Raw genomic sequence first — 224,558 nt, 5'->3', positions numbered from 1 at the left:
CTGTGGACGTACTCATGACTTCATCTGTTGTCGAAACTCTAGTATTTGAGGTCGACCTGTTGCTTCAGCCGAGCCTTTCACATCAGCCTCTGAAGGTTTTCTTGTATAATTTCTAAAGGAATAAAATAAGCAGACAAATAAAGCAAAGTCAACAGAGAAATGGTGTGGAGGACAAATTAGTGTAAGATCTTGGTGGTATGCAGGGGAGTTTTAAGGAACTTTGGGGGTCCCAGGTAAAAGGGACCAAAATTAAATTTAAACCAAATTGCAGACTGTGCAAAAAACGAAATAGTGCATCCCCACCACTATCCCAGACATATCATGGGCGTGTATTTACCTTTAGTCATTCTGTTCTAAAACAAAGCTATAAGAAGAGTTTAGATAAAAAGGCAATTTTCTCCCCAGTTGTCTCATTTGCTGTTGAAGATCATAAAGAGGCAGCGGGATAAAAATAAGACCGTTCCATAACCAGGGGTTGGTGAGGAGGAGAAGAACATTTGACAGCCCAAGAACATGGGTCTGTCAGCAGCCCCAGAACATGAAAGTAAGTTGACATTGAGTGAAGATAGAACCCTACTGCCTAAGTTTTTTACACTGAGAACTTAAAACCCCATGAATATAACCGTTTTCTACCATATAAAATGCCTCTTGTATTTTCTCTCATAATATGTTGAATATTCCTTCCCCTTTTCCACAAGGCTCCATCGACAGCAAAGAGGGAGCGCCCAATATCACCCTGGACTTAATATAAACATAATGGAAAACAATATCGGACTTATGACACTGCCCGGAGAAGCTCCATTTTCCACCATATACTTTCCTGATAAAGCTCTCCATATTCTTACCTGAATAAACATATCAAATATATGTTTGTCTCTGATCCAATTATATGTCCATTCATTGTGTCTTCTTCCTCTTCTTCGTTCCCTATTTTCCTTTATGACATATCAAAGACCGTCAAGGTGTCTCTGATATTACAGCCATATAAGTTTTTAATTATTAATGGATCAATGGATTGAGGCAATGCCTTTGATCTTGCCTTGTAGAAGACACACTTTGACGTTGGTTGCCTCCCACCAATAACCCATACAAGGTATGCTACTTGGTGCCTATTCAGAACACTGTCAATATTAGATAAAATGATGTAAGGTAATAAATGTGATAACCACAGTTTTGGTATAAACAGCAAGGTATTGTGATCGAAACATGATCAAAATACATATCACGTCAGGTTTTAAAACTAAACTAATGTATGTATCTTCCATCCTATGCATACAAAAATACACACATATACAGATAATTACTTCCGCCAAGGAGGTTTTGTTTTCAACCACATTTCTTTGTCTGTAAGTGAGCAGGATAACGCAAAAACATCTCATATACATGCGCAAAAACTCATGAAACTTGCAGGTCATGAGGCCTCCTACTGATCAAAATGAAGTGGTTCACTCTGTCCAATCATCACCCAAATTATCAGGCTTCATCAGAGCCTCGACCTGAACAGATCTATTTGTCTGTATGTAGCGATAGCGCCACCTACTGGCAACAGGAAGTAAGCCAATCTCAAATGTAAACCTCATTTTAAATGAATTTATAAATTCCACAGCTGTGATTCTCTTCCTCCAACGTTTACACCCGTTGCCTAGAAACCAAGGTGTTCTCTGATTGGTGCGTGAGACGTCACTTCCTGAAGCAGAGTCCCGGATGTTTTAAAACCCGTCTGAGCTGTGTGAGCACGTCACAGCCTCCCAGCGACATTCAGGTGATTCTTAGAGACTGAACGAGCGGTTTCAAATCATCACAGTCTGAATGTGAAGCTAAACCGGCTCTTTAGCAGGGAGGCACGTCGTTGGAATGCAAATCCACGGTGTTAGCTTAGCTTGTAGCTGTATTGGAGCACCTGCACACTGGACCTGCACTCACAGTCTTGTTTCTCCTCCTTCAGCTCCACCATGTCCAACGAAGACCTCGTCTCGCTGGATTATGAAGTTTTTGGCAGAGTTCAGGGTGTATTTTTCCGGAAATACACTCAAGTAAGTCTGCCGAATTAGCTCAGTTAGTCCCTGTCAAGGTCCTCTCGCATCTCCAGAGGTCTTCATCAGCACTTTGCCTCCTCACTGATGAAGACCCTGGGATACGGTGGAAAGTTTTGGAAACAGATAGGAAGTTGAGCTTGAGTTTAGACTTCTCGGTTCAAAGTGTGTAATGTTTAGATTCGGTTTTCTTTGGGATGGGTTTTATTATCAAATGATATAATAAATAATAATTTATATAAGGATCAAACGTCAAAGTTAATTAATGTAATAATAATCATGGATGATTTATTGAAGAGAGCATTTATTATTTTAAAATCCACTGAATGAATTTAATATAACTTTAATGATTAATCACATGCCTTCTAAAATACCAGATAATTTGTAATGGTAAATAACCAATGTTTTGTTGTGTTAATTCTATAATCTGAAGTAATAACCGATTACAACAGCAACAATTATAAATAATATTAAAACTTAATTTATATAACACTTTTCAAAAACAAGTTTACAAGGTGCTTCACAAAAATAGAAACAGAAAATTGACATACACAAAGACATAAGAAATCTAGGTAAAAGCCATATTATAAAAAGTGTTTTAAAAAAAATGAAAAGATGACAATGAGGTAGCTAGCTGATTCCCATTGGAAGTTTATTCCATAGTCATGGAGCCCTTACAGAAATAAAACTCTAACGCCTTCAGTTTCACGCCTTCCTCTGGGAATCAAGAGATGAGATCTGCAGATCTGAGATCACAATCAGGTATCTAAGGGATTAGAAGGTCAGTGATATGAGAGGGGGCAAGAAACAAAATAGATTTAACCAACTAGCAATAAAATGTTGGAATCAATTCTGAGCAGGACAGTTAGCCTGTGCTATAAGGCAATACAATTTTACTCCTATGAAATCACACATATCCTATTCCAGGCTCATTATCCATCATCACTCTGTTTCATTTTCCAGGCAGAGGGGAAGAAGCTTGGCCTGGTTGGATGGGTCCAAAACACAGACTCAGGAACAGTTCAGGGGCAGCTCCAAGGGCCACGCAGCAAGGTGAAAGAAATGCAAGAGTGGTTGAAATCCACTGGGAGCCCCAAGTCCCGCATAAGCAAGGCGGAGTTCAAGAACAAAAAGACAGTTCAGAGCCTAGAACACTCATCTTTTAGCATAGTAAAATAAAACCACCCATTTGTTTGTGACTCTAGTATTAACCTTAAAGCAGATGTTTTATTTATTTAGTCTTTTTACTGGCTGGAATGCAACTCTTATTAATTTGTTGAAAATAAGTGTGTATGTACAGTCTTCTAAACATCTACAATATAATAAATGGAAAAAGCATTTCAGCAAATTTCACATTGTTTGGATCTTTATTGAAGTGAGAGCTATGAGGGGATATTTGTGGAGGACAGCACGGAAAACTTGGTTGTGTGGGACAGAGAAATTAAGAGTTACATGAGGGAGTAGCTATCGGAGGTGACTACATCATTTAAACACAGCAGAGACTGTAAATATGTTTGCAAACACAGTCCAGCAAAAATCCTGCTGAATGAGACATCTTCCGTCTTTACCTGCCTTTGTAAAACTGACTGAAGGAGTCTGAGTGGAGCCTGGAGTATGAGTCCTACGCTCACTAGGAAGATGCTGCCCTCCTTTGGAGAGGACTGATGTCTGTTGAGGATTTTGGAGAAATGCTGACAAAGATGTTGAATCCAGGGATCTTTAATTTGTGTTGACTAATAGTTATTAGAATTTGTTAATTGAATTTGCTTTAGCTTCGTATTCATGTGTTATGCCGACTCAGTGTCACTGTCTTGTCAGACTGAGTCATCTTTAATGTTGCTCGATTATAAGGACCAAAAACAATAGATTTAATGGGCACATGTAATAGTGATGAAAGGGGATATACTGACTTTTTATTTGTAGGAAAGAAATAGTTGCTATTACAGAGAAAATCCAAATATAGTGAAGTCTGGATGTAAAAACAACAATCTAGGAATAAGGTGAGATTTTTACTTTACTGAACAAATACGAAGATAATGCACCGATGAGTTTATAACGTAGTAAACCGTATAAACACATGAGATGACAGTTTTCGGACAGTAGGTGTCAGTATACAAATAATACAAATGGTTGCTTTCCATTGACAAAGAAGCCGCGGTGGGTCCTCCTCAACAGCAGATGGCGCTGTTAGCCTCGCCTGTTGGCTCCGCTCCCCTCTTCAAGTTTCACGTTGACTGTAAACAACAGCTGAGGTTCCTGTCACTCTCTGGTTTTAGCTTTAACTCTGTGTTCTTGGTTTTATTTATGCTTTTATGAATAAGTCACGGTTTTAAAAACGTTGGAGCCAAAGGAGCGAGCTGACGTTGAGCTAACGGCTACTGTACCTGGACCTTGGGTGCTAACTGACTGTTAACGAGTCGTCTCACTGCTTCGCATCGTGTCGGTCGAGGTACGAGGCTCCACGCACAGAGATGACCGGGTGTAATGGACGCTATGATTAGGTGTCTGCCCGGAGAGGTCCAGGAGACGCTTCGCTCCGGGGTCTCCATCCCCTCCCTCCAGCAGTGCGTGGAGGAGCTGCTCCTGAACAGCCTCGATGCCGGGGCCACCTGTGTGGGGGTCCGGCTGGACATGGAGTCTCTCAAAGTGCAGGTCCTCGACAACGGGACCGGCATGAGCGCCGAGGACATGGAGCGAGTGGGAAACCGATACCACACGAGCAAATGCAGCTCCCTGGAAGACCTGGAGGACCTCCGGTGCTACGGGTTCAGAGGAGAAGCCCTGGCGAGTATATTCTCCTTATCCACACTTGTTGAGATCACGTCCCGCACCAGGTCGTCGGTGAAAACCCACGTGAAGGTGTTCAAGAAGGGCAAGGGTCTGTGTGTGTTTGAGGCGGATGCTGCTCGACCCTCCGCGGGCACCACCGTGGTCATCAGGAACTTCTTCCACAGCATGCCGGTGCGGAGGAAGAGGCTGGACGCTGTGCTGGAGGCAGAGAGGATCAGACACAGGGTGGAGGCCATTTCTCTGATGCACCCCGCTGTGTCTGTCACCCTAAGGAATGACTGCACCGGAGCCATGGTGGTGCAGCTCAGCAAAGCCAGGGACACCCACCACAGGTTTGCTCAGATACACGGCATCGAGCGAGCACTGAAACTGGGAGAAATCAGCCACACGCACGGGCAGTTTGAAGTGACTGGTTACATTGGCAAAGAGGGCCACTACAACAACAGCTTGCAGTTCCTGTATGTGAATGGCAGACTGCTGCTGAAGACACGCATGCACAAGCTGCTGAACTTTCTCCTGCGCAGACTGAGCAGCTCGAACCAGAGGAAGGACAGTCCCGATGGGCAGTCCGCCATCAGGAGTCCCAAGCACAAACGGAGCCAAGAGCTGCATGGGGTGTACATCATCAACATCAAGTGCTCGTACTCCGAGTACGATATTTGTCTTGAGCCTGCGAAGACGCTGATCGAGATGAAAGATTGGGATGGCATTCTGGTCTGCATGGAAGAGGCAGTGAAGGCTTTTCTCAGCAGGGAGAACTTGGTCGCGGTGCTTTCTCAGGATGACCTGGACTCATTATCTCCTGCACTGTTTGGTAAGGACAATACATCCAGAGAGGTTAACGGTGCTTCCACACTAGATCACAGTTTTGGAATGAAGCTGGCATCTGAAGCTGTGCACCGTGCTCGTAAAGAGGACGGTGTTTGCCATGAGTCTGGTCTGCTTGAGTGCAGCGAAAACAAGGCTGAGAAGATACCTGCAAACGATTTGGAAACGTCACAAGGTGAAGGATGTGGAGACAAAGACTCTAGAGACGAGCCCGAGTGTGATTTGACTCAACCGGACCTTGCATCTGATAATAACATCACTGAGGAAGAGGAGAAACCATTCAGTAACGCCAAGATTTTATGTGTTTCAACTAAACCAGACGGTGAACACCCCCAATTTACAAATGGAAGAAGAAAAGAGCTACAATTAAATGATACTTCCTCAAGTGGTGATGTGATTTTACCAGAGGGCATCACTCAACATATTCAGCTTGATCTAAACAGCACTGAGCAGTTACAGTACTGTCAGGGAGCCGGAGGACACAGACCATCTTTAATAAGTAACAGAAAAATCTGCCTGTCTGATCCATTCATTCATCGAAATCTGCAGGATCAGCACCCGTCCCAAATCAACAAGTCAGTGTTTCAGCAGCAAAATCCAGCACAGAAAGCAGAGGAGACATCATCTTCATCCAAGTGCAAGATTTCCCTGGTTACAGGCCAGGACAGATTCTCTCTAAAACGATGCAACAACTCTGCTCCCATCGTTCCCTCAAAGATCCCCAGAATTGGATCTTGTCAAAGGTTGTCTTTATGGAATGAGTCGGGATCTCTAGATAAGTTTAGAAGAATATTTGGTAAATTTAAAGAATCCAAATTATCCTCTCTGGAGACTCATATTGAAAACAATTCTAAGCTCCCTCAGACAAACAGCTCAACTTTGAACCTGCAGAATTTGTTGGTTTGTCACAAAAATCAGCACGATGGTGGTGATGCAGAGACACAGACAAATGAGACGCAGAGCAGTTTCCAAAGCCTACCAACCCTCTCAGGTTTCACTAAGCTAAAACTACACTCACCTCAGAATACGGGCAAAAAATCGTTGGCGACTAAACTATGCCATTTGAAACAACAGGATCCAGTGGGTTGTAAAGTGTCAGTGGACATCTCTGGGACGACCTCGCCGACCTGCCTCAGCGGTGGTAATGACGTCCAAGACAGCAATAACAACGAGAATCCCTGTGACACTTCACTGAATCCTGAACCAGACTCGGGTGGTAAGACCATCCCTCAGGAAGAAGATATAACATCAGGTGACTGGCTCCATCACTACGATGCATCGCTGGGAAAGACAGTTTACGTCAACAGAGTGACCGGTCTCAGCAAATATGAGGACCCAGAAGAAGAAACACAAGTGTTGTGCACATCTGATGTCACCAATATGGCCGTTAGTGTCATCTCCGAAACAGGTACGTTAGTCGACAGAATTATAGACTTAAAGGGGAATTCTTCAACCTGGGTCCTCTCTTTATAAATGTGGTGTAAATTAATGATATTTACAAAAACCTTTGGAAAAGGTCCAGTGAATGCAATGGCGAAATTCCAAGTAATGTGTAATAAAAGTGCATTTTTACCAATAAAATGCTGAAATTGTTATCATGGGTCTTTGCTAAGAGTCTGGCAACATAACATGTCTTGCACTTGGGTTGTTGTAGGAAGACAAAGGTTGAAACAAAAGAGAGAGAGAGAGTTGGTAAAAAGAGTTTGGATTTCACTGGAGAAACTGTTATGACTGAATCGTTTTCTGATGTGGATGAAGCATTTGACTTAGATGTTTTCAGACACTTTGCAAAGACCTACAATAACAATTTAAGCCTTTTATTGTTGAAAAATCTAACTTTTTTTTGAGTTTTTAGATTGTAGCAGTTGCTCCATTTCGATTAATTTGAAGCCACTGCTGCTGTTTTGCGATTACAATGTAGTGGAATGGTTCCAAAGGGTTTTGTCAGTACATTCCTTTTTAAAAACACTAGTGGAAAATTACAGGAATTTCCATTTGTAGTCATTAATAAGAAAAACACTCTTCCCTTTTATTGATTAAACTCTAAAAAACTGAATAGATCAACTTCAGCCTGTCATGTTTACCTTCATGTTCACGTAGGGATGGAGTCCAGGTGTTACCCATTTCAGGTGGATCTGGTTTTGCCCTTCCTGTCTAACTCCAGGACAGAGAGAGTGATTAGTTCAGGGCTTGATGGCAGAGGTACCTCCCAGACAGATCCGACTGTAGATTGTAACGGCTCTGTAAACACACACTTGTATAAAATGATGAATAGCAGCTTGTTTGTGTTTGCATGTGCTCTCGTCTGCCCCCTCAGATGATGCTGGTGAGAATTCACTTTCCTCGTTGTACTCGAAGTGGAGTAATCCCGTGTTCGTCCAACCTCCCACGGTAAACAATGGTTACTTTTAATGTGTCTCTGAACCTTGGTTGATTTAAGTGATTCATAATAAACTGTGTCTACAGGTGGCCGTGGACATATCAAGTGGACAAGCGGATGGACTGGCTGTAAAGATTCACAACATCCTGTTTCCATATCGCTTTTCCAAGGCCATGATTCAATCGATGAAGGCACGTTTCTCTTTTGTTTTAAATAATTCATTCAGAATGTTATATTGTTGTTCTTCACTGATGGATGGTAGTAACTGCTATTTAATTACCCTACAGGTTATTCATCAAGTGGATAAGAAGTTCCTTGCGTGTCTTATCAATACACGAGAGGACGAACCTGCAGAACAAACTGAAACTAAAGGTACCGACCCAAACTTCACTGTTTTGTCATTTGTTGCTTTGCCAAGGTTTTATATTTGTGCCTCTTTACTTTGAAATTACAGAAAATCTGCTGGTGCTGGTGGATCAACATGCTGCACATGAGAGAATTCGACTCGAAAATCTTGTGGCAGGTAAAAATAATTAGACAATAATTGAGAATTAAATGTTGGATTAGAAAGTATGTCAACGTGATGCTAGTGCACAACCGTATGGGCTGTTCCAGATTCCTATGAAGACGATCCAAACAAACCAGGGGAGAGACGTCTGCGTTCGTCAAACATTTTGCCGCCTCTTGAGATAAATGGGACAGAAGGGGAACTCAGGCTGCTGAGGTGTGTTTTATCAACTCTACATTTTCAATGCAAAGCCACCAGTGCCTGTAAAACCAGTGGACTAACTTAAGGGCTGATACAACAGCTTTTGACAGGGTAAAGTTCAAAGTAAATCTATAGACAGGTCAAACAAGTAGGGATGTAGATTTCCTTTAACTGATACCCGACGCTCATTAACCCATTTATTAACCATTAACCAACAAGATTAAAACGTTATAATGGGCGAGTGTAGAGGCAATAAAAAAGACTCAGCTTGTGGCTGAGATAGTTACATGTCAGTCTGGTGTTCAGTTTGTCAACTGTGACAACTGATAGTATTAGTCAGTCAGAATTCTTATTGTCTGTAAACATTAAATGATAAACAACCAATAGTAAGGGTTAGGGTTAGTTATTCTTTAAGTCAGTATTTGATTTTAAGGAGAGAATGCGTTTCCTCAGTATTCAGGAACTTTTGTCTGTGTGTGTTAGTGAAGGTGTTGAGGATACACAGGTGTTTTTCTTACTTTTGTGTAATGCTGTTGTCGTTGCTTGATGGATTTACTGACTCTGCAAACTGGTTGAGGGTTTAACAGCCAGCTGTCGGCTCTGTGGAACAGCCCAGACACCCGGCAGCAGATTTTGTCAATGAGGTGAAGGATGGCAGCAGTAAAGATTACAAAAAAGGCAGGATGCAGTGACGCAGCCTAATTTCACCGCTGTCCTAACTCAGGGCTGTTGCGTAGCACTTCAGCCAGTAGTGTCATTACTCTGGTGCCTGTGTTAATAGTGTAAACCAGATTTCCTGCAGGATACAGCTGGAAAAGCCTCAGTTTAATCTATTAAACTAAAGAAGACAAGTTCCTGTTATGAGCTCTATTTCTGAATATTACTCCTCTGTCAGAGAACAGCCTGTACTGCACTTCTGGATAGTCGGTTGGTGGATCCTCTTCCATGGTCTCTGGCTGATTTGGACAGGATGGCTATGATTCTTATGCTGCTGCCTTGCACATGATTTCTGTCAAACCACACAATGCAGCCCTCTTTAATCTGTGCGTGTCTTATCACATACGTGAGAAACATTGGTTATAGCAACCTATTTTTCCTGCAGGTCCTGTCAGGCACATTTCCAGAATCTGGGCTTAGAAGTGACTTTCTCAGAGGCAGCAGATACTCAAGTGTTTGTGGGGAAGGTACCACTGTGCTTCGTGGAAAGGGAAAGTAATGAGCTCAAACGACGGAGACCATCTGTAATTAAGCCTATAGTTGAGGTAAGAAGTGTGGAACCTAAGTATCCATATTATTTACACTATCTCACAATTAGCCAAGCCAAGTGATGGTTTTACAATTCTGTTCCCTTATGTTCATCTTTTTGTCTCGTTTCAGGAGTATCTTCGAGAGCAGATTGAGGTAAGCGTGAACATGTATTTCTACCTTCTAAACGTTTGTGATGCAGAAACAGTCTCCCTGTTTGATACATGGTGAAACACATTGTTTCTTTTACTGTTTCAGTTGCTCCGCTCAGCTGGTAGAGTGAGAGGAACGCTGCCTCTCACTGTGCTGAAGGTGCTTGCCTCCATAGCATGCCACGGTACAGTTACACTCTCTCCACCACAACGTGTATTTTGTTTTCCAGTGCTCAGCTTCAAATCTTGATACTGGTGATTTATTTACATTTGTGCGTTAAAACAGGTGCCATCAAATTCAACCACAGCCTGAGCAGCATTGAATGCAACTGCTTGGTTTCATCCTTATCTACCTGCAAGCTGCCCTTCCAGTGCGCCCATGGCCGTCCCTCCATGATCCCACTTGTTGACATCCTCCATTTGGACAAAGACCAGAAGGTACTATGATGGAGTAGCACACTGGACTTTGGACTAAATGTATGATTTAAAGGCATTTTAAAGCACTTACATCAGGTTGTGACTGAACATTCTTGTCTCTGCAGGAATTAAAGAAACCAAATCTCCAAAAGCTGAGAAGAATGCATAAAGCATGGGAACTATATGGCAATAGATAAAAGGGTGTGTATTGTTTTGTGTTGCTGGTGTGTATTTTATGTTAAATATGTTATTTATTGTCAGTGAAATGAATTGTGAAAACTCAAAATATGAACTTATTAAATGGCTAAAATAGTCAAATTCCTCTGAGCGCTCTGCTGTTGAAGCCTTTTGTTTTTGTAAAGCACCTGTCAATAAATAAGGAGAGTTTAGTATTTAACAATATATAAGTAAGATATTGTCATGATATGTAAGAAAACAAACATTGATGGTGTGTGAAGCATCATCAGGAAAGTAGAAAAAGTGGAAAATCGTTTTCAGTCAATCAGATTATTTGTGTTGAAGAGTCATCTCGAATTAAAAAACGTCCATGTGAACACACTGAAGAGAAGCAACTGTGTATTAGAACCTGTTCAAGACAGAAAATACCGATTGTCAAAAAATTCAAATTCCTTTATTACACAGCTCAGTCAACTTTGTAGTTTCAGACTGATGGAGAAAACTGCTGCAACTCCTGAGTTCAAACCCTCAAACTTGTTCTTTAATGGCCACATCCGGAAGTCAGGTGATTTCTATGTGTTCCTTCAGGTAATATCTGTCCACTGTTGTTCACTGACCTGGTAGTCACTACTGACCTTTGACCAGCACGTTTTTCAGTAGCAGGCAGATATATTGTAATCGGTGGGTTTGTGTGTCTTTCACAGTGATAACTCGGGCAGTTTTCTACCAGTCTGGATTGAATCTGGCAAGTTGTTTTTGGTCTAAGATCGGGACATGTGCCATTGATTTGTTCTCTTATTTTTTTAATTCATCAAATGTCAAGGATACAGCATGGGATCCCTGCTTAAAGACAAGATGTCCCACAACAGGGAATTTTGCAATTATACAGCAGCAAGCAAATATGACATCAGTAACTTATAAATGTAAGAAATATAAATGGAACAAAAACTAATATTTACAATGTAAATAGAATATGTACAGTATGAGCCTACTTCCAATGTGTGGAAAGCACATTCAGTAAAAATCGTCTAAAATGCAGTCACTGATTACATTATTACATATTAGGGCGAGTTCTTCAGCGATAATAAACGACTTAACATGTGAGTGATAATGCAGGTGCAGCATCTCTCAGAGTGTATTTCTAGTGTCTCATTGTTAATATCTTATTGTTGAATATGGTAGAAAACGTCAATGATCAGGAGGAAAACAATGTTTCTTTCCACTGTGGTGCTTCATGTTGTGATGGGAGTGAAGGATGGGGATGCTACCCCCCCCCCCCCCCCTTCCTCCCTCCCACAGTTTCCGGGTCGTGTCACGTGAATTTTTTCGCCCCCACATGTCCAGCCCCTGGTCTTCACCACCACCACCACCACCTCCTCCTCCTCCTTCCCCCAAGTAAACAATTCAGCAGCATTTCATTATGTCTGCCAGCAGCCCTCGATCCTTATCTGAGGAAAAGACAGTGCTGATGTCTGTCTGTTGCATTTCACCGCACAACCAAGGGCATCCACTGTGGAAGCTGCTCATTCAGGACGATTTCATGTGTGAGATATTATCGATAGAGGCTACTGATATGTTTGAAATGATCGTGCAATATGGGTTGCAATGAAATCAGCTTTTATAGGATGTAAAAAGTGATTTTTCTTTTGTGGCCATGTGCCACAATCTCCTATGTTTACCCTTGATTACATGAATGCGTCAGAACATCACAGCTTTCTTCACGCAGGAAATGGTTTCATACGTCCATTTATAAATAGACTCACGTTTCTCACCCCACAAGAAGCCGATGTTTGTGGGGGGGGGGGGGGGAGGGGGAGGCGTTTGGTTTTCGCACGACAATGGAGTCGTGATCACATATGTTAAAAAAAAAAGTCAGTAAATGAAATCAGGGGAATGCATTTCAATATAAAGCTTCTGTTATTCCAAAATATATAGGCTAGACCTGTCAGCTCCGCTCCCCCCTCCTCCGTCGTGAATGGTACAGTCTTGGTTCATTCATAAAATTCTAGCAGAGCATAAAAGGAGGGGCTTTCATTCTAGTCGTCCAGTTGCCAGGTATCTACCTGGAGCAAAGACCCGTGCGCGCTCTTCCCCCGCGGAAGGCCACAGTCATATTTGATATCTATATATTATTATTTTTCTCCTCCTCCTTCCGTGATGTTTCATATCAACTTGACGCCTGACACGGACGCAGGGTCTCCTCCTGCCGGGACGCTGTGCCAGAAGACGCCGCCAGAGGAGGCGAGCTCCCCAGCCTCCTCCTCCGCTTCCTCCTCCTCTGAAGAGAGCAGTGCAAAGGTATGAATGGATTCGTTGATCACATATATTCAGCACTTAGCCCAGCCCCGTTTACACACGCATCTATAACAATCTGTTTATTTTTCCAATGGGGACCCACAGACAGACTGCAGACCCTCATGCTGTTTAATCTGTGGTGGGGGCGGGTGGTAGGAGGAGGAGGAGGGGGTGGAACTGATTGATACGATTTTAATCAACTGGCTGCGCTTCATCTATTTTTTGTCAACGTCCGTCCCTCAACACATATTGTTGTGTATTTAAACTACACACGAGTGCAGGTGTGAATGTGACCGAGTTGCACTGTGGCTCCGCTTGTTATGATTCCGACGTCCTGGGACCAAACAGATGCGAGCGTGTTGATGCAGCGGTTCATTGAGAAAAACAGAAATCCATTCAGGAGACTCCTCAGCATCCCTGCGTCAGTGCTGACGTCAGACACAATGATAAAGTCAAATAGCCTATTGATCTGGAGGGAAGCTATTTCTGGTCTGGTATATATTTCAAGAATAACACAACACATGCAGGCTTCTCTCCGCTTTTACACTCTAGACATGATTGGTGGGTTTCGTGTATGACTGAAAAATATTATTTTTAAAACACTTATAGGATTGAAATATAATGATTTATAATAATTTAAAAAAAAAACGTATTGTAATCCTCTTTGTTGATTCCTTTCCACTTGTTCCAGGAGGTTGGCCGGGATGCGAGCTTTGAGGACGCTCAGTTTGTGCCGACAGTCACTGCCATTTCCTCTACCCCAGATTTCCAGTGGATGGTCCAGCCTACGATCATCACATCTGTCTCCCAGTCACTGGGTAGCAAACCAGCCAAGGAGCCCCAGAGCTCCCACCGCACAGCAGCCAAAGCGGGCAGGAGCAAGGGGAAAAATGCTTCCAGGAAGGGGAAAGCCGAGCAGGTGGGTCAGCCCACACCTGCTAACAGTGTGAATGTACATGTGCCAGTCTGAATTCCTTGTGTGCAACAGTGCTATTGTGCATGCCGCCGTGGTGCCTCACCAGTCCATTTATATTCAGGTCACAGCAAGTCTGCCAACAATGGTCTATTTTTAGACGCATTGCAGCGAAACATGCTTTTGCCATATTTTTTTTCCAGTGGGTGAAAAAAACGGATGTTGTGGATTATGAGGTGCGATGGCTGGATTCTTCAAGGCAATAACTGAATTATTTATTTCACATCCCAGCTCTCTCCAGAGGAGGAGGCGAAAAAGAAGATACGGAGGGAGAGGAATAAAATGGCTGCAGCGAAGTGTCGCAACAGACGGAGGGAACTCACAGACACGCTGCAAGTTGTGAGTAAACACTAATGCATTTACTCAGCTGTCGTTTGCATTCCAAGTTGTGTGTGTGTGTGTGTGTGTGTGTGTTTTTCCCCCTGTGGATGATTCTGGATCTCGCTCTGTCTGAAGGAGACAGACGAGCTGGAGGAGGAGAGATCAGCCCTGGAGACGGAGATAGCCAACCTGCGGAAAGAGAAGGAGCGCCTCGAATTCATCCTCGCCACCCATCATCCAGCGTGCCACATGTCCGAGGAGCTGGAGGCTGTGTTCCAGGAGCCCGCAGCATCCTTGGAGCTACCGCCCAGTCCGGACGAGGACAGGCTTCCAGAGGACGGCACCCAGGAGGCTCCTTCGCTCCAGGACATGGACACCCCCAGCGACCCCTGCACAGCCATCTCCGGGAACTCCAACATCCTGCTGTGTGCCAGCGCCGAAATCAACATCTGCGACCTGGAGCCCTCGCTGGACATGAAGGAGGGGCTGCTGGACGCCATGCTGCCCACCCTGGAGGAGAAGATGCCCATGGAGACGGCTCGGTCCGTGCCAGACATAGATCTGAGCAGCTCTCTCGGAGTCTCCGACTGGGAGACCCTGTACAAGTCGGTGTCGAGCGACCTGGAGCCCCTCAGCACCCCCGTGGTGACGTGCACCCCCACCTGCAGCAGCTACCTGTCTGTGTTCACGTTTGCATATCCGGAGCTGGACTCTGTGCAGGAGGGGCTGGAGAGCCATAAAGGCGGAGGGGGCAAAGCTGAGTCTGACATCCTCAACTCTCCAACTCTCCTGGCCTTATAATGTACAGAGGCTCACAGGCTCTCTCTGGTTTCTCTGTCTGCAGGTTGCTGTCTATGATATGATATGAACCATGTATGCCACAGTATGCTGTAACACTTCGAGGGATACAGTCATGAAATGTGTCGTATGTGACTCAGCAGACGTGTAAACCTTCTCCAGACACCTAGCCGATACAGTGATGTAGCTGAAAGCATGGCTTGTATTTGAACAGGAGGGACTGGAAAGTTTCAGGTTTTAAAAAACGCATGCAGAGAAATTCCAAATAATTTTCAAAGCTCATATACTGTGTATCTGATCTGTTCCTAGATCTAAGACGTAACGTGGAATTAAATGTTACAGTATGGTTTTTGTGTTTTGGTGTCAATCGTGTATTGATTGCTGTAAATGTTGTATTTACATATACATCCATGTTGAGTATACTGCATACCTCAATGTCATCAACTGTGGTTTGAGCTCATCGTTACAATGTTGAAAGTTTTCCATGAAAACATCCAGTGCTATAAACTGTATATCTTATCAAGATGTAACTTATGGTTTATTTTTTTACCTTTCAGATTTTTTGTTTGATTTGTTAAAATGAAAAACATGATTCAAATGAGCATTGATTGCTTATCTATGCTGCTGAATACTGAACAATAAATCTACAGTCAGAGTGGTGCTGGTGTGTGTCTCTGAGAATTCCAATGTGAAAATATTAAAATTGGATGTTAAACTTAATCTGCTGTTCCAGAACATTTAATCAGAGTATGGAAGCCCTGAAGTGCAAATCACAAAACACAACAACAAATCATAAAGCACATGGACACTGTGTCCAACCAATCAGCGACGAGCCTTTCAAATAGATATCTGCCTGTTCTGTTAGAAGTTAATGGTGTTGTGTTTTGTAAATTATGTTTTGCAATTTTCCTTTTTTTTTTTTCTTATTTGTCACTGTGATTTGTTGTTTTCTTATTTACAGTTTTGTTGTGTTTTGCGATTTCTTGTGTTTTTTATTTATTGTTGTGCTTTGTTATTTACTGTTGTGTTTTCCTATCTACAGTTGTGTTCTTATTTAGTTTTTTTCTTATTTACAGTTGTGTTTTCTTCTCTGCGGTTGTGTTTTCTTTTTTACAGTTGTGTTTTCCTCTTTGCAGATGTATATTATCATTTGCTGTGGTGTCTTTGCCTTTTGTTGTGTTTTCCTATTTACAATTGACTTGTGTGATTTGCACCTCAGGGCCACCGTATTAAAAAGGTCATATTTTTTTCAAGTGATCTCACAGCATGTGTTTAACATGGGAGGCAGAGTTATGTCGAACATGACTTCAGAGTTTCCTACGACCTATTTCAAATGACTGATCTTTTGTGTTCGAGTGGGATGATCCCTCCCAGTAGATGAGTGGTGGTGGTGGTGCTGCATGTTGCAGCAGTGCAGCCGGAGCAGGCCTCCATCTGAGCCACATTGCAGCAGTAGTGCAGCCTCAGTGTTTCTTGATGGGAGGAGCGGTAAGTCTTCCCCACTTCTGCCCCCACTATGTTACTTTTACATCCCTGCTGCTGCTGCTGCTGCTGCTGCTTGCGCTCGGCTGGCATCGCCTGATTTCCGCATTCCCAAATCCTCCCAGCCTGGGATCACGTTTGAAACAATCGGGCTGATGCAACGGTTCCCACTTTTTAAAATCTACGCTCGACCCTCGGCCGAGCAGAAGAAAGGACATTTGTTGCACCTGGGATCCAAGTCAGGTCGGTACAGACGAACTTCTTGATGTTTTTTTTTTTTTTTTTTAGTGGACAGTCTATTGGCGCGCCTCGCATCGGTCACCACGAGCATGTAGTAGCTGTGCGGACACGGGGGTGGGGGGGCAGCTCCGGGAGGATGTTTGCGCTTTTACGCTGCGTTTTTTGCGCATTCCGCCACTTTTACGCGTTTCGCGGCGTTGAAAGTAAACGTGACATCTGAGCGACCGTGCCACAGAGCAGGTCGCTCCTCTTTTGTGTGCATGCTGCTCCAACACGGACCCACGTCGTGCACAATACAGGACAAAATGTCCTTGTGTTTTCGTGCAGTGTTGTGTTTGCATTGTGCCGCAGCGTGTATGTTAAACACACGGGTTTTTTTACTGGTGTAACGTGTTAACACTGCGGCGCTGTGATGGAAACACAAAGTTACGTAAGATAAATTGTTGCCGCACTGGAGAAAAACTTCCGCTTTCAAGTTGACCAGAGGCTCCAGCAGCAGGCACATGTACGTGAATTCATCAACTACACGGCAAGTTCTTACACAACATGGAATAAACTGCACCTTCCGATGAAACAGTGCAAAACACAATGATGATACAGTTCAATCAGTGGAAGTGAACTGATTCCTCGTATCCTCAGGGTGTAATAATACTGTTAAAACCGTTACAAGATCATGTTAATAGTTGTTTTAATCACACGTACACTGAGCACCACAATAAACTCTAATGGTTCTCATTAAAGTTCATATTGTGTTGGAATCATTTTTATACAAGATATGTGAGATTCATGGGTTTAAGGTGGTTTTGGATTTAGCTTGGGTCTTATTGTGTCTGTGGAAATCCTTTCCTAATTTGTTCTAAATGAAATATGTTTCTATTTGAGATTCATGGGTTTAAGGTGGTTTTGGATTTAGCTCTGGTGTCATTCAAATGTCAAAGCACAATGACAAAGTGTGTAGCTAATTCTAAATCACTATACATTTCACACCAGATTTAAAACCCTAAACGTTGCCTCTGGCTCTCATGTGACACCAGCCTGGTCGGCACGGTTCCGCTCTGTAATTTTCTGACCTGCAGTTTTGGGGGGAAGTGTAAAAATGGAAAGTTATTTTCACGCCTCCTGTGAAGTTCACGGTCTGCACAGATGCATATTTGACGTGTATAAACTCTTCCCTTTAACCTCACAGGGGTCACGGGTCAGTAGCTCGGTTTATTACAGTTTATACTACAGTTTTCTACAGCAGTGTTTCTGCCTGGTTATTCCTGTAATGTGTGCTAAAGGGTCTCTGGGTAATTGACCTTAAATAGTCATTTTTGGCCTTGTCATGTGGGCTGGAAATCTGCTGAGCTGTTGCAGTAATTTCCTGTCTGTTTGGCTGGCTCTGCTCATACACCTCCCTCATTGTCTGCAGAGATAAGTTCCAAATGAAGATATTCATCAGTATGAAACGGCATGGAAATCTTTCAGTGCAAAACACACGAAAACAGTGGCATCCTTCATGGTTTCATTTGGCTAAACAAAAGAAAACATGTTAAATTTCAATCTTCAACACATTAGTCGGTTGTTGTTCTTTTAAGCAGCCGTATTCCACTGACACGACATCTCATAAGGAGAAAATCAGTAAAGTTAATGGATATTTCTTGGCAAAGTTCAGCTTCAGCTCCCCTTGGAATTAAGAGGAATTTGTGTGTCTGTCTGTTTTCTACTCTGCAGTTCATCTCTCTTTTGGCTTTTGGACATTAACTTAGGTAAATTCTTGCCAGAACTTATAAATGTTTGTATTTCAATTCCAGTATAAATAATGAAATAGCATAATGAGAGCAGCCTCAGCATCCGGTACCTTTAACAGAGCAGCAATTCATCACGGTAAAGGAAAGTCCTCCACCTTTGGGGGGGGGGGGGGGGGAAGCCTTCTCCCAGCCCTTTAACAAACAGCAGGTCAAATAAAGAACTTGGACGTCTAATTCTTATGGAAAATGGCTGTTTCCAACCTTCATAATATAAACTATGCCCCCGGTATGTTTTATAACAAGCAGAGCAGACAGAGTTTTTCATGTTTTTTCATTGATCTGTCTAAGTTCTGAATCTGATTCCCATTTTCCTCCCTCTGCCTCGTAGCTGTGGTCACGACCGAGTCTGACGCGATGCCAGGACAAATCCCAGATCCCTGTGTGACAGCAGGCTCCCTGCCCAGCCTGGGCCCGCTGGCCGGGATCTCAGCCACCACGCTGACTGACAAGCTCAAATTTAGTGACCTCCAGGAGTTTGGGACGATGCTCTCACCACTGCACTTCCTGGACAGTCTGGGGAAAAGGCCCCTAGTCATCAAAACAGAGGTAAACAGGACACATTGAGCAGATGGAAACCAATAACTCTTAAACCTCTGCACATGTAAAAATATATTAACATTTTTCTTTAACTCAAACCTGCCCATTATAGGTAATTTACTCTGGTATATTTATGTGTTATTTGTATGGGATGTCGCAAAAAAACACAAGCTATATGTCCCTTATATATCAAAAACAAGTTTGCTTGAAACAAAAGCCCCTTTGCTGCTGAGTATTGTGACATATCTTAGTCAAAAAGACCCCCTAGTGGACATTGGGGGGCTTATTTCTGTCTCTCCACCTCCACTGTCCAGTGATCGCTTAGTTGAAGAGTCAGTACTTTAAAGCCATATTGACAAAGTTAGATGGAATCTGTCTCGGTGAGATCTCTCAAACATAGACTAGATCAAATACACACACTCAAAATACATCATTGAGTACAAATCATGTATAAACATATAAAAGACATAAATACAATCCAAACCCTTAAAAACAATAAAATTATAAATCCCCAAACCAATTTGAATAAATAAAACCTATGAAAACCACCGCAGCAGCAGTGACCCAGTGGATTTAGTGCGTAATGCAAAAATATCTGCTTCCCTGCCCTTTATTAAAACCAGCAGACAGTCGGGGGATTATTTTTTTTCTGGAATCTGGTTGTTCTTGGTTTTACACTTTCCAGAGTTTATCAGAGGGGAATAAAATGGAAAAGTCATTTAGCTGGGTGGGTGGGGTCCTTTTAAAATGGAATCTAAAGGGCTTTTAGTTTCAGTTTTGAGTTGAGATTTTTCAGAGAAAGTGTAAAAGGACGAGTTATACATTGACTGACAAAGGCTTCTGTAGTAGCATCATGCATGAGGAGGACATACTGTTTTGCCTACATCAGAGCTTCAAGTCTTTATATCTGAAAGGTTAAAGTGTATTTCTGATGTAGTGAAGTTGTAATATGGTAACGTGAGACGAAATAAGCATCAGCATTTAAAGGTAAATGTGGGCCTGGATTTGTCTTTCTGTGCCAGAATGAAATGCTCTTACACTGTGTATCATGTGGATAGTCACACTGATGTAAAAATCCCATGTAGCTCGACATTATTCCTTCCATTACTTGTACAGCTCATCCTGTAATACATGTTGCAGAGGCAGGGTACACCCATCCACAGATAAACAACCATTCACCATCACATTCACACCTACGGTCAATTTAGAGTCTCCAGTCAACCTAATCTCAATCTGCATGTTTTGTGACTGTGGTGAAAATCCACACAGACACAAACATGCAAACTCAACACAGAAATTTTTGAACTACGACATTGCAAACCGCTGCACTTTCGTGTTGCCCTCAATTTTATGAATGTGATTTCTTACACAAATAGTATATGTATATTATAGTTTTCCATAATTTATGATGTAAACTCATGTTCAGCCAGTAAAACAGTCATTATGGTCACAGTAGTGAGATACAGTGGGACAAAGATTGTTCTTCTTAAGAAAGCATAATGACAGAATAGTCAAATAGTGTAATGGAAAGAAAAGAAAAAGTTTTAAATGATTATTTTACTCCTACACTTGGAGAAGTTTCATACTTTGACACACTGTCAACCTTTTTTCCCCTGCGGTGTTCTTTAGAGGGATGATGACAACGATAGGAGGAAACGAAGGCGAGAGAAGAACAAAGTGGCTGCAGCTCGATGTCGGAACAAAAAGAAAGAGAGGACAGATTATCTACAACAGGTGAAACACACTGCCTAGATAATCACTTTTTCATCATTTCACATAGCCAAACAAATCCTTTGTCTTAATCCTGGTGTTTGTAACCTCCTCCTCCGTCCTCTGACAGGAGTCGGACCGACTAGAGATGCTAAATTCCGACCTGAAAGCGCAGATTGAGGAGCTGAAGCAGGAGCGCCAGCAGCTCATCCTCCTGCTCAACCGCCACCGGCCCACGTGCATTGTCAGGACAGATAGCGTGAAAACCCCGGAGAGCGAGGCGAACCCCCTGCTGCAGCAGCTGGAGGACAAGTGAAGGTGCGACGGGTTCGTGCTGAGAAGAAGCAGCCAACAAGCAGCACTTAGCTCCCTGGGCCTCGGTCCCGGAGGAGAACCAGCGGAGCCCTCATACCTTAAAGACACGGAGCGTCACGGCACACTATGAGGATCCAGTATGATTGGATGTTGCTATGGCAGTTTAATCAAACTTTTCTACTTCTCCCTCCTGCTTTTCCATGTTGCTGTCATTTTGGTCATCGGCGCCATTGTAAGTGTGAAGTTAAACAAAAACACTCATCACGTTATCTTACACTCAGCTTGTTGTTTTATAGCAGATTTTCTACTATATTTCCTCTTAACTTTAGCAATTAGCCAAAACAGAATAGAGTCATTATAGCCGTTGTCAGACAGGACCTCCGGAGGATGTCCGGAGAATTGGGTCCGGAGTTTCTCCGCAGTTTGCCTTTCACACATGAACAACTCAGCAGGAGTTTCTCCGCTCGGACGCTTTAACAACAACAACAACAAATCTGCAGGTATTTCTGTGAGAGGCGGTGCAGAGGCAGGATGTAACATATTCATTCTGCTGCAGAGATCACTTGTTTTTGTTTACAGCATATTGTAGACGGGCGTCTGCTTTCATCCCCGAGAGCTTTCCACTCTTACTACACAACTTTTTCATTTGCAGATATCTGTTTTCTTTTAGTTTTTGCGTGTGTAGACTCGTCATCACAACAACCCCCACTCGCTCGCGGAGGATCTCCTAATGGGATCTTACATGTGCTCCTTCTGACTTTCTGCGGACTTTTTACTAAGGGTCATTCCACAGAAAGTCGGGCATTTACCTTCTCAAAAACCGCCTCTCCTGAGAATGTCCGAAGGATCTCTGTTGTTCAGTGCACGTCTGTAAGCAATTTTACACTTTGTGGAAACAGCAAAAAAATAATTGGCTTTAAAAAAAATCACATGTTAAAGTCCACTCAATAGTTTCAGTTAATCACTTGATGATTTATATAGAAATTATTTACATCTACTTCAATACTACATGATTATTTTTCTTGTTTTGGCTTTGTTAAAATGCATTCTGGGAAATTTTAACTAAAATTCAATGAGACAAGGGCAAACATGGGGAAATGGGTAGGCCTTATAGATATATTGTATTTTAACTAAATCAACTTGTTATAGCTACAGATTGAGTAGTTAGTGTTTTCATATCATTTTAGTTCTTTCATAAATTTGAAGACAATTTGATGGTAATTGACCCCCCCACACCTCCCATCCTACCCCCCCCCCCACACTTTTATTCATATGTTTTGGCGCAGGCGTCACGTATATGTATATATATATATATATATAAATATATATATATATATGTAAAAATATGGACTGTTTACATTGTACTTTTATGTTCTGTTATCATATTGTTACTACCAATTCAGTTTTTTATACTTTTGTATATGATATATATATATATATGCATATAAGCTATCACAAAATCTCAGTTTGTATTCCATCAAATAAATGTTTAGTTTCTTTTTTAATGCAAATTTCTTTGAGTCCTACAAAAAAATAACACATGACACTTTTGTGTTATATTTTCGTGACAAAAAGTTCTGGTAAAGTTTGCCATCTAGTGGTCAGCAGCGGCACAACTAGATAAACCCAAACCCACATTGAATGGTTCGAAGTTTGTTGTTTTTCCAAGTTTCAAGTTTTATTTTTTTATAAGTTAACACAAGGTCACCGGTAGAATGAATGCAATGTTATATTTAAGTATAAAGTAAGAAAAACAAAACATTTAATTAAAATAAATATAAATAAAATAGAGCTCATTATACACCCTTTTGCTACTCAAATATGTTTTTTATGCAGGAGCTTTTAAACTATTTACATTTTATTGTCTATAGCATGTTTTCCAGTTTACATTGTAACACATTCCAGCAGCCAGCATCTCCATTTGTCTAGTTTGTATACGTGAGGTTCCAGATATCACGCAGAGCTTCAGCGGTGGATTCCACAAAGTTTACAACATTTTATAAGATACTGACATAAAATGTATATCTCATGAAGTAAAATAACCATGCACATGTATATTGGTTCCTCTCACTTCATGTGTAATTCTGATTGGCTTTGATCATATACGCATGATGAAAGGTCACTTTGATTGTTATCCGAGCAGCTGATGGGTGGAGTAAAGTCTGGTCAGCTCGTACCAAGCGGCTTTAAAAGCCCAGGGTATCGCTCAGACTGCGCAACTAATGAATACACTTGTGGAGCAACGGGTGGGAGGAAGCCTGGAGTTATCTCACTGATGTTGAGCTGAGGAAACTATAGGATTCTGAAACCTTTAGTGTTCCTCCAGTTCTTTCCACTTGGCACGACAGTGACAGGTTGTTCGCATTCATTTGTGCGCCTTTTATCTGCGTTTTGAGAGATTTTAAGTACGGTGCTGAGGTACTGGAGGAATTCTTTATCCTTCAAGTGCGCGTATAACCGGAGCAGACCATGGGGGATAACGCAGGTCCCACTCAGGACGGGAGCGCACGGGACTCGAAGCTGCATGACGGTCTCCCCTTGAGCAGCAAAGGACCAGGACCAGGACCCGGACCAGGAGAGACCCACGTTGAGTGCAGCATCATCCCAAACGGGGCCAGCGGCTCCGCGGTCCCCACGCGTCTGTACAAGCGGCGCTGGCTGATCGTGTTCCTGTTCAGCGCGTACTCCCTGAGCAACGCGTACCAATGGATCCAGTACGGCATCATCAGCAACATCCTCATGAAGTTCTACAGTGTGGACGCCTTCGCGATAGACTGGCTGTCCATGGTGTTCATGCTCACCTACATCCCCTTCATCTTCCCGGTCACCTGGCTCCTGGATAAGAAAGGGCTGCGCGTCACGGCGCTGCTGGCCAACGCGCTCAACTGCGCCGGGACCTGGATCAAGGTGGCCAGCGCCAGGCCCGACCTGTTCGGTGTGACCATGCTGGGCCAGTTCACCAGCTCCCTGGCCCAGGTCTTCATCCTCGGGATGCCCTCCCGCCTGGCGTCGGTGTGGTTCGGCGCGGACGAGGTTTCCACCGCCTGCTCCATTGGAGTATTTGGAAATCAGGTGAGTGGATAAAGATTAGCTGCAGTAGATACTCTGGTTTTATTTGATTTAGTCCCATAAAGAAAATCACACTGAAATGTTTTAATGGCCACTTTTAATCACATTAGAAGCAGGAAACTTTTTCACATAAACCCATGGCCGGATTAACCTCTCATGGGACAAGTGGGCTGTTTGCCAAAGAGCACCAGCTGACCACCTCTCATTCAAGATTCAAGATTTTTATTATCAAATGCACAACAATAACATTAAGCAGTCTCTGGCAATGCAATGCTTGAGTCACAGGCTCACTTCTAGCAATGCTCAAGTAATTAAAACCAAAAATAAATTAATTATTTAAAAAAATAGAAATAGTATAAAATAGAATAAAATAGAATATCAAACATTTAAAATAGAAAATAAAATGTATATATTGAAAAAATATATATAATGAGCTCAAGCTCAAGAAAAATAGAGCAACAATAGTTAAATTGTGTGACAATAGTTAAATTGTGTGAATAGTGCAAATATGCAAATATGCCACCCCACGTCATCGCTCCACTCTGATGAAAAGCAGAGGACCAGGAGCCTTTTAAGGTCCGTGCAGGTCTGGGAGCAATGTTGGATGCCCAGAGCAATCCAACATTAAACCTCATCAGGACAGAACATTAGGATTTCTGGACGTCCTCGGGCCAAATGTATTATTTCAGACCAGTGTACCAAAAACAAAAGTGATGAAAAACAGTCTAATAATGATCTTTGACTCAAAGATGGAGTGGTGGAATACCCAATACTTGAGATATAGCCCAACAGATAACCACAATCCTCTGATAATATACGGTCTGACCTTGTCAGGACTGGTAAACCTGGCGACCAGAGCCTGGTCCTAATGAGGCAGAACCTGATTTCTGAGGTCATGGTTGAGGTTTTGGTTAAGCTGTGCACATGAATGGAAGTCAATGCAAAGTCTTAATAAGGATAGCTGTGCAAACCTGTGTGTGTGTGTGTGAGAGAGAGAGATAATGTGTGTGTGTGTGCTGATGTTGTAGAGCCCAACATATTCACAGCTGCTTTGCCTTGAAAAAGCTTATCAGAATTTTCAACAAACATCCCATCCTAGTACGTTTCAAGCCAACACACACTGAGGCAGCAAATGGTTCATCCCAAAACACCCAGATATGAACAGAGCAATGTGAATCTGAATGTAGTGAGGAATGCACAGACATGTACATTGAGGAAACTATACAACTCCTTCACAAACGCATTGGAACAGCACAGGAGTCCACCTACATCTAAAGGAGACAACAATGTCCACAAGACAGGGAAGACAGATGGTTTGAAATAGGAGTGAAGGAAGCGATCAACTGTATGTCATAGGCTCGAACAGCCAGATGTACTTGAATTGATGTTTCTGCAGAAAAACATGGCCCCAGGGACTGATATATTAGCTATATTCCATTATTGGATGTTGATACTAGTACATGAAGGATTAAGAAGGATTGTCCTGTAGCGGATCAAGGTGGAGCTATTTCTACCAGTCAGTGATTCTCAACCCAGGGGTTGAGCCCTGGGTCGAAACTCAAGGATCACAGAGATAAATCAGAGGAGCAAATGATTAATAGGGTACAAAATAATAAACATTCTATGCTATGCTAATATGCATTTATGGATATATTTACCTCTTTGGGCCTCAATGCTTTAGTGTGAAAAGGCGTGACAAAAAGCTGGAGCCTCTGGTTTAATCTTTAACAAAGGATAACATTTTATAAACTCATAAATTCTTTCATACATGTGAAAAATCAAGTCAAGTTTAATTACATAGCACACTTAAAAACAGGCGCAGTTGACCTGTGTTGTAAAAATAGATACAGTGTAAAATACAATAAAAGAATAAAATTGTGTAACATGGACTGATATAAAATACAATATAATAAAATAAAATAAAAAACAGTAACTTGAGTTATCTCGGCAATTGTAGTGAGGTAAAAATCACAATATTTAAAGAGAAAATATTTACCCAAAAAATACAGGAAAAAAATTAAATTAAAATAGAATAAAATAAATAGAGAAAATCAGCAACTTAAGTTACCAGGGTAATTGTAGTGGAGTAAAAAGAGTCAAATATAATAACACAGAGTATACTTTTAAACAAAATTAAAACCAGTAACTTAAGTAACCTGGGCAATTGTAGTGGGGTAAAAATAGCAATATTTATTCACTGAAATTAAGTGAAATAAAAGAAAAGTTTAACCTTGCACTTTATTAATGTTACAAAAACGGTATCGATACTTTTCCTGCGGACACATTTGACTGAATGTTGATTGAAGTCCTGCTGTTGGCTGCAGATTAACCTGAGACACAGGGAGCTTTGTTTACTGAGGGAAAGTTGCCCGTCGTCTCGGAACTTGTTTGTTTTGCTGGTGGAAAGTGAATGAGGGGAAATGACGTGTCGGCTGGGGCTCTCGCCATCTTTTGCTGGTGGAGGGCAGGGATCCAGTTTACACTCCCAGACACACAGTGGCTGTAAGGGGAATGGAGGCGGGCTGCAGGTAAACACACGGCTCCTCTCACTTTGTGTGTTTGTTCGTTTGTCAGTTTGAGTGACACGTGTTTACTGCGAGAATAACACTTGTTTATTTATAGCTCAGTTGTTGACTGAGTGGCGGCGACACGAGTTTGCGTTATGACCGGGTTGTATGATCTTACTCACGCTTTTATTTGCGCTGTTTTTAGCGGAAGTAGCTGCCAACGAGGCGATCTGTGCCTAACAACTCATGTATCTGAACTTTACTAAAATACCGTATAACGCATCAACACACAGGCACGACACTGCGCACGCGATTTGTTTTGGTGTGGATGACTCCTGTCCTTTACGCACACATGAGATTACAGGACATTAAAGTGTATCTGGGGTTTGTAGTTTAAACATAATGTCAGTGGCGACGGTTCTCCCTTTCTCCCTTCACTCCTTCTATTCATGGATCTGCTCCGTGCAGGCAGCAGCACCTCACTCACTACTGCCTTGTCCAGTATGCATATACTAACACTGTACACAATGATTTGGCCTGAACAAGTTCAAAGCATCTCTAGATAAACATAACCTATACAAATGACCCATGTATCTTAGTACACATTCGCTGAGACTGACCTCACAACAGCAACTTGGCTCATGTCTGTCACCCACAGTCAAGTCAGTGCTCTCCCAGGTGTTTTCTCCATGTAAACATATCAAATTATGAAACATTAAGATGACAACAAACAACTAATGATTCAATAATGAATAGATAGGCAGAAACGGTCCGTTATCTTCATCACAATAGCAGAAATGATCATTATTACTTTCCAAAAGACATGCTGATGTCTCTGAAGCTTGTTTTATTATATTGTCTGAATTTAACAAGCACTTTCCAAACTCTAAAAGTATAAAGTGCTCCACCACAAGGCATCAAATTAACACAGAGAAGGCATACAATTGTCAGACTTAAAAAGGAGATTTTAAGTTAGATTTAAGAGAATTCAAAGGCATTCAAAACACCATAAACTCAGGAAAGGCTCTCAGATAAAAGTTTCCAGATGATCATTTTGTTGAGCATACTTTGATCAATATGTTAACCAAGAATTGGCCTTAGTGTAACACAGTACTAATGCTCTGTGAAGATAAAACATATTCAGAGTAAAAATGAACAACAGACTGCAGTGAGCAATCAATCACATGAGGCGTCCTCCTAATGGCCACAGCAAGAAAGCATTCAGCTAGTAATAGTTGGGGTGATAAATGTATAATGCAGCATATTTATTCTTCTAGTTTTCTTGTAGTTGCACAGGACTGCATCCACTGCACCGCACAGGAGTAATTTGGGATGCGTTCCTGCCAAGCACAAACATTTGAAGCGGTTTTAAACACTTGAAATATAATAAAAAGTAGAATGACGCTCAATAGAGCACACACCTCCGCCAAGACCCAACAGTCTCCCCGTGAAAACCACAATTAAATTCACAAGATCAGGATTTTGTATTACTTTTTATTTAAAGCTACAGGACACATTACCACGATACATGGTGGGAGGATGGAGTATGAGTCAGGGAAGAACCATTAAAACTTTGGTGCGGATCAGGGGGGCAGATCCAGGAATGTTTTTTTTCACTTTCCTTAGCTCTGACAAATAGGGCATTTTTAAAGTTTTGTTGAAATTTGTTGATTCGGCTCAGTCATAAAACAGTTACACAATTCATTGCCCAGTCCCTTCCCCACAATAAGCACATACATTCTCTACAAGAAGGGTAGAGGGTAGGCACTCTAACTCAAGCAATTCTAGTTTCATAAGAAAGACAGATTGTTGGTCTACTGTTAATATTTCAATCTTTATTCCTGTAAATTGATGGGAGCAGCGGACTTTAGATCCTGTTTACACATGCAACCTTGTGTGTGTGTCATGTGCTTACAGGTTTAACAATAAACTCAAGTCACCGTCCTGGGCCGTCCCACCTTAGTCTCACCCTCGGGCGTCTGCCGTCAAGCAAAACATGATGCTATGACAAGCTGGAAGGAGGAGTTTAAAGCCAAAAGAGAACAAAATGTCACATTTTAGGAGAGCAGGCGTTCCGTCCGTCAGGTGCGTGAGGAAGTGTCGACAGGGCTCATTGATTTCCAACACCGCTCATTATTTTTAAACTGCACCCCAGATTCACCTGAGCAATATATATCTACCTTAAGCGCAGCACACCAACCTGTGTCTGGGGAGTATTCAGGAAATACCTGCTGGGTGGGAGGGGGCAGATCAGGTTGGCAAACACACAGAGAGAAAAATGTGCTCTTCCTTCCAGCTGTTAAGTGCCACAGAAGATTGAAGAGTTTCAGTGGGAGCAGCATGAGCTTTGAGGATGATCCTCCTCACGAGCGGACGGACGAGGCCGGGGAACCTGACTGGTCCCCGACGAGGAGCAGAAAAACCACACTGGGAGAGTTCAGCCACCCCCTGTATCTGGGTGACAGCCTCGACGACCTGGAGACGGCGCTCCTGGACACCGCTCAGCTCCACCCGCTCATGGAGACCAAGCTGTACAAGCGGCGCTGGGTCATGCTGCTGGTCTTCAGCCTCTACTCCATGAGCAATGCCTTCATGTGGCTGCAGTACAGCATCATCGGCGACATCTTCATGCGCTTCTACGGCATCGATTCCCTCGCCACCGACTGGCTCTCCATGATCTTCTTCCTCACCTACATCCCCCTCATCCTGCCTGTCATGTGGCTGCTGGACAACCGGGGCATCAGGGACGTGGTGGTGGTGGGCTCGGCCTTCAACTGCATCGGGGCTTGGATCAAGACGAGCACGGCCGACCCCGACATGTTCGCCATGACTTTCTTTGGCCAGTTTGTGTGTTCGGTGGCCACGGTTTGCATCCTGGGAATCCCTTCCAGACTGGCGTCCCTGTGGTTCGGGCCGCAGGAGGTGTCCACCGCCTGTGCCATGGGCGTTCTTGGAAACCAGGTGTGTCTCTGTGTGTGCCTGCTGGACTCAGAGCATCTCATGTTGTGTGAGTTTGGTGTTCTGCAAGCCTCCTTGTGTTTGATCTGATTGGCATTGGGCTAAATAGAGGAAGCTACATGTCACATGTGCCTTGTTTGATGCGTGACTCAGCCTTGCTTCTTATGGCTTGTTTTTGTCAAACTTCTTGCTGAGTCAGCAGGTTATTAATCCTCTCTCTCTCTCTGCCAGGGTAGAAAACATATGGCTTCAAACAACAGAGAGAAGAGTTGTAGAGACGCTCACTAATTTGCAGAACCAAGCACTCATAACATGCTTATGCTGTTTCAGGGTTTTCTCACAGACAGTTCGCATTGCAAGTTGTTTTTTTTATCAGCTTTATCAGTTTTGGTTTTAGCTCCTAGTTTCGTTTCAGGAAGTAATCTGCTTGGGCTTGTTTAGTTACTTAGTTTGATACACACGCACGCGCACGTGCGCACGCACACACACACACACACACACACACACACACACACACACACACACACACACACACCAGATAGACAGGTAGATGAAGCAAATACAGCTGAATGTAGTTCTATTAAGAGGGTTACCAGAGTGATTGCCTTTGTGTGTGTGTGTGAGTGTGTGTGTTTGTGTTTCCAGTCCTGATGAGGTAAAACAGAAGGTCTTGGTTAAAGTTAGTGGTCAGATGTGAACTGTGGTTAGGGATAAGGGTTTTTCTTCAATGTCCAGAATGATTGTCAGTCAAAACAAAGTCCTACGTGTCACTGGTGGGATGTAACAAAGAACTTACATTTACTTTCTTTCTGGACATAAAGGAATAGTTCACCCAAAATGATAATTCACTCACTCACCCCTAAGCCGATGGAGGGGCGTGTGAAGTGTTTGAGTGCACAAAATACTGTTGGAGTTTGAGAGGTAAACAGTGTAGCAGAGGAATCCAAAACAACCGAAGATATTAGGGGCTTAGCTTCAGACGTAGAAAAATAATAGAAAAACCACACAACATGCCTCCACACTGCTTCTGTGGTGTCATCCAGGTGACCACAAGCCCTGACATTCATATTGGACTCAAAACTAGGTCATTTATACCGTGTTTTAAAGCCTAAATGTCCTCTGATAGCTTCCAACGAGGTGCATTCAGGTACCTTCAGAAATGCTAACGTCTTGCTTAGTGGACTTTTAGGCGTGAAACACGGTGTAAATGACCTAGTTTTGGGTCCAATATGAATGTCAGGGCTTGTGGACACTTGTATGACAGCACAGGAGCAGTGTGGAGGCATGTTATCTTCAGACGTGTTGTTTTCTCACGTCTGAAGATATAAGCCCCTAATATCTTCAGTTGTATTGGATTCGGCTGTTGCATGTTGAGCCCGGTCCCATCTGGACCAGATAGCGTGTTCGTAGATTCGAGGTTCAAATGGGAAAGGTTAATAATTTAGACAAGTTCCATGTTCAAAAGTTTCACAGTAATAAGTTTATTGTATAAGAACAATTCTTACAGAGAGTCTCTGGGGTTCTGCCGGACACGTCACCATGTTCTCTGGATCATGTCCAGAAGAAGCGCCCTCATCCTAAGTCCACAGTATTTTTAAAGACAGAGTGTCTAACACAGAGGCGGTCCTTTCTTTGAGGGAATTCAGCAATTGGCCAGATGTATACTGTAAGCATATCACTTGTGAGAGAAAATCCATTCGTCCAGGTGTCCCACTACTGTGCCCTTGTCAAACAGGGAGTCTGCCACAGCAGAGAGACACAACAGATTAGACTTAGAGGAAGATTTCATATCTTTTTCTCACCATGCTTCATGAAACACTTCATTGTATTAGTTCTGGCACATCCTCTCCCTTTCCTGAGCATCCGTGCTTTTCATTATTTCAAATCTCAAGATGAACTTCACACACTTTTCTAACGGCTAGTTTCCTGTTTGTCTCTTTCTGTGGTCATGCTCTAGGCCTGACCCTGCGTCTGAGTCAAAAAGATATACATCATTCCAATTAAAAGAAACAGTTGTAGTATTATTGATTCTATAGACTATACAGCTAATATTTATTCACAGGATATAGGTAAAACATAGTCATAACATAAAGAACAAAACATAGATATCTCAACATACACTGTTTACCTCTGAATCTCCAGCAGTGTTTTGTGAACTCAAACACCTCACACACCCCTCCATCAACACCGTGGTTAGTAGATAAGGAGTGAACTTTTCTTTTAAATCATTTCCCATGTTCCTGTACTTGACTTAAAGCTGATTTGTTGTCAGGTACTTTCCACTTTTACTCCACTACATACATCAGCAAATATCCGTACTTCCTACCACATTTATACAATGTACTGCATTACATGTTCACATTATATTTTTGAAAGTAACTAATTACAAAAACAGAAGAAGTCCACTTATCCAATCAGAGCAGCAGTACTCACTTGTGAAGAAAATCCTAAATGGATTTGGAAGAGACCACTGCAGACAGCCAACCATAAGAATGAACTTAGTGACTGTTGCATTAGGGAATAGGCTGCTCTCACAAAGTACTTTTACTTTTCACACTTTAAGTATATTTAAAAGCAAGCACTTGCTTACTTATACTAAGTAATCATGACTTAATTATAATGTCCACCACTGATGTGTGTACTCCCAACCAGGGGGTTTGCAGGTGACTTTTACAGTTTGAAATGTCCCCTTCTGAACAAGCTCCAACATTTTTACAACATATGCTTAAGTCACTAAGTCGCCTGAAACCTAAGGTCATATATTTAATGTTTCTTCTTCCGCATAGGGACTAAACACAGCAGCAGAGTGAAACACAGTTTTAAGATTGAATATAATCTGAAACAATTTCCAAAGGGAATAATTTGGCTTCATAATCCGGTTAACCTCTAGATTTGTCCTTCTGTACATGCCAATAAAATCAGTCAGTGTACTCTGCGAAAGCACAACAGTTCCTATTTAACAGGATATATATGGTTCCCCTGTGTTCCCACCACCATCCCAAACACGATGCATAAACAGAGACCCCTAAAGGACATCCAACCCCTCTGATGTTCTTTTAACTCTGAAGCTAAACAGTTTTTCTTTCTGCATTTGAAGTGGTCCTCTCTCACCTAAGCCAGGCCAAACACTGCATGCCGGTCATTGTCACAAATGTTCTTGTTGTGTGTTTTAGTCCGGCTCCACGCTGCTTAAAACAAAGGGACACATTGTTGTTATGTTTATCTCGCTCACCACGACTTTATTCCTTTTGGCTGGGATGTCCTCGTTCTGATACTTCCAAGTTTTCAGGATGAAGTAGTTCACATATTCTCTCTTTGGGTGTTTAGATATAGTTTGTGTTAACAACAAATAGGCAGGATTTCCATTAAGGCCTGCGAAGCTTTGAAGATCAAACATTTGAACAGTTTTGGTGCAAGAATAACTTCATAAGAGAGGCCATCCTCGATTTAGATGAGTGAATATGCTTTTTCTATTTTTAACAAGTTATCAGGGCTCCGTCTTCTTATCCAAGATGCATAAATAGTTGCACAGGAGGTTTTCTTTGCTGTGAACACAGCAGATGTGTGACAGTGATTGAGGAAGTTTACTCTCTAGCTGATCTAACTAGTGTCAATAAAGCAAAGTGTTAACGGTGTCTGCAAGGTTATAGACGAGAGGGTAACGAGTGCAGATCTATAAAGCATGAGGATTCTAGCCTTCCAGTTGGACTGAAGAGGTCTGATGCACAGTATCTGTATTTATTGCTCACTTCAGACACTCATCACGGGGCTTTTCCTCCTGCAGGAACCTGTCTTTTTGCCATTTTCCTTCTCTCACCTCGGCTGGTGTCCCCACCTGCCTGATCCGCATACGCACCAATCAATGGGTGCCTCCCTGGCCCACACCACACTCTTCCACCAAGTTTCATGTTAATCCGTCCAATGGTTTGGTCATAATCCTGCTAAATAACAAACAAAGGCTGATGAAAACATAGCCTTCTTGTTGGAGGTAATTCGTTTGCTGTATACGGCTGCTGATTTTGTTACCCTTGGATGGAGCCAGTGAGCCGAGGCTAGCTCTCTATATTCAGTGTGATCTGCTTTAACCTTACGTGAGGGGTGTCATTCTTCTTTTCCAAATCTCAGCAAGAACGTAAAAGGTATTTCACAAACTTTCTGACATATGTAAAAATTAAGCAATAGACAGTATGCATGAATTTCCGATGATTTAGAATAGCTGGTATACCATCACTCGGACGTCAAGGATTCAAATGACAGTTATATGTGAACTTTTGCAGCATCAACTCATTTAACAAGTGCACACTTTAATTTTTTCTCTTTTTTATTTTATCCTACTTTAACTACTGTTTAAATTAAATGTATGTATCTGTATTTCTGCATATGTAGTTGTCAGCTGAAGGTACAGGGTCATTTTTTTTAATTAAGCGCCTCTCGCCTGCAGATGGGTATCGCCATCGGGTTCCTGGTCCCGCCCATCCTCGTGCCTAATGTGGACGACATGGATGAGCTGGCGCACTACATCAGAATCATGTTCTACATCAGCGCCGGAGTGGCCACCCTCATCTTCGTCCTGGTGGTGATCGGTAAGTCTTCGAGGGAAGATGATGCTGATGCTGATGCTCTTGTCCCCGGGCTCACTGAGTATATAGGAACTCTCAGGGCTCTTCACTGACTCGCTCATGCAGTAATAGCCTACTGCATGTCCCCTCCAATGTCAGACAGCTCCCACAGTCATGGTTGTGAAAAGACGTGACGCAGATAAAGTTATCTTGACAGTTTGTGGTTTCCAGTGGTCCAGACCATGAGAAAGCTGTTACCTCACCTCCCTTTGTCCCTCACAGTGATGCTAATCAGATTCGACATATTATATTGGCATTGCAATGAGATTTTTGTTTGACTTTAGCACCAATAGTTTTTTAGAATAAGTTCCTCAACATTAAATTTCATTGTTTGACACAGTTTGATTCATTCTTTCATTGCCGAGCCGCTCATCTCGTCGCTGTGCTCCTCTGCTGGCAGCACTGCTCGAAGGCTGAATCTCCCAGAGACGAGCTTTCTCCCACGAGCTCTGCAGCGTAACAGTCCACTAGATGAGCAGCTGCGGTAATTGCTGTAATTGTCCAGCTTCTGAAGAGATGTGTTCGGACACGCAGGGAGTCAGGAGTGTTTTATGAAATCATCCTCTCTCCCCCTCAGCTCTGTTAAATCCTCCTTTTTCACCTCCGTGAAGGACTAAAAGTCGCTGACAGTCAGAGAAACATGGTGAAACGTCACCGTTTATTTCTGTAAGATGCTCAGGGGCTCGGAATATAAAGATACTTGATCTTCAGTCCCAGCCTTGACCCTGTGTGAGGACACAAGTTGGTGCGTTCCAGTTTCTCTCTGTGATGACTGGATCAATTTAGTGGGGGTCTGATCCTTTTTTAGACTGAACCTGTCGCTTTGTGGATTTGAAGAACCCACAAATGGATCCACAGAGAGCACAGATGGATTCCATAATTAACCTTTGGCGCTAAAAGTCCACAAAAGACCCCCACAATAAACCCAGCGCTGACTATACATATAAATATGTTACATATAAAGATGGATGACATGACGGGACCAAACTACCCGCTCTACCTCCTAAGCCACAAACGCGGAATCACTGCCGGATACTGAGATTGTGTATCAAGGCTGTGATAACAACATTAATTAGATCAGATAAGATAAGGCAATCTAGGGACATTATATGATGTGGGAATATTCTATTCAAAGACCTTATTACTCTGTGTCAACAAAAATCTTTTTCTGAATTTGGATTTAAGAAATGGTTTATAAAGTTAATTATGAAATCAAAGCTGATACAATCTGGTTGAGGTCTCAGGAAGGAGAAAAAACACAAAGAATTTGAATAGAGTCAGAAACAATTCAATAAAATGAGGTCATCGTCTATGATAGTGCAAATGTTATGACTCCTGTAATAAAACATGCACACACACGCACCCCACCATCACTATGGGCTTTTTGTCTGTAAGAGCTGAAAGGAGACACTTCCACATTTCTCTCCCTCAGATTATAATGTTTTATATCTTAAATATTCACATAACCTCCTGAAATCTGTGCTTCCCAGTGTTTCAGGAGAAACCAGAGATTCCTCCCACTCAGTCCCAGGCTCAGGCCCGGAACGTGCACCCGGACGAGTACTCGTACAAGGCTTCCATCATGAGGCTGCTGCGCAACAAGCCCTTCATGCTGCTGGTGCTCAGCTACGGTGAGTTTCCCCCTGCTAACCAAGAAACATTGTTCCAATCATGGTATTATTATATCCGTGTGAACATTTGGTGGTGACATGTAGCTCAGCCCGATCTCCAGCCTCTTGGGTTTATCTATCTACTGCAGCAGAAGCCTGACCGGGCTCGGATGTTGTTGCATTATCGAGGTGAAAGGTAACAAACAGTAGACGTTGATAGAGTCATACTTGGTGTGCGGATATGAGGATGTGTCATCATAACACACTTCTTCTTCTGCACTGCACATGTGTAGCTTGGATCTAAAGGTCACTCTGAGAAGTCACATTCATGCTCAAAGGGCAATCTGTAATGATGTTGATGTTATTGGCTCACAGTTAGAAGAATTTTCCTCAACTGATTATTTGGGTTTTAACAGAAGTTTGTGTTTATAGGGATGTTTGCACCAAGAAGTGCTGATTGCCATGATCACCATGTGCTGCAGTATAAACTTAAAGGCTACCTTCTAAAGTAATGACACAGTGGCTGCTTCAGACTGGACGTGTGAGGGTGTCTGTGGTATTTTTAGAAGGGTCCCTACAGATCTGTTCAGAGTATAGACTTTTTCCATTTGTTGTCTGCAGGCCTGAACGTCGGTTGCTTCTATGCTGTCTCCACCTTGTTGAACCGGATGATCATCGAACACTATCCTGTAAGTTCCAGTGGAAAAAACCTGCCCACTTACTTTTGTCATTATTTCCAACCGGATGAGCTTTGATCGTGTTTCCCCTTCTGAGCTCATGTCTTTATTCTCTCTCTGTTTTTTTCCTTCCTCCCACCACATTTATTCCACGTTTGTGTGACTCACTTCGACACTCGTAGCAATAAAGCTGCCGAGCACATGACTCGCACACAGATTACTGGATTCTCTCACACTGGTTGTTTTGACTGAGAGCTTTCAGGACGAGATAACTGCAGAATGTAGGTTTCTTATATGGCCTGAAAAACCAGACATGTTTCTGACGTTGTTTTTATCTCAGGGTGAAGAGGTGAATGCTGGGAGGATCGGTCTGACCATTGTCATTGCCGGCATGGTGGGGTCCCTCATTTGTGGCATTTGGCTGGACAAGACTAAAACCTACAAGTAAGACAAACATGGTTTTATTATTATTCATTTGTGCACTTTGAAAAGCAAAAGCATCGCCAAACTGAGTTTATGTTATTTCTCCAGTCACTAAGAAGGGACCAGGTGGCCTAAATTTCTTGTAGTTTCTTTTCCTTCCACACTACCGGACTCGTACCATTACCCGCAATTATCTCCAAGTCAAATCCATTGAGAACATATTCACCAATGGCTCTGTTGGTCTTTATGCGATCCATTTGGACGCTCCACCTAGTTTGCTGTCGGTAGTGAGATATCGTAGAGGAAGTAAAGAGGTCAAAGTTGCAGTAAGTCATTTTAACTGACCTTCAATGGTCAGAATCAGGCCCAGTAAGTTCAGCGTTACTCTTGAAACTTACTGGGCCTGATTCTGACCATTGAAGCTGATAACACATGCAAGAACAGATGTTCAGGGTGAAAACAGCCCTATACCTATTCCAGGTGAGTGAACTACGAAACTCATTTTGAAGATGCTATTTTAAGAAGAAAAAAAAAGAGTTGCTTGGTGTTGCTCAAGTTAAAACAAACTCAAAAACCCTGTCGAGTCTGAAGCAATGTCACCACCTTTCTAAGACTAATGCTAGGAGGCTAACATGTGCTAATTGGCACATGTCATTAACCCAAGGGCTTCTTGTGTGTGAAGCAACTCATCAGAAAACTGGACACTTCATTATCACGAACTCTGATGAGTTTAGGGTCAACAGCCTCACTTGTTTGCTGCAGCTCTTAGCTGTGCTTTAAAACCACACGAACGCCTGCATGAATGTCTTTCAAATCTTCTCACGGGGGAAACGTCATAGTGAATCAAAGGTTTTGTGTAACGTGGCCAAGAATGAGAATCCAGCGGAACTGTGTTCTATAGCTATCAGCTTATCTGAAGGGACAGGGTTTACTCTGCTGGTCCTTCCAGGTCACGTCTCAGGCCTCGTGCCACTGCAGCAATCATGGATGACAGAAGAAAAGTGGATATATCTGATCACTTATATCATTGTCCAACCGTACCTGTGGTTTGATCAAGTAGATCCACATCTTCACTTCGAAACTTTGACAAATTTTCTGAGTTTTTGGTGCCATGCAAATTATTATTATTATTAGATACAATCCTTGGTCCTCAGATTCCCTACATGCCATCAGGATGCTTCGCTGTCAAAGCAGAAATTAGGCCCAGATTCCTTTTGTTGACCCTCTCGCTCCCATTGTCCCAGGTGGGGAGAGAGAGTGAAAGGATCATGTTATATTAACAACGTTTTGCAGCAATGATTTACGCGTGGTTGTACAAGAGACTTGACCAGAGTCAGCTTGTTGATGGCAGATGGCCTAGGGTTCAAACCAGGAGTGTTGATAGTCAAGCACCGTCCTCAATGAGCAATAAGTCAGTGTCATGAAGTGAGGCGAATACTGAGGACATTTATTTGCCCCCCCCCCAAAAATGTATAAATACCAAAGTGTTATATAAAAGATCTAAAACATTTTATTACGTCCAAAGTCTGGGGATAGTTATATATTTTGGCTCTTCACTAAGGCTTGTTGGGTCTATCATAACACACTACGCACATTGAATGCATGCAGAGGAAGAGCTGCATGTTAAGGAAAGAGAAGAAGGACGAGTCATGTGACACGCTCCAGTTTAACCCTGCTGTTTGTGCAGATGAGTTTTTCTTCTCTTCATGGATTTCTTGCAGAATCGATGAGTTGTGTTTCTGTCAACAGTTTATTCTCCTTTTATTCTCCAATATGGAACTTATTACACAAAATATTAGTTTAAAATTGGGTCGAGATGCTTTTGCTTACAAACCTTTAAGAATAAAATAATTTTACATATAGTCTGTGGAATTTCAGGAGAAATTTCCCTGAGGTAGCCAAATGGCTTTTCTTTTAATCTATACAGTAAAAAAAAGAAAAAACCTTTTGTCAAACTGGACAGGAATGTAGGAAACCAGAGCCCCGTCACAAGATCCAGGTTCTTAAATATGTTAAAGACAAATCTGATTAAAATTAACCCTCAAAGGATTTGGAGACTTTATAGTCACAAAAGTATTTGACTGTATACCACACAAATCATGTGTACTCTGTGTAAATGTTGTGGCTCGAATACAATGATCCTCATCCGTCCCCTCTGTTTTCAGACAGACCACCCTGCTTGTGTATCTCCTCACGCTGATCGGCATGCTGGTCTACGCCTTCACCCTCAACCTGGGTCACCTGTGGGTGGTGTTTGTCACGGCCGGAATTTTAGGGTAGGTAACCATTAAAGAGCGGAGGCCACCGAGGTCTTAAACATCACAGCCGGGGCTTGAAGTTAACACCTGACAACCTTCAAGAGGAGGGAACAAATTAACTGGCATGAGTTGGGTTATTTAAAGAAAAACTTTGTGATGTGTAGGAATTCAAAGTGTCTGGTATCATTAACAACTTTATGATCCAGAATAAAACTTCAGCTGCTGAATTTAAATCCCCTTTCTCTGTATTATAATTGTTCATTGTATTTTCATCTGCTGATCAGTTAGGGACCTGGGAAATGAAAACAGTTTCTCTGTGTTTATGTGACTTATAAACCTGGATCACAGCAGCACAACATCATTCTGTTTATAACCGTATTTGAGCTTCCCACCCTGAGCATGATGTTAGAGGGAAATCGTCACTGTGAATATGAGCTGTGTCTCAATTTAGGGGCTGCACCCTTTGGAGGACATGGCCATTGTTGTCTACGCAGCCTAGGTGGTCTCTGTGGGCCGTGTAGACCACGAGGGCCAAACCGAAATGAAAATCATTTTAATTTTTGAATCTGCCTCACCAGTGTTTCCTGCCATTATTTCTGTTGCCTAGCAACAGAGCTGAAGTTGGACACAACTGGAAAGATTTAATGCCCCTTGTTTGTTTTGTTACCATGTGTAGCATTAGCAGGATTTTAGTTGAAGGGTGATACTCAAGCGTTGGACGTCTCATCCCTTGTCGGCACCATTACCTTTTGCAAGTGGTAGCTGAGGTTGAGTCGGGAAGGATCCGCCAGTTAAAACCTTGGACAGATGCAACAACGTATTTGTCGGCCACATTTGAAGGACTCTTCAAATTGAGGGAGTCGCACCGCTATGACACAATCAATCTTCAAATACAGACTCTGAAGGACGGAGCCCCTGAACTGACACACAGCTGTAGTCTTATATCTTTCGAATCTGGAAGTTGTGATTGAACACTTTGAGTGTTAATCCCCTCAGAGCTGCTTTTGTTTGTCGATAAAATGCAGAAAGCTTTCTAGAGAAGGATTACTCTGAGTTGTGTGATGACTCAATCATCAGAGATCTTTTCAACCCAAGCTTTTTAGAAAAGATTACTTTGAATTGTGTGATGACTCAATCATCACAGATTTTTTCAACCTGTAGGTGATAATGAATCACATGTGTTTTACGTGAGATCTTCAGGTCTGAGCAGCTCCTGAGCTTGTTTTGCTCATAATGTCTGCGTTTGGTTCATGTTCTCTGTGTTTCTCGAGACAAACTCCTCAGACTCCTAAGTCCACGTGCTGCGTCCTTAAAAATTATTGCTATTTACGGTAAGCTGATTATGCCCATAACTGGTTTCCATAGTGATTCCTTTGTCTGGTTGAAATCCAGACGGGATTTATTATAGAGCAATACATACTTGCACAACTTTCACACTCATTGAGTGAGCTCTGTACTATTCCTCGCGTGTGGATCAAAACAATCAGTGATATTAGAGAATAACTAACTGCAGATCAACACACTTTTATTGTTGCTGTTAATTTGACCTCTGTCATGTGTCCCCAGCTTTTTCATGACGGGATATCTGCCTCTGGGCTTCGAGTTTGCAGTAGAGCTCACCTACCCTGAATCCGAGGGAACCTCGTCAGGGCTTCTCAACTGTTCCGCTCAGGTTTCCCTCATTTTTCCACATCTGTAGAAACACAGTCTAATGTTGGTTTGGGTCTTCACTGAAATCATTCATTTTTATACTACTTTCAGATCTTTGGAATCATTTTCACCATCTCCCAAGGGAAGATTATCGATAAATGGGGCACTTTTGGAGGAAATATCTTCCTGTGCATCTTCCTACTAATAGGATCAGTATTGACAGGTGAGATATCAACTCAACTGCTCCTCTGTTTCGTACGCACTTTGTATTTCAGTATTGCAGTGTGACTATTTAAACCTTGGCTGATTGTCTTTACAAGGCTGGAGTTACTCATGCAGGAAGTCGTTTCGAAGGATAAAGTCTCCCCCTAGTGGATGAATGAATTATCACATTGTGTTAAAGACAAAGTAGAATGGCGCACATATACCCACCAGTGCCCAACAGTCTCCTTATGAAACCACATTTAAAACAGACTAAACCTGGATTTTTATTACGATCTGATCCAAATTGTACACACTCATAATTATCAAGATTATTTTCATCAAGATCTGCATTCAATGGGCCTGCTTGGAAAAGCTTTCTGTGTCGTCCCTGATTTTTCTGTTTTTGTTCCTAAAACACACTTAATAACAGAGGCACTTACTGATTGTAGACTGTATATAAAAAAAAATAACTCAGCTTCTTGGTGTGAAAAGTTAAGCATATGCAGAAGTGCTTTAAAGTGCATAACCATGGATTTTGTTGATTTACTAGAGGAATACCAATTTCCTCATTGGTCTATCCAACCTTATTCACATTATCCAGCCTTTCAGTTTAACAGAAAGTCCACCAGCACCATAACGTTTACCTCTCCTCCATATTCATCCCAGGATTCATCAAGGCCGACCTCCGACGGCAGAAGGCCAACCTGCGGGCCGAGGTGCAGACAGTGAGCGTGAGTACATCTGTGTGTGCTACGTGAAGTCAGAGGTGGGATCTTCACATCCCTGTGGTGAGGGGATGTGAAGGGTACCGCGCTGGCTCTGGGCTGACTTCACTCTGCTGGCTGCCTCGCTACAGTCCTCCCTCTGCAGTGCACGGCTGCAGACATGCACGCCAGGCAACACTGGGGCTGCTCCGCTGGAAACTTTGTCTCTGAACTCACGACATAACATCCTTTTCTCTGAAATGGTGATCGCAGAAAACACGTCTCTGCTTGTGTGTGACAGCTCTTCAACTCTAACTAACAGCATGTTTTCAAACTTCTGCTGTAACCACCTGTTTGGCTGGTTGATGCTCAGGAAATTGCTCTTTTTTACACTTTCACATAGGTGCAGTTGACAGCTGTCAAACAAACCTGTAATTATAATTCGTATCAATCACTATAATAATATGATAATAACTGACCACATTCCACTATTAAGAAATATGAAGCAGGTTCATTTTTTAAACTTATTGGAGAACCATCTAAAACAAAGATCAGGAGCTTATGTATAAAATTCACTGAAATAAAAAAAAAAGCCTCCAGCTGCAAAAAGTCACCTTTGAATTTTGTACCATGAATGACACATTAACTGCACAATACTTCACACTTGTTGGCTTTTTGACAAGCATGGGGATTTCTTGCTCTTTTTCCTTTTGCCCTTTGTGGAATTCCAGTTCTAACTAGAATGACACTCAGTCGGGTGCACACCTCCTCCAAGGCCCAACAGTCCCCTTGGATTTAATCAAGCTGCACCAAGTTCCATGAAGTATTCACTGAGAAATCTGTGAAAATGTCAACAAAAAAAATCCTATCTTGCAAATTATACCAAGAAAATTCTGGATCCACACCTTCGTGCATCTAAAGGGGCAAGATCCAGTATTTTTTTTAACTAAACAGTAACAAATTATATACTTTCCTTGTTTTATTAATGAGCCAGTTCTGTTAAAAAAGAACAGTGAAATGACTATTGAAATGACTGGAAATTGGCTATATATATCATATAATATATATCACACAGTACTCCATATGTCCCTCACTAAGCGGCTCTTAGGTGAGCAGGCTGGTAGTAGCAGTATTAGGTGGCTGTTAGTTTGGTGGAGGCAGACTCATGGTGGAGGTGGAGGTGGAGGAAGACAAGCCCCCCAGGGCCCCTCAGCAGTGTGACCCCCGAGTTATTGTTCCAGCCTACAGGGTCCGAGTCATCGGCGCAGGACTACGGGGCCACAGAGCGCAGAGGCCCCTGGCAACTACAGTCTTGACATGAACCCACAACCTCACAAAAACTAAAACACACACCTGCAAAGGTACACACACACACACACACACACACACTGGACATTTTAAATGTAAAAAAATGCCTCTAAAACTTCAACATAGACATAAGGCGTATTAAAAATACTTTGTACAACTGAACTGTACTACATCACACACCAGCACACAGTCAACTCTTATATTAAACAGGGTCACTGCTGTGACTGTGGAATCAAACAAGTCATCCTGATTGTTCAGCTCATTATGACGCTTTCACAGTGATGCGTCTTTTTTCGTCTATTCACAACAACGTGATTTTTGTACTTTCAACAAATCAACTTCTGTAAATGATCTATATGTGATTTACTCATAGTACTAACTGGTAGATTCTAGTACACTAGGGATCATATTGATGAAATGCAAGAGGCGAATAAGAAGTTGTTGATTGTTTAATCCTAAAAGTAAAGAATGATCAATGCTGATGACAATTTGTGTGTTTTGATGAAATACTCAATGACCTCCTTTCTCGTCTGTGGTTGTTTCTCACCTCGTCCTTCACAGAAAATAACAGCTGATGTGGAAGGAGACATTTCTCCACCTGAAATCCTGAAACAGATGAAGTTATGAAGAGGATGTCGACTCTGTCCACGACAACATGTACAGATAAAAAAACACAATCAAATATTGACTCAACTCATACACTGGAGTTCACAAGAAGTGTGTGTCTACAAAGTTCCACGGAGCTGGATCCCGAAGATGAAGTTATGAAGAGGATGTCCACTCTGTCTACGACAACATGTACAGATAAAAACACAATCAAATATTAACTCAACTCATACACTGGAGTTCACAAGAAGTGTGTGTCTACAAAGTTCCACGGAACTCGATCCCGTAGTTCTCAAGTCATCCTGCTGATGAACAAACAACACTGAAAACATAACCCTCTTTGTGGAGATGAAGCGCTGCCGTGAGCACCATGGAGGGGACGGACTCTGTGAGTAGGACGGAACACACCTGCTGTACAACATTCTGTACGTGTGTGAGGACTCTGCACTCTCTCACACTAATTATCCCAAACGCAACTTAGCCCAAATTGAATCAAGCACAAGTCAATCCTGCACCCAGGAAACACACGTGGAACCTCAGAGTTTTATTTTACATCCCTATGAAAACATGTTTCATTTTATTCAGCGTACTGCAGACATGCTGTCACACTGACTCAAACATTACCACACTCCTCATCTTATTTATACTTTTTAATCTGTCCTCTCCTTTTACTGTCCTCTGATTAATGTTAATGTTTTATGCATACAATGAGCAATATTTAAACAGTGTATGTTTCTTTATATTGGACCAATGCTGTGTGTGACTGAACTCTGCCTTTACGTTGCTAAAGGTTTTCAAGAAGTGTTTTTTTTTTTTTTTAGATTAATCTTTAATGCAGACTGAGCACTGTGATGTGATATCTTGCTGCGGCGGTGAGGTTTGCCATTGCATCCTCTCTGCCTGTTATTCAGAATCACACGGAAGTATGTACCTCTGAATCCTGCTGATTATAGATGTGGTTGATGCCGTGCATCAGAGTTCACTTTTAGAGGTCAGTGTTGTTTTGCTGTGCACATTCTCTACAAGAAGACGTTTGGTGATGAATATCTGACACATTAAAGCAACACTATGTAACTTTTGCTGAGAAACAGCGCACCCTGCAGCCACAGAGGGGGATTACCTCTGTCTGGGTCCATGTACGAGTACGAGTGATTGTTTTTCATGTAGACAAAAATTCCTGATATTTTAAGATTCCTCGCTAAATATCAGAGAGAAAGTTTTTTTTACGAATTCTAGTTCCTTTTAACTGAACTACATTTTATCATTACTCATGAACATGCTAGACCACATTCTGCCAATTAAAGCTGTGATCATTGTATTAACTATGAAGATCGTACCGGCTCACTGAAGTGACCCACAGTTGCACCATTCTCCCTTTTTTTCCCACGAATTCTAGTTCCTTTTAACTGAACTACATTTTATCATTACTCATGAACATGCTAGACCACATTCTGGCAATTAAAGCTGTGATCATTGTATTAACTATGAAGATCGTACCGGCTCACTGAAGTGACCCACAGTTGCACCATTCTCCCTTTTTCAGGTCAGTGAACCATCAAACTAATTTTGAAGTTGCTATTTTGGGAAAAGTTCCTTAGTGTTCCTTTATGAGTGTCCGCACAGCACACGACAGATGAAATGAAAAGGCAAATAATCAGTTGCCCTTTTGCACAAGAAAATGTTTTTATGTTTTTCATGTCGTTCAAACTAGTTAACCAGTGTTTGTACAGGTTGTCAGTAACGTGCGTTGTGGCCAGTTGTGTGTTATTTCAGTGGCATTTTTTGAGACATTTCGCTGTGATTTGAAAAGGTTTCTACACCCAGAGAGTTTTTTTTTAACATTTAAAATGTTTTAATTGATTTTAAAAAATTGGGAGGAATCTATGGGAGTTTTGTTCCCGTCCTCACTGGATGAACCAAAGTTTCTGAGTGTTTTCTGCACTTTAATCCATCTCAATGAAGCCAAAGTCAGCGCTGAAAACAATCATGAAAACACCTAGCTGAGGAACCCAAATATAACATTTAAGCAGTGCATGATATCACACATTTATCAAAACAACGTAAGAACACAATCACACCCCTGACAACAAGATGTCTGCGCATTTAACACAAGTGATCAGAAATACATCTCATTAGCATATTACTCCAATAGAACATTTAAAAATCGTATTATTTAATTTTTAAAAAGAGCAGAAGTTCACAGGGTGTACAAACTTTCACAGAAACAAAACAATTGCTAATTTAAGTTGATGTGATATTTTGTGATGAAGAGCATCTGCTTTGAATAATTTCTCTGATCTCTTAACTCAGCAACACCTCACTCATAACAGGATGATTTTCACATGACATGCAATTGCACTGTCAACTGTAAAATGTCCAGTTAAAAATCATGAATTACATCGAGGCAGAATGTTTTGTGTACAGTCTTTAGATAGTGTCCCAGTTTTAAATGAAAAGCACATCCAAGTCTCATGCTCCTCAAGGCCAGAAGCAGCACAAGCAGGACAAGTCCACTCCAAAACCGTTTGGTGCTGGGACTCAGTTACGTTTCTTCCGTCGTGCTCCCACTTCTTCATGAGTGTCTGGAACACACTGGAATCCAATCAGCATTCCGACAATAGAGAAACCTAAAGACAAATAAAAACACATGAGATGCAATCAGGATTCTTTTGTCTGGCATTAATGTTTTCTCTGATAAACAGGAGGGGTGTTGTCGAAATTGTCTGTATTTCAATATTAGTTATTTTAAGGATCACTGTGTAGTTTTTACTGAGCAAGAGCGCCCTCTGCAGCCTAATGTGTTTGTCAGAGGCATGATGTAATGTATTATTTTAAACACTAGGGGAACGTAGGTTATTTTGTGTCTAGTTTTTTTTTTAATAGAGGGTCATTTTAGAGCCGATTTTGAGCAATAGGTGGTGGGGAGCACCCGGTTCTTACTGTACCTTAATCTGCAAGACATCAATTCAATGTAAGTTCATTGTTCATGATTTCATGATGTTCATAAATGGGAACATCACCTAAAAGCACAAACTTGGACCTGATCTCATCATTGTCTCTGTAAAAACATATAATAAGAATATGAATATTCAAAGCAAAGCCTATGCAAAAACATTGTGATTCAGTAGCAGCTCCTCGGCAGAACATGTTGTTGAACTGAGAAGCCAAATATTGTGAATTAAACAGATGCTGTAAATATGAATTGATATGAATGTGAATATTGTGCATTGAATAGATACAGTTGCACAACTGCCTTTCTTTGGGTATATTGACCCAACTGATGTGTTTTTGTGGACGATATCCTGCTGATACATCGTTTGGAATTACAAAGTGACCTTGGGCCTGAAACGGTTGGTGACCACTGGTGTAGAGAGTCTTACTCACTTGCCACGAGGAGCGGCGCCATGACCCCGATAGTCAGAGGGGCGGTTTTGTAGATGAAGGCTTCGGACAGAAAGTGTCCTAGCGCCAACACAAATGTCCACAAGGTGATGTGATACAGCCTGCAGGGGACAACACAGCACTCAGTAATCATATTATACATGTCGACGACCAACAGAAAGAAGATGGTGAATGTGAGAAGCCGTCTTACGTCTTGTTCTGAATATCAATGGCACAGGCACAGCGGATGATCGATGACAGCAATGTCCAGATGCCGAATGTCCGAGCTTGGAGACCATTCACTAGGGAAACAGACGATAAAGGTAATATCAGGCAGGTTGGAGATTAGACAGACACAGGAAAATATCATGATCAAGTTGTCTGTAGGTCCCATGTCTGTTACTACTGTGAAAGAGAAACAGAACAGACCAAATCTGCCTCATTTTAACTGGATATATTTATAAAACGTATTAAGGGTCTGAACTATGAATTAGCCGGGCTAATATTAAAGTCTGATATCAGCTTATACAATTTTAGCTGCTATCGGATCTCTCATGACAAATGTTAAAACCTGGTTTGAACAAGGCCTTTTACTTTCAGTATGTGTATGAGTATGTCAGCTGACAAGCAAGTGACATTATAGAAATAGTATTATCCAATAAATACACAACCAATAAATATGAGAATAATAAACACTTTAAAATAGAAGAGTTTTAATTTGTTATGGCAAAGAATGGATATTGCAATTTTAAAATGATGTTAGTAAACAAGTCAACATATTGTATTTATGAATTCATAAGAGTCCAGCACTCTGATGACCCGGGGGAAAAACTGATCAAGTTAATGTGTTTATGTAAGTGCTCATGTAAAACGTATATCATATATATACATATATATATATATATATTCCATATCACATTATTTGGTTATCCCAATAGTGTAATAAACAACTTATATAATGTTGTGATCAGCTGCATCATTGTTTAGTAATAATACAAATAAATGTTCAGACATGTTTTCCAATTGAAATCTGTTCTATAAACTTACACACACAACAAGGAGACACACTCTCAGTTTAGGTGAGGGAGAATGATATATATTGCTGTTTAGGTCCAATGAACTGATGTATTATTGTGAGTCGTCCATTCAAGTTGCAGTGTCTCTCAGGTCCAGTCACAGGTCGACTCACCAAACTCCGGCGCGCCCGTGTAGAGCTTCTCCGACAGGAAGCTGTGATCTCTGAAGCTCTGCAGCGTGTTGCCCACCGCGATGACGGACACCATCAGTAGCCAGCTCCGCAGCACGTTCAGGAGGCGACTCATCCTGGATCTCTGTCTGTCTGTCTCTCTGTCTGTCTGTCCGATTGTCCCTCTGTCTGTCTTGTGCCTGTGTGAGAGACGCACCTGTCAGATACGGATATACAACGTCAACACACAGACTGACCCCTCATCACATGTACAGCATCCTTTCGTTAGCGACACATCAACCACTAATATGTAGCATCATATAGCAGCTAATGCTGCATACACCGGCTAATACCGTATTATGATGACACAAATAACACGACTGGTTTGTGTATTTACCTGACGGTGTGTGTCAAAGCACCGTGTAGCCACACATCTGGTGAGAACACACAATACTCGATGTAGAGCAGGATGTCATTCGGACCTGGACTGTGGGGCTGACCAATGAGAGAGCTCGAAGGATGGCTCCATCGAGTCGCACCACTCAAATGATTGGCCGATTCAAGTGCTAGGATTCCGCCTATTTTCTTCACCAACCAATAGAAACGGAGGAATTCTGTCACCTGGAGACCGAGGGCTAGGCTGCATCTTAACAAAGAGTAAATATTGGAGCAAGAGGACAATGTGCACTGCGTGGTGTTTTCGTTAGATTTGGAGCCGCAGAAATGGAGAACGCTGATTTCGGCTAAATAAATTGTGTCGAATCTGTACAAAATGTTTCAGTAGCAATAATAAACCACGAGTAGAAATTCATAACCTTTTTAAACATTTCATTTTCGGCAAAGCTGATTGTAGTTAAGGTAATTGAAGTATGTAACCTGTTACGTTCCCAGTACCGGTATTTTCAATAGGTAGGTTTACTCGTTAATTACAATTTAATTCAACCTACACGTCTTTGATTATGAACCGCCATATTTGACACTAGCTGTCACATTAGACTGGGGACATCGTCTCCTTTTTACACCGTAACGTTCAAGCGTGTGTCCGCAGCGGGAGGATGCACAGCAAACTTCGGTCAAGCGGACAAACAAGTGTCGTTTGTCAGTGCGCATGCGCGTCCCTCTGTTGCTACTCAGTTGTTGTAGTTACCAGGAAGATTAACCGCGATGATCAAGTGGCCCCGGTGACACTCAGCTAGCTAGCTAGCTGTTAGCACGCTGCACTCAAACAAAAGGCAAGTTCACTTTGGGTGTTTGTCACTAAAACGTGTATTTAACAGTCATTGGACTGAGCGGACTGTAGCTCGATAGCTTCCCCTGTTGACTGTAGCGTGTCAGAAACCGTTGTCTTTATTTAGCTAACGATTGTTGGACTGTCTCCGTGGGTTCTGTCTTCACGTCTCATGTCTGGTGTGAGGTTTAATAAGCTCATTTCACTGTAGAGACAGAGATCAGCTGTCCCCAGCTAACTGTGCTAACTGCTGTAGGACCGCAGCGGTATGACAGGTTGCACCGTAATAACGTGGTTGTTATTGTAGTATGTCTTCCATTGAGGGGGCTGATGTTTATACGAGCTGACACGTTCACTGGCTGCTGTGTTTGATTTGCAGCTGGAGAGTTGAGAGGCCATGCGTGAAGCTGGACACCGGATCCCTCGTCCCCTGCTCCCCCCGTGAAGATGCCAGCTGGGATCCGGGATAGAGAGGACTCCGAATCCTCCTCGGATGAAGACGAGCAAGAGTAAGAACTCGTTTTTGCAGCCACACATGATGGTGACTGTGGTTCGGTGCTGTCAGCTGCAGATATGTGCTGTCACAGCTCAGCAGGGCTCACACCGCAGCATCAGATGGTCCCGTTGAAGATAAATGAGAAAAGAACCGACTCTGAGGTCATTCTGTCATGTTTTGATTTCACGGCACCAGGACCGGGTGTTAAAACAATATCAGCATATAACAGTATAACAAAAGTTTAATATATACTGGATTAGATATTATATAACACATAATTGATCTCCCTCTGTCCATTGAGAAGAGTTTTAAACTACAACCTTGTAGTAGTAAAAACTCGGGAGCTACTTTATACTCTAAACTTGAAAATAGATAATATTTATTGATATCATTTTTGGCCATATCGCTCAGCCCTTCACAGCACGCCCGAGAAATCACAACTAAGTCGCTTCAGGACTGAATTGACATTTCCTGAAACATATGTTATTACATTACTATATGAATATATCAATCTTTTCCATTATAATTGCCTGAAAATATGGAGATGTAGGCTGTCATTCAAAGGTTTAAAAACTGACAACACGGATGGTACATACATCAGGATGTTTCTTGGGCCGCTATCTTATCAATTTAAACATTTTTTAAGGGATATTGTTATATGCTACTATGCTGTTATATAGTAGCACAAGCCCATTTAGGGAACTGGTATCTATCTGTGTGTGAAATTGGGTGGAGCTTGATTGAATTTAAGGGACTGCTGAGCCGTATAGCGGCTGATGCGCTCTACTAAGTGCCGTTCAGTTTTTATGTTGTTTTGAACTTTCTGTAGATTATATGTATATGTATACTATATGTAAATTAGTAGGATATTTATAGGCTGTTGTCCCTGCAGCCTGTGGACTCCCCCTCTGAATTAAGCATGTGTCATTTAGTGTCTGTTAGGTTTGTATCCCACTGATCCTTCTGATGCACCTCCTCATGTCATCTATCTCCAAATACTGTGACGACATGGAGGAGCAGAAATATTTTCTATTTAGTTTCTACCATTGCAACCTGCTGCAATTTATGGAGGATTACTTCCTGAGCCTTGCTGAATCATTTATGCCAAAAAACATTAAGACAAAATGCAAATCCTCAGGTAACTTTGCTGTCTGCATAATTGATCAACTTTAAACTGAATGAGTGAGAAGAGCATCTTGCTTCAGCTCATGGTTGTCGACAGTTGTTCCTTGTCATCTTGCCTGTTCCAACTAAGTCCCTCTTAAGCTATACTTAGTCAGACCTTACTAGGAGACACTGCGCCTGCTTTTAGGTTAATTTCCATGCCCTGCATAAGTCTGGATTGCTTAGTATTAGGGTTTAACCTCTAAGTGACCAGAGCTGCGTTTACTGAGCACTGTAATTATTACTAAGACGTGTGATGATCGGAAAAATCATGACTTAGATATGTATATAGGGGCAGTTTTATTTGAAATTTTACAAACTTTCCCTAAATGAACAAACACTTAATTTCACTGTCAACTAACTTCTACTTCTACTATGACAACAGACAACGCTAAATAATGCATCGCAGGACAACAAAGTATTATATTACAGGCAAGAGGAACAGATATAAAGACAAACTCAAGAAGGTCAATGAACAGGAAGAAAACAGGAAGACTACACACTATTTTAAAAACATTAGATGCTTTTTCAAACTCAGCGTTTTATCGTGTTTGATCAAATTTAACATAAAAATAATATAACAACGAGGATGGCACTCAGTAGAGTGCATTCCTCCACTAAGGCCCAACAGTCCCCTTATGAAATCACATTTAAAATCATTAGATCCTGATTTGGATCTGGACCAAATTACACACACTGTTAAAGAAAGTGAAACAGAGATTCCTGCACCTGCCCGTGATCCAGATCTGCAAAAAAATGTAACAGGTTCTTCCCTGACACATATCACATCCTTCCACCAAGTTTTGTGGAAACACATCCTGTAGTTTTTGCGTAATCCTGCCAACTAACAGACAAACAAACGCAGACGACAACATTTCCTCCTTTGCAGGGGTAAATATATATTACACTTAATTTCAATACAAAGTTATAAAGTGCTTTACAAAGATAAAAAAGAAATGGACCCAATTAAATAAAATGCAAAAGTAAAAAGTACCCAAACAATAACGATAAATGATAAATTGTTAAATGCTGTAGTACAACAAATAAGACATTTAATAATGTAGTATTATAGTAAATAACTTGTAGTATAATAAAGGCTTAACAACCATCAGTTGACAAGGGTTAAGATGACTATTATTAAAAGACTGACTTTTAAAAAGTATGACTTCATCTGCCTATTTTACTAATTGTTTGTAACTCTGGAGACCAGACTTTGCTGAAACATCACAGTGACTGTAGCAATATGAGCTGAGGATCGAGATCATCACATCTTGTTTGTGTAGCATCTGAAATCGTCTTGACGGTGGTTTGTGATCAAAATAAACAATGATGTGAAAAACTATCAAAATAAGGGCGTGCAGTCCAGCCACCGCAGTGGAACAGGTATCTGCCGTATTGTCCGACACACCTGGATATTGAAGCGAGCAGCAGCAATTGTTTACATGCCTCCCTCCTTATCGAGACCCCCCGATCCTGATTGAGGTCTGCTCCATCATCGGGCTCCCTTATCTTATTTCTCGCTGTAAGCAGGCTGTGTCTGGTACCATCAGATATACGGCAGTTTTACAAGGGTGTTTGTCAGGGCGCAGGTTTGTTATTGCCCGGCACCCCCTGAAACTTGTGTGTGGTTCTGTCTTTATCTGCCCGGCTGAAATAAACACCGTGTCAGGATACATTCCTGCAGTATTAGGTAAGATGCCCTTATAGGGAAGATCACCATCTTTGGCAAAGATTATGAGCAGGGGTTATGGGGTGCATCTTCATGGGTTGTTACAGAGAATGTGTGCGCTGTGTATTACTGCAGATAATTAAACTGAAAACATCTAAAAAAACCTGCCTCTTTATTACTAACATGGTTATTATTATGATATTGCTATTATTAGTTGTTATTTTGCTTCTTATTTTATTGTTTGTCCAACAGTGACCAGCCTTGCATCACATGGTGTGGTCTGAGCAAGACCATCCCAGTTCTCTTGTTTGTCCCTGAAGCTGTAGTTTCAAAAGATGGAACCATCTGCTCTGTTGGAGGTAAACTACAATTATTATAATCGAACTAATCGTTGTTTATTTGTACTGGTTTGATACTTAGTATATATTTTATTGTTTACAATGTGTTTTACGTCCTCAGAGCGGTACAACTTGGCCTTCAAGATCGTGCGCACCGAGAGCCGCCTGGTGCGTGGACTCCTCGCCAACCATGGATTCCGTGAGGTAATATTCTTCACTAAATCATGCAAACTAAAAAGATTAACCTAAAACTTACAAAAACATGTTATCCATGCACATACTCTGCTTTGTAGGGTTAGGGATAGTTGGGCTGTTTTTCTTTTGACTGATAATTCTGTTGTCAAAGCCCGGGAATGTAATCCTGGAAAAAAACGAGAGGACCTCAGGAGCATTAATCCTGTTTTCACGAGGGTACACAGTCCCCATTACTGCTCTCTCCAAGCAGTTACTATTAATTCCCTTTTTATTTCATTTCAATACATCTCGACTCCCACTAACCCGTCATCAAAGGCAGGCGAGTGTGTACCGCGGCCTCCGCAGAGCCAAACTTTAACAAGCCTTTATTGAAAACATCTGCCTCCCCCCCCACCCTGAATCAATGGTCATGTGAGTCCTGTCTCCTGTAACGAATTGTTGAAATAAACAAAACAAAACCAATGAGATAACGTAATGTGGTAAAGCTGGATGTCCATTTGAGACTTAAATTGTTGTCTTAAATCATATTTGAGCTAAATGAGCTGTTGTGTGTGTGATGGACATGAGAATATAAAACTGCTGTTGGAGACTGGAAACTGAACAGAGGTTAGTTTGTCCATCATAGTTCATCCATTATCCAGAAGGTGAATCAGTCCCAGGGTCCCCTGGTACACAAGTGTTGCAGTTGGATGTACTGTATGTGTGTGTGAATGGCAAAATCTGTACTGTCAAGTACTTTGAATTGTCATTAAAACTAGAAAAGCACCATATAAACGCAGACTATTTGTATATACCATTATACTGCTTGTCCTTTGAGGGTCGTGTGGGGATCCCAGCTGAAATTGGGTGGAAGGTGGGTCACACCCTGGCCTTGACAGGTCTCCAGCGTATCACAGGGCCAACATAAAGAGACAAACATCCGTTCTCAGTCACATTCACATCTATATGGACAATTTGTAGTCTCAACTTAACCTAAACCCAACCTGCATGTCTTTGGACTGTGGGAGGAAGTCAGAGAACCTGGAGAAACCCACGCAGACACGAGGAGAGAAAGCAAACTCCATATACGACGGATTGGAACCGAGAGGTTTCACACACACACATAATATGTATAGAAATATATGTATTTTTAATGATCTTTTCTCCCTTTTTCAGGTTCACTCAAACTGTAATGACTTTAACCTCATGTGGACAGGGTCTCACCTCAAGCCTTACCTACTCCGCAGCCTTCAAGACTTCCAGAAGGTCAACCACTTTCCCAGGTATAATCCACTGAGTGAAGGAGTGTATTGCCACTGTTTTCTGTGTTATAAATAACACCACTGAGCCATTTTAAGCTCTTCAGTGCAGGCAATGTGTTGGTTGGCCTCCACTGCAAAGTGCATTTAGTTTGGACCGGTGCCTCCCTCAAACATGAAATGAATCATGCTGTCAGGCAGAGGGCGTTCTGCAACTGTTGGGTATTCATGTATTGTTGGTTCTGTCAGTGACTGAAGCACGGGAGCATTTTTGAAACTGGAACCTCTGCCTTTTCCCAGGTCATACGAATTGACGCGAAAAGACCGTCTCTATAAAAACATCCAGCGGATGCAGCAGACCCACGGCTTCAAAAACTTCCACATTGTTCCTCAGACCTTTGTGCTTCCCTCAGAGTACCAGGAGTTCTGCAGTAAGATCCCATCTCAGCTGCTTGAAGCAGATCTGTGTTTATAATGTGTTTACATAATACTCTATAAATCACTTTGAATCTCTCTGCCTTAAACTCAGATTGTTTTGCCAAGGACAAGGGCCCATGGATTATTAAACCAGTAGCATCTTCAAGAGGGCGAGGCATCTACCTGGTCAGCAATGTGAGTGATTTTAGTTATCACTCTTCAATACAATGGTTTCCAGTCTGTTTGAGTTGTGACTCTTTTACATGAAGCAATATCCTCTCATCACAGGTGGTGAGCTGTGATTTTTTTTCTTTCTGACGAGATGAAAGTACAAGATGTTTTTTTTTAATAGTCTGAAAACCCACAGATATACTGTTGACGAGAAAAACAGAACATTATAAATACCATTTTAGAAGCTGGATTTAGAGAATCTTTGGCACTTTGCACTTTGGTCCTAAGTGATACAAAATAATAACCTATTTCAGTCAGAAGTGTATGTACTTTTCTTTCAAAGATCTCTGAAATCTGCAAAGTTAGAGGATGATGATACATAATTATTAACAAACTCAGGTAAAAATGACCTTTTAATGGCTTATTTGTTTTTTTGCTGAGATTTACATGGGAAGAGTACAATGCACATGTCTAGGAAAATGATTAAGCTGCATCGAGCCAACAGTTATCTTAGGTGAACATACTGCAGGTTGGAAACAAAGGAAGCAGCAGCTCTTTTTGTGAAGCTCGTTCAATAATATCACAAGATTTAAGTTCCCACGTAAGCACAGATTCACACTAATGGTGAATTGTGGGACTTTAATGTTAACAAACTGACTTTAGCAATGACTGTGTGAACTGAAACAGCAGGTTGGCCAGATGTGAGGTGGGGGTGCAGGGGGGGTTTACAGATACAGCTGTCTTTGAAAAAAAGAAAAGAAAAAGCTATCAACCACTTTTTCCAGCCATTAATAAGCTCGGTGGAGTAAATCACAGTCGTCCAACAAGGTTCTCACTGTTGGAAAACACGTGCACGACTCCTCTTCTTCTCAGGCCGTTTTTTTTTTTTTTTTTATGAAACAGTGGAAAGAATGTCAGAGTGATATTTGGAGAGAAAAAAGAAATACGTCCTTTCTTTTTTTAAGTTTGGGTTTTTCTCTGAACTGTAGCCAGCTTTGAGGTTACTCACCCCATCTCCCCCCTCTCCCCCTCTCCCATCTCCTCTCAACTCCGCCACCTGCAACACATTTCAACCTCATAAATGACCCATCTCCCACCACCAGATTGTGTTTTTATAGGCTGATGTTATTTAAGGTTGACCTGCTATGGCCAGTGTCATCACACTCTCCAACTTCTCTTGATCTCATTATACTTCGATGGTCCTGGTTACCGGCAGTTAGATCAGCTGTTTGGAATTCACTGTCCAACATCAGCCGTGTATTTATGAACTTATACCGATTGTAACTTTAACCCCGTTGCATCATTATTTTTAAAATACTTTTCTTCTTTGTTTGCCTCATTATATTTTTAATGTGGTCTGTTCTGTCATCTGCAGCCAAATCAAATCTCCATGGATGAAAACATCTTGGTGTCTCGTTATATTAACAACACGCTGCTGATAGATGGTGAGTTGCAACACACTATTATTTACCAATATTTACAGACAAAATATGTATCAATTCTTCATTAAAATGTCTAAAAGCAATGTTACTATGTTATATATTTTGCTGACAAATTCACCTACACTATCTGAAAGGTTTCAAGCATTGTTCAAACCCAGTGGTAATGGAATGTTTCATGTAGCGCCTTTTACTTCCATCATATCCGCTTGACCCGTGACTTTGACCGTCTCTGCTTTAACTTCCGGCGCAAACAACGTATGATGAATAAAAAACCCACTGCCAGCTACTTAGCCAGTCAGTAGTTTTTCTTCTTCCACTGTTTGTATTGGTCACCTGTTATGGATCATGATTATTCATTGCCAATGGCTACGTAATGTTAATTATTCAGTACATTACCTCATCCGTGAACATGATTAGCGCTCAAGTCTTTTGGAGTAGAGTTTCATTGGCAATGGTGGGGAGGACAACAACTCCCATGATCCCCTGCTGCTTCCTCATCAAACTAGGTCTTTGTTATTGTTTTGATTGAGAGACCCCCCAGAAGCCAACGTTACATATTGTACATTTTGGCAGATTTTAATCAAATGAATCTGTTTTTTTCTCTTCTTTTCAGAGTTCAAGTTTGACGTTCGGTTATACGTGTTGGTGACATCATACGATCCGCTCATCATCTATGTGTATGAGGAAGGTCTGGCAAGGTGAGTGTTCATGGACTCCTCAATCAGCATTTGACTAAACAGCTACAAGACATTTTTCAAAGTCAAAACAAAACTGGAATCATGAAAAGAAAAATTTACTCTTAAAAGACTATTTGCACACTGCTGCTACATTCAGTGATCAAGTGTTTCAAAACTTGGGAGTTGTTATTTCAGCTTTGTATTTGCAGCACATTTTGTCCATTTACTTGTTTTATATAAAGTTATGTATAAAGTTCTGCCAGGGACGAGTCACGCAGTCATTCCCAGATGAACTGCAGCAGAGTGCATCATGAGGTGAGGGGGGGGGGATGTGAGGACGATTTGGCAGACTAGCAGTGCAGTAAACTATATATGTCTATTGAGTATAGATGTTCTACATATAAAGTGAAATGTATGTGCACATGTACATAATTTGAGCTTTAATCTGGGCAACAAATTGTAAAAAAAAGTGGCCTCTTTTTTCCAAAACCACACATTGTAGTTTTATTCTTGAGACTTGAAACATCCTGATTATAGATCACCGTTACCTCCGCCAAGGAAGTAAACTTTTGGTCTGCATTTGTTTATCTGTCTGTCTGTTATTTGGAAGAATTTAATAAAAAGTACTGGACAGATTTCGACAAAACTTGGTGGAAGGATGAGTCAGCAAAGAACAAATTCAATTTTGGGACAGATTTTAGTCCGGGGGCGATTCAGGATTATTTTTCTCACTTTTTTTCACATCACAAGGGCATTCTTCAACATTTTCTTTGAACAATTAGTTTATCTTGATGACATGGCTTTTTTAGGGAACTGATAATTATGTGTGTGTGCAACTTGGAGCTGACACAAATAAAAATCAGGATCTAATGAATTTTAATGTGGTTTCATAAGTCGACTGTTGGGCCTTGGCAGAGTTCCAGTAAGCCTGTGTCATTGGAGATTTACCTGATTTTGAGACATTTGTGTGTAATTTGATTTTATGTAATTTGATATTGGAGGTGATATGTTGGGTCAGGCTACATTTTAAGTTTTAATAAAGTAAACTGAGTGTTGGGGAAAAACACACAAACTTATTTTCTCTGTGTATTTTAAGTGCAGTTCGATCAGTTAGGGAAGTCAACTGTTATTTATTACGAGTCATTGAGCTTGTGTCTGCAAATGCTTTTAACAGACCCTGGCTGATTGCTCAGAGATCCTTCATGCACCTAACAAGGCACGAGCGTTGTCACTCCGTCAGTGTCCAGAAGAGGGCAGCCTTAACTTTCCTGACCTGTGCAGAGTATTAGTGGTTGAGACTTTTGAAACAAAGCACTCTATTGTTCCAGCTGTGCGATGTGCTCATCAACTTTTACAGATTGTGTCATTTTTTAAAGATCTCATCTCCTGATTGCTCTGTGTAAAAGTATTACATGTATTGTTTGCATGAAGTTATGTGAAGAAAAAACGTGTAGTGCAGACTTTGATCAGTCACAGGTAAGTCAGCATGAGGGCAGGTGATTTATCGAACGACTGGCTCCTCACTTCGCTCTGAGGCGAAGATATATGCTGGAGTCGGAGGGCCACTGCCCTGGCTTGATTATCAACTGGCAACAATAAATCACGGCCAAATCCTGAATATCACTTTTATCTCCTGACATTCCTGCAGGGTTGTGTTGGTATTCAGGTACACGCTGCGTGCCAAGGAATTCTCATTACTGCACATGTGGCATCCGCCCCTCTTAAACACTGCCAGGAACTAATCTCTGCCAAAGTGCCCTTATTCAGTCAAGTGTCAGCCTCGTGAATGTGGTCATTGTTGGATGACAGGTCACAGTTCCTTTTTCTTTGTCTTTGTGCAGGTTTGCCACAGTAAAGTATGACCGGACTTCAAAGAACATTAAGAACACATTCATGCATCTCACCAACTACAGTGTGAACAAAAAGAGCAGCGATTATGTCAGGTAGGCCTCGTCAATGATCCACAGACGCTGAACATGAACGTGGAAGCCAGCGTGACTCATCTGTTCATTATGACTCGAGCATTGAAGTGCATTTCTTCCTTTTCAGTTGCGATGACCCTGAAGTTGAGGATTATGGGAACAAGTGGAGTATGAGTGCAGTGTTGAGGTATTTGAGGCAGGAGGGGAAGGACACCACATGTGAGTCAAGCCTTCATCTCCTACTTGTGGTTTTAATATCAGAGCAAAGATGATGGACATATATATATATGATTTACTCGGTTTGTAGTTGTACTCCTCAACCCTTGTTTGACTTAATGGATCAAAGTCTGTCTATATCAAGTTATCCAAACCTTTAACCTTTACCAATTTTTGCAGTTTATACAATAACTCTACCTTTAACTGCTGCATATGTCTTATTTTCCTCCTAATTGTCTGTTTCAGTGCTGATGAAACAGGTGGAGGATCTCATCATCAAAGCTGTTGTGAGTGCTGAGCTACACATAGCCAACGCCTGCAAGATGTTTGTTCCCCACAAGTCCAACTGCTTTGGTAATAATTTTTCCTTATCCTTCTTAAAAAACTTAAAAACCAATATAGTCCAATAAAAATGAGCGTGAAACTCAGTCAAGTCGGTTTTGGAAAACAAGCTGTTCGAGACAACGGAATGAAACTCCTGAGATCTGCAGCTTCACAAGAATTTTCAATGAAATCCAATCTCCGGACAATCTTTTTTTGCTCGCAGTGCAGATACACTCACACACACATACTTAGTCATGCACGACACCACACCCCTTGCATTTCCTTTCAATTTCAGATTCATTGTTCAGCAGCTCCTTCAAACTGTTACTCCACCGAGCTGTGCTGAAGCTGTACACAGTCATTTCTCAGCGTGGAGTCTTCCTGTACGTTGCTGCCGGGTCACCAAGGGCCTGCTGCCTGGAGCAGGAATTCGCTTCCTCTCCTCTGTTGCTACTCAGGTCTCCCTGATTTAGGCTGACTCTTGTCTTGGCTCCTCCCGCTGAGCATCGGGCTTGTGTGAACTCCATTTTGGAGCCATTATCCATGTTGGTGTTGGCACTAATTGTCTGCGCTCTTTCCCTGTGTCTGGCAGTCTCTCTGAGATTTGGGGTTTGAAAGCGAGCGCGTTGGCCGAGCCTCCCTCGGCACCACTGTCTCTTTTTCATTTTTCTTTTTCCCCTTTTCTCTCTTACTGTGTGTGTTTGTTTATAATTCCCCCCTCTCCCGCTCACACTCTTTTTCACCTCTCAAATGCTGGTAAAATAAAGGGATTTGCAGTTGTGACAGGCTTCTGGAGACATAATTCCCCCAACCCTCTGATTGGTTGTTGTTTGGACTGTAATGGGCATGTAGCGGCACAGACTCGAGAGATTGTTGCCTGCAAAAAGATGCTATCTGCATACAAGCGTCACTGCGACGTTGACAAACCACATTTACCCAGGGTATGAATTTTGACCATGCAGGTATGTCGAGGGACATGTGGTTTACCGAGTCTCAACTTGGCTGTGAACACAACACCTGAGGGACATAGGTAAACAACCAGCCGACACATATCTTCCAGAAAGAGAGTGCGAAATAGGAAATGAAAAAACAAGTTTGCTCGTATTCTCATTCATTCTTTCACTCAGGTATGTCTCAGTTAACTTGTTTATACACATCCCCACATCCCAATCACAAATACGCCCCACTGCATTTTCAGTGATAAAATAAGGTCTTACACGCTGGCATAGTTTTCATGTGTGTTGCCCTGTGATGTGCAGATCTGTAGGCAAGTGTGACTGATAATATGTGCAATCAATTTGCACTGTAAAAGTTTGACAAATTGACCTTAACTTAAATTAATCTCGAAACCAACACTACCTTCTACTTTGTTACTATTGTAGACTGGGAATTCATAAAAGGCAAAAACTCATGTGAAGCACAGCCTGGTGACCATTGCTTTATGATATTGGTATATGGCATTGCATGGAAGTGGTTAATGCATGCAGACTGGGTTTAGGTTTATCGGATACTCTTAATGGAACGTAGGTGTGACTGTCAGCCATGTGATGGAGTGTACTCTTTTTTTGTCAATGACATTTGGGATTGGCAACAGTTCCTCAGAAGGCTAAGCAGTACAGATAATGGACACCCAGAATAGGTGTGTGGAAGACTAACTGTGCAGATATCTTAATGGAAAATTAATCCTTTGTAATTGCAACTGTACCTTCAATGATGAAAAGAACTGGAATTCTACTAGCATGTATCAAGTAACATCTATAATGTCTTAGAACACAACTAAACTTATGTCTACAATATTGTCTTAGAGCCAGCAGTGAGACGACGCCCATTAGCCCTCAACATCCTGATCTGCTCCGATATTTGCTTCAATTAATTATCCTGACTGTGCCATATTTTTGTCCCTCCACAGTTTCATAATACCCCTAAAAATGAACTTCTCATAATAAAACAAGCAATCTCGATGTAAGCGTTTTAGTCTTTTGAGCCCTTGTAGAGATGTCTGCAGTGCTATTTGCCTCATGCTCACTTGATCCCTCCCTCTCGCATGTTTGCGCTGTCACCCATAAAGTTTTTACCATTCATGCAACCAGACCTCAAAATTTCAGCTGAAGCAGTGTGCATTCAATGCAGTTCTCTCACACGCAAGAATTTCTCTAGTCTGTGTAACTGTCATCGGGCCTATGCGTGTGCATGTGCAGGTGCTCCACCGCTACCGCCACAGACGCCACAGTCTCTACTGCACATATGCACCACTGCTCTCTATCACTCTAAGAACAGTTTACTCAAGAGAACGTAGTTTTATTTTTGTCTGTCACGCGAACCAAACACATTATTCATATTAAATGAGTTGAATCTACTGAATAGTGAGAAATAACTAAAGGTCACTGATGTGAAGTAATTAATCATAGGCATTACCTTTTACAGTGTACAGAATGTTGAGGGGAAGTTAACAACAAAATAATAGCTTGTAGCTTCAAAGGTGTTTACATCTGTGTTGAGTGATTTGTGTAGAACCTGTCGCCCTTTGTGCATGTAAGCCTATACAGACTTGTATAGACATAGATACCTCACCAATGTAATTGTGGAGTACAAAAGCAATTAGGTCCCACACCTTTGACTAAGACACGTAATACACTGTGGTCTGCTGCGAACATGCCCATTATCTCACTTCAGCTGTATCAGTTTACTATTGAATTTAGTGTCATTTTGTTGTCTTCAGAATCACCCCCGAGCAACTTAATTACAGCATTCGCAGTCTGCCTACAGGATTAGGTTTCCAAAGATAGACACTGACGGTTCCACGGGACCACCCTCATCCTCTCCTCTCCGCGGCGATCCGTCTTTCACAGTGCGATCATGTTGCACGCAACCGGCTGTGCGTGTGAGTACGTATGGATTGTATGAATACAGAGACACGCAGGAACCAGTGTGCAGCGAGGGTTTTACAAACACACAGGTCTGTCTGAGCTTCAAGGAGTTCGCTCCAGTGCGTCTGTGGGCTTTTACTTGTCTGTTAAATAAAACCCACCCAAACCACCGAGGAGTCATGTTCACTCAGCCCTTGTCGAGATTCCTCCCCCTTGTACTTATCCTCACTTTCGCTCAGCGCAGCCTTCAATGCACGCAGTCTTCATCCTGGACCATGAACAGCTGCCTGTTGTAGTACACAGGTAAAAGCTGATAAAAGCAGCCATTGTTCAGAGGGTTTTATACAGTCTCTAGTTTGTCTGGAAGGGAGCCACGCGAGACCATAAAGCACATTATAATCTTAATTTACTGCAAATTGTTCCCTGCCATTTTAATGTCTATTAATGGCTTTAATACAATGTTTATTGTTTTCAAATGGGATTTCTTCCTATTGCTCAAATTGCGCCGTGTATCTAAATAGGCGCGCAGTAACCTTAAAAAATATCTTTTTATAGCTCTGTAATGTCTCAGGAGGGAAGAAATAAAAACATCAGATTTTTCATTTTGCATCAGTAGGAACTATGTGTGTGTGTGTGTCTGTGGAGAGAAAATGCCACCCATGCAGCTCCTCACCGCCGCTGTGTGATTAATGGACAGTCTTTTTTGCTGAGGGATGCTGATTACGAGATGTTTTGACTAAGATCTGATTAGCCAAGCCAAAGGCCTATTTTATTACACACAAAACATTCCACTTACTGGTCCTGTGTTCCACTGAATGTCCCTCATTAAGTGCTGAGTGTGGTTGGATCCCCCGTCTGTGAACCACTCTCCCTGTTTTACATTTATCAGAATCTCCCACACACTTCTCCGCAGAGCAGCAGCCTGTTTGTGTCCTTATGATGACAGTGGGGCTGCTGCTTAGGTCTTTTTTCAGGAGGTATAAATGGAGTGGGTCCCATCATCGTGTTAAGGCTATATGGTGTAAACTGTCTTCAATTACCGTGTTGTGTTTTCATGACACTGCCAGATGAATAATTCATCTCAGAATGATGCAGGGAGAAATTCAGTTGTCCTCTTCTATGAAGTAAACACACATGAAGGCTCTACTCTCTGTCGCTGTTGTTACAGGGCCAACAGGCTGCATGGCCAGGGTGGGGAGATTATTGTCTTTGGGCGTTTGTCTCTTGTGGTGAAGTTTCCAGCAGCGCCCATCCAATGATCAAAAAAACGTCTTCATCATCCCTTTTTTTCTCTGTCACAGTGTCTCTCTTCCTCCCTCTTTTAATGGGTGTGATGTGCATGTTCGCTGCCTCCCCTCTCCTTGTCTGTGATGCTTGTTGTGGGCTCTCTGCGGGCAAGTTTAACAGCTCCCCCCCCCCCCCCCCCTCGGCAGCGGTCGAGCCACAGAACAAACGTGTCTAGCAGCGAGTGGCTCGGCGGGCTTATGAGGGCAGAAGCGGCGTCTGCTCCTAATTGGGGGAAAATGTGCGGCACATGGAGACTGCATGTCGGGGGCTGGCGAGGTGGTGTTACACCTCCCTCCCTCATTTTCCCCTGTTGTTGTGGTGCCACTGATGGAGCACTGTGGGCTCAGAACCACTTATTCAAGTGCCATGTTCCCCGAGACTAATGCATGATGTTTTATGGCACACACACTCACTCCATCTCTCCTTTGTGAGTGTGTGTGTGTGTGTGTGTGTGTGTGTGTGTGTGTGTGTGTGTGTGTGTGTGTGTGTGTGTGTGTGTGTGTGTGTGTGTGTGTGTTTTAGTGTGGATGAAATCTTAGCTCTGAGCACCGTGGAGCAGTGGGGGTCCAGCCCATCCTTACAAGTTAAAGAGGTTAAAGATGGCAGCTCTTGGCTCAGGGATTTCTGACAAACTTACACGTACATTTCCCTCATGAAATTTGGGCAATTTGGGCCTCATGGCACTACCATGAATTGACACTTAAACCATGTGATATACAGTAGCCCAGTGAAAGTGAACAGGATTTTTCTCTGTGGAGTTTTTAAATAACAGATAATGAAAACATAAGTGAAGAAGTGTTTTAAGGGAACTTTAGAACCTTAAATAAAATAACCAGTGTGCTCAGTGTAGTGGAATAGTGTGAATAATGTTTATGAACAAAAAAAACTTTGGGCCCCAGACAGAAGCTGAAGGTTTATTGCATTATTATACTTTACACGCCGGGTCCAATCACATGTTTATATTACATCGGTTTTTGCAAGAACCCCTGCAATAAACAGACACTAAAGCTAGGGTTGGCAATCCAAAGCTAACAACAGCAGGCTACACTTTGAAAATAATACATTTACCCCCTTTCCCATTGGCCCTCTCGTCAAAACTACACCCCCAAAACACATCAAGGTGCACTGCCTGACAACTGCTAGAAGCTGACTGGTCCTTAATTGACTTCTGACTATCGCCTCTGCTTTAGTGGTGTTTGTGACAGACCAGTACGCCATGCTGTGACTGCTTGTGTTTATTACAGTCAGGCAAGGGCCACAGGTACAGGTTCTTTTCATTTTCTTTCAACTTTATTTACTGATGGCTTTTGGGACATTCCAAGAAATGAGATGAAACATGTGTCCGTAACAAAGTACCAACCCCTACCACCTCTAAAACATTTTTTACACTGTCACTTGTTTTAGCAATCCTAAAACAAGTATGAAAACAGTTCATTGACATAAATAAACAAAGCATTCTGAAGACATGAGTTCCTGTATTTCCTTTGAATTTCGACCAAAATAAGGAACAGTGTCTGGTGAAGATCATGGAGTTTTACCCGACTTCTGCCTTCAGTGTTTTATGTTCATGTTTGCTTAACACTTTGTCTGTCCTTAACTTTCTAAACGGCCTTGATTTATTTTTAACCGTATGCTACGCAATGAACAGCCTAATAACTTTTAAGTCAGTCTTCTTTCAACCGAGTGCAATTATCAAGCCATTGCTTGCCGTCATGCTGGCTTTTGTGTGCTTAACACTGGCATTGACCTGAGATGCTAGAACAAACAGAGCTGGTTATTGCAGCTTTGAAACTCCCAAGCCGCCAACCCCCCCACCACCCCCACCGGTCTATTCTCAACACAGTCTGTTTCTTTTGAAGTGCCATTAGAAGGATTTTTCCTCTGGCTCCTATATGGGCTTTGCCCTATCCCTGTAAAATAATGTGGTTTCCCTGCAAGCTGCTGCTGCTAGGGCCGGCGGTTCGTTGGCATTTAGGGTGACACTCCTCAGGAGCAGCATGAGGGCTGTCACTGGGCTCACACGCAGACTCAGACATGAGGAGCCATGTATCGGTCAGTGAAACAAGAGAAACACGTGAGAAAGGGAACTTCCTGAACACTTTGTTAAGGACTTTTTATTCTGTCACTTGAGTGAAATAGATACATCTGTACAGGAAAGGCTTTATAACATTGTTATTCTCGCGGTGTTTATGTTTATCTCACATAGTTGTACGCGATATGACCTTTATGATGTAGGTTCAGCTTTCCCTGGCAGCCATTAGAGGGCCGTCCTTCTTGGTAATCTATAGTGACAGCATGTCGACTGGTTGACCTTTCTGGCCATGAGAAAATTATTGACTATATATATATATATATATGTATATACTATATATATAACTTACATAAGCAAAATTCATGACAGATGAAATGTGTATGTAGTTAGTTAATGCAATTGCGCCAATCCCTCAGTAGCAGACTTTTGGTGAATGTTGCTCTAGTGAGTGATTGGGTCTTTAACATGCGTGTAATGAGTAGCAGAAAGACAGGAGGCCATGTTGCCAAGTGCCACATAATGGGGCTATGATAAAACTCTGGAAAGGCTCATGACTGCGATACCCTTCATCCTTTATTTTCAGTGAGCTGATCAGAGAGGTTTCTAATTCTGCCCCTCTCTCTCTCTCTGTCTCTGCCGACTTCCCAGTCTGTGGTGAAAGCCTTTAGATTCATTTTGTGTTTTCCTCTGCAGAGCTGTATGGTTTTGATGTGCTCATTGACTCCAACCTCAAACCCTGGTTGTTAGAGGTGAACCTCTCCCCCTCCCTGGCCTGGTGAGTGACACTGTCTCACATTTGATTACTTAGTCCGTTGTTTTCGGAGAATCTCATGCTGAACATGTTTCTTTTCAGTCCACCAACGCAAACAGACTATTTATCTTTTTATAGCTTTTTCTTCTTAATATGCATGTGGTTAATAAAAAATGTTGCCACATTGAAGGAAATGGCACTCAAACCAGTGCGTCACGCTACAGATGTAGCCAAAATGTTGTTTCTACAAACCCATTTTGTCAGTTAAGCAGTTTAGTCAAGGTCACACAACAAATCTGTATCCTCCTTCCACTCATTTTGTTCCTCCCTGTGCAATGAGTTGTAAATTTTGTGTTTGCTTCTTTGTGTCATTAACCCGAAATCCATCTATTTGCAGCGATGCGCCCTTGGATCTGAAGATAAAAGCCAGCATGGTTGCAGACATGTTTTCGCTTGTGGGTGAGTGCGTGCTTAACGATAACTAAATACAACTTCCTCTGGTATCCAAAGTGATTAGACAGTTTGATAGACATTTAATTTGTATAAATGCATTGTTTATGCTGGTGAAACAAAGTGTATTAGGCCAGCAGGCTTCCTAAGTGTCCCCTCTGGATTTATGAAGTATCTATTCATTATCCATGTATCTAAATAAGTAGAAACCTTTAAAAATCTTACAAAAGAAGAACTTCTACACTATCAACCATCACATAATTAACAGATGAGGGGAAACATTTGCTAAATAAAACAAGAAAATAAGAAACAGAATTATAAAAATATCAGAATTAGAGATTTAGGGGCAGGGTCTCATACACACAAATGCAGGCAATTATCACAACTCAGAGGTCACCAAAGTTGAACTCCACTTGAAGCCACACACTGGATTTGGTTGACAACATGAAGCGAATGTTTTATTCGCTCGCTCAATGATTTTGGTTTAAAGATGTACATTGTGAAGAACCTAATATAAAATGAAAAGTCGTGTAATTATGCTGTTATTCCTTTGCCAGTCTCTAATTAAAGGCGTGGATGCTACTTGGCTGTTTCTAACAGGTTTCCAATGATGCAGACAGTCGTCCATTGTTTGACGCCTAATCTTTTCCCACATTCCACTTGTCGGGGGTTTTGCGCAAAGTGCCGAAAATAGGTGCACGGCTTCGAAGCCATGTGGGAGTGTTGAGAGAATAAAAGTCTTTTGAAACTTTTTAAATGATACACGGACAAAATTGTCAACAGAGGCTTTAGTTGTTTTTTAGTCATTAAGCTCTTTTGAAACTGGATCTTACATGTCAAATAAGTAAAGCAGTCTTTAGCATGAAGACATAAAAAAAAAGGCCTGGCCCCGGGGCAGAGATGAACACTGTTGATATTACAGTGTTTGGAGCCGGGAGGGAAATGCGTCTCTGTTATGCCTCCTCCCTTTTTTAATTACTCAATTCTCACACACAAAAGAGTTTACAATGTTTCATGAAATGTAAGTTTAGACCAAGAGGGATCTCATTATCTGATCACCACATACACAAGCATATACATATGATCTGAAAGCACGACGTAGTCATGTTGTAAAACCAAACGACTTTATTGTTATTATACAACAAACAAACTATGAACGGGGGAAAATTAGGCGTGCTGAAGCTGAACAGTGCAAACAGTCACAGACAAAAGGAAACAAAAGAATATTGCCCGTAAGTGTATGCACTTAAAATGTAATCAATACTATAAAAACTCTTAAAAAGAAAAACAGATATTACACCTTCCATTAAATCTTCTACTTTATCCTGATTACCAATCACATAAATCATGGAGCCCACTGATTTTCTGGAATCCATCTTCACTTGCACTCAATCATGAGGTCTATCTGTGGTCTCAGCCTAATGATATTAAAATTGGCTATTACGTGTGTGTGTGTGTGTGTGTGTGTGTGTGTGTGTGGGAGTGCGCACACCTACGTGCATGCCCACATATGTCTCAGGCCCAGGCCAGGCCGTAGCTTAACGCCCTCCCTTCAGGCTCATTTAATGAAAGAACAGAATCATAAATTGCCAGTTATCTTTGAAGTGAGACGTTAGCGAGGTCCTGGTGAAAATGAGCAGTGGCGTGTAAAACATAGCACGTCTATTATGTTCCAAACAAGCAAAGTCAGCCGCTGCTGGCTGATAAAACTTGGGCCGCATCCCAGACCTGTAAATAATGACAGCATTCCATTAGCATTCATTTTCCGCCTGTGTATAGCTGTCAGCTGCGTGTCGCCCCCGTGTTTGTGATAATTGCTGTGTTTAGGCAAGAGCGAGGCAGGGGCCTGATTCTTACCTGACGGCTCGGATGAGGTAGAACAAATAGCCTGCAGCTCCAAGCTGTCAATAGACTTAATTCAGCCCGGGTATGACTGCTGCAAGATACATCATAAACATAGTGTATTCCTGGAACATTTCCCTTTTGCCAGTAGTCAGCTCTGTGGGAATTGACAAACAGAGGATCATAGATTTACATCATATTGACAGGGTGGGAACATCCATTAGTTGCAAACATTTTCCCCCACTCCTCTTAGCTGCCACTGTGATGCACTTCAATGTAAATGTTAGCGTGCTTGCAGCGTGTCTGCAGTGCATGGTTATGTGTTGAAGGCACAGTTGATGCCGTAGTTAAGTTTCATGTATGTTTAAAATCTAAGGAGAAGGTTTGCACTCTTATTTGTTAGTGACAATCTGACATGCATGTTTCACCGATGTCCGTTTTGTTGTTAGTTAGCAAGATTTCGCTAAAAGCTACTGGACTGATTACCACAAAATATGGTGGAATGGTGTGTTATGGGTCAGAGAAGAAGAACCCATCAGATTATGGTGCAGATCTTGATTAGGGGTCAGATTCTGGATTGTGTTTTTACTATTTGTAAAATTATTATATATTGCTTTTTTTTCAATATTTTTGTTTACAAAATAAAAAAATTGGGATCTAGAGAATTTAAATGTGGTTTCATAAGGAGACTGAAAGAAGTATACGATCTACTGAGTGACATTCTATCTATATTTGTAGTGTCTTGTAAGCCCAAGAGGGCTGGGCACATTTTGGTGCATTAGACTTTAAAAAATAAATAGCTTACTACTTACTAAGGTAAGTGGATGTTGCAGGGTTATATTTAACAGGGAGAAATAAAAGTGTGGTGTCACTCTTCTCTCTCCCAGCAACAAAGTGACAAAGAGTATTTGCAAAATGTTGAACTGTGCCTTCGATCAAGGAACCCGGTCTGTTCCACATCAAGTCAAATCATGTCAAGTATTGTTTCTGTAGCACATTGCATACACAGGGAAACACAATGTACCTAAAGTGACAATATGATTGCAACACAATTATACGAGTGCAATGAGTCAGCAGGTTTTAGTGCTGTTAAATCATCATCAAATACACACACACACACACACACTTGCATTAAAAAGTGTTTATTGTGAGGGCCACTCCTATCAAGATGCTGTATTGTGCAACAATCAACAATAATAAAACAACTCTAGCTTTTCTGCCTAAAAATATATAAAATATATGTGTTACATATGCAGGATATTTGTTTAGATATTGTGGAATCCCCTATTACCTTTTGCCCTGCTGTTTCTTGCACAAACACTTCAGATGTGATGCAACATACAGTATGAAGTTCATGGGAATGAACATATTCAAGACCCGATGTTATCGACACACATGGTTATGAGTCTTCTGTGCCCCCCCGTAGGCTTCGCGTGTCAGGACCCTCTGACGAAACAACCACGCTCTGACCGAGTGGCCCTGGACCCCGGCCTCAAACCCCCAGCAGCCCCCAGAGCCCAGGTACTCACACACACACGCATCCGCAGAACAGAGCCAAGCCAAGTGTTGCACTCATTCACCCGTGCTTGTGAAATATTCCCGTCCTTGTCTTCATCTCCCTGTTGCTCGCGCCACATTCCTGCCACTGTCGCTGAGCTCGTGTCCTACCCTCATGGAAACTTCACTGTAATGCAAAACAACTGCTAATGTAATTACGGCGTTTGAGTGACATCAGTTTGTAAGTGCTACTCTCTGTGGCTTATTGTTTTATCATTTCTAATCAAGTGACTAATGCTCTCTCCATGCCTCGTTGCCTAATGATGCCACAACAGCTAATGCACTTGGCTCCCTCTCCGCTTGACTACTGCACCCAGATTTGGCGCGGGGTCTCGCTTGAGGGAGATTACTAAATAAGACAGATTTCTGCTCCACCTTACATTGTGTAAACGACCTGTGTAGACACACAGTAACAGTGTTTCATTGTTGCATGCGGATGAGGCACGCATGTCATCCGTACGCGGCTTTGCAAAAAAGGTTAAATAATAATGCTCAAGCTCACCTTCGACTCACTGTCTTCACCCATCGCCTCTTAGAAACCTTTCTCTGCACTGACAGCCGCTGCACATAGCAGAGCGGTGAGTCTTTCTTCTGACTCCAACATATTAATCTTCTTTTGCCTTGTTCCTTCGCAATTCCTTGATGGCTGTTACATTACCGGTAAGAAATTGCTTCCTGCTCTTCTCTGATTTGATTATGTGGCTTTACTGTTTTTCATTGCGGCAGACAGATGGTTTTTATTGATCCCCTAATGCGGCTATTTAATAGAATTCTCATTACATTAGCAAAGTTGCTTTTGTAAGCAAGTGCGTGAGATTCTGCAATGCACCCCATGACTCGATAAAAGTCAAAACTTTGCCGTGAGGAGTCTCAGTTACTCAGATGTACCTAAAACAAGGCCGACTCCGAGCCAGGGCCGTCACAGGGGCTGGTGAAGAACTCCGGGGGCCTTCGGTGAACCTGTCCTCTCCTCTTACTTTGATTAGGGGCAACAGTGGAGACTCTTTTAGTGGGATTAGGCCTTGTCACTTTTTGGCTCCCTTTGTATCCCCCCAGCCGCGACAGACAAATTAAATGTAATCCCCCTGCTATTTAGATGACAAATTCTGTATGTGATCCCGTGGGGTTGCGCCTTGCTGTCTGGCCCCAGTTCCAGTCCACATGCCAAAGTTGTCAATCACAGCCTGGTCGTGCATGCAGCGGGGAAACAGCCAGGAATGCCAGTGTATCACAAAATGTTCCATTTATATGACAGGAAGGAAAGAAGAGAGGGATCTTTTGTTTCTCTAGGTGTAGTTTTACAATTATAAATGAGAATTTCTTGATGAAAAAGGTCACGTTTGTCAGTCAGAAATCACCTCTTTTCCAAAAATGTAAGACAACGTTTGAAAACCTTTGAGCGTAATTACATTCCTTTACATGTTTTGCCTCCACTCTTGTCCCCTGTAGCGACAGAAGCCGGCGTCAGCTACTGCCTCTGAAACAGAGGGGTCGAAAGACAAGCAAGCAGCGAAACAGGGTCAAGGAGAAAGCACTTTGAGCTTAACTGCTGAGGAGGTAAGATCTTCCTAATGGTGATGTGTGTGATTTTTTATAGTTAAACCTGAAAACACAAACACAAACACACACACATACACACACACGCATTGACTCCAGTAGCAGCACACACACTTTTGCATCAGAAATGACGTATGAGGCCGACAGAATTTTTCTGACCGACAGGCACAGGCCACAGGCAACAGGCAACAGACAACCGGTATTAAACTGTGCCTGAGGAGCGCAGTGGTCCAGAGCCGTTTGAACCACGGGAACAGGCACATGTAATAAAAGTAGATTTTTTTAATTTTTTTTTTATAAATTCTCCTATAATTGTGATATTAAAACCAGCATTTTCATCAAAGAACAGTGATAAAGTTGAGTTAACAGCTCAGAAAAAACATTTAAGTGTTCAGAATCTCTTTAATCATTTAAGCTGTTTCCATTTTGGGAAAATATATTTTGCTTTCCTTGTTTTTTGCACAAAGATGAAAGTGCTGAGGAGGATAAAGGAAGAGTACGAGAGACGAGGAGGCTTCATCAGGATCTTTCCCACTGCAGAAACCTGGGAGCTCTACAGGTGAGCAGCAGATCGATAACTCGTAACACTGAAGTGGTGCATGTCGACAAAGTTACTCATGATTAATCGTGTCCTTAAATAAAAGTAGACATTCAGGTTAAATTAATGGAATCAGTCCTGAAACAAACCAGACCATGTGACTCCCCTTGAATGTGTCTAATTGAAATACCAGACTTAGCTGTAGCTACAGTTACTGACCATTTGTTTTCAGAACCTATTAGTTGAACTCTGTGATCTGTTCCAGGAGAAGCTTACATCCTACAGTGACTAATTGTTGAAGCTTAGAGAGGAAATCTGCTTTTGTGCTTACATTTCATATTCCTGTATGAGGATTTGTTGCCTGATTAGCTCCATGCTGCATTAGCAGCAGGGATTTTGTGGCATTTTAAGAAACATATTATTGAGCGGTTGTTGGGAAATTATTGGTGTATTTAATAGCGGCTGCATTTCGGAGTAGCTGTATAACAGAAGCCTCATTTTAACACATTTGCCACAAAGTAGAGTGGTCAAGGCTTAATGGGGCTGCTGCCTTTATGATTATTGTAATTTGCTTATTATCTCCTTCTCTCAGTGGATATCTGGAGTCCAAGACTTCAATGAACTATATGCTGGCGAACAGACTTTTCCATGGAAGGTAAGCATTTCCACTGTGGTCGAGATTGGGGGAATAAATCTCTCCATTGGTTTGTGGAAAGGGGTCGGGTTCTAACGTGGCGTTTGTTTGGTCCTTGGATTGAATAGGTGAGGGGGAACTGCTGAAAAGCACAGTCAACTTTTCCAGCAGGCGCCCAGTGTGTATGTGGCGTTGTCGAATCAGGGGCAAAAGGGGAAAACAGTTATAGTTGAACTGTGTCTTTATATAGAACCACATTTTAGTTATTTTAATGCAACATGCATTTAGTTTATTTGATCAGTATGTGCATTCAAGTTTAAACCACAGCTTTAATTGCAATGCAATAGTTTCCGGAGATTTGGACCCCAACTAAGCCCATCTACGATTTTTCCATATTCGTTAGGAAGCCCGATTAGGGAAACGGTTGTTGCTGCAAGACCTCAGCTGCTGTTATTATTTGCTTTTCGACCTCCCTCTTTTGGGCCGTCACCGCCGGTCACTTCAAGCTCTGGACAAACTACTAAACTGCACTAATCTTTCTCAGAACTGGCTCCGGTTAAAAAATGTGCTGCAAAATTACCTTGTAATTGTTGATAATATGCGTATAAATCATTATTTTTGTTGTTATTACAATTGTGCTGATCTGCTTGTTCTGTCTCTCAGGAATGTGAATGGGAATGTGCAGCTGCAGGTGGACGCCGTCCCTCGCTGTCACGCAGTCCAGTATGAGAGGAAGTTGCTGTCTCTGGAGGCCCGTAAGAGGAGACAGCGCCACCTGACTCATCGCTCTGCAGCGGGGAAGAAAAAACCGGGTAGGCCCAATGTGTTCCGCCTCATTTTAGCAAACTGCTTTTTTTGTGTAACTGAGAAGAGCGTAGCTAAGTGGGATAACATCACACACTAATACACTTTTGGTTCCAATAAATAACTCCCCTGTGTCATGGTGAGGTTGGCCAAATATGACTCTGAATGAGTTCATTTCATTGCAGCAACAATAAAAGGCCTATTTTGAGTGTATACATGAATTTAATCCAAAATGCCAGTGATGCAACTGACATTTGTCTTTCCTTTCAACGGTGCGTGCCTCAGGGAAGGAATCCAAGGCCTCCCCGGCCGAGAGCAGCAGTTGGGGGGGAGAGGAGTGCACTCGGGAGCAAAGAGAGGAGGTGAAGCAAGTTCTCGAGCCAGTCTCACACAAGGCTTTGGTAGCAGAGCAAAGAAAACAAGTGGCCGCACCACCGGAGCGCTGCCACAGTGAGGCTCTGTCCAGCTCGGAGGCAGCCCCACACAATGCCAGGCCCAGAGTCAACCTGCTCAACATCCTTCAGCAGGGGTGGGACCTCAGGTCAGTCCATGTTCTGGGCTGCTGCTCAGGTTGGCTGCTCCCGTCATCCGCCTCCCTTCCAGTATTTTCTTCTCCCTCGCTTCCCCATCTTTTCCGCTCTATGTACCCAGCAAAGGAGATGAGACGAGGTTCAGTCCCCTTTGTCCTCATCAATGTGTACCTGCCACCAGTGTTGTCTGAAAGAACAGGCTGCAAGATATCCACATCTTGGATTTTTAATAACATCTAACCTGCTAGTGAAATAAATGGGTAATAATAATACAGTGTTGATTTAGTACCAGTTACAATCACATTGCTTAAATAATAGTCCTGTATTAGTTGATGCTCCACTATACATGAAAGAGGAATAAATCCTTATCTTATATTATTTTTATATGATCTGGAAATTAATTTTTTTAAACTTTTCGTATATATCCCTTCAAAAGCACTACACACTGCTGCGTGTTTGTGCTGTATGTGCTGCTGTGTTGCATGCAGCAGTCTGTGGTCTCTTGTCGATTTGAGAAGTGTGCCTGAAATTGTAATTCGAGGAGGAATTACAATAACAAGTCTGAGTTTGTAGAAATTCCGCAGTGCTTGCCAAGACTGTGTATGAAGCAAGGAAATTATAGTACAGCATATCATTGTTTGTGTTTGACAGCTTTTTTCAAAACTTTTTTTTTCATCTGCAGTTTTCCGACAGCTCTCGTTCCAGGTTCACCTTGGCCGTAGAGGCAATTTATCATTCTGATACCGGGGCAGGACAGGAGACATTGTTTTTCAACAACTTCTGGCTGAAAGTGATACACTCTGTACCTGTTTTTTTGTTTTTCTCTGTTTACTTGGATGATATGTCAGCAAAAAGGAATGAAGAGGAACGCATCACCTTCCTGTTCTAACAGATGTATCGCTGCATGATTCCAGCATAAGAAAATAGTCCTTACTGTCAGTTTCAAGCAAATCATTACTATTGTTTTTATTATTATTTGCTTATTACTTAATACTTAAATAAAATATCATATTCACTATAAAAAGGCTTTACTGTATGAGGAGTAATCTAAACTGACACTGACTTTAAGTAAAGATCATTCATTGTTGTGACGTATTTTCTTGTATTTTTCTTTAACTTTGCAGTTCATGATGATTTTCTGCTCTTTCTTACTTTTACATCTCCTCTCCAGTAAGGTGCAGGCCAGGGTGGCCTTCTCCTCATACCTGCAGCGAGTCCAGCTCAGACTGTTAGCAGAGAGCCGAACCAACTCCGTCCCAGCCTGGCCAGACAAGGACAGCGACCAAATGGTACAGTGATAATCATTTTTAATCTCCCTTTTACGAATGAACCGGGTGATTTATCCTGGAGCATGTTTCCCATAGGTCTGTGCCAGACTTCTTCTCATTTGATATCCTGTTACTCATTTGTTCCCTTGCTATAGCTGAAATGTGTATGATGCATTTGTGGCCACGTTGAAGGGAAAATGTAGTCTCCTAAAAAATAAAAATGTCTTGATTGGAAAAGTCTGCATTGTAATGGTGTACATCATCATCAGTGACCTCAAACCTTTGGGGAAAAAGAATATGATCTCAGGCCTGATCTGTAGGCCTTTAACTTCAAAGGTCTCAGTATTTTTGAAAAGCATTGGCCGCCGAAAAGGAAAGCACACACGCACATGCGCACACACACACACACACACACACACACACACACACACACACACACACACACACACACACACACACACACACAGAGTCGTGTCTCTATGACATGTCTCCATAGTTACTCCTAGTCTAACAATTAACCTAACCCTTAACCTAACCTTCACCTAAACCTAATTTTGACCAAAACCTAATTTTATCCGAACCACAAAACATGTCTTTGTCTATAAATTCGATGATTTAAGTTAAGGGGACTGGATTTTTGTCCCCATATGGAACAAAAGACCCATACCATGACTTTGTAAAGACATATAGGTCCCCAAAACATGAGTAATACCTGATCTACACACACACACACACACACACACACACACACAGACACACTCACACACACACACACACACACACACAAACAGGCAGGCAGTTTGAATAAGTACAGCATGATAAAGCAGTGATAATCACATGTATGTTTTCTGTCTGCACAGGAGCTGGTGATTCGCTTCCTGAGAAGAGCAGCCAGTAACCTTCAACAAGACATTAAGGTGGTATTGCCCAGTCGCCAGTTACCTCTCCAAGACCGCAGACGCATCCTGTCCCACCAGTTGGGAGAGTTTATCTACTGTTACAACAAGGTACTTGTTAACAGATGCCAATTTCTTTAGCAAAGAATAAAGTGAAAAAAACGCAAGAGACATTGTGCAGTTTCTCTTCAGACATCTGAGTAAATCTGCTCCTTTATTTCTGTTCTTATCTTCTCAGGAAACTGAGCACATGGTGAAAAAACAGGAGAAGAGCAAAGAGGAGCATTGTGTTAACCCCAATGTTTTTCACGGGTACATCACTGCTGCAAGGTTAGTGAATTGGCAAGCCCTCACACCATTGTTCAAAGTTTGGCTCTTTACCATTCCACTTATATATGCTACTGAGTGAAGAGTGATCTCAGTCTGCTATACACATCTATCTCCTGTTTTCATTAACAGTGAAAACGATCTGGAGGAAGTACTGACATTCTACACACAGAAAAATAAATCAGCCAACGTCTTCCTAGGAACAAAAGTCAGGAGTGTTAAGAAAGACGTTCGTGAAATAAATGCCTCGGGAGATTCTGGCAACCGTGAGAATTCCAAAAGTGAGTTCCTTCCATGTTTTTGTTTTTTTTACTCCCCCCATATTCTTGTTACTGTAGGTCTGGTTTATGTTTAATATTTTATCATTCAAGCACAGTAAACAGGAATTGTTTAGATTGGTAAACTTGAGAAAAAAAGTGAAGGGAAAAGAATTGAGTCATGTGGGGTGAGGAAAAGGTCAGGTTCAAATGATTAGCTCTCTTTGGGGAAAAACAAATGTGTGTCAGAGGCGAGGAATGGCTAACTGATGATAAAGGGGCTCTGGCTTCTTTCGTCTTTTGAGCAGCTCCTTCTGTGGCCAAAGAGGATTCCAGCAATTCAGAATCCTCGCTCTCCGCGGGGAAAGTCAGCGGTGACCCAGACATCAAGGCCGCTGAGAGTCGACCTTCTGTACGGGTGCTGTCTGGAGAACAACAGGCAGCGGCTGGAGCCAGTAAAGCCCAGCCAGATGTCCAGGCGTCTCAGCACCACTCCGGCTTTCCTGTGACTTTAGACTGCACACATGTTCCTGTGCACCACTACTCTCCTGCACCAGCTTCCCTCCCTCTTCACTGTCCGCCACCGCCACCACCAGCCGCACCACAGCCACCGTCCTACGCACAGAGCTTGGCAAAGTCTCAGTTCTGTCATCCCGAGACTCTTTCCAACCTTCCTGCGTACACCTCTGTCCCTATGGTCACTCAACCCCCGAGAGTGACGTGGACGGCTGTCTCCCCGGGCTCTAACACCGTCACAACCACGCAACCATCCCAGGAGCTCAGGAGGATTCCGGCCTTTGCCACATCCACATCCGGTTCTGGGGCAGCCTCGTCCATCCAGAGTGCCACGCACATCTACAGCCAGAAGCTCTCAAGACCCACGTCTGCAGGCCAAGGTAAACCTATCGTTCCCTGCTCTGCTCTGCACTGACCCACTTGTTGTCTCCAGTCTTAACCTGTTCATACCTGGGATTCACATCCGTCCTGAGTGATCCGATCACAAGCGGTCAGCGCTAAGTCCAGGTCTGAATGCACCCAAATGTGTCCTGAATGCGTCCTGACATTTAATCCCTCAAACCACATACATGACTATTGATTTTTCCTGTCTTGATTTCGAGAGCGTGCTCTTTCAGTTTGAGGGTTGGACTTATTGATTTCCCATTCAGATTTTGTAATGCTCTCACTCAAACCTCTGCACTCACACTCAGATATAACCCACTTGTGCTTGAATGACCTCCAACTCAGCTGACATCTTCTGACCTGCTACGGATTAAGATGTAATTTAACATTTGTCAGTGACTAAACGTTAATTTGTTTGGAGCCACAATATCAGCACCGACCACCACAAAATGATTGATACTTTTCCTAAAGTGGTAAAATCTTTCTTCATAGCTGCTCGCATTCATTCATTCCGCCCCTCCTCAACTCTCGAACCAACACTCACACACAAACATCGGACACATCAGTAAACTCTTACAGGCTTAAGATCAACATCATTTGGTCTTTGCAAACCAAAATGACGAACATGTGTATGTGGATATCGAGTTGGAAAGTGAGATCCCAGTGGTCACAGGAGACACATTCAGGACGCATTGTAAAGCAGGTGTGAAGAGGCGACCTCAATGCTGAAACACTATGACTTGGAAATACCAGGTCTGAACTGGGTCTTAAACGTTCTCACATTTGTCTTCTGATTTGTTTCCTTCAGTCATCAGGAGGAGCAGCTCCAGCAAGCTTAAGTCCAACTCAGCTGGAGCCTTGAAGGATTTAAACTCCCTCTCTGCCCAGGCCCAGTCCAACCAGCAGGCCTTCATTTCAGCCCTGCAAAAGCTGGCGGATAAGCAGGTCGCTCGCCACTATGCCAGCTCCGGTCACATCAACCTGCTCACACAACACGTGAGTTAATTCGGTTTTTTTTAACCTCTTTACCCCACCGAGCCAACAGCTGCACCCACCTGGAGCCGAAATGTTTCACCGGGCTCGAATAAAGAAGCTGTGCCGAGTTATTAAGCAACTGTAATCCGAGCTGAAACGTTTCATGAAAGGAAGACGAATCTGGCCGCTCTCGTGTCTCACTGTGAGGTCTCTGATATTTCTCTGTGTTGATGTGTAAACCTGGCTCTGACCCCATGCTGGTGCCGAGCATCTCGCGGCTCCTTCATCCAGCAGACCTGTCGGAGCCGGAGGGTTCTGCCGCCTCCTACCGCGCACCTTCCTCCGCCACCAGCCCTCAGCTCGCCTGCAGCCTGTGGGCTCCGGTTGGTGCGGGGGTGTGAGTCTGGAGCTGGGGTTTGAAGCTGGCTGGCTTAAACAGTGGTGAGCCGCATCAAGCCCCAGCTCTGTGTGAGGTCTCATTATCAGATGCACCATGGGGGAGTGATTTCTGTTGATACTTAACAAGCAGCAACTTTTTTTGTGGTAATTGATGCTTATAAATAGAGGAATGTGGCAAATTGGCACTGAGCGGGGGTGCGGCAGCTTCACTTGCTCCATCACCACCTTCTTCTATATTCCCCAAAGGTTTGTCCTTTGGCCTGGGGAGCCCCGTAACCTCTCTGCTCTGCTCCTCCTCCCCCTCCTCTTTCTCCTCCTCTTCCTCACTGGCTTTTTTTCTGTCAAAGTTTTCTGTGATGGCACCAGACCACACAGACTGCAGTTTTTATAGCTTCCTTTTGACAGTACATTATTCTGTCTGTCTAAAAGAAGTTTGCTGTGTTTCCTATGAATAGTTAATCCTGGGCATGGCAGCAGTTTATTTTTCAGGGTGAAGCAGACCAGTGTTTTGCACTTAAAGGCTCAGAGGACATTAAGTTTTTTCAGGGCCCAGATTTGAAGTCATTAAATCACTTGCTGAACTAAATGGAGAACTTTGTAAACAGGAACAACACCCTGTTACACTAGTTGACCCCTACGGCTTTGGTAATTACTCACTCTCATGCTACAGGCCACGAACTGTATATACAATTAGGTCTGTACATGTGTGTACCTGTGTATTTTTGTAGTATGAAGTACAAGACTATATTCTTGTTCTGATATGTTAAATGATTTGTGACATTTCATCAACAACTCTTTTATTATCTCTGCTATATATGATCTATGTATATTATCCATATACAATATATACTGTACACATTATACTGAATATATCCATACACAGTATAAGCTTTTACTTCCTTAATATAGATTAAATAGTTTCTAAGAACATGATCAGTCTACCTTGATAAGTTACTTAAGGCCGTGGCTGAGTAACACCATGCTGACACATTTTTCACGCTGTACGAGGCTTGGCAGCTTTACAACTTTCCCATTGGACATATAATGCAACGCAGCAGGAAATAAAGTAAATAAAAACCCCAGAGCGGTATGATTAATTCTAGCATTCGATCACAGTGCCAAGCATGGTTCCCAGGGTGCGGAGCAGCAGCGAGGTGCAGTCGCTTCAGTAGTGCTGATGTGGTTGTAAACACATTTGGCCCAACAAGTCATAATAGCTGATTTTGGTGAAGGATGGAGGTGCCTGTGGGGGGGGGGGGGGGGGGGGGGACCACCTGGATTTAGTGCTGAGCGGAGACTAGCTGTGCCATGTGCGGTGTGTACATTTCAAACAGCTCCCAGATGCAAGAGAATAAAGTGGTCGATGTAGGGGGGGGGGCAAAACACGAGCACTTCATTATACGTTTTCCATAGCTCTCGACACTGTGTGAGCCTGAAAGTTATATGATTTCACAGACTTGACTTAACATTGATTTAACAACAGACTACCAACTTCCTGCTGTTATAATAAGTATAATGAAAATGTCCTTTAATTTGTCTAAGTGGAGTAATCAGTTGAAGTCTTCTCCTCTGCCCGCAGCTGACCAATCTGAACCTGGCCAACAGGATGCTGAGCAAAGAGAGCTGCACTCTGAACCCTAAAGGACGGCACACTGCTGCTGCAACACAAGGGCCAGTGAGAGCCGCTCACTCGGGAACAGATCTACTTCGCAGCACTGGGTGAGTCCAAAGAAATGTGGCATGGCAACTTGTTTTTGTCCTTAAAAGGGAAAAGGTATCAAGGTTTCTTTTTAAATATTTAAACTCAAGACATGTCTTCAGACAGTAAAACAGTCTTTGAATGTTAATTTGGGTCTGAAGTTGCTTTTCCAAAAAAAGCTTCAATTGACTTACTTAGAAAAAAGAAAAGATTACATCAACCCCATCTCCATTACCATAAAATCTAGAATCTATGGATATGGAAACTTACTTAAATTCCCTCCAAATTCCAATCCCAGTTTTTGTGCACTGGAGGCATCAATTTTCAATATTCCATTTATGTAAGTTGAATATCAGATCAGGATTTACTATCATACTCCTATAAAAATAGACAAACAAATCTAAAAAATGAGAGAGAAACCAGTTGAATTTTTATTTTATTTTTTTCAAGATTGCTCAGTACAGATTGCAAAAGTATGAAAATGATGAATATTGGAGGAGAAGACACAGGTCAACTCTTTATTACCATTAACAACTTTCTCTATTACCCTTGTCATCACATTGCACCCCCTGCTGCCTTGTCAGAGCTGTCATACATCATTTGGTCAAAGTTCACCGTTGTTCTCACATGCACTATTTAATCGCCCTCTTCTGAGGCTGCACAGAGGGAATTGAGCGTTACAGTCTCAGTGGAGTTCACTGCCAAAGTAAACAGCTTATCTCCTCCTTGAGTTTGTGATGCTGTGCTGATGTAAACCAAGACAGCCATTCGTATTTCGAAGAATCTGTCAAAAAACTTGATTTGAATGGGACTTTTCACTTCGGTTACAACATGCTTTAGTCGGAAGAAACAGTGAGAATAAAACATTGGAACAGGAGCAGAGATAATAGAACTGATATAATTATATAAATAAATAGGAATAAGTGTAAATAAGAGCTAATGTCAATCATATGTGAAAGTTTTCACCAGAAGAAAGGTTTAAGCAGGGATTGAAAAGAGACTTGAGAATTCCATAATGTGGGGGCGTCTAAAAATGAACAATAAAATTTGTAAATCAATAGGAAAGAATGGGGAGCCAAATGCAGAGGGGATGTGGCCTTGCCAGTTAGTGCCACTGACAGGCCGGGCAGCAGCATTTTTAATTGAAGCCGATGTTAGGAGATTTGGCTGATACCCAATTAGTATAATAAGTGCTTTTCCAGTAATCCAGGCAAGATGATATAAAAGACTGCGCAAGTTTTTGCAATTCAGGAATTCATGTAAATATAAATAATCTTGGTCCATTGCCTTGAGATAAAAGAAAACAGGACTGAAACCAGAAACAGAGGTTTGAGTCAATTATTACCCCGGGATTACTGGCAATCAGCTTTTGAGCGAGTGATCAACTGTAAGTGTTTACTGTAGAGAAGCAGATTATCGCGGCCTACGGTCACACTCAATAGAAACCTCAAGACTTTTTTAATGGTCTCGAACAAATTTTCAGATTGTTAGCCTCTGGAAAAAGGTTTCGGAGCGCCAGCCCGTCTTTGGGAACTGGAGTTGCGTGTGGAAATGGGCATTTTGTTCCCCGGTTTTTTAAATATTTTTTTATTGTGCTGCGTGGAGCTAAGCAGCAGCAGAGCTGGAAGCTGAATGCCGGGAGTGTGTGAAGCATGCTGGCAGCTCAAAACATTGCATTGGAGGGGTGGTGGTGGTGGGGATGGGGGTGGAGGGTGGGGGTGCAGTGTCAACACCCACATAGTCTGTCTGCTCCTGGCTCTTGCCTCTGCAGCCATTGAAATTCCTCCTTCCTCGCCTCCCTCTCACAATGCTTCAGAGAGGAGAAGGAAGGAATCAGAAGCACAGACTGCGATCACATGCTTGTGGTCTGTGGCACCAGACCGTGATAATGAGCCCAGTGGCGATCTCGGGGTGTGTAATTCATTGAAACATAATTGTCAATGGTCACCGCCCCCACTCCCCACCTTTTTTTATTTCTCTGTTGACATGTGAGTGACAGTCTCTCAGACAGCTTGGCCCTGATCTTGGACTCTGTTTTTCCAATCCAGCCCTTTCTTGTGTATCGAGCTGTGAGAGAATGCCAGGAATGTCTGGCCTTCTTCTCTTTTTTAAAATGTTTTTATTTCCACAAGCCAAGAAAGAAAGTTTTAACAGCATATATAATTTTATGGAGGGTATCATGTAGCTTTTCTATATGATACTGAAGAAGGAGAAATCTACTCCTGATCTCCCATTTCTGGTTAAAGTTCTAATCTAATGCATTGATGGATCATATTTTTTCTCCCTTTAAGCTTTCTGCCTTTACACTTCTTTCACCAGATAATAAATTACAGTATAGCTTCACATTTCATATTCAAAAAAAGAGGAATGTAGCTTTCATGAGATTATTTTAAATCTCTCCATCAGTAAAGCATAGTTTCCTTTATCTTCCTATTTGTCACTGGCATGTAAAATAAAAAGCTCTTGTACCCCAATTACTTCAGGCCTTGGTTTGGCAGGAACCTCTTACTGCAGTGAAGTTTCTTTAATAAGAAATTAGGATAAATTACCCTGATTTCACCTCGATGCTGTTCCTTATAACACAGAATTTCCTGAGCCCCCCACACACACACGCAGACACACACACAAAAACACACACACGCATCCACACACTAGGGCTGACAATTTGTGCCAAACATACTGAAACTGTTAAGCTCGCTGGCTGTTTAAAGCAACCACAGGGGTGAAGTATGATGGGTTTCAAAGAATAGTACGGCTCTTTGAAGTGCGGCTGCCAGGATCTACCAGGTATGCTGCATCAGCACTCTGAGCGGCTCCCCCACTCCACTGTGATGACAACCGGGGAGCTTTGAACCATGCTGCACATCTTCGTACACCCACAGCTGGGTTCATTTCCGGTGTTGGACCTCCTGGTACACGATTTTCACTAAGAGTTTTTGTGAATTAATGGGAACAAAGAGAACCAGGAGTTCAGGCTACAGTCAAGGCGAGAACCTCAGAACCGCCAGTTTGTTGTGTTTGGTAAGGTTCAGACAGCCACTTGTCCTTATCACTGTAATAAGTTGGTCATTTCATCATCCAATCAGAAAGGTTTTGTGAGCTGCAGCACCCATGGCCTCCCTGTTTCCTTCTTCCTCTGCGAACAAACGACCACAGAACTATTATTCCTTCAGTGTTATGTTCGCTCCAGCACAGTGAACTGAGAAATACCACAACTCTGCTTATGCAGGGTATTTATAGTTCTGTTCAATATTTTGTCAGATTGCTGTTTGACTTAGTTGCAATTTATAATACTCCAAAGGATTTTATGACAGCCGATTTGCTGAACCAACAGCCAAACTCTGTAGACTGATTTTAAATGCTCCAAACTTTTAAAATTCTTCATAACAACCTCTGACAAGAGGTCATGTTTTCACCCCTGTCCGTTGGTTGCTTGGTTTGTCAGCAGGATTACTCAAATACTACAAAATGGATTGCCACAAAACTTGGTTGAATAATGGGACAATTAAAAAACCAATACAATTTTGACACAGGCGAATCCAGGATTTTTTAGTGGTGCTTTTTCAACTTTATTGACAGGACAAGGCAAGGTTGGAAGGGTTAGAGAGACCATGGAAAGACACGCACCATAAGGGCAAGAAATGAACCTGTGGGCGCTGTAGGAGTACATGCGCTACTAGGTGAGCTAGTGGGCTACACAAACCTTGGAACTTTTCGTTCAATGTCATTAAAGTGGCACTTCTTAACAATAAAAAAAGGCATATTTTGTCGAGTGAATTCGCTGCAGCTTGATTGACTTGCAGGTAGCTGCTGGGCCTTGGCGTAAATATTTGCTCTAGTAGCTCAATCATCTCTGCTAAATCTAGGTACATTAGCTTTTCCATGTAAGGTCTCCTTTGAGAGTAAAACCCAGACCTGGTCATTTTACATCGGTATGTTTTCAACATATCCAGATATTCTGAGTTTTACTTTTTTCGTTTCAGGATCAAATAACCACGTACGACTAAAGCATCATGATCGCCGTTTGTTTTATTCCCACAACAAATCTCCAGAGTAGCCCCTTCAGTATTTTTAGGACATTTCAACTCAGTGTTATACTGTTGCAGTAAAACACAGTAAACAAACACTGATTAATGGCTGGAAATACCCTCACACTCCTGAGGTGGCTGATGTTTACACTGACCTGGCAGGGCTTTGAGATACTGCGGCATGATGTCATCTCAACTCATACCGTCCACTTTCCCACATTCACACTGGGTTAGATTGATGCGGCACATGTGCTCAACTTGCACCGCTGTGTTGTTCTACAGTAATTTATATCCGCGTATTAAAGGATGGCGAGCTCACCGGGGAGTGAGCCGACTCCCACGAGCTGAGGTCCGGCAGGGAGGGAAGTCCCAGATAGTTTGAGCTCTGCACATGTGCTGTTCTAGTGATGAGAAACTCAGATGTAAAACTGCTCTTCTCTTTCCTTTTTCTCCCCCCTTATTTCATTGGTTACCGTTTTGGGCTGACCTCTGCTTTCTCCTGCTTTTAAATCATGGTGATCTCCAGTATTTATTGCGTGATGTTGCGATGACATTCCCTCTTTTGACAGATCTCTCCTCAGGGTGTTACAGTGACATTGTACTCAAGGAAAGCTGTTGCTCCTCACCTGAAAAAGAGAGGGTTTCAGACCACATACTAATAAAATGGAACGACTGAAGGTCCCAGTGGTCCGGCGTGCAAACGGCAGCCAAGTTAAAGGAAATGACTGCTGTAAACAAAGAACAAGTTCTTGTTTTGTCTCCTGGCGTGGTAGGATCTCTGGCCTTGCAAGGTTCACAGACAAGTCTTTGTTTCCAGAAGCTGAAAAAGTTGAATTGGCCTGCGGTCACACCAGTTGTTTTTGCAATATATTTGCCATTATATGAACTGAGAAACGCATGGGTGGATAGTATGTTCACATGAGTGTAAGATCCCTTGTGTCTTTGTTTGGCTGCACTGGACACAAATACTTTTTCACTTGAGCGGCACCAGATTATTATCCCACACTGGGCATTGTTGCTCAAGACTAATTGAATTCTAATTTTAGAGCTTGTCATGGTTTGTTTCTAAAATACTGTAGCTCTTGTGATTTTAGTCCCCATTGTCTTCTTTTAGCCTATAGACCAATGGACAAATGTTATTACATATAATGGGTGGAATTTCCAAAACCCTTTTTGTCATTAAGACCCAGATGGATCCTGTTTCTCCAACTCTACTTGTATCTCTCAGTCTCTTTTCATTTTTTCAAAATGATATATATTTTAACACGCATCTCCCAATAGTGCTCTTTATGACATTATTTTTGGCTGGGGTGGTACATACACAGCAGCCCACCAGAGTCCACATAGACTCAATTTAAGCGTGTCTGAAGAGAAGGTGGTCACCTCATTGCTTTAGCAGGGGCCAAAAGGAAAAAAAAGGCTGAAACAGGCTTAGTCCTAATGACAGATAATCCAGTTACAAACTCGTGGAGCTCGTCAAAAGGTTTGCTTTCCAGTTTGTGGCTTTGTGATGTGAATGGAACGTGAAGCTTGAGGTGCACTGAGGCAAAGAGGAAAGGTTTTTAGTTCAGCCTGAGTTTGCCACAGGCGTGCCCTCCACTCTGACTCTGATTTGCACACTTTGACTTGGGGCTTCTGTGGGCCCAGTAGCCGGCGACTGGGTTGCTGTGAGCTGTCTTGTCTTTTTACATTTTTTGCTCGTGGTGTTACAACTCAACACGTGGTTAAATGGTGAAATAACTTGACGGGGAAAAAATGGTGGCAAATGTAGAACTGGAATATGGTTTATGATGTAGCCGCTAAAGTGTGCATCAGCACAATTTATCTCATATAATAAGAAGGGTACGCCTTTGAGTCAGCTGTAGCTTCATATGAGGGCACAGGGATTCGGAAAAAAAATTATGTATAAAAAATTCCACTCGTTGCCTTAAAATGGTTTCAATGTAACTCTACACCTTCCTTTCTCACTTCGTGACTGGGATCTGTGAATAGCTGGTTTGGTTCCGGCCCCTGCTCTCTCTCTCTCTCTCTCTCCCCTCCCTCACTGCTCACCTGTAGATGAGGAGCCTTTTCCAGCTACTGAGCTCCACCCACAAGGCGACGGGATTGGTTTCTTAGATTTGTGACGTCACCAACCCTGGCTGTCTATATTCAGTAATGGTGTTGACTGCTTATGTCACTCAAAATGTCTATTGTCATCAATATAGAAAGTCTATTGACTTTCATTTTCTAGTGGGTCAAATCAATGGAAATACACCTTTTGCATGAAAATGTCTTAATATCAAGCAACAGCCAGTTAGCTTAGCTTATCATAAAGATAGTAAATAGCAAAAAAGCTGTGACTGTCAAAAAGTATCAGACATCCACCAAACAAGCACATCCAGAGCCATACAAAGTGTTCTCCACAGTCTCTAGTCTTTATACTAAGCTATGCTACAAGGCAGCTGACTGTAGCTTCCCATTAAACAGATATGACATGAAAGTGGTGTCGACCTTCTTATCTAACTCTGGAGACAGTGATTAAGCATATTTCCAAAACATTTTTCTTAACAGTAAGTTGTGGGAGGTGAAGTCCTCAGTTATTCAGGGTCTTTTAGAGTGAAAAAAATAAAACACTGAACTGACACACACTGCATGATCCAGTCCAGTTCCAAGGAGAAACCGGCTGTGTGTTGATTTGAATTCTGTTAACTTTTTCACTGACTTCTCAATATTTCTCTAAGCCACAGGCTCCTGAAGGAAGATGAGGGTCCTCGGGACGGGCAGATGCAGAGTGCCTACAGCCTGGTGACGGCGGGGAAAACACAGCAGCGCTACCAACCCACCCAGGGAAGCTACCAGCTTCAGTTTGCCATCCAGCAGCTACAACAGCAGAAGCTCCAGTCTCGACAGTTCCTGGACCAGAGCCAGTACAGACATCAGGTACATGAGAGGGATTTTAGATAACTGTCAATTATATAATAATATGATAATATGTCTCATTTTAAAGGTCTTGTCAACAAAGCAAATATAACTGGTACGGTTCCACTTTTCCCCTCAGTCCCAGGTTGAAAAATGGTTTCAAGCGTCTCATATTTAGGAATAATTTTGGTTGAGTCACTTTGCTGTGAATTTATTGCTCCTCAATTATTATCTTAGTGTGCCAGCAAACTCAAATTCCTGTACTGAGAACGAGGCTCTTTGACGTCTATGCAAGAAACTTAATAATACAGTGTCATTTCCATTATGCATGGTCTGCTTGGTACAGACAAGCTTAGAAAAAAACCACAGGTGATGCAAAAGAAAGTTGTTCGTTATTTGTAAAATGCATCCTCTCGTAGGAATGAGATAACAATGGTTCATTCTGAGCATATAGCTATAATACCAGGGCCAGTGTATGCTCATGTTTAGTGCTTAGAGTAAATCATGTAGCTAGAGGCTCCTTTTTTTTTACACCACTGGCCTGTTTGCTAATAAAGTTCTCAGATCTTAGGGGAGCTTTTAAAAGCCAGGTCAAGATTTTTTATGGAATAGGGTTATAGATTTGTGATCTAATAAGCATCACATTTTTATTTCAGCTTTCCTTGTTGATGTGGATTTTTTTCCCTCTAGGATTTAATGGTACCTTTTAGGATTTTAATATATATACAATATGGATTTTTTTGTCTGCTAACCCATAAATAAAAATCAATCATCAATCAATCAATCAATCAATTCCCTGCTCACTGGGAGTTAAGAAGCTGTGACAACAACAGTTTACTGCGATTTGTTGTTGACAGTTGAAATTTCTTATAATTTATTCACATTAACAATTCAGACTTATTGTATTAGATTAGGATTAAGTAAAAAGGAAAAATGTGTTAGCTAACCAACCTAGTATCGTCCTGTCTTACCCCAAAAATCAGCTCTGCATTAAACTGAACGACGTTTACAAGAATTTCTGAGTTATAACTCAGGAAGAGCCTCATATTTGTGTCTGTATAAAATATCCCCTTACCTAAGCACAATGCTGTCCAAAGCAGTGCCAGAGACACCCACATGAGAGGGAACGCTTTCATGTTAGCACTTAGAAAACTATTCAGAGAATCTCTCCCCAAACCACGTTACAAAATGGTGTTCGGTGGGAACATCGTTCTCAACAGAAGCTCATTCCTGGAGATCCAAACATGACTCCTCACCCAGAGATTACACTGTTTGGCTGAGTGACTCGGTTAGGATTGTATTGAAAGGAGAGTTATTAAGGAATGCTCTCTATTAGGGCACTAGAGAGACCCAGGAGTCCCCCATGAGTTTGGAGTCTTACCATTACTGTTCATATCAGATTTGAGTTCTATTTGTGTTCCCATTACAATAGAAAAAAAGTTTTCTGGATATGATTTTCTCAGCAGTAGTAATGTAGCGACAAAGAACCTTTTAGTCGTGCCTGAGTGGCCATGACAGATGTGATTTGGCTGTTTTTAGATGGAGATTAGAAAGGTAGAGGGGTCTTGATTTTAATAGCGAGAGAGAAAAAAAAGACAGCCCCTCCGTCTTTCTGTGCAGTTGCTTTGAAAGGGGACCTGAACAGGAAGAGTGTATTTATTCTTTTCCAGAGCATTTTGTGGAGGCAATCTATGGATGGAGAGAAATGGAGACAGGAGAGTGCCATGGGACAGCTCAGGGGCTGGAATGATTGGATGCACCCGTATTTTTCCGATGGCTCCTGAGTAATGCAGTTTCTATAATGTCACTGTTTTTTCACCATCTTGGTCGGCCCTTAATTAATGCAATTAAGGTGATATTTGTCTTGGCTTGGTCCAGTGGCCTTACGCAAGGCACTTTATGAAAGTGATCCCTTGCCTTTCTCCGTTGCATTCGCCTTCTCATTTTTTTGACTCAGGGTTTGAACACATTTGACCAAGTTCCTCTTGTTGCGGATGTTTTCCCATTACCCTCGAGGCACATGAAGGCAAGTATATCTCTGACTGCATGTGTTGAGTACAGTTAAAACTTTGTGAGAGTCGCCTCTCGATATGATTTCCTCAACATCAAAATAGAAAACCCTCTTCCGTAAAATCATCTGTTTGTTCCACCCACATGACATTATGTGCCTACCTAATTTGATTCTCTAAATCTTTGTCCCTGTCACTTGATTTTATTTTGAGGATCACATGAGAGGTGCTTCGGTCTTTTTTATACAAATTCACTTCATATCCCAGAGAAATTACCATGTTGCCTTTTCTATCCTCGTGGGAAAATTTGATTTCTGCTTTTTCATTAGCTAAAGAAACAACTTTACTAGTACTTTTTAGAGTGTGAGTGCACATATATGTCTATATCTGTGCTTCTGTGTGAGAGAAAAGGACAGGGGGCTGTTCTGGAGCTCCGGTCATCGTTCCAGTCAGTTACTGGGTGCAGACTGCACGGCTCCTCCACAGGCTTGGCCCTGGGCCACCTGGCAGTCAAAGAAAGGTGCCCTTCCTGGCCACGCTCAACCTGAATTGCGGCCATAGGGCTCTCAACCTGGAAACTCAGCTTCTCATTTATCAACACAGAAATTACATCAGATATTCCCTGTCACACCGCCGGCCCCTTTGAACGGCTGCACTGTGAGGCTGGAAAACCATTAGCATGTTAGATAGCCGTATAAAGCTGCAGAGAAAATAACATCGACATGAGATGTGGATGGAATGTATGTGAAGCATTCCCCAGCACTACAAGGACAGAGTTGAAATGTGGCTCTAAAATATAATGTCAGACAGAAAACTGAAATTTCCCCCCATTTCCCAAGCCTTTGAAGAGACCTTGTATAAGCAAATAAATAATGTGAAGAATTTGCTTTTCAGAGCAGCCAACGTCAGAAAAATGTTGGGCTTGTTTTGATAGTGGATGGCATTTGAGTAATACCTGCACTAATTCACATCCAGATCTCTGATATTTCACCTTAATGTCAGGGGTAATGTTTTTTTCCCATGACAAATCCAACCTAAATATAACCACACTTCCTTTTTCCGCTTGTGGAGTAAAATATACACAATAATTAAGGATACAGATTATAAAAAGTAGATGATATGAATGAAACCGGTTTAATTGTGAGAGAGATTTATGTATTTCTGAAGTGGTGCTGGACAGAGTTCACGACAACCAAGACAGTTGTACAGACTTAAATAATATTCTGTTGGCATAGTTATACATTTACTACAATTTGAATAATTAATAAACTCTGCTATCAGATCTTTCTTAAGCCATTACAACTGTTTTTTTAAAATCTAATGTTGTGGGTAACTACTTTAAATCCATTTCTCTATCTATACTTGTTATTTCCTGAGGGTCGCAGCCAACCCCAGCTTCCACTGGGAGAGAGGCAGGATACACTGAATCTTTATTCAATTAGAACATCTGGATTCAAAAGAACCTTATCTTTTGTATCTCAATGAACCGTTTCTTACATCTGACCGCTAACCTTTAAGCAAGAATTCGCTATAAGTGTGTTTACTCTTTGAGGCAAAAAAGAAAACAGTAAGTTCAGTCTCACATAATGCCAAAAAGTCCCAAATTAAATTTAGACATTTTTTGACAAAGTTGTTTTTAAAGTATTTATATACCAATACAAAAATATTTACCATCGATCACAGATATCACATTTTTTAATAACCATAAATAGTGGTCCAAGACTCGATCCTTGTGGAACACCACACATGACCTCTCCACCCACAAACTAATATAGTCCCTTTAATAAAAAACATATTAAAAAGAGTTTCCTTTAACAATTGCTAGCAACAAGCGTATTACTTTTATGGACTAAGCTTTAAAGGTGCTTAGTGCCCCTTTGCTGTTGTAGACTTTTTTCTGTAATGAGTGTTCCTTGATTATAACTAATGGTCGACCAGTGTGTAATCATTGTTAGTAGATACTCTAACTGTTCTGACAGCCATGTGGTTGATTCTCCACGAAAGCCCAACTGCACCCAACGTTTTCACTGGAAACCTAAGTTTATAAAATTGGAAAAGTAGTTTCATTGTTTTAATGCAATTGACCGTAAACAGCAGTTGTCTTTTTTTGTCTCTTAGGCTCCATTTCCAGACCAGACGGGCGCTCCACTCACCCAGACTCCCGCAAGTTCATCCAGCTGTCCCCCATCCAGCTTTCACGTTTGGCCCAATCACAGCCATGTCCATGGCCACATCCCGACCGTTCTCGCCCCAAAGCCGCCCAGCAGTGCTCGAGAGGGACAGATCAGGAAAACGGCAACAAAACGCCTCATCAAGTAAGACTGAGCAGCTTAAAGAGAAAAGATTAGCAAAGTCTCCATTAAGTGTTTGCAGTGGGGTGGTGTGGACTGGCCAGTGCTTGTGGAGGGAGACATTGAGTTCAACAGGACATGGCTAATGCTTATGAGAGTTCAAACAGTTGTGCGGTGGAGTGCTCCCACTCTTTTGGCTGCAGGGTGTATCTGCCTGTTCAGTAAACAACCTCATCACCGGACCGGTTTCTGCATGAACCGTAAACAGAGCTCGGTTCAATGGAAGGATCCGGACTGCGAGCCCGGTTTAAGTCCTGTTTGGTTTGGAGATAAGCTGAAGAGCACAGAGGGGGGAAATAAAAGGAAAAGAGTGAAACTGAGCAGAACTGCCAGCTTTTTCCCTCACTTATTTTATGACTTTATTACAGCAACATCTGGCCAAATTACACAACAACAGCAAGCCTTTGTGATCGGGCCTGAATGCTTGTTTAAAGCAGCCTTGCATCAGTGATGAAGTGCTTTTCACACTCACTCTGTGTGTAAGACGAAAGCCCACAACTGGATTAGAACAGAGAGAGAGATATATGGTTTTTGCTTCAGTTTTTACAGTGTAGGTGTTTTCAGTTGAGCCAATAGAGTGAATTCCTTTTCCCGCTGACTGTGTGTGATTTAATTCATTCGTGTCAATGCTCCGTGCTTGCTGGCACTCGGAGCAGTTGAGTTTTAATGTGGTCGAGAGAAGCAGGTTGCACAGCTCACAGAACTCGCTCTGCTGATGTGTTAAATTCACTCGTCTCCCTCGACTGGGCCTTCAAGAGTTAAGATGGCAGCGGTCCAGTGTCGGGGTTGTAGAATAGGTTAGGGCAGCCGGGTAGGTGCCGTGTTTGCTCCGGTGTGTGTGTGCGTCTGCCCGGCAGTTGCTGTGTTTACCCTCCGCATGTGGAATTCCAGAGCCCCCTCACACTCTCCTCTGTCCTGCATTCTTGCGGTCGACCAGTGTGACAGGGGGAGAGTGTGGGAAAAACGGAAGCTTCAGGACCAAAAATGCACCGATGGAAACAATGAAACAAAAGAATAAAGAAAAGGGGAAAGAAAGAATGACAGGGGGGAAAAAGGAGATGATTGTTTGCAGAAAACGGTGGGATAATAAGTTGCTTCCCTTTTATTTCCAGCGCTTATTTCAGGGGCAACTCAATACCTCGGTTATTGAGGCACATCTGAAATGTATCTTCGCGTGTATGCCTCTGCTCCTTCAACTTATAATAGAATCACTGTGCTGGGTGGATTCAAACAGGTCAAGGTTATGCAGCCCTCCACACACCTTCCTCTCGCCAGCTGCTGAACTGCCGTTTGATTCTTATTTAACAGCTCTGATCTTGCCTGTTTCCCACATGAGTAATAAACCACTAGTTGAATCTATTTATCTGGATGACTTTAAATTTCTTTTGTCTTGCTCAGCAAAGGAAATAGATTTTTTGGACGCGGCCAAATCATTTCCCCTGTGAGCCTGCTCGACAAAATCCTCCTCCGGTGCTCTCCAGTCAACCTCTGCCTGAAAGTGCTGACTCGAGCCAGTGATTGGCCTGAGTGACTAGTCCGCATGTTGTTTTATTTTAAGATGACTAGACCTTGGCCCGGCTTCTGAGTGACAGTGCCTTTGGGTTTAAGGCATCAGCTAACACGCGGCACACGTGCTCGCGGGACGAATGTGCTCCTCGCTGGTATCGCGCTGGGCCGGGCAGGGCTCTCTGGTCCATCAACATGCCACAGCTGCCAGCGCGAGGGGCTGCGAGGACTCAAAGTGCCATGACTTCAGTGGAGGCTTTGAAAGGAGCAATTTGTAACACAAATAAATGAGCCTGTTTGGTATTTTGTTTGCGAGGTTTGGCTGGTCACGGCTGTAACTACGGAAACCCGGGGCTGTCGTGTGGCATTACTAATAGGGTGACAATTACGGCAGCGCCATTAATGTCAGCCGCGCTGCTGCTTTCACTCCCTATTAATCAGCCACAACAGTAGTTATTTTCACAGGATACTGTATACACACAGATGCTTCCAAATGTGTGTTTATGGTTAAACTTTATCCCCTTTCTGGTCGCTCTCGGCAACATTAGGACATACCAGCTACCTGAACGCGCAGAAAGTAAAGCTGCACATCAGCTCTGTTGACATAAGAACTTCAGCTCTGTGTGAGCAGTGTGAAGCGCTCGACTTTGGGCTTGAATATCATCTGCACACACTGCGAGTTCTGATTCACCTCCAACATTTCTGTCTCTGGAAGTGACAGAGCGAGAGACTGTTGACAAAGAAAGTGATGTGAAGAACCCAGAGGTCAAGTTTCTCTCTCTGCCTCTCTCTCTCTCTCTCTCTCTCGCTCTCTCTCTCTCTCGCTCTCTCGCTCTCTCTCTCAATATGAAAGGGGTTACTTCCTGTCGAGGTATGCCCTGCTTAAAGTGGGCCACTTCTATTTGTGGTTGTGTAATGGTATGAAAGAACAACTGTGCAGCCCCTTACAAGGAGGCAGTGTGTACCCTCATTACCGTGTTAATGCTCCTTTGGCAAGCTGCTGTTATGGGGCGAGAGGTTAATGCCAGCTAAGCTTTATTTATTGTTCGCCCTAAAAAATGCTTAACTGATTTAATGTATAAGGTTACAGACGAGTCTGCTCCTGCTCCACGCCTCGACGGTCCACATAATGATTTTTTTCTGTGAAAACACTATTTGCTCTGATCACGTCCAAGATGCTGTCTAATCTGTTTTCTATGATCTCAAACCTTCTGTATGGAGCTCTTTGACTTTAATGATATTTAATATACACTACACAACTGTATTCACTATTCACCCCATGAGAGAGAGTGTGTGTTTCTGTGTGTGTGTGTGTTTGTGTCTGTGTGTGTGTGAGTGTGTGTGTGTGTGTGTGTGTGTGTGTGTGTGTGTGTGTGTGTGTGTGTGTGATCGCAGTTCCACATCATCACCACAATAATCCTGCCAATGTGAAAATCACATCACCCGGGACAAGCAGCAAGAATTTGCCTCCTTCTTGTCACAATAGCTCATGGGCGGCGCTCAGTAAACACGTAACCCCCGCCAGTCTCCTCTGACCACACCCCCACACACAGACACAATGACTCATCATGCGCACACATGAGCACAATCACTAGTTGTCAAAAACAATCGTCTTTATGTATTTATTTGGGTATTTAGCTCTCTGCAGAAAAACACATTTGGTTCAAACCAGTGAGATGTACCAGCAGCTCGGTCCAGGCCTGCAGAGATAAGCGTTGCCTTTCAAACATAATTTGTCATCGCACAACCCCTCGTGGAAAACTCGTGTGAATTGAAAACGGTTTTCACTTCACACTCTTCTTGTGTTTGATTTACAGGCAGACGTCCTCGGAGAGTTCAGCCAGCGGAACCGTGACCAGCGGCCAGCACATGGTCTACGAAGCCATCTGCGGTAAAACAGGTGGGTCTGATGCTGCAGTATTGCACGTGCTCAGTGCATTATCGTACTGTAAGTTGGCCCTTTGGTGGTTGCACTGTGCAGGCAGGGGGAATCACGCCCTTTAAATGCCAGTGTCAGGGATAACAGCCAGGCCCAGTGGACCTTCCCCCTGGACGACTGATAAACACCACTGGATTTTTTTGCCCAGCGCCTGCAAGGTCAGTGCAGGAAGTGTAAATATATGTAGTGCACAGTAAAAGATAACTTTATCGTCAAAATAATAATCTATCTACTCATTCCAGAATTCTCTTCCCGCCTTCCTGTGGCTGTCGTATCTCAAAAGCCATTCGTCTTATCGGTTTCGCTCTTGGCATGTGTATTGCAAAGGGCTCAAGGAAGTGCAGTGTCGAGTTTGGTGTTAAGGTCGATATTAATAAACATAAATTAACTGACGACCAGCTGGAGGTCACTTTGACCGTGTCAGAAAGAAAGCTGCAACCAGCATCACCACCACCAAACATTGATTCACAGCTACAAAGACTTGTGTTGTACCCTCTTTAGAGTTAGTAGAGTTGAAGCTGCCAGAACTGAGTGGATATAAACAAACTTTACAGTGCAGCAAATCAATGTTTCTCTCCGAGTCATGTCTCCAAGTCTCAAGGTCAGATTGCTGCTGAGGGATTAAGATCAAGACAGCGATAAACTCTCTCTTTTGTAAAGAGATCCAGGGATGGGAACAGTTCAGGCATCTGTCGGCCATTCCTTTATTACTGACCTTCCGCCAAAACCCTCTGTCCAGTTGTAAGTAGTGATGGGAAGTTCGGATCATTTTACTAACTCGGTTCTTTGAATCTCGTTCAGTAAAATGAACAAATCTTTTTTCGAGTCATTCGTTCATTTCAACAGGGGGGGGTGGCACGTCCCCTTGGAGACAGCCATGACTGACAGCTTTTGTGTGGCAGATTTATTAAATACAGTACAACATGACAGTTTGTATGGTTTTAAATTGTCATTTATTATCACGGCAAACAATTACACTGCACTAAACTGTAGGTGTAAAGTGAAAATAACGAAACCAGTCAGTATGACTTGTGAACGAATATCATTCACGTCTTTCTAAAACAGCGGCCACGCGAAAGGGAATGAGGTGACTGTTTCCTCTACTAAACCAATGCAGGTCACGTGAAAAAGGATCCAAAGGCTCGTACCCGAAAACCCAGTCGGGAAATGAACAAATGATATCTGTTTCCTTGACTGAGCCTATGCAACAGTCCCGATGCGCTGCCACGAGAAAATGAACGAATCTCTCTTTGAGAGGACTCGTTACTACCGAGTCCTTGTAAGGATTCGTTCAAAATGAAGGAATCGTTCACGAACGACACATCACTAGTTGTAAGACCCCAGAAATCACAGCGATGGAATGAAAACGGAGCTCTGCAGCCTCTGTGCTTCCTTGTGGGTTTTTCTCGTGCTCACGTGTGCCCCTGTCACTCTGCCCTGTTTCCACAGCTCTTTCCATCCCGAGCAAAGTGTCGAGCCCGTTGCAGTAACAGTGATATTAAGCAGTTTTGTGCTTACGGACACATCTGTTTGTCTGATCAGGGGGCATTTTCCAGAGGCCTATACTGTACATTAGCATTAGCAAATCGTACCATTCATCACACCAATGCGAGTGTAGCCGTCTCAGAGATCAGCGCGTCGGAAAAATACTGTATTTGTACCCCCACCCCCACCACCCCCAAAAAGTGTGCGCGTGTCTGTGACCAGAACATTTCTTTCTTTCATTTCTCCCTCTTTTCCCCCCGAACTATGAAGGCTGGCTTAAGTTAACAAACATCTTACAAACTCATCAATTACTGTAATAGGATCCGTTGGGAGCAGCTTCTGAATTTCATGAATGCATTTTTTCCGTCGTTCAGGGAGCAAAGGGTGGGGGGAGATGCCTCACTCTTTTGCCTGCAAAAAAAAAAAAAAGAAAGAAGAAAAAAGTCCGATCCGAGCAAAGACTCGCGAGCACCGTAAACCAGTCAGCAAGGCCGGTTTACCCATGCATTGAGAAAGCAACACAGAGACTCTGTGTGGTGCTCTGGGAGGGGGTGGGGGGGTGGGGATGTTATTAGAAGGAGCACAGCCTTTGTGGGGGCTTTAGGAGTGCGTCAGGTCTTTCTGGCTGCCCAGTGTACCTTTGTGGCGAGATGACTGAGCTGCCCTGATTGACTCTGACAGGGAGCATAGAGCGAGTCCAAACGGAGAGCATTCTCTATGATCAGCTGTCAACCGTCATAAATCACACGTCCCCCTTTATCTCTCTCCTGTGCACTCTCTTAACTCAACTCTCCCTTCATCCTCTGCAACCTTTTCCTGCTCGCTCAACCAGTCGCCCCTTTTCTTTGCCTTCTTCCTCTGATGTGTTCATTTTCGGATTTTGACTACGACCTATCAGAGTTTACAAACCCAGATCGTGTTGACCACATGTTCTACGCTGCACGCCTTGAGGTTTAGCTCGATGTCCTCGGTGCTTCACCAGCTGTGGGACTGTGAGGAAATTAATTGATATAGTTTGAGAAGGAAATGAATGCTGCACTTGTGCCATTTGAATGGGAGTCTGATCATGTCAGGGCGGATAGCTTCGGGCTCCATCAAAATAAAACTGGATGAAAGCTTGTCAGGAAGGCAAGGAATGATAACTACAAGCAGTTTTCCCCTTTTCAGTTGTATTGTGGAAGATGTACTTGATTTGAGCTACTTTCACACACTTTTCTTTTTGAATTACCCCCTTTAAATAAAGCATTTATTAGGGTTTGGGATAATTTGCCACTAAATGAACCAGTTTTTGTTCCATATGACATTTGGAGTGAGGTACGATAGAGGCAGCATTGTCCCTTTATCTTTCTTTTGCTGAGTTAGAGGAGGCCGCTTCCAGCAGCCATGTCATCAGATTGGAAGTAGGGGAGATGTTTTCCTTTTCCAGCTCAGTCGGGCTCCGCAGTGTAAAAGAGCACCAAAATAAACAGAGTGTGCAGAGAGGGAATGAAAGGGAATACTGTTTGGGAGCACAAACACGGCAGCTCTGACTGTAGTTGGAATGCCTTTTCTACTGGACGCCTGGACGCGTGCCAGTTCGATAGGATGAGGGGCGAGCAGGCCGAGAGTGAGGGAGTCCGTCGCACAAAAGGTCGAAGCACCGAGCCGGCTGCGCTCAGATCTGCTGGTAACCACCTTGACCGTGAAGAAGTGAAAAATATCAACAGAAGCTTTACCGGGAGGGTTTTAGTTGGCTCATCTGCAGAAAAACTCTTTCAGGTTTGACATAAAACCCCTTGTGTACACACGAGGAAAACGTTCAGCTGCCTTTCTACCTCTGGCACTAAATGTTCCTTCATGTGTTGCTCTCCAGGTCTGTCGGCGTACCGCAAGCTGCTCCAGGGCGAGGAGCCAAGTCACAGATGACACGAAAGCGACCAGGGGCACGTCCTGCCGCTCTGCCGGCCTGACAGGTGCCTCTGCATGTAACTACATCCTCGCCGGAGGTGTATTCTGGGAGAGGACAACAGCAACAGATGAAAGCATGCCAGACATCGAACAGGGTCCTATTAATTTCTGCTGGTGATACAGCCACAGAAATGCGAGCGGACAGTCTGCCAGGCCAGGAATTCCCAGCTTTGACGCAGGTTGGATTTTTATTGCGCAGCATAACATCAGATGGCCTTTTCCACGCCCGCACCCCCCATTGGCTGCACTTATTCGATATCCCAACAGTTGCCCGCCCTCATTCCCTCCATGCTACTGATGCCACAGAAGGATTTCATTGACAGAGAAACGTCAGCAGATGGTTCTTTGAGCCCTTTTGGTATTTTGACAACAGGATTCAGCGTTTCATTTTTTGCTCACTCAGTGCACCACGAGTCATTCAAGAAGACATTTTTCCTCCTAAAATGTAATTCAGACAGCGGAGATGGGGCTTTTGGTTTTAAATGTTTTTTGGGGAAGTAGCATAAGGATCGCTTTGCATCTTGCTGCCATTACTGGTGAGCACACAGAGAAGCTGCTTTCATTTGTGGCTTCTGGTCTTACGCCCTCCAACTGCCCGTCCTTGTTGGAAGAGTTGCCAAATCAGATTCTGTGGCCATTGTCGAAGGGATGTGTCGAAGTCGAGCATCCTTCGCCCGTAGGCTTTAAAGGGAAATTATGATTGTAAGAGCTCAAACACAACTGCTCCCTGCCTTGCTCCGTGTTTACCAGCATGATGTAGGGGTTTATGTTTTTTATCCAGAATACAGTGAGCTTGTGATTGTCCCTGTAAACTGTGGATGATGTAGTTTTCCTTGGATGGACCAAATTTAATATGATTGGATAATATGTAAATTATTGTTATTGCATCAGTTTGTATTTATTGTACGTTGTCTATAAACAGGTCATCTCGGCGATTTCTGTAGCTGAAAGCATAACATGGACAGGAACCGTGGTTATGCACAGCCTTGCTTACGATGAAGGTTAATGCTGCACCAGCAGATATTTTGTGTTTTCTTTGGGAGTTCACTCAGGGCATGTAAACAGAATAATACATCTCTGTTATATATCAATAGATTGATGCTTATGATGACCTCAGAAATACTTGAATTTCATGCATGTATTTGTTATATCAACCGATGAGTATCATCAGAGTGGTTTTGCACAGATTGCAGTTTTCAATGCAGCAGAACTGGTTTTATTAAACTTGATGGTATTGGATTTTTTGTAGTGATTGATGTGAAACTTGATGTTGTGGATTTACTACCAGTGCACGCTGTATTACAAGAATCCAACATTAGAATCCAAAGTGTGTTATCTGTGGTGATACATGATTGTTTTACAGTCTGATATTTTAATCTGTTTTGTTCCTGATTGTTTACAATTCTTTACATGTGCATGGAAATGTGATATTTTTTTTTGTTTAAGCAGTTTGTAGCAAGAGACATAAACTCTGTTTACATGGACACCAATGATCTGTAAAGACTTGAACATAATTTGACTAAGGTCAGAACACTGAGGTCAAGGTAATCAGAAAAATGCTTTTTACTTGACTGGGTCTTAATCAAGTTAATTTTGGAGAATAAGTGTCCACGAAAACATTGTTATTGACATAAAACCAAGAAAACGTTGAAACATTCTGAACATGTCAGTAAATGTGTTTGTCCACGGAATGTTCTGTACACTGGAAGTTGTCAATCACTGGACAGGTTGTGTCTAACTTTACTCTACTACCCTTTAAAATCAAGTTCTCCAAATAAAACAAAAAAACTCAACAATAAACAAAAATAGAACGATTCTATCCAACTGTTCATTTTTAATAAAAAAAAAAGTGTTTCCAAGAGTAATAAGAAAAACATTTACAGTTTGTGATTTAGTTAAGTGTTCACTTAGTGAAGTACATTGTCTCATACAACAGAAAGGCTTCACTTTAAAACAAAACAATCCCTGGAATCTCCATCCTGTTGCATTACAGAGGTAAACATAACCATGGAAAAACTACTTTGAAATAAAGGTTGGTTTCCAGCATGTATTTTTATTAATTATTTTACCCCCAAAGATCATTTTCATTGAACAGCATTTAATCCTAAATGAACAGTGTCTGTGGCGTGCATCCGCGTCAGTTTCCAGCTTGGACATTCGAAGTTGTCCTGTGAGTCAAGGCCCAGGGATCAGTTTGCTCTCAGCAAGCAATCGTTATTTTTTTTTTTTATTTTACCCTCTTTGACTTGCTCCTGTCGTGTTGAGTTCAGTCTGCATTCTCAGTCATTTCTTTTCTACCGCTATTATTTGATGTCCTTGAGAATGCAGAATCAATTGCTGTTCCTCTGTTGTTGGTTCTGAATGTCACGTAACACTGAGGTAAAGGCTGTTCAAAATGCTGGAATACGAAAAAAGGAAAAAAGAAAAAACATGACAAACGCTGATGTCGGAGGGCGATTGTTGAAGGTCGATAAGAGGTCTGATGGGTTGGAGAGCGCTGTTAGTGAAGTGGTGTTTGACGAAGTCTTTTAGGTAAATGCTGCCAATGATTGCGAGCAGAGTGGCGGACTGCGTCTTTTGTTTTTTCGTGAAAGAGCTCAGGGCAAAAGCTGAAGCAGAGGGAAGAGGCGCTCATGGAGCACGTGCTGCCCCCCTCCAACCCCTCATACCTGCTCCTGAGTAGTGCTGGGAGCCGTCCCGTCCTGTGGCTCTCGACAGGCCCTGAAGCTCTGATGTTTAGCTGCACTTGCAGGACTTGACGACCATGTTGGAGAGCTGCTCGACTTTAGGGGAGCGTCCCACGTAGTAGAGGATGGTGAGGGGCTCCAGGTCCTGAGGAACACAGCAGGGGGAGGCGGACGCTTCGGGGTTCAAGGTGTTGTAGAGGCTCAGCAGCTAAAACAAGGAGACAGGGATCAGCAAACACACGTAGCAGACAGGAGCATGAGCTAACGAATGTGCTGGGACACTTTGACTCACCGAGCTGTGGGTGGTGTCCGCACTGCGTAGGTAAGGACAGGGACCGGAGCAGAAGTTGGCAAAGTACCCTTCGGGCTGATGAATCCACCTCCAGCCCAAATCCTGCCGGAAATTAATATATAGCTGTCGCACGCAGCAGTTCTCCTCATAATTGCTGCAGACAAGAGAGGACAGTGAGGATTAGGCTCTTTTTTTCACATTAGCGCACATTTTTCAGAGTTGTATACGTATTCCTCCCTTTGGCCTCTCTGCCAGAGATGAGAGAGAAGTTCAGAAATTCCACTCTTAGGTGTGCCTTTATTTTCCCTCTTGGAGTCGGCCCAGGTGTCTTAGGTGATGTCTGTCAGCCTGACGGCGGAAATCCAGCGCCGGGGAGACGGCGTGTTAAGAGGAGGTTTATAGTACTGGGACAGATCCCAACTTGTATCAGCTTATACCTGTGTAATGCTGGTCTCTGTGATTAACAAGCTATTTCTATGCATTCTGTGCCCGTGCCCTCTCCTTCCATGTGTTTGTGATAAGTGACAGCTGCTATTACCATTGCATAACGCCTCAGCTGCTACTCGACAATGAAATGTCACCCCCTTCGAGGTAGAATAGCTGCCATATTTACTTGCAATATATCTACTAACCCAGCGGTCAAATCTCTAAAACTGACGGAGCAGGTGCAGCCAGAGAAAATATTTTGGAAAGTCAAAGACGATGAAAATAGTCCAACAGTGCTTAACATTTTCCAGGATGAGGAAATGTGCCTTACTTGAAGCAGTAATTGGTGTCAAGTGCCCGCTTGCGCCTGCGGGATGAGGACTGGGCGTCCAGCCTGTGGGGCGGGAGCATCATGAGGATGAGGTGAGGGTGGAACGGCTCCTTTGATTTTACCGGACGGCTCTGGTCGTCAACCTCAATACCTGCAGAAGCAAGTCAGTCAGTTAGAAGCAGAAACAAATGATTGCACAAGGATAATGAAGCTTTGTTGTGAGTTGCAAAGACGCCCGGGCTTCAAGAACCAAACCCTCCCTCTAATCAGTGTGGACAGTTTTACATAAGGATACTGTAATCTCCAAGCCAGGCTTTTTATTCAATTCTGGCTCCCTTCTCTTCCTTCTCTTTATTTAACACTGCTCCCTCGAACTCCCTCCTTTCCTCCATTCTCCCCCCTGGGCCTGCGTCTGCTCATCCAATCTGCCCCTGATAGCTTAAGCAGTGCATATCTCAGGAGAGATGCTGCTGGTGAATATGCACGCCCCTCTTTAAGTCGGGGCCAAACGTCTGAGCACCGTGGCAGCACATTCCTTGTGGCCAAGCCAGTCGGGAGTGTTCCCAGGACCAAGGGCCCGGGGCTCCGGCGCTAAGTGAGATACCAGATCAATTGTATTCCCATGCTCTGTCTCTCTCTTGCTCTCACAAAGAAATTCCATTATCTGAACGAAAAGACGTCAAAGAGCCTCGCTGCTGGAGAAACATGCCTGATGACTGGACTAAAGCTTTTTATAGATCAGTGTTATAATGTGAGCAGTGTGAGTTTTAGTCTATTATAATCCTATTCTTAGTCATCCTAGAAGACATTATTGTAAAACACACCCTTCACAATGACTAACTGGTACTCAAAAATAAGCTTCGGGTCTATTTAGTCAATGAATGAAATGGAAGGTGCATTAGGCCTTCATTCAAATTAAGAAGAATATCTGGACTTTCATCCATTCCACAGTCTAGAGTCCACTCTGCCAAGACTGCATCACCAGATAAAGCTTCTTGCATCTGCAGATTTGTAGGACTATAAATAATGACAAAACCATTACGTGCCAAATTCCATTAACCAAAACATAAATTATATATATATTCAAACATTATCAAATTCGATTTTTGGAAACATCTAAAACAGACATTGAAACTTAAACCTTAACCCAAACAGAGGCTGTTATATCGACTGGTTGTGAGGAGGTAGAGCAGGTCGTCCCAAATTCTGAGGCCCTGTGTTCAGACCTGGTATTAACATCCAGTCTGAGTGATCCGATCACAAGTGGTCAGCGCTAAGTACAGGTCTCAACCCACCTCTAAGCATCCTCAAATGTGGCCTGTGATCCAATCACGCGTTTTAAGGTTGGTGGACCGATCCGTTAAAACTGTCCCTGGGCAACAAACTGAAACCCACATTGCCCGTCATGTAGTGTGTGTGTGAGAGATGAATGGATGAATGTGACCTGAAGGGTTCAGTGCTCTGAGAGTTCACCAAGACTAGAAAAGTACTATATTCAATGCGTGTATAATTTAACCCACTGATTCAAATCATCCTGCAACCAGCAATATCCGAATAAACCCAATATTTCAAAACACGATAGATGCCTATCTGGAACATTACACAAATCAAGGGTTTCAAACAAACTGAATTGTTATCTGGCTCTTGATCGTAAACACAAACTGGCAGAACATCTTTTAGGTTTGAGTGATCAAAAGCAGAGTCCTAATTCGGACCAAACACAGACCAAGCAACCACAGACACAATAAATCTTGGAAAAGGGATCATTGGAAATTTTTGGAAATAGACTTATTTGTTTTGTGCCTAAGAGAATATCGATACCACTTTCATGTCTGTGTGTTTAATACAAGACTAAAGCTAGCAACCAGTTGGTTTAGCTTAACAATAAGACAGGAAACAGAAGGGAAACGACAGCCTGGCTCTTTCCAGTGGGAACAAAATCTGCCAAGAAAAAGTGGTTTTGTTGTTTGTACATTTCATATTTTTATATCCAACTTTTATTGTGTTAATTTGTGAGCTTTTGGTCTTTTGACAGAGCCTAGCTCGTCGTTTGTCATCGTTCTAAACAGCTGCTCAGGTTAGCTTCGTATCGACTTTCTCACAGATCTAACCCTAAGCAACTAATCAGAAATGTCAAACTATTCTCAAACTATGTCAGAATTTCCCCCTGACTGTTGTTTTCCACATTTATTTGATACCTTTTTTAATTTTAACAATGACAGGCTCATGATAAGACTCAATCCATCTCACTTGGTGCCATCACAGATAAATGCAGACTCACCTTTGAACTTGACCTCCAGCACCTCGTTGGCGTTCTCCACAATGTCACCGTTGGGCCTGAACGTATGGCAGGGACAATGCACACTGATCTCTAGGCCATGATTGGTCTCTGAAGGGAAACCAGAGAAGAAGAAGAAGGATGTAGGAGCTGACATTTTTCCCCCCAGGAAAAATCCTTCATTTTAAATGAACTCGTCCCCTTTGGCAGGATATGTGATACAAGGAAAATCTGAGGTGTCCTCACTCACGTCGATACATTAGCCACTCCCTCACTGTCTCGGTAACATCGAACGACACCCATTCAGCCGTCCCCTTGGTCAGGACGTTCTTGCCCCCGATGTAGCGCTGTTTGGCTTTGGGGTCATCTTTCTTGAGGATCTGCGAGGGAAAGTTGAAAATGTGACCCAGCTGCAATAAACTCTCTTGTATGCACAAACACACTGACACACAGAACCAGAGCTGTCTGTTTGAGCCAGACTCTCCGGGATGCCTTGGGCCAAATGTCTACTCTTCATGGAAAAAGTGACTCCCTGTGTTGATATCCCCATTTTGCAAGTTAATGCCTGTGTATTACCCTTCTGCCAATGAGAACCTGGCTGTCCTTCACATCAGCAGTTCAATCTTTGGGTTTAGCTGGGCTCCTGGTCTCAGTGTCATGCAGTTCAAGCAGCAGGCCCCTTGGTATCTCTGCAGGCATTCGTGTCCTAACTTATATTGAGACCCCAAATGTATAAATCTGATGGTAGAAAGTAAAATCTGCCTTTAACAGTGTGTTTCAGACAGTCCACCAGCACTCCTATGAACAAAGGTGTTTATCTGCACTGAGAAGTATGTGTGTTTGGGTGGCGAGTGGAGCTCTTAGCCCCACTGCAGTGCTATGGATAACTAGGTTCCTGAACATTGTCGGCATCTAATCTGCCTTCCTGTGGGAAAAAGGGGCCAGAGGCCTGCCAGCGTCAGCCCTCTGCCAATCAGCTCCAGCCCACCCCCACCTCAAGTGTGGGGGTGAGCGAGCGGCTCCGTTTACTCCCCCAGTGGGTGACTGTGCCTCTATCTCCTCTCAGGCCCCTGGAAACAATCTGCGGGCCTGACAGCCTGTATTCAGCGCTGGCCAGAGCTTTGCCTCTGAGGCGGTATGCAGTCCGGAGACGCTTGTCTCCCTGGCAGGAAATGTTGGAACCTGATCATTACTCCTAGTCTCTCATGGGAGATTAATGAGGAATCTGGAGGAAAAAAAATCCATCCTTGCACCCCAACACATGCGAGCTTTAACACGCTTCACAAAAAAACGCTGATAAACACACGCATGAAGGTGCAGATGTATGAACCCGTGTTGAAAGCGTTATGCCTTACTTGATCTAACGAAGATGGACAACTGCCTGGAGATTGACAGTCAGGAAAGGAGAAACTGCCGAAATGTAATCTAGGGTTACTTAGAAACGGCTGTGCAAGATCTTAAATTTGTCCTAATGTAGAATCCATTTGAATGTAAGCACATGGAATAATGATCAGCCCATGAAAAAAAAGGAAGGAGAGGGAGTTGGACACCCTAATATAAATGTTTTCATCTTTCTCGCTGACCTACACGGGCCTTCTGAGGGAAATAGAGCGCATTACCCCCCTGCGCTCTGCTAACAGTGGAAATGAACGGTCAGTTCACGCACCTGGTAGAGCTCAATCCTCTGCTCGTTTTTCTTGGCGGAGGAGTTGGGGATCCGCAGGGCTCGAAACTCAGCCCGAAACAAGTTGGTGGAGTTCTTCTCCATGGTCGAGACATTGAAGCGGAATACCTTGGAGGTGGTGACCTTGGTGCAGAAGGAGAGGTCATCTGCAGGCAAAGTGGAAATGGTGACTCAACAGTGGCTCTCATGATGTTACGAAATATCTCCCTTCAAAAAAACACCACATTGTTTGTTTCTTTTGTCGAAATCCCTCCGAGCTCTTATCCATCTGTTACCTCATTGTGTACTTGTTATCAAAGCCTACTTTCCACTGACGTCCTCAGGAGGGTGGACATGTTTACCCTCTGATTATTGATAGGTTTTGTGCCACAGATTCCCCCATTACCACTGTACAGAGTTTACACACACAAAAATAATTTTTTTAATACCTTCTTTCTAATAACTATTTCATGTCCGTTCCAGGGAGCCATTACCACAAACCATCTGCTTATGCTTTGTGCGATCGGAGTTAGCAACAAGTTGAAGTCATGAAATGAAAACCAAATGTCCCATGTGGTGGAGCAGGCTGCGGAGGGACAGCAGCGTGCTCCTCCTCCTCCTCCTCCTCCTCCTCCTCCTCCTCCTCCTCCTCCTCCTCCTCCTCCTCCTCCTCCTCCTCCTCCTCCTCCTCCTCCTCCTCCCACCAGCTCTGACGCCCAACAGGTGCTCCGAGGGCTCGGAAGGGAGCCAGGAATTCCCTTGAAACGAGAGGTTTAGTCCGGAACATGTGGGCTCACGTGCTGGAGCAGAACATTACCTGAGAAACCACTGAGGAGGGTGATTCCATCTTGATAGTAGTTTCACAGCGTGCAGGCTTGACAAGCAATAACTTGCCGCGCACATACTGTGTGGGCGCGTATAAGCGATTGCACCCTGACCTTTAATAGAATCGACTAAACAAATGGCCACATTGTGATTCTATCTAAAAAGCTTCCTGTTGCACCGTAGCCTTTTCCCCCTTTTTATACCATAATACAGACAGTTTATTATTTTAACAGGCCAAGCACATGCAGTGTTGAGCAAAACAAGCACATAGCAAACCTTTTATGAGCCAAGTGGAAACAGTCAGTTACAGCCAAGCCACGGTTAATTTACTACCCTGAGCTTATGCTTTATCACCGGCCCTCAGATTTGCTGGTGGCTGAAAGAGGGATTGCACCTTTTGCTGATTTGCACCTCGAGCTGTTCTGCGACGAATGGAAACTATTTCATTCTGTGTCATGCAAAAGGAACTTGTACATCTCCGTGTATCTGTAATTCATTTGACCCATAATCCTATTTCAGTGTCCTCCCAGTCATTATCAGTTGTTTCCACAAAGTTTCTGTCTTTCAACTTTCCCTATTTATAGGTGACCTTCTCAGTATTCATCCCCAACCAGATATCTGTCCAGTGTTTCCACACAATCTAGGAGGAGGAAACCTCCGTGGCCTTTTCCTCTGTCCTCCCCCTCACTGGCTGCCCCCCTCCCCAGAAGGTGGAAAGCCCCACTTCGAGGGGAGATTTGAAATTCTAATCAAGTCTTTGGTTTCCTTTTTGGATGACCTAATTTTTCCCACTGCAATGGTTTTAGGTGGATTTCACATTATGGCTTATTTTTGCCAAGGGTCTGAAAGGTAATTTGTTCCATGTTGGTGAGTGGAGGGGATTGCTTTAATAATTAGGATCAAATGCATTAGCTAATTTTCAGTCCGCTGCCATTTTTAAGACGGAGTTTCAGGGTGCTGACATAACTTTGACCTTTAACCTACATAAAGAAGCACATATCCATGTACGTTCAGCTCCCACAGGGTTCAACTTTCTCTGATAAATATTAGATTAAATAATATATATATAATATAATATAATATCATGGAAGCAAACAAATGACTACTGATTTTGTATTCTTCAAATAGATACTACAGCGATTGGAGAATTAAGTTTTATTGTAGGACTTAATCATTAACAAGCCTGCAAAGGTCTATTTACAGTCACATAAAGGCATGAATTAGAAAATGAACTACTCGGTTAAATATCCCTCGATTCATTTGATCAAAGATGTGTAGGAATTGTGATTAAAGATGTGCAGAATGCCTGGGGACAGATGTTTGAATGTCTCTGCAGTCAAGCTTCACATAAACTACCTCGCCCAGACGCCACCCTGCACCACACCTGACGCCCTGACTCATCCTCCGGTGTCTGACACCCTCTTTCCTCTGCAGGAGCCCCCTGACAAAACCAAACCCTCCCAGGAACCACCTCTCTCTGCCCTTTTGCCCGTAGGATGGTCTGTGATGTCAGTCTCTCCAGAGCCAGTGGAGGTAAAAAGGAAATAGGAAGCATAAGGCAGCAGGTGCTAGCCAGCTGCTGAGGTGTCTCCGTCTCATGAAGGACAAACAGGAATTCTCTTTGGAAATCTGTTTATGTGAGTTCTCGATTATCTACTTAAATCGGAGCATCTGGGACTTGAACTTGAATGCTCTCATGGAAAAGTTTGGTTTTCACTCACCCGGTTACCCAGGAAATTGACATCAACCGTTTCATTCAGCTGAACTCAAATGCTGCTTTTGTGATGGGTCGAATTTCTCATCTTCTGCTCCTCAGTGTGTGAACATTGACTGTGGCAGGCCACTGCAGCAGATTAGATAATGGGATGGAGCTCTGATTTGAATAAAAAACAAAATCCCCCCCGTCCTCCCCCCAATTTGATTAAGGACGAGGAAGCGAAAAGGGTAGAGGAATGGGAGGAGGAGGAAGAGGAGGAGGGGGTCTGTTTCTTTGGGAGCAGGCCAAAGTCCTCTGTCTCTGTTAGTTCTGATGACATCATCTTTCTACTATCCCATATATCAGATATCCTGCTGTCCTCAGCGCCTGTCCTCATTTTTTTTTACTGATCCAACACTGAGTCAGTGATTGGCTTGAAATTACACTGAAACTGCATGATCGTTTTAATTTTAACCCGTCACCGTTGTTCTTTGTCACTGTGCCAACGACCATCCTCCAGCTGAAATATTCATCTTGTGTCTTTAGCAGTATTTGGGTTACGCTGGTAAAAGAATTTAGCCATAGTGGCTGGATGGTGCAGGAAGGGAAGATCTAGATGCCATGACTCACTCTTGCTTCACCTCTTAAGCGGATAATACCTTGATTTGCTTTAGCAGGCTCTACCAGAGCAGACTGGAGCAAGTGGCGCGTTCAAGTCTGAGAGAAAAGTTTCTGTTTGACTTTTTTTAACTGCGGGTGAAAAAAAAAGGAGCAAAACTCAACTATATTCCAAAACACTCCCACCTTCCAAAAAACAGTGCATGTAAAAGTCATTATATCCAGGAGGAATGAGAGTGAACAACACTGCAGAAGCATCAAGGTGACAGACGTTATGTTCCTACACACACTGCAACATGCCCTGCTCTCTTTCACATCACATCATGGAAAGGGAGAGACATGCGTTAATCATTGTTGGCACCTTCTGTTAATTTCACTAATTTCACACTTGGCCGTGCAGACACTGGGGCCAGCAGTAAGTCTCGATCATGTCTAGTATTATCACCTACAGTGCAGCCTACTGTACGAGAGCAGCGTGATGTGTCCTGGGCACCGGGCCATCACTGATCCCACTCCTTAGACCTCTGTTTGTTTTGGGAGCTCTGGCTGCCTCTGACCAGGGGATAAACCCCGAGCTGTGTATTTTTGAATGTCAGAAGCACTTTTGTGGGACCTGTGAAATGGATTTGATTCAGGACTCATGCTGGAGGCTCTGCTCAGTGTCACAGGGCAGCATAAACACCTGTTGATTAAAAAAAAAAAAAAAAAGGGTAACACCAACCGCTGACCCACCTCTGACCGTGAGCGAGGCACACATCCAACTCCTCCACTTACAAACTGACTTTCCCTGGAGAAGCCTGCTGCGCACTCGGCTTCTGTTTCTGATTTCTGGAACAATCAATGGACCATAGTTTATACAGGAAATACCAATACGGATGAACAAGGGAATTAGATCATAACACTGAGCCGCTGCAGCTACTCAGCTACTAGAAAGCAGGGAAACTGAGGTGAGAGAGTCGTATACAGTGGATGAAAAATATTAGGAAGCTCACGGCCAGAAAATGGAAATGAGGTATTGGAGTTGGCAATAAATACTGGACTTAACTGCCTGAGAATTTTCCCCGCTTAGGAATGTGTCCGACTTTAGCCGGAGTTCCCATGGCTTTGGTGTGAGGTATGTATGAGGAATGGTGCTCATTCCAATTAGACTGTTTACTTTGCGCTCTTCCTTTGCGCGCATCCGTGCGTAAAGACGGCACAGATGCGAGTGGATGCCTGTTTTGATACTGAAACCTCACTCTTATATATATACATATAAATAATTTTAATGCCGTGGCCAGGTAATGCTTTTTAGTTTGTTTGGCTTTAATACATCTGAACAAGTGAGTTTCTAAAAATGGTGGCTGCGTGGCGCATGGCACAATTAAAAAATACTGTCAGTCACGCACACTCCACCCAGTGATCACTCATATCTGGAACATGCAAGTTGTGGTTTATTGGATGAGTTTTGGATGTGACAAAAAAAAAGACACCTGGAGTAAAGATGAACTTACTGTTTTCTGGCCCCGTGATCATGTTGAACTTGTAAATCTCTTTGGCATAGTACTCGGTCTCCGTATTATCCTGTCCACAACTCTGGTGCCTGTCTCTGCCCAGCTCCTCAATGAGCTCCTTGGTGCTGTTGTAAAGGGCCAGGACCTGAAACGGTACCTGGCTCGGACCTGTGGTCTGGGGCGGACTGGTCAGCCGGAGCTTGCTGAGGATCTGTCCGCGCACCGCCTCCACTCGCTTCTTCTTGATGTGGTCGATGTCCACGGTGGTGCATGTGGACAGCGACAGAGTCATTGTCACACAGTTGGAGAGGAGGACAAACAGAAGCGCTTCGCCCAGATTCATATTTCACTCACACCCGAGGTTTGTCAAGTACAAGAAGAAGAAGAAAAAAAACACACAAAACTAAATTCCGATGTGAGTCGAATCCCTCCTCTCTTTTCATTCAGGTCGTGAGTGAGTTCTGTTCTTGCAGGAATCCCATTTTTTCTCAAGTGCTATGTCATCCTGGCGACATTTGGAGTGGAGCAAATCCGTGCCATTCTGGGCAATAATCTCAACTCTTCCTCAAAACGCCTTTATCCTATACTGCTCATTCCTCCTTGTCTCATGCAAGCATCGCTTCTCGTCTTCCTCTTCCTCAGCTCACAGGGCACCGCTCTCTGCACCGGGCTTCACTCTCTCCATTGCACTGTGCTCTTTCCATCCACTTGCTCTGTCGGAGTCAGTGCGCCTCCTCCTCCGCAGTCCAGCCTCGAACACACGGACTCTTTCCACTCTCGCTCACGCTTTATAGTCAAAGAGCTGTGACGTTTTCCACTGAGGGTGGGGCGGCGAGTCACAGCTCGGACACTGAGATCTGACCCCACTGAAATACTGTTTAATGTACGACTCTAATTCTTTATTCTGTTCAGGCTGTTTCTTGGATCCGATCTTGGAAGTGCGTGGGTAATGTTGGGCAATTGGGAGATTTCGCAAGAGGGGAGCGTGTTTCTCGTAAAGAAGAAGAATAACAACACATCGGTTGCAATGCACCATTTGTATTCGGATGAATGAGATGAATAATAAATCATATTTTAAATGTTTTTGTAAGAATATGTTAACTGTTTGTCTGTGCGTCCTCAGATTTCCAATTCAATTCACCAAGTGAACAAGTCTTTTGACAACTGCAAAAAAAAGTTTTGGAAAATCACAGGCACATAATGTGGCCAAAGTTCACAGAAGGATATCTTTAAGTTGCTAAAGGGAACTCAACCAGTTGCTGTGATTCTCCACATGCTGCCACCGCTCAGCTCCTCCACAGGGACATAAATCATGCCCAACAGGGACATCTAGCGGACACCAGGGGTAGATTTGGTGGTGCTGGAGGGGATATTGACCTGTGTGGGTGAGATAATGAGGGTGGATGGAGGAGCTCTGTTCTGGAGAAAAACAACACGTTAGACGAGGAGGCAAAAAAAGGAAAAGAACAAATGGTGGGAGTTGTGGGAACGATGTTGTTTGTTTGATAAAAGTCAAACTCTCCCTGTGACTGTTTGGATGACATCAACTTTCTGCTATTACACACAACACCCACCCTGCTGTCCTGCAAGACACAACGCTTAATTATTAAACCGTTATCGTGCTGAAAGACATCTTCCAGTTCAAATATCTGTCCTCAGTCCGTGTGTCTCCAACAGTGTTTGGTTTATGATGTCCTCTAATGCAGTGATGTCCAACCGTGTAGTTACAGTAGCCAAAAGACAAGGAGAGGCAGCTTTATTTATGAAGCATGTAAGAAAACAGTTTAATCAGAGAAAACACAGTTGAAAACACATTTGAAGCAAAACAAAACAAGGCGGACTCAAAAGAGGAGAGTAATTGAGGTAAAAGAAATAAAAAGTAAAATAAAAAGATCTGTTGAAGGGGGGAAAGTATAAATAAAATAGATAGAACTGTGTCAAATACGAAATAAAATGTAAAGTAGCTTAGTTGAAGAAACTTGTGAATTAAAAAGTTTTCCATCCAGTGTTCAAACTGTAATGGATTCCTAAGACCATTTTTAGTCATAGTGATTAAAAGCTGCATTTCCAAAAGGATGACTTTGCCATCTGATTATTTTAGATTTATCATTTTATTCAAGTTCATAGATTAAAGATTCAGTTATCCAGAGGAAATAGAATTCCATTTAGTAACCACAGCTCTGATGCACCAGAAAACCCACATTTCTTTAAATGCATCTTCCATCCTTATCACTATGTTTAACCGGAACTGGAACACAGAGATTATCAGTAATTCATCAATACTTCGCGTGTCCGGATCTGTTCGTGTTTCCCGGTGATTATTGGATGGGACTCGCTGCTTTCTCCTGATTGGCGTTACCATGGTGAGCGTTGCTATGTGACGCTTTGTGATATCCAGGAAGACGCTTGCCACATCCAGGCGAAGCAAAGAGGAGAGACATGGAAGATAACCTTCAGTTTGGAGACGCTGGGGCGGAGAAGAAGGTGAGTGAGTGTACAGTAAGGAGACGGGGACATGGTTAGCTACATGGTTAGCAACATGGTTAGCTTGAGCTATGTGGGCTGTGAGTGGAGCCGTGTGGCGAGGCTAGTGCTAGCCACTTAGCTTTCAAGCTAATGTGAGCCTCAGTGTTAGCCGTCCAGGGTGTAAGGTAGCCTCTTAGCAACACGTCAGCAGCAAAGAGACACTGTTATATGTCACTCTTTGGAGCAGCAGCAGCTATAATGTCTGAATGTGAGTGTCCAGCTATTAACTAAGCTAACATGAATTAGCCCACTAGCCGAAACTTCCCGACATGCACAGCTCAGTGTTTGTTTTGATGATGCAGAGTGAACAGTGACTTTCTGGATGTGTGAAACTACTCTATTGTAAAGCTTTCATAAAACAAACACATTCTGGCGCAGCTAACCACAATCTTTCTCCAAATCAGGTTCATGGACTCATCTTTGTACCACTGCTCTTACCCTGTGCTGGGAAAACTGCAGCTGGTTCAAATACTCTTATTTCTGTTTGTCGATCATTATGTTAAACACATTTCAATGAAACCTAACTACTGCAACGCTATTTGTGATTTCCTTACAGATGTGTAAGGTTGCACACAGAGCAATGTGTAGTCAGGGACATAAAGTTTTGGTGAACAGTGATGGATTTCAAAAAGGACACTCAGTCTTTTCTTCACCATTATTTAAAAATCCCCTTTCCAGTTTGATTTGACATTATTTAAACAGAGTTCTACATTAGGCTCTCCACTGGCCCTTATAATGAGTTATGCTTGTCTTACATCCCTTCCTACCTTGTCAGCTGTTTCTCCAACTAGTGGCACTCATTTCTTAAGATCACCTTAGAATGTTTGATCCACCTACACCGAGATAAGTGAAGATTTGTCAGTCAGATTCGAGGTGCTTCACTACCATAACGTGATAGGAACTTTTTAGATTAAAACACATGCCAAGCAAAGTCACACAATGTCTTTTCCATGTTGAAATGTTCCCAGGTTGCAAAGTCTGGCCGGAGAGCTCGCCTCACAGCAGATCAGTCTTCGTTCGAGGATTCTCGCCACGTGAGGAAGTCCTCCAACGCTGCTTCAACGGGAGATGTACGTGATTATTTAAAAGAACACAGTTGCATGTTAGGATTTCACCTCACGATAAGCATCAATATGCATTTTGGTTTTTGTCTCATTTATTAATCAAAGGATGAAGACGAGGTATGTAGCAAGAAAAAAACCCGCGACCTTGCATGGCTTTTTGTTGCTGCTACTCCAGAGATCAACTTTATACCATTTTCTGTAGTCCTAGATTTATTAACATGAGTCAATTTGACCCACTGAGATTCTTTACCTCTCACATAACTGCAGGTACACACCAACTAGACACACATGGTATAAAGTTTTGCCGGAGTGCTTTAATCATGCAGAGACATTTCATTTTCTGTTTTCCTCTTTCGGAAGGTTTTAAAGTTTACACAGAAGCTCTTCATTCACACTCCTGCCTGTATTGGATCTTCTGTACTTGCATGCAGTGTTTTCAAGCTTTATTTCATTCAAGCTCTAAAACCCTTTTAAAGTCAAGAGACACACAATACTGTAAATCAAATCTTACAAGTTTTAATACAAGCAAATTATATCAGAAACATCCTGATGACTTTACCATAAATCTTTACAAATCCTCTCCGGAAGCTGCGGAGAAATGTTGTCATACATTTTTCGGAGTGACCCCTGCCTCTCGAAACATGTTGGATGGAAACGATGCTACATTCAGGCTAAATATAGGGCGAAAACATATGAGAAATGTCGGAGCAGAAGTGACAGTTGAAGTTCTACAAATAATCTAACTTCACTATAACTGGTATTTATGGAATCGGTCACATCTCCTGGATTGGCAAACTGTGAACCAGCCAACATTCCCGGAGCAAAAAAATGTCAGCAATGCTCTCGCTTTAGGCTAATCTTCCCAAATTAGGCCAACTTCCCTAATGTATGAACCGGTATTCTCGCGCCCTCCCTGACCTGTTGTGCACATGCAATACATTTTTCCAGCGTGTCGTGCGACTGGGTGGGTTTATTTACAGTCTTCGTTTATCAACCCCCGGCCTCTTCTGTCTAAAATACCCAACTGATTGGTCACATTCCAGACATCCTTTTAAACAAAGACTCAATTTGCTTTTATGGGCTCGTAGGGTTTGGCCACCATCAGTTCCTTGCCCCGGAGACCATTAGAAACTCCTAAATTAGAAACCACAAGGGTCAAACTAATTGCCTTAACAGCCATAACTTTTTTACTACAGCTGTGAGGTTCATATTTGGTCATGCAGAAATTGGAGGCACACATTTGTTTTGTTTCTCACCCCACTTATCGTCCTTCTCATATTTGTTGAGTGACATAATGTCAGATGAATTTATTACACCAAAAGTCACTTGACCTTATTATCTTGTCTCGTGAAAATCAGTTGTCATAAACATACATATAAACATTAAACGCCGGGGATTTCACATCACTGGTAGGAATTTCGACAAAGTTGCCTAAAAAAGCCTCAGTTGTCATTATTGTAATCAGTTCTTGGTTTTAATAAAGAGATAGTTATTAATTACACGAATTGAATTGAGCTTGTTCGGCCTCAGCTCTTTTGATTAATGGTAATAAAGAGCGGAGCAGTGTGGGCTCCCCCTGCCCTGCTTAATGATGACATTCGGATTTAGTAATGGCTTTGGTGACGGAAGCAGCCCTGAAAGATGATTTCTTCTTTCATCATAAACGAAAAATCACGAGCAATTTGTTCTCTGCAGACTCAATTTAGTAATGAGAAATGTTGGGCATTATTTTTTCCTCCTTTCTTTCTTTCTTCTAATTCATTTGTCTCGTGTCCACCCCTGTGCACTCTGAGGAATTCATTCATTCATGTGCTGGTCTCAGGCTCCCGGTCTCAGGGTCGAGATGCTTACTGAGTTTACTATTTTCAGAATCAAAGAATGAGAGGGAGAGCGTCATTTCTTTTTTATTTTTACAGTGAATCTATTTAAGGGTCAGACTTACAGGCCCCAGGCAGTTCCCACGCTCTGCTCCATATGTTTTGGTGTATTGAAAACTATAATAAAAAAACAATGGAGTGCATAGAGATGATGGTGCTGCACATACCAGGCATATTGTTTATTGTACAAGAGCTTTTTCTAGATTTTTGCTTAAATATTAGAGTTCAAAATTTAAGCAGAATTTTGGGTTAAGCCAAACATTTATTAGGACGATTACACATACTCTTCTTGCCTTTTGCATTCATGCTCGTAAGTCGTCTGCTTTTCCTCTTTGGGTCCTGATTTCCTGTTGTAGACAAGAGAGCCCCCTACTGGCAAATGTCTATTTTTAGAAGCTCACAACAATAGTCATTTTCTCACGTCTCTTATTTATACATTTATTATCTTCATATAGGCCTTTTTTTTAAAAAATTATTTCATTAGGAGAAACGCCTTGTCATGCATTTACCAAGAAATAGAGTAAGGAGAAAGCATCGGCAGACAGGAAACAGAAAAGCAAACTGATAATAACAAATCCCTATATCAATTTAATGTTATTTTAAAAAAGTGTGACACAATTTAAGATACATTACATACATACTTAAGTATAATAACATCAGAAAATCTCACTAACATGACTTATTTGATCTTTTGTTTGAGTTTGTAAACATCAAATGAAGCTGTTTGCTATTAAAGGTGTCTCTTCCTCCAGGCCCCCCCTCCTAAACCGGCTCGGCGGCAGGGTGGCTGGGCAGAAGAAAGCTCCGGGTCCGGATCAGCCAAGTACGTATCTTCACGTTTCCCCCCCATGCATCTCCCGTGGCTGAACTGAAGGCACGGACCTCGAGCTGTGGTCCTGGGTTATGTGTTATTAATGAACTCTCATGCTGTTGAATGAGCTTATTTATCAGTGCGTATTTGGCACTCGGGCGGTGAATCAACAAGGTTAGAGGGAGCCTGTCTGAGCAGGCAACTCTCCATTCGTCTTCATCTGCGAGCAAGGCGGTAATTGACATGGTTAATGCATCAGCCACAGGAGGGCACTGTTAGTCAGCTAGCCACTTCATCACCGGAGTTCAAGCCACTTAATCACCCCTTACCACTGCGGGCTGCTCTTTACATGGGGAGCACAACACGGAGAACTCAAGTAATATTTGGAGCAGATGGAAGCTGCTCTCCGAAAGCTTTTGGGCGCAAAGAACAAATATAAATACTGCACAAGACCAACTGAAGATGAGGCTTATTACTCCCCTGCAGAACTACCTCCTTTGTTTTCTCTTCCGCCTGCCACTGTTCTTGTCTTGTCTTCAGTCTCAGTGGAGCTGAAAGCACAGGAGATGCATCGAAGTGAACAGGGCCGGCCAATTGTGTTTGTCTGTTGTGTAGCGCACGCAGGGAAACTAGCAAAACGGCAAACTCAATAGATCTTTCCTTTCTCGCAGAAGGTCACCGGGTCGCTTCTCTGCATTTACGTAACCTGGCTTGATACCCTGGTCTCAAAGCCATTGAAATACAGGAGGTGTAAAAGGGGTTTGCACGTGCATTGATCGTCTCTAAAACAAAGTAAGTAATGGTCCCCCCTGGAACCGGCAAGGACTTTTCCCTTCAATGTCACCTCTCATGCTCAATCACCGCCATCCTCCTCCCACTAATCCCAGCGCAGAAATCCCGGGATTTGTCGATCTATCACTTCTAATTGACACTAAATGATCTGTCAGTTTATTGATGAACCTTTGAAACCAGGTTGTCACAATATATTTTATCCCTAACAACTTTTTCCAGACAGTTTTACCATGTCTATCGCTTTGCCTTACATGAGTCTTAATCAAGGGGCCTGTAATGTGTCTTAAGTGTCGCCACCCCCGCCCTCCAGACAGGACACAGTCCAAGGGCAGGCAGGTAGGCTCCCTCAGCTCCTCTTCGCCTTGCTGGACCTTCACACCTTCGAGGATGTTGGTCTGGGACCAGGAGACATTGATAAGGCAGATAATTCAAGGGAAAAGATTATTGGCGATTATCAGTTTATCAGTTGTGTGTCATTTTCTCATCTTTGTTTTGTTTCCTGCTTTAAAAAGACACATTAAGAAGGTTCTACTTACTTTGCTTGGAAAAAATATTATAATTCAAATATTAATTTAATGTTTTTAGATTATCGAAAGTAAAATTCTTATTATAGAAAATATGGCCCCCTGAATCTATTTATGCACAAGCAGTCAGATGTTTTCAGTGGTGAATGTCCAGCTTGGATCTGATGGTCAAGTCAAGACTATTTCTTTTTATGATGCTCAATATAACAAATATTTCTCAAATAATTCACAATCTACAGCATAAAAAAACTAAAAAGGGGAAACCTCAGAAAAATCTAGAGAAGACGATCAACTCCTTTATGTGTCCACTACATTCATTGTGTCCGAAGCCCCCGAACATCGTCATAAGTATCTGTAAGATTTGAATCCCAACAAAAGAGTTGATCTATTAATCTAACAAACACTGTGAAATACCTTTGACTTGGATGAACATGTATTTTACATAAATCTAGTATTTGTTGAGTTTTAATAAATACTAGATGTCTGTACTCCTGATTTTTTATTGTGAAAGTACTGAATTTATTACCTTATATAACCAGTAGGGGGCACTACTCAACCAGGAGATCAACAAAAATAATTCAGTGTCTTTAAAAAAAAAACTCTTATACACATTTTAGTCTACTGATCAAAACTTACTCTGCTTTGATCAGTTTCTTTTATGATGATTGATGATGGTTACGCGATTAGCTGCAACCTAATCATGCAGTTATATGTTTCTTCTCAGATGTAACGTTGGACTGCTGCATTTCTTAATACAGCCCGTGTGCTAAAAATAATGTGATGAGGTAGAGAAGAGTCCAAACATAGTGTTTTGGTGTCTGGCATCCTCTGTTCAAGCTGAGCGGTGTAAATGGAGAGAAGTCTGAAAATAGCCTGATCCAGCAGGAGACGGTGGGGGAAACAGAGGGAAGAGAAGACCACTGTGGTCGACCCCACTGTGTCTAATATCACAGGATTACTATAATTAGAAGTTGTACCTTTTCAGGAAGTTTTTTCCAACCATTATTCTGCAGGAAGGGAAATTTCATGTTATTTAATTTGTCTAACAGTTGCTGTTTCTGCTGATACACAGATCCTCAAGACGACCTGCTGCTGAGGATCTGGAAGAGTAAGTTGACTCAACCACCATAAGATACATATTTTAATGTTTTTCAGTGCGGATACTGATTAAATTCAATGAGAGTTCAATGATTGTGTTGATGGATAAAAATGGGTGCGTTTGCATGTTTGTACTTTCAGATTGTCCTTTGTTGCATCTAATCCCAGCCTTCCAAGAACAATCACTTAACATGATTAAAAAAAAACGCGTGACTGGGTTGTCATCACTTTTATTGCTGTTAGGAGCCAAGTTTTCCTGTTATTCCATTTTTTTCCCATCCCCCTGGGACTAGAATAGACATCAGTGTGAGGAGAGGCAGGTATAGAGGACGTATCCTGGGTGCTTCACTCTACGGCTGCAGTCAGGAAGAGGCTTGTGTGTGAAACTACAGATTTTGCTCAACAGAAATATCCCCTTTGTGTTGTCTCTGTTACAAATGTCTTGTCTTAGTAAGACTTACTCAGACGGCTGCCCAAGCTGGGTTTTAAAAAAAAAAAAAAAAATCATAGAGGTCGTATTGTCCAGAGCCTCCAGGTTGGTCCCTCAGAAAGCGTCTCAAGTCACCATCAGTGCATTTTGTCACTCTTCAAGTCAACACAAAGCACACAAAGCCAGCATCCTGTCTACCATGAGAAGAAGAGGAACAAAAACATGCCCATCATCAAAGCAAAGTAGCCCAGGAGCTCACTCCCTGTGATGACCTCACCATCAGGCTCCATTTTTGAAAGCATTAAATAATTCACACTTCCTGTTTCTACAGCCGCCGCCTGCAACCACAAACTCCCCAGGGATCAGATGATGAAGGAGGTAAGAGCACCCTTGCAATCCTCCGCTCTGTGTCTCCTCACGGGTAAAGAGGAGCCCTCCTCTGCCTCCCCGGCACATTCATCCTCTGGAAGTGGAGCAGATAAGCAGGCAGTCAGATCATGCTCCAACTCCATTTCTCTTTGGATCCAGCATGGATTTGTGTGTTTGAACTCTGCCTTTGACCACAGAGTGTGTTACAGTGTATAATCAAGGCCTCTTTGATGAAAATGACAAGTGCGTATGTGCATCAGATGAAGTCAGATTCATAGTTGAGGAAGAATATTGCGACAGGATTCAAGTTTTTCCCTCAGCACCCAGAGTGACACAGTTAAACCACACACAGAGAGTCAGGCAGGTGCAGTCGAATTCAGATCTTGCGTTAATGTTGCTTTTTCGACTGAGTCACCTGAGGGCCCAGCTCTGAGCACCACACACTCCAACCGGGACTCAGGAGGGACATTTCAGCAAAGCTCTGCCTGATTTGTTCCATTTTTCAGTGCAAAGCAGCTGAGGAACAGGTAGAATAGCCAGAGGACAGACAGGTTAGCAGCATGAGATGTTCATCTAACAACCTCATTCACATCAGTATCTCATATATTATTGATTTATAACAGTTGATGATGGATATTTTTTTTTGGATTGAATTAGATTTATCCTGATCATCAACAAAATGTATTGGATTCTTCCTTGGCCCACGTCCCATCCTTTTAACGAGTTCTTTGGAAAGGTGCTTAGTTGTTTTTGTGAAATCATGCAAACAAACAACAAATAAACATAAAAAAGACAATCAGGACAAGTTAATTCAAGGTATACGACTTAAAACCTAGTTATGATTATGGGATAATATTTTAAAGAATTAATTTGTTTTCATAAAGTCAAATACCTCTTTTGTGTTTTATTTAACTTAACTTCTTCCTCATTCCTCACCTCTTCTACCTCTTGAGAAAACAAGGATTTTCAGAGATGAGAGATTGTAAACAATATAATTTAATAATCATTCAACAAAAAAAATCGTACTTGCTGGTGCGTGATGTTGAAAGTCAGACATTATTAATAAAGTATTACAAACCTTAAAAAAAACAATAAAATAACAATGAATTGCAGACATACAGTAAAGTGTAGTGTGAAGGGCGCAGTGGTTTTGTTTTTTAATACTCTGCTTCTGTTACATGTATGTGTACACACACATGTGAAGTGTCCAGAGGTTTGGTTCTCTTGCAGTTAATGCCGCCGGAAAGATTATTACTCTGTGGAGGGAAACCTCTTAATACAGAGCCGGAGGCAGGGGCAGTGGAAATTACAGTGCTGAGGGTTAGTGAGATAGCCCCTGCCATCTTGATTATGTCCTCTACCCTTATCCCTTATGTCCACTGGCTACAAGCACAGAGGGAGAAAGAGAGAGAGAAGGCGAGCTCAGCCCCCTGCTCCCATCTCCCCATCAGCTGCCCCCACAGCCTCCTGCTGGTCACTTAAAATAGCCCCAGTATCGGAAACACTTGTGTGTTTCATGTCTCGGCGTCTCACTGTCAGTCACTGATGTGTTGGATATTGTCCCATAAGCCATTTCAAATGGATTCTGTGCCTAGGTAATCATTTGCCTGGACCGCTGCATAGTAATGCAGAGTGATGTCCTGTTCTCCAAAGTCGCTGACTGGCGTGTGCCTGCCGGGAGGACGTCTACATCCACAGCAAATTATCCCCTTTTGATATTTACATGCTTCAGCGAGGAGGCCGGACGCAAACCGTGTAATGGGCGTACGTGAGGCTCGCTCGCTGCCAGACAAAATCCACATTGATACATGTCCAGCTGAGGGGAGGAAGTCCGAGCCGGGGATGTGAGCCGTGCTGGGGGGGGGGCCGTGTCGTCCTGATGGAGTTGCCCTTTGCATCAGAAGAAAAACAGTGGCTTGTTTGCAGCTGCTTTGATGCCCTGCTTGACCTCTGGTAATAGGTTGAATTTGAAGCTTGTTTAAAAAGCTTGTTCCTTTTTTCACTTAATAATAGACTTTGCATATAGACAGCATATGCCTCCGCGCTTCACACTCAACACTCATGGAATGTGTTCATAGCACATTAGTCGCCGAAATGGGGAAAAAGGGTGTGTGTGTGGGACAGATAGACAACCCAGGAAGCTGTTTGCAAAGAGTGGGACAGCAAGGCTTTCTGATGTCATTGCACTAAGACCATTAAATTTGATTCGGGGTCCAGGGGGGACAGATTCTGCTGAACGCTGTGCTTTGTAAATGAGAGGACAAAGTGTCACCGGGGCCCTCATGAATATGAAATACCCGCGCCTGCATTTATTTGGATATCAGAAACACAGATGAATCTTGTCAGCGGCTAAACGAGTGTGGCATTTTTAATTTGGTTTAATTAAAAAAGGGGAAAGAAATAAGTTATCAACACAGGGTGAGGTTTCGTAATCTGTGGAACGTTTCCGGGTTTCGGTTTTTGACCCGAGTCTTCCTCTGTCTGACAATTATGTTTTAGAATCCAAATAATTTCTCATCATCGGAACACCAACTGTCACAGAGTAAAGAAATCCAGCGTCTCACCTATGATCGATATATTTCTTCCACTCCACTTTATTTCCAGGAGTTATTTTGAAGGAATGGTGACACAGATGCCGAGATATTTCCCCCCCCACATCAGATGCACACTTCCATCTCTTCACCTCTATTTAGCTCCTCTATTGACTTTCCCCTCGGGGTGCAGTACTGTGGTTAGAGATTACTGACAACCCTCTGCATGCAGTCCAGCTCCCTTTTTCCTCCCACTATCTGTCTGTTCCTCTCTCTTTGTTTGCTTCCTCTCCCCCCCCCCCTCTCTCTGTCCGTGTCACTGTCAACACTCAGCTGTAGAGCTAATAAGGATGTGCAGTCTGCTGCCTCCCAGAGAAAAACATTGTACAGGAAACACTCATCACAGCCGATTTCCTAGAAGGACATCTGTGGTGGGGGTTTTTTCTAACTGTACTACACAAAAATGTTTTGAGTTTCAGTTTTATTAGTCACATGTAAATAACGGTCGCAATGGTGCAATGAAATCTGTTGGACCAGGAAACAAGTCAGCTCAGCAACAGAGTGACGATCCGTATAAAATAGAATATAAGATGAAAGATAAATGAATAAAGATGGGTTGAGGTATAAATGAAATATAAAACTATATACACACAAAACATGAGGATTTATTGGATTTAAGTCCTGGTTCAATAGCAGCCGTCATGGTCCGCTGCCTTTTTTTATGTAAGCAGTGCAGTAAACAGTGCAGTAAACAGGAGGCAGGGCTGACAAGCAGGTAAGCAAATATGCCATGTGGAATATTTAGATACATGAGTTGAGAAGCCTGATGGACCGCTGGTTAAAAACTGTCCTGAAGCCTGGTGATACATGGGGCCATGCTCCCGTGTCAGCTGTCAGATGGTATGGAGGACAATGTGTGTGTGTGTGCGTGCTGGGTGGCTGTGGTCCTGATGCTCGTGATGTGTTGAGCTGCCACCACTGCCTGTTGGGATTTGCCGCTGTGGGAAGAGCAGCTCTGTATGAGGCCCATCAGCGAGCTCCCAGTGGTGCACCTGGAGTCGTTACTGAGGATGCTGGTGATCGCCGAACCTCCCCAGTCTCTCAGGAAATGGAGCCGCTGACAAGCTTTCTTGAAAAAAAAATAGAGTCCTTACGTGGTGTAGTAGGATTCCTCGACCCTGAAGCTGCTGACCATTTCAACCTCAGCATTGATCCATACATGATCAGGGTGTCTCCCCCCCGCTGTCTCCTTTACTGATGTTGAGACATGTTAAATGAAAGATCAAATATTAGGGGGAAACCTTTTTTCCCCACTGATGTTCGAGCCCTTCATTTGTCTTTAGCGATACAAAATCCTTTTGAGAATATATGTATATGCAAATTCTGAACACATCTCAATCAGTGTCTTTGTCTATCATTTATCTTTGTCCAACCAATTCATCTGCACTCCTCATCACGAATCTCTCTAATTTCCCTGCTCCAGCAAATATGCATCTGAAAAAATGCTGTGAAAGTTTGCCCTGTCCTCCTTGGGTTGTGGAGCCATCCTCTGTCCTGTTGCGTTTTGCCAATTAAAGTGGGTTCCCACTGTTTGAGCAGCGGGCTGGCTGCTCCTGGCACAACAGCCCCTGCCAGGCCGCACTGTGACTTCCGACCCCACACAGATGGGCCCACGAGCAAATACTCTTGCACATTGCTGGACGCCGCCCCAGTCGGAGTGGCAGAGTGGACATGGAGGTCGGCCCACCGGCCACTGCAGGTCCTGGAGGTGGGCGGCGCTGACAGGGCCCAAATGCTAAGGTAGCAGGGGGTGCTTTCTGGGGAGCCCCTGGCCAGCGGCCCTCTCACAGCAGGAAGAGCTGCCGCCTCACCTCCTGAATATTCATGGCCGCATGGCTATTGTGACAGGGCAGCTCTTAGGAGGATGTTGCCAGAGAGAGGGAGGGGAGAGTGTGTTTCTGTGATCTCACATAAACATACTCATGCCAAAAAGATGTGTCTCTAATAGCCATATATGGAGATTCACTGTATTTTTTTACATTTTACTGCTCAAATTTTGACATGACTTAAGATGTAATCGGATCATTTTTAAAAAGTTATGGTTTCTGTTTTTGTTTTTTTTAGATATTCCAGTGATTCCAGATCTTGAAGAAGTACAAGAAGAAGACCTCACCATGCAAGTTGCAGCTCCACCGAGGTAGTGCACATCCTAACCTCAGTTGTCCTTTATCCTTTAGGATACGCACACACACACACACACACACACACACACACACACACACACGTCCCCCGTCCCCCGTGTGTGTGTGAGACATTTGACCTCTGCACAGGGCAGATCAGTCGCTCGCTCCGGTGACTTCGATGGTCACCTGTCCTCCAATCGTGTCATTGCAGAGTCTCGCTTTATCGGCTGAAATGGAGAAATAACAGTTGGGTGTGATTTATGCAACTCCGTTACCTGGGTCCTCACTAACTGGGCCCTTTGATTTACAGGGCAGTGAGAGACACGCCGACATGTGTCGAGTATGTAGCAAGGCTATGACAGCGGTGGAGGTTATTAGGCTGGGGCTTGCTCTCTGTGCGAGATAATATCCACATTGAACTCATTGTGGGGGCAATGTAGCGTGTAATGTGCAGTAAGTAGGACTGGCATGCACTGCTAGGCCCCGGCCACTTTGAGAGCCCCCCCCCACACTTAATTCCAACCCACAGATAAGCAGCTGGGTTTCAATTTGAAGCGTTTACCACTTGGCAACCATCTCCTGCTCTCTGTGGTCTTAGAGCCTCAATGTGCAGCAACTTCTCCACCTCCACTTCTCAGTCTCGGTTTGCTGATAGTGTGGAGGTACTGTAGTAGAGGTGGCTTGTACTTTTCTGTGATGTGTAGTCTTGATTATAATACAAGTCTATCAGTGTATCAGAGGCCTGTTCTGAATGTCTGTCTCCTTGTTAGCGTTCAGGTGAACCGTGTAATGACCTACAGAGATCTGGACAATGATCTGAAGTATTACTCGGCGTTTCAGACCCTGGTAAGTCAAGAACATGTATTTTTTTTTATATATTCTTGATATTCACGTCTATTTTCGTCAAGGTGGTTCTTGTAATATTTCACCCCTGTTTGTGCAAGCTAAGTACATTTTTACTGCACTCTTTCTTCAGGACGGAGAGATCGACTTGAAGCTCCTCACCAAGGTTTTAGCGCCAGAGCAGGAGGTGAAGGAGGTGAGTGAGTTTTTAGTAAATATAGCTTGTGAGCTCCCAGCAAAAGGCCTGTCCAGCTGTTTCTAGAGCACCAGGGGAGGTTGCCACTCTGTCTCCCAGGTAATCAAGATTTATGATGTGTACATTAACACCCTCTGCTCTCCTTCCCCGATTCTCCTCTCTTTGCTCCCTGTGTTCCCCATGCTCTCGTTCTTGGTACGTCTCCTCCTGCCTCCTAATTCCTCTTCTTCTCCTCCTCCCTCTCTTGTCTCTGTGTTGCGCTGCAGGATGATGTGAGCTGGGACTGGGATCATCTGTTTACAGAGGTGTCCTCAGAGCTGCTGATGGAATGGGATCAAGGAGAGAATGAGGAGCAGGCTGCGTTGCCTGTAACATGAGGAGAGGAGGTTTGGTCTGAGACTTTGAATGCCTCCAGTGGGAACTGGGCGAATGTCCATTACACAGAAGGGCCAGTGACTTTGGTTATATTAACTTTAATTACTGTTTGTTATCCAGGATATATATATTCTGTAAAGTGTATATACAGCATTTCTTGTATTTTCCTAAATAAAGTTCACTGTGTAGTGAACAGTGAGGTGTTGTCCGACCCTGTCTTTGTATAGGTTTTAGAATTTCTCCTTTTTTTGTTTGTTACTATTTAACTTAAACAGCTAAAAGGCAAACTACTTGTGTTTGAAAAGCCCCTGGATCTAGCTGTCATAGATAAAAAATGCCCCCCCCTGTACTGTCCGCATTATCAACAACCTCATACAAGTCCAAGGTTGATAATCAGCTAAGCTGAAATCCAGTTGATTGTCTTCAAATTAACATTCCTCATTAAAGCCCACAACCTTATTGTTATTGACTGTGCCATTGACTTTATCTTCCAGCTCTTCGATAGGAGCAACCCCTTCTTCACTATTATCTCAAATGCATTGAACAGAGTTTCCTATTGACACCTGGGGGATTAGCATACATTATACCTTTTGGATAAAGACGAACGGCCGTGAGTCTGGTAGAAGACAACTGCTGGTGTCAGGTCTGCGTTCTTTGAGGTGAAAGAACAGAAACAATGTAAAAAGTCTGTATGAAGAACAAACACTGTATCTCACACACTGGAGCAAAATCAGACCTAATTGATGAAATATATTGTTTACCATGCCTTCGCCGCATGCTGCCCTCGTGAATCAGCATTCAGTCTTGTCTTTGGTTCATGTGTGTGAATATAAAAGCCGGCCTCCAAAGTCCGGCCAGGTCTATTAGGGAAACAGCTGTAACATTTACAGATTGTGATTAGGTTTATTTCTGAGGCAGACGGCAGTCTCCTGGCATTTGGGGATGCACAGCAAAGTCCTCAAGGACACGAGTTCTATGCATCTAACAGCTCAATCACATCCCATCACAAATAGATCTCGATTTTTTTCATTCGGTGCGCCTTGAATCAACTTCATCAAGTGCACCAGCTCAGGATGAAGCCGTCACACCGGGGTGTTTGTGCTCAGAATATTTGATCTCAGTGCTCAAATTCAGAGTGTGATCTCACTTTCTGTTTCTCTATCATATATACAAACGCACTTTTTTTTTTTTTTACCGCCTCCACAATTGGCTTATTTAGCTAGACTTAATGAATTCTGCCCATATGCCCCGAGCAGCTGCTATGTTGCCCCTTCCTCCCGCCCCTGCCGAGCTGCGAAGTGTCCATCCATGTAGAGACAACCTCTAGCTGTCTCTCTGGAGAAGGCTAAGCCTGCCACTCCTCTGCTGGCAGCCGGCCGGTGCTGTTTGAGGTGGACCGCGGACGGGCCGGGGACTCAGATTAGGGCCCGGTGATCACGGGTATCGGCCGGCCTCGAATGATTGGCCCGGGCGTCGGTGGATCAGAGAGGGGATTAACGAAAGAGAGAGAGAGAGAGATCCAGAGACGCTGTTTGGCATGTGCATGCATCCAGCTTCTCAAAGTGACCTCTCTCTCCACTCCCTCTTCCCGCTGCTCCCTTCTCCCCCTTTATTCCCTGCATGTCTCTGGGTGTAGAGAGTGTATCCTGATGCTGCAGTGAGGCTCAGAGTGACCTCGCCCTGAATTCAATCACATCACAACAGCTGCAATATATACGTTATTTCCAGTGAGGAAGGCAGTCGTGTTCTCGGAGAGCTTTGCGGTTATGACGGTAGATTTCAGATGAACATGGTGTCACTGGGAGGTTAGCAGAGTCTGACGCTGTTCATATCAGATCGGACGATACATGCCTCACATGGGTTTAGGGCGTCATTTGTTTTTTCCCTGACATTTTTCTATTAAAATAATGGAGCCATTACTGCTTTAGAAATCCACATTGCTCCGACGCGTTCTTGTGTAATCCAACATTTCATTCAAAACGTCCCCGAAATGACACAGTGTTTATAATTCTCTGATTTGTTGGGAAATATGTGACACCAAATGTTTTGGTTTATGTTGGAAAAATACGTTTTCATGTGCGAGTCTACGGTTTATTTTTGAAAGCAGCAGTTTGTTACTCAGGACCCTGTGTAGAAGCTCTGAGGCCAGTGTGGGCCAGCTGAGCTCACAGAGTTCCCAGGCCACTGGGTTTAAATGGGTAATATATCTGTGTTTTTATTGGGTCCCTCGGTGGAAATGACTTTTCATTTTGTGGCAAAGAAAACAAATGCGAGGAAGTTATACAAGTTTAATAAAAACCAGACGACGGCCCCTGTTAATGTAATGTTTTCCTGCTCCTCGTCGCCAGCCTTGTCCTAATGTATTTTGATATTGGGCTCTAATTGGAGGGATAGAAGAGAGATAATGTGCTTCCAGCTCTGGCTAATATGCCGTGGTGTTGACAGAAGTTTATACATCTTATCTGGTCTCAATATCTGCCTTCCATATGGCCCAGAAGCAATATGCTGAGGTGTAATTAAAGAAAATGGGGAGAGATGTGAAGATAACTTGCGCCCGATGTCGGGGCCCCTCTGACACAGAGTGAGGGGTGAGGACAGACATGCTAAAGCTCAAGGAATATTAGGACCACTTCATTCCACCAGGGGCCGCGAGCCCGTCACTGGTTCCCAGTCGCTGACCCCGGCCAGCGCCGCGTCAGTCAGGTGCCACGGAGCCACCACAAGAGGAGGATTATGAGTTTAAACAGGCACGAACACAAAGACATCTCCCCCCATTTGATGCCATGTTTTACCCATTCATTTATAACATAAATACATGCAAGGTCAATCACTGGTTACCAGTGGCTTCCCGCATCCGCTTCAAAACATTGGTACTTAGATAGATAGATAAATAGATGGATACTTTATAGATGGATACGTCACCTAAATGAAATGTAATGTAATTCTGATGGTCGAAATAATGTGTGCAAATGCGACCATATTCAAATGGCTCTTGCTCCCTTTGAAACGAGCCTCAAACAGCAGCCACTGTATCGATTGACCACAAAGACTCCATGATAATTTAAGTTTAAAGGAGAAATCCTCACCACGCAACTGAGGCGGTCGGATCAATATCATTTCTCGATCAAAAGGGGATTTGCCTTTGAAACGGCGAGATTAAACCGATGTTTTATTTTTCATATACTGCACCTTTAAACGCCGCCACAGGGGATTGTGGGAGAGGAGCACGAATCGCGAAATCATGAAAGTGATGTTTTTTGAAGACCCTAAAGTTTGACAGGGTTGAAAAGTGTTATCAGTTTTGTCAGAGCCATTTCACCCTCCCTCTCTTCTTTAGTTAATATTCTATTGCTTTTTTTTGTTTACCCCAGGTGGGCTCGGACATGAAATGGCGCGGACGGTGGCAGCTCGGAATGCCCCTGGGCATCCTACGGCCGTCATGTTGTCAAAGCACCTTGGGGGGGGGGGAGTCAGAGGGCCGGGAGTGTTTTTTTCAAGTATAATCCACGAGGATGTGCGGAGGAAAAAAAGCTTCTGTAGTTTTTGTTACTGAATTCATTATTATTATGATTATTAGTATTTCCCCTCTTCCTCCTCGTATGTTTTTAGTGCGGCCGAGGGCGGGAAGGCGAGACGGGTTTGGGGCGTGAAATACAGTCCAGCTCCACATTTGTCAGGTATTTTATTATTTCCCTTCTTCACCTCTCAGTCGTGTGCGCGGTGGGTCCTTCATTTTTCACATGACTGGTTTTCTTATCATTGTGGTTCCCTCTCCGCTGGCCTATGAGTGACTTAAAGGCAATAAAACACAAAACATTCTGTAAAACACGGAAGCCTCTCCGCTCGCCGAGGCCCTGCAATGCCTCTCTGGGAAATTATGATAATAACTCAGTGGCGGTTGGTGTGTCCAGGTCGCCGTGGGGGGGTTGGCTGCGATGGGGAAAGGTTCACCAAGGTCCTCGGAGCAGGGGCAGGTCAAGGTGGCGTGTTGGGCCTCACCACCCACCCCCCCCTTCTGTCATAAACTCTTTCCATCATGCGGGATGCCGGGGCTGCAGCCAGGTATACTGCCGAAGCTCTTTGTCTTGTAGCTGCTGGCGATAAAGAAAGGGCTGATGGGAGAGTGGTTGTGTGTTGGCCCTCAGGCAGTGGCCGGGTCAGCCGAGGAGCTTATCATGGCCAGCAGAGGAAAACGCCTGAGTCAACACAACTCCACTGTTTGCCCTCTGAGGGTCACAAACACACACTTCTGCCGCTGTGCTTTGAACTTGGTACTTTTTTTATTTCCGTTCCTAAAGTCACGAGACGGCGAGAGAACCATAATTTTTGGTTTGCCTGGATTTGCTGCCGCCGGGTGGAGGGAGGGGCTGGACGTAGCCCCCCCACAACACCTCTCCAGTGTGTGAATGAGAAGGAGCGAGGACAGGAAGGCAGCGAGGGCTCCTCACCACCGAGGTGCTGACAGAGGGGACCGAGGGGCTGAGATCGCACCTGTTCCGGCCCGGCAGCCTCTCAGCAGGGCCTCGCCCGAGCCTCAGCCTTCTCCTGGCATCTGTGATGGGGGGGCCGGGGGCCAGTCCCACCTCCAGCTAGCGCTCGCTCAACCTCTCCTCTGCTGGTGGAAGGGAGACGAGGAAACGCGAGAGGCTCCATCGGCCGAGGGCTCGCCGTGGTCTCTGTGGCCCGGGGGCTGCTGGTCCTCCACCACTCGGGGGTCTCTCAGTGGTAGACCACAGCGAGACACATCACACGTCACATGCCAGCTGGCCAGGCGCTCTGCACTGTAAACAGAGACTAATGACCACTCCACACACACACACACACACACACACACACACACACACACACACACACATCCTTGGTAGAAAGGAGCCTCTTGTAATTCAAAACAAAACAAAGACGTCTTAAGGTGTATCAGAAAAACACTGGGTCCTTTAGCTTCAACAAAATTAAGATTTGTAATTTATTTTCATACCATGTTAAACACAATAAAAGTTCGATACAGGTAATTTCATTCTTTCATTTTCATCTTCAAAATTATAAAAAAAAAAAATTTATATCAAAAACAAATCCTTAAAATCTATATTATTTTCATTATTCTATACAAAATAAGGTTGTGTCATAAACCTGGAGATACACTACACAACTGAGAACACACACACGCACACAAACACACACACATTAGTGCAACAACTTGACTGATTACAGCTCCTTCACTTTCTACATCGAGACCAGCAAACACCACAGAATGGGATGAGAGGCCCAAACACACACGCACACACACACACACGCACACGCACACACACACACACACACACACACACACACACACACACACACATCCTTGGTAGAAAGGAGGAGGGGGAGATGTTATAGGTGAAAAAGCTTGGCGTGCTTGACTCAAGATGTGATCAGATCATCTTTAAAAAGTTATGGTCTCTGTTTTGTTTTTTTATTTTTTAGATATTCCAGTGATTCCAGATCTTGAAGAAGTACAAGAAGAAGACCTCACCATGCAAGTTGCAGCTCCACCATGGTAGTGCACATCCTAAACTCAGTTCTCCTTTATCCTTTAGGATTCACACACACACACACACACACACACACACACACACACACACACACACACACATACACATCCTTGGTAGAAAGGAGGAGGGGTGGGAGATGTTATAGGTGAAAAAGCTTGGCGTGGTCTGGATAAAGAAAAGCAGCATCCTGAGGTTATTTAACAGGATTTGTTGCTGCAGGAGCGAGGGGGGGGGGAGCTTGCCGTCACAGTGGGACGTTGCTAAAGCTACTGTCTGGGCTCCGACTCCATCAGTCCACCACATCACAGTCCACCGGTTTGCTGCCTGCGTGCAACATCACAGGCCTCCCATCGCTCCACAAGCCCCCGGGCTCAAGCTGCTCCACCCACTGAGTCGGCAAAGCTCTCCTGTAGGATCTCTGTTGCGAGGAAGTGCATTTATGGATGTAGCTATGAACTCTGGGAGGGAAAAGTGAACTGGGCCTTTTTTGGTAATTTCAGTTAATGAGTCTAATTTGCTTTTTGAGGCCTTTTCTACTTGAGGGTCCCCAGAACTGTCGGAGCCTTCAACCCACTGACATATTTTTCCCTTAAAAATATAAAATGCAACCTGATTTCTCAGCATCTCTCAGCGAGCCTTACCTTTACATAAACTCTACCATACATTCAAGCGCTTGACATTTGGTGCAGATGAGTCTCAATGACGTCTGATTCTCAAGAATAACTTACATTTGTATCTGTTTCTGTATTTGAGTCCCTTTCTCTGAGCTCCCCTGTTTCCTGTCTGCGTTTCCTAGATTTCCCGCCAATTAAACCAACACGCACGATATTTCTTTCAATCCTCCCAAGGCCCTGTCTGATTGTAAATGCGCCCTACATCTAAAGAGGGCCTCACTATAAAAATCGGAAGTGGGTTTGTAGGATCCCTGTTCGGAGGAAGTGCATGTATGGATGTAGCTATGAATTCTGGGAGGGAAAAGTGAACTGGGCCTTTTTTGATAATTTCAGTTAATGAGTCTAATTTGTTTTTGGAGGGCTTTGCTACTTGAGGGTCCCCAGAACTGTCGGAACCTTCAACCCACTGATTTTTTCCCCCTTAAAAATACAAAATGCAACCTGATTTCTCAGCATCTCTCAGCGAGCCTTACCTTTACATAAACTCGACCATACATTTAGTGTACGGCAGAGCAGCTGTGAGTTGTGCGTCTCCAGACTGAAGGACATCCGTGTCATGTCTCCTGTCCCGTCTCACGCAGGATCTCCATGTCCTCGTCTCCCAAGCTCAGTTTTTCCTCAACAATTCCCTTCTTTCAATCAAATTACAATTATTTTTAGCATCCCTCCAACCAGATAGTTTCGTATATGTCCCGCTATCTCATTTTCCCCTATGTGCCCAACACATGCATTTATAGATATAAATGTATATGGGGAATATAAATAAATATATCATATACAGGATGGGCGTAATGTGACATTGAGTGTTATTCCCCAGTTAGGCAGGGAGCGGCAGGGAGGTCACTCGGCTGCACTGAGCCACTGGCGGCCCGGAGCCCGCCGGTCCACTGGAGTGACTTGGCTTCATCTACAAACTCGCAATAAATATCTGGCCATCATTTATTTTAATTCACTCCTTTCTTGCTCAGATGGAATGAATTCTTAACCTTGTAGGACAAGGACACCCGCGTGCTGCCTGCCTTGCCTTAGCCGCTAAATTATTCTTCATTCTTCGAGGGGGGGAAATAAAAAAAAAGAGAAGGGGAGTCCAATGTTGCTCAAACTGTCAGCTCCAATGAAAAGCGCGCCTGAAAACGTTGTCACCGAAACCCCTGGACAAGGAAAAGAAGGGGAGTGGGCAGAGGAAAGACAGAGTGAAAGGAGTGGAGTGGGGGGGGAAGGGGGGAGTCAGCAGCCTCCAGAGTGATTTATTTGCCAAATCAGGACACAATGAGTCGATTATGAGTCCTCTAATAAGAGAGAGTGTTTGGGGACCCACTAATTGGGCATGATTGAGTTGCAGTCTGGGAGCCGGGCGAAAAGGGAACCTGGTCGGCGGCTGTCATGCAATCATCAGCTAATCAGAGCTTTGAAATTAAAACTGCGTGTTTAGGGTAGAGGACGGGATAATGGCCGGGACCTGCCTGAGCTCCGAGGCCAGAGGAGGAGGAGGAGGAGGCTGTCACTGTGTGTGTGGGCGTGTGCATGTGTGTATATAGTATAAATGTGTTTGTTTGCTTGTGCATGTGTGTATTTATAAGTACAGTATTTGTGTGTGTGCATAGGCAGTACAGATTATTGAGTGAGTGTGTGTGTGTGTGGGTGTGTGTATGGGGCCTTTCATCCCATTCTGTGGTGTCTTGATGTGGAAAGTGAAGGAGCTGTAATCAGTCAAGTTGTTGTTTGTGTGCGTATTTGTGTGTGTGTCCTCAGTTGTGTAGTGTATCTCCAGGTTTATGACACAACCTTGTTTTGTATAGAATAATGAAAATAATATAGATCTTAATGATTTGTTTTTGATATATAAAAAACTTTTTTATCTTTTTTTTCAAATGTAAAACTGATCATTACCTGAATAGACCTTTTATTGTGTTTAACATGGTATGAAAATTAATTACAAATCTTAATTTTTTTAAAACTAAAAGAACCAGTGTTTGTCTGGTACACCTTAAGACGTCTTTTTTTTATTTTGAATTACAAGAGGGTTGTTGTCTTGCATCTACATGACAATGTTGGGATTGTGTTTCAGTTTGAGCAGCGGTATGGACGTGCTGCCACTAGGGGGCAGTGTTTGTCTGCAGTGCATCGCCACAGAGAACTGACGGGGCTAATTAATGTCAGCAGCCTCCTCTGGTTGTGTGTTTTAAACAGAGCTGCACAGAACAATATTACAACAACAGTTCCAATGTAATGAGAGCATCTGTGTGTGGAAATGTAAAACATTCCTTTTAAAGACAATCGCTGTTTCCCCCCCCACTGCCCAATTTTATTAAGCCTACAGTATGTTCACATGCTGACCGGGATTGTGTCCACGTCATGGAGACAGTTTAAAGACAATATCTGCACTCGCTTGTGGACTCATCCTGTTCTATTGTAAACTGTTATAAATACTAGCATTAATATGAATTTGATTAATTCATGAAAATAAATAATAGTGGTGACCTGTGATATTAAAGTCCAATTTATACAGAGAAATCAGTCATGTAACACAAAATAAAACACAACAAATCAAGCTTTTGGGAGCTAAATAGAATTTAAGGTACAATTTAAATTGATTTGTTTTTATCCCAAACTTATTTTTCTCATTTATACTGAATATATTCACTATAAAACATGGTTTCTACCAAAAATCCCCACACAATTTCTACAAATTTAGTTTATTTAGAGTCTCAGTGGTTCTCAGTCGTGAGTTCATAGTGATGTCGGATCTGTGTTGTGGTATTTTTAGTATGAACTGTACATTGCCCTCCTTAATATATATTAAAATCTATTTATTTATAAAGGGTAATTTATAATTTTATGTTTTTTCCCTCATCACAGAAACAGACTGGTGGACTGGTGTGTGAGCAGGGACCACTGTCAGTGTCCGTCATGTGTCCAATATCTTTTAATTGATAATATAAAATCTCCTGTGATTTAAGACATATAATGACAATGACTCTAAAAAAAACAATCCCTGTAAATAAACGATGCGGCTGTATTCATATATTCACATCAAAGTCAATATTTTGGATTCTCAATAGAAGCATCGAAGTTTTCATTCATCACAATTAATATATTTATACATCTGCTTGTGGTCATCTATGCCATGATAATAAAATTAATGGAGCATTTAAATACCTCGGTCACATGACATTCAAGCGCCTGACATTTGGTGCAGATGAGTCTCAATGACGTCTGATTCTCGAGAATAACTTACAGTTGTATCTCTTTCTGTATTTGAGTCCCTTCTCTCTGAGCTCCCCTGTTTCCTGTCTGCGTTTCCCAGATTTCCCGCCAAATAAACCAACACGCACGATATTTCTTTCAATCCTCCCAAGGCCCTGTCTAATTGTAAATGCGCCCTACATCTAAAGAGGGCCTCACTATAAAAATCTGAAGTGGGTTTAGGCACAAATGGGATTAATTCCCAAAGAATGTCCTTTGCTCTTCCTCCCATAATTTCATTTGCCGGGTCCACAGGATGAATAGCCAAGCAGGCAGTGATGTGGAACTGGAGGACAGGCCTTGCCGGGCCTGCGCTGCTACACTGCAGCCTTCAGGTTATGTTACCTTGATAATGTCACAGCTGCAGGAACCACACCGCCCACCGTACAGGACTCAGGAAATCCAATTATCCGCCGTCTAATGTGTGGGAATTTTTTTTTTACGCTCTCGTTTCTGAGACTTTGGCTCTGCCCGAGGACAAACTTACCTGGGGAAAGATTCCTGGGATTATTTATCTATTTATTTATTTACCAGGTTAAAAAATGTCCACTGGCTTTTTGAGTGAAATCAATATTATAGGAAAGTTAGCGGAACCGAAAGAAAATGTTTTTCCTCAACAAAACTTTGTGATTAAGACAAAAAAAATCAGTTTAACGAACTTCCGTGAGGTCATTGTTGTGCTTGTTGTTTAAGTCTGGTTTCAGTTACACACATACACAATAACTACACACAGTAACAAATAGGGGAAGAGCAGCAGCCCTGATTCATCCTGGACTCAGCCTGGTCTTTGTGACAGCTGTGTATTGGAGCAGGTCCCACCTGCCCAGACCCCCGACTGCTTTTTGATTTAATTAAACGGAAGAGGGTGCATCAATTTCAGCCGCGTGGCGCCGAGATGACAGTACACAAATTGAAAGTAAGCATCTCTGTGGAGCCGGGTGGGGGCCGGTCCATCATTAACATGGGAGACAATTCAGTGTGCAATGTAACAAGATTAGAAACATTATTATCATTCAACTGCTCAACATAAAACCCTGTAGGAGAAAAAAAAAAAAAACAATCACATGAAGGCTCTTTACTCAGGACCGGGGTGAGACAGGCTTGAAAAAACAGAGGGCGCAGCGTGGTCGTCGGGTTATTGAGCTGATTCACGTGCCCGCGTGGTGGGGGGGGGGAGAGCACACAGCAGCGGTTGTGTACAAGCGTTTGCTTTCGGTCCGAGCTGCAGGAGGAACCCCATTAATGAACAGTAGAGACAGATGAGTCCCTCTCATGCCAAGCAGGTTGCCTCAATTGGATTAGTGAAGCCGGGATTGGGATGGATAGCTGTCGATGTGCCAAGTGGCCATTAGCTCGGCCAATAGGACTGTACACAGAGCGGGCCCAGGATTCCCATCAGTGATCTCAACACTCGGCAGCTGTGGGTTTCCGCCGCGTTACAACTGGACGGAGATATTTATGCCCAATAAACATCTATCAGCCGTGATAATACGATGATTAAACAGCTGATTTAATGGCTGGAGTCACCTATTTGCTGTCATTGTTCGGCAAACACAAAGATCAGCACGCCATCTGTCAGCGGCTGTCACACTGTACGTTATGAATGGAGAGCTGCCCATTCCTGGCACCTCTCTGTTTTTCCGAAAGGCTGATGTCATGTTCTCCGCGCGGCGGCATTGACGGGCACTGTAGATGTCAGTGGACACCGGGGGGGCCCTTCTCCAACCAACTATACAAATGGGCATGAGTGTGAAGAGCTGGGGAAATGTTATCAATCACCCGGCGTCCCGGCGGAGGAGCTGCCGCTGTTTGTGTAGAGAGTCCCGCTCATACTGATCCATATAAACGGCTGTGTGATGTATTAGAGCAGATGAGCAGGGGCCGGCCGTGATGCGTGACTGACAGCTCATTTGACAGCCCCGGGAAAGTGTGCTGCGAAGTTTCAATCTCATCTAATGCTGCTGAAGGAATGAAATTGTGGTGTGAGATTGTGTTTTTCATGTTATATCCCCTCACGGACAACACAGGCCGAAGATGATGTGGGTGACCCCATAGATTTATATATAAAGGCTCGATGTCTCGATCGACGGAGCCGGACGTCCGCACATGGCGGCCATCTTGCTAGGGGGCATCTCGCTCACCCATAACATTGTGTTGGTAGTGGTACATAACCATAACATGCTCAATTTTCAACTGATTTTTCAACGGTTTGGTTTGTTATAAACGTCAGAGATGTAGTTATGACACTGCATACATTATTCATTTTATTAGAAAATAACATAATTATTCATAAGTGTCATATCTACATCTCTGACGTTTATAACAAACCAAACCGTTTAAAAATCGGTTGAAAATTGAGCAAGTTATGGTTGTTTAGCTCTACAAACACAATGTTATAGGTGATCGAGCTGCCCCCTAGCAAGATGGCCGCCATGTGCGGACGTTTGTCTCCGTTGGCCGGCAACGCAGACGAGACATCTAGTCTTTATATATAAATCTATGGGTGACCCCCCCCGGTGTAAAAGGTACCCATGGAGCCACAGACGCCACGGTGGAGGCCTCCCGAGCCAGGCCACTCCATGCCACTCCAGTGATTCGGGTTTCTGAGGAAAAAACAGGAAACTCAAGCCAGGCTCAAAGCCATATATGTGGGTAAACAAAAAATTTTTTTGGTGTCATGCATTATCAATCAGCTGTCTCGTGGGGCTTTCCAAACAGGTAATCTGTGTCATTCAATCGCTCCACCGCAGGAGCCGGGTCCTCCCGAAACACGATCGCCACAAAACAGACATTAATATTAAGTGCGAGGCAGATCAGCTTCTCTTCAGGCTGCTCTCCCTTCTCCCTGTTTTCATAAGAGCAGAATATCTGGGTCGGCCACCTGCATCTTGAAATCAATATTCTTCATCCTGTGGTGTAGGTTTACAATAATATGTGTAATTGTAAGCGATACCTTTTCGTTTAATTTCACATTTATGGCCACAACATAAAATGAGCCAAAGCTTACATGTATATTTCCGCACGCCAAACTCAAAGGTCACAAGAGGTCACCGGATATTTCTTAATTACAGCAGAAGAAGTGTAAAATTATTTTAGCAGAAAACGATTAAACGCCAGGAGATTCAAACCTCCCAATGCCTGCTCCCGCCATGATTAATCTTAGATGGCTAATTAGCCATTTTACAGCTATTAAAAAAAAAAGACACTCAACCATTTTCATTATGCCCCATCTATTTTCCCACCATTAGTGCCTTTTCCTCTCTGTTTTTTCCCAACTTTTGAAAGTTATAACAAACTGCTGCCGCACTGGAAGAATAACGCATCAACTTTCCACATTCGGCGGGCCAGGCTTTTCTTCCCCTCCATCCACATTTTATTGGAGGAATGAGGTCAGCTGCTGGGCCGCGAGCGTCGAGTGTCAGTTGCTGTTTTTCCATTGAAACAGATTATACCCGGGTGTTTAGCCCTCAGACAGGCTCCTAGCCGGCCAGTGACCACAGAACCTGATCCCACGCAATCAAGCGCCCGTGTCTGCCCGGTCTAAACTCACCTTTCTCAAATATGTCACTCACACACACACACACACGCGCTCGCACACACTCTAATCTCCGTCTTCTGCTTCCTTTAGCGTGCCACTCGTCCCCGTGTCTCCTCTCTCTCTCTCTGTTTCCACACTTCAGCTTTTCTTTGTGACGCCGTCCATATTTCCCTGCTAATTTCGCCTTCGAAGCCCCGGGAAACGTGCGTATTGTCTAAGTGATCATTAAAATTTATGGCGGGCTGACTTCATCCAGCTTGCGAGACCACGCCGGCATAAGTCATAATTATGTGATGACACTGTAAGACAGTGGGGTCCGCGCTGGCCCCTCTTGTCCGGGGCCAGTTAAATGATATAATTAGCTCAGTAAGAGGTGAGCGCTCCAGATTGGATAAGTTATTAAATGTTTGGATGAACCTGAGCTCCATTTCCCTAACTATCGCCGCCGTCCCCTCACTCCTGCTCCCCCCTCTCCTCTCCTTCCTCCATTAGCCCATTAGCAGTTATGTGATACTATATGCTGATGGGGCAGTGGACAGAGAAAGTGGGTAAATTAAGCCTGACCACTGCTTGTGTTATGGACGGCTCCTATAAGGTGCCATTGAAGGACACAGCCCCAGACTCAAGAGAACGGCACGGCAGAACAGTAATGTGAGCTCAGCTGAGTTTGTAAACTGGAAAAATGTCACTCTGACCTTTTGTTTTGCGATCCGAGACAGCGCGTTATGCTGATTGCTTTCATCAAGAACTCATATACGCACAGTAACTCACTCTTTTTCAGCCCATGAAGCTGTGCACTGTACGACAAACCTGGATTGATCTGTCCAAAAAATCCAAGAGGATTCTCCCTACCCTGTCTAGTGCCCCTGAGCAAGGCACCTTACTCCCCCAACATCTCCTCCCCGGGCGCTGTACATGGCTGCTCACTGCTCTGTGTGTCCGGCACCAGATGGGTTAAAAGCAGAGGTTACATTTCCCTACATTTGCATGAGTGTGCTTGTGCATGTCTGTGTATGTGTTTGGGACAAATAAATGTATCTTAATCTTAATCTTAAAAGACTCACACGGGTCAGACGGGCAAACATGTGAAATTTAACCCATCGAATTGCTCAATTTGTCCCCGGTTAAGCTGTAAAGGAAGGCAGAGCGCTGAGGTTGACGGTGTGCCTAGTGCAGGGCCCTTGAGCCTCTGTGTGTGTGTGTGTGTGTGTGTGTGTGTGTGTGTGTGTGTGTGTGTGTGTGTGTGTGTGCGTGTGTGTGTCTGTGTGCGCGTGTGTGTGTGTGTCTGTGTCGCGCTCCACCAGAGGGTCTCACCAAGCGTGACTGCGTGTTATTCACACTGACGAGTTCCACTGTTCACTGTCACCTCTCGTTGCGGAGGGGGAAACAAGCCTGTGGAGAGAGCTGTGGTCAGGGGGAGGGTGAACCCCCCCCCCACACCCCCACACACACACACTACCACAGCCCAAGAAGTAGTAGTTTCTCCTTCAAGGAGACCCGAGCTCCCCATCAGCCTCCTGGTCGTCCCTCAATGTCACATGACACTTAGGGAAAAGCAGGTGGAAGCGGATATTCAGACACAGCACGCTGTAGAGTCGGCCGGTGCTTCCTGACACATTCTTCCAGACAGCGGAGGAGGCCCGAGCCATGTTTTTTTGGGGAGGGGGGGCTGGGGGGTGTGATGGTGTTTGATTTGTTGTGAAGACTGGGAGCAGCAGGACCCAGCAGAGTCCAGGCCGGCCCAGCAGGCCTGCAGAGAGCGACACTTCCTCTCTCTCTCTGTGTCTCGCCCTGCGGTGAGTCTGCACAGCCGGGGACCTGGTGCTGAGCCGCGTCCCCCCCCCCCCACCGTTCATCATCACCACAACCGACCATTGGTGGGTGGGAGGGGGGGGGGGAAGCTCGGTTATCTGTGTCACTGCCTTATCCCTCACCCCATCACCTCCGTCCCACCCTCCCTCCTCCTGCTCCTGTCTTTGGCCCTACTCCAGAGAGACCAAAGAGCCGCTCTCTCTCTCTCTGTCTGTCTCTCTCTGTCTCTCTCTTTCTCTCTCTCTGTCTCTCTCTTTCTCTCTCTCTGTCTCTCTCTGTCTCTCTCTGTCTCTCTCTGTCTCTCTCTTTCTATCTCTCTTTCTCTCTCTCTGTCTCTCACTGTCTCTCTCTGTCTCTCTCTGTCTCTCTCTGTGTCTCTCTATCTCTCTCTTTCTCTATCTCTGTCTCTCTCTGTCTCTCTCTTTCTCTTTCTCTGTCTCTCTCTTTCTCTCTCTGTCTCTCTCTTTATCTCTCTCTGTCTCTCTCTGTCTCTCTCTTTATCTCTCTTTCTCTCTCTTTCTCTCTCTGTCTCTCTCTGTCTCTCTCTTTCTCTGTCTCTCTCTTTCTCTCTCTGTCTCTCTCTTTATCTCTCTCTGTCTCTCTATCTCTCTCTTTCTCTATCTCTGTCTCTCTCTGTCTCTCTCTTTCTCTTTCTCTGTCTCTCTCTTTCTCTCTCTGTCTCTCTCTTTATCTCTCTCTGTCTCTCTCTGTCTCTCTCTTTCTCTCTCTCTGTCTCTCTCTTTCTCTTTCTCTGTCTCTCTCTTTTTCTCTCTGTCTCTCTCTTTATCTCTCTCTGTCTCTCTCTGTCTCTCTCTTTCTCTCTCTCTGTCTCCCTCTGTCTCTCTCTGTCTCTCTCTTTCTCTCTCTCTGTCTCTGGGCTCCCAGATTGTTTTTGTTCCGGCGAGTGGATAAATAGAGTTTGGCCTCCGACAAAAGAAAATGCCGGAGCTCATCTGATCTTACTGCCCTAAGGAGCGGCCTGGCCTGGAGGGGCCGGTGATTGGAAAATTACAGTGCGGCTGCTCGGAGCCGTATTGTTGGGGAACTCGGCCAGACTCTCTCTCTCTTTCTGATTGTGTGAAAGGCCATCAGCTGAATGGCCCATCGTGCACTTTGAGAACGCAGCCATCAATACCAGTGGAGTGATTGGCTGTTGTCAGGCCAAATTTAGATCTGGGTCATTTGTGAGGTAATCCCTGGTTTGGGTCACTTAATGTTAGCACACCTAAATAATGAGCTAAATTAGAGGTCTTCAACAGGGGGTCCGCGGAGGTACTGCAGGGGGGTCGCAAGATCTTTGGTTGATTAGACAATTTTTTTTTTTTTTTTTTTATAATTTTGTATTTATTTCGAATCAATCTTTTCCCACAAATTTAAATGTCTTAAAATACACATTACAGTTTTTCACAGTTGTTAACACACAAAAAGCAAAAATTCGGCACAATTTGCACAACATTCACTTCATGTACCAATAGCTTGACCCAATTTGGCACTACTTCACACTCCCTTATCTCATTAGACTCTGACTTTCCTTCTTTACACTCTGATTTCAATTACACATCACCTTGTTGTCAAAACACTACACACAATGTTCAGTTGTTGCACACACTTCTCACCCTAAAATATCAAAGCATCAACCTACAACACACAAATACTCAAATCTCTAAACATTCAGGTCCGTTGAGCAATTTGCAATCAGGATTGCAGCATAAAAGTGTCTTCAGCCTCTGTTTTGTTTGATGAACAATAGAATAGAATAGAATACAGTGTGCTCACAGTATTTATATTTTGCAGGACTGAAAGAGAACCACACCGTGGAGGAAGAACACGCATGTTCAGAGCCGAACAGGAGACTGAAATTGTAGATATGGTTCATGAGAACAACGCTATCACACTCAGACAAATAAAAACTAGGATCCTGGCTGACCATGCTACATTTAGAAACGTCCAGACCGCCATCCTCTCTACATTGGACCGTATTCTTCACAGGAATGCCATGCGGATGAAGCAAGTGAACAGGGTCCCATTCGAACGGACCACAGACGCATCAAGGAGTTACGGCGAGAGTTTGTGCTTGTTAGTACCAAACATTCAGCAGTGACACGTGCATGTATTGTACCTGTAATCCAATATTGTTCCTTTTCTACAGTGTCTCACTGTAGCCCACTGTGTTGACCTCTTTGTGTCCATACTGTAACTTGCATTATCATGCTGTCTGTGTCAGTACTGTACTGTTCTCTGTGTGTACTGAAATAAACCTTTTTGTGTGCTGTTTTATGTTTGACTATGAAAAAAGTAGGCCTACACTGAGACAGTTTACAAAAGGAGAAATGGCTAATTCTCCAGAGTCAGTCATTCATATGGTGTGTTCCATTTCGATGATTGTGTTTTCAATTTTGCACTTCAGTGTGCTGTAAATGCTTGGAAGTGTGTAAGCAAATGCTTAGTTGTGTGTTCTCAATAAATGGTATGTGTGTGTCATTTGAAAACATGGCTGTGTGTACCAAATGAAAACACGAGTTCCATTTTGATGGCAATGAGTCATCTTGCAAAGGGAGTGTCAGGTTTAGCATTTTGTGTGTGAGGTTTTCAGTTTTCTGTGTGCAGTTTTGAGAAAGCCGTTATTGTTTTGAAAAACGTGTGTTAACAATTGTGAAAAACTGTAGCATGCATCCAACATATTGTGAGGCTGATTTGACCCTCTGCCTGACAACCTCCATCCGTCCAAGGTTAGATAAGTTGTGTGCTACCCATCAGGGTCCGACATCTCACTAATGTGGGAGTATGTGTGACATCCACAGATAGCTTGAGGATTCACTGTCTCTTCTACATGTATGTTTACAGTTTTTCACAATTGTTAACACACGTTTTTCAAAACAATAACGGCTTTCTCAAAAATGCACACAGAAAACTCAAAACCTCACACACAAAATGTTAAACTTGACACTCCCTTTGCAAGATGGCTCTTTGCCATCAAATCTCTTCACTGTTCACAAAATAGAACTCGTGTTTTCATTTGGTACAGACAGCCATATTTTCAAATGACACACACATACCATTTATTGAGCACACACAACTAAGCATTTGCTTACACACTTCCAAGCATTAACAGCACACTGAAGTGCAAAATTGAAAACACAATCATCGAAATGGAACACACCATATGAATGACAATGACTCTGGAGAATTAGCCATTTCTCCTTTTGTAAACTGTCTCAGTGTAGGCCTACTTTTTTCATAGTCAAACATAAAACAGCACACAAATATGCAGCAAAAAAAGGTTTATTTCAGTACACACAGAGAACAGTACAGTACTGACACAGACAGCATGAGAATGCAAGTTACAGTATGGACACAAAGAGGTCAACACAGTGGGCTACAGTGAGACACTGTAGAAAAGGAACAATATTGGACTACAGGTACAATACATGCATGTGTCAGTGCTGAATGTTTGGTACTAACAAGCACAAACTCTCTCCGTAACTCCTTGATGCGTCTATCTATCTAATGTTCCGTTCGAATGGGACCCTGTACACATGTTTCATCCACATGGCATTTCTATGAAGAATACGGTCCAATGTAGAGGAACTGACGGTATGGACGTTTCTAAATGTAGCATGGTCAGCCAGGATCTTTGTTTTTATTTGTCTGAGTGTGATAGAGTTGTTCTCACAAACCATATCTACAATTTCAGTCTCCTGTTCGGCTGTGAAAATGCGTGTTCTTCCTCCACGGTGTGGTTCTCTTTCAGTCCTGCAAAATATAAATACTGTGAGCACACTGTATTCTATTCTATTCCATTGTTCATCAAACAAAACAGAGGCTGAAGACACTTTTATGCTGCAGTCCTGATTGCAAGTTGCTCAACAGACCTGAATGTTTAGAGATTTGAGTATTTGTGTGTTGTAGGTTGATGCTTTGATATTTTACTTGAGAAGTGTGTGCAACAATTGAATATTGTGTGTAGTGTTTTGACAACAAGGTTATGTGTAATTTACATCAGAGTGTAAAGAAGGAAAGTCAGAGTCTAATGAGATAAGGGAGTGTGAAGTAGTGCCAAATTGGGTCAAGCTATTGGTACATGAAGTGAATGTTGTGCAAATTGTGCCGAATTTTAGCTTTTTGTGTGTTAACAACTGAGAAAAACTGTAAAATAAAAACATGAATCTGTGAATTACTTTAATAGGTCAGTGTTGTATGCAAGACGTATGTTTATAAAAGGCAGTGGCATGGCAACCCTGTACCTTGCACACGTTTAAATTAAAAACATGAATATATGAACCTGTTTAATATTTGAATAGCTTAGTATTGAATGCACAATAACAGGGTAGCTATGTTTATACATGGCACTGGGCCCAGTTTAATATAAAACACAATTTTATACAAAATATTTAGAAGTGGGTCCATCTCTCCACCAGTTTGGGGGTCCTTGGCCTGAAAAACATTGAAGACCCCTGAGCTAAATTATCCTGCTGGACGACGTCTTTGCATTTAAATTTAAAATCACGTCTGTCACCACTCTGCTCTTTCGTTGTTTTATTGTAAAAGACCAACACTTACAGTTCATTAGTCAAACACGTGGCGACTGAACTGGTCGGCCGACTCAGTGTGAGACAACAATCAGACAGAGATTTGGTCTTGGAGAGAAAAGACCTGTTGCGGCGTCAGAGTGATGCTGAAGCCGCCCATCGCTGCTGCACAAGTGGCTCCCTCTGATAAGTGATTACAACTGGAGGGGAGGGGGGTAGAAACGAGGGCCTTGTCAGAACAGACCCTTCAGATTTGAGGTCAATTTCTCACACTGATTGCGCGTCTTTTTGTGTGTGATGTGTGTGTCTGTGTGTGTGTGTGTGTGTGTGTGTGTGTGTGTGTGTGTGTGTGTGTGTGTGTGTGTGTGTGTGTCTGCAGGAGATAGAGAGAGTTTACTGTTGCCTCATTGAAGCCATCATCATCACCCTAAGAAGCCGAGGCTGAAGCCTAACAGTTGCCTCCCTCGCTGTCACTTTCATCCCTTTGTTTTTCCCCCGACCACCCTTTCTTCACCGCCCCCCCTCGCCTATTTTTTCTCTCCTTACCCCCCTCCATCCTCCATCCTCCATCCCCTCTCTCTCTGCTCCTCTTCCACCCCTTGGCCCTGGCCCTCTGCCTGCTCTTTCGCTCACCCCCCATGTTCGCAAATCACTTCTTCCCATGTCAGCAGGTAAATTGTTTTGTCCTCCCATTCCCTGCTTTCATTACCTTGTGTAAATTAAGCGATATGTCGTCCACCGGTGCGCGCCACAGCCCTCACCGCGCCAACGCCAAAATCATGAGATTTGGCATAATAAATGAAGACAAACTGGCAGTAGCAGTGCTCCTCTCCGCGCCGGCTCGCCTTCATTATTCGCTTAACTTGCCGGAGAAAATGACTTAACCCTGACCCGTGTATTACGTCCCATATTCACTCCAGATAAAAGCCTTTTTACAGCGCACAACAATTTATATTCCAGCAAAGAGGCTGCTTTTCTCTGTCAGTTTTCCAATCTCAGCTCCTGAACACACGTCATTAAACTTGTCTTGCCTTCCTGTATTTGTCCATCAGTCCTTCTTTTTACATAAAATCTGGCAGCATTATTCTGGGATTTGATGGCACCCACTCATTTTTTCCCCTTGGAATGTTTGATTGGAAGAAATATAGCCGTGCCGGGGCTATCTCCTCTCTTCTGTGGAATCATGCACTTGATGAAATAGTGTTCCCCCAGCAAGAATAATAAAAACAGACTTGTACATTACAGGAGGCTCTCAATCTGCCAGCTTGGCTGAGCTGAGCGGGAAAAAAAAAGAAAAAAACCCCACCTTGTCTCTTGACAGATTTTTATAGTTATCCCGGCAAACAAATGGAAACGGGTGACCAGGCTGGGGAAGGCCACTCCGAGGCTGCTGGGGCTGCAGGAGTGGACAATAGCACGAGGGGCGGACATTAAAGAACCTACACACACGTCTTTGATTATTGTTCACAGAGGAACCTGCTTGAAATTGTTGCTATTTGTAAAATGTACACAGTTATAGTTTTGTTACTTAACCTTGTGACTCAGACTGCAGTGACTTTAGGTCCCGTGTCACGATGTGGTCGAGCTCCATTGAGAATGAACTGTAAGAGATGAAAAGGGTGATTGCAACCGTCCTCTGGGTGATAGGTGTTCACTTTCCAATTTGGACGTGTCAGCATTACTAGAATATCAAGCTCACTTGAATGTAAAAGGTCACAGGCACATTGCATAAAGTCTTTGTTTCACCGTTACTGGAGCAGAGCCCGTGGTGAGTTAGTTAGTTTTGCTTCTTCAGTTTCTCCTGAAGCACGAGATGGACGATGTTCTTGCTTGACTTGGAGCGTGAACGCTGGAGAACCTATTCTGGGAAGTTTATTTATATATGGCTCTAAGGCTACAACTAAAGACATTTTTTTACTATCAACTAATCCGCTGATTGTTTTCTTGATTAGTCATTCGGTTTTTTTAATTTTAAAACTCCATCAGAGTTTACAAGAGCTCAAAAAGATTTGAATGCTGTTTCAACCCAAAGGTATTCAGTTTACTAAATACATAAAAGTCACAAAAACATCACCTTTGCGGCTTTTTTGCTAGAAAAAAAACATGATAATTAGATTAATTTGTTTAAAACTCTATATATTTATTATTTTTATTTACTATACTGTAATGAACTAAACTATACTATACCATGCTATACTGTACTGTACTATTTGATATGATACTATACTGTACTATACTATACAATACTATGCGAAAATATACATAACTATACTACGCTGTGTTAGTGTTACATTTGACCCTTTTTCTTTGTTTTCATCTTGCTTTACAAAACAGCACATTGTGTTATAATAATATTTATTATTGTTTACATGTGACTGTCAAAAGAATTTCAATGAGAAAGTTCATATATATGGAATCATAGAAGGGTTCTCTTTATATTGCGCATATGCGCAATATACACCCTAACCCTAACCCTATCTGGATCTGCACCAAGTTTGATCTCTTTGTAGATAATAGCAAGCTAAACATTCCTGATTTCTTTCATAAAGATTTCTCCATCATTTCATTTTTTTTTTCTGGATCTGCTACATTAATCTAATTCTCTCCAAAAGCCAAAGTTTTTCACTTAATTCTTCTGACAAACAGCGTTATAAACATAACGATAACAAATGCCATCATGTTGTTGGTTTTCCCATTCTACCGATACTGGTTCTTAAAATATGTTTTGAAAGTTTAAATAACATTAGGGCAATGGTAAACTTAATTAAAATAAAAGCATCATAATCATAATCATCAAATCACCTTTCTTCAAAATGGATTAAAAGTCAATCAGCTCAATCAGGATGTTCACAGTCTCGTCTGAGACAAAATGTTTTCTCTTTATCCTAAATCTTTGCGGCAGGTAACATATCTGTCATGACATGAATTTATCTGAAACAATGTTCATGTTGGTTTAAATATAGAAAAAAAAAATTGGTTTACTCCTCGTGCTCGTGTTTCATCAAGCTCAACACATGAAACTTGATTTTTATTACTGAAGGACAAAAGAAATAGAAATTCTTCGGTTTAAACGGGGGCTGAAAAGTTCCACTCTGGATTGTACCTTCAGCTTTTGCCTTCTGGGAAGATAATCAGCCATAAATGGTGCTGGCTTCCACCGAACAGGCCCTGATTAATCAGCCAAACTTAGCAGGCTAATCAATCTACCTCTAGTGCTTTTCATGTGGGGCCTGGAGAGCTACGTGTAGTCTTTGTTCTCCTCCTCCTCCTCCTCCTCTTCCTCCTCCTGCTCTGTTCCGCAGCGGTGAAGAGTAACAGTGAGGGATGAATATAAAATGCAGATGGTCGTAATTTTCTATGTAATGAGACATTTAAAGATGTTTTCTGTACATTGTGATTACTGATCATGTGTCTTGGGTACATTCTTAAACTTTAATAGCAACCTTGAGCATAAACATTATTTTTTTTAATTTCACCATAACAATAATCCTGACAAACGAAACGTTTAACATAAAACTAAGGTCTCCTGCTGGATTCAAATGTTTCTTAGTATTTGCCTTTGATAACTCAGCCACAAATAAACCCACAGAGGTAACTATTATTCAGATATATCTTTTCGAGTTCTTCCTAGTTATGCTGAGGACTCAAATGAGTTTTGATGAGAACTGCAATCGTATGCGTTGGATTTTCCTTTGACCATTTGTCCAGAAAGGATAAAAATATTAGTTATGTTAATTATATGTTTTTTGTTTTGAGCTGTTCAAATTGTTATTGTGTAACAGACTGCATCTTGTCTGCTGGACAAGCTTCTCCTCGTCTCATCCATGAAAATGCAAACCAATAACAGACCCTCTACAGAATGGAACAGGCCTTTTTTTTGGCTAAAGACATTTTGATGTCTCAACAGGAAAATCCCTTTTCATTCAGTCCCTATGATTCCTAAATAGTAACTAATTAACTCGGAAAATGAGCACTTGAACATACATCAGTGTGATACCTAAAATCATAGACACAAAAAAATGTATATTCAACCTGTTCTTTGACTTTTTTAGTTGGCTCCTTGTCCAATCTGCTAACATGGTGAAGAAGGGTTGTGTGACCTATACTGTAGTCAGCCACCAGGTGTCGATTGAGATGCTCTGGCTAATTCACTAATAACAATTGCGTGATAAAACAAAAACAACTTTCCGAGAACTATGCTGTAACCCTGTATTGGACACAATTGTTTATACTTTAAAAAATGTATTAAACTTTCATTGAATAAACTACAGAATATTGCAAAGGTCAAAGAGTCAATAGTCATATTTTCTTCCACTCATACTCTACACTGATTTAAATGCTGACTTTCAAATCTGCAGTTTATCCCCATGAAGTAAAGGAAGGAGCCCCGGTGCACGGCTGTTTGAGATCGGACAGGTTTGCTCACAGGTACTCATCCGCCGCACGCAGAGGACGAGGGAAAGAATGACACAAACAGAAGGAAAAAAAAAACTTGAGAAACCAGCTCATTTTTTACTGTATGAAAGTTTCACAAGGTCGTTTAGAGAGTCGTGTTAACACAATACGTGAATACAGATTTGTTTCCTTGTTCTACAAGTCACGGAGCCGTGGGTCTTTAAGCGATCATTATTACCATACAAATAGACAGATCTATTTAACAACCCCCTTTTTATCGCATAACACTTATTCTTTAGTGTTGCTCCCTGAAAGGCACTGAAATGCGTCTCACCCCTCATTTTTTTTTTTTTTTTTCTCAGGGAAATCGTCTCCGGGTTGATAAAGGCTCAGAGCAATAGAAGAAGCAAGGCTGACATCTTCTTAAGAGATGATAGGAGAGCCAAATCAAATAGGATGGAGCAGTCACTCTTTTCACAGATAGGTAGCTCATTTCTTGTGGCTGAGAGTTTGCATCCCTAGTGGCGCTCTGCCCGGGAAAGATAGCTCACTTGGACTCCATTCATTATTTCATTCCCTGCCTCCTCTTTTCACATCATAGCTACTTCTTTCTTTCTTTCTTTCTCCCCCCCCAGCCCCCCTTGCTTTAATGAAATGCATATTTGTGTCGAGTGTTGATGGGGATCTTTAGGAATTTAGATTTGGAGACAAAATGTTTAATCACAAGCGTTTTTCATTTGTGTAGAAGAGGCAAAATCAATTATTTCTATTAAACAATGCTGATTGGAAATGAATGGAAGTGGTAGCATTTGGAAACAAAGGCTCCGCGGAGGCTAAGATAAGTGTCAGTCTGCCACCCCTGAGGTATGATGTGTGGTTTGGCTTCATAAGCAGTTTGCAAACATTTGCCATTAAATCCAGGCAAACAAAGGGGAAGGAATAATTTATAATAAAAGTGCATAAATGTCCGTACTTGTAAAAAACAAATCTTGAAAACTTCAGGTTGAGGTTTCTTTCGCATGGTTAAACTATGATTATCATTTGAACTTAAACATCCATTTTGTCATCAGACGTCAAGGTTTCACTCAACTCAACTTTCAGGAACTTTCCCCGCACACTATTTACAGCCAGACTCAACCAATGAGGCTCAAACTCTGCAGGATATTCAGCCGGACGCTTCCTGAAGAGCACTCCGCTATCGTATCCCACACATTCTTCGCAAATCCCCTCAGAAAATTATTTATAAAAATTAACTTCTCTTGCTCATTGAAAAGAAGAATTACACGACAGATAAAACACTTTATCGCCAGTGAAAGACTAGACAATGTACGTCGAGAAATTGGGAAGATGGCAGAAACAATGAATATTAAGTGCCTAAGAATCTGAAGCTGCTGACTAAATTGAAACTGTATATCCTAAGGGGGCAAGGTTTCCAAATTGCTAATTACTGCCTCTGAAAGGGGGCTGTTTCTGATATGTTTGCTTGTGAAAGGCGGCCGCTTAATGAAGCAGTGGCTCAAGTTTTTTTTTTAATATTCCCACTCTTCGGCTTTCAGGGCTCTCTCCGGACTCTCCTCCCCAGGCCAGAACAATGGCGGGCCCAGGAGCCCAGCTTCCCCACAGGCCCGGCAGGAGGAGGCCGGGGGCTGGGTACTGAGGGAGACGCTCAGCATGCTGAAATATGGAGGCGACAGATAAGGTGGCAGCAGCACAGAGAGGCCCTCTCCCATGGGCCCAAGGGGAAATTTGCAGTTATTAAGAGGAAGATGAGAGCGATTAAATGGCTTTTGTACTCGTATTCACAGACTTTTCTTTTCTTTTTTTATTATTTGGGGCTGCGTTCAACTGAGAGATGAAAGTAAATGGTAAATGACTTTCTTTTTTTTTGCTTCATTCAGAAACACACTGGCTGAGAGTTGTCACACATCATGAAACACTTATTAGCTGACTATTGTTGTAAAAGGTGTGAATGTAATAGCATTACCGTAATCTTATAATCTACAACCACAGTAATTACAAACTTAACATGGTTTTGGATTTAGTTTAAAGAAATGAAAATGTTAACACACATGTAGATTTAAAACAATGGCCTGAAGTCTTTGTGAAACCTTGAGTATACGTTTTATTTTAGCATTATATACTAAGGCGTATTGTAGGTAACTTAATTTGATGGTATGATACAATCAAACACATTAACTCATGTTTTCTGTGTATTGTTTCCACTGTTACTTGTGTAACTACAGGATTGTGGGAACATTTATCATATCCACAACACAGTAGCAGGCCTATTTCTACAAAAACGTAACATTTAAATCGGACGAATATGGGATATTGTTGGTAAATAGTATTTACGTAATATTTTAGAATTTACAATTGTTCATTCTAGGGTATTTGAGCAATAATAATACATTTAATACAATCCCACCAAAGGGCTGTTTACTTTTTTTGTAGTTTATTCTACTGTAAAGGATAATTTCAGAAGAACTTGTTTAACAACTATTTAACATGTATAACACAATGTGTTCAGAATCTATATCCTTGTTGTGTAGCCCTGGCAGCACAAACAAAATAGAAAGTCAGAACAGGATATGTGACATTCTGACACCTGGCGCTAACATCACCCACAATGCAACTGCTGATAATCATCACTTGAGGAAATTATTTTATCTGGAACAACAGTGTTGCTCCCTCTTTAGCCACGAATGGCTTCATTATGTTTTCACTTTCACAGCAGTGCTCTGTGAGAGAGTTGTTCTTGTTGTGTCAAATATAAGGAAATACACTTATAATATACAGATAACATTTCACCACAGGAAACAAACAGGGATCAACCAACTAACTGAACAAATAAACAACAACAGTTCACTCTGGAACAATAAAGGACACGACTCCACCAGCACTGTATCATGATATTTAATCAGTGTAACTGTGGTGAAGTTCACTGTGTTATGTACAGCACTGACACTGACAGTCTGTATTACTGACAGTCCGGAACACTGAGTCTGTAACACTGACACTGACAGTCTGTATTAGTGACGGTCTGTAACCCTGACACTGACAGTCCGGAACACTGCGTCTGTAACCCTGATACTGACAGTCTGTAACACTGACTCTGTAACACTGACACAGAGAGTCTGTATTACTTACAGTCTGTAACACTGATACTTACAGTCTGTAACACTGTCGCTGACAGTCTGTAACACTGACACTGACAGTCTGTAACACTGATACTTACAGTCTGTAACACTGTCGCTGACAGTCTGTAACACTGACACTGACAGTCTGTAACACTGATACTTACAGTCTGTAACACTGATACTTACAGTCTGTAACACTGACACTCTGTAACACTGACACTGACAGTCTGTATCCCTCACAATCTGTTACACTGACAGTCTTTAACACTGAGTCTGTAACATTGACACAGACAGTCTGTAACACTGATACTTACAGTCTGTAACACTGATACTGACAGTCTGTAACACTGATACTTACAGTCTGTAACACTGATACTTACAGTCTGTAATACTGACACTGACAGTCTGAAACCCTCACAATCTGTTATACTGACGGTCTGTAACACTGAGTCTGTAACACTGACACTTACAGTCTGTAACCCTCACAATCTGTTATACTGACAGTCTGTGACACTGAGTCTGTAACACTGACACTGACAGTCTGTAACACTGAGTCTGTAACACTGAGAGTCTGTCGCCTGGCACTGACAGTCTGGGTCTGTAGCTCTGTCTCTGTTGCTGAGGCGGGATGTTGTTGCAGATGCGTCACAGCGAGACGGAGCCTCCTGATTGGCCGACCCACAGGGCGGAAGTGCGGTGTCCCAGCTGTGCAGCTGAAAAACAAAACAAGACAAGCTTCGACTGGTGAGTTCACGGACTCTGTGGTTTCTGTCTGTCCCCGTTCAACGTTACGATCGTTGCTGTGCAACATCCACACGTATATCACACAGTGTGTCGCCGGCTGTGCACAGCTGAGATGTGTGTGTGTGTGTGTTGATGTGTGTTGATGTGTGTCCTTGTGTCGAGCTCACGTGTGAGTTGTTATGTAACAGTCTGCACTGAGCATGGACACACACCAGCCTCTGCTATTGTTTAGCCTCTGATGCTCCGTAGCCTCCCGGCTGTTAGCTTAGCCGCTAATAAAGATGCTATGAGCGCTGATGTGAATCCATTTTACACAGTGACAACACACAGCCCAGTGTGTTATGATGCTGCCTAGAGGGAAAGCAGCTTGGTCATATCCTTATACGCAGAAGAGCATAGAGCTAATGTAGCTGTGGTGTTTCCTGTGTCATGGCCAAATGTAACTGATGCTGCACTGACCGTTGGACGCGATCTGCCTTCACGTATTTCCACTGGTTTTACATGTGACTACAATTCACCTGTTCAAAGAGAAGAGGCAGAGATATTCTCAGACAGGGAATGTTTTCAGTAATGTCAAGACCACATCAGGTCTTTCCTGGCCATCAATAAAAATAAAAATAAATACAATTTTTTTTTTTATAATCAAACCTTTTAATCTTGCTTTTTAATTCAGCCTGATTCTGTTTATGGTTCATTCAATGTCTTTTGTTTTCGAAGTTACTTTAATATTGTGTGTCCATTATTCCATCTTTACCATGCACTGTTTTTACACTAATAATAATACCTTTATGTATATAGTATGTTTCTAACCAGCCGTTACAGAGAGCTTCACAAAGACGACAAATGAAAACAACACTGCAAAATATTAAAAGACAAAAGCCAGATAATACAATGTCATTTAAAATCCAAGTCAGCACATGATATATTACAAAATCTAAAATCAAAGACTGCAGTTATTGTAATGCAACATAGTTTAAAGGTAATGGCAAGAGAAAATGCTCAAAGAAAAAAGGGATGATGTTTTACTTTCTTTTTATCAATACTTGAAGCGCTTTAACTAAACTCCTGTTAGTTTTACGGGCTATATGAATAAATCTGACTTCACTTGACATTGCATTGTCAGTTTTTTCAATCCTCCCTCTTCTGTTATAACCCCACCTAACAGTTTTCAGGAAATTCTCTTAGATCCCGCATCCTCTGTTTGAGATACCAAACCATTTCACAGCGCTGCATTTGGGACAATCAGCTTTCTCTGTAACAGTCACAAATCAATGGAACAACCTGTCGGGGGATGTGAGGTGCTGCAGCTCCATCAGCACTTTCAAAACAAACTCAGAAAGTCTCTTAGAAGCTGCTCAGCTCTGCACTCACAGAGTTTATTGTTCTATCAAATGGAATGGATCACTTGCTTTTATTTGACAAGTACATGTGCTATTGTGTTGTTTCTCCTCTGCACTGCTTGTTATTGTGCTGTTTCTTTGTTCTAACAAGGGGAAACAGATGCATTTGGGGTTGTGGCTTTTAACTGGTACAGTGCGAGACATGTTGACATTTATACTTGAGCTGCACACTGTCCCTTTTAAATAGAAAACTAAACTAGAAGGACACTCAGTAGAGCACATACCTCCACTAAGGCCCTTTTAAAACCTAATTTAAATTCACTAGATTTTTATTACTGGTTTTTATCAAATTGCACAAACTCATAAATATCACATATGACATCACAAATATCATGACACTGAGAAATAAAGGGAAAATGTTGAAAAGTGCCCCATCATAAATTTAAAGAAAGCGCCAAATTTGAATGGGTTCTTCGCTCACAGATACCACGCCCTTCAACCAAATTTTGTGGTAATCTGTTCTGTAGTTTTTACATAATTGGCTCACAAACATACAAACCAACAAACAACCAAAACATCATCACCTCTGTAGCAGAGGTAGTAGATATGTAAAGTGATGTTATGGCTTTGCGTGGGTTTATTTTTTGCTCGGCAACTTCGGAACCATAAAACCAAAATGGTTCATGGAGGGACAATAGGGATGTCAATGCTATGTAATTATATATTACGATATTTTTGGTGGAATCGAAAATAAGAAACTATATTGATAAAATAACTACATGGAAATATCACCTTTTGGCAAATCCAGGTAATTAACAGCCTGAACGATCAAGGTGATCCATCAATGCAGTGATGGAATTCCTGCAAATCTATAAATTATCAGTCATAATTTGTAACACTGTTTTATATCAAGCAGACCAGAGGACCTATCTTCCCTACTTATATCTATTGCAGTTTATTTTAATGAACCATCTTCCACAGTTTTAAGTCTTTGTCACCTCTAAACTTTCCTCTGTCTCCTCTTCAGCACTATGATGGATGAGCTCGTGCAGGACCTGGTGTCTGCACTGGAGCAGTCCTCGGAGCAGAGTAAACTCGGGGAGCTGTGGGAGGAAATGGTCCTCAGTCCGCTGCAGCAGCGCCGTCAGATCCGCCGCCGCCGAGTCCGCAAGCGCTGCCGCGAGTCGGCGCTCTATTCGACGCAGCACAGACGTTGCTGGATTGAGGCCTCGGAGTCCAGCTTGGATGAGGCCAAACAGTACAGGCAGAACTCTTCCTCAGCCATCGCTGCCTCTGTGGCCAACTGCAGCGACTCTGACGACCTGACTTCAACCAACCAGTGGCACTCCATCATGAGAGGCCCGGCCAGGACGAGGCAGCCCTCCTGGCCCGAGTCCGACTCCTTCACTGAGAACAGTACGGGACGGCCGCTCAGGAGGCGCAGGAAGGTCAAGCGTGTGACCCCAGGCGTCACGGTCAGGCTGCAGCAGAAGTTGAACGTTTCTGGTGTGGACGGGAAGCGGAGGTTCAGGTCGTCCAGGATGCAGCAGCTGTCAGGATCGAAGAAGAGGTCTGGTGGTTGGATGGGAGCGGACCGACATGCCGAGGGAGCCAGGCTGATGGGGAAAGAATGCTGGAAGAGGAAGATGGTCAAGGAACACGGAGATGGTGCAGACGAACACATGTCTGAAGGGTAATAGATTGTTCTTGTTTTGATTTTCCTTTCGAATTGAACCTCACCCTTTCATTCATTACAATGACGTAGAGGCAGGTCCCAATCTGGCTTCCATTAAGAAAGAAAAGCAAGGTCCCCTATTTAAGGAATATTCAGCATTTCCAGTTTTCGGTACCTTTCATTTAACTTTTTCTGCAACAAGCCAAATGTTAACCCTGTCAGTGTTTAATGAGTCAAGATTAAAACCATAGTGAAAAAAGGAGCTCAAACCCCCGAAAGCCCTTTTTTACCCTTTGAATGGAAAGTTACCAAGGCAGTTAAACCCATAACATAAAAGTCATGGGCATAACTACTATCAGACAGAAGCAATTAAACACGGCGACATTTAAGATGATCTATGCTGCCTCCCTTCATCGAGCCAGTTGTCAATATTCAGCGTGTCCTCAACTTAACCAAAAAAATGTATCACAATCATGCCACTCCACTTTAAAGTATTGAGTTGACATTAAAAATGAATGATAGAGTCTCTTCATCCTCATCTCCTATAGCTGGAATGATCACCAGGGAAGGATCTTTGATAGTTATGCCTCCGGGCATCTGCCAGCTCATTATTTCCTTTCGAGAAATATTGTCACAAATAAATAAGTGACTTGGTGTGGTATTGATTTGCTTTGAAATGAATTCCTGTCCTGGGCTGGGTAATTAAAGCTGAGCCTGTCCCAGTGTCCCAGAGTGCAACCTCCTGTGTCCATTTTATTTAGCCAATCTAAATGTGGCTGTAACTGGCAGCAGAGAGCACATTATATTATCACAGTGCAGTGGTTATTACAGTGTGGTACGGAAACACAGGACGAAATTCTGACAATGAATTAAGGATCATAATAGAGACTTAGTGAGCACAGATAGTTTAGATGCATAGGAAAACTCCTCATTATGCACCATCACTGTCAAAATTGCACATTGCATTGGGGGACTGTTTGCAGAATACAGCAGCTGTTTAACATTACAACATAGATGCAACATGTTGGACTCTGTGGAAGAGAAGCCGCCCCTAATATGTGATATTTCAATTCAAGGTCCATGATCTATACCGCTTATCATTTGAGGGTCTTAGGGGGATGAGTCACTTGTCCTTAAGCATTTTTTAATTAAGTCTACATAATACTTAAAGTAGATTAAATGAAATATGATATTTTTTCTTCTCCACTAGATTAAAGAACTGTTGTAGTCAATTAGTTAGTTTTCATACAGCACGTATAGTCAACCAATCAGAAAATATCTCAGTGTTATAAACTACCCATCATTATATAAAGTATATAACATTTCAAGTCAAACAGATGCTACTTTAGAATATATACAATGCAGCTTAATGCCTCAGTAATGATCATCCAGTGATATAATACTATAACAACAGTGTAGAATGTGTTATGTTGGCTAATAGGTGCTTGTACTTTGGAAACTTTAAGTACATTTTGATGCAAATACCTGAAGTTACTTAGCGCTAGATATGAATGCAGGACTCATCATGCAAAATTTTTACCTTTTGTAACTGTTTTCTTCCATTGTGCAAAATATTTGAGGGCATTATTTAGTGCAATAATTTTACACTCAGAATTTGGACAAAATGGTGTATAGGAAAAAAAGTGCACTTTACAGTAAATTGGGACTTAGATCATTGAGTACTTCAAGGTCAAATCCACATAAAAAATTCCTATGATGGGAAAAACAGAGGAGGAGAGAACCAAGATTTCTTTTTTTGGGTGTTCCGTTTTTCCCATTTTAATGACGATAATATTAAGCAGAATTTATATTTCACAATGTAAAAATTGTGTCGTTGCCATTAAATGCATCACATTAGTGAGTATGAGTAGATATATAATCATTTTTGTTATAGAGTTGCTCATGCTATAGTTTTTTCAAGCATTGGAGTTCCCACTCCTGAAGCCCTGTCCTGCTCTTGCACAGTAAATCTCCTCGCTGATCTGATTATCTGTTGATCGTATAAAAAATGTGAGAAGAAGACATTTGAGGTAACCAGTAATGGGACAGACAGAAGGCTTTACATCTTCTGGTTTCATTTGTGCTGACCTCCCTAGCCCCTAAACGGTACTTGTTTTCTTACTTTATGGAAAAATCAATAGCCGTTCTGACAGAAAACAGCTCCGGAGAAGAAATAAATGGGAACACCGTGGCACGCTGTCAATCATTTCTCACTTACACAACGCCGGCGCTCTTGATTGCTGCTCAGTAGACTGCCACACCGCACTGAGGCCTCGACAATCTAACGGTTAAGCCCTGGCGGAGGCAAAGGAAATGAACAAATGGCAGCAGTGATGAGGGGCTGACAGTCGTACAACAGCAGTATTTATACACACAGCGTATACGGCCCATTTCATGTCAGACACACATGCCATTGTTGAAATGTCCTTTGAAGCACTCCGATTTCTCCGGTCTCCATTCATTCCATTAACCTTTTTCATATGGAGTGTCTGGTCCCTGAAAACATGCCTCTCCTCAAGGTCACTCCCCCGATGTGCATACTGAGCGGAGCGTCGCCTTCAGCCACCCAAGTGCAATCGGAGCAGATGTTGGCGGCTCCAGTTGGGCTCCACATCCTTGATTAGACTTGGCCCAGCCTGCTGGCAGTGAGGCCACCTGACGCCCAGGCTGGCCCGGCAAGCAGGCCTCACCTGTGGATAGACGCTGTCCCGGCTCAGCCTCCCGTCTCCAGCTGGGTGCGACGTCTATCCCTCCGATGTTGACTCCAGTTCTCCCACCGGGAAAAACAAAGCTGCTGCGTTCGCTTCGCTTACCCTCCGCTTCATCACGCCGTCATTTATATTTTGAAAACTGTACAAGTAGTTTTTTCTTTTTCTTTTTAGGAAAGCAGTGCGGCATTTGCCGAAGTTAATTTTCATAAATCTCTGAGACTAATCCAATTACCGCAGCTCAGGGAGAGTGGGATAACCTTATAATCAGACACCCATGGAAGAGAGCATGGATTTGGGTTGGGGCGGCTTGTTTGAAGAGCCCACAGATCCATTGTTATCGGAGCTTTGCCCCCCTTCGCCTCTGCCTCTTCTTTATTCCTCTGCAGAATGAGCCCAGGCTCAATAAATGGCAGCTAGCCTGTAATCTCTGTGCAAACTGGTCTGCCTCTCTCAGGAGCTGAGGATTATATCCTAATGATTAGTGCTCATCTGGATACTGTGTTTAGCTTCACCTCCTTGGCTTGTGTGGAGACAATCGGGTCATGTGCAGAGTTAAGTTCGGCTCTAAAACACTGGAATGCAGTTTTTGTCTTTGCCCTTGCTTTTGTTTCACCATAGACACACACTATAATGACTAGTTAAGACGTATTAGTTTTATGGCGCCTAATCCAAAATAGAATATCTGACTTTTCACTCGGGGAACTGATATTTTGTGCACACTGCTTCCTGTAATTGAGCTCTCGTCACACACCGCAGTGATATGCGTTGGTTCTTTTCCCCCCGTGAGACAAAGTTTGCCCCAAAATGTTTGTCAACTTTTCTTGTCAAAGGTCAATGCAGAAGAAAGAAGACGTGTTTCTTTTGGTCCCCATGAAAAATGGGGGTCTCAATTATTCATAGCATTAATTAGGCGGTACTTAATGGAAACGGTTTCGCGTCGGCCCTGTGCTGCTCCAAGCGACATCACATTACGCCTTTAATACAGATAAATACTTAATGGGTGTCTCTAATTAATTGTTTATACCTGTGATTCTTTTTCAAACTTTGCACAGAGTCCCTCCAGTAAGAGGGAGACCCATTCGTTATACTAGGAAAATGGCGGAAGACGCCATACTGCTGGTAGTCAATCATCAGAGGGAAGTTCACTGCTTATTGTAGATCTCATGGCTGGGTCCTCTGCTGAGTCTGGAGCACTGCTGCCTGCTCCAGATGCCAGCCAACGTGTCCAGAGTTTGGGTACGGCAGAGGAGAGGCCTTGGGGAGTCAGTCTGGGGAGAGGGCTGAGGGGGGTTCGACGGGGGTAGAGGGGGTGGAGGGAGAGTCCAGGGTCTCTCGGCGAGCCCAGACATCTTCCAGATTCCCCGGAGAGGCCCGCTCCCTCTCACATCTGCTTCTCGTGGTCGTGAGGGGAGATGATGCAGGACCATCTGGCCCGGGAAGACGCACAGGCTGGACGGACGTTTTTTCTGATCCCGCCATAACTGACAGGCCGCTGCAATATGGCAAAGCACCGTATCAGCGCATATCTGACCCTGCAGCTTTCTCCTTTAAGCAAGGTCAGCGATGATTAACAGGAGGCTAATTGCTCCATCTCTTGCAGGAAAGAGTTGAATGGCACTTAGCTTTATGCAGCAGTGGTCTAATTGTGTAGTTGTGTGATTGTCTACAAATCAAGCCATCAACCAAAATCATCAATGTGTTATACATCTGTCAATACTTTGTGACTTTATGACCACAGCCACTCTCAGCTGCAAACCCAGCTGTTTCTGCACAGGACAGATCGGTCACAAATTTATAATTTAACTGTTATCTGCTCTCTGTTATCTTAACTCTGCCACATTTACAGAAATGTTGGTAAATCCACATTTTCTTAAAATGTACATAATAAAAGAGGTCAGTAATATCCCAAAACAGCCAGGTATTGTGGTGTTTATCAAATGTTAACTCAACAGGAACAAATTACGAGTAGAGCCACATCGGAAAAAATTATATTTCCTCCAAGTCAGTTCAGTTCTTGCCTTAGAATAAACTCAGATTCTGACAGAATCCTTTCAAAGTCCTGATAATTATGATAATGTGGAGAAAGATGTATTAAGTAATTTGTTATTTATGAAACTCATACTGAAGACTAATTTAACAATATGCTCCACCTTCCTCATTTTAAAGCAGGCGACAGGCAGATCCTCTGATATCCCACCTACAGGTCTTTAGTTGGGTACTATTTTCACGTGTGGATTAAGACACATTCATGAGGTGCTGTATGACTCACTTAACTAATGAAGAACCACATTGTATGGGTATGACCTATTCTTTGAACTAAGTGGCTTTCAGAAAAGTGCCTTAGGAAATAGAAAAATATTTATTAGCATTTAAATACATTTGTTATGTTTCTTTAAAGTAAGCAGTGACGGCAGGGTGATAACTTGCTACATGTTCAGCAGAAATCCTTTTTCGAGCTCTCGTCCCTCCACCCTCATCCCTCCCATCCCTCCCTGACCCCCCCTCTGTGACCTTGGAGTGTCTGGAGGATCCAGTCCAAGGTGGCTGAGGTGTGAGAAAGGCAGAGAAACCCAGGGTGGTCTGGGTGAGCGGAGGGGGCACAGAGGGTGTGGAGGGGAGTGTAACTGTGGGGTTGCCTGGGGGCGTTGAGAGCAGCGGCGACGGAGCAGGCTAGGCAATAAGAGGTGGCAGCCCACACAGCAGATGTTGGCCAGTTGTTGTGCGGAAGCAGCACGTCTGTGGGTCGCTCTGCGTGTGGGGCACACCCAGAGGGAGGGGCGGGCAGGGGAATGTGTTTCGCTCTCCTGTCATCCTCCACAACGCAGGCCAGATTAGATTGGAGCTGACAGCGGAGGATATTCAATTAGATTGTGCATGTCACTCAGTGGCTTCGATCAGAGTCTCTCCTCATGCCTTTGTGTTTGCTATCGCAACCAGGGAGAACACAGCACGCTCTGTCTTTTTGTGTCATTTCCATTTATGTCGACCTCTAGCTCCGGACTTCTTCATTATTTCCATTATTGAATGCTACACGTGAAATATTGACATCAGAAGGGGCATGTAAATTTCTGATTTACATTGTTCCCCTTTCAGATGCTGTAACATTGTCCGACCTAAAGAACCCATCAGGTTTGAGAGGACAAATCTAAACAGGGTCCTCCGTCATCAAGTGTCATCGATATTAAAGGAAGAGGTCGACTGCGCTCGTTTACATGTGACGTTTGTATGTTCTTCTTCTTTGCAGGGAAACCAGCAGTACCTGCAGCAGTGACCCCGGCCTCTTCACCAATGATGAAGGAAGACAAGGTATTAAAAATAATCACTTTTAACTCACACCGAAGCTACTTCATCACTGTAATTAAAACCAGTAAGTCAAACAGCTAATTGCATCTTGAGTACTTAGATCTCAGAGACTTTCTTTCTTTTCTTTATCGACTAAAGAAAAGATGAGACGTCCTCAGATATGGACAATAATACCCTCCTCGACTCTGAGGGAATGCTGGGGCTAGAGAGGGAGGTTTTTCGATACAATGGGCCGGGTACTGGGCACCCAGGCGACTCTAATAAGACGTTGTCATGTCGTGTTAATGAGCGCTGAAGCCTTTGCTAATCTCATTAGCCGTGGCGGGGCCAGGCGGCCTCTGATTTAACAGTTGTCACTACACCTTGACTGTGAGAGGCATGGTTCCTGCGTGCGCTTTGCTGACTGACAGGTCTGAGAAGAGCTGGCTGTGGTTAAAAGAGCTCCCACTTCATCAGTTTTTGCCTCCGCCGTTTTACCGCGGTGGGGATTTGGACTCCAGCGTTTGAACGAAGGCTGCAGTGGCACTACGGAGGTGAATGGGCGTGTGTTTGGTGGCACTGCAGACCTAAGTGGAGCTTCCAGTGGGTTAGGAGAGGCACTACGGCACCGTTTTTCAATTTGGAAATTCTGGTGTACGTTTGGTAAAAATATGATGGTTGCCGCGGTGATAGCTTCGCTCACGCCGCATCTTCTGCTCTCCCCTTGTGTGTAGGCGATGACGAGCAGAGTGACTGGATGTTCGAGGGGGAGTGCGGAGCTGGGACTGGCGTTTCCAGCTTGTTGCCCAGCTGGGACTCAGATAACCAGCTTTCCCTCGAGGATAACCTCCCACCAGCGACCTTCCTGCAACCAGCACGGCCTTCTCGGAGAGGTAATGCTGGATCATTTAGTCTTTTAGACACAAAACATCAGTCCTGGAAAGACAACTGTTTAATGTTTACATGTACTCTACTCCAAAGTTTGCTTTAATGCTGTGAACCTCTCTGACCTGGTTGGGCTAACTAGCACCGGCCTTTCCACTGTCTCCAGGGTCAAATAGACCTTAATCTATTTTAATTATTATTATTATTAAATAAATAACGTGTTCCTTGCTTTCTCTATTTTTCTATTATAATTTTTTTTTCTGACTGTTATCTTCTGATCACTTTGCTTAACAGGAATATAAATGTATTTTTGCAGGGTATCGTTCACGTCTTAAACAGTTGCCTGCCTCTGCTGCCTGCTGCATCAGGAAGGACAGGCGGAGGATTCCCAGCAAGGTTAAAGCAAACTTGCATCTTTTCACTCAAGATGATTCAATACAAAATACATTTAATGTTTGTCTCTCACTGTGTCTGTTTCCAATGTGTTGAACAGGGCAACAGGATGCCAGTGTTTGTAGAGAGGCTGAGACATTTCTCCCCAAGTCCCTACCAGAGAGAGTAAGATTGACTCTTTTACTAAATCTATTTCCATTATTGTTTTGTGTCCAATCATTCAACTTATCATAATGTTTCCTTTCAGCTTTTGGCTTCCACCTGTTGGAAAACGAGACCGAAGCCAGGTATGTTACAATATCTTTTTCCAAGCCTTATTTTCTTTCTGACCGATTGACTCTGATTTCAAAATCTAAATGTTATTGCTACTTTCAATTTCCAGTTGAATCCTTTGTGCCCATTACCCGTGTGTCCTATTGACATGATGTCAGAGAGCTCCCACCTCAGATGTTCCTCCTCAATCTGCACAAACAGGTAGTTGATGCCACGTTAAATAAAGCCTCTCAAGGGCCTATTGGAAACACCGGTCGTACAATCAAAGCTCAATATATTGAGAAGGTCTGTGGCTCAGTCACTTAAATCAAACACAGCTTAGGTCACTGTTTAGGAAAATAATCTATGTTAAAATTAGGCCTCAGAGACGAGAGGTTTCCAAAATCTGCTCCTCTATTAGAGGTGTATCAGAGGAAAACACACACACACACACACACACACACACACACACACACACACACACACGTTTATTGTAAGTTGTGTTTGTGTAAATTTGGGAATTCAGTGCATGTTTTACCGCTAAAATATTTCTGTTGCAAATACACTAGAGAACTATTTAATATTTAATACATGCATACTTGATGCAGGCTATTTGCTGTGGTGTATTATACACACAGATCCACACAAATTATAAATGTCCACATTCATCCGAACCGTATGTGTTGACATTGGATTTACTTCCCCCTTCCTCCTATAGTTCTATGTAAATAAATATGATAACTGCTGAACAAGCCTTTTTCCCCACACGTATATTTATTTATATACATATATACACACACATGCATGTAAACATAAACCCTTATGTGAAGTGGTAACTCTTAAGAGTTAAAAGTTACAAAACACAGAAGTGACCATAAAGCCTTGTTATTACACCAAATGAAACAAATATGCAACATATTTTATATATATGATATGCACTGTTTATATATATTTTTTGCTTTACCTGCCAAAAAGTCATCCACAAACACACACAAAGTACTGATGTCACAGAACCAAAAGAGGTCTATATCTCTGTTAGACCTCTTTATTAAATTAAATAAACTATTACATTTATTTGGAAGCGTTTGAGCATATATAAAAATCAATTATATTTCACCATGTTGTGAGAAATAATGTGTAATTTTTCACCCATGTCATCAGTACAGAAGCCCATTGGTCCGTACAGGAGCCTGTTGTTAGTGTTGTGGTGAATCCTGGCCCTCAGTCTGAGCTGAAGTGACAGCAGACGGCTACAGTTGGATGCAGGATGATTTCAAGTCAATAGTTTTCAAGGTCACTGTTCCCAAATAGAGAAATACCGTGTGTTGAAGTCGTAGTTGTAATGCAGATTCAAATCCCTGCATTTCTGGGACTGCACAGAAACATTTTTTTTTTTTAAAAAGGGGGATTTATCCAAAAGATGTTTGTCAAAGCATCACATGGCTCCCAGTCATCCCTGCAACCGATGGATCTGGATGGGGGACTTTGGGGGGGACTATAGAGGAGCCGAGCAGCCCCCTCGGCCTGGAGACTGTGGGTCTCCTCATTGTATTGTTTCCACTCTGCCTATTTATGGTGCATTCTTAATTTTGTCTCACACACACACACACACACTCTTTCTGCCCGCGCTCTCTGGGGTTATTTCACAGAGCGCTCCAGCACTCCTTGATGAGGGGCAAAAACACGACGGCTATGAAAAGCCCCCGACTTCTTAGGGCTTTCTTTTTCTAAACTGGCCCTTTCTTCTCCACCTGAAAGGTTCCTTCAGATTCCAGTTTGAGGCATTGTGAATACTAATTTCTCTCTATTAAAAAGCCCTCATATCCCTGCCATGCTCTCATTTGAATGGCGGACTCAGGGGAGACCTCTTAATTCCTTTATAGTGGGATTCAAGACCCTTCACTTCAAAAAGTATAAATCATACTCCCAAATGAACGAGGGAGAGAGGGGGGGGATTGACGAGAGGGGCTTCTGATGTGTCCCGTTGGAAGGCACCAGCTGAATCTATCTCCCAAAGCTGCTCAAATCCACTCTCCGGTGAGAGACGGCTGCTCCGTCCTCACGACCCGGCTCCACGCACACTTACGTCCTTTTAACTTCCTCCGAATTGCGCCCGTACACAAACACAACACCAGACAATTAGAAACTGTCACTATGCATGACAATGAGAAAACGCTGCAGCTGCTCCGAACCAAACTTTTGAATGTCCACTCTTGATTTCACTTCACTACATTTTCATTTCTTTTTCAACGTCTCGCCCGTGTGATCGATTCCCGGCGCTGAGCTCCCCATACATCTGACTTTTCTTTGTTTCCAAACACCCTTGAGAGCAAAGTGTTTTCTCTGGTGGCGGCCGAGTGTAAACATTAATCTTGCGCCGCGGCCAGGTTGAAATGATACTGTATTAATAAAAGCTGTCATCTCCCGTTTGCCGCGGCTTGACGGCGACAATCAGAGATTTGATGTTAAGTGATAAAGGCTGTGTGAGGTTGCATGCTGTTTATCCCGGTATTGGCGCGTGCCGGGGGAGCAATGCTTTGTGGGATTTGGCCGTAATGCTCCGGGTACGGCGGCCACGTTAAAATGCATAACCGCCTCCCACCTGAACCGGGCGGCAGCAGCTTTTATCTATTGACTTATTTATTTCTAAATGACACTTGTGCTGGGAGATAAATCATAGTCTTACGCCACTCCCTTTCCCAGTTTTCATTTTAATTGTGAGATCTCGGTGTCAGCAGTTAGTATATTGGTGTGAGTGGCCTATTGATTATTGATTTGGAGCCATCGATTATGTTCCCTGGAGACCCTAATCCTTTCTGATTCATTTGAATACCTCTATTAATCTTGAGATCCTCCTCACACCTGAAGCACCATGTACCCTAATGAAAATAGATGGCCATTTTGTAACCGCAGCTCCTCACTCCCCTTTTGATTTATTATATTTAATTGATATATTTGCTTTTGGATGTGGGCGCCAAAATTACAATTGACCCTGTGTCAGTGCCGTTTTACTTTCTACCCTATAGGGACAGCGCTGCATTTAAGTGTCTCATATGACCTGAAAAAAATCTATCTGGAGGACTTTTCTCTCCCTGTGTCCTTGTGTCTTTGTTCGAATTTAGTTGTTGTTTCGCATCGTCTTCATTACACATTACTTGCTTCTTCATTGCTCATTGCCTCCAAGTCAATCTTTGTTTTCTCATCACACTTTCTGTAAATTTGGGGAGAAAAACAACAGGCCGACATCTGTCACGCTGTGAAAGCTGATGAAGTAACAGATGTTAAATAATAAAAAACGGTGTTGTGCCTTTTTTTTACCGCTTCTTTCACTTTTTACACCGAGCCATGTAACATGCTTATTAAAATCCTTTAGGTTCTGCTCTGAGATGAATGGTGCTGTTTTGTCTTGGTTAATGATCCAGCTGATGGTATTCTCATGTTTGATTAACATTATGCCGAGCGTCTCGTGGGCTCCTGGTGCCCCCCCATGAGCCTTCGGCGGCACGGGGGGGGGCCCTCATCTCCCTCCAGGCGGCCAGGGGCCCCGGGAGTGCCTCGGCTGCCCTGTAATGAGGGGAGAGACGGAGGGATGGACCTCCACACATTAAGACCGAATGCATCAGTGTATTACGTTTAATACCGCGGGCGTGCCTCGTGAAATAATGCGACGTTTAAACGCCGATCGATTTTGGAATTAAAAAGTTAGTTTGCAAAGATTTACTGTGGGGAGTTCAATGCCTGAGCTTTTTATCAGGGGCGCAAATGGCTGGTTATGTGCTATCCGACAGAGGTACGATTGAGGGATCGATAGGCACGTGATTTACTAACTGGAGTACAGCTAATCAATAAGTATAAAAGTAAATGAAATATGCATTACTGGGATTTTATTAGAGAGGGGTAGCAGCGAGAGAATAACGGTCAGGCCATTTATTTTTATATCTATTGATTATACAACATAGAGACTTCGCTCAAAGCGTGGCCTGCACTCGACAGCTCTCGACACCCCGCGCCTGCACACCCGTCCTGTGATTTATGGGTGTTGAGGTCATGGAACATGCTGCCTGTTAAAAGGCTGCCCTGACAGGGTCTTATTGTAGCATGTGCCGGTTAGGGCTGGTGAGCTTTATGTAGCCCGCAGCCTGGGATGAGCCGTGCTGCTGGTTAACAAGGAGCTGTCTCCTGTGGGCTCCTCTGTTGTTCTGCGATCTGCCAGGATTTGAACTTTGACAGGTTTTGTTTAGATGCATTTTCAAACAGTGTGACATTGTCCTTAAATCCTCTCTGAGATGCTCTGTAGTTGATTATAACAAGCACAATATGCCGGATTTTATCTTGAGTTTTTGGGTCTGTTTAGCTCCCTCACACACACACACACACACACACACACGCACACACACACACACACACACACACACACACAAATCACTCCTCCCATGCACAAACGTACACCCCACCCCCCCACCCATGTATCGGACCTTGACCTTAACTTTACATCTTTACATCTTGCAGTAAGCTGGGGGGGATGGGGGTTGCGGGGGGGGTTCCTATCTCAAGGCTCTTGAAATATGACACAGGCGGCACAGAGCAGGTGTAATTTGTTTACGTGCACTCTGCAGTGACTCAGCCACATGCACCCCCGGCCCCTCTGCTCCTTGTTGAAAACCGGGAATTAATGAAGAAAAATTAAGATGTGGCCAAAAAGAAGCCAGAGCACCGAGGCTAACGGCGTTTACAAATGTGCTGTGCTTGCATTTATTGACCTCCTGTGAAATTACACATTTTTACATGTATGTTTGGTGGGAGGGAGCTACTTCATCATATCTGTGTGTAACATTTGCTCTGCATGTGTGTGTGTGTGTGTGTGTCCCCTCCTCCCGCTCTGCAGGCAGACTAACCTCACCTCAGGATTGTCACGCTCAGGAGACTTCATGAGGAGGAGGAGGGAAACAGGAGCTTCACCCATCGCAACATCAGGTGACACCCTCCACACACACTGATCAAACCTGCAGATTGGAAATGTGACGCATCTCTTAAGAAAGAGCTGCAGGGTGTCATTCCTGAAGTGGAAACGCTCGTAAAGCTTTGCATGTTTATTTGCTGCAGGTGCAAAGGCTCTGAGGATGTTGGTACTAGAGTGCATAGGGTACCTTGTCATATACAGACATAAATATAAACATTTTGTTTTGTTATAGGCTGATTTTAGCCCTGAGGAAACTTTGGGCACTTGACTATACGCTTCTGCATCGTTGTGTCATTCTTAACATAGGTCTTTGCACAGTATTTGCACACGTACACAGCCTTTCCTTCTACATTGGATGGGGTGAAATGTCTCCACACATGAGATAGTGCACGTGGCATTGTTCTGTAGAATAAGATGAGAAAAAAGTTTGTTAAAAAACACTAATGCAATGCCAGAGATATAAATAGTTAGCCAAACAATTGGAATCGTCTGTAAACATATTTTACAATTGATGGATAAATGAATAGAAATAGGCTAGATGAACAGATGAACAATCCTCAATCAGCATGCTAATATATTTTCCCCAGTAATATCATGGAAACAGTAGCCCTGTGTGTTTGTGCTGTAGTGTGCAGGATGCTGGGAATTATCTGTGCATGTGATGGAAGAATGCACAGTGGAGGGTTGAAACTCAACGTGCAGTGTGTGCTGCATTCCATACATCTTTAAAATAGAGTTTTGAATGATGTTTTTATTGTTCAGCGTTTACTTTGCGTATTTTTTTTTTTTTCAAAGTTCCCAAGCTTGACTTCCCATGGAAACTTTCCTCCCCTTTGCAGCCCTAGTTGGTACACAACTTTGGTTCCAGCTGAGATATCTCCACAATGTTTACATAGATAATCATGAATTTGTTTGCATTCACTTGTGGTGTTTCAGTTTTTTGTTTCCAAACCAACCCGATGGGCTCAGGTCAGGTATCTGCACTCTAGTCCAGACAATGAATTCTTATGACTTGGGTGATCCACTGACTTTTTGACCATCAGGTCAAACAACAACTTTAACGAAATGTTACTTCCTTTCATCCTCAGCTGTTCCTGGGTGTTAAGTGCTTTAGAAAATGTTAGCATGCCCCCACACTAAACTAAGGACCTGTAAACATTACACCTGCTTAACATCCGCGTGTTATGATTGTTATTGAACATGTTCGCAGGGTGAACACAGCTTTAAGCTCTTAGACTTCTTATACTCTTATAGATTGTGCCTAATTCCACCAAATTTGGCAAATGTAAAATACGTGGTGCTTCAGAGGAGGTGTGCAGTCAGAAGGAGAAGTGTGTTGTGGAGTTCATCCTGTCGGGGGTGGCATCCAGCAGCAGCCGACGGGTTTTGTTTGGACCAGTGGAGCTGCCTTATTTCATTAGACTGATGGCTCGGGGCCTCGTGTCTTTGCTGGATTGAAATCTGAATTGGTTTGTCCACCTCTTCTTCTGCGTCCCCTTCTCCGTGCTTTCACTCCTGCCGCCGCTGTTTGTCATTTAAATAACAAATGCCGGTGGTTCCTTGATTTAGTGAGGGGTGCAAGCCTCTGATGTATATTAATATTGCCACACAGTGTGCCGTACCGAGGTCCATCATTCATTTGGATAAAAGAGGTGGAATTTAAAAACAGCCAATGCTTTACTTGGATACAGATTGCATCCATTTATTGCACTGAGTGATGGACCAGCCCACAGTTCTGTCCTTCACCTCCCCAGCGCTGAACCACTTCCCATAAAAGTAAAAAAGGATTCACCCCTGACCCTTGAGGACCCTTCATATTCAACATGCGGAACGAGGGGCATCCCTCAGCTTGTCGACAGTTAACAGACCCACCGTCTGTTGTAAAGGAAGAGAGAGGGGAAATGCATGTTTTGGAAACCGTAAATCGATTGTTTTCCAAAAAATAAATCAATTATTCTTGTTTTTTTTTTATTTATTTGCAAACTACAAATACAATAATCATAAGTAATGTGTAATTTAATGTTTTTTAACTGGATACAGTTGGAAAACTAGACCCTGATGGACACATCCCCCCCCCCAGCAACACAACAGAGTGTTTTCCTGCTTCTTGAGTCTAGTTCCCCCTGTCCACTGTGATTTATCATGCGTTCCATGTCGTCCAATGTCAGTTTCTGCAGCTGCAACTGCTCTATATAAATCTTTACCTTGGCAGCCTGCTGCAGCGCGTGTCTCTCCTCAGTAATCTCCCGGCCGCCAGGAGATGCACATTCACCCTGACAAGCTCTCACACTCTCTGTGTACAAATTTTGGTTCGTCGCCATCCTGACATAAATGTTGCCACGTGTGACATAAATGAGACAAAATCTGATTCAACACTTTGCCGAGCGGAGTTGTTCCTCGGTAAACATCTTGTTTGCATTGGGAGATGTCGCCTGGTGTTGCTCTCAGCGAACACGACAGCCGAGGCTTTGTTTGAGTTGGAAGTGGATTGTTGTATGTGTTAGTGGTTGATTTGAAACTCTGTAATCAGGAGTGAAAATGGTCTGCGTACGGAGGTGTCCTCCAGGGCTCCCGGGGGAATTACTCCACCGGTACCCAGCTGTTGCTTTGTCTGCCTTCTTTACCCTTTTAGCACTTCCACAGCGGTGCTGGAGCTGGCTGTGAAAAAAAACACACACCCCAACTTATCAAGTCCGGTTTCTGTTTGGATTAGATGACCACTCCATTTCTCAGCCTTAAATTGGCCATCTCCTAGTTTTCTCAGCACCATCAATCCAGGAATCCAACTCAATCCAACACATCTTCACTTGATATAGAACAAAGCATCCCAACTCTCTTTTTTATGTTATAAATAATAAACATTAATATTATTTATGTGTTATTTGGCTTGGCTTTTACCATAGTTTGCCATTTTTTTTAGGGAAAATGATTTGTATTTGGTCGATAATTGAATCTACACACTAATCACAGGTATGTGGAACATATCACTTGTGAACTGTTCATCATATCGGCTTAGAGGAAGTGCAGTGTTGAATTTGTTGTGATTGTAATATTGTTGTAATATAAAACAGGCAAATCAGTGATAGGCAGTCTGAGTTGAACAAGTCTTCGTCTTCGTCATCGGATAAATTACAGTAGTGGCCGACAACTGACCCGCTGGTTAAAAGTGCCCTGTCAGCACTAATATCTGTCCCGTTACATCATTTTAATAATTTTAATATTTCTATTTCACCATATCAGACTGACAGACATTCCCAGGTGCTGATCTTCATCATGACAAATACACACATAACATCGCTTCCTCTTTAGCAATTTGTCTGCCAAATGCTTTTTACTGAGCTGAATTATTGAGTTTTTATTTGAAATTTGATCTGGAGATTATTTTGATTTCTTAACACACCTCTGAAATAGTCGACATGCAATATATAAAAAAAGAGCACCAGTTAATTAAATCATTCAGTAATAAAGCGAATTTAGTTTCACTTTATGAAAAACATCAAAGCTGCATTTAAACAGCTCGTTCCAAATAAAAAATGTTTAGAACTGGCACTGCACGAGTTTTAGATTTCGTCACACATGTAATTGAATATATTCTAAGCGCTCTACAGTTTTGGGAGAATTATTTCTAAGGCAGAGATGAATCAGTACTTGTGAAGATCCTGATGGATTTTAATAGCCTTGGCTGGTCTCACACACAGACTAATTAAATATTGCCATTCTACCCCTCCCTCACTGTCTCCGCTGATGCCCTTCATCTTTATCTCTACAACAGGATGAAGGTAATAAACCCAAACTTGAACTTCCTCAGTGTTCTACATTTCAAAAAGAGTTTAAAGCAAATAAGTCGGGTTAAATGTGTTTTGATAAATCCTGCCCGACGTGCGTTATCTCTCCGTGCTGGTTAAGTGCCACACGGGGGGGGTGGGGTGCCCATGTGGAGGCCGGCCCGCCCCTCACTCAGCCCCCCCGCCTCTCCTCTCCCCTTTGTCTTCATGTGTCTCCTTGCCCGAGCAAGATGGCTGCGTGACAGATCACCTGCGTCGGGGGGGCTGCCGTGTTCCTGCCCGGCGGTCCGGCCCCCCTCTCATTAATGCCCAGGTTGGTGCGAGGGGCCGTGTGGCAGCACAAGACAAATAACGCTACCACTCAGCCATCACTTCTGCTGACAGAAATGCAGCCCACCGCACTATTTCGCCCTCTCCGGCTCCACTCCGCACCCTGCCCGCGTCCTTCAAACCCCCCCGCCCCCCCCACATCTCCTCCGTCTCCACCTGCACCTGCCTGCGCTGGTCCACCAAACTTTCATGGTTTTTTTTTTTTTTTCGCCGTTGCTGGAGGCTCCTCGGAAGTCGATGTGGTGTAACCACAAAGCTGCTGCTTTTTCTAACTCACTCTAATTGTTTTCTGTTTGGTCTCCTCTGTGTGCGGAGACAGATTTGTTTCTAGCAGCCGAGTCTGTCAGGTGCTGCTTTACTCACTGGTGTGCAAACCTTCTCACCGGGAGGTCGGATTTTGAATGTCCTGTGTGTGAGTGCGTTTTTGCGTGTGTCTGTGTGTGTGTTGGTGTGTGAGTGCGTTTTTGTGCATGTGTGTGTGTGTATGTGTGTGTGTGTGCAAGCAAGTGAAAGGAAAGAGCGAGAGAGAGAGCAGTAGTGAGAAACACAAAGGCTAATCATTAAAGAGCTATTCAGCCCTGTTCATTTAAGTGTGGGAATCAGCAGGCCCATTACTGTCAATGTGTAATTAGCTGATTAATAAACAGGGGGAAGGGGTCTGCTCCAGGAAGGCCTGTAATGATTGTTTTTAGAGAGCATCACATGAGAGCTTATTAAGATGGTAAGATGGTTCCATTCAACCTCCCATTATCACCAACAACAAATGCGTGTAGTGTAATTCTGCCACAGTCCTCCCTTTTAATGTATCTGCATTTTAATAGATGTTATTTCATCAACAGTTTATTATTTACATTCATCATTTTTATTTTTCTCACACACATTAATAAACAGGGATAATAACAATTGAATGAGCTGTATATGAATGCTATTGTTTACCTACAAGGAGTCAGTAGAGGACACTAGTGCATATACTCCTGTACTCTTTCTATATGTTCTAGTGTAATACCAGCAACTTGTCAAATGTTAATTTAGTAAAATGCAATATATTGTTTATGATAAAACCAGTGGTTCCCACCCTTTTTGGCATATGACCCATTTTTTTCTTTTATGTCGTATATTAATCATCTCACAACCACTGGACTAAGCTGCCTAACTTTATACAGGTTCTAATAATAGCTGCAGTCCTAATTATCTCACAATTTCCTATATATAATACTATATCTGTAATGGGGCCAGGTTACAGCAGAAAAGGTATTTACAATTTCAGGGAGTAGGAGGCAAATATGAAGAGCATTTGTTTGATACTTCTGTATTTTACTAAAGGAAGATTTTGAAGGATTTCGACTTGTAATGCAGTATTTTCACTTAGTTTTTCAGTATTTGTATGTACATATATATAGCCATGAGCAATAATAATGGGACTTTCTTCATTCTTTATTTCCCAAAATGTGTAGAGCCTTCACTTATGTTTAAGGATTTAAATATGATATTAAAATATTCTTTTTTAATTTTCTCTCTCATTTAGTCACAAAACTTGTATACAGAGCTTCTCCTGCCTCTGACCTTAGCCTGTGACAGAGGCTCTGCCCTGTGTGTGTTGACACGCTCCCAGACTCAATGTTTTTCCAGCCATTTCTTTGTTTTCGGTCGAATATGAAAAACCCTCCGAGTTTTGATCGAGCCCTTTGACTGTGTTTAACCTGAGTGTTTGGGTTGAACCTCAGCAACGGTTAGTCATCGTTCCCTCAAGAAATATTAATCAATTATCTTGCCCGCCGGATCAGTTTGGGGAAGAAGTCATCTGGAAAGAGGCACAAGCAGATATAATGGGAACGAGCAAAAGCACATGCCAGTGAATGCTGTAATGCCTAATCCTTTGAGACAGCCCAGAGCCACAATGTCACTTCTAGTTCCCTTGTCCTCTGCTCTGGGACTGCCTCAAAAATGTCTTGTGTGACCGCCACTAACTTTTTTTTTTTCTTTTTTTGGGAGGGGTGGTGGCAGCGGGGGGGGGGGGGGGGGGGGATCAGAAAAGATTTATTTATCAACCCCGAAGTAGGAAAAGCAGGAGAGCATGTTAGGAAGCGCAATTGTTTTAGAGTTTCTCTTTCTTCTGAGGAAATTGGCCCCGTTTCTCCCTCAGATATCTTCACTTGTGTTGAGGAAAAGCTTTAAAGGTGAGTGAGAAGAGAAAAGAGGATCTTTAAAGAAGGAAAGAAGTCAGCGAGATGTGAACGTGTGATGAATGGAGTTAAAAACATACAGCGTCTTACAGCATAACCAGAGAGAAGAGAGTGGGGGGAGTTAAGCCATAGGAGCAGCACAGATTGGCCTTTTAATAACCATGTCCACAAGTTATATGGGGCCAAATTGGATTTGGCTCACTTGACCAAAACCTCATTAATATTTAACCCATTAGAAGAGGATTGCTTAAGGTTTTATTCCAATACACCTAAAACACAGAGAGATCCATGACTCATGGACCAAATCTAATTTTTATTTGAGGGGCATTGCATTGACAGGAAAATATGATTTATGTATCTTTTGCCTTTTTTTTTCTGTTGGGCTACATGTCCAGAATTTGATATGTGTTTGTCTTTGTCTCTGCAGCTAGCAACTCATTTCATAAGGATCACCAGAGAGAGGAGGCGCAGGGAGCCAGCAACACCTCCACCCCAGAGACGAGTGCAGCCGGTTCACAGACTGTCCTCTAGGGGCACCGTGGAGACACCTGGACGCCGGACACGAGCGTGCAAGAACTTGACAAAAGGAAATCTGTTGTGCCTGAGAATGGAACGTCTTCAGCTCCTCTCATTACACAAACTTAATGACAGAAAAAAGAAAAAAATACAAAGCCCATCATTAGTCTTCAAATCAGCATGTAACTGGGAGATCCAGTCTTTCCCACGTGGCAAATGTTAATGCAATCAAGCCTTGTTAAGTCTTCTCCTGGAGGAAGACGGCAGCTTCAAGGGGCTCCCGGCTCGACTCAACACCCGTCAGCCACTCCTGGTTCCATACTCGGCCTCCGGAACATTTGCCACCACACCAATCCAACCGATTTCTGTCCACTCTAGTAGCGCAGCGTTTCTCAGCAGGAACTCAGGGAGCATTGTCAGGTGAGGCTTAGTCTTCTGTACTTTTCGGAATCCAACGATGGCTGTGCAGCAGCACGTAGCGAGCTCGGAGACAGGAGAGCATCAGAATGTTTTGGCTGCCACACGCTGCTGCCGGGTTCAGAGAGGCCGACCGCCGGCAGAGAGCCGCACAAAGTACAGGCCTCCTATTAGCATGGATTTGAAAAAGCTACAGTTTGTACAAAGCTGCTCATTAGCACAACACAGAGGGAGTGTAGTCGCGGTCCTTGGAGGGGCCGCCTCTGTTCTCTGCGGCTCACCTTCCATATTCAAACCCTCTTACCCCCCCCCCCCCTTAAACGTATTTAAGTTCAAGGCCAGTTGCAGAGTCTGTTTGAACAGGCTGCTTTTCAGCGGCGGTGGAATCGCTGCTTTTTTTTCCGGAGCTGTGTGCAGAGTGGATGAGAGCCGGCAGAGAGGGGTTGGAGGGGCCCTTGCAGACACCAGAGGAGAGTTGTACACACTATTCTCACCTCCCTTGGGGGTTTACATTTCCCTGGCTCCTTTGGCATTAGATGCATTAAAATATCAAGTGCAGCAAACAGTGCGATCAAACACAGCAGTTCTCGCCAAGCTGGTAAACAAGTGGCATTTTCAGCAAAAGTGCATCTCTAAGTGAATATGGGAGGTAAACAATTCTAAAACATAACAAAAACGACCAAGTCATCTCTGCTGTTGTGTCCTGAGAAGGTACATTGCAGTGAAATGTCGACCTGACGAGCGACAGCAGAGTGAACTCGGTTGTTTAAAATATAATGAAGCCTATTTAACATCTTCTTCATGGCAGGAGGAACAGGTACACGCACTTTCTATAATGATTACAAGATATCTTTCTTAGTGAAATGAGCTGCATAATTATCCGATGGCTTCTCAGACGCTTCAAAGCCGCCTTTAAGTGAAGAATCGCATTTCCTCGAATGAGATTTGCCAATTAACGTGAGTTATACGTCTGCAATAATCCGTCTGAGAAGGCTTTATGTGATCATGTTGGCCAGGGATGACATTTATAAATGCTGTGTGTGCACACTCGTCTAAATGGACGCCTCACACACGGAGACACATCCTGCCACGGGAATCAGTCAAAGTGTTGAAGCAGCGAGCGCCCCCCCCCCCTGCACCCCCCAGAGTCCAGCAGCAGCCCGGGCCCCTCCAGCGCCAGGAATAAACACCTGATTAATAGGAAAAGCACGGGTTAAGCTCCCCAATTAGAAAGGGAAGGAGATTTTGATGAATACTTTGATGCCTTTTTTAAGACGTATGTCCCTGAACACGTTGACAGGTATTGACTGCGTGGTGTTTTAAGGGGAGCTCCTCGCAGTCCCCTTATCCGTCAGTCTGTGTTCTGGTGCCAGGGCATTGACAGGGGAGGAAGGCGCATCACTTCAGATACATTTCCATTAGTGGGGAAAAAGGGGGAAACACCTCACTCGCGTCTCTTGTAATTAGCAGTCACCATGATGACATCTCAGCCAGACCGCGGGTCCCACAATGAATTTCCAATGGCCAGGAAGTGGGGGGGGAAATGGCTTCCGTGCTGCCAGTCAATTGCCCTGTTACAGTTAAGGAATCCAGCAGGCTGGTACCACTCATATTTCATCCCAGGTAAAGATTACCTGTCAGGCCCATGGGAGACGTATTGATCTGTTTTCCTTTTTCCGCCAAGCAATCACCTGACAAAGGCACCTAGGAGGCGAGTGAATGAGTGATGCCTGGTCTGTCGGCTCCGGCGCGCTGGCTCCCAGTGTCCACTGATGGGTGGAGAGGTGATGAGGAGGAGGAGAGATAATGCAGTCATAAACTCTGTTTGAACCTCCTCTGTATGCATGCAGGGCGGCCCCTCCGAGCCCCGGGTCATAGGTCACCGGGGAGTTTGCTCCTTTTTCCTTTTTTTTGGGGGGGGCTCCTTTCTTGTCAGAGGCGTTTGTTCTCGCTATGTCGTGTGCAGCGATGACACAAACACATGCAAAAGAGGCTCTCTGGTTCCTGCTGACAAACGCATGTTGCGAGTCACCGGAGTTCAACTCACTCGCGGGTTTCAAAACGCGGCTCCCTTTGATCTGGGCGCTCCTATGAAATCCAACCCTGTGCGGTCCCGGGGTTTTTTCCCGCGACTGTCAATGCGGCAGTGATCAATACATCTGACATTATCTCATGTTTTCATGGCAGCTAAAAGTATTTATATATTTGCCTCGTTCAATGGAATGTTAGAGTTTATATTATCCGTGAAGCCATGCATTTAAAGTGATTGCACTGTGTATAATGTGTAGTATTTATGATGTGGTGCGTAATTATAGGTCCATTAATTGAGGATTTAGGTCTGAAGTCATTAAATTCATAAATTCAGTTTCATGATAGATAGTACAGTAGATATATCTCCATTTTTTGACTATCTTATTTTTAATTTCATTTACAAGGATTTAAATATATCTCCCTGATATCAGGGCTCTTAGGCAGCTATACACATTTTGATACGTGGTACAAATAGCATCTTATCTCATAGGCTGTTATCTTCATATTTAATAGCATTGGAGGCATGCCTAATTGCTTTGCAAATGATCTAAAGAGGATTACTCCTCCTGTAGAACGCACGGTGTCACTAGGTGAGACATTACAATGGTAAAATTTCGGACAAATGTGCAGTGTAGCTCTGTTTTCATGTGACCGTCTCTCAGTGTTATGTCAAAAATATTTGTCAGTACGAAGTGGATATTCTGCTCTTATATAAACTCTGTATGATTATGGACTATTGTGGATAAGAAGCTGTTTTAAGACATTGCACTTAAGTCGTTTGTGTATTTTGAAATGATAAGATGTGTCGTGACTTTGAGGGATTAGATAATGCCTCGACTTCATGTCACACAGTAAGTGATGTTAAGCATTCCTCTGACTATGTAAAGAAAAACTGCAATACCTGTTCTAAACTGAATGTGTATGCAATAAATAAATTTTGTTGATCAAGACGTTGGTAAATGTGTGTGTGAAGATTTTCTGTCATCCAGGTCATGGTATCTTTACAGGTTGTACACATGTACGCAGGCAACTGGACTTGCTTCAAGTTTTAAAGAACTGAGGAAGCCTCTTGGATGAGAGCTGACACGTCTTCAAGAAACAGTCCAGCAAGTCTGAAGATGTTTGGGTTGATGTTAAGGTTAAATAGTCTGGACAATTTACCTATTTAGACATTCATATTCACGTCAATTTAAGATTTCAATGACATTTTTTTTACGTTTTCATCAGTGTTACATTGTGGATAGACAGGAAACTGGAAGAAAGGGTGCATAACGACGTATGACAAAGTTTTCTGACTTAAAAAATAGACCGACCGTGCAAAATGTCAGCTCACCAAAAGTGAACCCAAACTGTCTGGATCGCCCCCTGGTGGCTGTCTGCAGTATAGGTCATAAACCATGTCTCCTCCATGTAAGCAGATGGGACACGGCGCAAACTGAAAGTCAAAATACACATCAAATATTTTGTACTCAATTAAGGTTCTTATCACAGCTGTGTTTATTTAAGAGTTTGTTTTTTTGGTGTTTATTAGTTATTTTAATGAATTATTGACCATTTAAAATGTTGACTTGTAAAGTCTGAGCTGTTGGTAACAATGTCAAAAAAGCCAAATCTTCCATCTTCAGCATTTGAAATGGATTTGCTGCTTTTCCCAGTATCTTTGGGTTTGGTTGTCAATTTGGGGTTCGGGAGGATTTCACTATTAAATAGACTAAATAAAGATAATATTTCAGAAAACAAGCGATTACGATGATAGCTGCTTGCCGCCTGCAGCACAATCATACTTTTCGAAAGACGGACCGACACAATCCCCCCCAAGATTTGACAGAGATCCTCTTCAATTCAAATGTTAGTGTGGCTGACAGAGAAAATACTCCCTCAGCCACCGGAGATTATCAGCAGATCCCCCCGCTGTTAATCTTGTGGCTGAATGGCGAAGACGGCGTTAGTCACTTTGCTACGTGTTGAGAGTCGGAGCAATTCTCTCCCTGCTCACCGGTGGTCCACAGTTACAAATCACATCATCAGCTGTCTGAGCACCCACAGCCACCTCCTCTCCACCAGACTGATGGCCAAAAGGAGGAAAAATCAATGCTTTCCTCTCGTCAGAAAGGACCAAGCGCTGTTATTGTTGGGAGTTTGATGTTAGCCTCTATGCCACGGTGAGAAATTGAAAAGCTGGGGTTGGAACCGACTGACTGGCGTGAACAGACTGGAGTCTCTCAAGTCGATATGACAGATTTCAATCTGCTGCTCCACCCGGGTGGTGTCACTTCTGCCTTTTCAAAAAACACCTCCGAGCCGCAGGAGAAGATCACAGGTCGAGTTGGTTGAGTTTCTAGTAAATGATGGTTAGTCTTCAGAGACGTTCTTTGTAGGTGACCCCGTGAGTAACAGCAGCCACTTTTGGAGCCCCCCCCCCCCCCCCCATCACAACGATGACAAGGTTTCCATCCACTGCCTCCTCTGGAATGAACAAGCATCACCGAGGTTTTTTCACCCCCGACGCACATTCCGCCTCTAATGGGAAATTCAAATATCACATATCAGCTGAATGCAATATTCACTTAGCCCCAGAGATAACAGCGTGTGTCTCATGTATCCGCGCGGCTCAGAATAGGCCCCGGCTCGGTCTGCAGCACCAGATGTGACGGTGAAGCGTTGGTGTATAAATTGAGTCCACAGCAGCCGAGTGTGTGTGTGTGTGCAGCCTGTTCAGTCACCCTGTACTTTATTGGTGCATGTGTTGGTCCTCTTGTGTGTTTGAGCGAGAGCAGATTCCCCGGGGCATCTGTGCTTGTCCTGCTGCTTCCCCCCCCGGTGTCTCCGCGCCGCCATCATCCCTTTTCATTTCTGCTGGCATTCTAATCAGAGCATTACGAGCTCCAGCGGGTGAAGTACGCAGAAAGTTGTGTTTCCTGACAGCCAATAAAAACCTTATAATCTCCCTGATTCAAGTGGCCCGTTTAAAAAAAAAAAACACTAACTAGTGCTATCACTCAGACCACCCCCTTCCCCTTTTTCTTTAATGCCTTTTTGTTATTTAATATATAGCCCATGAAAAATGAGAGACTCCCGCTTCACCGTGTAGATATTTTGTTGCTGATGATGCGAGACGAATTTCCATCACAGCTTTGTTTCCAGCGGGTGAGCGGATAATCTTTTACAGCGCAGGGAGGGAGGGCACCGCTCCCATCAATCTCCGGGGCTTATAGCCGCCGCATGGTTGCCTTTACCTGACCGTGGCGCCTGGACAGCACCACGCTGCTGGCCCACATGGATTCCCTGGATTTCCAGTGCGGCCCCTGTGGGACGTGGCCGCACTGGAAGCTCACTTACGGGGCATCGACCCCCCCCCCCAAACCCACCTTAACCTGCAGAACTGTGCTTCTCTGCCGTGCCATTATTCCTGTCATTGTTATTATGTCATTTTTCGAACAAGTCGGTCATGTCTGAGAGAACAGCATCGCTTTCCTGCCCCAGCTGCTCCTTCAGTCGACACAGAGCTGCTCCTTCAGTCGACACAGAGCTGCTCCTTCAGTCGACACAGAGCTGCTCCTTCAGTCGACACAGAGCTGCTCCTTCAGTCGACACAGAGCTTCTCCTTCTGTCGACACAGAGCTGCTCACAGAGTTGCTCCTTCTGTCGACACAGAGCTGCTCCTTCTGTCGACACAGAGCTGCTCACAGAGTTGCTCCTTCTGTCGACGCAGAGCTGCTCCTTCAGTCGACGCAGAGCTGCTCCTTCAGTCGACGCAGAGCTGCTCCTTCTGTCGACGCAGAGCTGCTCCTTCAGTCGACGCAGAGCTGCTCCTTCAGTCGACGCAGAGCTGCTCCTTCTGTCGACACAGAGCTGCTCCTTCTGTCGACACAGAGCTGCTCCTTCAGTCGACACAGAGCTGCTCCTTCAGTCGACACAGAGCTTCTCCTTCTGTCGACACAGAGCTGCTCCTTCAGTCGACACAGAGCTGCTCCTTCTGTCGACACAGAGCTGCTCCTTCTGTCGACACAGAGCTGCTCCTTCAGTCGACACAGAGCTGCTCCTGCTGTAGACACAGAGCTGCTCCTTCAGTCAACACAGAGCTGCTCCTTCTGTCGACACAGAGCTGCTCCTTCAGTCGACGCAGAGCTGCTCCTTCATTCGACACAGAGCTGCTCCTTCAGTCGACACAGAGCTGCTCCTTCAGTCGACACAGAGCTGCTCCTGCTGTAGACACAGAGCTGCTCCTTCAGTCGACACAGAGCTGCTCCTTCTGTCGACACAGAGCTGCTCCTTCAGTCGACACAGAGCTGCTCCTTCAGTCGACACAGAGCTGCTCCTTCAGTCGACGCAGAGCTGCTCCTTCAGTCGACACAGAGCTGCTCCTTCATTCGACACAGAGCTGCTCCTTCTGTTGACACAGAGCTGCTCCTTCTGTCGACACAGAGCTGCTCCTTCAGTCGACACAGAGCTGCTCCTTCAGTCGACACAGAGCTGCTCCTGCTGTAGACACAGAGCTGCTCCTTCAGTCGACACAGAGCTTCTCCTTCAGTCGACACAGAGCTGCTCCTTCTGTCGACACAGAGCTGCTCCTTCAGTCGACACAGAGCTGCTCCTTCAGTCGACACAGAGCTGCTCCTTCAGTCGACACAGAGCTGCTCCTTCTGTCGACGCAGAGCTGCTCCTTCAGTCGACGCAGAGCTGCTCCTTCAGTCGACGCAGAGCTGCTCCTTCAGTCGACACAGAGCTGCTCCTTCATTCGACACAGAGCTGCTCCTTCTGTCGACACAGAGCTGCTCCTTCTGTCGACGCAGAGCTGCTCCTTCTGTCGACACAGAGCTGCTCCTTCAGTCGACGCAGAGCTTCTCCTTCTGTCGACGCAGAGCTGCTCCTTCTGTCGACGCAGAGCTGCTCCTTCTGTCGACACATAGCTGCTCCTTCAGTCGACGCAGAGCTTCTCCTTCTGTCGACGCAGAGCTTCTCCTTCTGTCGACGCAGAGCTGCTCCTTCTGTCGACACAGAGCTGCTCCTTCAGTCGACACAGAGCTGCTCCTTCAGTCGACACAGAGCTGCTCCTTCAGTCGACACAGAGCTGCTCTTTCAGTCGACACAGAGCTTCTCCTTCTGTCGACACAGAGCTGCTCCTGCTGTAGACACAGAGCTGCTCCTGCTGTAGACACAGAGCTGCTCCTTCAGTCGACACAGAGCTGCTCCTTCAGTCGACACAGAGCTGCTCCTTCAGCCGACACAGAGCTGCTCCTTCTGTCGACACAGAGCTGCTCCTTCAGTCGACACAGAGCTTCTCCTTCTGTCGACGCAGAGCTGCTCCTTCTGTCGACACAGAGCTGCTCCTTCAGTCGACACAGAGCTGCTCCTGCTGTAGACACAGAGCTGCTCCTGCTGTAGACACAGAGCTGCTCCTGCTGTAGACACAGAGCTGCTCCTGCTGTAGACACAGAGCTGCTCCTGCTGTAGACACAGAGCTGCTCCTTCAGTCGACACAGAGCTGCTCCTTCTGTCGACGCAGAGCTGCTCCTTCAGTCGACGCAGAGCTGCTCCTTCAGTCGACGCAGAGCTGCTCCTTCAGTCGACACAGAGCTGCTCCTTCATTCGACACAGAGCTGCTCCTTCTGTCGACACAGAGCTGCTCCTTCTGTCGACGCAGAGCTGCTCCTTCAGTCGACGCAGAGCTTCTCCTTCTGTCGACGCAGAGCTGCTCCTTCTGTCGACGCAGAGCTGCTCCTTCTGTCGACACATAGCTGCTCCTTCAGTCGACACAGAGCTTCTCCTTCTGTCGACGCAGAGCTTCTCCTTCTGTCGACGCAGAGCTGCTCCTTCTGTCGACACAGAGCTGCTCCTTCAGTCGACACAGAGCTGCTCCTTCAGTCGACACAGAGCTGCTCCTTCAGTCGACACAGAGCTGCTCTTTCAGTCGACACAGAGCTTCTCCTTCTGTCGACACAGAGCTGCTCCTGCTGTAGACACAGAGCTGCTCCTGCTGTAGACACAGAGCTGCTCCTTCAGTCGACACAGAGCTGCTCCTTCAGTCGACACAGAGCTGCTCCTTCAGCCGACACAGAGCTGCTCCTTCTGTCGACACAGAGCTGCTCCTTCTGTCGACACAGAGCTGCTCCTTCAGCCGACACAGAGCTTCTCTTTCAGTCGACACAGAGCTGCTCCAGAGGTCTCGCCTCTCAGCCACGTGCATTATGTATTGGAAAAGCAAAAAAGGTCTCAGTTTTAGCTGTGGCAGGCGGCCCAGGCGGCCTCTAGAGGAGGGCCCGCTGCACCCGGCAGCCGCCTGCTCCTCCAGCTCCTCCCGTGGAGATGATGCCGCTCTGATTGACAATAATGGGAAGTGGCAGAATCGATGGGAGACAAGAGAGGGGTGCGCATGAAATTCTCCCAGAGCTTCCAGTCAGAGCTGTGGCACCACTCACCTGTCACCCCCCCCCCCCCCTCCAGCTCCAGGATTAGGGCCTGGGACAAAGCTGTACCACCACTGACAGCTTAGAGATGGTGACTCTCCTGCACGCTTAAGTCTTCATGTATATCTCACTACCTGGCTGGACATAACATATCTGGAGAGTGATCGTTCTTACCTGAAGACAAGATACAAACAATTAAACACAAGATCATAAGATGTTGAATAACCTAAAAGGAGTGTATATCATGGCCTTAATGATCCATTGAAGAGAGCACTTTTAAAATGTATCTAAATATCTAATTTCTAGGATTAAAATGACCATTCACCTTGTGCATGTGTGTGTGTGTATGGGGGTGTGTGTGTGTGTGCGTCTGTGTGCGCGCGCAGCAGTGGATGGAGGGCAGGTGTCCTGACAGGGGGGGGCACTCCGTTCTCTAATTGATCGGCAAAAGATGCACATGAAGAAGACGTTAAAGCAAAATGAAGTCATAACAGTGGATTGAGACATTTATTAAGTCAGACGCGAGGCCCTCAGAAACGTTGAGATTGTTTATTGATTTTTGTGTTTTGGCTGGCTGCGCAGGAGTAATCGCTCGCGCTGCTGCTGCTGCCACGGAGGGCTACAGGGCTCGGGTGCAGGCCAATGTTTGTGTGAAGGCGCCAACTTCCTCCGAAAATGGAGGCAACTTTAAGAGGCAGAACACAGTCGTCATTACGGTTTCAGTTTGTTCCCTCATTTATACAAAGGTCCTGACCTGAAACGCTGGCAGTCAGTTAGCTGAGAGCCAACCACTGTCACCAGTGTCAAATGATCCCTGGCACACTGGGTTTGCTGGTTGGTAAAAAAGTGGTGTTTCCTCATAGACTGATGGAGTGTTATTGCATGTAAATCTCCCTTATATGAATATTATTTTTTTGTATGAACATCTTTCTGGATGTTTGTTGTTTTAAACCCTGAAACCACACTGGAGTCAATATTAAATCATAATTACTTTATAACATTTTCTGACTATCGCTGTGTTTAACGTTTTGCAAAACTTACCTGAATGGATTTAAAATTATTTTGTTAGCTCTGCTGGAAAAGAAGATTGTAAGATTGCAGAAGTTTTTTATTCCAATTTTTTTTTTTGCAGTATTTTTTTCCCTTTTTGATTATATTTATGCTGAAACCATTATTTCATTGATTTATGAATCAATGAATTGATTAGTGAATTAAAGCTACTTGCCTGATAAAGTACTGCTCAAGTTCCTGTCAAGACATGATAACACGGCCCAGATTTACATGTGTGATTATTTCCTTCTGTCCCCATTTTATATCACAACATTTTATGAGATTGTCTGGATTTTCAAATAATCAAAACACTGATACTGACAATTTCAACTCTATATTAAATGTTTAAGAACAATTAACTGTAAACCATAGCTACTATAATCTTTACTCCAGCAGGAACGAAAATAAAATGATTTCACTGCTTCACAATTGTCCCACATGTGCCCTCCTGTGTGTGTGTGTGTGTGTGTGTGAGTGTGTGACTGTGTGTGGTGCTGGTGAGTGTTAGGTAGAGTTCAACCATACTGGTGACATCAATCTGCCTGTTCTTTATTAGATGGAGCAGTGAGGTGTAACTGACTGCATTGTCCACAGATGGACTGGGGCCCACAGCACACGGGACCCTGGTCAGCCACCCTGACAATACAATCAATAACCACACACTCATTACAGGAGCCCTGGCTGCGCTCTCCTGCCTCCCTGTCCCGTGGAGGCTCCCTCTATGCCTCACCCTATCTTTAACTCTGCCCTTCTTTTTGTTCTCTGTTTCAACACCCGCTAACTTAGTCTTCTGCCTTTCCCTCCGTGTATCATTTCTGAGTCTGGACATGAAACTCTGCCCTCTCTCAAAATGATGTCAAAAGCCACAATTGATGAACAACTCTGGTCAGATTTGTGCCAGAACAGTCTGTCAGCAACGGTTAATAAATGTATCTTAAATCTTAATGCCCGATACAGACTTGTGCATTATGATTTTCTTCATCAACTGTACCTCACCCCACAGAAGCTACATAAATCCAAACCTGGATTGTCAGAAATGTGTTGTAGATGTGGTATAGAGGTTGGCTCCTTCCTACAATGTACCTGGCTTTGCACAAAGGTGAGATCCTTTTGGTATGACTTTTGTAAATTTGCAGAAATTGCTTTATGTGTGGCCAGGAAATGTATAGCAATGACTTGAAAGTCTGATTCACCAACTCTTATAGGCAGATGGTCTGTGGAAATGAACAGTTGTATTCCTCTTAAAAAGATTGCATATAGTCTCAGAAAGAAATATAAGTTATTTTTGAAAATCTGGCAGCCTTATTTGGAGTACATGGATACACCACCAACGGTACCATAGGACTGTAACTATTTGGAGCTCTGAATTCCATTATTTACTGTGTCATTGCGATATTTCTCTGTGATGTGTCATCCTATGCACCAACTTTTTATTGTTTTTTGTTTACTCTTTGGGTGGGGGGAATTTTTTACTCTATTTTTTTAATTAGTTTTATTTCATCTATGTGTATTTTTTAAATTTTGTTATGTAATTTTCTGTAATGTTTAATGTAAAGTGTTCTGTATGCTCTGCATGTTCTCTTGGAAAAATAAAATATTCAAAAAAGAAAAAAATGATGTCAAAAGCCAGGGACTGAAAGGGGGAGGGGACATGTGGACGTCCCGTCTCCTTCTACATCAGGATGCCGTGGGATTCAGCAGTCGGGCTGGACAGTAGAGGATGACAATGATCCAGCATGGAGCCCGGGGCCTATAAATGGTAATGCCCTCCACTTGCCTTCCTCATAAAGCATAATAAAAGGAGGTTATAAATCCTACCAATTAGCTGCGTCCATCAGTCGCCTTAATTGGAGTGTCGTGACTGGCCAGGGGATGACCTTGTGTGCCAGAGAGCCAAGACAGACGAGGGGACCAAGGGGAGGGGGGGCAGATCTTGGTTGCATGTGGACGACTTGGGCTTCTTTAAATCACCTGTATCTAACAGGCCGTACTGTAGTTAAGGGTGGAGCCATACGGGGGTAAAACGTTTATGCTGATTGGTCATGTTGGTGTCATCAGTGTAAATGTGTAGGTTTTTTACATAGAGGCCAACAGTCGGTGATGGTTAGAGCCTGAAGCAACTGTGCAGGACACAATGTTACTCCAGGCAAAGAAAATCTTTACTTTGCTGGACTGATAAACAATATACATATAGCACGGCTGCATTCAAATGACCTTTTAAATTTACTTTAAAGCTGAGGCAACACAATACAACTGGTTCACAGATAGCTATGGGTATAAGTATAGGTATAACCAATACTTAACAATAATTATAACCACTTACCTCAATCTGTGGATAGAAGTTGGTATCACATCCCCTCATGCATTTTCTTTCAGTCACTCACTATAGAGTTGGTCAGCGAGGTCACTGCCTGAGATATTTGAAAAGTTTTAAAAAATGAATTAGTATCGAAAGTTGCAGTTATATAGTAATGTCTCCCTGTGCACTTTCTTATTCATTTTGTACTGAACTGATATGAGACAATGTCATACTGGGTCAAATGTTTAGAGCTCAGAGTCTCAACAGTAGCTGTGAGTATAGAATCAAGATGGCGGTTATACACTGTAAGGCCCCAGGATTGAGTTATAACCAATACTTAATAATAATTATAAAATTGAACTACTACTACTACTAACCGTAACCTATTAATCATAACCACTTTACTCTATCGGTGTATAGAAGTCTCAGTTGGTATCACATCCCTCATCAGTTTTCTTTCAGTCACTATAGAGTTAGTCAGCGAGGTCACGGCCTGAGATATTTGAAAAGTTTTAAAAAGTGAATTAGTATTGAAAAATGCAGTTGTACAGGAATGTCTCCCTGTGCACTTTGTTGTTCATTTTGTACTGAACACTGATAGAGACAATGGCATAATGGGTAAAACGTTTAACCTGAGCCAGAGTCTCAACAGAAGCTGTGAGTATAGAAACAAGATGGCGGTTACACACTGTACGTCCCCAGGATTGACTTTGATACGTGAGCTCAGGTGTCCTGGCTTCAATAGGGTCCACACATCCTGTCTCTTCTCCTCGGCGCAGCAGTCAAATCCGCCCTCTGTCCTCCCCGGGCCGGGCCGCCACACCTGTCCTCTCAACACCTCAGTCAAGCTGCTCTCTGTGGACACTCAAACCTGAGACCTCGGCTTCCGCTATCTCATGACACTGCTCTCTCCGGGGAGGAAACACTGAACCCGTTTGTCTGCGTCGAACGCCGTGTGCAGACGCAGTGTCCTCACAGTGCACCTTCTCTCTCTCTCTCTCTCTCTCTCTCTCTCTCTCTCTCTCTCTCTCTCTCTCTCTCTCTCTCTCTCTCTCTCCTCCCATCCCACCACCTCGGGATTAGGCCGCGAGGAACAGTTAACCAACCAGCTGTCGGTGGGACAGTTTCTGTCCGGCTGACCCGAAAGCTGCCGACAGTTGTTTCCTTTCTCCCTTTACCGTCCGGAGATAATTCAGTCAACAGGCTTTGAACTGCAGATAAGGGAGGAAGAGGATGATCCTGGGGAATGGGCCGGCAGTATATGGGGCAGGGGAGTGGGGGGGCGGCACAGGCAGAGAGAAGCAGAGAGGGGCCGGTGTATGGGAACTGGAGAGGGCCAAGAAACACAAGAAAGATGTAACTCTACAAATTACCTTGTGCCTTTAGTATTATATGGTTTTATATGTTTGTGGTCTTACATGAAACCCTCATAAAAACCAAAACTTCACCAAAACCTCCAGACTCAAAAACAGTTTCTTCCCCCTCGCCGTCTCAATTCTGAACAGCCAACCCACTGTGGCACTGTGCAATAACCCTGGATCTTTATAATAACTTACTCCCGGAATTATATTTTATTATAGTTATATTTAATTATATTTATTTACTTCACCCCTACTGTATCATACTGCTTAATATGCATCCCTGCACTTCTTTTCTTTCTTTTTCCTATAGACCATCGTACTGTTTGCATTGTTTTATTTTGTGATGTGTATTCTGTGCAAGCACACTGAGAGCCACTTCACCAAGTCAAATTTCTTGATTGTGTAAACTTACTTGGCCAATAAAACCTGATTCTGATGTTGATTTTATTGACATATTCTATTGTATATCTTTATTAGTGTATGTTGCACACAGCCTTTTATAACCTATAACAACGTGATTATTTAACTGCTGCCTGATGATATAAATCTGAAATCTTATAGCCTTATAATTTCCCGTGGTGAAGTATTTAGTCCTAAGTCCCATGACTGAGCGTTGCCGGGGATCATCCTGTCCTTTTATGAATGTACAAAAAAAAAAATGACGGTGGGAGAGGAAATTAATTTCCAATAAATGCTCGACAGAGTGGCTTTTGTTTTGGGCTCAGGGGCACGTGGGCTCGCATACCTGCCAGGTGTTGTGTGGCATGAACCCCCCCTCCCCTCCTCCTCCTCCAAACCCCCAGGTCCCGTTGTTCCGTGGCGAGCAGCACGATGAAAGGCCCCGGGTGGCCCATCAAAGGGCCCATTGAGCTGCGGCCACGAGCAGCACAGAGGGCCACAGTGTGGGCCATGGAAATGTGACACGCTCCGACAGAAGCTCCGACCAGCCCCACTCAGGGCCACGCTGACAGGAGATCATGCGCTCGCTCGCCCGCCCGCTCTCGTTCACTTCTCGTGACTCGCTACCTGCTGACCCCGGGGCGGAGGGACGGTCAGGGAGAGAGAGAGGTCCACAGACAGAGAGAGAGAGAGAGACTGAAGGCCGGCGCATGCTTCTGCGTCGTCAGGGGCCCGCAGGCACGCAGCTGTAACGCAGGACTCGTTGTCATTCATGGTTCTCCAACAGTTGCGCGTGTTGCCATGCAATTCCCCGCCAGAACACTAGGCGCAGTAATGTTTTTTGTCGAAGACGGCTCTTCTTCGTGTGTTGCACGAAGAAGAGCGATTTATTTACATCCGCCGGTTAGTGACGGGTTATACTAGTGGACATAGTGTCGGATCTCTTCTGCCAAGTGCTCTTCTATCTGGTCCATATTCGTTCTTCTAAATCCTCCGTGGTTTCCGGGCATGAACCGGAAATGCGACTCCGGAAATGATGTAGTCAGCAGACCAATCACAGCCCTCGCGGCCGGGTGACGCTTGCGGGGCTTTGCCGTCTAGTTAGAAAAATTGGCCGACGCACGTAAGGACGTAAGAAGGGCCGTGAGGGGCCCGGAAGGGCTCTTGCGTCCCCGTTCCCGTGAAAACGCAGAAGCATGCGCCGGCCTTGAGCTGCACAGGACGTGGTGGATTATCTTCTTAAAATGTTCTTTATCTAAAACAACTGATGATGCTTTGAAAAGATTTTTGCAGGATAGTTTGCAATCAGTTTTTAATAAATATATTACAACATGACTTGTATTTTCAAATGGGTAAAAGGAAGTTCAACGAGGAGAGAGGGTTTTAAATGTAACTTTTTGAAACGAGCAGGAACCCGTCACACAACAAAAAAACTCTGTTTGTATTTTAAACTCAGTTCAGACGACATGACTATCGATGTGCAGTTCACGCATCACGACTTCCTGTTCTCCAAACTACGTAAAATGAAGCACAAAACCGGTTTAAGGAAACAAACCCACGTGCAGAACTGTAATTTGTTTATTTTAAAAATAACTGCAATGCTTTCCACACCCTCTGCCGTGCTCTTTTAAGTTGTATTGGCTGAAGAGACGAGTAGATGACGTCTGGGGAAGCAGCTCAAGTCTCGGCCTTGAGGAGTTCACACGTAGCGACGGCCAATCCAACGCCGGCTTGGCTCCGATCCGGGGCTTTCGACGGTGAATTCCAGAATTTGTTGCCATTTTATTGAAAAAACTTAAATATTAACATTGGTTGTATCACACGACGTAGGTTTGTTCTTACAAGAGAAAGGATGTCTGATAGGTGATGGTCTGAACTGACTCCTTCTGCACTATACAAATCTTCAGAGTTTCAATCAAGATTGCAGATATGCAGTATTAATTTCAGGTATGAAATGATCATGGATTAAAGTTTTACACTCACAAGAATAACACAAGAGAAAAGTTGATGTTTTCCAAGCTGGTCAAGGTTGAGCTTTTAAACTCATGTTTTATATGGAAAACATTATTATATGAAGTAGCTGTCAGATAGATGTAGTGTTAAAAAGTACAATAATTCTCTATAAACACAGAAGAACTGCTAACTCACCTGGGTAAGTGTGAACCATATACATCAAGGCTGAGTCCTTGCAGCGGCTGCCTGGGTTTGAATCTGTCCCCTGTATATCTCTAATGTCACTATCATTAAAGGCAAAAATAAAGTATAATGTAGCATGAAATGAACGTACTCAAGTACAAGTACCTTACTTGAGTAAATGCAGCTAGTTACAGTACCTCTCTATTATACACTACATGCATCAAAACGTACCTATATGATTGTGACAGAGTTGAGGACCAGACAATATTTTAACAGCTAAATTGAGATTGAGATTACTACCAATCCAATTGCTGTGAAGTTGCTTCAGAGAAAAGTAAGAAAATTGCATCTTAATTTTCCTACAACTAATAAGTTCTTGAATATGAATAAGTTTCAACTACGTATTCTGATTGTACAAAGGAAAAAAAATGTGGTGAAAAGTTCATCCCAAATCACCTTAAGCCTTCCAGAGGTCTTTGCTGGACCGAGGCTGTTCCACTAACGTGCTTCACGCCCGCTTCAAAGTTGAGGCTCCTTCAGCAGAATGATCTTATTAACCAAGCACCTCCTGAATGTCATTCCTACACAGATAAAAAAGAAGTGTGTTTTAATGAAGCGTAATATAATTTTAACTGTAAGTCTCTCAAATTAGCAGCGGCCGGGTCGTGACTGGGCAGCTGCTCTCGTCGATGGCCTCAAATAAGCCTCACCTGTCGGGCATTAAAAGTGCACGAGGGCTCTTCAATCACCAGCGAGGGAACAGATCCTTGTTCCCCAGGCAACACGTATAGGAGTATATACTACAGGTATACATACTTAGATACAAACGGGGTCAGCCCTATGTTCCCACAGCCCTATGTTCCCACATTTCTAAGGATTTTTTTTTCACTGACAATTTTGAAAATTAGGCCCTATGTTCCCACAGACCTATTCCCAGATTTATTTTGAAAAATTAGTCCCGATGTTCCCACAGCCCTATGTTCCCACATTTCTCGATTTTTCTGAAAATTAGAGTTAGGGTTAGAGTAAGCGGTGTTGAGCTCAAGAGTGTTTAGGGTTAAGGTTCACCAGCTACGGAATGGTGAACCCTTAACTACCAGGCAGGGGTAGAAATGTGGGAACTGTAGGAACATAGGGCCTAATTTTGTAATGAATATTAGAAATGTAGGAACAAAGGGCTGTGGGAATATAGGCCCGCTCCTGATCCTAACACACACACACACGTGTATATATTATATATCTCCACTACAGTCATCAACCCCACAGTTCACCTAAATAATTTGAACAACACTCACACCCCCCCGACTTGTTTCCACCGCCTCGCCATTCAAGCTCATCACCTTTAAAAAGACACAGCCTTAAATAATGAGAGTTGTTCCTGTTGACACCCCCGGCTGATGTCTGTGGCTCAGTAATATATCGCCCTGGCGGAGCAGAGCAGTTGTCTGTGTTCTGCACCTGCACAAGCTCGTTCAGTCCTGAGTCTATAAATCCCCCCCCCCCCGTGCAGGGAGGGCTCACCGAGCTGAAGTGTTCCGGTGGTCCGGTGTTCTGTCACCTCACACAACGTGAACCCGGAGGTATGCGGTCGTGTGTCGTGTGTTGGTGCAGGGTCGGTGTACGCAGGAACCTTTAGCATGTGTGGCGGCGCTTTGATTAGCTGCCCTCGACCACACGGGTGAATTCCACAAGAGATATCCCCCCCCTAGCCCACCCCAGTGCCACGTGCCACCGGGGCTGTGCATATACAAATCACTACGGCCTTGTTAGCATAGTTTAGTGAAGATGTCAGCTTTACGAGGGGCCGGGATGCTTGCTATGCGTGTCAGGGACAGCAGGGGAGGGGTTGACTCACAAGGGGGGGGGGGGGGGGTGGAGGGGGGGCACACAAGCACCCACACTGTAAATTTAGGTCTGAGGTATGGGAGCCTGTGAAATAACAAGCCCCGGACCTCAGTGTGGAACAGTGTGAACCACAATGCACCGGGTGATTTATCCGAGACACAAGCAGAGTGGAAACTGAGAGGATGAGATTCCTGCTTCAGTTAAAAAAAAAAAAAAAAGGCTCCTTGTTTTTCGGATAAATCGTAAATTTTGATCATGTGGACGTTTCGCTGCGGACTGGTGTCGTGGAGCTCGTAATCAAAGCTACAATAACTGGTCATTTGGTTTGTATTGTTTCATGTGTGTGTGTGTGTGTGTTTGAGTAGAAGGAGGCGGGGGGGTAGCTGGCATCATTAGATTGTTAATCTCATTTCCTTTCTGATGATTGAAAATGGAGAGATGCTCTGAGTTTATCAGGCAGATAAATGGACAGCCCATCCTCTGAGAAGATCTAATCTGTCATGCGCCAAGGCCGGGGTTCACCTGCCTCCGGATAATAACCGTGTCGAAGGGCGCCGGTGATTTAGGACCGCCCGGCTCTTTGTTTGCCTTTGCAAACACCTGACGCTCTCATTAATTAACTGGCCACAATTAGCGCGGGCGCGTCACGCCGGATAGACTCCTTCAAGAGAAATATGAGATATTAAAAAGCAGGGAGGGACTCCATTAGAGCTGACCTTTCCTGCGAAATTACTGATATTTGAGATTTAATTCAGAATTCAATGAAAACTTCATTTTTATTCTTACGACTGAGGCCCCCCCCCCCTTTGTGGCCAACCTGAAATGGGGTCTCCTGCAGCCTGCAGGTCGTTAATTATGATCTTTATAAATTAAATTAAGAGGATGTCACTGCTTGATTTTTTTATCTTCATGTCCTACAGGTTAAAGACAAAGATATTTATCACCTCTGGAACGACAGGCAAAATATAGACTCTTAGGAATTAATTATAACGTAGACAAAATTCCAAATTGACTTTCTTTTCGCATTAACATATCAGGAAAATATTTATTATATATTACTTGGACGTCCAGTGAATATCCCTTTTATGTATTTAAACAAACGGAGGTAAGAAAACACTCTCACTGCTGTTTGGTTAGAATATTCAGTGACTGTCGTTGCCTTTGACATGTGACAGATACAGACAATGTAATTCTGACTTTATCCGTCCTGATGAAAATGCCTTTCGCGAGATTAAGAGCATGAGTACAGCTACGCATGTGAAGTTTTCAGATGTGTACTGTGGATGATTTTACGTAAAGCTGAGGGTAATGTCCCGGTGATCAACATCCTTTTCTCTTTTCGTTTCTCTCCCTTTTTCTCTCCGTCTTTCTCTTACTTTCAAACAGAAAATACTTCAGCACAGACGACCACCACACTCTTCTCTCTAACTCTCCCATTACCGTCTCCTGCTTTGACTGAGGGCCACCGCAGCCGCCTGCTCTCATCTCATCTTATCTCTTTCTCTCTCTCTCTCTCACACACAGACACAAACGCACACAGACGCACACAAACACACACATCCGATGCCACCCGTATGCATTTATTTATTCGTTATATTTCCTAATTCAGTTTGACGAATGAGTGACAGCTTGACACTTCATTCGGCAAGATTAATAGAACGACACAATATTTACGTGGCAGAGACAGCCAATTATCCCACCATCTATCATCCAGATTATCTTTCTGATTGAAAACTACTCGTCCATGTAATCGGAATTATTTGGAATTAGAAGAGAATTTATGGCTTCTTGTGTCACTTTTCCTGGACGGTGGTAAATTAGAAATATTAGATACATAAAGAGAGTATAGAAAATGGGATAAATAGAGGCCTCGGAATTGATGTCGCACATTTCCATTTTCTTTTTCTTGCCAATCTCTGTGCCTGTGGATGAACTCTCATTTCAACTCCCCACTTTATCATCACACATTGTGAACGTATCGTTTTCCGCGGATGATACTGTATAATTCAGACGTGAAGAGTTGTCACAACATCTGCGGCTGCAGTTATGTTTGGAGGAACAAGCCGTTGTTTTAATTAGAGAGCAAAATGAAAAGTGTTGAAGTTTGAGGACAGTAATGGATAGATGTTATCTGCAGAGATAGCCTTGTGTGTATTGATCCCTGGCTATGTTTTTAAATGTCCATCTCACTCAAGGCAGAGCCGACATTAGTTTACTCCTTCAACCTCTGTCCTTCAGCCTCTGTTGATTAATTCGCCCGACTCTTTCTATCTCACCCGACAATACTTTGTATTCTGTTTTCATTCATCACCTTTTTGTACCATTCTCTCCCAAAAACTTTTCACCCCTTGATTAATTAACCTAATCTCTCCGCTCCTGCTTAATGTCTCAGAGTATCTACTTTTCATAGCCAAACCACACTTTCACTCCACTTTTAATGGGAATCAGAAGACGAGAACAAATGGAGACTGTACAGGTATGTGTGTGGTTTCAGATCCCAGATGGAGAGGAGCCGGCGGTGGAGCTCCGGCACGTCTGCGTCTCGCCATGGGAATCGATACGCTCCACTTCTGCAGAATTTGAAACTTGTTTTTAAACAGCTCTATCGTAAATTAAAATAGACTTATAATGTAATCTGGTGGCCGAGTGGTCAATAGCTGCGCCGAAAATAAACGTACCTAATATTTGCTATGGTACATGAATTGACTGAGCATTTTCAGCCGTAGGTCTTTCGTAATGGAATTTGGAAAGTGACGTTTCATCCATTTAGTAAATCCTGGCGCTCTAAAAGCCTAGCACTCAGTCATTTCTTGTTTTAGAAATGGTGAAAATTGCAACACGTAACAATGTTGCTGGGGTTTGATTTTATTGGCCAGAGTGCGTTCAGACTTGTAAATGGGATTATGCCATCCCAATATAGTGCTTCAACAACTCGCCTGTTTATTTTTATCCTCTTATTAGGGGAGCTGAATCCTTAAAGGGTGCCAAAATTATCCTGCAAATCGCTGACAGGGAAAAATGAAAGGTCTCTAACGGTCATTATAAGCAATCTGTCTGCATTGAGGCACAATGTGACTGCTGCGCTTGCGATACCAACGAGGTGACCTCAGTGAGATGGGGAGGAGAGACGTGTTGAAAGTCAGACACACCGTCTGGATGGGACCACCAGGACGATGCACACGCACCACGTTCACACCACAACCCCACCACCCCCCCCCCCCCCCCCACCCCCGTCCAAAAGGACACAGAGACGACTGTTTAAAGTGTCTGACTATTTCTCGTGTGCGTTTTACAGAATGTGGAATAAGGACGGGCGCAAAAATGTAATTTGTCTTAATGTGTGTCCAGTGTTTTATTGACAAGCTGCACTTCCACTATGCATGCAACTATAGAAGGGGGGGTTTAGTCTTTTCCATGTGGGTCTGTGTAGTATTCCATGATACTGCACTGTAATATTAATGATAAAGATACAGTAGAGGCTGTGCAGGGTGGAAGATGGGGGGGTTGGATTCATATTGATAACACTGAATTTCTCATTTTTACATAGCAACATTGATTCAGAAACCAAAACATGATCAGATGGATATATATATATATATGTTTGACAGTGAAGAAAAGAATAATAGATTATCATCAACTTAAACGTCAGTCATAACCGCAAGACTGTGTTCTGCTACTCGCCTTGTATGGAAGCTTATTACTGCCACAACAGAAAAAGTCAAATTAAAATTATAATCATATTATTATAATGTGATACGTTTCACATTATAACAGGAAAAGATTTAAGATTAAACATGTTTTCATGTTATAATGTGATATTTTTGATAGTATAACTCGATACATGTCAGTTTTTTCTTTTTCCAGCGTGGCAGCAATACACTCCCCTAGATTCACTGTCTGCTTGAGTTGACTGTCAAGTTCTTTGTTGTGTAAAATATAAATGATTCGAAATTCAATCTACAGTAAGTGGAAATATACTGTTCTCTTGATAATGTTATTACCATAATAACATATTAATATCTTTTGTCTTTCTGCAACATTATACATAAATAATGAATACAGTTGGCTGATGTGGGGAGTCAGGGAAAAACACAAAAATGATTTGTATTTATAATTGTAATGCTTTATGATTTATGTTTTTTTAAGTTTGAACCAGACACAGGAATGCATTGAGTTATCGAAAAGAAAAATGGTGGCTGTAATTCACTTCTCCCTCCCCAGTCTGATACATGTCATGAAGTTCCTCTGTCCAACTTCTTTATCATAGATGTGTGGCCACTGCCGCAGGAGCTGGTATTTTGGATATGTCTCATAAGTTTGTGGAGCCTGATCACTCTGCTCATGGACTCATTTTAACCCCAGGGAGCAAATTAACAGTATCCCTGTAACCTTTCTCCACTCTGACTGACATTTGTGTTCTTCTTTGCCTTGGGCCCGGGCGTATGGCGGCCCTGGTGAAGGGAGGCTCAGAGAGATGCCGCATATGTTCAACAAACGCCTGAGTGTCAGATTGGGGTTTTGTCTGTGTGTGTGAGAATGTGTTAATGTCTGTGTATTGGTGTTTGTGTGATAGCCAGTCCAGCTGTTGTGCAGGGGGGGGATTCCTCCACAGTGAAACTGGAACTCCGTGCAGGAGGCTGCTTCAGCGGAAGGGTCGCGACCTCAGAACATGGCGTGGATTCACAACTCTGACTGGGCCGTATCCAGAGAGATGCTAATGAACACTGGAGAGCTGGATCATTGTTCTCGAGCTGAGAAAACGTGTCATGGTCTTTTCACATTATCATTTGGCTGTTCCAGTAGTTGATACTGTGAATGTGACTGTAACTCTGAAGTTATCTCTGCTCTGCCAGTGGCCTTTTACAAAGAGGAAGCTGTTTGTTTGTTTGAGAGGACGTCGCCAGTGGTTGAATTACATGTGCCTTTCTAAATATTTCCATTTTATATATGTCATACTTTAACACATTGTTCTTTTTAACGCACCACAGTATTTGACAGCTGCACTTATCAAGGAATTTGTAGATTCTCTCTATATATACAAGCATGATCATTTTGTACATGTGCTATATCTGACATTGGTGATCTATATGATACATTATAAAATATTATAATAAAGTGTGACATAGTTGAATTAGCTTCATCTCAACCAACCACAATTTAAAAATGCTTTTTATAAGTTCGTGCAAGAGCAATAATCCGATGATATACTTTACTGTAATAATATGCTATACTATAATATTTAGTCATATAATGAATAAGATCCCAGGAGACTTAGATGTTGAAAAATCTGCATGTACACATATATTTTGATTTAATTATAACGGTTCTGACTGGGACAATTCTGCTGCATGATAAGTACTTCAAGTACATTTTGCTGATAGTACTTTTTCACTGTAAATATTGAATGCAGAGGCTTAACTTGTTATGTATAATATTGGCACTGCAGTTACTCAACTAAAAGGCATGATTACTTATTTACCTGTAAATATTAGATAGAGTCCAGCTCTGGCTCTAATTGTGGGGTTTTGAATAATAGATATGATTACTATCATTTCTGAAACCTGATTCTAGAGCTGATACATTGCACTTTATATTTTCCTAAAGCAATCAGCTCTAGAATATAGAAAGTAGAAAGATAAGATAAGATACCTTTATTGATCCCATGTAAGAGAAATCCACTTGTTACAGAAACAGTTAGTAAATGAAGTAGACAAGAGAACATATGAAAGTGTAAAATAAAATAATATATTATAACAATAGAAAGGTGTATATATTATAAAAAGGTTTAGATTAATAATAAAGAGAGAGCTTCTGATTGACATTTGACCCTTTCTGTAATGTCACCCCGATGAAGTCATGTGATTTCAGTCACATGATGTTATTTCTGAACCTACAGTTAAAGTCCTGTTTATAAGATTTTATCTGAACAGAAAATAAACTGACTGAAGCTTATGTGTCCCAGATTTCCTGAATTAACACTACGTAAATTTCCCAATAAGAGGCAAATATGAATAATATGTTATACAGATAAGAATGTAAGAAATGTGCAAGTGGACACTAAAATGCATGTGGACAAATTGAGCCAAAATAGTGTAAGTAGTCAATATGTCTCCATTACTAAAGTTGTCTGATCTTGTCATTACTTTTTCACGTGCTATATTTTCATAACTCATATTTGCATTTCTGTTAAACTCTAATATTTAGACCCCCAGTGTGGGGAAAATGTTATATATCCTTAACTCTCACTGTAATTCTGTGACTGGATGATAAAGCTGCAGTGGAACGGGTGTAATTGAAGTTTTGAGGAATGAAGAGGGACACAGTGGATTGGAGCTCCCACACCAGCTGAAGTGGGTGTGGGAGAAGAGGGATGGAAGTACAGTGGAGTGTATGAACCTTGTATCGTGGAGCTGTCATGGTGCTAATGGAGGAAATGGAGCAGAGGGTCAGAAGTCCTCAGCACCTGTGTGGAAGATTTATGACGGCGGGGCCACGGGAGAGACAGACAGACGTGAAGACAGGCGGACGGACAGACAGACGGACGGAAAGACAGAGAAACTCAGAAACTGTCCCTATCTGACTGATTCAAAGGTCAGAGCTACTTGACCTTTGCAAGGATCCTGCATCGGTGTCACCAGCTCGTTTCACCAGTTTTCCTCTTAGATAATTACACATAACATATAACCTACTGTATATTAAAACGTGTCAGAGAACATGCTTCAGCATCACCAGGATCATAACGTTACATGCAGGTCTGTGCACGAGCAACGAGATTCATATTCAGCACAAGCTGTTGAGCCCAATGAAAGGTGCTCTCAGGCAGCGATGACAGTGGAGATCTTCAGGATTACCTCAGTAGCATGTAGCGCCACAGAAAAGAGATATCATCATTATCTCGACACAAAGGCGGCCCTCGCATTGTTAAAACAATTTGCCGCTCGCTAATGTAGGCTGTCAGAGCGCCGCACAGGTCTGGTTCCAAGAGTTAAGTTGTAGGGGTATTTTTTTTTCTTTTCTCTCTCTCTCGCCCCCCTCCCCGCCTGGCTGCCCGCCTGCCTGGGGAATCACGGCGGGTACGAGGCTCATTTCCTCATCAAACACAGGACGAGTGATTTGGAATATTTATGAGGCTCCCAATTTAAGTTAAACATTTAACAAAAAAGGCATCCGATTAAAATGAGACAGCAGAAAGGGTTAAAGTCCCAGTGGGCGGCCGGGGCTAAAAATTAAAACATGGAATGCAGGAGATGAATTAAAGTAGCAGGTCGGAGACAGATTTCAGCTGCGTGGCATTACACTGTATAGAAGCAGCGGTGATATGTATATGTTGAGACAAGCTTTTCATTGACTGTGACCGGAATTATAATTAGGTATACAGAGATAATGCTTTGATAAAGGGACTGCGGGATCACTTTTGAATAATTTGCATGCTGATGTGAGAATTACTTTCAAAAGAGACATCACCCTGACTGGAAGAAAAATCAAACGATGTAAAAAACAAAAATGAACTTTTATCAGTTCTTTTCAATTAATACATATGACTTTGTGAAACCAAACAGAGAAAAACTTTGATTTGAGTCTCTATACAGAAATTTCCCTGTCAGATGATTCTCACGTGTTACGGTTCCAGTGGTAAGTTAGTTAATAATTCCCAATCGCTACAATCAGAGCGTTACAGAATGGAAAAGCACCAGACATTGAATAGTTGAATAGAGACACATTTGCGAGCGTCTCCTCCCGATCCTGTCGTGCAGATATCGCAGTGAGGATATCAGAGCTATAGTAACCCTGCTTAGGTCAGAGGGCACGTGTAACACAATGCCATATTGACTTTATTGATAATCTATGGCTCCCTTTCATTCTTTTCCCTCCTCTCTCTTCTACTCTCTGTGGCAGCAGATCAGTGAGCGGCGCTGAGGAGGAGGGGGGTCAGCCAGCTCCTGGTCTGCTCACCGACTCTCCCTCCACTTCCTGTTTAATCACCGCTCCCTCAGGGATATTCTGCCGTCCATCTATCACACCCAGAAAAAGTCCAGGTGCTCTATATCACTGAGGGATGAAGGACTGAGGTCAGGTGTGTATCTGTGTGTCTCCTCTGTGCTTCTCCAGTGGGGCACTGAGCTGCTTTCAGAACTCCAGAGTATGGCTGGAAAAAAGGAGTCTGGATATCTGGAGTTCTTTCTTTTACATATGAAGAACAAAGCAGTCAGTCGTGTTCACATAAAAGGAAAATGTCCATGACGTTCAGACAAGGGGGGGGGGGGGGGGCACTTGGGTGGTGCATGCATGAGGCAGGGCAGAGCGACAGTGTTTTTGTTTACAGCACATTAACACCAGCGCCGGCCCATATGGTCAAAAGCTCTCAGATCTCATTGTTTCCAAGATGACAACTTTGTCTGTGTCTCTTTGTTATCCTGAGATGTTTGTGTTCTTCCAGACTCGCATCTGTTACATGTTAGAAACTTCATCAACCACTCGCTCGCCATGAAGGCATTTTCCCATATGGTCTCACTTTCAGGACCTTTTACTGGGGGCTAGCAGGAATAGTTCTGGAAAATATCAGCTGCAACTGATTCAGACTTATGTGTTCTGTCATGCCTCTGATAAAATTCAGGAAATTGTCCATGATTAAGAGACACATGAGATAAGTGAATAACCTTTATTTTGCTTTATCTTGAGGTGTAGATTAAAATAGTGTAAATGCACCCACACAGCGTTTCTGTGTGTGGTGTACTGGGTTTAGTGGAAACATCAACATGACAGATTTCATGTCAGATTCTGGTAGAAAAACAGTTCCATGTAACTTTCATATATAACTGGTTGGCATAGTTTTCTTTGCCAAAATGAAAGGTGAGAAGATTAATACGGCTCTCATGTCTACTAACAAGAACTCTTTAAAAGAATGTCCATGTAAAACAACTTTAATACCCATTTTATTATTGTGACCATTTCATAGTGAATATGGTTTGTGAATCCTCCCCTGCAGAGGAGTGCTGTTGTTTGTTTCTGTTTTCAGTGGCAGCCCTGAGGGAAGCGACTGATGCCGAAACCACAGAGTCCCCGCCTCAGGCCATCATATGTTGCCCTCCATGGTTCCCTAATGCAATCTGCATCCACTCCTGTGTGGGTGTGTGTGTACATGTACAGTATACAGTGCGTGTGTGTTTAATATCTATCTATCTATCTATCTATCTATCTATCTATCTATCTATCTATCTATCTATCTATCTATCTATCTATCTATCTATCTATCTATCTATCTATCTATCTATCTATCTATCTATCTATCTATCTATCTATCTATCTATCTATCTATCTATCTATCTATCTATCTATCTATCTATCTATCTATCTATCTATCTATCTATCTATCTATCTATCTATCTATCTATCTATCTATCTATCTATCTATCTATCTATCTATCTATCTATCTATCTATCTATCTATCTATCTATCTATCTATCTATCTATCTATCTATCTATCTATCTATCTATCTATCTATCTATCTATCTATCTATCTATCTGTAACAGTCTGGCAATTTAGGTGGTAATGTCAGGCCAAAAGTGTTTTCTGTTTTATTTAATCTCTGTTGTGTGTGATCTAGTTGTTTTCATGTTTGCACACCCTGTTTCTGTTTCCTGTTTTATTTTGTAGTCTCTGTTCCTTGTGTGTTGTTTCCGTCTTCACTACCTGTCTGTGATTGTTCATCTACCCTCCTGTCTTCCATGGTGCTGTCCTGATCTCCTGAGCTTTGAATCCCCGCGTAAGCCTCGTGTTTTGTTTGTTACCTGTTAGTGTTAATGTTTTGTTTGTTAGTTAAAGGAGCCTCTTTAATTAAAATACCTTTTTATTTTATAATCTCTGCATTTGGGTCCATCTCTTCATCTAAACCTTAACACTATCTATCTATCTATCTATCTATCTATCTATCTATCTATCTATCTATCTATCTATCTATCTATCTATCTATCTATCTATCTATCTATCTATCTATCTATCTATCTATCTATCTATCTATCTATCTATCTATCTATCTATCTATCTATCTATCTATCTATCTATCTATCTATCTATCTATCTATCTATCTATCTATCTATCTATCTATCTATCTATCTATCTATCTATCTATCTATCTATCTATCTATCTATCTATCTATCTATCTATCTATCTATCTATCTATCTATCTATCTATCTATCTATCTATCTATCTATCTATCTATCTATCTATCTATCTATCTATCTATCTATCTATCTATCTATATATATGTGGTGCAGCTAAGAGTTGATACTAATTTCCATTTTCATAAAAAAAACACAAAATCCTTCTTTACCTCTGTATCTGCTGCTAAATGGCCATAGCTGAGAGTCAGTTAACACCTGTTAGTGCCAACCATTTAGATAATTTATCACAGTGTGTGATTTATTATAATGTCCCCTTGGTTGATGCAAATGGTTTTCCACTATTATCGTGTAGCCTGGAATGAAGGTCTTCCAAAGGCAGCCCCCCTATTGTGGTGGAGTGATCTAATTTTCTCAGCAGAGAGGCAAACTGCTGGCCTCCCTCTGATCCACCTGGCAGGGGGGGAGTTCGGCCTGAGACAATCTGGCCAGCCCGCTGACCTCTGGGTACGAGCTCCAGTGGCGCTGGGCAGGCAGCCGGCACGGGCCAGCACCGGGGCACGAATGACTGAAGCCATAGGGCTGTGATTAGCTGACATGGCGACCGGGTTTTGCAAGCTGTCCTATTCTGGACTGTGGGTGGGCAAAGGGGCAGCGCAGCTAAAATGGGAATGATATATTGATCCTGCTGTAGCGTTATGAGAATGACACACAAGCTATTTTTACAGGTGGGGGACACACACTGCTGTCGAAGGCAAACTGACAGTGACGTAGATAAACTAGCAAAGGGTCGATGGGCCGAGGGGTCGGTGGAAACATGAAGCTATGATTTAAAAGGATTGTTCAATATTTTGTGAATAAACGTGTTGGTTGATCAGCTGCTTTTGTTCTCAGAATTCAAAATTCGTTATCATAGTTTCCTATTATCTCAGTTTATTGATTGATAAGTACTTCTACACGCATCAACACAGACACTCCATTCAAACTTCAAAATGTTGACCTCACAGCAGAAATTATCCAATGTATTCAGTTTACCAATATCGTATTACTGTATATATATATGTGGCTCAGGAGGGAGAGCGGGTCGTCCACTTAGCAAGAGGTCGGTAGTTCAGTCCCCAGATCCTCCAGTCTACATGCCAAAGTGTCCTTGCCCGAGATGGTATTCTTGCGGTAATAGTTTTTTTACCATTGTTTTTGTTGCCACTGTAATATCATTATGGTTTCACCACCAGCATCTTCAGGCCCAGTACTTGACAATATTTCAAATGTGTTAAATATTTGTCATCGTCGTTCAAACATTAAATCATCAAAGGTGACGACTGCAACATCGGCAGCTTTGTTTCTGGAGAGAAAAGTTCTGTTTCTTCGTCCCCCTTTATTTTCACCCTACCTGATATATCTGAAATTGAGATTTTATTGTGAATTTTTTTCAGAAAGTTTAAACAGATTACTCTTTGTTACTCTTCATGTGTGCGGTTTATATATACGCTTGAATGATTGTCTTAACTGTTGTTATTTCCGAGGTCTGTTAAGCACCTGACACAATCTTGTATTTCGTGTTGGGTTTTTACTTCAAAGAAACAATTGCAGGAAGTGATTCTATTAAAGTTGTTGCCGTGAGGGGATCAGCACCAGGCGTCACTTTGATATGGGGAAACTAAAATAATCAGATTATCGTATTGATTTGGCAGTGATTTTGACCCAGTTGCCGACTAATCCTGTAGTTTACTTATTAACTCGGTAGACTGAAGGAACACTGCCTGCCACAGAGCACTGGTCACCTGTTTATTCACATTCTATTGATGTTGAGCGTGTCCAAATTGCACCAAACTCAACACTGCACTTCCCTGGGCACTTAACAGCAGACACGCCAAGTTTGAAGCTGATGAAACGGACGGTTGGTGAGGTATGCATTCCAAACACAGACAGACGTTTGTGGAATGAGTAGATAAACACACATTTATTTGATTTTGGAGGGATCGCCATTCAGAGCGTATTACCAATGAATCAATGTAGTTATTTATAGTGTACTTAATGTGTGACGACTGGTTTGACAATGTCCCAACGAGATCTCTGTCTCGGTTCTACAAAGCCGTCCTCTGCCATCTCCCCTCCCTCCTCGCTGCCATTTACCGCCCAGGGGAAGTGGACTGTTCCTATTGGAATGCTGCAGCCCGCCGACAGCCCCAGTTCAGAGGAGGCTTATTCTCACTCACGCCGCTCACTGAACTCCTCCACTCTTTTTGCATAAAGTAATTGCTGTCAGGGAGTGTGCACTGCAGAGAGTTGCTTGGGCTCCACAAGCACAGAGGGTGAGATTAGGGAATAAAAGAGCTAAGTCAGTGCTACTTAGGCACTCCCAGATCCTGGGTCTGTCATTGTGCTGCCGTGGATGAGGGCTGACAGTGATGAATATTGGCCAAAAGTTGGTATTCCACATGATGATTTTCCCTAATGAGAATTGATGAATGCGGGAGGGGGGGACTCGGGATTGTGTGATGAGAGGAGGGACCACTCATTAAAAAGCCAGTTATGCTAAATTGAGCGCCTTTAAGGTGGGCAGGGCCGCTCGGCTGAGCTCTGCCACTCCAGCAGTTCTGCAAAATAATATCAGCTGATATCAGCGATCAATACCGCCCCACGCAGAAGAGTGTCAAATAAGATATATCCAAAAGAGGAACACAAATCGATACGGGAACTCCTCCCGGTGCAGAAACAGCATTTAGCAATAGTGTCCACAGAGCAGTGCTTTTATAAGTCATGTGTCAGCTCCTACATATGCTATCAGAGATCTATAGCAATCTCTGTATCCATATGCATGAAGCTGTGGCAACACCTGGGCGTGGGACAGTCACCAGGCCTCTGCCGTCCCAGCTGCAGCCACGTCAGCCCGGGAAGAGGGACGGGCCCGCCGGTCTAGCAGATGGCAGAGTGGGCTTTGAAAAGCCATGGCCCTGAACGAGCCCCAGGCAGCCCCAGAGGCCAGCGCTCAGCCAAAGCCCCACATGAAGCAAGCCAGGAAGGACATTAAGTGGATAATAGTTAATAGTGAACCAGGTCATTTACTATCATGTGCGTACTTTATGGAGCACGACCGCCACTCCTGTGTGCAGAGGGGGGCTGTGGCTGAGCGCAGGTTTAACTTTTAGATGCAGATAAAACTGCTAAATGGTCACGCACAGCCATTTGCATACTGTCACACTCTTGGATAAACATTGTGCAATACCTCAGGTGATTTAATAGCTTGTTGTTAGCTTGATGAGAACGCACATTAGCGGGCATGTTGGACTTTCAGTCATATGACTGGCCTCATAATAAGGCCTCACTCATTTCAACATTTTCCGTCCTGGAAGTTATTGCCCCTCTCCTTCGCAGGGCCCAGCGCCATGTGATGTGTCTCTCCACTATGGTTAAGTACAGATGAAGAGATAGCCTCTTTAATATCCAGGAGCTCATTTCACAGTGGCTGGCAGGTCACAGCATGATGACAGCTAAACAAGCCAGCCTACAGGATGGAACATAAGTCACACAGAGCACGAGGGCCGAGGCCTTCACTTTCCTGCAGCGCACAGAGGAAGCAAAACACTCAGGACAGATTGTTATTAAGATGCAGTTAACGGGGAAAACATACACGCATTTGTGATTGCCTCTGGTAAACATGTTGAAATGAAGATTCATTCAATTGCTAAAAACAATGGCATGCAGGTCCGAAATGCAAATGACCTCCACCAGCAGTTTTGCTCTCTTCAGTCGGAATGCTTTGTCCTCTTCAGCCCCAGTGATAGACTTTGTCAGTGCCAGATGCAAAGCAGCCATATCTGGGGCTACATAATAGGATTCCCTTGTCTGCATTGTATTTTCTCTGAAAAGTGAATTAGGATATCTCTTTTCGTCACAAAGTGAAATAATGTATCCAACAGATGCATTTAAAACCCTTCAGCCACTTTGTGCTGCACTCATAATTGGATTTTAACAGCAGGTTCCTTCAAACATGCAGCCATCACCATCTCCAATATTGGATTTTTCAAATACTTCTACTCATGAAGCCCTGTTTTTTTTTCTATTTCCCTTGCTGTTGAAATGACATGGATTTTAATCAGCCAATGCACAAAATGTCTGACTGCACTGGAGTCATTAAACCTGCGTGCATCTCTGCAGACACGTGCACACATTCTACTGACTAGCCTATTAGGGAGATGGAAGATTATGGCCTAAATGAAGCCATTAGTTACGCAAACCTAATGATCATCTTATTTTCGTGTATAATTCTGATCCATTTCACTCGCTCAAGGCAAATATTTCTTCCCTCAAATGATTTCGCAGGAACTGAGCAAAAACAACAGCAGCATCAACAACAAAAACAACATCAGGAGCCTTAATGAAAGCAGCGGAGGCACAGGCACTCAGGCGATTGCATCCATTACCCCTCTCTGCTATATGGACCCCTTCTTAGGGATTACCCCTGGTTCCAGAGAGGTTGATTATTAGATGCTCGCAAAGGTTTCGTTTGAATCGCCCCAGTTAAACGAGAAATTGCAGGCTGAGGAGAGAGGCTAATAACAGTTATTAACCCCGTGCGGGCGGCGGTTATAAAAGAGCACCACAATAACGAGGTGCACCACCAAGGTTTGAGGCGCAGCGCAGCTAGCACACCCCCGAGGAGAAGCTAACTTATTAAAATAATGAATTAGCCGACCAGATTACTGCAGCCTGCGGCAAAGGCAATTATCCCCCTCCAAATCCCTGGACAGGGCTCCCTAGCGCCACCATAAAACAAGTGCTCAGAAAGCAGGAGCCCTCCGCTCCACACAAATGAATAGGCTGTTAATTAGGATCTCTCCCGCTGCGGGTAGTCTTCCCACCGCCATAACAGAAACCACTTCCACAACAGGGAGGAGGGGAGGGAGTAATGGAGGGGAGACTAAATGAGTGTATGATAGCAAAAGATAGTGAAATATGGCAAGAGTGAGAGGGAGTGAGAAAAAGTGAGACGGCAAATAGTTTAAATGTGGGGAAAAAACGGATAGAATGACAACACAAGAGCTGGACAGATTAGCAGACACATAGAGTTAGTAGCAGTGAACTCTGTGTGAGGCCTCATTGGAAACGAGCTCGGAGCATTCAGTCCCTTCCCAGTGCTGCTCGAGCTGCTAAACACTTGTAACTGGTCAGGTCCTGAGAGGTGATGTGGCCACAGGGTCAGCGCCCTTCATCAGTAACTAATCTGCTGCGTTCAGTAGGTCTCACAAACTTAAACTCAATTGTTGTGTAAAATTCCTCCTTGTGAAGCACTATCAGTCCAGGCAAAAAGAAAGAGTTGGTCAAGGATGGAAGTGAAGTAGGCCAATGGCCACCCTGAAAAAAAAAAAACGCCCCCATACTGTACACCATGACATATATACAGCCCCTAATGGTTATAAATACTAAAGAAGCACATGGTTGACATCATGATCCAAATCTGCCCACCTTCTTCTGTCACCTTCCAACTCCACATTAGTAGAAATTACAAAGTTTTGAAGGCTAGATTCACCTTGTCCTGCATAGCTCGACTCACATATAGCAGCACAGTCAAAGTGGAAACTGTGCCAAAGGGATCACTGCTGCACACGTTGTAGTTCAGCCACACATTTCGTTTTATTCCTTCGTGCACTTAAGTTGTAAAGTCAGTGTGCAAGAGTCATTTATAGACTCAGGCTTGATCAGAATTCAGTTTTTTCGCCACGGGTCCAGACAAAGGTACATGTGTAGTCTATATTCGGAGGGGGGGTGTTAGCAGTGGCACCTCACAGTAAGAAGGTTAACGGTTGAAATCCCAGCTTGGCTTCCACCCTCTGAAGACATTCAGATTGGGTTTCGGTTGATCAGAGTGTGATAGGTTTGAGTGGGAAGTTTGTCTCTTGCCCTGTGATACACTGGTGTACCACTCCTCTTGCCCAATGTCAGATGGGATTGTCTCCATCCGACAGCTCAAAGGATAACTCTTAATGTATATATTGTCTTATTGTATATATTGTTGTTTTGTTTTGATGTACAGTGCACCAACCACACCATGACAATTTCCAATATATGCAAATATACGTGGCAATAAAAATAATTCTGATTCGGATTCGGATTCGGAACTGGTATAGATAATGGTTGGATGGATGATCATTCAATCCCCAGATAGCACACCGATGTGAATATGAGCCCAAAGTGGCCCACTTGTAAAATTACAAATGTGGCCTAAATATCCCAAATCAAATGTGTGCATTTTTTGGCAAACATGCGATGCTCTGGAATTGGGATGCGAACTTAAAATGGTCCATGTGGTAAATGGTGAATACGGCCCAAATAGCACAAAACAGATTCAGGCAACACTTTTGTTGCTATGGTGGCCCAGATCTGGCAAACAGGAGCGGACTGCACCAGTGATGTCATTTCATGTGGTATGTGGACTGGATGTGGGCCAATTCTCGGCCAAAACAATTATGTTATATATTGCTCTGAAAAAACTATTAACTCCCTTTGGATTTTTTATGTTTTCAAGCTGTTTAGTAAGAAAGGAAATTGGGTTGTTATATAAATATGATCTTCCGTGACAGTTCCTGTGCATATTACGCCACCAGTTTCATTCAGAAAACTCTGCTGTATTTAAACTACAGTGAGGTGAGTTGGTATTTCCAGCATGTGTGTATACAGTCATTTCGAAAACTGAAACATTATGTATTAATGGTTTGCAAAGCATACTCTTTATAGAGTGACTGGCTCCCGAGAGGACGCTTTTATAGTCACACAGATATGCAAGGCACGAAACAAGACATTATACCAGAGTACTGTATGAATATGCCTGCAAGCATTGACATGAATGCAATTTCATGTAATTTGAATGCCTTTCATGAGGCAAGGACTCTTTTGAACTGTCTTAAAAAGCTCCTCCACCACGGTAGCTGCCAGTGGCCCTGGGTACAGAGGAGTCATGTCGACAGGCCCAATTAATGATGGGGCGTCTGAGAGTGAATGAATGAGGAGCTTTGAGAGGATTCCTCCACCTTAAATCCCCCTGTGCTGCTGCTCTCAGACTGCCTGTGAAGAACAATCAAACGGCAGCAACCCCCTCCTATTTATCACTTTAAGACATTAGCCAGACATGGGCCTGAATATTAACCAGCTCCTTTTCCAGGAGAGTTCCACACCAAAGGCTGCGTGTGGCAACATACATTTTTAATCACAGGGGAAAACGAGGCCTCTCAATCGCTCTCATCTATTACTGTGTGCTTAACGCTGCTCTTCTCTTTTTTCTTTCACCGGGGCTCTCAAAACAGGAAACAAGCTATCATCGCCATTTCTCCTCTCGTTGTGGCTTGAGCTTAATTTTTTTAATATATCTAACAGTTATTAAACCTGCATTAATCAGAATTGTACACCCAGGTTTATTTAGAGGTCTCTTGATGGATCACAGTGCATCCTTATCTGACTCAAATTGTTTGTAAAGCGTAATCTAAGTCTGTCAGGGACTATCTCCACCATGTTGACAGAGTTCATTTCAATGGGTTGACTGTGTGTCTTCCTGTGTAGGACAACCGGGCTGAGGCAGCGGAGCGTGAGCCGAGCTTCCACAGCTTAATTGGAGTCATGTTATCCAGAGCCTGGAGCTGCTCCGCTCCATGCTCTGGCCTCTCTGCTGCTGCTGGGCCGGTGGTGGGAGCAGGAAGGGTAGGGTGCGGGTGCCAGGCAAGCGGGGAGATGATCTGTTCACCCCACCCTCTCCCTCTGGGTCCCCACCCCCCCCACCCCCCCACTGTGACACATGGCACCCTGGTAACAAGGTCACTCCACTGTTGTGGCGGCACCACAGGGGTATGGCTGGCCTTATTATCAGGAGAGAAGACATTATTAAGAGGAATCTAAAGGAGAGTCTGATTTCCAATCACATTTATTCACGCAAGACGACAAGGTTCTCCATATCCAGGAGCGTTCTTTCTAAGTTTGTTAAGGGTAAAAATTCAATTTAAAGACATTAGATATGCAAATGGGAACTATGAGAAAACCTCAAACATATTTTAATCCTTGATAAAATCACAACGGATCATAAAAGTGTCTGTGTAAGAAGAGTGCATTTTTCACATTTGGTTGCCGTATAATAATATCTCTTTTAATCATTATTCACTCTATACTCGATATCCCATAATTGCAAAACTAAAACACAATATTAGAAATTCTCAATTGAAGCCTTGCGTTTTCTTAAGTGTAACACGACAAGTGTTGCACATCTGGTTTTGTAGATTTTCTGTCTTCTCTGCAGATCGTCTCATGGCTCTCAGGTTGGTTGGAGTCCGTCCCTGGACAGACATTTTCAGGTCCCTCCAGAGCTGTCCAACTGAGTTTGTGTTCCGGCTGGGTCACTTGAGGACACTGAGTTAAACTACTCCTGCACTGTCTTGGTTGTGAGCTTATGGCCACTGTCCTGTTCATCACTGAACCTTTAACTCAGTCTCAGTCTGAACGTCTGTCGACCAGGTTTTCATCAAGGCTATCTTAACACATGCCGCTCAGAATGGACACCTTGGTTTCACTAGTCCAGAGAATCTTGTTTCTCACATTTTTTTTGCTTTTATGTGCTTTCAAGTGTCTTTCACTGAAGAGAGACCACTATGCCATGAAACCCGGATCGGTGGAGTTATGGTTGTCCTTCTGGAAAGCTGCCTGCAGAGATACACTGAAGTCCAGACATTTTCCTGGACTTTTCTGGAGGGGTTGAGTCCAGAACAGTTTTTCCAAATCAGGCATTTTTTGATCTTTTCCTGCCAGCCCTAAAAACCCATAAGAGAATGCAGCAGGTAACTGTCCTGAAAATCCACAGGGAGCCAGTTGGCGTGTGGATTTCTAATGCAAAAAAAAAGAAGAAGAAAAAAATGGTACAAATGAAAAAGAGGAGCCATACAGGCAGAAGATGAAGACGAAGATGTCAACTTAGAAAGACAAAAAGATTCAGGAGCCTTTTAAGAACTGTGTCGAAGTGCTGTAAACAAAAAAACACACATTCTTCTAAAATGTTCCTGTTGTCGTGAACATGTCTGGACAATATTCTAATCCAATTTTCCGGGCATTTCCTGACTTCCTGTCTGAAAGCAGCTGAAGTTTTACCATCCACACACATCATCTCTGAGGCTAAGCCGGAGTCTCCATCTGGTTTTTGCTCGCCCACTTATAATGCAGACATGACATTTTGATTATGTATGTATTGTGTGATTTTAATCACATAACATCCTTGTTAAAGAACGAATGCCCAATAAGCACAATACTGCAGAACTCTCCAAAGCGTGAATGATTGTTCTATAAAGCCTGTTTTATGTTGAGAAGAGAAGTAATGCACTTTGACTTGTGGTTAACAACTTGAAAAGCCTTATTAGCAGATTTTCTTCCATGGTCTATTCTTCATTTGTTTAGGTAATCACTTATTATTCACTCTTTAGTGAGGAAATTACAGAAAGCGGTTAAATGAGGTACACCATGCATGGGCTGGCACTGCTCTGCCACCATTTATCAATCTCAATCTCCCTCAGTGGGAGAAAGAGAAAACTGAGGAAAGTCATTTTGTGCCCAATGAAAGTTTTCCTCAGGAAATTTTTCCTTCCATTAAGAATCAAATTAAGCACTGGACCAGTGCTTTTCAAAATGCCCACCCCCTCAAAACACACACACACCCACACACACATGTCTCATTTGTGATTTATTATGTTGCTGATGGGGAAGGAACATTGGTGTGCTGTTGAGTGAGAAGTGGTTTATCCACTCTACACTTTGTACAGTAGTCCGACTGTGTGTGTGTGTGTGTGCATGAGTGTGTGTGTGTGTGTGTCACAGAGAGGGGGGTTAAGCAGCGCATGCAACCATCATTCACTGCTGTGGGTCAGCCGTGACACGTGACAGCAGGTGACCAGTGTCAGACAGGAAAGGTCACCGGCCTGCAGTCTGCTTGGCTCTCCCAGTTTACACAGATTAAAGAGTCCTGCAGACAGCCAGGTGAAATTTTGACTCTAAGAGACAGATTATTTTCTTTTCATGCCGTTATGGAACTGCTGTGGGCCGAGCAGAGATATTTGGACCTGAATGTGCAAGCTCACTTAGCTGGGTGTCTTTTTGCCTGATTTGTTTTCTCTGTCCAGCTCTTCTCTGTCTGTGTTTCACCGTCTTCACTTTCTCTTTTTCTCCAGAAACCCAGCCTTTTCTCCCTGGCTCACAAGTCTGTATGGACCCAGATGAAAGTAAAGCCTGGAGGCAATGGTTTTGAACATTTTTCAGGCTGGACCACTCCCTGTGGGATGCCTGGGACTTGAAGGCACCACCTTATTTGTCTAATGTGCGATGATGCACATTTGACATTCACCTGTGCATGCTTGTGTGTGTGTATGTGTGTGTGTGTTTGCGTGGACCTTATTTTTGTGTTCACAGGTCCATTAGTGGAATAGATTAAATGCATTGTTCCTTTTTTCATCTGTGCGTCGCCTCAGGGGTGTTTTTTCCTTGATTGCATTACAATCACAGTAAGCATTTCCTCATTAGTGGTAAGCATGTTATAATTTCTTATTTTAGCCTGGGAATTTCACCCATTCACATGCATGAATTGGTGTGAGCCCAAGTCGTTTAACCACAGTTCTTTTTTAAAATCATTTTAGGTCAAATGTTTTGTTTTAATTTTTAAAGGGAGGATAAAATCTGCCGGTTGAAGATTAGCTATGAAGTCTAACGTGGGAAAACCTTTATACCAGCCTGTTCATTGTGGGGAAAAAAGGGCATTGATAGGAAAGCAGATAGAGCTGATCAATAAGAAGTGCAGTTTTCTCCCTAGGCCTTCTTTCATATCTCTCTCTTGTTTGTGTTTTGAAGGGGTCGGGGGTTGGGTCTGGTAAAAGTGGTGGCGTGGGCGGGCTTCTGCCCCTTTATCAATCAGGATTTTAATTACACACGTCTAGGGCGACAGCTAGATTAGAAACCAATCGACGCTATCGGCCACAAAATCTAATTACTGTTTATTGACAGATAAGGGCAGGCCCCCTTCACTTTTCCAAATAAGATAAACCTCCCCCCTCGTACACAATGAAGAGCAGCTCATACTGTCCATGAAAGACTCTATGATAAGTAAACCCCCGTCAGAGAATTCCTCCATGCTTATGGAGAGACGTTAGCTCTATGGACTTCTCTGTTGACACAGGATCAGAGCGAGGAGGCCAAATGGGACCCCCCCCTTTAAACTGTATAAGCTCTGTAATAGTAGAAGCAGTGGTGGATCTAGGAATCTGAATCAGGGGCCATAAAGGGGCCACAATTTACACAGAGGGTCCAATTATATGTCAAACATCCATACATAATTCCTGATTCAGTGAGTTGGACATTTAAGTCATTCCTTCAAAAAAGCTTAGAGGGCAAAAAGCTTTAAACACATTGCCATATTTATTATTAGTATTGTTGGAAAGTGATTAGTTTATTTAAAAAAAAAAAATCTGATTGGGGCATTTCAGGCACCAATCAGATTTCAGCTGGCCAACGGCCCCCCTGCCCCACCCCTTGATCTGCCCTTGAGTAGAAGCTTTTTGTTATTACAGCCAATCAGACCTGATATTTATTCAACACTTATTGCAGAAATTGTAGCGCTTGTCTCTGTAACCTTTAACCTCCGGTTTCATAAACTCTAGTTACTCCTTTTCTGGTTAGTAACCCATAAATAAGCAGGGTTTTAATGATGAGTAATGAGTGACCCTTGACCCCACACAGGTGATACATCCCCTCTTTTGTTGACACCTCTCCCCAGAGGACGCTCCATCCTCTCCGTGCTCAACGTCTTCCTCTCTACCGCCTAAGAAACCCCCCCAGCAACACAGTCACCCTCGCCCGACGCCATCCACCGCTTTGCAGCCTCCGTCACCGTGCAATGCACTTTGCCTTTAAAGCCGAGAATCTGCCTCAGGTAAATATGGAGTAAATGATTGGATTATTGTTCTTTCATTTGGCTGTGTAGTAATGGCTGGATTATAAACATTGCAGAGTATAGATTTCCTGTCAGATCCTATGAATCAGACATCCTTATCTCATTTCCAGACTGCCGCTCCACCCAGCGCTGCCATCTCCCAGCCAGGGAGTCTGTGAGAGCGTGTGGAAGCCATGGACGTGTGTATATACACACACACACACACACACACACACACACACACACACACACACACACACACACACACACACACACACACACACACAAACATACCCGCACACGAACATAAACAGACAGACAACAAGACAAGCACTCTCAGTTCCACACACACACCCACACACACACACATAGATGTAGAGAGAGAGAGAGAGAGAGAGACAGAGGGACTGTTGTCACCCAGCATAGCACAGGCACTCCAAAGTCCATTCGAAGATTTCAAAAACCACTTAGGCCCCCTGTCCATATTTGTTAAGCAAGTAAATCTAAGGGCCACGGTGCACTGAATTCAAAGAGAGAGGGGAGACAGCAAAGTAGAGAGCATGAGAGAGACGGAAAGGGGGAAAGGGAGAAAGATGTCTCCTAAATGAAATTTGGGTGAGGGTGGGATGGAGGGCGGTTGACAGCAGGTGGAGGGAGAGGGGCCTCAGACCCTCTGATCGGGTTTGAATCGTGCAAAGAAAAATGTTTGGGTTTGAATTATGCAGCATTTGTGAGCAGGACTGGAGATTGATGCCTGATTCCTCTGATGCTGGGACGTCATATATCAGTGGTTGTGTTTGATATGTTTCATGTTTTTTACTCTCCCGCTCCACTCTCTCTCTGCCTCTTCACTAAATTTCTTTTCACTGGATTACCAGCATTGTAATTGGGTTAGAGACCAGCAACCGCTGCGCAGACATGCTTTTGTGGGGAATCCATCAAAACCCGCTGCACAAACTGTGGAAAGTCATGAAAACAACACACGCTAAACTGGTATTAGGCTTCATGTTTACCCGTATGTAATTTATTCTTAGGTTAAAAACACATACATGTGAATCAGAGTTTGAGTTTTCATTATTTCTGAATAAAAAGTGCTGGAGCTTGATGGTTCCAGTCCGGTGCACGGGTCATTTCACCATCAAAGTAGTAAGGCAAGAGAAATCTGCTCTTATAAGCCACAGCGATGTCGGCCATTATCATAATTTATATGATGGTGACATTCAGAAAACCATAAGACATCCGAGAGGGATTTCAATATTCAAATGTAAGAAGGTGTTTTTGTGGCTCATACATGCACTGACAGTGAATTACCTCCACCAAGGACGTTATGTTTGCCTGTTACTGAGCAGATTACATAAAAACTACTGGACGGATCACGACTTGGTGGAAGGATGTGTTATGGGTCAGGGAAGAACCCATGAAATGTTGGTGTGGATCTGGATCAGAGGTGAATCCAGGATTTTGGTTTCACTTTCTTGAACCATGCTTTTTTTCAACATTTTCCTTGACTGTATTTGAAATAATAAAAATAAAAAAATCTGGCATATTTAGAGAACTGATATCTATGAGTGTGTGAAATTTGGTGCAGCTTGATTGACTTTAAGGGGACTGTAGGGCCTTGGCAGAGGTGTGTGCTCTACCCAGTGCCCTTTATAGTTTCTTATCTGTTTGAACTAGAGTTGCGACCAACCAACCATGTTAGTTGTCAATGTGTCTGCCGGCTATTTTCCTGATTAGCTGACTCATCGTGTTTTGATAGTGAAAACTGTCTTATAATTTCCAAACCATCATTTTCAAATTGCTTGTTTTGTCTGATCAACAGCCCAAAGAAAACCCATTATATTTGAGAAGAAACAACTCGGGAATATTTTGCACTTTTCCTTAATCAGGAGCTCATAAAGTCAAAACCTTAAGTGTAGAATCTGAAACAAAGTTGTTAGATCCATAGATCCACTCTCCTGCTTATTAGCAATCATAGTTCCAGGCTATATCTCAGTGACATTACACATTAGAGCCTTCCATCTCATGGCTCCCACGTTTACGAGAGGATTGTTTATGTTAGCCAATAAAAATTCACAGGTGAATTCTTAAACCGGGCGATATTCTCCTTCACGTCACAGTCTGGATAATCTTCCTGTGGGCTGCTGGGAGCCGCTCGCTGGTAGTTAATACACCTAACAGAGGGAACTGAACAGCACCGCTGTTGTCATTCCTTCGTGCAGAAGCACTGTGCCATTACATTTATAGATTTTCCCTCTGATGGGATAATTTGGTCTTTATATCTCTCACAAATGAAGTGATCCTCGGTGCTCCTCGCGCAGCTCAAAGTGCAGGTCCCGTTCTCAAATACAGTTAATTGCATTCGCAAAGAATCAATGATACTTTCACGGTGACAATATCATTCTTTTAATGTCACTTAATTTCCTCAGTGAAATGATTACATCAATAGCCTGGAACCCATTTCTATCTTTCAGCATGAATTAATCTATTAAGGACAATAATTACACGTTTGTAATGGATAGGGCTTCTTTTTTTTTGTGCTCACAAGTAAATGCAGCCGAGTCTCCATTGTGCGGCCGACTGCTGCTGGCACTGTCCTGACTGTCATTCATTCAGTTTATGAATTACACTATCACCCGGGGAAATAAATAAATAAAAGGTGCCTGTGCTGCAGCTCCTTGGTGGCCTTGTTGTGAGAGAGCCCTCCCTCTAGTGGAGATGATAGAGCTGGTTGCTGCTGTCAGCCTCTCAGCTGAGGCAGGCAGGGATGGAACATTGAATGTGTGGAAGAGAAACTCTTTTGAGACAGGTATATACGTATATACGTATATATCAACAACTTAATGGTTTTCAACCGGCTACTGCTGGGAAAAATGTGAATTTAAATGTTACATGTTGATCAGGATATGTGATTTTCTTTGCCCATGACACTGACAGTGGATCAGAGAAAATAGGGCCAGGATTTCCCTAGGGGTCATGCATGAGGAGCGGTCCACCAACACATGTGATTAGCATGTACAACAGGCATTGATCATGCTTCACTCTAACACGGTGACTGCCTCCACAAGATGATTTTCCCATGAGCTTGAAAAGCAGATCCGGTGGAGTTGGTGAAGTTTGTGAACTCCTGTGTTACGTGATAGAGTGATCTGTGCTGCAGACGCGACGCTGCCTATTGTCCTGTTACTTATTCATCAACAGTGGAAACCAGGCGAGTGCTGCAGGAGTTCAGTCCTTTAGTTCGTCTCCACCTCTCACACAGGAAACACGTTCCCAGCTGACGGACGCGTCCAGAGGCAAAGTGAACCACATCCAGAGCCTCGAATAGAGCTCAGTAGACTTGTGTAGGAAATACAGGACAGGCAGCTTGAACTGATATCGAGAGTTTCCTCTTTGGAGTTCCTTTACTAGCCTGACAGAAAATAATAAAAGTCGAAAAATAAAAATGAAATAAAATTACGCACGAAATTCGACGTTTTTTTATTATAACATTGGGAGTTAAAGTCATAATAAGCCAAAGTTGTTTTTTTGTATCAGGCTTCTATCCACTCCCCCCCCCCCTCTGAATCCCTCTTGACCCCGCTCACCCGGGTGCTGCAGCCGGTGGAGGTGTTTGCTTTACGCACGGGGCGCGCGCCGGAGGAGGAGTTGACGGTGTGGCTGCGCGCTCAGACGCACGGAGACGCACCAGGAACACCACTGACACCACCGACAGCACCAGCACCTCCACCACCAGCAGCAGCAGCAGCAGCAGCAGCAGCAGCCACAACCGCTGTGCTCAGCCGGGGATGTGACATGACTTGTCCGAGTGAGTACACCACCCATCCATCATCCTCCTCCTCACGCACTCCACACGCATTTTTACATGTTGTCGCTGTTTTTTAAACCAAGCTTTCACGCACCTGTAGCTGGACTTTAATACTGCGTACATGTGCACGCGGTTCACCTCCAACCGAGGCATGTGCGCGGACGTGCAACTCTGTACATCTTCCTGTGGGAATAGTGACTGAATTACGTGATCGATCTGTGCATTACTGTTTGCATGAAAAGGTTAAATGTGGCCCACGGAGTTTTAAGGCCCGCGTCTGTTTATTCTCAGGGAAATTCTCAGGTTGAAGTAAATATTAAAAGTGTAAATGTGAAGATGCTGTGTGAGGAGCTCGCTCTTTCTCTCAGGCCAAACGTGTTGACATCCTCAGACCTCAGTTTCATTCAGGATCAAATCAATCAAAACACTATTATCTTCATTAAAACATCAGTGATCTGAGGTTTCCTGTCGCTCAGCTGCCTCAGAATGAGTTAAACTTCATCTTTATGTAAATACTGGTTGCGGCTGTGTGTCTTTAATCCTGGTCAGTTTCACCAGTCTCACTTATAAACAGTGGTCAAATCTCTGCAGGGGATATTTGCTTGTAGCTACTTTACTTTTAAAGTGACTATTTCCTTCTATTTGAAAAGTCAATTCACCATTTAAAGTTTTCTAATTGCACCACAGGACATTTATGCAGAGTGAATAAAAATGCAGATACATTTAAAGCCACAAAACCAGAAATGTCAAATCATTAAAATAACCTAAAAGTGAGAATTAACATGTGACAGTAAAGCTGGATCAACACAGACTTTTTCTTCTGGTCGTCATGTTGCTCTAACTTTGTCACGCCTCGTGTGATCGAGTGTTGGCCCAGCTCAGCCCTATTCTTTATTTGTATCAGATCACATCCTGTCAAATCAACTGTCACACGGCGTGATTTTTTTTTTCTTCTTCATAACTGAGCTGATAAGGAGCAGCGATAGCAGCAGCAGCAGCAGCAGTGTGGTCTTTCATAGCTCACAAACATCTACATGGTGTGTGTCAGAGGAAATCCTGCACGGGGGAGGCCGAAGGAAAAAATATGCAGAAATGTGATTTATCAAGTGCGAGCAGTTATCAAGAGGAAGGGACGTGTAGAGGAGAGATACTGCAGGTGTCATGAGAGACTATCACCTCTGTGTGGTTGAGGTGTGTTGCTGCATTGTTGGATCAGCTGTTACCATGACTAGATGACACGATTCACAGTAAATGAGGGATTATATAATTGAAGTATTGAAATATTTAAAAAAGTTTGTGTTCTTATATCTCTAATAAATAGCTATGAATTTGAATTCGGCATTATACTGAAGTTTACTGATATTTGTAATCAAGAACAATATAAAGTATGGCGTTTGTATTTTTTTTTCTTCTTCCCATTTGTTCCACCTTCTGCGCAGTGTTGATTTGCAGTCTGAGAGCCGGGCTTGATCGTTGATTTAACTCCTCTTTAAGGAATTAACCTGACAGGTGTTTGAGTCAGATTCTCATTTATTTAGTCGTTTGTTTTTGCCTGAGAAAAGGGAGCAGATGCTGTGTGATCTGTGCCACAGTGGAGGCACTATTGCTGCACATCAATAGGCCTGTGATGATCAATAGGGATTGCGTGATGTTTTTGCATTGATTATAGAAACGTGAGCCCATGAATGGAACCGGATTCCTCTCCGGGGGATTATACAGTTCCTGTTCAGCAGAGAAAACTGGAGAGCAGCACAGCGACATATATAACACACCGGGGTTTTTTTTTTTTCCTTCTCCTTGCATTACTCTGCTGGTAGACCTCAACTCCTCCTCACTCACTCATGTGTTTTTAGCCAAGTGGCTGATGAGGACGGTTGACAGGCACCTCGTGAGTTTCTGAGAATCGGGCAAGCCGCTGTTCCCCCTGCCGCTCGCCTCGGCCAAGTGTCGGCCATTGTCGGACCGCTGGTTTCTCCAGTAAGATGCCATGGTAAGCTCCACTCTTATAATGTGGGGATACAGTAACTCGGAGACCCTCACTGACTGTGAAATGGTATCTGCATTCTCGGCATTCTTACTGGGCTTGATCAACAGTGAAACACGGGCACTTCTAAAGCTGGGGTTAAAGGAAGACAGGGCTGGATTTTCCGCTGCTTTAGAAGCATGATGGGCTTCCAGAATTTGAGTTATGGCTTGAGATCATCTCTCACAGGTGGTGAAAGGTTCACAATGGTCCCTCACATGTAGCACGCGCAAATGGAGCTAGTGACACAGCTCAATAAATACATTTACTGTCCTCGATGCTCTGAAAGCTATTGGTTTTTTTCTGAAAGTGAAGTGCTGCAGATGAGTGCTCGCAGGAGATTCTGTGGTGTGGCCGAGGCTGCTGTCGGATTTTACTTTATGACGTGTTTTATAACAGCACAGGAAACATTTTGATATCTTTAAATGCATATTGCGGAGTTTTTTCCCCTCTTTTTTGAAATCTTTATTGTCCAGTTGTGGGATGTCAGCTGCTTGGTGAAGTTCTCTGCTGTTATTTGTGTGAAGTAAAATTGCTGTGGATTTCCTCAGGCTTTAATATGAAAACAGCCTATTAATGCAAGTTTACAAAGAAAGGTGTGACTGAGTGCATTTCTTTCTAAAATAAAAAAACACAATGTCCCTCTTCTACAAGCAGATACAGAGAAAATATTTATTAAACTTTTCTTATTATTTTACAAAAAGCTGGCATTGACAGATCCCAAATAATAATCTGTGTTTAAATTAGAATTTAAATGTTTATGCATCCACAATTGTACATTTGATTTTTATTTAATTGAGATGTGAAACTTTGTGTGCTCACTCTTCTCCCAGCTGCATCGCTGCATGTTGTTCATGTGATAGGTTGTTTTGTCTGTGTGTGTCAGCCCTGTGTGCGTGTGTGTGTGCGTGTATTTGTGCGTTGCATGTTTGGATCCCTCCTCCCTGGTGCTCCGCCGGCCCCTCTGTCGCTTTAAGTCCTGCCCCTCGGAGCCAGCCAACAGCAGCTGTTCCATATTCATCAAGCCCTTGAGTCTTAAAGAGCCCCATCCCGACCATGGAAAGAGTCATTCTTCTCGCTCGCACTCTCATGCTCTCTCCATCTTAGCGCTCATCCCGCTGCCTGCCTGCCTGCCTGCGCTGCTCTCTCTCTCTCTTTCTCTCTCTCCCTCTCACCCCCCTTTACCTCTCTGTCTATCTGTCCCTCCCCCTCTTCACTCTCTCCCTCTCTCCCTCCCTCATACACACGCATTCACTTACATACACTCAGACACACACTTT

General features: G+C 43.2%; 10 protein-coding genes across 13 annotated transcripts; 8 read left to right on the top strand and 2 right to left on the bottom strand.

Moving 5' to 3' along the window:
• The first annotated feature begins 1,701 nt into the window (after window positions 1-1,701).
• On the top strand, window positions 1,702-3,285 carry acyp1 (acylphosphatase 1, erythrocyte (common) type). The gene is made up of 3 exons (XM_061083172.1): window positions 1,702-1,762; window positions 1,946-2,033; window positions 2,997-3,285. The coding sequence occupies exons 2-3, from the start codon at window positions 1,953-1,955 to the stop codon at window positions 3,210-3,212; spliced, it is 297 nt and encodes a 98-aa protein (XP_060939155.1). The 5' UTR covers window positions 1,702-1,762; window positions 1,946-1,952; the 3' UTR covers window positions 3,213-3,285.
• A 1,018-nt stretch (window positions 3,286-4,303) lies between these two features.
• On the top strand, window positions 4,304-10,851 carry mlh3 (mutL homolog 3 (E. coli)). Of its 2 annotated transcripts, XM_061082812.1 has the most exons (12): window positions 4,304-7,059; window positions 7,752-7,853; window positions 7,969-8,042; window positions 8,118-8,222; window positions 8,319-8,403; window positions 8,486-8,554; window positions 8,647-8,755; window positions 9,843-10,002; window positions 10,118-10,141; window positions 10,244-10,322; window positions 10,424-10,575; window positions 10,680-10,851. In XM_061082812.1, the coding sequence occupies exons 1-12, from the start codon at window positions 4,518-4,520 to the stop codon at window positions 10,749-10,751; spliced, it is 3,573 nt and encodes a 1,190-aa protein (XP_060938795.1). In that variant the 5' UTR covers window positions 4,304-4,517; the 3' UTR covers window positions 10,752-10,851. The 2 variants fall into 2 exon arrangements, with proteins under 2 accessions (XP_060938795.1, XP_060938796.1); XM_061082813.1 differs by lacking the exon at window positions 7,752-7,853.
• A 2,537-nt stretch (window positions 10,852-13,388) lies between these two features.
• LOC133015582 (protein c-Fos-like) lies at window positions 13,389-15,291 on the top strand. Its single transcript, XM_061082814.1, is given in 5 exon segments — window positions 13,389-13,412; window positions 13,415-13,477; window positions 13,718-13,945; window positions 14,231-14,338; window positions 14,456-15,291. Coding segments are annotated over 5 exon segments (1,089 nt in total). The 3' UTR covers window positions 15,122-15,291.
• Window positions 15,292-16,552: 1,261 nt separating this feature from the next.
• Window positions 16,553-22,480, top strand: jdp2a (Jun dimerization protein 2a). Of its 2 annotated transcripts, none has more exons than XM_061083083.1 (4): window positions 16,553-16,606; window positions 18,959-19,176; window positions 20,797-20,901; window positions 21,008-22,480. In XM_061083083.1, exons 2-4 carry the CDS (start codon window positions 18,985-18,987, stop codon window positions 21,191-21,193), a joined length of 483 nt encoding a protein of 160 aa, XP_060939066.1. In that variant the 5' UTR covers window positions 16,553-16,606; window positions 18,959-18,984; the 3' UTR covers window positions 21,194-22,480. The 2 variants fall into 2 exon arrangements, with proteins under 2 accessions (XP_060939066.1, XP_060939065.1); XM_061083082.1 differs by lacking the exon at window positions 16,553-16,606 and adding an exon at window positions 16,654-16,843.
• Window positions 22,481-26,724: 4,244 nt separating this feature from the next.
• On the top strand, window positions 26,725-43,232 carry flvcr2a (FLVCR choline and putative heme transporter 2a). Its single transcript, XM_061083157.1, has 11 exons — window positions 26,725-26,789; window positions 29,065-29,729; window positions 34,168-34,309; window positions 35,836-35,976; window positions 36,577-36,644; window positions 36,973-37,076; window positions 39,221-39,331; window positions 40,880-40,985; window positions 41,075-41,186; window positions 41,834-41,898; window positions 43,113-43,232. Exons 2-11 carry the CDS (start codon window positions 29,109-29,111, stop codon window positions 43,185-43,187), a joined length of 1,545 nt encoding a protein of 514 aa, XP_060939140.1. The 5' UTR covers window positions 26,725-26,789; window positions 29,065-29,108; the 3' UTR covers window positions 43,188-43,232.
• A 2,475-nt stretch (window positions 43,233-45,707) lies between these two features.
• Window positions 45,708-48,825, bottom strand: erg28 (ergosterol biosynthesis 28 homolog). 2 transcript variants are annotated; one of them, XM_061083158.1, is made up of 5 exons: window positions 48,750-48,825; window positions 48,356-48,569; window positions 47,378-47,468; window positions 47,170-47,288; window positions 45,708-46,412 (listed from the first exon to the last, which is right to left on the bottom strand). In XM_061083158.1, the coding sequence occupies exons 2-5, from the start codon at window positions 48,486-48,488 to the stop codon at window positions 46,324-46,326; spliced, it is 432 nt and encodes a 143-aa protein (XP_060939141.1). In that variant the 5' UTR covers window positions 48,489-48,569; window positions 48,750-48,825; the 3' UTR covers window positions 45,708-46,323. The 2 variants fall into 2 exon arrangements, with proteins under 2 accessions (XP_060939141.1, XP_060939142.1); XM_061083159.1 differs by having other exon boundaries at window positions 48,356-48,552.
• Window positions 48,826-49,965: 1,140 nt separating this feature from the next.
• Window positions 49,966-101,459, top strand: ttll5 (tubulin tyrosine ligase-like family, member 5). The gene is made up of 30 exons (XM_061082654.1): window positions 49,966-50,089; window positions 53,162-53,268; window positions 53,369-53,451; window positions 54,598-54,704; window positions 54,981-55,111; window positions 55,210-55,292; window positions 56,644-56,713; window positions 57,324-57,408; window positions 59,229-59,330; window positions 59,437-59,528; window positions 59,772-59,879; window positions 66,729-66,810; window positions 67,184-67,245; window positions 70,505-70,599; window positions 72,085-72,192; window positions 72,660-72,751; window positions 73,323-73,385; window positions 74,028-74,176; window positions 74,454-74,709; window positions 75,870-75,987; window positions 76,827-76,973; window positions 77,101-77,192; window positions 77,322-77,470; window positions 77,755-78,342; window positions 79,155-79,342; window positions 81,300-81,439; window positions 88,171-88,369; window positions 92,476-92,672; window positions 96,032-96,114; window positions 99,491-101,459. Exons 1-30 carry the CDS (start codon window positions 50,028-50,030, stop codon window positions 99,541-99,543), a joined length of 3,891 nt encoding a protein of 1,296 aa, XP_060938637.1. The 5' UTR covers window positions 49,966-50,027; the 3' UTR covers window positions 99,544-101,459.
• Window positions 101,460-101,618: 159 nt separating this feature from the next.
• tgfb3 (transforming growth factor, beta 3) lies at window positions 101,619-112,640 on the bottom strand. The gene is made up of 7 exons (XM_061082655.1): window positions 111,895-112,640; window positions 107,266-107,429; window positions 105,850-105,979; window positions 105,603-105,710; window positions 103,322-103,472; window positions 102,565-102,718; window positions 101,619-102,480 (listed from the first exon to the last, which is right to left on the bottom strand). Exons 1-7 carry the CDS (start codon window positions 112,235-112,237, stop codon window positions 102,322-102,324), a joined length of 1,209 nt encoding a protein of 402 aa, XP_060938638.1. The 5' UTR covers window positions 112,238-112,640; the 3' UTR covers window positions 101,619-102,321.
• A 1,679-nt stretch (window positions 112,641-114,319) lies between these two features.
• LOC133015455 (intraflagellar transport protein 43 homolog A) lies at window positions 114,320-127,659 on the top strand. The gene is made up of 9 exons (XM_061082656.1): window positions 114,320-114,378; window positions 115,389-115,490; window positions 118,114-118,184; window positions 120,561-120,596; window positions 121,348-121,394; window positions 126,041-126,113; window positions 126,870-126,945; window positions 127,076-127,138; window positions 127,405-127,659. The coding sequence occupies exons 1-9, from the start codon at window positions 114,334-114,336 to the stop codon at window positions 127,513-127,515; spliced, it is 624 nt and encodes a 207-aa protein (XP_060938639.1). The 5' UTR covers window positions 114,320-114,333; the 3' UTR covers window positions 127,516-127,659.
• A 27,412-nt stretch (window positions 127,660-155,071) lies between these two features.
• On the top strand, window positions 155,072-178,148 carry LOC133015401 (G patch domain-containing protein 2-like). The gene is made up of 10 exons (XM_061082588.1): window positions 155,072-155,119; window positions 157,487-158,152; window positions 164,090-164,151; window positions 164,862-165,020; window positions 165,329-165,408; window positions 165,506-165,570; window positions 165,653-165,692; window positions 165,788-165,879; window positions 170,543-170,631; window positions 177,343-178,148. Exons 2-10 carry the CDS (start codon window positions 157,491-157,493, stop codon window positions 177,444-177,446), a joined length of 1,353 nt encoding a protein of 450 aa, XP_060938571.1. The 5' UTR covers window positions 155,072-155,119; window positions 157,487-157,490; the 3' UTR covers window positions 177,447-178,148.
• Window positions 178,149-224,558: the final 46,410 nt, after the last annotated feature.

This window comes from Limanda limanda, chromosome 12 (genome assembly GCF_963576545.1).
Source record: "Limanda limanda chromosome 12, fLimLim1.1, whole genome shotgun sequence".
In the NCBI taxonomy this organism is placed as follows: domain Eukaryota; kingdom Metazoa; phylum Chordata; class Actinopteri; order Pleuronectiformes; family Pleuronectidae; genus Limanda; species Limanda limanda.
Note: the sequence above shows the minus strand (reverse complement) of the source record. Positions and strands in the feature narration are given on the sequence as shown.

Excerpts from the sequence above, each read along its gene's own strand:
- erg28 (XM_061083158.1), bottom strand. The coding sequence starts at position 48,488 with ATGAGTCGCCTCCTGAACGTGCTGCGGAGCTGGCTACTGATGGTGTCC. Across the intron at positions 47,469-48,355 it reads CACGGGCGCGCCGGAGTTTG|TGAATGGTCTCCAAGCTCGG; the intron begins GTGAGTCGACCT and ends CTGTTTCCCTAG. Across the intron at positions 46,413-47,169 it reads GGCGCCGCTCCTCGTGGCAA|GTTTCTCTATTGTCGGAATG; the intron begins GTGAGTAAGACT and ends ATTTGTCTTTAG.
- jdp2a (XM_061083082.1), top strand. The coding sequence starts at position 16,756 with ATGCAACGGTTCCCACTTTTTAAAATCTACGCTCGACCCTCGGCCGAG. Across the intron at positions 16,844-18,958 it reads GCACCTGGGATCCAAGTCAG|CTGTGGTCACGACCGAGTCT; the intron begins GTCGGTACAGAC and ends TCTGCCTCGTAG. Across the intron at positions 19,177-20,796 it reads CCCTAGTCATCAAAACAGAG|AGGGATGATGACAACGATAG; the intron begins GTAAACAGGACA and ends GGTGTTCTTTAG.
- tgfb3 (XM_061082655.1), bottom strand. The coding sequence starts at position 112,237 with ATGAATCTGGGCGAAGCGCTTCTGTTTGTCCTCCTCTCCAACTGTGTG. Across the intron at positions 105,980-107,265 it reads AGAGGATTGAGCTCTACCAG|ATCCTCAAGAAAGATGACCC; the intron begins GTGCGTGAACTG and ends TTTCCCTCGCAG. Across the intron at positions 102,481-102,564 it reads CGGACACCACCCACAGCTCG|CTGCTGAGCCTCTACAACAC; the intron begins GTGAGTCAAAGT and ends TCCTTGTTTTAG.
- flvcr2a (XM_061083157.1), top strand. The coding sequence starts at position 29,109 with ATGAGCTTTGAGGATGATCCTCCTCACGAGCGGACGGACGAGGCCGGG. Across the intron at positions 39,332-40,879 it reads GTCACGGCCGGAATTTTAGG|CTTTTTCATGACGGGATATC; the intron begins GTAGGTAACCAT and ends ATGTGTCCCCAG. Across the intron at positions 41,187-41,833 it reads AATAGGATCAGTATTGACAG|GATTCATCAAGGCCGACCTC; the intron begins GTGAGATATCAA and ends TATTCATCCCAG.
- LOC133015455 (XM_061082656.1), top strand. The coding sequence starts at position 114,334 with ATGGAAGATAACCTTCAGTTTGGAGACGCTGGGGCGGAGAAGAAG. Across the intron at positions 118,185-120,560 it reads TCCGGGTCCGGATCAGCCAA|ATCCTCAAGACGACCTGCTG; the intron begins GTACGTATCTTC and ends GCTGATACACAG. Across the intron at positions 120,597-121,347 it reads GCTGCTGAGGATCTGGAAGA|CCGCCGCCTGCAACCACAAA; the intron begins GTAAGTTGACTC and ends CTGTTTCTACAG.
- LOC133015401 (XM_061082588.1), top strand. The coding sequence starts at position 157,491 with ATGATGGATGAGCTCGTGCAGGACCTGGTGTCTGCACTGGAGCAGTCC. Across the intron at positions 158,153-164,089 it reads GACGAACACATGTCTGAAGG|GGAAACCAGCAGTACCTGCA; the intron begins GTAATAGATTGT and ends TCTTCTTTGCAG. Across the intron at positions 165,021-165,328 it reads AGCACGGCCTTCTCGGAGAG|GGTATCGTTCACGTCTTAAA; the intron begins GTAATGCTGGAT and ends GTATTTTTGCAG.
- ttll5 (XM_061082654.1), top strand. The coding sequence starts at position 50,028 with ATGCCAGCTGGGATCCGGGATAGAGAGGACTCCGAATCCTCCTCGGAT. Across the intron at positions 59,331-59,436 it reads AAGAGCAGCGATTATGTCAG|TTGCGATGACCCTGAAGTTG; the intron begins GTAGGCCTCGTC and ends CTTCCTTTTCAG. Across the intron at positions 75,988-76,826 it reads ACAAGGACAGCGACCAAATG|GAGCTGGTGATTCGCTTCCT; the intron begins GTACAGTGATAA and ends CTGTCTGCACAG.
- mlh3 (XM_061082812.1), top strand. The coding sequence starts at position 4,518 with ATGGACGCTATGATTAGGTGTCTGCCCGGAGAGGTCCAGGAGACGCTT. Across the intron at positions 7,854-7,968 it reads TTCAGGGCTTGATGGCAGAG|ATGATGCTGGTGAGAATTCA; the intron begins GTACCTCCCAGA and ends CTGCCCCCTCAG. Across the intron at positions 10,323-10,423 it reads TGCCTCCATAGCATGCCACG|GTGCCATCAAATTCAACCAC; the intron begins GTACAGTTACAC and ends GCGTTAAAACAG.
- acyp1 (XM_061083172.1), top strand. The coding sequence starts at position 1,953 with ATGTCCAACGAAGACCTCGTCTCGCTGGATTATGAAGTTTTTGGCAGA. Across the intron at positions 2,034-2,996 it reads TTTTCCGGAAATACACTCAA|GCAGAGGGGAAGAAGCTTGG; the intron begins GTAAGTCTGCCG and ends TTCATTTTCCAG.